Genomic DNA, 288,358 nt, shown 5'->3' with positions numbered 1-288,358 from the left:
TATAAATTTGGCAACAATGACACAGTGAAGATAAATCAGAACAAAGATGTATTAAAATAAGAATATTATATTAAATAGTAATCTGAAGTGACAGGAAGAAATGAAGGAAACAAAAATGGGCAATAAGAATGTTAACATAAACTCTATCAATTATACTGTCTATAATTTCTTCCTTAAAAGTGTCTAAAATACATAAAATAATGTCAATAATTATGACAAAGCATTGTTTGGTGTATAACATTTATAGATAAAATATTTATTACAATAATAGTATAAAATGGAGAAGAAATAATCAAAATATGTTGAAATAATATATTTATATCTCACTGAAACAAAGTTAGTATAAATCCTATTTTTGTTACTATATATTAATATGCATTTTAAATTTCTAGAACAACACTTCGTACATAGCTCTAACATATGGTAAAACAATCATTAAGAGACTTAAAACATTATGCTAGAAATAGTCAACTAATACAAAAGGAAGCAATTAAAGAAGAGTACACACACAAAAGGATATGAAGAATATGGAAACAAAAAGTAAAATGGTAGATGTAAACACAACAAAATTAATACATTCAATAATAACATTAAAAAGTGTAAATTAGTCTTCTTGGGTTTCTATAACGGAATACCATTACATTCTGTGGGGTAATTAACAGGAATTTATTTCTCACATTTCTGGAGATTAGGGAGTGTGAAATCAAGTGGCAATCTGGTTCTACTAAAGCCTTTCTTCCTGGCTTATGTCCACTTGCCTTCTGTGTCCTCATAAAGTAGAAATAAGTATAGAGTTCTAGTTTCTCTTCTTATTCCTTTTGTTACCAATGATTGACCCCACTAAGCCACATACCATTATCTTTTTATATTTTATTTAGAAACAGGATCTCCCTAAATTGCTTAGGGCCTCATTAAATTGCTGAGACTGGGCTTTGAACTCATGATTCTCCTGCCTCCCATATCACTGGGAATACATGCCTGGCTCTTTTTATTCTTATAAGGACACTAATCCCTTCATGTGGGTCCCACCTTCATGGTTTAAGCTAAATCTAATTACCTCCCTAATTTTTAGATCCAATATCATCATATTGAGGGTTAGGAATTTAACATAAATATTGGAAAGGCACAAACACTCATCTATAAAAATGTGAATGGATTTAGCAATCCAATCGAAAGGCAGAGATTTTTCAGACTTGAAACAAGATCCAATAATACAGTGTTTATATGAGACATACTTTACATTGCAAGATATAAATAGATTAAAAGTAAAAGAATGGAAAATATATAAACAAACCATAGTAAATTGGAAAGTGCATACTAATATCCAACAAAACTGAATTTAGAACAACATGTAACAGAGACAAAGAGGGACATTTTATAATGGTAAAAAGGTAAATCTAGTAGAAATATATAGTGATTATAACCATATATGCATAACACTAAAATATGTGAAGCAAAATATGACAAAACTTGAAAGGAAATGGATATTTAAAAGAATAACATTTGTCATTTTGAAATGTTATTTTCAACAACTATAGAAAAAGTAGGCAGAAAATTTAAAAAAAGAATTTTTGATAATACTATAAACCAAACTTAACAAATATCTTTACCCCAAATGAAAACATCAAAACATACATTTTTTCTTTTACCAGAGATTGAACCAAGAGGTGCTGAACCACATTCCCAATCCTTCATTCATTTTTGAAACAGGGTCTAACTAAGTTGCTGAAAGCCTCTCTAAGTTGCTGAGGCTGGATTTGAAGATGTGCTCCTCCTTAGCCTCCTCAGTCGCTGGGATTATAGGCAAGTGCCACTAAGCCCAGCACAAAACATACATTCTTCTTAAGTGAGCATGGATTGTTATATGGGTTAGATCATATCCTAGAACATAAAATAAGCCTTGATATAGAAGATTCACAATTCAAAGACAGCCTTTACAAGTTGGTGGGATCGTGTCACAAAGAAAAATTTTAAAAATGGATGTTAATATATCTCAGTGGTAAAGCATTCATAGGTTAAATCACAAGTACCATTAACTAATTGATTAACTAAGCCTCAATAAATTTTTAAAACTTTTTTCAATTGTAGGTGGACATAATGCCTTTATTCGTATTTATTTATTTTTATGTGATGCTGAGGGTTGAACCCAGTGCCTCACCCATGCTGGGTGAGCACTCTACCACTGAACCACAACCTCAGCCCAAGCCTCAATAAAATGTAAAGGAATTCAATAATACCAATTATGTACTCAGATCATAAGAGAATAAAATTAAAATTAAAAAAAATAAATTTGAGTAATTCACTAATATATAGTAACTAAAGAATATGTCCTTTTTTATTTGGGTTCATTTTGACATGATTATACAAGCACATTTTTTAATTAATGAATTATGGATATACAAAAGGTGTAATTTTTAGGCTCAGTGGTGCACAACCATAATCCCAGTGGCTTGGGTGACTGGGGCAGGAGGATCATGAGTTCAAAGACAGTCTCAGCAACTTAACAAGGATCTAAGCAGACTAGAGATACCCTATTTCAAATTAAAAAATAAAAAAGACTGGGGATGTTGAACTCAGGAGCACTCAGTGTGCCCAGCATGCATGATACTCTGGGTTCAATTCCCAGCACCAACCAACAAACAAACAAAAACCCTTCATAGATACAGTTATGATATTAATGGAGGTGTTAATAAAACATTTTGGAGAAAAGATAGCACTTTCAGTTCTGGGAAAATGGGATATCCAGATGTAGAAGAATAAAACTAGATCTACACATAAATGAGTTTTACAAAGGTGCTAAAAAATTAAAGACATTGTTTTCAATAAATAGATCTGGAAAAAATTGCATGTCCACATTCAGAAGAATTAAAACAGCCTTTATCTCTATCCAGTTACTAAAATCAACTCAAAATGCATTAAATAATTTACAACAAAACCTAAAATTATGAAATTACAAGAAGAAAATGCAGGGGAAAAGCTTCAGGACATTGGAAATTGGAAGGGTCATTTGGAAGAGACATAAAAAGCACAAGCCCCCAAAGCAAAAATTAGACAAATAGGACAACATCAATATTAAAGTCTTCTGCACAGAAAAAGAAACAATAAAAAGTCAACCTGAATAATGTGAGAAAATATTTGCTAACTATACATATTTTTTTCAGCAGCTCAATACCTAGCTTATTGTAAATTGAAGCAAAACAAATGCTCAAAGGGAAAAAAGCTGTATTTTAATGTTATCTAAATTTACTTCCAGTACAGTTACATCCCCCCTCCCTGTGCCAGCCCCATACATTATTCTCTTTCTACAAGACTGTTCCTATGAGCTAAACCATTGAGGAAGTAATTTACAGTGATTACTTACAGTTTAAGTGAGATAATTATTTATTTCTTTTCAATGTATTAATGGTTTTCAAACTATACTTCTAATAGGGTTAATATAAAGAGTATCTAAAGAATTCCCAAAAAACTCAACAGCAAATGAATGACCTGATAGAAAAATAAGCACTAAACCTAAATGAACATCTCACACATGTGTGTGCACACTGATGCATATACAAACACTCACAGTATATGAAAACATGCTAGGCTGGTGGTGGATGTCTATAATCCCAATGGCTTGGGAAGCTGAGGAAGGAGGATCATGAGTTCAAAGCTAGTCTCAGCAAAAGGGAGGCACTAACTAACTCAGTGAGACCCTGTCTCTAAATAAAATACAAAATAGGGCTGGGAATGTGGCTCAGCAGTCAAGTACTCCTGAGTTCAGTCATGGGTACCCCTCCAAAAAAACCAAACCACTTAATATAACTAATGATTAGGGAAATGCAAATCAAAACCACAGTGAGATATCATATCACCCCAGTAAGAATTGTTGTTATCAAAAGATAGAAGATAACAAGTGCTGGTGATGATGTGAATTAAAAGAAACCCTTACACACTATTGATGGAAAGATAAAGTAGTATAGCAATTATAGAAAATAGTATGTATGTCCCTCAAAAACTTAAAAATAGAGTTAACATAATATGCAGAAATCCAACTCCAGGATATATATGAAAATTATAAAATCAATATGTAAGAAAGACATCTACACTCTCATATTCATGGCAAAACTATTCACAATATCTATGAAATGGAAATAAGCAGAATGTCCTTCACCCAACAAATGTATAACAAAAAAGTGATACATATACATATTGTAATACCATTCAACCCAAACCAAGAATGAAATGCTTTTTTTGCATCAAGATAGATGTAAGTGAAGATCATTATATTATATTCAATGAAATAAGACAGGCACAGAAAGACAAATACTATATTATCTCTTCCCTATGTAGAATCTCAAAAAGTGATCTCATAGAAGTTTAGAGTACAATAGTTGTTATCAGAGTCTGGGCAGTTTAGTGGGGAGACAGATATGGGGAAAGTTTAATCAGTGGGTATTAAGCTATAATTAGATAAGTGTGGAAAATTTTGGTATGCTAGTTTACAGTATGATGACTATGGATAACGTGGATAAACTGTACATTTTAAATACTGAAAGAAAATGTCTTGAAATCTTTTAAATAAATGATTAATCTTTGAGGAGAGAGACATGTCTAACCTGATTTTAATATAATGCAATGTATAAATGTATCAAAACATCATGTTATCTCAGAAATAGATGCAATTTTATGTTTCATTTTTCTGTTAAAAGTAAATTTCTTTGAAATAAAAAAGCTGGTTCTTTGAAAATATTTTTTAAAAATTATAAATTTTTAACCAGTCTAAACAAGAAAAAAGAAAGATGACTTATTTTACTAAAATCAGTAAGCAAATGTGGGACATTGCTAACAACTTTAACAACAACAATAACGAAAACAACAAAAAAGGATTAAAAGGGGTTATAAACAACTACACACCTAATAATGACATAACACAGATGAAATAAAACACTTCTTAGCATGACACACATTTTTCAAAGCAGACTGTGGAGAAAGAAAATCTGATTAGACCTATAACAAATAAAAGGTGTGAAAGAGAGATTTTTAAATTTATGACAAAGAAATATAGGCCTAAAGGCCTTAATTTATAAATTTTAACATTGGAAAAAACATTACTACCAACTTTTTTCAAATATTCACACATACACACACACAAAGGAGGAGAAAACTGCATTTCAAGAAAATAAAACTTTATTTCATTCTGTAAAGCCAGTATTTCCATAATACCAAAACCAGAAAAAAAATCTCGAAAAAATTAAATCACAGATCAATATAGATTATCAGTACAAATACAAATACTCTCAATAAAATACTAACAAAACAAACCTAGTATATGTAGAAAGGAGAATACACTGTGACTAAGTTGGAAATATGGATATGCCAAAAAAGCATTTGGACAAAATCCAATACCTTTTTATGCTTTAAAAAATTTCAGACTACTAGGAAGAAAATTGAACTTCCTTAACCTGATAATGGAAATCTTTTAAAAATAACCACACAGGGCTGGACCTGTAGCTCAATGGTAGAGTGCTTGACTTGCACATGTGAGTCACTGGGTATGATCCTCAGCACCACATAAAAATAAAGATATTTTGTCAATATACAACTAAAAAATATTTTTAAAAATAACCACACAAATGGTGTTATACACAATAGTGGAAAAAAATGAATACTTTCACCAGAGGATTGTAGATCAGAAACAATTAGTAGCTTCCTCTTACTATTTCTCTACAATTTGTGTCCAATTAAGAAAATGCCAGTCTTTGAAATTTTTATCTGATAAACTTAATTCAAATGTCTTGTATATGAATCTTTTTTTTATATCATGTAGACACGTACATATTTCTGTGTTCTGAGTTTAACTCCCAATCTATCACTCAAAAGATTCTTCCTTTTATTTAAACTTCCCATGCAAATTGGAAAATTGCTTTTGAGCTTCTTGGGCCAAGCCCTTTTCCTAAGCAGACTCCCAATTGCTGTCAATAAATCCTGATGGGAGAAAAGAGCTTTGTTGAGAATCCACCCTTTTTCATCCTGCAACTTGAGGTTACATTATAATAATAGCTAACAAGGAAATAATGACTGTATTTTTGTTTCTCTGCAGGTAAACATCCCTTCAAGAAATTCTGCTAGATCGGTTATTATCAGCTTCACTTGGTGTTGGTCTAATTATCTACCTGTCATGGGGTTAATGACAATTTTAGAAGTGGCTTATTAATTCATTTTAAGAAGTTAGTTGAGTGCATCGTCTTTTCATTTAAAATGTGTGGTTGATGTTTAGCAAGTTGCTGAACATAGAGATTCAGCCTGTGTCCTTCTTCTTTAGTTCAAATTTTTCATTTCTCTTTTGTGCCTCAGGACCCATGATGAATGTTTGCACCCCAATCTGACTAGTGAATTAAGGAGGTGCCAGCAATGACAGAGAGGAAATTTTGCAATTCAGGTGACACAGTCAGATTAATCTGATTTTAAGGAACTAAAGAAGATATATATATATATATATATATATATATATATATATATATATATATATATATATATATATATATATATATATATACATATACATATAGATAATGTATTTACAAAAAAATTTATGTATATATATACATACATCATTAAAAATATCATGTATATATACATGTATAAATGTATATATGTAAGTATACATATGATATACCCATATAATATTTTGAATGATGTCTCTGTGTGTATTTATATGATATTTTGTATAAACTAAAATGTATATTTTCTGCATATTAAAATGGCATTACCATTGCAACTTCACATACTGACAACTACTAATCAAATTACTATGAATATTTTGAAGGAGGACAGTATGGCAATAGCTCAACAATAATAACATTGTTTTTAACCAAGAAATAGAAGCCTGAAAGAATAATAATTTTGAATTGCAAGACATGCAGAGTGTTACACCAAATCTTGTTATTCAGAATCTTTACAAAACAACAACAAACAGACAAAAATAATGTGCATGAACATATGCAATCTAAGACATAAAGTTTCAACTATACTCATTTGGGACCTATCACTTCTAAAGCTTCAGATTTGTGTTTGTGAAATAAATAAATAAATATAAAACATACTTTGGATATACTGCCAGAAGAACTTATGTAAATAAGAAAATTGACTATAATTAAATAAAATTTTAATGTCTTGAGAGTAAGAATTGTATTTGAATTACTGCATTCTCCAATAAAATGGGTTTTTATTTAGTATTGTGATTTAACATACTCATGTTAGATGAATTTCCAGTCATTTTCTATACATTCATACATATGCACATTCTTTTCAGTGTTATACTTGAAAGCAAAGCAAAATTGTACTTCCCTATGTTTTGTAGCTTTTTACAGAATTAAGAGAAAACAAAACAGTGAATTTTTCAGTGGTCTGGAGTTCTGAGAGGTTCACTGAAATTTTCTTATAATCAAAGTTCTGAAACTGAGAATAAATTCTTTGAGGCACCTGCAAGGGCTCTGTTGCAGGTATTCTGACCATGGAAATAGACAGGGAAGCATTCCCTGTGAGCAAACTCCTGGCGGGTAACTGGAGCCCTGATTCCCATGATTAGAATGCCCAACAGTTTCCCCCTGAGGCTATTAAGATAACTATCAGGTGCACTACCTTGTTTCCATAGTAAATGTCCTTGGGTATGAGAGGCTCTGTGTTTGTTTTAACCTGGACCTTATCTTAGCTAGCACTCAGGTTAAAGAAATACTAATTAGAATATAGTCATGGTAACAGGAGGTATGTGTTTGAGTTAATAAACTCCCAGGCAGGGAGGAGCAGACACTTCACTTCTGCACTTCTTCTTCACCACTTCACTTCACTCTCTCTGCTCCATCCTGTCTGCCTACTTGACTTTTGTGTATGTTTCTGTTCTTTGTGCGCCTCCTCACAGATTCCTCCACAGGTGTTACTTTACACTGTTATGCAACAATGCTGTTACATTAGCAGATACCAAAAAATCTTAAAATATGAAAGCAAAATGGAAATGATAGGATAATAGAACATTTATTATATTTTCCTGCTGAAGACACTTCTCCAATCCAGAGAAAAGAAAAGAAAAAAGCTGAAAGAGAAAGTGGTACTTATTAAAGCCACAAGAAACAGAGTTTGGAGTCAGGGGATGTAAAAACATCTGAAATTTGAAGGGAATTTTAGAAAGCTGATGGCACAGAGACAGAGGACCCAAAATATATTTACAAATTATCTTCAAATCTGTGGCTAAACTGTAGAAGGTGGCACACACCTGCAATCCCAGTGACTCAGGAAGCCAAGGCAGGAGGATCAGAAATTTAAAGCTAGCCTTAGCAACTTAAGGAGACTCTGAGCAATGTAGAGAAATCCTGTCTAAAAGAAACAAATACAGGCCTGGGGGAGTGGCTCAGTGGTTACCACACCTGGGTTCATACCTGGTACCAAAAAAAAATTGTGGCTAAATCCTAATACATAACGTATATAAGATTTAAAGGAGCTCAACAGAGCAGAGCAATTGAGATAGATACACTGATTTCACAAGCTGCCTGGTTCTGGGTAAACCAAATTTGCAGTTCAATCTTGCCATGTTAGAGAGGTAGAAAATATCTAGAACTTTGTTTTTAAAACCTAGTAAGATTTTATGTTATGAGTAATAACAAATTGAAACACAAAGGGATAAAAGCTAAGAATAAGACTAAGGGATATGAAATACAAGCAAAAACAACTGCAAGATCAAAACCCATGTATGCACAGGACTAAGATTATATATTAGATATTAAGCTGCCTGGGAGAAGCCAAAATATATTATTTGTAGAAAGATATAATCTACAAACACAATGACTCATCAACAAATATAATAAAATTTGCTGGATGTGAGAAGAAAGAAAATATGATTCATAATCTACAGAATAAAACTGTTAATAGAAATAGACATTTTAACAAAGATACTGGAATTTGAAAAAATAATTTAAATGCTTAGTATAGATATAAGAAATGTTTACAGGAAATGATGGACATAATGGGTGAATGATGTAGAATATGAAGCAAGGAAAAAATAAATAAAACCATCAAATGGAAACATCAAATATAATGTATCATAAATAAAACAAAATTATTAGTGACACTTAACAGCAGGTTAGACACTCCAGAAGAAAAGAGCAGTGATTATGAAATTGTTCTATCTAAAACACAGAAAAAATATCAATAAAATGCATAATGACTCTGTAACATTTAAGATACTGAATTATTCTCTAATATACTTGTAACTGGAGTACCATAAGGTGATATGAAAAACAATTAAGCCCAAAATACTTAAAAAAAGTAATGTCCAAGATATTTAGTGCAAAACATCAAACCAAAATTCCAAAAATTCAATGAGCCATAAGCAAGGCTATTATAAATTAAGTCACATATATTCATTAAAATCAATCTGTTAAAACTAAAGATAAAAAGAAAATGTTATAAGACAGAAAATTATGCAAAATCAATTCATATGAATAATCTCATAACAGTAACTATTTTTATAATTTATGGAAAATAAAAGAAAATAGATTAACATTTTTAAAGTACTCAGACAAAAGAAAAGTCAATTTAGAAATCAATATCCACCAAAAATATCCTTCAAAAGCAAAATAATTTTCAGATGAATAAAAGTTGATATAATATGTTGCTAACAAGTCCTGTTTACAAAATATACTAAAGTAACTTTCTTAAATTTAAATCAAGTATCTAATAAATAAAAGAGAGGAGAATCAAAATCAGAGACAAAAAATGAGACATTACAATTTATACCACAGAAATACAAAGGATCATTAGAGACTATCATGAAAAATTATCTTATTAAAATTGAAAAATCTAGAAGCAATGGATAACTCCTGGATACATGCAATCTATAGAGAATGGACCTGAAGAAATAGAAACCTAAAGAGACCTATAATGACCAATAATATTAAATCAGTAATAAAATATCTCCCAACAAATGTCACTGCTGGATTATATCATTTATTTAAAAAAAAATCTAACACCAATACTTCACACATCATTACAAAAAAAAAAAAATCCTGAAGGGGAGGAAATTCTTCCAAACTCATTCTACTACACCAGTATGGATACCAAAACCAGGAAGAGAGAAAAGAAAGAAAGAGCTGCGAATGATGGGCACACCTGTAATCCAAGGGGCTCAAGAAGCTGAAGCAGGAGGATCGCGAGTTCAAAGCCAGCCTCAGCAAAAGTGAGGCACTAAGCAACTCAGGGAGACACTATCTCTAAATAAAATACAAAATAGAGCTAGGGATGTGGCTCAGTGGTTAAGTGCCCCTGAGTTCAAACCCTGGAAAAAGAAAGAAAGGTGCAAACCAATGTAGGCGATGAATTTAGATACAAAAAAATAGTAAATTAAATTCAACTCAAAACCACATTAAAAATATACACCATCACCAAGCAGGATTTATCACAAAGATGGAAGGGCACTTCAACATATATTAATATCAATAGAACCACATCAACAGGATTTAGGACAGAAAGAACATATGGTAGAGACACCCACAGCAAGAATATGGTTGCTTCAGGTAGCAACAATTGGAGGCTATACAAAGTTGTCCTGGGGTGACTTTTTGATGACATCAAGGAGAATTGGCAAATAGTCTTTGGATCATCCATGAAGTGGAACATGCAGGTGGTAGAAGATTTCTTTCCACCTGTTTCCATGGGCTTGGGAGCATAGGAGCCAACCTGTGCTCACCCATGGCTGCTGTCCTGGTTACATCTGAGAAGTACACTGTGTTCCAGTGTGTGCAGTGCCTCTCCACACTTGTAGTCTTCATGCTCCTTATCTGGAACCTGCCAGCATCACTCAGATCCATGGTCTTCTTCAGAATCACAAATAGTGTCATTTTGGAAATATCCTTCCTACTTTACATTGCAAGTTCACTCAAATAAAGTACTTATACCTTTTCATTCTTTAGCTTCTATGGAATTCCCACTGGTGTCCAATTATATTTCAATCATGCAGCCCCTAGTTGTTTGATAGGTCACTTTCACCTTTCCAGTGATAAAATGTTGTAATTTTTTTATAAGCAAAAGCCATAATTAATGCAGGTATGGTCAGTAGCAACAATATTACTCTAGCAGAAAATACTGCAGAGCTGAAAAAGACATTAGGGGGCATGTGTTAGAATTGTATATCTTTCCCTAACCTCTTGCTCTCCTTCGGCTCTCTTCTAGTTGGCCAACATAAGGTTAGTAAGTTTTCTCCACCACACTCTCCCTACCTGTTCTAACTATACCAGAGCATGTGGTTCAGAAGCTTTTTGAACTTGTTTGAGGGAGGAACTTGGAAAAGTTTGGAGAAACAGGCTAGAACAAGGCTGAGATGTTGCAAGCAGAGCTTAATGGGTGCTTCTGGTAGGAGCTCAGAAGACCAGAATATTGACAGAAATGTTTAGAGTAAAGGCTATGCCAATGACATTGCAGATGGGAATAAGGACTCTTTTGGGAATTTGACTAGAGGCTGTGTGTTTATCAGCCTGGCAAAAAAACAAAAACAAAAGAAAAACTTGTCTACATTACTTTTTAATCCATGTACTGAGACTTCGTGTGATGTTGAGATTAAAGGTGATAGACTAGTTTAACTGGCAGAGGAAATTTCAATACAGCACAACATTCAGGCTATGATATGGGTACTGCTGCCTGCTGTTAGCAGATTTATAGTGTGAAGAGGGGGGCATAAAGGTTTTTAAAACTTGCAGTTATCTAGAAAATATGTGAGTTGTAAAATTTGGGCCATTGTGAGTGTGGTTGCTTAAGATATTAACACCATTAAAAAGAAACCAATTAATTGTACTAGGACAATAGAAAAGATGACTTACGGACATTTCAGGAATCAACAGGACCACCACTCATGAGCTCAAGTGTGTCAAATCTATTTTTTTAACTAAAAAGAGAGTACCTGAGTGACCTCTTTCCACAAAGCCATCCAGAAAATTGTTTTGCTAGGATTTGTTTCACTATGGTTGTCTATCCAGGCAGTTGGAAGCTACTGCAGTTGTGGTTCAAGTGGGTGGATCTGTATTTTTTTTTTGGGGGGAGGGTGCTGGGAATTGAACCCAGGGCCTTGTGCATGCAAGGCAAGCACTGTACCAACTGAGCTATATCTCCAGCACTCCATCTGTATTTTTGACACAGTTCTCCCCATAAAGCCTTTGGCTTAGGTCTATGTTTGGACAGCAGAAATTATAATCTCTGAAATCTGTTTGGGATAATGATTTTGTATTCGTGATAAATAGTATTTTGTTTTTGGTTGTCTGTTCTATCTAATGTTTTTCAAAGAGTAGCTTGGCCAAGCCCTTGATGTTCTCTCCCAAGCAATCTTTTTCATCCAAATCCTTAAATTTTGCTTATCTTTTTATTATAAATTCTGTCTTTAGTTAATTTCTCTTTTCCTTCATGTTTTAATAGGCAATCAAGTAAAGCCAAGTAGTATCTTCCAGACTTTCTTAAGATAATTCTGCTGAATACCCTAGTTCATTACTCTTAGGGTTTGCCTTCCTCAAATCTTTGGAATGGACACATAATTAAGTCAAGTTTTTGTCACTTTATTAAAAGAATGGAATTTCCTGCACTTTCCAATATGCTCTTCCTTTTTTTCTGTTTAAGACTGTGTCAGAATTTCCTTTACATTAATATTTCTACCAACATTCTGATCATAATCATTTAAATAATCTCCCAAAGTGAGACTGTCCACAGCTGTCTTCACCATAATTACCTTTTACAGGCTAGCCTCTACTCAGTTATAAAGCTGCTTCCACATTTTTTAGATAGGCATTATAGCAATATCTTACACCTAAATGGATACCATTTATTGTCTTTGTATTTGTTTATGCTGCTAAGATAACTAATACTGGGTAAATTATAAATTATACAAATTTATCTCTCAAAGTTCAGGATTCTAGGAAGTCAAGGCATCAATAGTCCATCTCTATTAATGGCCTGTTGTTTGTTTTCAAGGTGGAACATAGTTAACTCATAGAAGGACAAAAAATCTTGGGTGTCCTAATCCCTCTTGTGTGCTCAAGGAACTGTCTCTTAGCACTATTTTATTGAGATTTAAGATTGAATATGTAATTTTTGAGGAACATTAACTGTCAAAATATATTACAAAATCATCCAAATCAGAAAGAAGTAAAGTTGTCCCTATTTGTGGATGACATGGTCTAGCATTATACAGAAAATCCCAAAGATTTCAGAGAAATCTAAAGACCTAGAGAAATCACAAAACAGATATTGAAATATAAACAAAAAAGTCTTTTCAAAGGTAAGAAACAGTGTCACATGCAAAGTAATTTGTATTAATACAGATTAATACAAAATAATGTTAATTTCAGATCATATTAAATAAAAAAAGAGATGTTCTAATATGGAAATGGTAGCCTTGTGGCATAAAGTTCTTTATCATTAAGGGTGTTTAAACAGATGCTATTATGACAGTCTTCAGTGTGGTTTAAACATTAATGCATAAAGCATAAATCTCCTTGAAGTTCTAGGTGAGCATCTACTATCTAATACTGGTGCTAAAAATAGAAGTACCATATATGAAGGACTGGAGGATTTTGAATTGTTTAAATTATGGAAGCATTTCTTCCCACTTTTTAAGTTGGGTTTGTTTCGTGATAAAAATAATCAATTTATTATTTTTGCTGAAAATACATACATATCATACATAAGTTGAATAATTAAAGAAATGTATTTAGAAAGAACTGAAAAAACCTATACACCATAAAATTTTCATGACAAGTGAATATCTTTTCAGGTAACTAATTTGAAAAATATAAAGTTGGATGGTGGGACACATGATATATAGGTAAAAATAGATAGATAGATGCATATATACATACATACCCATGTTTTTTAAATAGACAATTTGACAATGGAAAACATAAATATTGGGCTCTAACATACATTATTTAAAACATGTGTTCAATATAAGTTTGCATGAACATAACAGAACAAGAAACTGAGATACACCAAAAAAGTTGAACATTAAAATAAATGTTGGTACATCATAATATACTATTTACTATAATTTTTATCTAAATAAAAGGAAACAGATTTGTAAAAATTATTATTTTCATTATAAGCTAACTTTTCTTTTAAATTTTGTACATTATCAAGATCAATTCAAGATGGTAGAATAGAGGAAGGCTGAATTTTCCAGTTGCTCCATGGCTTGGGGTACTGCTTATTTGTGAGGTGGGCTACAGAGGGAATTCGCTGAAATTCAGACAATTATAAATTCCCAAGTATCCAGAAAAATTGGGTCCTTTGAATAGAGGACAAGAAAAATACACTGGAGACAAGCTGGTGGTGATAACAACATCAGTTCATTGCAGAGGAGAGATGTAAAGCAAACAAAGGTCATTTTTGGCATGGAAAAACATGTAGAATAGAAAAGCAGTCTGAATTTAATTAAACCAAAAGCTGCATAGTGAGCTGCTGTTTGAAAAGTGGTCCATGTTTCTGAAATGGTAAGTGGAGAGCTGAGGCAGAGAGCCACGTTGAGGAGATTACACTGCAGTTTACTGCTTCAAGATTCTGGAACCACATAGAAAGTATTTTCATGCTGTCCTAGCAAGCACATACCACATGGCTGAACAAAATTGAGAAAAACACAGAAAAGATTGTATTGAGGGTGTTTAACTCAGAAATATGGAGGGGAATGCAACTTGCTTTCCTCTTGTGTCTGGTAGCTCACATGACCTGTTGGAGTCTGTGTATGAATTATGGGTTTGTTTGAACCATCACAAGGGAAGGAAGTTGCTTATCTGGGAACTCCTGGGTGAAATTCCTTGGTTAGAGAATGCCCAGATTAGGCTGACATTCTGTCTTAGCTCACAGCCCTAGGTTCAAATGCAAGCGCCCCAGGAATAGAGGTGGTGGGCTTAACCTGCTAAGCTCTAGCTGAGTTGTTTCTGCCATCTTCTTCCTATTTTCTCAGGAAGTTCTTTACACTGAATCCCATTGATGTTCCCACTCATTTAAATAAGGTCTGTGGACTCCATTTTGGGGAGTTAGACCCAATATCCATCAGAGCTGATCACTTTGGATCCTACTGTTTCACTTATTTTTGTGCCTTGTTTTATTTCTTAAATTTCACATGCATTTAATATTTTTAATCTGACTCACCTCCCTACCTTGGGGGAAACTGAGTAAACATCATGCAGGTCATGACATTGACCAGCTCAATAATATTTGGAAACTGAACATGCAAGTAGGATTACACTCAGGGATAGAACCCAAGAAAAGAAAACAAAGAAAAATTTTAAAATGAGAAAAAAAAAAAAAAAATATATATATATATATATATATATATATATATATATATATATATAAATACACATATATATTTATATATGTACAATCTGTGTGTAGATATACATACATATGTGTGTGTCTGTGTGTATGTATCCATAAACAAATCTACTTTCTGAGTAGAATTTGTATAAGGTTCCTGAGATCCATATGCCCAACAGAGATCAACATATGTCTTGCCCTAGTGGTGTGTTGATTGTTGATAAAATCTCTCTGGAGCAGATACTACCCAAAAAAGTCCCAAAGGATCAGAGCTAAACCACAGCTGCAGAAACTTTCCATTTAGAACTCTGAATTAACCCTGCCTAAATTGTATCTATGAAGGCTGTCCAAAAAAAAAAAAAAAATTCCATTTGACAGTATTCCGCATTCCATCATACTTACACTTATGAGAAGAAAAGCTGAGAGATATTTCAACCAAATTCAGTTCCAGGTGACTCTAAATGACATCTATGTGAACAACAGAGAAGAAGGAAGAGTTTACCTTCTCCCATCCTTTGCTGTCTCTAAGGTGTGCATACCCTAAGAAGAAACAAAGAAAAACATCCATCCTTGTTAGCAGTTTTGACCACCTTGGCAAAGACAATTATTTTATCTCTCCTTAATAATTTTTCCTTTTCCTTTCTTTTTCTTATTCTCATTATCCTTCTTCTTTTTCTTCTTGCCATTTTGTATCCTTGCAGTGCTGATTGGTTCAAGATATTTGGGTTAATTTTTACATAATTATAAAAGCATGGAGTATAATTTGCTCTAATTCAGGCTCCAGTACTTTCCATTTCTCTTCCCTCCTTTATCTCCCTATTCCATTTCCTCTATTGATTTTTTTCTTTTATTTAGCTATAATTTTTAACTTAGTGATTTAAAGATATATATATATATATATACATATATATATATATGTCTTTATATACATACACATATATATAAAGATATATATATATATTTCTTTTATTTAGCTATAATTTTTAACTTAGTGACTTAAAGATTATATATATATATATATATATATATATATATATATATATATATATATATATATATATATATATCTTTATACACACACACACACACAAAGGTGAGATTCACTATGGTATATTCACATATATGCATAGGAAAGTTAGGTCAGATTCATTCCATTATTCTTCCCTTTACCTGTATATCCTCCCTGCCCATCAATTCCCTTATTCTGCTCCAGTAATCTCTCTTCTTTTTCCATGGAATTCCCCCACCTTTTATTTTTCTTATTTTGGTCTAGCTCCTGCATCAGATAAAACATTAACCTTTGGCCTTCTGGGTCTGGATTACTTCACTTAGCATGATGATCTCCAGTTTCATCCATTTACCAGTAAATGCTATAATTTTGTTCATTTTTATTGCTGAGTATTACTCCACTGTGTGTGTAAATGATATAAAAATTAAAAATGATGTATGATATAAAAAATATACAAGAATTCTCAGACAATATTAAAATACAAAATTTAAATATAATTGGAATTGAAGAGGGTTTTGAGATGGAGACTAATGGTATGTATAACCTCTTTAGAGTCATAATTTCAGAAAATGTTGTAAATCATGAAAATGAGATAAACATTCAGATACAGGAAGCATTCACAACCCCAAATAGAAAACATCAGAAACAAACCTCATTATGACACATTATTAAAATCCCTAACATAGACTGGCTGCTCTGAAAAGCCATCTTTGCATTGTTCCTGGGTCCAGCTCCCCACAACTACCTCCACTGCTGTGGACTTTGGCAGCTTTATCACCAGAGTCCCTGAACTCTAGTTTCTTTTTTAACCCACTGTATCAGATCACCAGCATGACCAACCTTGTCAGATGCAGCTGTAGACACTAGCCCAGAGATCACCACCAAAGAAGGAAATTGTGGATGAGACAGAGAATGCAAGAGATGCCCCTGCTAATGGGATTGCTAATGAGGAAAATGGCAAGCAGGAGGCTGACAATAAGGTAGATGAAGAAAAGGAAGAGAAAGAGGTGAAAGGTGATGCTGAGGAAAATTATGGTGATGAAGATGACAAAGCAGAGGCAGCTACAGGCAAATAGGCAGCTGAAAATGACGAGAATGAGGATGTTTATACCAAGAAGCAGAAGACCAATGAGGATAACTACACAGCAAAAAATGAAAAGTTAAACTAAAAATAAAATGCTGCTGTGACTTATTCACCCTCCACTTCTCACCTCAGAATCTAAATGTGGTCACCTTCAAGTAAAGAGGCCCACCTGGCCACCCACCATGGGCAGTACCACTCACAGATGACACCTGCTCTCCACCACCCAACCAAAACCACAACATAAACTTGCAATGAGGAGGAAAAAAATTTCCAGGGCTTTGCTTTTTTTCTTAAAAGTACTATTTTAAAAAGGGGAAATTTGTTTGCATCTTTTATTTATATTTTATATTTTTGTACATATTGTTAGAGGTCAGTTATTTTTAATGACCTTGAATGATCAAATAAGCCTTTGAAGAATCTCTGTCCTATTTCTGACTTGTGATGTGACCATGTTCGTTATAATCACAAAGGAGAAAAAAAACAACAACTTTTTTTATAAAAAGAGCAAAAAATCAAAACAAAACAAAATAAAACAAACCCAGCCTTATTCTGATCATTCCAGTCTGTATGTACTTTAACTGTACTATAAATAGTTGATTAGTATGAGATGGTAAAAAGTCCAAAGATAATAATGTTTCTTTTGTTTAATTTTTTGACTATGAAGTTGCTGGATTTTTTTTTTTTGGCCTGTTTGATATATGTGTGAAACAATGCTGTCTAAAAATAAACCAGAATTTTATTTTGCTGAGTTGTTCTAAAAAAAACCCTAAAATGCAGAATAAGGGTAGAATTTTAAAAATCTCTAGAGAAAAAAATGCCAGGTCACATTGGAAGACAAGCCAATCATAAACACTACTGAATTATCAGTACAAACTCTAAAATCCAGAAAGGCTTGGAATGATGTGTTGCAGGCTGGGAAAGTAAATATCTGTCAACCCAAGATTGCTATACCTAAAAAAGGTAAACTCCATAATATTACGAGAAATTTAAAATGTCCATGATAGGAGAAATTAAAAGAATTCATGACCACTAATCCAGCACTACAAACAATATTTAAAGAAATACCATGCAGAAGACACCAAAAAAATGAAGTTCACAAATGTACAAATCTTATTTGAAGAATAGCTAAGAAAAAAATTGTACCAAATTAAATATAATTAATCGATTAAAATGGCAGCAATTAATAAATATCTCTATAATAAGTGTGAGTGGTCTCAATCTTCCAATTAAATGACATAGGCTAACCAAATGGTTTAAAAATGAAGATCCAACTGTATATTATTTGCAAGAGCTTAACTTTACAGAAGCAGTCACAGGTTGAAAGTGAAAGAATGGAAAATGACATTCCATGCAAATAGAGCCTGGAAAAACAGCAGAAGTAGCTAGTGTCATATCTGATAAATCATACTTCAAGTTGAAGTTAATCAGAAGATATAAAGAAGGTCACTTCACTCAAGAAAGGGAAACAATCTGAGTAGAGTATAATAATAGCAAATATTTATACCCGAAAGATTTAAAACTATTATAAATCAAAGGGACTAAACAGACATAATAAAATATTTCATCCAACAACAGCAGAATTCACTTTCTTCTCAGCTGCTCATAGAATCTTCTCCAAAATACAACATATTTTATGCCATAAAAACTCTTAACCAATACAAAAATGATATTATTTTTTTAGATCTTATCATATTATAGTGGAGGGAAGGTAGAAATCAACACACATACACACACACAAAAAAAAACCCTACAGAAACTATATAAACATACTGAGACTAAATGATACCCTTTTGAACAGTTAATGGGTGATCAAAAAATCAGAGAAGAAATTTTTATAACTCATAGAATCAAGTACCATATACCAAAAGTATTGGGACACTATAATGGCTGTTATAAGAGGAAAATTTATAGCCTTGAGTGTCTACATGAGATTTTAAATACACAACCTAATGGTACATCTCAAACCCAGTTCAATGCCAGTAGTAGAAAGGAGATAATTGATATTGGAGTCCAAATCAAAGAAATAGAGAATATAATAAAGGAATATAAATGTTCAATAAAATGAAAAGTTGGTTTTTGAAACAATAAGTAATATTAGTATATTACTTAGTCAAATTAACCAAATGGAAAAGAGAGATGACTCAAAATAATCAAAATAGTGATGGAGTAGGAGGTGTCACTATAGACATCAAAGTAATTCAGAAAACCATTATGGACTGTTTTGAAACTGTTTATTTCAACACATTCCAGGAGCTAGAAGAAATTTAGATATTTCTAGACATGTATGATTTTACAAAGTTGAAACAAGAAATTATAGAACACCTAAGCATATTAAATAAAAGCAATGGTATTGAAGCAGCCATAAAAACGTCTTCCAAAAAAGAAAAGCCTGAGAATAGATGTATTCTAAGCTGAATTATACCAGAAATTTAAATTATCCTATATTAGAAGGTCAAGAAGTTCCATCATAAGACTGCTTATAGCTCATAAATAAATTTAGCAAGGTAGCAGTATATAAAACCAACACACGAAAATGGATAGCTTTCCCATACCCCCCTTTTAAATAACTAAATGCCAATGATCCACAAATTGTTTCATTTAATAGATAGGGATGTAAACTTCCAAATTCATTCTATGAAATCAGTATCATCCTAATACCAAAACTAGAAAAGAAACATCAAGGAAAGAAATTTGTAATCCAATATTCCTGATGAACATATTTTCAAAAATTATTCATCAGAGTTTAGCAAATCATATTCAACAACCCATTAAGAATATTGAATATCATGGTCAAGTTGATGTTGTTCCAGGGATGAAAGGATTATTCAATACATACAAATAAGTATACATATAACATGAGTAGAATAACAGTCAACTCAATACATGCAGAGAAATCTTTCAACAATATTCAACACTCTTTCATGGTAACACTTAGAAACTCGGGATAGAAGACCTTATCTCAATATCATAAAGGCTGAATATTATAAACCTAAAGGCAAGATCATAGTGAAGGTAGAAAATAAACACATTTACTCTAAAGCTTAGAATAAGAAAATATGCCTACTTTCAACACTCCTATTGAATGCAGTACTAGAAATACTAGACACAGAAATTATACAAAAGAAATAAAAAAGGTAAAAATAAGAAAGGAAGAAGTCCAATTACCACTATTTGTATAGTATATGATTTTATATTAGAAGATCAAAAAGTTCTACCATGACTGCTATAACTAATAAATAAATTTATCAAATTAGTGGAATATAAAATCAATATACAAAAATCAGTAGCTTTCCTATATACCAATAACAAAAACACTGAAAAAGAAATCAGAAAAATAATCTCATTCACATAAATCTTAAACAAAATAAAATATCTATGAATAAATCCGAGAAGATGAAATAACTCTACAGAAAAATTTGTAGAACATTGAATAAGAAATTTAAGAAGGCACTAGAATATGGAATGATTTCTATGTCCCTGCATAGGCACAATTAATATTTAAAATGACTATATTATCAAGTGATATACAGGTATCATGCAAAACCCATAAAAATACAAATGACATTCTTCACAAAACTAAAAAAAAAAGTACTAAAATTCACATGGAAGAACCAAAGACCCAGAATAGCCCAAGAAATTCTAAGCAAAAAAAGCAATGCTGGAAACACCATAATACCTGACTTGAAATTATACTACATTCATAAAGAAGAATGAAGTTATGTTTTTTGCAGGAAAATATGTAACTTCAGGGCAGTACAATAAGAAAAATAAGCCAAACAAAATGTGACGTGTTGTATTTTTTTTTTTTAATATGTGGAAGGTAGAGACAAAAATGGGATAAAAGAAGGTAACATAAAAGGTAGATATGAGCAATCTTACATGAAATTCTACCTCCTTCCTTTCTCCTTTCTAACTTGTAATTTAGGATATTATTTTCCCCATCAAGATTTATAAAATTTTGGGCTGGGGATGTGGCTCAAGCGGTAAGGCGCTGGCCTGGCATGTGCGGGGCGCTGGGTTCGATCCTCAGCACTACATAAAAATAAAATAAGGATGTTGTGTCCACCGAAAATTGAAAAATAAATATTTAAAAATTCTCTCTCTCTCTTCTCTCTCTCTTAAAAAAAGATTTATAACATTTAAATATAGTTCTGTTACTACAACTTGCACAAGTTTATAATTGTATGATTTATCCATTTGAATTTGTCTCTTTATTAACTTGATTTTATCCTCATATAGTTCTGTGTAGGTTTTTCTTATTTATTTACCTATCTATTTATCTATTTATTTTGTGGTGGTTTTTATGTTTTTTTCCAGAAACTTTCTGAAGTCTTCTTCAGCGTTTCCATGCCCTAGTATAGATATTATATTCATGTTTTAACATTTTTTTCTGAGAAAACAAATATTTTATCTTTAAAATCAAGTTGATGATAGAGAATAGTGTTAAAAGACCATGAACAGAATTTTCAAGAAATTTGGGATAACTTGAAAAGAGCAAATTTAAGATTTGTCAGGATAGATAATGGCTTTGAGGTACAACCCAAAAGAATGCACAATCTTTTCAGTTAAATAATAATAGAAAATTTCCAAAACATAAAGAATCAGAAAATCAGATACAGGAGGCTTAGAGGACCCAAATATACAAAATTGCAGAAGACCCACACCAATGCACATTAATATGAAAATGTCTAACCCAGAGAATAAGGATAGAATATCAAGGGCTGCCAGAGAAAAGGGAAAAGTCATGTTTAGAGTGAAACAAATCTGGATCTCAGCTGATTTCTCAACCCAAACCATCAAAGCTGGGGGTCTTGGAAAAATATGTATCAAGCTGTGAAAAATAATGGATGCTAGCCAAGAATACTATACCCAGCAAAATTAAGCTTTAGAATTGAGAATGAAATAAAATAACTTCCATTATAAACAAAAGTTTAAAGAATTCACAACTAGAAAGTTTGCTCTACAAAATATATTCAATAAGATACATCATGAAGAAGAAATGACAAATAAAAGTGAAAAACAGCAAAGAGAGGAACTACACTGGAAGAATAATCAATGAAAGTAGAAACTAACTGAAATTAAAAATGAGAAATAAATTAAAATGACAGGGAATGAAAATTGTTTCTCAATTATAACATTGAATGTAAATGGTCTAAACTCATCAATCAAAAGACACAAACTGGTATATTGGATTAAAAATCAAGACCCAACAATATTCTGTCTCTGAGAGGCTCACTGCATAGGCAAAAACATCCACAAAATGAAGGTAAAAGGATGGGGGGGATGTATCATTCACGTGGATTTCATAAAAAAGAAGGGGTTTCTATCCCATCTCAGATAAAGTGGACTTCAAACCAAAGTTAATCAGAAGAGACAAAGAAGGACACTTTTTATTGCTTAAGGAAATTATATTTCAACAAGACATAAAAATCATAAATATTTATGCCTCAAACAATGGAGATTCAACATATATCAAACAAACTCTTTGTAATTTTAAGAATAAAATCGACCACAACACAATAATATTGGGTGACTTTAACACACCTTTCTCACCACTAGATAGATCCTCCAAACAGAAACTAATAAAGAAGCTATAAAACTAAAATATACAATTAATAATTTAGACTTAACAGACATATATAGAATATTCCATCTCTCAGTGATTGAATTTACTTTCTTCTCAGAAGCATGAATCCTCATCTAAAATAGACTGTATCTTAGGCCACCAAGCAAATCATAGCAAATACAAAAATTTAGAGATAACACCTTACATTCTATCACATCATAATGAAAGGAAAGTAGAAATCAAGGAAGAAATAAAAATGGAAGCTACTCTGGGGACTAAATAATCCATTATTGAATTATGAATGGATAGCAGATAAAATCAGAGATAAAATTAAAAAATACTTAGAGGTGAATGAGAATAGCAATACAACATATCAAAAATCTCTGGGACACTATGAAGGCAGTGCTAAGAAGTTTATTGCATTGAGCTCATTCATTAAAAGAATAGAAAGTCAATGAATACATAACTCAACATTACATCTCAAAGCCCTAGAAAAAGAAAAAGCAATCAATAGCAAGAGCAGAAGAAGAAAGGAAATTACTACTGAAATACAGATTATAATCAAGAACCATTTTGAAAATTTATATTCTAATAGAATATCCCAAAGATATTAAAAAAATTCTAGAGACATATGACCTACCCAAATAAAATTACAAAAACAGAAAATTTAAACAGATCCATTTCAAGAAATGAAATTGAAAACACAATGAAAAGTCTTCAAAGAGAGAAAAGCCTAATACCACAGGAATTCTCAGATAAGTTCTGCCAGACATTCAAAAAAGAACTAACACTAATTCCTTTCAAATTACTCCATAAAATATAAAAGAATGTGATTCTTCTGAACTCATTCTATGAAGCTAGTTTCACCTTGATACCAAAACCAGACAAAGATATATCAAGAAAAGAAATTTTCAGACCTATATCCTTGATGAATATACATGCAAATTCTTAATAAAATACTGGCATTGCATACAAAAACATATTGAAAATACAGTGCACATGATCAAATGGGGTTCATCCCAGGGATTCAAGGTTGGTTAAACATACAGAAATCAATAAACAAAATTCATCACATCAATAGACTTAAAGAATCACATGATTATCTCAATAGATGCAGGAAAAAGCATTTGACATATCTATTTTTTTCCTAATTACTTTACTTTTCACAAATATGTTGACTACAGTTATCCCCATATTTTCTTCCTTATTCTCACACATTTGAAATTGATTGTATCCATATATTTTTCATTCATGTTCAAAACACTAGAAAAACCCGGGAGAGTAAGAACATACCTAAACATTGTAAAAGCTACATATGGCAAACCCAAGGCCAACCTTATTCTAATTGGAGAAAATGGAAAGCATTCCCTCTAAAACTGGAACAAGACAGGGATGCCCTCTTTCACCAGTTCTATTCAACACAATCCAGGATACTCCAACCAGAGCAATTAGAAGAAAGAAATCAAAGAGATACAAAAGGGGAAGAAGGACTCAAACTATCTCTATTTGCTGACGACATGATTCTGTATTTGGGAGACCCAAAAAATTCCACTAGAAAATTTCTAGAATTCATAAAAGGTACAGTCATACATTCCTGGTGGTGCTACAAATTGGTGCAATCACTCTAGAAAGCAGTATGGACATTCTTCAGAAAAACTGGAATAGAACCACATTTGACCAAGTTACCCACTCCCCGGCATATACTCAAAAGTCTTAAAGTCAGCATACAGCAGTGACACAGCCACATCAATGTTTATAGCAGCTCAATTCACAGTAGCTAAGCTATAGAAGCAACCTAAGTGCCCTTCTACAGATGAATAAATAAAGAAAATGTGGTACATATACACAATGGAATATTAATCAGCCATAAGCAAGAATGAAATGATGGCATTTGCCAGTAAGTAGATGGAAGTGGAGACTATCATGCTAAGTGAAATATGCCAATTCCCCCAAACCAAAGGCTGAATGTTCTCTCTGATATGTGGATTCTGACTCATAATAGTGGGTGTGGTGGAAGGAGAAGGGGAGGTTCACTGGCTTGGTTAGGGTGGAGTGGGGGGAATGGAGCAGGAATGGGAATGGGAAAGACAGCAGAGTGCATCGGACATAACTTTCCTATGTACATATATGAATACAGACCAGTGTAACTCCACATCATGTACAACCAAAAAATGGAAAATTCTACTCCATGTATATATCTATGATATGCCAAAATACATTCCACTGTCACATGTAACTAAAAAAAATTGGGTCTTAAAATTAAATCACCTTATCATAGGTTATGTCTTAGTACAATCATTTGTCTCAGTTTTTTCTGGAACCATTTTCTTTCCTCTTTCTTAATCTCATGGTAATTTACTTTATTACATGTGCCTACATCCATATATTGAGTTATTTACTTTGGGGACATCAATTATTCACCTTGGAGATTTTATTTGCCCTACATATCTTTTATTTTCCTAATTACTTCATCTTTCACAAATATGTTGACTGCAGTTATCTCCAGATTTTCTTCCAAGTTATTACACATTTAAAATTGTTTGTATCTATATATTTTGCACCTTGTTTTTTTCTAATTTAGTTACTAAATGCATATAGCTTTTTGACCCCTGGTTTATTATCACAAGTTGACATTCTTAATTTTTCATGTCTAACTCTTTTTTTAATCTGAGTTGTTCCAAAGTTCAAAACATTTGTGATTTTTCTTTTGATCTTTTTGCTAGGTTTTCCTTCTTGTATAGCTTTGTTCTTGGTCCTTTATATTAAAATTACCTCATTTATTTTCTTTAATTGCTGTAATATGGACACATAATGTCAATGTCAATTCTTTTTATCTTGTTCATGCTGTGGAAGACCTTTTTTAAAAAAATTCTCACATAATATAGGTAATTTTAACTCCTTTGCCAATGCTTTTGAAATATTTAAGCTGCGTTTTAAATGTTATATCCACTTTTTCCATAAACTCTAGTCATTGAGAGAAGGATATTCCTGAACTCAGCTTTCCTTTCCAAGAATTTGTTACTTAGATATATTCCACTTCTCTGTGAGATGTATTTTATTCCCTTAAGGTATCTGTTGACTTAAATTTACTACACAAACTCTTCCTTTAGCTTAAATTCATTCATATTAGTCAGAGACATTCAGTCTCATTGTTAACTTCCTATCCTTTACATGTATCACTCTAGTATTGAATAGAGTAAACATATACTAAATCAGTTTGCTTTTTCAAATTTGGTAACATTAGCTAAAATTCAGGGGCTTTTGTGGATTCACTATCATGGTTTCTAAATATTGTTTGGGTGGACATTGTCATATTCTTCTAAATCATCATCTATTTTGTTGGTGGCTGCCATTTTTTGAAGTTAATTACATTGTTCTGTGAGTCTTATTTAACTTTTGCTAGCTTTTTCTTATTAATTATTGCTGTTTTATAAGCCTTTTTGCTATTTTTATTATTCATTTTACTTTAAAAAATTGATATTTTTATTATGAATTATAGAATTTGAGTCAGAATGTATTGTATTTTTCCTTTCGACATAAAACTGAAAATCTAAAGACTTGGTTTTATGAGGTCCAATTCTAGAATTATTAGGAAATAAGAAAACAACATTGTTGCTATATCCAAATGATTTTAGGAAAACTTTATTATAAATAATATGTTTTGAATCATTATAAATTATAAAGTTGTATAAGCTTGAAAGCTTGAACTTTTGACTCTCAGAGAAATAATAGAAATCTTCATCAAACAAAATTATATGAAAAGGATAAAATTTTTCCCAGTGAAATTGTTTCATATGTGCATATAATGTTAGAAAACTTATTTAAGGCCATAGAACAAAAGAATTATAATGTCTACTTTGGTAGCATTTATATTTAATTTTCATTATTATTTCATTTTTGTCTCATCCACAATATTACAAATATCAAAGTGTTACACGTTTCTTCATGTGATATCATTTTAGGTATTTTGATATAACATAATATGGCATTAATGTGAACAAATGGAAAAGACCTACCACCTAATTATATAAATTAGAGATGAAAAAGATATTTTATCTTGTTCAACCTGCATTTTTTCTAAATATTCATTTTGTTTCAAAAAGAGTCATGGTTTTGCTGTGAAACAGAATCCATATTGATTTAGCTTTGTGCTGAATGTGTAAATAAAATTTTATTCTTAATGGGACAATACAAAGTCATATTTTAAGTTTATGATTTTCAGTGACTTTATGCATTATTAGATTTTTCCCTGCATTCACATATACATTTTACTTTTTTATTCAATGAGAGAAAACGCTGTGTATAAGTTAAAAGTTACTTCAATGTCAACTAAAGCTTGACTGATTAAAACTTCTGACAGGAAAAGAGTGGAGGCCTAATTGCATTTGCATGACTTTCAGACCTAATAAACGTATATCTTTGATAAAATTTCGAAGAAATGTTTTAACAACCAAAACTGTATGATTATTTAAATTCACTCTCACATTTTTTCCATCAATCACCATTTTTTTGCATGTGGCCAGAAAATTGAAATAGAGTTCACATTGAATTTTCATTTTGATAAATTGGAGACCTTTTGAGTAAACATAATCTAGGAGCAGAAGGTCAGAATTAAGAAACTGTGGTTGGTATTAAGTGTATTTGTTTTAAATGTTAGTAGAAAAAGGAGTTGAATAATTGATTATGCATCATATCAGACAGGTAGTTAAAATTCAAGAAAAAATACTCGCAAAAGAATTAAAACAATTGATGCCAAAATAGAGCTGGTTACAACTAGAATTAAAGAAATCATTGTTTTAATAGTGATTGTATGGAATGAGATATAATCTTGTGGGAAAATGATGTTCTCTTACTTATCTTAAAAATTACCTGTAATCTAGTAGAACAATAATAGTAACAGATTATACTTTTGGCTTATAAATTGTTTTACTGTTTAGAGGGAACTGTGACCACGCACAGAGCAGGCCCAGTGGCCTGCTGAGGGGCAGAGCCGCTGCCTGCGCCTGCAGAGTAGACAGAACTGTGACCACAGACAGAACAAGCCTAGCGGCCCGCAGAGGGACAGAGCCGCCGCCCGCGCCTGTGAGGGAGACTTTGCACCTATACAAGACCAATATAAATATATAGGGGGAAAATTCAATAGCACAACAGTTTCACCAAGTAGAAAGGAACGCGAACAGTATGAAGAGACAAGGAAAGAAAGGACCACAAGCATTGCAGGTCAACTCAACGTTAGAAGAGGTAATAGCTGCAGCAGATGGAATGTCAGATAAAGAATTCAGGATATACATGCTTCAGATGATCTGGAGTCTCAAGGAAGACATCAGACAGCAAAATCAGACAATGAAAGATCACTTCAACAATGAATTACATAAACAAATCCAAGAAGCAAAAGATCAACTATACAGGGAAATAGAGGTTATAAAAAACAAACAAACAGAAATCCTAGAACTGCAGGAAGCAATAAGCCAACTTAAAAACTCAATTGAGAATACTACCAGCAGAGTAGAACACTTAGAAGACAGAACATCAGACAATGAAGATAAAGTATTTCAACTTGAAAAGAACATAGACAGCTCAGCAAGACTGTTAAGAAACCATGAGCAGAACATCCAAGAAATATGGGATAACATCAAGAGACCAAATTTAAGAGTCATTGGGATACAGGAAGGGACAGAGTTTCAAACCAAAGGAATGAGCAATCTATTCAATGAAATAATACGAGAAAACTTCCCAGACTTGAAGAATGAGACAGAACCCCAAATCCTAGAAGCCCACAGGACGCCGAATGTGCAAAATCATAAGAGACCCACACCTAGACACATTATAATGAAGATGCCCAACATACAGAATAAGGAGAGAATTTTAAAAGCTACAAGAGAAAGGAAGCAGATCACATTTAGGGGTAAGCCAATCAGGATAACAGCTGATCTTTCAACACAGACTCTGAAAGCTAGAAGATCCTGGAATAACATATTTCAAACACTGAAAGAAAATGGGTTCCAACCAAGAATTGTGTTTCCAGCGAAATTAAGCTTCAGGATGGAAGATGAAATTAAAACCTTCCACGATAAACAAAAGTTAAAAGAATTTGCAGCTAGAAAACCATCTCTTCAAAACATCCTTGGCAAAACATTACAGGAAGAGGAAATGGAAAATAACAATGAAAACCAACAGTGGGAGGTAGGACACTAAAGGGGGGAAAATAATCAAAGAGGAAAACAAACCATGTTTAGTAACATAAATAAACAAATATGGCTGGAAGAACAACCCATATCTCAATAATAACCCTAAATGTTAATGGCTTAAACTCACCAATCAAGAGACACAGGCTAGTAGAATGGATCACAAAACAAGACCCAACAATATGCTGCCTACAGGAGACGCATTTGATAGGAAAAGACATACATAGGCTGAAGGTGAAAGGTTGGGAAAAATCATATCACTCATATGGACTTCGGAAACAAGCAGGAGTATCCATACTCATATCAAATAAAATAGATTTCAAGCCAAAGTTAATCAAAAGGGATAAAGAGGGACACTACATACTGCTCAAGGGAACCATACACCAACAAGACATAACAATCATAAATATATATGCCCCAAACAATGGTGCAGCTATGTTCATCAAACAAACTCTTCTCAAGTTCAAGAGTCAAATAGACCACCATACAATAATCATGGGAGACTTCAACACACCTCTATCACCACTGGACAGATCTTCCAAACAAAAGTTGAATAAGGAAACTATAGAACTCAATAACACAATTAATAACCTAGACTTAATTGACATATATAGAATATACCACCCAACATCAAGCAGTTACACTTTTTTCTCAGCAGCACATGGATCCTTCTCAAAAATAGATCATATATTATGTCACAGGGAAACTCTTAGACAATATAAAGGAGTAGCGATAATACCATGCATCCTATCTGATCATAATGGAATGGAACTGAAAATCAATGATAAAAGAAGGAAGGGAAAAGAATACATCACTTGGAGAATGAACAATAGGTTACTGAACGATCAATGGGTTATAGAAGACATCAAGGAAGAAATTTAAAAATTCTTAGAGATTAATGAAAACACAGACACAACATATCAGAATCTATGGGACACATTGAAAGCAGTTCTAAGAGGAAAATTCATTGCTTGGAGTTCATTCATTAAAAAAAGAAAAAACCAACAAATAAATGATCTCATACTTCATCTCAAAATCCTAGAAAAAGAAGAGCAAAACAACAGCAAAAGAAGTAGAAGGCAAGAAATAATTAAAATCAGAGCTGAAATTAATGAAATCGAAACAAAAGAAACAATTGAAAAAATTGACAAAACTAAAAGTTGGTTCTTTGAAAAAATAAACAAAATCGACAGACCCTTAGCCATGCTAGCGAAGAGAAGAAGAGAGAGAACTCAAATTACTAACATACGGGATGAAAGAGGCAATATCACAACAGACACTTCAGAAATACAGGAGATATTCAAAAATTATTTTGAATCCTTATACTCCAATAAATTAGAAGATAGTGAAGGCATAGATAAATTTCTTAAGTCATATGATCTGCCCAGATTGAGTCAGGAGGATATAGACAACCTAAACAGACCAATAGCAATTGAGGAAATAGAAGAAGCCATCAAAAGACTACCAACTAAGAAAAGCCCAGGACCGGATGGGTATACAGCAGAGTTTTACAAAACCTTTAAAGAGGAACTAATACCAATATTTTTCAAGCTACTTCAGGAAATAGAAAAAGAGGGAGAACTTCCAAATTCATTCTACGAGGCCAACATCACCCTGATACCTAAACCAGACAAAGACACTTCAAAGAAAGAAAACTACAGACCAATATCTCTAATGAACATAGATGCAAAAATCCTCAATAAAATTCTGGCCACTTGGATACAAAAACTTATCAAAAAAATTGTGCACCATGATCAAGTAGGATTCATCCCTGGGATGCAAGGCTGGTTCAATATACAGAAATCAATAAATGTTATTCACCACATCAATAGACTTAAAAATAAGAATCATATGATCATCTCAATAGATGCAGAAAAAGCATTCGACAAAGTACAGCATCCCTTTATGTTCAAAACTCTAGAAAAACTAGGGATAACAGGAACATTCCTCAATATTGTAAAAGCAATCTATGCTAAGCCTCAGGCTAGCATCATTCTGAATGGAGAAAAATTGAAGGCATTCCCTCTAAAATCTGGAACAAGACAGGGATGCCCTCTCTCACCACTTCTGTTCAACATAGTTCTCGAAACACTGGCCAGAGCAATTAGATGAAAGAAATTAAAGGCATCAAAATAGGAAAAGAAGAACTTAAATTATCACTATTTACAGATGATATGATTCTATACCTAGCAGACCCAAAAGGGTCTACAAAGAAACTATTAGAGCTAATAAATGAATTCAGCAAAGTGGCAGGATATAAAATCAACACGCATAAATCAAAGGCATTCCTGTATATCAGCGACAAATCCTCTGAAATGGAAATGAGGACAACCACTCCATTCACAATATCTTCAAAAAAAATAAAATACTTGGGAATAAACCTAACAAAAGAGGTGAAAGACTTATACAATGAAAACTACAGAACCCTAAAGAGAGAAATAGAAGAAGATCTTAGAAGATGGAAAAATATACCCTGTTCATGGATAGGCAGAACTAACATCATCAAAATGGCGATATTACCAAAAGTTCTCTATAGGTTTAATGCAATGCCAGTCAAAATCCCAACGGCATTTCTTGTAGAAATAGAGAAAGCGATCATGAAATTCATATGGAAAAACAAAAGACCCAGAATAGCAAAAACAATGCTAAGCAGGAAGTGTGAATCAGGCGGTATAGCGATACCAGACTTCAAACTATACTACAGAGCAATAGTAACAAAAACAGCATGGTACTGGTACCAAAACAGGCGGGTGGACCAATGGTACAGAATAGAGGACACAGAAACGAATCCACAAAACTACAACTACCTTATATTTGATAAAGGGGCTAAAAGCATGCAATGGAGGAAGGATAGCATCTTCAACAAATGGTGCTGGGAAAACTGGAAATCCATATGCAACAAAATGAAACTGAATCCCATTCTCTCGCCATGCACAAAAGTGAATTCAAAATGGATCAAGGAGCTTGATATCAAATCAGAGACACGCCGTCTGATAGAAGAAAAAGTTGGCTACGATCTACATACTGTGGGGTCGGGCTCCAAATTCCTCAATAGGACACCCATAGCACAAAAGTTAATAACTAGAATCAACAAATGGGACTTACTCAAACTAAAAAGTTTTTTCTCAGCAAAAGAAACAATAAGAGAGGTAAATAGAGAGCCTACATCCTGGGAACAAATCTTTACTCCTCACACTTCAGATAGAGCCCTAATATCCAGAGTATACAAAGAACTCAAAAAATTAGACAATAAGAGAACAAACAACCCAATCAACAAATGGGCCAAGGACCTGAACAGACACTTCTCAGAGGAGGACATACAATCAATCAACAAGTACATGAAAAAATGCTCACCATCTCTAGCAGTCAGAGAAATGCAAATCAAAACCACCCTAAGATACCATCTCACTCCAGTTAGATTGGCAGCCATTATGAAGTCAAACAACAACAAGTGCTGGTGAGGATGTGGGGAAAAGGGTACACTTGTACATTGCTGGTGGGACTGCAAATTGGTGCAGCCAATTTGGAAAGCAGTATGGAGATTTCTTGGAAAGCTGGGAATGGAGCCACCATTTGACCCAGCTATTCCCCTTCTCGGTCTATTCCCTAAAGACCTAAAAAGAGCATGGTACAGGGACACTGCTACATCGATGTTCATAGCAGCACAATTCACAATAGCTAGACTGTGGAACCAACCTAGATGCCCTTCAATGGATGAATGGATAAAAAAAATGTGGCATTTATACACAATGGAGTATTACTCTGCATTAAAAAATGACAAAATCATAGAATTTACAGGGAAATGGATGGCATTAGAGCAGATTATGCTAAGTGAAGCTAGCCAATCCCTAAAAAACAAATGCCAAATGTCTTCTTTGATATAAGGAGAGTAACTAAGAACAGAGTAGGGTCGAAGAGCATGAGAAGAAGATTAACATTAAACAGGGATGAGAGGTGGGAGGGAAAGGGAGAGAGAAGGGAAAATGCATGGAAATGGAAGGAGACCCTCAGAGTTATACAAAAGTACATACAAGAGGAAGTGAGGGGAAGGGGAAAAATAATATAAGGGGGACAAACGAATGTCAGTAGAGGGAGCAGAGAGAGAAGAGGGGAGGGGAGGGGAGGGGAGGGGAGGGGGGATAGTAGAGGATAGGAAAGGCAGCAGAATACAACAGACACTAGTATGGCAATATGTAAATCAATGGATGTGTAACTGATGTGATTCTGCAATCTGTATATGGGGTAAAAATGGGAGCTCATAACCCACTTGAATCAAATTGTGAAATATGATATATCAAGAACTATGTAATGTTTTGAACAGCCAACAATAAAAAATTTTTTAAAAAAAATTGTTTTACTGTTTAAATTTTCATTCTTCATACATAACACATTCAAAAAGAGAAGAAATATTTTATGAATTTGTCTCCTAAATAATAAATAAATTACTTACTTTGCTTGATAAGCCTTGATGTTTCTGCATGCTGTGCATTGGAGATGTGTGCAAACACTTTTATATGATGGAAAAATCCTGATTTTTCTTTAAAAATTGCAACATTTTGAGCCAAACAAATGACAAAACATCACAGTTTATTTCTAAATGCTTTGCATTTTAATATGGTTAAAGTTAAGGTAGTAAGTAATTTCAGAGGTTTTCCCTTGAGCTGCATAGTTCTTTTCATATGTAATTATTCTCTTAGTACATTAGATAATGCTATGGTTCCCACAGCTGTATACACATCTATAAATCATTAATGAGGCAGTTAATTGAAACAAAACTATAAAAGATTTGCATTACCCAGCAGAAGTCTGCTTTAATTGACTTTTAGTTATTTACAATTGATTTTTCCTTTTGGAATAATAATTGCAATTGATTTGGGTTTTCTCTTTTCACAGAAATTATACATTGTATCTTCTTCAAAATTTTTCTATATTATAGAGATTCTGACAATGACCATTATGAAGGCTGTAGTAACATATTTATTAAATGAGATCCCTCTTAATTCTCCATTCTGAATCCTATACTTTTGCCTCTCCCATCAAAAAGGGCTGGTACAATTGGGAGAATCTGAAAGAAAGGACAACTCCAATTTTGCACAAAAATGTAAAAATGATAGTGAGAACAATGAAATATATTTTGTACATATTTATTGATTCTTTATGTTTCTGAAGAAATATCTTTTCATTGTTTTTCCAATATAAAGTGAAAAACAAGTGAAAAAATGTATGTGAGTTCAATGAAATCATACTGTTTGATATTAAGCACTATCTTGTAAAACAATTTATCTTCAAATATAGTAAAATGCTTTAACATTTATCATCTCATTGTATATTTCTGTATTTGTATGCTGTATTGTAATATTATTCATTTTCCACATTTTATATTACCATTTCTCTGCTATTCATCATCTTTCAAACCACTGATAATCAATAAATGGTCTCTTGATGGCAATAGGATTGTTATTCCCCTGTTTATCAATCATTGATTATGGAACCATTATGGGAAAGGAAAGATAGACAAACGATAATTGTTAAGAAATATCTAAGGAAGGTACCCAAACAATCCAAATTTTCATGGCAGTTATAATATAAACTTTAAGAAAAATTTAAAATTTGTACTTAATGACTATCACTATGAGAACTCTTACTCCCAGATCTCCATACATAGGATATTAAATTTTAATAGTCTTCCACTTGACCTAAGATATAATGCTAAATTTAGCATCTCCAGCAAGTAGGAATTCTCTTAGGGAAGCAAAGGACTAGGTGGGCTGTATCTTAGTTTAAAGATTAGCTTTCTATCTTGGAAATTTGAGTGAAGCGTGGAAACACTTAGGCATTCCCTGAAGGCCTCACAGATGCAAAGGCTTCCCTAAGGTGGAAGGGTGGAATGGTGAATTGCTTACCTTTATACATATAAATGTTCAACCACCTTCATGAATGTCCAAACATTGGGTTTCTTGACTTTTTTTTTTTTTTTTTTTTTTTTGCTTAACGTAATTTGCAATTCAGTTAAAAGAAAAGTTTAAAACTACCAATTATCCTTGACTGGAAATATATAAAAGCATCACTTTAAACATGACTACTTTAGGAAAGCAAGTGGGAAGAAATTATCTTTGTCATTAGTATTACCAATATTCCCAGCCTATTCTTTTTTTTAAATTTTTTATTGTTGGTTGTTCAAAACATTACATAGTTCTTGATATATCATATTTCACACTTTGATTCAAATGGGTTATGAACTCCAATTTTTACCCCGTATACAGATTGCAGAATCACATCAGTTACACATCCATTGATTTACATATTGCCATACTAGTGTCTGTTGTATTCTGCTGCCTTTCCTATCCTCTACTATCCCCCTCCCCTCCCCTCCCCTCCCCTCTTCTCTCTCTACCCCCTCTACTGTCATTCATTTCTCCCCCTTGTATTATTTTCCCCTTTCCCCTCACTTCCTCTTGTATGAAATTTTGTATAACCCTGAGGGTCTCCTTCCATTTCCATGCAATTTCCCTTCTCTCTCCCTTTCCCTCCCACCTCTCATCCCTGTTTAATGTTAATCTTCTTCTCATGCTCTTCGTCCCTACTCTGTTCTTAGTTGCTCTCCTTATATCAAAGAAGACATTTGGCATTTGTTTTTTAGGGATTGGCTAGCTTCACTTTGCATAATCTGCTCTAATGCCATCCATTTCCCTGTAAATTCTATGATTTTGTCATTTTTTAATGCAGAGTAATACTCCATTGTGTATAAATGCCACATTTTTTTCTTGGACTCAGTAATGACAATTTCCTCATTGTCTGCATGTATGATTCCTCATAAGTTGTGAATTTTCTCTCAGTTTTTTTTCTTAGAGTAAAATTCACAACTATTATACATCATGAAAATTTTAACAGACACTGAGCCTTATTGCCTTGTTCCATTTATGGTCCTTGAGCCTAGATTATTTAAAACATGGTAGAATATGTTTTGCTTTTGTTTGTTTTTCTGCTTGTTTATTGTTTTGCATTTCAAGCAGATTTACATCAATTGTTTTAATGGATTTTCATTTCTACAGCAGTTTTAGGTTTATAGCAAAAGTAAGTGGAAAATACAGAAATTTCCCTTGTCCCCATACATGCATAGCTTTCCCCATTATTATCGTGCCCCACTGCATGGGTTTCAGCAAATTTGTAATGATGTGTATCTCTGATTCTAGAGTCATACAGGGTAGTTTCAGTGTCCTAAGAATCCTCTGCACTCTACCTATAAACTCTTCCTTTCTTTCTTTTCCTCTTCTTCTTCTTCTTCTTCTTTTTTTTAAATTGGGGATTAAACCAGGGACACTTAACCATTGAGCAACATCTCCAGCACTTTTTTTAAAAAAAATATTTTCTTAGTTGTTGGACTTTCTTTCTTTCTTTCTTTCTTTCTTTCTTTCTTTCTTTCTTTCTTTCTTTCTTCCTCTCTCTCTCTCTCTCTCTCTCTCTCTCTCTCTCTCTCTCTCTCTCTCTCTCTCTCTCTTTCTCTTTCTTTCTTCTTTCTTGTGCTGATAATTGAACCCAGTGCCTCACACATGCTAGCCAAGCACTCTATCATTGAGCCACAGCTCCAGTCCCTTTCCTAGCACTTTTTATATTTTGTTTAGAGATAGGATCTCACTGATTTGCTTAGAGCCTCGTTTAGTTGCTGAGTCTAGCTTTGAATTCACTATCTCCTGCCTTAGCCTCCCAAGTCGCTGAGATGACAGGCCTATGCCATTGAGCCTAGCCCCTTTCCCTTACTTCCAACCCATGATGAACATTGATCTTTTCATTGTTTCCTTAGTTTTCCCTTTCTAAGAATGTAATATTGTTGAAATCTTATAGTATGTAGACTTTTCAGTATATCTTATTTCACTTAGTAATATCCAATTTATGTTTCCTCCATGTTTCATGGCTTGACAGTCCTATTTAGTGCTGGAAACATTAAATTGTGGGTTGGGGTTGTGGCCCAGTGGTAGAGTGCACACCTAGCATGTGCAAGGCCCTGGGTTTGAGCCTCAGCACCACATAAAAATAAATAAAATAAAGGTATTGTGTCCAACTACAGCTAAAAAAACAAAACAAAAAAAGCCATTCAATTGTATAGATTTGCTTTTACTTTTTTTAATTTAGGCTTTATTTCATAGAGAACATATGTAAAAGAAAAACTCTAATAATATTAAGATCAATATAAAATAAAAAGTCTTCTTACTTTTACTTTCTAGTTTCATGGTTAATCTAAATTGTCAACTTGATTGAGAGATGCCTAAGATTAAGAGATTTCTGAGTATGTCAATTAAGTTGTTTCTAGGAATGACTGGCCTGTGGGATAGCAAACAGAATCAGAGACCCACCTTATGTGTGGGCAGCACAGTCCACTAGGTTGGAGACTTGGATAAAACTGAAACTTGGAAGAACAAGAAAGCAGCAGCAGAAGCAAGCTGTATTCTTATTGAACAGATTTGTGATTGCTGCTGTGATCCTCTGAAGTCATCAGACTCTAGCTCCTTCACTCTTCCAAAGTGAACCCTTCCCAGTGACTCTCCAGGGGGTTTCCAGGCCTTGGGTCCTAAACTGGGGCTGCATCATTGATCTCTCTTGTTTTGAGGCATCAACTTCTGGGACTGAACAGCTATTGCCAGCTCTCCAGCATGCACGTGGCCATTGTGGGGCTATTCAGATTCTGGTAGTTTAAGCTTATCTAATAAATCCCCTGTTCATATACATGTGTGTGTATATCCATCCATGCTGTTGGTTCTGTTCCTCCAGAGAATCCTGACTAATACAGTTTGGATTTAAATATCTTCCAAGGACCAAGTGAAAAGGGTTCATTTGCCAACCTGTGATGCCATTAGGAGGTGGTACAACATTTAGAAGGCACTTTGACATTCATGCAAACTGAAAGGTTAGTATAGGGATGAAGGCTTCCACTGTAAGTTCAAAGGAAGGCCAAGGAGACCAGGTAGTATGTGAGATGGTTAGAGTCCCTACCATCAGCCCCTGAGCAGGTGATGAATGAAACTATGAGAATGAAGCCAAATTTGCAAGGAAGCCCACAGAAATTTGGAGATTCCAAGAACATGGAACATCTGCCAAGGGAAGACATAGACTGCTGGCAGGGAGAACAGCAGCCGATTTGGATTCCAGAGAGATTAACCAAGGTCCTGACCCAGTGATTGTCTGGAGTCAGGGGTCTGTTTATGTGTTTCCACAGGGAGAACAGCAGCCGATTTGGATTCCAGAAAGATTAACTAAAGCGATTTCTACAGACCAAAAAGAAGATGATTTGGCTCAAATCCATAACAACTGATATCCAAAACTCCAGTTTGGCTACTCTTACATCTGCAACAGAACCAGGATGCTTTTTTCAATATCTATTTTATTATTGCCCTTTGCCATATCATGAAGTTCTATTTTGTTTTTTGAGCTCATACAGACCTGGGTTAATGTTTTGCTGATCAGTTCTATTTTTTGACTATAGAGTTTTTAAACATTGCAATGGAGATTTCACCTGTAAAAAGTTATAAGGCCTTTACTATAATGTTATGTGTTGTATGTATTATATTATGTGTGCACACTTGTGTTTTGTGTTATATGTTTGAATGTATGTATGTCCATATATCATATATGCTGAGCGCTCATGCTAAAATGGATCCAAATATTTTTTTTCACGTGATTTATATGGTTTAATTTAAATTGGGTAAACAACTGTTGAGGATTGTTTTAATATGTAAACAAAAAAGAAGGTTAACAGATCTGTTTGTTTACTTTCACCTTTCCTTTTCATTATATTTAATAATTCTCTTAAAGATAATATAAATTGTTAAGAAAATTGTTTTCTTTTAGTGCCTTCTGTAATGTTACATAATTTTTTCTTTAGCCATTATTGCCAGAATTCCTATCTTCATCCCAGTGCTGGTGAAGACAATGTAAATTGTTAAGAAAATTGTTTTCTTTTAGTGCCTTCTGTAATGTTACATAATTTTTTCTTTAGCCATTATTGCCAGAATTCCTATCTTCATCCCAGTGCCGGTGAAGACAATGTAAATTGTTAAGAAAATTGTTTTCTTTTAGTGCCTTCTGGAATGTTACATAATTTTTTCTTTAGCCATTATTGCCAGAATTCCTATCTTCATCCCAGTGCTGGTGAAGTCAAAGATAACACCAATCTACAGCTTCTACAATAGCCATCACTGAACTGCTTGCAGAACTTGCCTGGACACATTGTGAGCTCACCTGTATGCATTGTGAACTATCTGTTGGTACAGCGAATTGTGGTAGTGCTGGAGTATTTTTGCTGATGGTGTCACCGGTGGTACGATTTTTCAAAGGAGCCCTCAATTGGCTTAATGTCATGGCATTTTGCATCCTCCTCTACTAGTGATGGTCTAAAATTTGGGGGCCAACAGAGGTGAGGCAAAGAACCTCACCCCCCCACAGGTGCAAAGGCCTATCCACAAGTATGGCTGTATGCTGGACCGGTAGTCAGTGACGGGTATGATCCAATTGCAGTGGTACCAACCTAAGACAGGAGGCTGACGCCTAGAGGTCAGTTCACCCGATGACGGGTAAGTACCATATGTTGAATTGGACTGCCTAACAGGCAGGGTCCCTAAGCCACATGCTTGTTGTTTAAACAGAGAGGGGGAGATGTTGAGAGCCACAGCCAAAGGGGCCCCAGCAAACTTCCAGCTGCCAGCAAACTTCCAGCTGCTGGCTGATGATTGGCTCACAGCGGCCCCAGCAACATCTAGCTGATTGGCTCCTCGGCCCCAGCAACATCTAGCTGATTGGCTCCTCTGCGGTGATGCTCATTGGGCTGTTTCCCTGCCCTTTCAGACCACGGAGCTGCTCATTGGGGGACTTTTTTGGCTCCGCCCACGTGACCCAGCCAATCGGCCTCAAGAGCAGGAGGATTGTGGGAGGTGGAGAGAAGCTTGTGGGGGAGAGAGAGGCTTGTGGAAAGCCGGTGGTGGCAGTTGATAATACATGATATATTTTAATTTGCTTCCTGGTTATTGTTCTGTCTTCTCCAATTAAAATATAAACCATCTGTGAATAGGAACATTGTTTTTTTCATTTAGATATTCAATAAATATTGACTAAAAACAAATATGAATTAATGAAGGAATAAAATTTTTTCCCATCTCTTTGCCAGTTCATCAAATTAATTTATGCAAATGTATTAACATATTTAGTATAAAACTAACTGTAAGTTGGTTCCAGTTTTAAGTAACATGGAATAGAAAAAACGATACCTTTCTCTCTTTGCAGGTGCAACTATAACAAAATACATGGCTCAGTTATTTGAGAAATCTGTAAAAGAAAGAGGTAGATGGAGGAAGCATATCAGAATTTAAAATACCACTAAACATTCAGTGAGATTACCATTTTTTAATACAGTATCTCCTGACCTAATTTCAATGCAGTTCAAAATTTGTAAGTAAACACTGAAGTAAAGGTATTTATGTAAACCTAGCTCAAAAAGTGATAAAGGGAACTTCTTTTATTATTATTATTTTTAGCTGTAGATGGACAGCATACCTTTATTTTATTTATTTTTATATGGTGTCAAGGAATGAACCCAGTGCATCACACATGCTGGGTAAGTGCTCTGCCAGTGAGCTACAGCCCCAGACCAATAAAGGCTTGGAGAGAGTGAAAGAGATCCTACTTGTTCATTTCCTTGTTCATCTTTCTCTTATGCCCTTGCTTCAGGCAGTAGTCAGCAGCAGTGATGACAGATGTCAATAGGAGTTTGCACAGCCAAAATTCTTGAGAGAATATTCTTCTACATTCAGTGGAGCTGTAGGAAAAAAAAAAAACAGTAAAGTCAAATACTGTTACTTCTCTTTCTCTTTCTTCCCTTACTTCCTTTCTTCCTTTTCTCCTTTCCACCTCTTCAGGTAGTTGCAGAAGTGAGTGCTTTCTGATCATAAAATCAAAATGCAGAGCCCTAGGAAACTTAAAGTATTTGGGTACTGAGAAAATAGTGTAAAGAAAGAAAGTTCGGGCAATCAACCTCATAAGACCATGTATTAATTCCTGTGTTCACCCATGATCTGTCCATGCATGAATCAGATCTAAAATAGCATACTATGGCTGGAGTTGTAGCTCAGTTGTAAAGCAATTGCCTAGCATGTGAGGGGCACTGAATTCGATTCTCAGAACCATGTATACATAAAAATAAAGGTCCATCAACAAGTAAAAATAAATAAAGAATAAAAATAAATTAGTGCACTAAAGATTTTGAAAAATGAGCTCAAAGATAGGATTCTACCTGGGTCCAAGAATTGGGTGACATACATGAAGGAAAGGTCCAATTAACATTGAAAAATCCTTTATAAACAGAACTGACTTTGAAACCACAGCCATCCAAGGCAGTTTGAAACTTGTGGCCTAAACTAATGAGGTCAATAGCCTATTAAAACATGAAAATGTTCCATAGGATTTGAATAAGACTCAGGAAAACAAAATGTAATATTTAAAATATAGAAAATGTAATTCAAATTACTTGGTATACAAAACCCACAAAATACCGGATTGCATGGAAAAAGAAACAGAATTTAAAAAACCTGTTAAAACTATCTGTCCAGGGCTTTAGAGCAGGTATTATATAAATACTTGAAAAAGTAATCATGAACATTCTTGAAACAAATGGTGAAATGGAAAGTGTCAGTACAGAAACAAAATATATAAAGAACGAAACTAAGTTTAGAATTAAAAATATAATAACTGAAAAAATTAATGAGTGGGACTGCGGTTGTGGCTCAGTGGTAGAGCGCTTACTGAGCATGTGTGAAGCACTGGGTTTGATTCTCAGCACCACATATAAATAAATGAGTAAAATAAAGGTCCATAAACATGTAAATTTTTTTTAAATAATGGGTGGACTTAACAGCAGAAGGCATGTGGTAGAGGAAATTGAAAGTCAACTTGTAGGGAAATCAATAGAGCTTTTCCAGGCTGAATAACAGAGTGAAAAAAAAAAAACCAAAATAAAAAGAGAGATTCAGAGATTTTTGGAATGCCAATAAAAGGCCATTGAAATTTCAAAAAGGGAGGAAAAAGAGTACAGTACCGAAAAAATCTCTGAAGAAATAATGGCCAAAAGAATCCTAAATTAAAAAAAAAAATTGATAGACTAAGCAAGCCCCACAGAGATAAATCTTCCCCTAAAAAAGTATTTATTCACAGATATGTAATCAAATTTCTCAAAACAAAAGGCACAGAATATTTTTTAAAATTGAATATAAATGATGCATTATATATAAATAGGAATGATGATATGAATGACATGTTTATTTATCAGAATCCAAGGACAAAAGGAAACAGAAAATACATATTTTAAAAAATATCTTTGCTTTATTTATTTATTTATGTGGTGCAGTGGATCAAACCCAGTGCCTCACACATGCAAGGCAAGCACTCTACCACTGAGCAACAACCCCAGCCCTAGCAAAATATTTTTAAACTAATGAAAACAAATACTGTTGACTCAAAATTCTATATCCATGGGAAACTAAATTTAAGAATAATGGTAAGCTAAAACTGTCTCAAATGAAGAAAACCTAATAGAATTTGTTATTAGCAGAACTGCATTAAGAGAATTACTAGTGGAAATTAAGATAGTTCTTTGAACAGCAAAAAATTTATTCCAAAAGGAAACCTGGTATATCAGAAATGAAGGAAGAGCAGCAGAAATGGCACATATCTTGTTAAATATTATAGATCATTATTATCATCTTGGTTTTTAAAAAAATGTTTTCCACTAAAATAAAAAATTATAACTGTCCAATGGTATTATCAGGATGTACAAAAGAACATCTAAGACTACAGTTACATAAAAGGAGAGTACAAAGGAAACTACATGATATTAAGGTTTCTATAGTCCAATTGAAGAGGCAAAATATTGATTTAAATTAGAGAGCACAAAAGGTAATCCCTAAAACAGACACTTAAATCTCTATAAAGATATATATAGAGAAACATACTGGATAAATAAAAAAAATAGTATCAAAATTATTCAAATAAATCAAAAGGAGGAAAATAAAAGGAAATTAGGAAAATAAAAAAGTGAACAAATACAAAAGTAATAATAAAATGCTTAAACTATTTTAAAACATATCAATATTCATATTAAGATAAAATAACCTGCCAGGTGAGGTGAAGCATGCCTGCAATTCTAGGGGCGTGGGAGATTGAGACAGGAGGATCTTGAGTTCAAAACAGCCTCAGCAATGGGGACGCACTTAGCAATTCAGAGACCCTATCTCTAAATAAAATCCAAATTAGGACTGTTGATGTGGCTCAGTGGTTGAGTGCCCCTGACTTCAATCCCTGGTATCCCCGCACCAAAAAAAAAAAAAAAAAGATAAAATAACCTAAACTTGTCAATGAAATTATAGAGATTACCAGAATAGATGAGTAAACATGACCCAACTCTATGCCCTCTACAAGAAACTTACTTGAAATACAATAATACAGGAAGATTAAAATTTACTAGGTGGGAAAGACATAATCTGCAAACATCAAAAAAAATGGAATAGCCATATTAATATCAAAATGATTTCAAATTACAGAATATTATGAGGCATAATGAGCTGCATTACAAAATTATTAATGATTAGTTCCCCAAGAAGGCATAACCATCTTAAAATTACATGCACTTAGCAGAGCTTTAAATTACATGACGCATTTAACTTTTAACAATGGTGCAAAAGAAATTCAATGAAGAAATTACAGATTTTTCTACAAATGCTGGAAATAAATGAGCTTCAATCTAAAATCCACAGATACTAAAATTACCTCAAAATGGATTATAGATCTAATTGTAATATACAAACTTGACAACTTTTTAAAAATCTGTTACAATCAAATCACAATCCCTAATATATATATATATATATATATATATATATATATATATATATATATATATATACACACACACACATATATATACACATATATACATATATATATATATACATATATATGATGAACTTCAAAAATTTAAAAATTTTGATCTCAGAAATTAAAAAGGTAAGTCACAGACATAGGAGAAAATTGTACAAATTATGTATATAACAGAGTACATCTATCCAGAATATATAAAGATTGCTCATAATCAACATATCTTATATACAGAGATATTGTGGTAAATTGTGGTATAAAGGTGTATTAAGAATTGTAATGCAAAAAACAATAATAATAATAATAATAAGAGAGCTCATGTAAAAAAATAGATAAAATTTTTTAAAAAAACAATAAAATAAAAATTTCAACTAAAAATGGACAAGTAACTTCATCAAATAGTTTGCCAAAAGAATAATAAGAATGCCAAATAAATACATGAAACAGGTTTGAACATCATTGACCATTCATTAAAATTGCACAGCTACTGAAATGTCTAAAAATTAATTGAAAATACCAAGTGTCACTAAACATGCAGAGTAAGTGGAGCTCTTATTAATTACTTGTGGGACTGATAAATGTCAACACTTTTTGTAAAATATTTGTTTTGCAGAATTTACTTTAAAGAGTCACAGTAATTTGTCTTTGTCTTGAATATTTACCCTAGGAAAAAATCTAATATCCACACAAAAACCTGTAAATGAATGATTATAGCCCCCTTATTCATATTTATCCAAAATTAGAAAGAATTTAAATGTTCTTTAGTTGACAAATGGATAAACAACTAAAGTACAAACATACGATGAAATGTAACTTATCAATAAAAAGAAAGAACTGCTGATACATGATATCAAGTTGGTGAAATCTAAAAGCATTATACTGAGTGAAAGAAGCCACTTTCGAAGAGTAACAAACTGTATGATATAAATTGTATGGTGCACTAGTCATGAAATTAGTTGCCCAGAGAAACAGAACTAATGTGATGTGCATGTATATTTAAAAGATTTATTATAAGACCTTGTTTTGTATGATTGTTGAGGTGAGAAATTTCCAAGATCTACAGGATGAGTTAGATGGCTAAAGAACAAGGAAAGCTGATGGTTTTATACCAGTCTAATCTAAAGGCCTGATCTCCAAGAGAACTAATACTCTATTACCTGTCTGAAGATGAGCAAGTATGAGACTCAGGAAGAGTGATATCCTCATTTGAAAAGAATCTGTCAGGGAAGAATGATTTCTTATTCAAGGAAAGATGAGACTTTTTGTTCTTTTCAGGACTTTGATTTGCCTAAAAACATGCAGCAAAGCAAATTGCCTTCCCTAATGTGGAGAAATGCTTTTAATAGTTTGTCAATTAAAATGTTAATTTCATCCCAAAATATCCTTACAGAAACATTTTAAATAATGTTTGATCAACTATCTGGACACTACATGCCCAAGCCTAAAGGGCACATAAAATTAAACATCACATGTCTATCTACCCCTTGTCAACCCGCCATTCATATGTGTCTCTTTAACACATGATTATTCTACAGATAAAGGCAATAGGAATATTACCTTTCTATTGTGTTCCAGAACTGTGAAAATAACATGATGGATTCAGAGATGATGGGATCCACCTTGAGATATCCCTAAATTAAACTCCATTGATTACCTGATACATATAAACTCTTACTTTGACTGGTGAACCAGAGTGATATATTTGGTCTCCTGGAATTAGTATCCATTCAGTACCAGTGTCCAATAATTCCTTAAAATTCTGAAGATTTCCTTTCTCCCAATATATATTCATTCTCATAAAACGCCCAGTGTCCCCTTGACTTGGAGAAAGATTGAAGGTATATATGTTTGGCAGTACATCAGCATCCATCCTCAAGTGGATTCAGTTTCCCTTTCATTCAAGGGGTTATGGGTCTGTAAACTGACTGAAGTTTAGGAATTTATTGAAGAATGTGACCTTCTATTTTTATGACTCAAGTAGACTCTTGCTTACTTGACTTTGACATTTATAATTAAAGATAATATAAATTTCAATTCTAAGAACAATATGAGCCACTACTCTTTGCCATAGCTCTTTGCTATGGTCAGATTATTCTGATTGCTATTTAGATTCTAGTGTCCATTACAGCAATCAAGTCCACCTTGCTTCTGGCAGTTACTGTCACCAGATTGTCCCTATTAACTCAGGGTAGAATTATTTGATTGCATTTAAGTTTTCCAATTCAACAATAGCAGTTTCCACTTTAATTTCTGACTTAGAACAATCATCAAGTACTTAAAAGATACTGGTGCTCCTCTTATAAACTTATTTCTCATCATTATGGTAAAGTTGTGTTATCTTAAACTTCCTAGAATGGATGAACTGGTCTTAAATAATGAATCCACTCTGATATCCAAATCTCCTTAAATTGTTGCATCTCTTTCTCTGTATTATACAGAGAAATGTAGTTCTGGCATTTCAACTTCATCTACTGTAGGCCAATTTTTGGTTTATGCTTCAGCTATCCAACCAAACAAGCTACTGTAAAGTTTTCTTACTCCCCTGAGCTGCACCATTATTTCCAGATTCTCTGTTCTGTGTGTTATATAAATAAACTTGAATGGATCCCAATTCATATTCCTTTCACCATTATCCACACCTTTCATATCCATTCTCAAATATTTTCTGCCAGATGTATATCTATGTAAATCATAAACATTTAGTTCTTTTGGAGTAGAGTGGATCTCTCAATTTGCACCTCATCATTTGGAACCTGCTGGAACTGGAATCTAGTTATATGTCTAGAAGTGAAGAGGAGTGGCAGGGTGAGTCCTGTGAGGATTCAGTAGCATATTGCAAGACAACTACCTCAGGGGAAATCCATTCCAGTTACCCAAAGAGCATAATTAACTTCCTCTGGCAAGGTAGGAAAAGTTGCTTACTGGTAAAGAAGACTCATTAGAATTTAGGTTTAAATAACCAAAATTTCATGAGTATTTTCCCATATTTTCTTAATTTTATGGATCCTTTTCTTTCTTGTTCAGTGCCCTCACTTTAATAGCAATACTCCGAAAATTGATATTCCATTTTGTGTTGCAGTTCAGACACAAGATGAGAAGCTGGGTTTGGTTTTCTCCAACTTCAGTGCTGTTGTTATATGTTTTTTATAGGAGATACTTTTTTGTTATTTTAGAGCACACATTGGAAATTTTATGTCATTTATGTGGCACTAGAAATTGAAATTCAGACTCTTGAGATCATGAATTTCTGTCTATACTTTGTTCAGCACAATTAGCCAGGCCAGCCTATCTCATGATATTTATTAGTTTTACAAAAATATTGTAAGAAATTATATACATGGTAAACCTGAACCAGCAGCAATTTCTTGTATATATTTCTTACTACAGAACACCATGGATTTGGTTCTCATTTTACTACTGAAAATAGAGTTATTAATGCCTATAAATCTACTAAGATTTAGTAATCAGTTCTTGGTCTATTCCCTAAAGACCTAAAAAGAGCATGCTACAGGGACACTGCTACATCGATGTTCATAGCAGCACAGTTCACAATAGCAAGACTGTGGAACCAACCTAGATGCCCTTCAATAGATGAATGGATAAAAAAATGTGGTATTTATACACAATGGAGTATTACTCTGCATTAAAAAATGACAAAATCATAGAATTTACAGGGAAATGGATGGCATTAGAGCAGATTATGCTAAGTGAAGCTAGCCAATCCCTAAAAAACAAATGCCAAATGTCTTCTTTGATATAAGGAGAGTAACTAAGATCAGAGTAGGGACGAAGAGCATGAGAAGAAGATTAACATTTAACAGGGATGAGAGGTGGGAGGGAAAGGGAGAGAGAAGGGAAATTGCATGGTAATGGAAGGAGACCCTCAGGGTTATACAGTGGAGGGGGTAGAGAGAGAGGAGGGGAGGGGAGGGGAGAGGTGGGGAGGGGGGAGGGGGGAGGATGGGAAAGGCAGCGGAGCACAACAGACACTAGTATGGCAATATGTAAATCAATGAATGTGTAACTGATGTGATTCTGCAATCTGTGTATGGGGTGAAGGTGGGAGTTCATAACCCACTTGAATCAAAGTGTGGAATATGATATGTCAAGAAATTTGTAATGTTTTGAACAACCCACAATAAAAAATTAAAACTATAAAAAAAAAGAAAACTCATTTTTAATATTCACTTGCCAGATGTGGTGGCTTTTGCCTGTGGTCTATTTCATGGAATGTTGACGAATGAAAATCACTTGAACCCAAAAGCTCAAGGTGAGTCTGGCTACATTGCAAGACCATTTTTCAAAACAATCAAGCAAGCAAACAAACCAACAAACTAAAACTTCTTCCTCTAGAACCCATTTAATCTTCATTATACTTGGTTTTCCAAAGAATCAGAAGAGGAGATGTGTGTGTGTATGTGTGGGTGTGTATGTGTCTCTGTATGTTTATGTATATGTCTCTTCAGAATGGGGGACTTATTTTTAGCAATTAGTACACTCAGTTGTGGGGAATGGAATGTTTGAAATCTTCAGAGCCTACTGGAATGCTGGTAATTCCAGCTGTATTTAGTTCTGAAGCCAGTATAGAGACTGAACTCCTTCCACAGTAATTTCTCTTTAAGGACATTAACTGATTGGATGATATTTAACCATATTATGGAGGATAAATTGCATTAATTGAAGTCTACTGAGTTAAATATTAACCACAATTAAAAAGTACCTTCATAGCCATATCTAGGCAGGTGTTTGAACAAACAAAATCAACACATAAAATTAATAATCATACAGTTTCAGGAAAGAACAAATGTAAACACAGGAGAATAAGTCACCAAATACTACCAATGCATTTAAGCTCAAGAACTTAAAGAATCTCCAGCTTAAGGGATTTGAGCACAAAGCAGAGAACTAACTGCAAAGTGAGATATAATGTGTTTCTGAACAATCATAGCAATTGTGAAATGCTTCCTCCAACTTATTAGTTACAAAATGACGCTGGACATAAAAATTTCGCCTTAATGTTATATTTGGCAAGATGGTCAATGATGTTTTATTTTATAGAAACAGCAAACTGTTTACCCATTAAAATACATGATATCTGAGTTTATTTCCACATAATGTTAGAAACGCATAGGGAAAAGGGAAAGAGTACATAGAACAAGATTTTCTATGCTTTGAAAATTTTGAGGTTGTGTTAATGTATAAGTGGCTTAATTACGATTTCCTCTTGTTGCTTTTGTATGTGTTTAAAGATTTCCTTATTTAACACCTCCCCTCAGAAGAGATTATGTTGCTTCTCCCTGTTTTTGCTCCTCTATTCTCTGTTTCTGTACCTAAAATCTCTAATATCAAATGCCCTTTGTATTGTTGACTGTTAGTCATGGTTTAAAGCTCTGTATTCAGCAAATATGCTATCTCCTTTAGGATTCTTTTCCTGACCCAGTTCTATACTACGTTTTGTGTCTGTGTTCTGTGCTCCAAAAGATAATAAATCTATTGATTTACCTTTTTACCCTCCCACCATTCTCAGTAAACAGCAAATTTCTTTAGGAGATGAATCTATTATTATGGCATAAACAAAATATAGCACATAGTACATACTCAAAAACATTTAATACAAAAATTAAGACATTGAGAATTTATTTTGCTATAGGCTAGTTGCTGGGGATACAAAAGGAAAAAAAAAAAACAAGTAAAATGTCTGCCTTCAAAGAGCTTATAGCCTAGGGAGGAATTAGATGCAAAATATATGAATACTTAATTATATTAGATGAGTGCTAATGAGAGATAGTTAGATTTTGGACATGTTGAGTTAATGAAACCCATTGAAGTGTCCAACATTTCATATTGCAGATATGTCTGTTTTATACATTCATAAGAGTCAGTATATTATTATATAAACTAACCTAGCATCCTATATTATCATAAAAGTATACAGACAATTGGTATGTTTGATAGGGAAGTCTGGTTTAGAAAGGGAACATTTCAAAGTGAGAAACACAATCTCAGTAGTCTAGGTACAAGTAGAGTACTATACTGAAGTCTCATGAGCTACCAGAAAACAGTTTGAGGAAAAGGAATCCTTAGGGTCCAATGTGTTTCAGTAACTGTAAGACATTAATGTTGAGGCAAAAAAATATGAAGTAGACAAAATTCACCTTTAATGTACTTCTTTTTTTGTTTTATTCATACTAATTATCTTTCTAATTCCACTTTCTTCTCTTCCCTTGCATTGTGATGCTCATGATTCCTCATCCCTTTCTCTGTAAATGGCCTACTTCCTTGACCTTAACTTTAGTATGAAGAACTAATTTTTTCTCAGTGATAAGAGATATTTAATCTCCTGGTAATTTTCTTGTCATTGTTTATTATTTCCATGTGTACACATTCATTTCTTAATAAAATACATAAAACTTAAAATTAAAACAACCATATGACTTAAAAGCAACCATAAAGGCAATCTCTAACAATAAAAGTAGAGATGATTTCATACTGAAAGCCCTCCTCCATTCTGTTTAGTCAACTGTTTACTTTGTCAACATATAGAAGCAGTGGAAACAAACTTCACCTACATCATATTTTTATTCCAGAAAATATGCTGTGAATAATAATGGATGCCAGATTCCCTAATTCTGAATCACATTTTTAGTGTAGATACATAAGAAGAAAAATATTATACTGTTATAAGAAATTTAGAAAACTGTGTACTGTAAAAAGTACATTTTCTTTCCCGAATAAATGTAATATACTCGAATACACTTTGTTGACATGCAAATAATTTAATTATATGTATATTTGAAGAAATATCAATAAATTTATTGAAAATCAAATAAGATTCTTTATATACATTCCATATTTCTCCTTGGATATTATGATTTACAGAGGAAGTGTTTTCAAGATTCATAGATTTACAGTCAAATAAGTCTGATATTGTGGTAGATTATCAAGCACCACCATGGATTTAAATAAATAAAATAAAATTGGCTCCCAGATTTTACCAACTTTTATCAAATAAGGATACATGATATCTGTAATAATTTTGTGTCTATGATATACTTAGAATATGTCTTTTCAAATATAAGACAAAATTGCTGCATTTGTATTTACTAAGTGGATGAAACCAAAATAAACTAACGATTTAAAACGTCAAAATCAATTATTCTCCATTACATGTCAACTCGGCATACAAAATACTTTGAAATAAAATTATATGATTTCAGTTCCTTGGAATTATGAGAGAAAAATTATCTCATGAGGCTATCGAACTGGGAAATACATTTTAAAATACATTTCAAAATTAGCAAATAAATGTGATATACCATAACACAATAAAGGAAAAAATTGATGCTTATCTCAATAGATATGAAAAAGTCATTTTATAAAATTAAACATCTGTTGATTCTTTAAATATTGAATGAATTAGATAAAGAAACAATGTACTTCAACACAATAAAGTCCATATATCATAAGCTAAAAGCTAATGGTATACTGAATAGGGAAAAATTGAAAGTGTTTTCTGGAAGATCTGAAACAACACAAGGATGCACACTTTCATCACTTCTATTCAACATAGCACTGATAGTCTTAGCTAAAGTAGTCTGGTGAGAGAGAGAGAGAGAGAGAGAGAGAGAGAGAGAGAGAGATGGATGGAGGGAGGGAAGGAGGGAGAGAGGGAAGGAGAGAGGGAGGAAGGAAGGAAGAGAGGGAGTGAGGAGAGAGAGACACATTCAAATTGAAAAAAAAAATATATATATATATATATATATATATATATATATATATATATCTTTTTACAGATGACATGACTTATATGTAAAACCCCCCAAATTTCAGCAAAAATATTAAAACTAAAAAATGAATTCAGAAAAGTTGTAGTATACAAAATCAACATAAAAAATCAGTAGCACTCTTATATGCTTAATAGTAAATTATATGAAATAGAAGTTAAGAAACTAGTCCCATTTACAATAGCTACAAAAGTGAACTTATCTAGAAATAAATTTAAACAAAGTGGAGAAAGATATCTGCAAAATCCTGCTTTCTAGATTTTGGTTTTATTATTTTATTGTTTTGGAATGATAGTGGATGGGTAAGTAAGATGTTTCCCACCTCAACTAGCTTTCCTCCATTTGCAGTCAATTTTTAGTATAATGAACTCTGCAGACAAGATTATTACTGCTGCTGTTAAGGACTGGGGAAAAGTGTTAGGTGAAGAATAGGTAGAGATTTAAAAAATGGAAGAACACATATGAAGATATAAAGTAAGATCTTATCTAAGATTAAACTAGAACTTGGAATTTGAAATAAAAGGCTATGAAAGGAAAATGCAGAAGCATTTAACTCAGATTAATGAAACCTCATTTTAAATGTGAGGGAGTAGATTAAAATATGTGAGTATCAGTTTAGGCTCTGTAAGTAGACAACTATTTTCTATTTTCTTTATCTAAAACAGATTTGAATTCACATGCTTTCTGTTTTTAGGTATTTTAAATAATTTATTTTTGAAAAAATCTATTCCAAAACTTTCATTTTTAGTATCTTTAAATGTAGCTTCTAATATTAAAATATTTCAAATGAGTAATTTGTTTATTCAACAAATATATCCTCAAACACCAGTTTGCTTAGAATCCCCCAGTTCTGATAGTTCAAGGGCAAATTGGTCAATCCAGAAAGGGTATTGTTTATGCATTTACAATGAGATTTCCCTTTTCAAGTGACCTAAACCTCATTTCTTGAAAGTGAAACATTAAGGAATTAAGCCATGCACGTATCACTGATTTTAATGAGTTGCAAACAATCATATCACAGAAAAATCATAACACAATGCATTGCAGTCTTGAAAAAGTTCATCACCAATAAATATGTCAAACATTAATTGATCTATACTAGTCACTAACATGAGATTACTCATAAGATGAATATACATTTTTATATCAGGAAGAACCACGGCTCACCACAATTCTGAAAAAAATGGCACCTTGGGACAGATATTCCTGCATAAAAATTACAATGACAGCATCTGATGCAGTATAAATCACCCTGTTTGATTTATAAAAAGCTTTGCATTTAAAATATCTTCAGTTTTATTTTATGAAGAAATAAACTTACTGAGGATGTAGCATAGATGAACTTTTATACAAGTGGTATACTGGCCAGAGGAAAACATTAATTACCTAAAAATCCATAGAAATGCTGGGTAATACATAACAGAAAATCAAAATTTTAATTCATAACTGAGTTAGGAAAAATGTAAGAGAAATCCCTAGTAGTTGAAACCAAGGAGGATACTCAAAAATCCAGAAAATTAAATACATTAACAGATGCTACAGCAATTAAAAATTAATCAACATAATCAAAAGTAATAATGGCTGAGACTTTGTGTTTTAACAACCACAGAAACCCAGAATATATGGTCTTGGGCATTAGGCAGAATGAAATGGAGAACATTGTATAAGTATTAAAATCTGGAAGATTTGAACCTTCTATGAAAATGGGACCAGAAATATTCTACCCACTTGTCAGAGAAAATAACAAGAAATTGTCCTTACCTAGTTTTAAGTGAAAAGATATTTTTTTTTAAAATTTAAAAAGGGGAAATCCACATTTGTACAACATGCAAGTTTAGGGTTAATATCATGATGCTATGTGAAATGAGAATCTTAGGTTATGAGATTAACATATAATCTGGTCTCAATTGGAATCAACTTTTAAAATCCCTCACAAAAGCAAATTAAAGGCACACTGCAGAGATACTTCTGTAACTAAGAGCATAGAGATTGCCCTGAAGGGGTAATATCCCTACCAACATAAACTTATAATAAAATATTAGTGTGATCAGTCTTAGGACTTTTCAACATATATTTGTGTTTATCACACTAGACATATGAGAAAATTGTGATTACCTGCTCCTTTGTATTTAAGTGTGCATATATATCTTGCTTTGAACAATTAAATATGATCAGAAATATAATAAAATTTAAATGAAATAATCAAGAATTAGCCTTCATTTTGCCTTGCTTTTTCATTACTTCTACTCATTTAAGGTTATCCGTAAGTTCCCAAATAATAGGCACTCCATTAGCATCAGTGCCCAAAAGCCTCCAGTTCAATTTTAATAAAAATGCAATGAAAAGAATGAAATTTTTGTTTTGTAAGACAATAAAACTTAGGATTTTTCATTACTGCAACATAGTTTGTGTTATATAAATTATGGGAAGCTTTTTAAGAAAAGTCCAAAATATTTAGCATTATTTTAATGGTTGATTAGTGGGCAACTATGAGAGGCCCAAAGAGTGTTTAGCTCAGTTATTAAGTAGAAAAAAATGTGTAAACGTCTTCCCTGAAACAACATGAAAGATAAATCATGTACCTGAAAAATTGTGATTCAATAGAAGGAAGGTAAAAAAGAAAAAAAAGGTACACATCAGCAAAATGGAAATTATGTTTAAATTTCATATTAGAATACAATAAGCAATGGAAAGTTGAAAAATCATATACTTTAGAATAATTTATAGAGGTATTGCCTATAAAAATAATCTAAAGTAGTAAGGAATAATATTGGGAGTGAAAAAAATTTTATGAAACTAAATATTAGACAATAATAACATGGAAAATGGTGTGACATCAGAAATCCAGAGATGTTTTCTAAATTTATATATTTTATTGATGAATACAAAATATTAAACCTTATAACTATATGAATAGCAATAATAGCTATCACAGAGTAAGCCTAATGTTTTAAACACTACACATAGTCATTCTCAAAATGATATAGATTCAACTATAATCTACACTTTAGAGGAAGGAATCAGAGATTCAGAAGTTAATTGAATTGCCAGAGTTATAACTGTTAAATAGTTAAGCTGGTTTCAAACTTGGGTCAAAAACATATTCTAAGTCACTATTTTGTACTCATATTTGTATTCACAATGTTGTACTTTAAAATCCAATTAAAGGGGAAAATAGAAAAATACTATTTATTAAAAATAAGCCATAAATAGAGGAAGATGCTGATATGAAGTCTGGTAAACATAAAACACAAAGTTATGTATAAAATGAGTCAAATATATCATTATTCACAGGTAATATGACAAGATTAAACCCATCTGATAAAGACAGAGATTTTCAGTTGAATAAGCTAAAAATTTTAAGTTATAAAGTGTGAACAACTGATATATACTATATACTAACAATATAGTGAGTAAATAAAAATTAAATAAGTGGGAAAGATATACCAAGGAGAAAATTATAAATTAATAGATACCTGTGGGCTAAGGATATAGCTGAGCTAGGAGAGTGTCTTCCTCGCATGCTCAAGGCCCTGGGTTCAATCCCCAGGGCCATAATAAAAGACATTTGTTATTGCAATACTATAATAGAACTGTAGCAAATATTGTTGGAATGCTCAGCAGATTCCCTTTACCAACTTAGCACTCCAGCTGCTATAGGTTTGACTGCTAATAGCTCTAACCTGAACCCTTACCCAGTGATTTTGCCTTAACTAAAGAGAGATAATGTAAACCCTGTGGGTGATCCTAATACTTAGTAATGTGAGGTTATACAAACCTAGGGTGCTTCCTTAAGAAAATGCAAATTCCTTATGCAATTCAAACTCTGAAGATTCCCTTGGGAATAGACTGAGAACAGGTATCTCCTGAAAGCACATTTTGTCTTGATCCATCCACTGTCCAATCTTGCTACATTCTTTCCCTTTCAGATTCACTAAAGAATACTTCAAAAAAATCATTTACAGAAGATGCTCTCATTCTAGGAAACCTAGAAAATAAACAAATTATAAAGAAATTTAAATTGGTATAAAACATAATAGAAGTTATTAACTAATGATAAATTAATTCACTCAAAAAGAAACAATCTTAAAATTATCCTAAAGATATTAAAAATCTTTGACATAATTGCAAAGAAAATGTTTAAGAATCTCTAAGCAAAGTTTGAAATAGTAAATGCAAATCTGTTGCAATTGAGATTAAAAAAATATTGTTAAGGGCATAGAAATGTTGAACAAGAAAATTAAGAAGTTTGATTTATTGGACATGTACTGACTATGCATCTTCATCAAAACAGCAAAAACAACATGAAAACAACATACATGGAACAAGTAAAAACTTGATTTGCTTTCACAGAAATTATTTGCAAAAATGACCATATACTAAACTACAGAAAGTTGTCACATATGCCAAATAATAAATTCTATTAAAATATAAACAGTTCCTTAAACAAATATTAAAAAATAAAATCCATAAATTATCAAGTGTAAAAATATTAACATGATCTTCACTACTTTTCTATAATTTCAAGTTTGTTTCCATTTTATTATTAGGATTGAAACCAGTTTCTCATGCATGCTAGGCAAGAGATTTGGCACTAAGTACAGCCCCAGCCCTCAATGGAATTTTGATAGCATTGAGTCTGTAGATACTTTTCATTAGGATGGATATTTTAACAACAGTTCTTTCAATCAATGAAGATGGGATTGTATTTATTTTTATCTTTAATTTTATTAACCATGGTTTTCTAGTTTTCACTATGTAAGTCTTTTACTATATAGGTTAAATTTACTAAGTTTTATTTTTCTTTTTGGGGGACTGGGGATTGAATCCAGAGGTGCTTTACCACTAAGATACACTCCCACACCATTTAATTTTTTATTTTGAAATAAGATCTTGCTAAATTGATTAGGGCCTCTCTCCGTGTCTGAGGCTGGCCTCTGACTTGTAATCCTCCTGCCTCAACCTTCTGAGTTGTAGGGATTACAGGCATGCACTGCCACACCTGGTTGTTCCAGAATACTATTATATCCATTGTAGTGGAATTTTGAATATTTTTAACAAATATTAATTGTACATATTAATGGGATTCAGTGTGATGTTTCCATATAAGCAAACAGCATCCATTGATGATGTCCAACAACACTACTTCCACCTTCATCTCCTCCTCCCCTGAGGCATTCTTTCCAAAACCTAGTAATCACTATTCTATTTTAACATAACTTTTTTTTTAGTTTCCTAATAGGAGAAAGGATATGTGATATTTGTCTTCTTGTGTCTGGCTTATTTTTCTTGACAGTGATACTGCCGGCTATCGGTGACAAGTCTTGCTTCCTCACGTGTTGAAGTTTGAACATTAGAGAAGCAAGACAAGGCAAGCATATAAAGCAGGGTTTATTTAAAAAGGGGTAACATATACTTCTCCTGGGAGGGAGAAGGGGGCCATAGTTGGTATCCTGATATCCCAAGAAGCCAGGTGTTCTGCCCTTTTTTATATGTCCTAGGCTTCCTTTGTTCTCCTGCCCTCTTTCCCTTATCTTTTTCCCTCCTGTATAAGTGACTAGGCCCAGGATGCTGGTGGAATGGCCAAAAGGTGGGAAACAGGTGGGCTGAAGGGGGAAGGGCAGGATGGTGAAACCCAGGACACACTAACAACCTTATAGCTCCCTGTAGGTAGAGGGCAATTCCTGGGACAGGTTACCTTGGCAACAGGTTGGAGTAGGGACTTGTTCTTGATAAGGATGGAGGAAGGGCTCTGAAGGAATTAACATTTCAATCCCTCAGGGGACAGTCTCTAACTTCCTAGACTCACTCAAAATTGGCCTCCTTGATCCCACCTGACTCAACTTACCTATCTATACTGACTGCCTGTCTAATTCTGGCTTCAACAGGATGTTGCTCAGTTTTATTCACTTTGACACAAATGCCAAGATGATTGTTCTTTATGGCTGAATAATACTAAATTCTGTGTGTGTATAAAATATTTTGTCCAGGGGGGATCCAACATGGCTGCCGGCAAGGAAGCAGCACTTTCAGTATCTCCACATTAACCGGATCAGAAACACCCATTAAAACAGCTACATTCTACCTACTGAGGAACTTCTAGCAAAATTCCGCTGAAAGGAGACCTGCCAGGAAGTAGTAAGTTATATTAGAGGTGACAGTTGGCCCCAGACAAGTGAATCTTGGCCGGCCACGCGGGCGCAGAGGTCCAATCCCACAGCCACCGCCCAACCGGCTCTGCAAGCGGCCCCCGGCGGCCCGGGGCAGCGAGAAGGGTCCCCGCCTGGCCCGGCAGATGGCTCCCGCCATCCTGGCTCTCCTGGCGGCCCCGCTCGCTCTGTGATTGGCCACCCCACCCGCCCGGCTCTTAGCCACGAGGCCACTGCCTACCTGGTTCTACAAGCGGCCCCCGGCGGCCGGCGCGGCGAGAAGGGTCCCCGCCTGGCCTGGCAAACGGCCTGCGCCCTCCTGGCTCTGCTAACGGCCCCGCCCACCCGGCAAACGGCCCCCCCTGCCCTCCCGGCTCTGTTGGCGGCCCCGCCCCCGGCCAGCGCAGGCTCGGCTCTGCAGGCGGCCCACGCAGCGAGAAGGGTCCCCGCGCGGCAGATGGCCTGTGCCCTCCCAGCTCTGCTAACGGCCCGGCCCCCACTGCGAACGGCCCCGCCCACCCGGCAAACGGCTCCCCCCGCTGAGACGATGTGAAGGAAATCTAACCAAGCCTTTATGAAATAGCGAACTGGGAACTAAAACCAGAGATTGGGTCAGACCAGAGACAAGCCAGTTCCACCCCTCCCTTCGGACACTCCAGCAAGGAGGCAGGGGCCCGCCATTGCAGAGAGGGGAAGTCACCAAAGTTCGGCCAAAGAGATTCCTTCCCAGCAGAATCTACTTTAGCAGGTGTGTGACTCCCACCCGCATCAGATACAAACAACCGGGAAACTTCAAAATCTCTCCGTTGGCGTGACTGTAAGGGCCAAAGGACTCTCGACCCCCAACTCCCAATACTGCCAGTGACGTGGGCGTGACTGTAGGGGTGGAGGGAAGCAGAGAAGACTCCCCACCCCCAACTCCCCCAACCGCCAACTGAGAGGGCGTGACAGTAAGGGCGGAGGGAAACAGAGGACACTCCAGACCCCCAACTCCCCCTACTGCCAGCGGAGTGGTCGTGATTGTAGGGGCTGAGGGAAGCAGATGGGATCCTCGACCCCCAACTCCCATTACCACCAGTGGCGACACCAATGGTCTTAGCCGCCAGACTCCGAAGGTGTGCCCACCAAAGGGGTCCGGAAAAATTAAACTATTGACTCCCAGAACACAGCTCCACAGCACTGGGGCTTAGATGAATGACAGAGAGAGTGCTCAGTCATTAGGGAAATAGAGCACCCAGAGGGGCTGAAAGTGTAACCAAATCCTTGGAGAACCTCCTCCGGTGCACAGGACCTGGCTGGCTGGCAGGAGGAAGGGGAGGAGGGGCTGTAGAAGTGAAACGGCTCTGGACCAACAGGATTGAGAGACTCCCAGGAGCCGCCTTACAGGGATTGCTGTTGACACATTGAGGGCAAATCTCAGCCCGGAGGGCACAGCTTTGCCTACGGGAAGAGAAGAAAATGGATCTCTAATACCTAATTTTATTTCTTATTTTATTTTATTTTTTCTCTCCCTTTTTCCCTCTTTCTCTCCCCTTCCAAGTTTTATTGTTCTTTCCATTCTCCTCTATGCTATCTAACTCCCCCTCCTTCTTTCTTTTCAAGAGCACCTTCCTTCCCCTTCCCCCCAACTTTCATCCCAAGCATTACGTCCTCCATTTCGTGTAACTGTCTAAATGCAAATAGGTGAATGTTTCGAGGCCGTCTATAGTGCTCCTAAATACCTAGCTAGTACCAACACCCTGATCCAATTGACGGTTAGCATCCCCCTTCAGTAGAGCAATCTTCTAAAGTAGCCAAGATATACTAACCCTTATACCTTCATAGCACCCAACATAAAGTCCTAAGAACAAAAAACAAATCACTATATGCATACAAAATCCGGAAGCCCTTTATAAATTGAATGAATCAGCTCTAAAGTACAATAAAGCCCAACATCTATAGGCATAATCTCCCACCACAAAGGAGAAACAACAGATATAAACAAAGCCAAAACAAATGTATAGGAGAAAGCAGTTACAAAGCAGTCAAACAGAGCTGGAAAGTAACGTGAACAACATGAAAAAACCAGGGAAAAAAGGAGTACAGATAATGCAGGACAACTTAAATCTACAGGAGGACCTAGAAGCATCAGAAACATGGACAGGGAAAGAAATCAAGGCATACCTAACTCAGATGGAACGGAATTTTAGAGAAGACATGAGACAGCAAATCCAAGACTTGAAAGTATATTTTGAAAACCAACTAAACAAACAAATTCAAACTGCAAAGAACGAGCTTTACCAGGAGATAGAGATCTTAAAAAAAAACCAAACAGTGATTTTAGAAATGCAAGAAACCATAAACCAGATTAAAAATGCTAACGAGAATATTACAAATAGACTAGATCAAGTAGAAGTCAGAACATCAGATAATGAAGACAAAGTTTATCAACTTGAAAAGAATATAGTCAATACTGAAAAGATGCTTAAATCTCACGAGCAATCTATCCAAGAGATATGGGATCTCATCAAAAAACCAAATTTGAGAGTCATTGGGATAGAAGAAGGCACAGAGATTCAAGCCAAAGGAATGGACAACCTATTGAATGAAATAATCCTAAAAAACTTCCCAGAGATGAAAGATGGAATGGATTGCCAAATCCTGGAAGCCTACAGGACCCCAAACATCCAAAACTGTAATAGGCCAACTCCAAGACATATAGTTATGAAGATAGCCAACATACAGAACAAGGAGAGAATATTAAAAGCTACGAGGGAAAGGAGGCAGATTACATTCAGGGGTAAACCAATTAGGTTAACGGCTGATTTTTCATCACAGACTTTGAAAGCAAGAAGATCCTGGAACAATGTATTTCAAATGCTGAAAAATAATGGATTCCAACCAAGAATACTGTATCCAGCAAAATTAAGCTTCAGATTTGACAATGAAATTAAAATCTTTCATGATAAACAAAAGCTAAAAGATTTCGCAGCCAGAAAACCAGCACTGCAAAGCATTTTGGGCAAAATTCTACAAGAAGAGGAATGGAAAAACAGTGCCCAAAACCAACAGTGGGAGGTATCTCAGTAAAGGGGGAGGAAAACAACCAAAAAGTAAAAACTACCCAAACTAAAATAAATAAATAAATAAACATGACTGGAAGTACAAATCATATTTCAATTGTAACCTTAAATGTTAATGGACTAAACTCACCAATCAAGAGACAAAGGCTGGTAACCTGGATCAAAAAAACAAATCCAACAATATGCTGCCTTCAGGAGACTCATATGATAGGAAAAGACATACACAGGTTGAAGGTGAAAGGTTGGGAAAAATCATACCACTCACATGGCCCTCGGAAGCAAGCAGGAGTGGCCATACTCATGTTGAATACAATCAACTTCAAACCTAAGTTAATCAAAAGGGATAAAGAAGGACACTATATCCTGTTAAAAGGAACTATTCACCAACAAGACATAACAATTATCAATTTATATGCACCAAATAATGGTGCAGCAACGTTCATAAAACAAACTCTCCTCAAGTTCAAGAGTCAAATTGACCACAACACAATAATTATGGGTGACTTCAACACACCGCTCTCGCCATTAGACAGATCCTCCAGACAAAAGCTGAATAAAGAAACTATAGAACTCAATGACACAATCAATAACCTAGACTTAACCGACATATATAGAATATATCAACCATCATCAAGTGGATACACGTTCTTCTCAGCAGCACATGGATCGTACTCAAAGATAGATCATATATTATGCCATAGGGCAACTCTTAGTAAATATAAAGGAGTGGAGATAATACCATGCACCATATCTGATCATAATGGAATGAAACTGGAAATCAATGAAAAAAGAAGGAAGGAAAAATCCTGCATCACATGGAAAATAAACAATATGTTACTGAATGATCAATGGGTTACAGAAGACATAAAGGAGGAAATCAAAAAATTCTTAGAGATAAACGACAATTCAGAAACAACATACCGGAATCTATGGGACACAATGAAAGCAGTTTTAAGAGGGAAATTCATTTCCTGGAGTTCATTCCTCAAAAAAAGAAAAAACCAACAAATAAACGAACTCACACTACATCTCAAAAACCTAGAAAAGGAAGAGCAAAACAACAGCAAATATAGCAGAAGACAAGAAGTAATTAAAATCAGAGCGGAAATCAACGAAATTGAAACAAAAAAAAAACATTGAAAAAATTGATAAAACTAAAAGTTGGTTCTTTGAAAAAATAAATAAGATCGACAGACCCTTAGCCATGCTAACGAAGAGAAGAAGAGAGAAAACTCAAATCACTAACATACGGGATGAAAACGGCAATATCACAACAGACACTACAGAAATACAGAAGATAATTAGAAAGTATTTTGAAACCCTATATTCTAATAAAATAGAAGACAGTGAAGACATCGATAAATTTCTTAAGTCATATGAGCTGCCCTGATTGAGTCAGGAAGACACACACAATTTAAACAGACCAATAACAAAGGAAGAAATAGAAGAAGCCATCAAAAGACTACCAACCAAAAAAAGCCCTGGACCAGATGGGTATACAGCGGAGTTTTATAAAACCTTCAAAGAAGAATTAATACCAATACTTTTCAAGCTATTTCAAGAAATAGAAAAAGAAGGAGCTCTTCCAAATTCATTCTATGAGGCCAACATCACCCTGATCCCGAAACCAGACAAAGACACTTCAAAGAAAGAAAACTACAGACCAATATCTCTAATGAACATAGATGCAAAAATTCTCAATAAAATCCTGGCGAATCGAATACAAAAGCATATCAAAAAAATTGTGCACCATGATCAAGTAGGATTCATCCCTGGGATGCAAGGTTGGTTCAATATACGGAAATCAATAAATATTATTCACCACATCAATAGACTTAAAGATAAGAACCATATGATCGTCTCGATAGATGCAGAAAAAGCATTCGACAAAGTACAGCATCCTTTTATGTTCAAAACACTAGAAAAACTGGGGATAACAGGAACTTACCTCAACATTGTAAAAGCTATATATGCTAAGCCTCAGGCTAGCATCATTCTAAATGGAGAAAAACTGAAGGCATTCCCGCTAAAATCTGGAACAAGACAGGGATGCCCTCTCTCACCACTTCTATTTAATTTAGTCCTTGAAATACTAGCCAGAGCAATTAGACAAAAGAAATTAAAGGCATAAAAATAGGAAAAGAAGAACTTAAAATATCACTATTTGCGGACCATATGATCCTACACTTAGAAGACCCAAAAGGGTATACAAAGAAACTACTAGAACTAATAAATGAATTCAGCAAAGTGGCAGGATATAAAATCAACATGCATAAATCAAAGGCATTCCTGTATATCAGTAACAAAACTTCTGAAATGGAAATGAGGAAAACCACCCCATTCACAATATCCTCAAAAAAAATAAAATACTTGGGAATCAACCTAACAAAAGAGGTGAAAGATTTATACAATGAAAACTACAGAACCCTAAAGAGAGAGATAGAAGAAGATCTTAGAAGATGGAAAAATGTACCCTGTTCATGGATAGGCAGAACCAACATCATCAAAATGGCGATATTACCCAAAGTTCTCTACAGGTTCAACGCAATGCCAATCAAAATCCCAACGGCATTTCTGGTAGAAATAGATAAAGCAATCATGAAATTCATATGGAAAAACAAAAGACCCAGAATAGCAAAAGCAATTCTAAGCAGGAAGTGTGAATCAGGCAGTATAGCGATACCAGATTTCAAACTGTACTACAGAGCAATAGTAACAAAAACAGCATGGTACTGGTACCAAAACAGGCAGGTGGATCAATGGTACAGAATAGAGGACACAGAGACCAATCCACAAAATTACAACTTTCTTATATTTGATAAAGGCGCTAAAAGCATGCAATGGAGAAAGGATAGCATCTTCAACAAATGGTGCTGGGAAAACTGGAAATCCATATGCAACAAAATGAACCTGAACCCCTTTCTCTCGCCATGCACAAAAGTAAATTCAAAATGGATCAAGGACCTAGATATCAAATCAGAGACTCTGCACCTGATAGAAGAAAAAGTTGGCTCCGATCTACACATTGTGGGGTTGGGCTCCAAATTCCTTAATAGGACGCCCATAGCACAAAAGTTAATAACTAGAATCAACAAATGGGACTTACTCAAACTAAAAAGTTTTTTCTCAGCAAGAGAAACAATAAGAGAGGTAAATAGGGAACCTACACCCTGGGAACAAATCTTTACTCCTCACACTTCAGATAGAGCCCTAATATCCAGAATATACAATGAACTCAAAAAATTAAACAACAAGATAACAAACAACCCTATCAACAAATGGGCGAAGGACCTGAAGAGACACTTCTCAGAGGAGGACATACAATCTATCAATAGGTACATGAAAAAATGCTCACCATCTCTAGCAGTCAGAGAAATGCAAATCAAAACCACCCTAAGATACCATCTCACTCCAATAAGATTGGCAGCCATTATGAAGTCAAGCAACAATAAGTGCTGGCGAGGATGTGGGGAAAAGGGTACACTTGTACATTGCTGGTGGAACTGCAAACTGGTGCGGCCAATATGGAAAGCAGTATGGAGATTCCTAGGAAAGCTGGGAATGGAACCACCATTTGACCCAGCTATCGCCCTTCTCGGTCTATTCCCTGAAGACCTTAAAAGAGCATACTATAGGGATACTGCCACATCAATGATCATGGCAGCACAATTCACAATAGCTAGACTTTGGAATCAACCCAGATGCCCTTCAATAGATGAATGGATTAAAAAACTGTGGCATTTATACACAATGGAGTATTGCGCAGCACTAAAAAATGACAAAATCATGGATTTTGCAGGGAAATGGATGGCACTAGAGCAGATTAAGCTAAGTGAAGCTAGCCAATCCTTAAAAAACAAATGCCAAATGTCTTCTTTGATATAAAGAGAGCAACTAAGATCAGAACAGGGAAGAAGAGCATGAGGAAAAGATTAACATTAAACAGAGACGAGTGGGGGGAGAGAAAGGGAGAGAGAAGGGAAACTATGGAAATGGAAGGAGACCCTCATTGTTACACAAAATTACATATAAGAGTTTGTGAGGGGAAAGGGGAAAAAAAAACAAGGGAGAGAATTAAACAACAGCAGATGGGGTAGAGAGGGTAGATGAGAGGGAAGGGGAGGGGGGATAGTAGGGGATAGGAAAGGTAGCAGAATACAACAGTCACTAATATGGTATTATGTAAAAATGTGGATGTGTAACCGATGTGATTCTGCAACTTGTATTTGGGGTAAAAAATGGGAGTTCATAACCCACTTGAATCAAATGTATGGAAGATGATATGTCATGAGCTTTGTAATGTTTTGAACAACCAATTAAAAAAATAAAAAAATAAGATAAACAAAAAAAAATATTTTGTCCATCTATTTATTCATTGATGAGAACCTAGGCTGATTTCATATCATAGCTATTGTGAATAGTGTTATGATGAACATGGTTATGGAGGCATAGTTTTTGTATGCTGACTTAATTTCCCTGGGATGCATAAAGAGAAGTTGAATAGCTGGATCATATGGTAGCTCTATTTTTAGCTTTTGTTTCCTTATGCATTTTAGGGTTGCTGTTTTTCAAGTTCTATTAAGCATGCCATTGGCATTATGGTGGCTACTGCATTGAAGTTGTAGATATGTTGGGCAGTGTGGGCATTTTAACAATATTAATTCTTCCAAACTATGAGCATAAAAAGTCTTTTCATTTGTGTCTTCTTCAATTTTTTTCATCAGCATTTTGTAATTTTCATTACAGAAATCTTTAATTTCCTTAGGTAAGTTTATTCTTAGGTATTATGTTTGTGTCATGTGTATGTATGTATGTTTTTTTGTGTGTGTGTACTGTGAATGGTATTGCTTAAATTATTTTTCAGCAAATTTATTATTGATTTCCTGAAAAGCTACTGATATATGCTGCTATACTCTGTTACTTTACTGAGTTTGCTTAAAAGTTATAATAGTCATTTGGTGTAGTATTTGGGTGTTTCTATGAATAGAATAAACCATATCATCTGAAAACAAGGGCAATTTGACTTCTTCCTTTCCTATTAATATGCCTTTTATTTCCTTATCTCACTTAATTGCTCTGACTAGAACATCTTGTATTATATTGAAGAAGAGTAATGAAAGTGGACATGCTTGTCTTGTTCCAAATCTTAGAGGAAGTGAAATAAATTTTCCCTGGTTCAATTAAAGTTGGCTATAAGTTTCTCATGTAACCTTTATTTTGTTGTCTATTGATCCTTCCATAACTAATTTGTTCAGATGTTGTATCATAAAGAATGTTGAAACTAAAAAGAACAAATAAAAAATTTAAAAAAAGAATGTTGAATTTTATTGAATGTACTTTCTGTATCTAGTAAGAATCATATGTGTTTTATCCTTCATTTAGTTGACAATGAATTAAGTTCATTGATTTGCATAATAAAACCAACTTAATGGTGATGTATAATCCTTCTGACGCACTGTTGAATTTTATTTTCTGGTATTTTATTAAGAACTTTTGCATCTACATCCTTCAGGGTTATTCATCTTTATTTATTTTTTTTCAGCAATTTTTTTTTTAATTTTTTTATTGTTGGCTGTTCAAAACATTACATAGTTCTTGATATATCATATTTCACAATTTGATTCAAGTGGGTTATGAGCTCCCATTTTTACCCCATATACAGATTGCAGAATCACATCAGTTACACATCCATTGATTTACATATTGCCATACTAGTGTCTGTTGTATTCTGCTGCCTTTCCTATCCTCTACTATCCCCCTCCCCTCCCCTCCCCTCCCCTCCCCTCTTCTCTCTCTGCTCCCTCTACTGACATTCATTTGTCCCCCTTATATTATTTTTCCCCTTCCCCTCACTTCCTCTTGTATGTACTTTTGTATAACTCTGAGGATCTCCTTCCATTTCCATGCATTTTCCCTTCTCTCTCCCTTTCCCTCCCACCTCTCATCCCTGTTTAATGTTAATCTTCTTCTCATGCTCTTCGACCCTACTCTGTTCTTAGTTACTCTCCTTATATCAAAGAAGACATTTGGCATTTGTTTTTTAGGGATTGGCTAGCTTCACTTAGCATAATCTGCTCTAATGCCATCCATTTCCCTGTAAATTCTATGATTTTGTCATTTTTTAATGCAGAGTAATACTCCATTGTGTATAAATGCCACATTTTTTTTATCCATTCATCCATTGAAGGGCATCTAGGTTGGTTCCACAGTCTAGCTATTGTGAATTGTGCTGCTATGAACATCGATGTAGCAGTGTCCCTGTACCATGCTCTTTTTAGGTCTTTAGGGAATAGACCGAGAAGGGGAATAGCTGGGTCAAATGGTGGCTCCATTCCCAGCTTTCCAAGAAATCTCCATACTGCTTTCCAAATTGGCTGCACCAATTTGCAGTCCCACCAGCAATGTACAAGTGTACCCTTTTCCCCACATCCTCACCAGCACTTGTTGTTGTTTGACTTCATAATGGCTGCCAATCTAACTGGAGTGAGATGGTATCTTAGGGTGGTTTTGATTTGCATTTCTCTGACTGCTAGAGATGGTGAGCATTTTTTCATGTACTTGTTGATTGATTGTATGTCCTCCTCTGAGAAGTGTCTGTTCAGGTCCTTGGCCCATTTGTTGATTGGGTTGTTTGTTCTCTTATTGTCTAATTTTTTGAGTTCTTTGTATACTCTGGATATTAGGGCTCTATCTGAAGTGTGAGGAGTAAGATTTGTTCCCAGGATGTAGGCTCTCTATTTACCTCTCTTATTGTATCTTTTGCTGAGAAAAAACTTTTTAGTTTGAGTAAGTCCCATTTGTTGATTCTAGTTATTAACTTTTGTGCTATGGGTGTCCTATTGAGGAATTTGGAGCCCGACCCCACAGTATGTAGATCGTAGCCAACTTTTTCTTCTATCAGACGGCGTGTCTCTGATTTGATATCAAGCTCCTTGATCCATTTTGAATTCACTTTTGTGCATGGCGAGAGAAAGGGATTCAGTTTCATTTTGTTGCATATGGATTTCCAGTTTTCCCAGCACCATTTGTTGAAGATGCTATCCTTCCTCCATTGCATGCTTTTAGCCCCTTTATCAAATATAAGGTAGTTGTAGTTTTGTGGATTGGTTTCTGTGTCCTCTATTCTGTACCATTGGTCCACCCGCCTGTTTTGGTACCAGTACCATGCTGTTTTTGTTACTATTGCTCTGTAGTATAGTTTGAAGTCTGGTATCGCTATACTGCCTGATTCACACTTCCTACTTAGCATTGTTTTTGCTATTCTGGGTCTTTTGTTTTTCCATATGAATTTCATGATTGCTTTCTCTATTTCTACAAGAAATGCCGTTGGGATTTTGATTGGCATTGCATTAAACCTATAGAGAACTTTTGGTAATATCGCCATTTTGATGATGTTAGTTCTGCCTATCCATGAACAGGGTATATTTTTCCATCTTCTAAGATCTTCTTCTATTTCTCTCTTTAGGGTTCTGTAGTTTTCATTGTATAAGTCTTTCACCTCTTTTGTTAGGTTTATTCCCAAGTATTTTATTTTTTTTGAAGATATTGTGAATGGAGTGGTTGTCCTCATTTCCATTTCAGAGGATTTGTCTTGGGCCGCTGCTCCTCTTCTGCCGGTGGGTCGCAGGCCCGCCTACCTTGCAGGAGTGATTGGAAGCTCTGTCCCGCCGCGGGCCACTGGGCCTTTTCTGTCCGTGGTCACAGTTCCACCTACCTGGCAGGCGCGGGGGGTGGGGGGCGGTTCTGCCCCTCAGCAGGCCGCTGGGCCTGCTCTGTGCGTGGTCACATTTCCCTCTACTTTGCAGGCGCAGGGGGAGTGGGCGGCTCAGCCTCTCAGCAGGACACTGCTCCTCTTCTGCCGGTGGGTCGCAGGCCCGCCTACCTTGCAGGAGTGATTGGAAGCTCTGTCCCACCGCGGGCCACTGGGCCTTTTCTGTCAGTGGTCACCTGGCAGGCGCGGGGGGTGGGGGGTGGCTCTGCCCCTCAGCAGGCCGCTGGGCCTGCTCTGTGCGTGGTCACAGTTCCCTCTACCTTGCTGGTGCAGGGGGAGGGGGCGGCTCTGCGTCTCAGCAGGTCGCTGCTCCTCTTCTGCCGGTGGGTCGCAGGCCCGCCTACCTTGCAAGAGTGATTGGAAGCTCTGTCCCGCCGCGGGCCCCTGGGCCTTTTCTGTCCGTGGTCACAGTTCCACCTACCTGGCAGGCGCGGGGGGTGGGGGGCGGCTCTGCCCCTCAGCAGGCCGCTGGGCCTGCTCTGTGCGTGGTCACAGTTCCCTCTACTTTGCGGGCGCAGGGGGAGGGGGCGGCTCAGCCTCTCAGCAGGTCGCTGCTCCTCTTCTGCTGGTGGGTCTCAGGCCCGCCTACCTTGCAGGAGTGATTGGAAGCTCTGTCCCACCGCGGGCCACTGGGCCTTTTCTTTTATTAAGAACTTTTGCATCTACATCCTTCAGGGTTATTCATCTTTAGATTTCATCTTTTTGTCATCTCATTGTAAAGTTTTTCTAACAGAATAATGCTGCCTCATGGCATAAGTTCAGAATTCTTTCTGTGACTGACTCATTTTGCTTGACATTGGGTCCTTCAAATTCATTTACTGTGGTATGAATTAGAGGATTCCATTATTCATCACAGATGAATAATTCTATGGGATATATTGGGAAGCATTCATATTCACTCTTATTTTAAAATTTCATAAAATTCAGCCATAAAGTTTTCTGGTCCTGGGTAGTTTTGTTGGGAGACTTTATTAATAATTCCATTTCATTACTTGTTATTAGTCTATTCACCTTTCAAATATATACTCTTGGTTCAATTACAGTAGCTCATAACTGTCATAAAGTTAGCCATTTATTCTAAATTTTCCAATTTTTTGCTTATAGTTTTTCAAAGCAAACACTAATGATCCTCTAGATTTCTGTGGTATCAGTTGTAAGGTCTCCTTTTTCATTTCTAATTTTAATCATTTGGGTAGTCTCTTTTTTCCCTTCGTAAGTCCAGCTAAATGTTTGTCGATTTTGGTGATCTTTTCAAAGACACAACTCCATTTTTAATCGTAATATGCATTTTTTGAGAATTTGATTTAATTTATTTCAGCTCTGTTCCTTTATTATTTTTCGTCTTAATTTTTTTTTTACTTTTTATTTGCTCTAATCAGTTCTACATGACAGCAGAATTCATTTTGATTCATTGTATACAAATGAAGCACAAATTTTCATTTCTCTGGTTGTACATGGTGTAGAGTCGCACCACATGTGCAGTCATACATGTTCCTAGGGTACTGATGTTCATCTCATTCCATCATCTTTCCTGCCCCCATTCCCCCTCCCCTTCCCACTTCCCATTGTCCTAATCAAAGTTTCTCCATCCTCCCCACAACACCCCATTATGGATCAGAATTTACTTATCAGAGAGAACATTCAGCCTTTGGTTGTTTGAGATTGACTTACTTTGCTTAGCATGATATTCTTCAACTCCATCCATTTACCTCCAAATGCCATGATTTCATTCTCTTTTACTGCTGAGTAATATTCCATTGTGTGTGTATACCACAGTTTCTTTATCCATTCAACTATTGAAGGGCATCTAGGTTGGTTCTACAGTTTAGCTTTTGTGAATTGAGCTGCTATAAACATTGATGTGTCTGTGTCCCTGTAGTATGCTGTTTTTAAGTCCTTTTGGTATAGACTGAGGAGTGGGATAGCTGGCTCAAATGGTGCTTCCATTCCAAGTTTTCTAAGGAATCTCCATACTGCTTTCCAGATTGGTTGCACCAATTTATATTCAAACCAGCATTGTATAAGTGTGCCTTTTACCCCGAATCCTCATTGACATTGTTTCTTGTATTCTTGATAACTGCCATTCTGACTGGCATGAGATGAAATCATCATATAGTATTGATTTGCCTTTCTCTAATTACTAGAGATGTTGAACATTTTTTTTTATTTATTTGTTGATTGGTTGTATCTCTTTTTCTGGGAAGTTCAGTTCCTTGTTCCATTTACTGATCTTTTTTTTTTTTTTTTGGTATTAATTTTTTTAAGTTCTTTATATGTACTGGAGATTAGTGCTCTATCTGATGTGCTTGTGGCAAAAATTTGCTCCCAAAATGTATGCTCTCTCTTCAACTCATTGATTGTTCCTTTTGCTGAAAAGAAGCTTTTTTAGTTTGAATCCATCCCATTTATTGATTCTTGATTATATTTCTTGTGCTATAGGAGTCTTGTTAAGAAAGTTTTGGTCTAAATTGATGTGATAAAGATTTGGACCTACTTTTCCTCTATTAGGCACAGGGTCTATGGTCTAATTCCTAAATTCTTGATCCAATTTGAATGTATTTTTGTGCATGGTTTGAGACAGGGGTTTAGTTTTATTTTGCTGTGTATTGATTTCTGGTATTCCCAGCGCCATTTGTTGAAGAGGATATCTTTTTCCCAATGTATATTTTTGGTGCCTTTGTCTAGTATGAGATAACTATTTATATAGGTTTTTCTGCATCTTCTATTCTGTACCATTGGTCTACCAGTCTATTTTGTTGCCAATACCATGGTGTTTTTGTTACTATACCTTTGTAGTATAGTTTAAGGTCTGGTATTGTAATGACTCTTATATCACTCTTCTGGCTAAGGGTTACTTTGGCTATTCTGGGTCTCTTATTTTTCCAAATGAATTTTATGGTAACTTTTTCTATTTCTATAAAAAACAACGTTGGGGTTTTAATTGGCATCACATTAAATCTGTATAGAAGTTTGGGTAGTATGTCCATTTTTACAATATTGTTCTACCTATCCAATAGCATTGGAGATCTTTCCATCTTCTAAGATCTTCTTATATTTCTTGCTTTAGTGTTCTGTAGTTTTCATGGTAGAGGTCTTTCACCTCTTTTGTTAAATTGACTCTCAAGTATTTTATTTTATTTTTGAGGCTTTTTTGAATGGGATAGCTTTCCTAATTTCTCTTTCAGAGAATTCATTACTAATATATAGAAATGCATTTGATTTATGAGTATTGATTTTATATGCTGCTACTAGAAGTTTTCTGGTAGAGTGTTTTGGATCCTCTAAGTATAGAATCATGTTGTCAGCAAATAATGATACTTTGAGTTCTTTCCCTATCTGTATTCCTTTAATTTCTTTCTTTTGTCTAATTTCTTGATTAGAATTTCAAGAAGTATGTTGAATAGAAGTGGTGAAATAGGGCATCCCTGTCTTATTCCAGTGTTTAGAGCAATGCTTCCAATTTTTTCCATTTAGAATGATGTTGGCCTTGAGTTTAGTATAGATAGCTTTTACAATGTTGAAGTATGTTCCTATTATCCCTAGTTTTTCTAGTGTTTTGAACATGAAAGAGTGCTGTATTTTGTCAAATGCTTTCTCTGTATCAATTGATACAATCATATGATTCTTATCTTTAAGTCTATTGATGTGATGAATTACATTTATTGATTTCCATATGTTGAACCAACCTTTCATCCCTGGAATGAACCCCACTTGACCATGTCACACTATTTTTTAAATATGTTTTTGTATTTAATTGCCAGAATTTTATTGAGAATTTTACCATCAATGTTCACCAGGGACATTAGTCTGAAATTTTCTCTCCTTGATGTGTCTCTTCCTGGTTTTGGTATCAGGATGATACTAGCATCATAGAATAAGTTTGAATGTGTTCCCTCCTTTTCTATTTTATGGAATAATTTGTGGATTATTGGTGTTAATTCTTCTTTGTTGATCTTGTAGAACTCAGCTGTGAATCCATCTGGTCCCAGGCTTTTCTTGGTTGGTAGGCATTGGATGGTGTCTTCTGTTTCCTTGCTTTAAATTGATATGTTTAAATTGTATATGTCCTCCTGACTCAGTTTGGTTTGATAATATGCCTCTAGAAATTTGTCAGTATCTTTGCAGTTTTCTATTTTATTGGAGTATAAATTTTCAAAATAGTTTCTCATTTTCTTCTGTATTTCAATAGTGTCTGTCTTGATATTTCCTTTTTCATCATGAATTTTAGTAATGTGAGTTTTCACTCTCCTTCTTTTTGTTAGGGTGGCTAAGGTTTTGTCTTTTTTTTTTAGTTTTTCATAAAACCAGCTTTTTGTTTTGTCATTTTTTTGAATTTTTTCTTTTGTTTCAATTTCATTTATTTTCATCCTGATTTTAATTTTTTCCTGTCTTCTACTGCTTTTGTTGTTGGTTTGTTCTTTTTTGTCTTTTGACTTTGAGATGCAATGTCATGTCATTTATTTGTTGAATTTTTCTTCTTTTAATGAATGAGCTTAATGCAATGAGCTCTTAGCAATGCTTCATAGTGTCCCAGAGATATTGATATGCTATATCAGTGTTCTCATTAACTTCTAAGAATTTTTTTTATCTCCCCCCTGTTGTCCTCTGTTATCCATGCATCATTCAATAACATATTATTTAGTCTCCAGATGTTGGAATATCTTCTATTTTTTATCATTGATTTCTAATTTCATTCCATTATGATCTGATAGAATGCAAGGTAATATCTCTATTTTTTTGTATTTGCTAAGAGTTTCTTTGTGGCATAACATATGGTCTACTTTGGAGTCAGATCCATGTGCTGCTGAGAAGAAAGTGTATTTGCTCATTGATGGATGGAATATTCTATATATGTTTGTTAAGTCTAAATTATTGGTTGTTTTGTTGAGTTCTATAGTTTCTTTGTTTAGTTTTTGTTTGGAAGATCTATTCACTGGAGAGAGAGGTCTATTAAAGTCACCCAGTATTATTATGTTGTGGTCAATTTGCTTCTTGTAGTTGACAAAGGTTTGTTTGATATATATGATTGTTATGTCTTGCTGATGTATGACTCCCTTAAACAGTATGAAACGTCCTTCTTTATCCCTTTTGATTAACTTTGGCTTGAAGTCTACTTTATTTCATATGAGGATGGAAACCTCTACTTGTTTCTGCAGTCCATGTGAGTGATACATTTTTCCCCACCCTTTCACTTTCAGTCTGTGGATGTCTTTTCCTGTGAGATGAGTATTATTAAGGCATCATATTGTTGAGTATTTTTCTTTAATCCAATCTGCCAGTCTATGTTTTTTTTTAGTTATTGATAGACCTTTATTTTATTTATTTATATGTTGTGCTGAGAATCAAATCCAGTGCCCCACACATGCCAGGCAAATGCACTACCGCTGAGCCACAGCCACAATCACAGTCTATGTCTTTTAATTGATGAGTGTAGGCCTTTCACATTCAGAGTTATTATTTAAATATTATTTGTATTCCCAACCATTTTGGTTTGTTTTTGGTTTTTAACTTGACTTGGTTTCTCCTTTGTTTGGCCTTTCCTTTAGGGTAGTACCTCCCTTTACTGAATTTCATTGTTGTTTTTCATTTCCTCCTCATGGAATATTTTGCTGCTTATCTTCTGGAGTGCAGGCTGTCTTGTAAATTCTTTCAACTTTTGATTATCATGGAAGGTTTTTATTTTGAAATAAAATCTAAAGCTTAATTTTGGTGGATATAAGATTCTTGGTTGGTACCCATTTTCTTTCAGAGCTTGGTATATGTTGTTCCAGGATCTACTGGCTTTAAGGGTCTGGGTTGAAAAATCTGCCAAGGTCCAATATTGGTCTCCCCCTATATGTGATCTTATTTCTGTCTCTTGCAGCCTTTAGGATTCTATCCTTATTCTGTATTTCTAGGCATTTTCATTATAATGTGTCTTGGTGTAGATCTGTTGTAAATTTGCACACTTTGTGTCCTGTAAGCCTCTTGTATTTGATACTCCAATTCATTCTTTATGCTTGGAAATTTTTCTGTTATATTTCATTGAAGAGATTATTTATTCCTTTGGTTTGAATCTGTGTGTCTTCCTCTATCCCAATAAATCTTAGATTTGGTCTTTTTATGCTATCCCATAGTTCTTGAATATTCTGCTCATTGTTTTTTACCATGTTCACTGTGTGATCAATTTTATTTTCATGATTGTATATTTTGACTTCATTATTTGATGTTCTGTTTTACAACTGATCTAGTCTGTTGGTGATGCTTTCTATTGAGATTTTTATTCTGTTTATTGTGTTATGCTCGAATTCGGGACCCCCAAAAGACCACCAGAGACCAAAATCGATGTAAACAGCAAAGAGGTGTTTATTGCAAGCTAGCTCGGTCCTCCACACGCACAAAGCAACTGGTGATGCTGAGAGGCCCCAGCCCAGGGTTTGCAGCAGTTTTATACACTATTTGGAGAAGGCAGAGACCCCCACATACATCATAGCATCTCTTAGCAAATCATCACACACCACTGGAAAATCAAATAACAACTTTAAAACATGATTAGCACATTCACTGGCAGGAACAAGTTGGGTAAGGGTGATTGGGTACTACAAGAGAGGGCTTCATTTGAACTGATTGGTTTAAGCCAAGAGGGATGTTTATGCTGAACTACATGGTTTCCCAACAGGTTATCAACCACCATAAACTACTGGGATGGTCATCTGGCATCCCAGGTATTTCCTTGTCTCATGCTGATTGGTGGCTGCTAGGGGGTTGCTATGGATCCCCACCTAGCCTGACTGAGTCAGGAACACCTGGCACAGCAGATCTCTCCTGTTATTTGTAGATAAACAACTTAGCAGGGTGGGAATGTGCCTAGGAGTGCTCTGTGGGTCTTTCCAAGGACAAAGGTCATGTCCCTTCCTTGGACGGTCTTTGCTCTGAGGTAGAGGCTGGTTTTTCAATTGTTTTCTTCATTTCAAAGATTTTTAATTTGATTTCAGAATTTCTATGTCTTTCTTGAAGTAATCTTCTGCTACCTGTATTTGCTCTCTTATCTCTTTGTTGGAGTGATCAATTTTTTGCCTGTATTTGCTCATTTAGGTCATTCTTTAATTCACATATCATTTTAATTATGTACATTTTGAACTCCTTCTCTGACTTTTCATCCACTGCACTGTCAATGGATTCTATTATTGTAGTATCTTGCTTGTTTGGGGCACTTTCTTCCCTTGTTTTTTTTTTTTTCTTTTATGTTGTCTATGTGTCTTTCTTGCAGTGCAGATCGGAGGTATTGCAGTTTCTACCCTATAATCTTGTAGTGTCCCTGCAGATAACCTGTGCCTCACCTTGGTGTTGGAGTACCATTTATTGTGGGACACTGGCTGAGGACTCAAAGCCCAATTCCAACAGGTAATAAAGAGTTGCATTTATTTTTTAATCTAATCCAACAGTCTATGTCTTTTTATTAACAAATTCACATCATTTACATTTGGGGTTATTACTGGAAGGTATGCACTAATTTCTGTCACTGTTTTTTCTAATGTTGGATTTATTTATAATTTTCATTTGTTCTACTCTTCTAATGATATTATTTCTTGTGCTTTAATTGCTGTTTATCATCCTTTTCTATGTGTAAGATTTCTTTAATCATTTTCTGCAATATTGGATTTTGGTCATGAATTATTTTATTTTATTTTGGAAAATCTTAATTTTGCTATCAAATTCAGAAGGAGAGTTGGCTATAGTAATCTCTTTTGATAGTTATTTTCTCTCAAGGCTGGAAATACTTCATTCCATATCCTTCTGGACTTTAGGCATTCTACTAAAAATATAATGTTATTTTGACATTTTGCTTTTTAAAAATATATTTTATTAGTTATTGATGGACCTTTATTTATTATTTGTATATATGTGGTGCTGAGAATCAAACCCAGTGACTCACACATGCTAGACATATGCTCTACCACTGAGTCACAACCCCAGTCCCTGATGTTTTGCTTTTAACAATTCAATTAGCACTTCATTCTTGCAGCTTATAAAATTTATTTTTGTTCTGAACCCACTTTGATTTTTGCTCCCTATTTTCCTAACAAATCTGGCTAAATGCTGCCAACAATACAATGACATAGACCAGATTCAGGACTTTGAAATTATTTACACCAGATAAACAATTTCAGCTTGATACAAAGTCTCAGGGCAAGAGCAGAAGGTTGATAAGGTCTTTGTCACAAGTAACTCTAATAGCCTTTAGTTAAATTCCCAATAAAGTTCTCATTTACATCTGAAACATTATGAACACATTCTTAATGTCTGAATTCTTATCAGCAATCTGGTCTTCTGATCGCCCATCAGAATCACCCATTAAGCCCTGCTTACAATGTTCCAAGTTTTCTTTAAACTACTTCTCCAAAATTTTCTAAATTCCTCCTGGTAGTCAATTCCTGAACTACAATATCAGGTGCATTCACAGAAATACTCATGTTTTAGTATCAACTTTTTGTGTGAAATTTCCATCACTGTGTCAAACACAATTCTTGAGAAAGGTAACTCAGTGGAAAAATTGTTTATTTTGGCTCCTATATTCATAGGGTTCATTCCATAGTCACGTGGCACCATTACTTTTGATCTTTGGTGATGAAGAACATCATGGAAGATATCATGTGTTTGCACAATGTTACTCCCTCTATGGCAGTCAGAAAGCATAAAACAAAGTTGGAGAGAAGGGAATTAGGATCCCAATTTAGCCCCATGTTATTTTGACAAACTTGGACCTACTTCTTTCCCTTAAGTTCAACTTTCTAACATTTCTACCATCTTCCAATAGCACCCATTGAAGCCTTCAACACATGATTCTTTGGGGGATATCCCAGATCTAACGTTTAACAGCTCTTCTGATAGCCACAGGCTCCTTGATATTGGCAGCAACTAGTATGAGGGGTCTAAAGTACTAGTTCTCTGACCAAAGGATGGTTTTGGCCCAGGTGCTTAATACAAAGAAATGGTAGCAGGAACCAAAATATGATGGTCACATCTAGTTCTGCCAACAGTGTAAAACAAGATGCAGGGGCAGTTGTCAGTAGGAACCACAAAGTTGATGACAGCCATAGTTGCAGTTTTCTTCTCTGTTACTAATCTTGGCATGCTTACTTAGGAGTGAGACATTAGGTTCAACTTAGCCAGGGAAGCCTCAGAATAGAGGACAGCTGGGCTTTTCTCCTCCAGAGTCTTTTTCTATAGTTTCTCCCAGGGAGCAAGTAGGGAATGGTGAGAGCTGGAGCTGGGAAGAAATTGTTTTTATGGCCTCCCTTAGCTGTGTACACCCAGGGGAGGGGAAGAGCCAGCGTTTTCCTCCTCCATACTTCATCAACTGAATTGTCCACAGAAGAAAGCAAAAGCAGAACCTGGGCAGTATAAATTAATTCTAATCTTGGGACCTCTTTATATCATGAACCCAACAATTGAGGCTGTACCTGGGATGTGGTACTTCTCAGAAACACTTTAATATGCCCCTTCAGAGTCTGTCTGAAGGCCTGGAAACTAGTAACACTAAATACAGGAAATCATCAATATTTCATGCAAGTAGTCAGGCAGAGAGCCAATTCATCTTCTCTTCCTCCAAGTTTTCTGAACTATTTATGCCTGAATATATTGGATGATGCCCACCAACACTTAAAAAAGAAATATGCTTTAGCCAGGTGTGGTGCCTCATGCCTATAATCCCAGTGACTTGGAAAGCTGAAGCAGGAAGAACAAAATTTCAAGTCCACCCTCAGAAATTTGGCAAGGACCTGAGCAACTTAGTGAGATCCTATCTCAAAATAAAATTTAAAAAAATGAAAGTGTTAATGTACTCAGTAATAAGGTGCCCCTTAGTTTAATACCCAGTACAAAAAAAGGAAAGAAAAAAAGAAGAAATAAATATACATCACTCAATCTTATTGAAATGCTAATCTCTTCTGAAAATAACTTCAAAACTGTTTTGTATGCATTTATTTGTATAGTCAGGTGCAACCCTAAGAGGAAACACAGAAGTAGCTCAGTTCTATCCATTTACCAGAAAATGCCATGATTTCATTCTTATTTAGGCTAAAACTTCATTGTGCATATATACTACATTTCCTTCATCAATTCATCTATTGAAGGACATCTAGATTGATTCCATATTTTGGCTATTGTGAATTGTGCTGCTATAAAAATTAATGTGGTTATTTCCCTATAGTATGCTGATTTTGAAACTTAAGGATATACAATGAGGAGTCAGATAACAGGTTCATATTGCACTTCCATTTCTAGTTTTTTTTTGAGTAATCTCCATACTGCTTTCTACAGTGGTTGCACTGATTTGTAGTACAATCAACAATGTATGAGTGAAATTTGGAATCAATGACAAGAAAGCAAATCAGGAACTACTCTAACATCTGGAGACAAAATAATACAGTTTTGAATGGTGAATGGACAGCAGAAGAATCAGGGGAGAAATCTTAAAAATTATAAACAACTGAGAATAGTGATACAAATATCAAAATTTCTGGACAGTATGAAGGCAGTTCTAAGAAGAAAATTATTAGCACTCATATTTTGACAAATTAAAGCCTTTTTTACCTTTTCACCCTTTCTACTCTATCAGAAACACTGAACAGAGTTTTGGCTTTTCTAGTCCTCATTAGACTACAAATTTAAAGAAAAAAATTTTAAAAATTCAACACTGTAGACACCCTCAGTGTTGAGTTTTATAATAAAAACTGTTTGAATAATTAGACTGTTACATTCCTGAAGATGAACTAAACATGTAATCTTTTACTTTATTTTGCTCAATTAGATCATTCAGAAGATCAAAGTGGGAGAGACAATATAAAATTTAGCATTTTAATACTGATGTTGTACACTGGTTTACTTAAAATTTTGAGGAGTAACTGCCTCTGACATAAACTAAAGAAAACACTTTTTTGTTGCTCATGTAATCAGTTTTTGTAACAGTAGTCAGCAAATTAAAGTCTGCTTATTATTCCAAAATACACTAAAAATGGCAGATATCAAATAAAGAATCTAACATTACATCTCAAATCCCTAGTAAAAGAACAAACTAACACCCAAATTAGTAGAAGACAGGAAATAATTAAAATCAGAGCCAAAAATCAATGAAATTTAGAACAAATAAAATAAAAAAGGATCAATTAAACAAATAGCTGTTTTATTTAATTTTATTTTGAATGGATAAACAAGATTGACAAACCCTTAGCCAAACTAACCAAAATAAAGAGAAGACTGCCCAGCATATGCAGCTCCTTCACCTGGTTGCCTGGCCCACTAAGGAAAAGACTCAAATAAAGAAAATTAGAGATTAAAAAGGTAATATCACCACAGATACTATAGAAATACAGAGGAAAATCAAAAACTAGAAAATTTAAACTCCAATAAGATAGAAATTCTTAAAGTTCTTGACAATTCCAAGAGACATATGACCTAGATAAACTGAAGCATGAGGACATAGAGAATTTAAATAGATGAGTATCAAGTTATGAAATTGAAACAGCTATCAAACCTCTTCCAACAAAGAAAATGCCATGACTGTCCTGATTCTCAGCCAAATTCTACCAGATCTTTAAAGATGAACTAATACCAATCCTCCTCAAATTATTCCATTAAATAAAAAAGAAGGGAACCCTACCAAATTCATTTTATGAAGCTATTATCATCCTGATACCAAAACCAGAAAAAAGACATCAAGGAAAGAAAACTTCAGGACAATATCTTTGATGAACATAGATGCAAATTTTCTCAATAAAATTTTTACAAATCTCATGCAAAAGCACATTGAAAAGATAGTGCACTATACTCAAGTGGGTTTCACCCTAGAGATGCAAGGTTGGTCCAACATATGCAAATCAATCAATCTAATTCACTATGTAAATAGAGTTAAGTACAAGAATAACATGATTATCTCAATAGATGCAGAAGAATATTTGACAAAGTCCAGCACCCATTTATGTTTAAAATGTTAGAAAAACTGAGGATAAAAAAAACTTACCTCAAAATTGTAAATGCTATATATGACAAACCCAAGACGAACATTATTCTGAATGGAGAAAAACTGAAAACATTCCCCTAAAAACAGAAACAAGACAATTATGCCCACTCAATGCTCCTATTCAACATAGTTCTCAAAAAGTCTAGCCAAATCAATCAGTCAAGAGAAGGAAATTAAAGTGATATGAATAGGAAAAGAAGAGCTCAAATTATCTATTTGCTGGCACATGATCCTTTATTTAGAAGACCCCTCGCCCAAAAGAAAAAAAAAATCCACCATAAGATTTCCAAACACAGTGGTACCTCCATTGTGAAACAGCAATTCCATGCTCCCTTTGTGATTAGGATTAATTGCCTCAGCACAAGACTCCTTAATTTGCCTGTTGATTCAGGGGATATTAGAGCTCAAACTAGCTGAGTGGCAGTCAACTTCCTGTTTAGTGGAATGGTTGTAGTTTCTCCTGATAAGAAATTTTCTCCCTTTGGAGCTAAGTCCTCTAGCTCAGCTGAATATAAAGTTTCAGTCAGAGAGAGAAAATATTTGCTAGTGGGTCCTTAGGCATAACAGTAAATGATGCTACTACATTTTCTTCCCCTTGCTTACTGGACCTATAATCCTGCTATGAAGAAAACACTATCATGTGTTCAATATTAATTCAGAGCATTTATAGTATTTTGGAGAACCTTGCTCCATCGTTGCAAGGTATAACCACCTAATTGGTGTTGTAACAAAGTCTTCAAAAGACCATTCCACCATTCTGTCAATTCAACTGCTTCAGGATGGTGGGGAACATGGTAAGACCACTTTCGCATTTCCTTTGCTGTGACATGGGTTTCTTTGTCAGAAATAATATTACACAGAATACCATGCTGCTTGAAAAAATCACTTGGCGAGTCTGCAAGATGTTAGTTTCAGGAAAAGAATTATGTGAAAAAAAGGCAAATCATATCCACAGTAAACATTTACTCTAGTAAAGATGAAATGCTGTTTCTTCCCATGATGAAAGTGTTTTGATATATTTTTCCTTTCACCAGGTTTATCATCCCAGAGAATAATGACATATGGGAGACTCAGTGTTAGTCTCTGTTACTATCATATTGAGCACTCAGTGGTGACCATAAGTAAGTCAGCCTTTGTGAGTAAAGTCCATAGTATTGAGTCCATATGTAACTTCCATCCATGCCACCATAGACATTTTATCAAGAGCCAGTGTATGATGACAAGGATGGTTCAGAAAAGAAGCTAACTAGTAGCAATTAATACCCATGGAACAGGTGGACCCTATTTTTGTCCATTATTCTATGCCTGAAATCATTAAAATCTTGTTCTTCTGAGAGCACCCTTTGGTGATCATTCACATAGGATACAAATGTCTTCCAAGTGTTTGTCCATTCAGAGTGGTCTATCCAAATACATCATTCTCAAATTTCTTTTTATGAGAGAGAGAGAGAGAGAGAGAGAGAGAGAAAGAGAGAGAGAGAGAGAGAGAGAGAGAGAGAGAGAAAATTTTAATATTTATTTTTTAGTTTTCGGCGGACACAACATCTTTGTTTGTATGTGGTGCTGAGGATCGCCAGGCGAGCTTGCTACCACTTGAGACACATCCCCAGCCCATTCTCAAATTTCTTAACCACCAATTTCCCAATCATGTGCCTCCATGTCTCTGAACATCCAGCCAAACTATTGGGCATCAAAACAATTGGTACATAATCATACATCTAGCCATGTCTCTTCCATACAAAGAATACCCACATCAAAGTATTGGAAGGTTAAATATTACCAGTGAGATTAAACTCAACTGAATATGCACAAAACGTCTTATATTGAAGCTTTCAAAGATGAACAGTAAAGAAAATATTCTCAAAGCTGTGAAAGAAAAGAAAGAAGTCTTCCAAATTCAACAAACTTCTTAGCAGATGAATTGTAGACCAGGAAAAGGTGAGGTGAGATCCGCCCATCATGAGTGCTATATCCATAAAAGCTGTACTTTAGAAATAAAGGGGAGATAAAGAAATTTCATGAGAAACAAAACCTGAGAGTATATATCTCAGCCAGCATTTCCATAGAAGAAATATATAAGAAAGTTCTTCAAACTGACAAAGACATTAATGAGTAAGAAGAAAAGATGGGAAGTTAAAAACTTGCTGATAAGTATACTTATACAACAAACACAGAATCCTCTAATATTGAAAGTATGGGGCATAGAACATTCACATCTTTAATATGAAGAATGTAAAATTTAAAAATAATAACTTCATTAATATAAAGACAGACAATACAGAAAAAAGAAAATGAGTGTGATGTCAACAATTCAATATGAATAATCATTGTTAAGTGGGCTAATATAGAAAATACTTTTTCCACATGATAGTTAATTTAGGTCAGTCAAGTTGATATGCCTATCCATAAACTATTTATGCACTATTAATAAAATTACAAGAATAAAAATTCAATATATGTATTCTTATTAGTATACTTCTCTTGTTTTCTTGTTTATTTCTATTTCTATTTTTGAATCGTGTTTAGTTGCTATCATTTCAAATGAAAAGTTGTTTTAGTAAGCTAAAATGGTAACCAAAAAGCAAAAATCTATATAGAGGGCTGAGATTGTAGCTCAGTGGTAGAGCACTTGCCTAGCACATATGAGGCACTGGGTAAAATATTCAGCACCACATAAAAATAAATAAACAAAATAAAGGTATTGTGTTCATCTACAAAATATATTATACAAAATATAAAAATATAATTGCAGCCAATATGGAAAGCAGAATGGAGATTCCTTGGAAATCTAGGAATGCAACCACCAGTTGACCCAGCTATCCCTCTTCTCAATCTATACCCAAAGGACTTAAAATAAGCATACTACAGGGACACAGCCACATTAATGTTTATAGCAGCACAATTCACAATAGCTAAACTGTGGAGCCAACCTAGATGCCCTTCAGTAAATGAATGGATAAAAAAAAATGTGGCGTATATACAAATTGGAATTTTACTCAGCAATGAAAGAAAATAAAATCATGGAATTTGCAGGGAAATGGATGGCATTGGAGAAGATAATGCTAAGTGAAGTTAGCCAATCCCCCAAAAAAACAAATGTTGAATGTTTTCTCTGATATAAGGAGGCCGATTCATAGTGGGGTAGGGAGGGGGAACATGGGATAGGCAAACTCTAGATAGGGCAGAGGGGTGGGAGGGAAAGGGAGAGAGCAGGGGATTAGCAAGGATGGTGGAATGTGATAGACATCATTATCCAAAGTACATGTATGAAGACACAAATTGGTGTCAATATACTTTATATACAACCAGAGATATAAAAAATTGTGCTGTATATGTATAATAAGAATTGTAATACATTCTGCTGTCATTTATTTCTAAAAAAGTTAATAAAAAATTTTTTAAAAACTCTGAAACCATGGTATAAAAAGAAATAAAAAAATAAAAAATAAAAATACATTTTACAAATAATAGAAATAATAAAAAAGTAATCAAAACACATGATTAGAGTAAAGCACTTCACCACAAAGAGACATTCCTTCACATATAACAAAACAAACATTAAAAAGATAAGCACTGTGTGCCAGGAACTGTGTCAAGTGATCAATAAAAACATTCATCCATTCAGTCAGCATACTTTTGTCATGTGCTGTGAATATTGTTGAGAGCCACAGCCCAAGGGGCCCCAGCAAACTTCCAGCTGCCGGCTGATGATTGGCTCACAGCGGCCCCAGCAACATCTAGCTGATTGGCTCCTCTGCGGTGATGCTCATTGGGCTGTTTCCCTGCCCTTTCAGACCATGGAGCTGCTCATTGGGGGACTTTTTTGGCTCCGCCCACGTGACCCAGCCAATCGGCCTCAAGAGCAGGAGGATTGTGGGAGGTGGAGAGAAGCTTGTGTGGGAGAGGGAGGCTTGTGGAAAACCGGTGGTGGCAGTTGAGGCTCTGAGGGTTTTTCCTGAGAGGCTGTTTTGTTTGGCCTGTGTGGTTCTAAAAATAAAGTTAGTTTCTTTTGACAAGTGGCTCCTGATTGTGCCCAGCCAGACTGTGGCAAATATCATAGTAGATATTGAGATAATTGCAGAGAAATATAGCCATAATCTATAACCTGCTGGAGAGGTAAATGTAACAAAATTGATTCAAATATAATGTCATCCACTAATAAAAAAAAATATCATTTAGTGGATGTGCCTATAGTGAAAGGGATTGCTCACATTATTTAAGCATTTTTAGGACTTTAAGCCTCATATAAATCCTTATGATTAGGGACTCTAAAGTTGAAACAAATAAATCAATTTTACCTACAAGTTTAAAAGAAATTCTCTAGGTGGGAGAAATAGGAATTTAGACTAAGACCATGATATTGGAATGGAGCTTATTTTGATATATTTCTTAAATGGAATAGATAGTATTTAATTACTTAATAGATGCTGGTAACAAAGCAAAAATTCAGGATGTATTTGAGTTTTCCAGCTTAAGAGATCCAATGATAATCATCCCTTCACTAAGAAAAAGATTGTACCAAGGGTTGTGGGGTTGTGTGAGGCACTGGGTTCGATCCTCAACACCACATAAAGTAAAATAAAGACATTGTATCCGCCTATAACTAAAAAAATAAATAAGCATTAAATAAGATTGTACCACAACAAAAATGAAGATTAAATTTTACTGAATATATGTGATGACCTTTATATTTGATATATGAATGGCTATATCAAATGGACATTTGGAGATCATAAAAGTTTGTATGCCAGTAACAAAGTATTTTGTTATTTTGACAACAATTTTTTACAGTTTCACTCTGATATCTGGTTATACATATTCTTCAGAATGTACTTCTAGGTCGAGAAATAAGCAAATCAGCCTCAGAGCCAAAAACATCATTCACAAATTCCCTGCACAAAAATAAGATGTCCTTCTTCAGACTCTCATATAAACCATTACTTTTTATGAAATTTAACCTGCTTGAATATCTTTCTCTTAGATCCTTGTCACTCATTCCAAACTCCTTGGAAAGGAGTTCTGAGAAGCATTGAGGGTATACACTACAGTAATATATGAAAATAAGTTGTCATCAAGTGAAAGACAATTACAAATTGTCAAATGTGAATTGCTTCTGAAATATCTATAGTTTTAATTACTGAAGGTAAAACTGGCCATCTACAATAACCAAGAATACAATACAACATTTTCACTTCTCATAGGTGCAAATTATTATGGTATGAGATGTTTCATGAAAAGCTCATGCGGCATAGGAATGTATAGAGGTAAAATGTTTAGAGTACGAAAGCTATAACTTAATCAATTTTAATGGATTACTAGGTGGTAACTATAGGCACATTGAGGAACTGGCTGGAGGAAATAGATCACTGGAGATGTGCCTTTGGATATTATATTTTATTCCTGGATCCTCATACTTGCGGTCCTGCTCCTACTCCTTCCTGGATGCCATGAGCAGAGCAGCTTCTTTCACCTGCCACTCCTTTCTGCAATGATCTTCTGTGTCTCTGAGGCCCACTGTAATGGAGTTGGTCTACCATGAACTGAACCATGAAGCCATGAGCCCAAAATAAACTTCTTCAAATTGGTCTTGTCTATTATTTTGATGACAGTGAAGAAATCTGAATAACACAGAAACTGGTACCAAGAAGTTGGGTCATTGCTGTGACATATCTGACCATGTTGAGATAGGCAGATTTCAGGGAGAGAGAGGAAAAGACACCATTACTAGATAAGACCTAGATCTGTGAACATGACCATCCATGCTTTTCACTTTAGTTAGATGAAGAAAGAACACCTGCATCATATGCTTGTATCAGATCAATTAGAACAAAAACATAATCAATTTAAATGTCACAAGATTCAAAAGACATACACTATGTTCATAATTGATTTATGGCTAGACTGTGGAGGCAAGAAATATTCTGAACCCCAAAATATCAAATGATTGACATGAAATTTGCCTTGGACCATGCACTTTTCTTCACAGGGAAATATATTTATAGTCAGAGAATTCAACACTGGATACCTCACTTCTTATTTGCTAGGAGAGATGATGCCCATCTGCACCCTGCCTTTGGGATATATATATCAGTCTTTTTATAAATATTTGGGTGTTCTTTCAAAAGTCCCTGAAATTCTCTTCAGCTGCATAAGTGAAGAACTTGTCCATGGTGAGTTGAGGTCACACTGCTCAGTTGGAAGACATCTTAGGATCACTGTATGTTGACAGAATGTTTCAGAAGCCTTGAAAACTGATATGTAGGGTGGTTTGGGAAAAAATTTGGAGATGCAGGCTGGAGAAGCCTTATAATGTTTTAAGCAGAGCTTAAAGGGCAATTCTGGTGGGAACTCAGAAGAACAGAATTCTGATAAGAATGTGGACAGTAAAGATTACACTCATGAGATTTCAAAAGGAAACAAGGACTCGATTGAATATTGGACTATTGGACATTCATTTTACATTCCAGCGAAGAACTTGTCTGCATTTTATCCATAACTTAAGATTTTCTGTGAGGCTGACATTTAAAGGTGATGGACTAATCAATCTTGTGGAGAAAATGTCAAAGCATCACAAAATTCAAGCAGTATCATAAGTATTGCTGTTGACTATAAGCCAGGTTTATTGTGATAACCAGGAGCAGAAAACAAACTGGAAAAATATTTTTAAAATTGTTGTTTTGTCAGAAAAACTGTGTGTAAAATTAGTTCCAAGGAAGATGTGTTTGCTGAGATTACAGCCACTAAAGAGAATCTAAGTAATTCACAGAGAGAAAATAGGAAAGATGCCTTGAGGACATCACAGTAATCAGCAATATCATATCCATGGCAGGCTCAATGATGTTAAAAAACAAAACAAAACTTGCTTAAAAGTCATTTCTCTAAGAAGAGACCATGTAGGATTCCTCAAAAGCTGATTTCCCACTTCTCATTCACCATGATCAGCCATCCAGGCACTCTTAAACCACTATAGCCATGGACAAAGGAGAATAAGCTAATACTTGAGCTAGTAGAAGAAATTGATGTCATCTTCATGGTGCTGATTCTGCAGAAATGCAAAATGCTGGAGTTGGGGATTTTGGAGGCTTCCACCAAAGTTTCAAAACAAGTCCTTAGAGGCCAGGAAAAGTGTGACAGGGTCAAAATTCTTGAGGGCAATCCCTAAGAAGGCCATGTGTGAAGTTATGAAAATGTAGCTGAAGCTGCAATGCAGACTACAGAGATTAATAGATGCCAGTAACATGGAACATCTGGAAAGGAAAAAATCTTGGTATACACAAGGCCAGGCTGAGAGAGAGGCCTTGAGGGCTGAAAGTGGCTAAGCCAAGGGGAAGGGACTGACCAAGGTCTTTGGAGCTTATATCTCAATGCCCTATTTGAAAAATGCTGGACCTGTTAAGACTATGGGCACTCTTGTCTCTTCCTATTTCTGTTTCTATCTCTCTCTCCTCCTGGCTGCCATTTTCTGAGTACCTTTTCCCCAATGTATCCTTCCATTATGATGTTCTGCCTTACCTTATCTTAGGCCCAGAACAATGCTGTCAGCTGACCATGGGTTGAACCTCTGAAACCATGAGCCAAAAAATAATTAAAACTTTTCATCTTCTAAGTTGTTTTGTCAGATATTTTGTTCACAGTGATGTATATATGACTAATACAATGACTATTTCGAGGGAATCAGTCTCTGTGTGAATCGGTAAATTAGACAGTTATGGGCTACCATGGTTTCAATATGGTTTGTTGCATCTGCAGTTCTAGTTGAAATTTGTATGCTTTTGTGGCAGTTTTGAGAGATGTTCATAAAAAGGACTAATGCCTTTCTTGATAGTGAATTATTATTCTTCGATACTGAATTAGTTAGTTATCAAGACAGTGGGTTGTTATGAAGCAAAGCCACCTCTCATGCTTTCTTTTCTGTATGCATTTATTTGCCCTTCCATTTTTTGTCATTAGTTGAAGCAGCCTGAAGTCCTTACTGGGAGTTGATCAGATACCATCACTGTGTTCTTGTAATCCTTAGCCTCCAGAACCATGAGCTGAAATAAAACTCTGCTTTATAAATCTGCCAGTCTCCGGTGTTCTAGTGTAGCAACAGAAAATAAACTGAGATGAAGACCCACATGCGGAGATTTTTTTGAACACAAAAGGAAAACATAAGGAGCAAACAAGTAGATGGGGAACAATACCCATTATTACAAGTCATAAAAATGGCAAAGTTTACAATTTAGGACTTGTTGGAAATAGAAGGAAGAGTCAAAAAGGTTAAAAGGAAACCTTCAAGCATGTTGGCCCATATGGGGGGAATCATAATTATAATCATGAATCATAAACATAAATTAGATAAGAATTATTAGAAGTAGAGAATATATAGGATATATGATTGCTATTTTTACTTCAAATAGTACTCCCCCATATTTTAATGCTTAAAAGAATATTTTAGTCATTTGAAAAAATCTATTTATACTCATTTTTAAAATTCCTTTCAATGTCTAACTTTTTTTTATTTCCTTTTTTTTTTTGGTACCAGGGACTGAACTCAGAGGCACTCGACTACTGAGCTACATCCCCAGCCTTATTTTGTATTTTATTTAGAGACAGAGTTGCTTAGCACCACTCCATTGCTGAGGCTGGCTTTAAACTCATGACTCTCCTGTCTCAGCCTCACAGGCGGCTGGGATTACAGGTGTGAGCCACTGCTCCCGACAATGTCTAATGTTTTGGCAATTCCTGATTTAAATTTCCACCTGAAATATATTAGAGATTTTCATTGTAGTGTGAATGGGAAATGAATATTTTTCTGTATAAAATTTGTCATTTAAAATATTTACTTTCTTTAACCAACAAAATACAACTCATCCTTATAATAGCTTATCTGTAGGATCATCTATGGTGTAAAACCTCCCAACTATCTATGGTATCTAATAATTTCATCCATGGAGGAAATTAGCTTCATTCTGAATTTCATATTAGAACTTAAAATATAGCAAATGGTAAACCCTCAGTATCAGTATATGCAATTGTTTCTTCATTTTTTTCAGTCTTCTTGATGATTTTATTTTGAATACTGCACGTGTTCTTACTTTAATGTTAGCAGGGGCAGGGAAATATAGGGGGAAGGGAGTAGGGTGTGATTTCAGGGGAGCTTCTATTTATAGGTTGGGGAAATCCACATCTAAAAGTAGTAAAAGGAGTGAAACTTTGGGAGGTAATAAGGGAGATCCGACCTACATGTAACTATGGTTTATATATAAAAGATGTTTCCTTTTCATGCCATTTAGAATTCAGGGATTGCTACATTAGGAAAGGTGGGAAAATTAGGATGATTGAATCATCAGCTGAAATGTTTTATTTCAAATTATACTCAGTTTATATCTTATGATCATATTGATGTTTAAAGAAGTTTAATTCCAAATTATTAAACCATTACAAGAATATTTTATATATTAACTGACTCATGGAAAGCCTCACATTCTCATAGTTACGATTATAAGCATCTGGGAAAATTGATATAATGTATGTTATAGTGAATTATATAATATTTTTAAATTAGAAATGTGTAAAGAAAAAATGAAATTGCTACTTTATGGCATATAAGTCTCTTTTTCTGCACCATCTCAATTCAGTTCCTTTGACACCACTCATAGATTGATGTTCTAAACAGGTTCAAGTTATATGCTCATTGACGACTTTTAAAGGTGCTTTATATTATTCTCATGTTAAGTAACAAAATCTATCTCCTACTACAGCTGGACAAGAATTCTGTGTTTCTTATAGAGGATTTCTTTTTGTTCCAAGGGTAGTGCATGCCATTCTAATTTGTTACCTTGGGGCTTATCTGGTGCTTGTCTCTTATGCTTTCCCTTCCTCACTCAATCAGAGATGTTCTTTAGTACTCTTATCAAATTTCATAAAGTCTGCCCATGATTCTTGCATGTAACAAGTTTTTCCTTCTTTACCATTCTATCATACATTTGGTATTTAATTACCTAGTATTTGTAGTGACTTCTATCTTTTCATAATGTGAACTCTGTTACCTTGATATTATTGGAAGTTTCTTGCTACATCAACTATCTTTTTCTTGATAGACGCTGAATGGCACTGCGATGGTTTGAATAAATGGTGTCCTCCCAAAGCTCTTAAGTGAGACAATGCAAGAGTGTTCAGAAGTAAAATAATTAGATTATGAGAACTATAACCTAATTGGTGGATTTATCCACTTGAATGTGTTAATTGGTATCCTGAGGCTAGAGAAATAGAATGTAAGGTATGACTTTTGGGTTTATAGTTTGTCACTGATGAGCAACAACTCATTTTTTCCTGGTTGTCATGTCCTGAGCTGTGTTCCTCTGACACACCCTTCCACCCTGATGTTCTGACTCAGCTGAGGCCCACAGCTATGGACTCAGGTGACAATAGATGTAATTTCTGAAACTGTGAGTCAAAATAAACATTTCCTCTTCTATGTTGTTCTTGAAAAATCTTTTGGTCACAGCAACAAAAAAAGTTAACTAAAATATATACCTATTTACTTTCAATTTTAATTCTCTCTTTTGATTAAGGTTAGTTTTTAGGTGTGTTCATATTGTTTTGAAGTTTCTAAGATTTTTGTATACTGATAATCTCATAAATGACAAGGCAAATCAAGAGTCATGTTCTTGCATAAATTTCACCCAAAAGATTATAGACTTAACTCATTTTTATAAAGTCATCCAAAGATGAAGTATTTCCCTCATTAGAACATAATGAATTATCATGGCATACTCTATGAAATTCATTAATTGAGTTTAAATGCATTTGTGGTTATTGTGATTTTCTGCTTTGATTAATTGAAGCAAGTGGCATACCTCATTATAATAAATATGTCTGATAATCTAGAGAGATTTACCATTGCTAACTCAGTACATTTGCTTTCCAAAGCTTCTGGCTTCCATACTTCTAGTGAATGTGAGCTAATAACATGGTTCCTGGTCTGTGTTCTCAGCTTAACTATCATTCCATTTACACCTAAAAACTTCAAAGAAGTATTTCAAAGTAGTCAGGGGAAGGCATAAAAAGAAGGAATCTTACATCGTTCAGGTGAAGTCAAGAGGGGCATAAATAATTAAGGAACTTAGCTTCACGTTCATCATCATCTAGGCAGTCTATATTCAACATGACTACAATTTCTCCCAATGATGGCCAACTATCTTTATACATGGCCATTGATTTAAATGTCATAAATTACAAGTAAATATGTTTTAAGAGCAAGCTGAACTAGTAGAAAAAGGAAAAAAAATCCATATTCAATTTCAGTGATTGCTTACAAAGAAAACCAGAAGTATTTTTGTATGTATATTGTGTGTACACACATGTATAAATATCAGTACAAACAAATGAGAAATATTCTGATTACTTTTCCATTACCTGTAATATCTGTCAGTTTTCTATGTTTCTATAATTTTGAATCAGTGAGTCACTTAGTCATGTATATGATTGTGGACAGCTTTTCTACAAGTTCAAATTGAAGTGGTCAAATGTTTGTTTCAGAATTTTGTTTTTGTTGTTTCATTGCTTGTTTGTTTTGGTACTAGCGTTAGAACCCAAAGGTTCCTAACCAATTAGCCATATCCCCAGCCTATATATATATATATATATATATATATATATATATATATATATATATATATATATACATATATATATAATTTTTTTTTTGAGACAGAGTCTCTCTAAGGCTGGCTTTGAAATTCTGATCCTCCTCCCTCAGCCTCCCCAGCCAGCCACTGGGATGCACTTCAATATCTGAAACTGTGAGCCAAAATATTTTTTTTTATTTATAAGTTTATTATCTCAGGTATTTGTCATAATAACTGAAAGCTAACAGGAAATTGGTGTCGTAAGTGGAGTGGTCATTGATTTTACTATATGCCTGAGTATGAGAAGACTTTGTTATTGGTTGCAGGAAGAGTTTTGAAAAGTTTGGAGTAGAAAGCTAGAAAAAAACCCTAAAATGCTGTAAGTGGATCTTAATGGGTAATACTGGTGGGTGTTCAGTAGACCATAACTGTGATAAGAATGCAGACATTAAAAGCTGTGCTGATGAGGTATCAAATGGTAATGACTACTCTTGGAAATTGGATTAAAGGCCATCCTTGCTACACAGTGGCAAAGAATTCAGATGCCTTTTAACTATGTCCTGAGACTTTGTGAGAGGTCAGGCTCAAAGGTGACAAATAAGTTTATCTGTTGGAGGAAATTTTAGGGCAGCATAGCATTCAGGCATGAGAATTACTGGCCTCATTTAGCCAAATATATAAGGATAACAAAGAGGAAATGTAGCAGGGTAGAAAGATTTAAAATGTTTTCAGTCTGACCAGAAAAGAAGTGCAGGTAAACATGTGCCCAAAAAGGATGCAGTTACTAAAGAAATTATTGCCTATAAAAAACATTTAAAGCCAAGCATGGTGGCACACACCAGTAATCCCAGTGGCTCAGAAGGCTGAGGCAGGGGAATTATAAGTTTAAAGCCAGCATCAGCAAAAGCGAGGCACTAAGAAACTTAGTGAGACCTTGTCTCTAAATAAAATACAAAACTGGGACTAGGGTTGTGGCTCAGCGGTGGAGCATTCACCTAGCAAGTGCGAGGAGGAGCTGAGTTCAAGCCTCAGTACCACATAAAAAAATAAATAAATAAAATAAAAAGGTATTGTGACCAACTACAAGTAAAAAATAAATATTCTTCAAAAAATAAAATAAAATACAAAATAAGGCTGGGGATATGGCTCTGTGGCTGAGTGCCCCTGAGTTCAATCCCCAGTACCCCCAATAAAGCAGTTAAATGCTTTGCATCAGCCCAATAGGAAGGATGCCTAAGGTCATCTCAGGAATCTCTAACCTACCACATCCATTATATATTCAAATGTATAGAAATGCAAATTTGTTTCAAAGACCTTCATTTCAGAAAGGAATCCCAAGGGACCCTGCATGTCAAAACCATCTAGCGATTTGTTTTCCCTTGTTCAGCTAGAAAGCCATGAAGAGGTTTCTGCAGGCATAGCTCATGTATACAATGACTCAGGTATATCTTACACTTATAGCCAGTCTTGGGGCTATCCATGTGATGTTGGTTTTGAAAACATGCAGAATATAAGAGGAATGAGTTCATAGAGGCCTCCACCAAGATTTCAAAGGAAATTTTGGGAAGCAGGCAATGTGTTTCACAGTTAGAGTCCCTGGAAGCAGCCAATGACAGGGTCACATGTAGAATTATGAGAGTAAAGCAAAAGCTGCTATGTAGACACTCCCCCGCACACACACACACACACACACATAAAGTAAAGGCATCAGCACCATGGTATTCCTGCCAAGAAAGCTATAGGAAGCATACAGAATTTACCCATTAAAGTAGCAATGTGGGATGCAAGATGCTGATTGCAAAGGCAGGTTTTTGTAAGCTTTTTGGAGCCATAGGACCGTGTGCCCAAAATTCTGGACATGGAGACTTAGAATTTAATGTTTGCTCTGCTGGGTTTTGGTTTTGCTTTGATCTTTTCACTTATCTCAATTCCCCTTATTTCTTTTGAGAATTGAAATATATAACCTGTCTATGTCACCATTATATCATGGAAGTATGTGCTTACTTTTAACAAGGGATCACAGCTGAATTTTACTAGAATCTCAGAGAAGGCTTTGTACATGGACTTTTTAGCAATGACAGAATATTTAAGACACTGGGGACTCTTGAAGTTGGACTAAATTCATTTTACATTATGAGATGAACATGAGTCTTTGAGGTCCATGAACAGAATGCTACAATTTGGATAAGTGTTCCCCCAAGATCCATGTGTTAAGACTTAGTTGCCAGCCTGTGGCATTACTGGGAAGTGGAGGGACCTTGAAGGGGCAGGAACTAGTCAGAGAAATTTGGATCACTGAGAGTGCACTTGAAGAGTATAATGCAATCAGCCTCTTCATCTTCTCTATAGTGACCTGGCCATGAGATAAATGGTTTTCCTCCACCATATGATCCCACAGGCGTTAAAGGAATAGGACCAGACAATTAAAGGCCAGAACCTCTCAAACCAGGACCCAAAATAACTTTTTTTTTCTCTTTATAAGTTGATCTCAGGTATTTGTTATAGTAATTGATTGCTGAGTAACTCAACATGAACAGCATACATTGGGAAGAATGGCAACAATTGAATCTTCCCAAAAGGTGATATAACTTGAAAGTTATGGAAAGACACTTTTATATTGGAATAGTAAATAAATATTGTGCTTTCATGAGCATATCTGCAGTGGTAGTTGCTGGATATACCCCCATCAGTATTCTACAAATGTAAAATTAAAGAGGTCAGAGATACTGAAATTTATCTGAGGCTGATCCAGTTCCTGTAGCCATACTTCCAGAATGTGAAAGGGAAAAAAAAATGTAGCAATTATCTTCTCAACCATAGAAGAGGGCTTGTATTTGAGAAAAAAAAAATTGTGGACACTGCCCTCTAATGACAGAATTCCTTCCTTCCTGTACCCAGTTCACTTTCTTAAGGCTAAGATTCTTATGGAAAATTAAGAGGGTGGTGATAAGGGACAGTCAAGGGTTTGTTTTGAAATGGCAAGCAATGCTATCCCATGAAATACTGGAGATGGAGTATAGGTCTCATTCCCAGTGTTTCATAGATCAGTCTCTTCATTTGCACCAAATAACCAAGAGATTAATATAGTTGCTTCCATTTCCCTAGAAGTACCACAGGACCCCAAACTGAATTACCCCCTTTGATGTTAAGTCAGTGCAAGTAACTGCTACCAGGTAAGGTTAAATCATTGGCAGTATTGGGCACCTGGAACTGTAAGATTTAGGTTACTAATGGTATAGATGACCTCTGGTCATTACATTGGACTTTAAATAAAGCAAGCCTACATAACATATGATTGATTATGTGGACCCTGTTTCTTGAGTGTCAAGGTGTATGGGGATATAGAATACTACCAGAGCAGGCAAGCTTAGCCAATAAAAACCCTTAATTATCTTTCTCCTCTATGGCAAAAAGCCTTTAGTCTTATCAGCACTCTTAAATTTGACATAAATGAGTATGATGAGGAGGTGATGATGAGAGAAAATACCTGTGGAAGCAGCAACATGGCCAAAGTAGAAGACATACAGCCATTTAGTGGCCAACTAGAAGTTCTCTCAACACATAGTCTCATGAGACAGGCAAGAGAGTCTCATGAGACTCAACACATAGTCTCATGAGACAGGCAAGGTGTCTAAGTGGTACTGCCACTGCATAGGGAAAACTGAGATGTTCTCAGGTGAACCAGAATTTTAATGAGCTCCGTGATTTCACTGAAATTGAACCAATGATAAGGTTAAAAAAAGAGATTGTATAAACCATAGGACACGGCTATGACTGGTCTTGGTTTTTCACTACTTAAACACCTCAACATACAGAAGCACCAGGAATTTGGGGGTGGGCAGAGTAGATATATACACCTTTCTTAATTTTTGGTTGTCTTTTTCCATTGAAAATGGCTCTAGAAGAATTTTTTTTTTAAATAACAGATGTTCACAAACATTTTACAATTCTTTGTGCATTATAATATTCCCTGCTTCCAAGTACAATCCTTCTTCATTGCAACAGCTTCTTTAAACACATATAGCCAGAAAAAGGCAATCCAGTGTGGGTAAATAGAATAATTGAGGACAAGAATATAGGCCAGTTAAAATGGGTGGAAATGAGATGTATGTTCCTATTTATTTGGGATAACCAAACTGGAAAAAACTTTGCAAACACTTTCCTATTTCCTATATTTTGATTTGCACTGACTACTACATATTTCCATGAATGAAGTTGGCAATGTGAAAAGAAAAAAAAAACTCAGTAACAATTGACAAAGTCAAAATGCTTTTATTTATACTGAAGTTTAGCAAGTACATTTTTTAACAAAGAAATCATTCTTTAACTTAATATATGGAAGAACAGAGAAACCATACATATAAGAATCTAGTCTCTAACACACTACAGTATTTTTTTCTTAAAAGACAAAAAGCCAAGCTGAAATGATCATAGAAAAGCATCAAATATGGTCAAGTTACTTTAGCCATTAGGATTTAGTTCATATTCTTAAACTGGTCAATCTAATGTGAGGACAATGTTTACATCATTGATTTTAAAATTTACACATATTCCTTTTTTAATGTAACAGATTGAATAGCTGCTTCAGTAAACAAAGCTTTGCTGATAAACACAATTGAAAATACTCCATGTTGAATAGTTTCAGAGATAAACTGGAATCACAAGCATCTTCATTTATGTAAAGCCAGCGAGGACCTTTCAGGCCGAATAAAACTGTTGTGCCATTGCTAAACAGTAATAGTTACCTCCTTTAAAAAAAAGAAAACAAGTTAGTTCTTCTGTGGAATAAATCTGATACATGCTAAAAATTACTAAAACTTTTATCTTCAGGAACCTAAAATGATTGAATGTAACAGGTCTGATTCAGTATTTATAAAAGTTATAAACATTATGTTAATATGTCAGTTTTCAAAAATTCTTCAATTTTCATGATATAGCTTCTGCTCTTCTTTGGGCAGCACTGAAGAAATTGAAGACTAATACTTTTTTCATGAAATTCGTTATAATGTTTATAATGATCTATATTATTTTTCCTTTTGCACACAATGGTACATTGAAGTCCCTATACCAAAATAGGGGGAAAGGAGTTATATAGTTTTGACCTAAGATAATTACAGCTTTATACATTTAGAATTTCCTCTCCCAAGTTTAACCTTAAGACTGTGTATACTGCATGAAGGGAGACCAGCTCTGCATACCATTATGACCAGAAGTTTTGGTCAAACCAATATTCATTTAAATGTTGATCATCTAAAGTTCATAGTATCCTAGATTTAAGTAACACTTGATAGGTATGGCTAAAAAATATCAATGAAGGATTTTTAAAAATTTGTTCTATTTCTTTTATTTTAACCTTGCTATTTTCCATAACAATGGCTTATGACCTGGATATCTTACTAATCACAAATTGTCCTTTGCTTACAAAATAAGACAGAGTGGGAAAGAAAGTGTGGATGAATCAGTATGAACCTATTAACTATGGTTAAGAAATGCTAAAAGCTATGTTTATGAGTCAAATGTATTATCTTCACATATAAAGAATACATTATCATTTTTGAACTGATATGCCTAGTGTAAAATATTCATTTATTTCTGGTTCAAAGCTTAGCATTGTAAGGAGAAAAGTATACATTTTTGGACCTTATGCATGGTAACTTTAAAATATTTATTCTTTCTGTGTAAAGGGTATCATGGTCTGTCAATGGAAATTTTTGGATAAGATTTCTGAACCAAAAATAAAGTAAGATAATAAGAGAATAAGAAAGTTTGATTCTGTATTAGTCAGAATAGGTATAAAATTGGACAAAACTCACATAATTGGCAACCAGATATTTTCCCAAGGAATACATAGAATATATCTGATATTTTTAGCAGAGCAAAATAAAACAAAGCTTATATTTTTAGAAACTCTCTGGTAATTTGTAAATCCAGATAATTGCTCAGACTGCTTTGTACATGGAGTCTGAGAATATTTATTCTGATGAAACTAACTAGTTAGTTGCTTAGTTCTCCAGTCTACCTCATCCTCTGTATACACAGCCTAAATATCATAGGAAAGATCTTCAACATCAAATGCAAGACAGTTATTTTACCAGGATTCAAATTTATACAATATAGTAAAGCTCAAGTCATGCAGTACAAAATGTGAACATTATAAACTTGAAAGCAATGGCAAAACAAATAGTGCCCTCTAAAAAGGTACATAAGCACAGCAGTGAGTGCCAAAAGACAATCAATATTCTTCATTCAGAAAAATGCAGTTACTGAAAATCTCATTTATTATTGTAATTCATGTCTGTATTAAAAGAGACAAACATATCTGCCCACACACTTCATTAAATGTCCCTGCTTATAAGGCCTATCAGGAACAGTTTCTATAGTAACTTGAAAATAAAAAAGAATTTTAAAAAAACCTAGGTTAGCAAGAAAACAATATTTATATGTATCAATTTTTTCCCCAGCATACAACAAATTGAGATTTCATAGTAGTAAATTTTTCCCCAATGTTAAGATCAGTAGCAAAATACACTCCTGTGTAGCATGCTGTATAAAGCTGACACCTATTCTGTTATTGTTTTACATATGGCAATGCTAAATGACCAAAAAGTAGGAGCCAATATTGACCTGCTAACTGACACTGATCCTTGGAGCAATCTCAAAGTTTGCCACATTTCAATTTCAAAATGCATTTCAGCTATAATATGAGTGATTTATCATTTAGTAGTAGCTGTCAAAGCAAACTCCTAGATAAAACAAAAACATCTGGAACCATAAACAGAGAAGTACAGTAGCTGAATTTTAATACAAACCCAGCGTGTTCACTTCATTAGGAACAGGAAACAGCTAATTAGTAATTGAATGTTTATGTTTCATGTTTTTAAGAGGGTTCATACTTGAGCTCCAAACAGAGATGATCTAATATGCACTCTGGATGTAAACAATTTTAAAGATCAGGAAGAGCAATGAACAAACCCTCTTTGGAATGTTAGGAGCTTGGAAATTTAGAAGGAGGGACTCATACTATCTGGGGAGTGCTGGCAGGGTTTATTACTTTAAGATTCATCCAATAGGTAAAGAGGAAATTTGATGTATAAAAACATGATCAGTGTTAAGTAAAAATGTAGTTCCATGCAGTCCTTCCCTTAGCACAACACTGCCTGACATGGGTATAACCCATGGCACAGAAGGCTGGTATGGCCTTCTCCATACAAGAGACAATATACTGCTTGGTTGATTTATCTTTTGAGGGCCACAGCTGGCTATCCCAAGGTCCTTTAAGTGTAAGACTTGCCTCCTGTGTTATATATCTAAAGATTATAAAAAAATTAGATAAATCAGGTGTCATAAAGTAGATATGTGCAAAAAGTCCAGAAGAAAATGCAAGGGGATTCTTCATGGTCAACCAAAGTAAAAAAAAAAAAAAAAAAAAAAAAAAATATATATATATATATATATATATATATATATATATATATATATATATATATTAGCAGTAGTGTGTTTTTAAGTGCCTTAATTTGAAAATGATATTCAATTTTCCCTATCATTCCACATGTGCCATTTGAGTATATAATGTTGAGAAATTTCGTGATGTTTTATTTTCAGTTATATTTCATTGTTATTCAGGTCAGATATCTGATATTAATAACATTTTTCATTTGATTTGCCTAAACCTTATTTATGATTTACTTCTAATATAGATTTTTTTCTGAATTGGGCTAAAACATCATACCTACTCCACAAAAGCAGACCTTCTATAGTCCATAGAGAGCATCTGAAGCCAAATGTCTGTGCCTTAAAAAAATCTTTCTGTATATAAAATGACTAAAATGTCATATTCATTGACATGAAATAATGAAATATTTCATAGTATGTAGAATATTTGCAATTCCAACTAAAACTGTATATACTGCCATAGGGAACTGATAAAGTTTTATCCAGTCTAACAAATAGAATGGATAAAACTCATTTGGCCCTTTGCATAAGATGGGTGATGCTTTGGTCACATCAGAACTTAATTCTAGGGCAGATATAACAAAATATATCAGATTTTGCTTGATTTAAGGAGGCATTTTAGGAGTGAAATTAAATGTTTCTAATTACTTAAATATCTATTGTATTCTTAGGAGGCATAAAAATGATGACAGGTATATATCATCAGTCTTTGACCATGTATCTGTTAAATAAACAGTTAAAAATACTTAAAGCCATTCCCTGGGCAATTCAAGCCAAGTGATACATTTGGCCCTAATCACTTGAACATGTTATGCATCTGGCCATATCTAGAACAGAGGGTGGAAGGTACAAATTTTCATGATGTAAATGTACCATAGCATCTGCCTATTTTCTTATGTCTATATATTTTTCATTCTGTTTGCTTATTGATCACATAACAAAGAGCAAGCAAGACTGGGGATAAGAGAGAAGAAAATGAATAAAAGGAGATTTTTTAGTAGTCTAATTTATCATTGCCTTTCTTACAGATAAGTAATATGCTAGCAGAAAGGGGTTAAATGTTTTGCTCCACCAACAACAATTCAAGGAAATTGTAGACATGGTAAACACTAAAAACTAGAGCTCCCTCTATTTCCTTAGAGAACCCTACAGCAAAGTCTTTCTTTTAGAAAAGTGAGTTCCCAGGCCATGATAACAAATATTCATTAATTGTACAAATGAATTACCTCCTGATATACTTTCTGTTAATTACCAGGTCTGACAAATAAATCTATTTCATAGTAACCACAACTTAAAGCAGGAATGTCTACATTTTATCTCATACCATCTAGAAATAACATTTTCTGTGTATTAAAATGTTTTCCACCTACTTACCCCACTAGGATGCTGTGTGAATTAATATGATAATGTTTGTGAAGCACTATGAACTCCTTGAAAAAAAGGGATTAAAGAAGTATAAAGTATCATATTCACTCACTCATCATTATGATTATCCCCTAAAAACATATGAAACCCATTCTCTAGCACATTGTTCCTGTAAGTGCAAGATTCTATTTATCAGTAATGAACAAATAGTAATTGAAGGTTCCATATTTTAAGAATTTTAGTATGAAATCTAAAGAATTACAACACTAGATAAGCTGGTAACTGCTACAGCACCCTATTCGTGCCTATGATCAGTTGGAGTTCCGGCATCAGTGTTCAGGCTGCACAGAAAAAACAATAAGACCTGGTCAAAATTTCATTCCAACAAAGAAAATCCAAAATCTACTCAATGCATGTCACTGAAAAACACAAACTCTATAAAAGTATTTTGTTCTACTATGTATGTTCAAGATTTGAATAAACTAGTGTGTTGTAAATGTATTATTTTATTAGGTTTATCCCTTAATCACATATTCATTTATGTGAGTCTCATTCTATTAAAAATAAAATTATACAAAGGTGAGCAAAACTGTAGATTTACAGTAGTTTCAAACTTAATTTTATTCTCTAGGGGTAATATTGACAATATAAAATGGTGTAAATGATATTCCCTAACTCTAAAATATGCTTATGAGCCCCTTGTGCATGTTCTACTGCTTTACAACCTGCAATGAAATGCATGACTAGCTTAATAAGCAAGGAATTTAGGAGGTTTTCTTTTTTTTTTTCCTCCACAGTCTAAAGAATGAGTAAAGATCCACACCATTTTTTGTGAGTTAGTATCTTTGTTAAGGATTGCAATTTTCTCTCAAGATGAGATTTCCTTCCTTAGCAGGACGTTATTTGAAAGTAACTGCTGACTTTTTAATTTTTTAAATAACACACCATATTCTCTATGTTTTGGGAGGTTTCTATCTGGAGCAAAATGCATTCATGATTTTTACTAGCCAGAACACATATTTCATTCCAAGTGTTTCTTCACTATTTGCTCACTTAATTACTGGCATACTTTAGGTTTTAAAACCTTTGTTTTTGGGTAGCTCTAACTTACTGTTGAACTAATGGCAATATATTAAATGAGTTCTAATAAGTAAGTGTCACAGTTTCTTTAAGTTGTTTAATTAATGAGGTGTTCCTAATTTTCAAATAGGCACAACATTATTTGGCACAAAGTAACATCACCATTGAAAGGTCATGTTTTTCTAACCTGAACAAGAGAGAGATAAAACAATGTTCTTATTAAATCAGCATGCTTTAGTCTTAGGTGCAATCCAAATTAAATGTACAATTAATTGTATGAACTCTATTTCAGTTGTGGAAACATGTTCAGTGTGTGTCATTATAAAATCAAATATACAATAGTAGTGAGGTTAGTTTGGGGTCCAGTTAGTTATTAGTGAATTAGTTCAAATATGGAGGTACTTATCTGAGAGAATGAAAAATAGACCATTGCATGCAAATAATAAAATTGTATGGCATTTCATTTATCTTTGTCTATTGAATAAAATTATTTTGAGCCATTATTTTCAGAAGAGTCTGGTTTTTATTTTTAGAATAAAGAGGTTTTGAAACCTCTATTTGAAAAACAGAGGTTTCTTTAAATAAAAACCACTTGACCTTCGTTATTCCTAAAAAGTAATTATATTTATAATTTAATCTAAATCAAGGCCAGCATGGGTCATTTTTCTTTTTTATAGTTTTTTTTAAATAACATGCAGGTAGCATGATAATGGAGTTTCAAACTCTCTTGCACATTTTTAGAATTAATTATTTAATTTGCCCTTTCCCCATTTATTGAATCTCCAGTTCTTCTAAAACTCACCCTAAAATGGTAGCATGAATACCCTTCTGTTCACACATGGGGATGAAATATAGCAATATATTCACCACAGCCATTTAGTGAAGAGCATAAGTTTGAAAATTTTACACATCATTGTATGTGAAATATTGTATCCCTGCTAACATCTACATTTGCAATCACAAATACCAATCTCATGTACACTTTGTAGGGCATAATAATAATGATAATTTCTACTTGTCATTCTTGTCAGGGTTTGTATCTAACTTATAAATTAAAAAAGATTAGTCGAGTATTATGATAACTATCTTACTAAATTAAAACAGGGAAAGGTTGAATGATTTCTCAAGGATAGAAAATTGAGTTATCCAGTTAGAAATGGAGAAATCTTGGTTATTAGACAAGTGCTCTTTCTGCAACTTCTTTTTGCCTCCTATATACTTGACTTAAAATAGCAATAAAAGGATGTGTCCAGTACAGAGAAGTATAACTTTGGGCTCATATTAAAAGCTTTACAAATACTGGAATTCTATTTTCTAGCATGAAAGAAGAAGAAAGGGAAAGAAGAATATGTGAAAGCTACTATTTATGAAATGCTGACTCTATCAAGAGATGCTCTAAATACATTTGTCACATGTGGAATGCCATCTTATTTCACGATTTTCACATAGATTATGTTCTACTGAAAAGTGCTATTTATGTTTTTATGCTTTTCCCCTAAAGAATCTATGTTTCTACCTATATCCCACTTTTCATAAATATGTAAATTACAAAAATGTTTTGTAAGGGTCAAATTACTGGAATTTTGAATAGGATGCATACTGAAAGTATTTAATGTAACATATAAACACATAATTAAGTTCTTTTCATAATAATGTTTAACTCTTTTTGTGTGCTAAACTCATAGGAAAGCAGCATAAAATCTGATTTCAAAGGAACCAAAGTATGGAAGAAAATGAAAACAAAGAAAAAACATTAAATATTATATAACTTGTACATGTTTTAAATGACAATATCCAACATTTCCTATAGAAGGTTGAAATGCAGTTACCAGGAGAATGTACATTTTCAATATTTATTAGCTCTCTATTGCTGGTTTTTACCCAGTCACTCACAGATTCTATGATCACCTTGCATTTATTCATTTTTTTTAAAGAAAACAAGAGCACTTAAACATTTGTGGGAGAATAGAAATAGGGAAAAATGTTTATGAAAAAATGATGCTTTCTTGAAAGCTAGCTAAGGAATTAGGAAAAATGTTGCCTTCATAATCACTTACATTATTGACAAAAAGTAGATTCCAGATTAATATGCAGATTATAACCAATATTAGTTTTTAAGCATTGAAAAAGTAAAACATAGACTTGGAGAGATCAAGAAGGTTTGTATGAAATCCCAATGAATTTTCTTTAAATACACTTTAATTTCCAAAGGTGAATGTTATATGAAATGACAAAGATGCTCCCCAGAGCAAATAAATCTTTACATGAATGTCCCATAACAAGAATATCTCAGTCAGAAATTAGATAACTGAAGATCTGTCCAAGTTGAATCCTGTCAGTGTGATGTGAGCTTGAGCACAAATAAGAAATATTTTTTATTACTATTTCATTTGCTTGTTCAGTTTTACATAGAAAAGAGAGATGTATAATATTTGTCTAATTTTTGTAAACACTATCCCAATCTCTACAAATTTAAGGCAGAAATGATTACTAAATTATAGTTGGTTTTACAGTGTTTTGACTAACTTTGGGAGAAGTTCTCCTCTTGTGCACTGTTCTGTATGGTATAATATTTGGTCTTGATAAATTTCTTGGCTATTTAAATATGAAAAACTTTTATAGATACATGATTTGATAGTGATATGTAGTGAGAGCAATGAGTTAAGATTCCTGTTTCTTAGTTTCCACTAAGAACAGCAAGCAAATAAACTTATCTTGAAGCATTTTCATACTTCCATTACTAGGATTACTCATACCATTCAAAATTACTATATAGGCTTAATACTACTAGAGGACATTTTTGTTAAGAATGGTAGAAAGTTAATCATACTATACATACATCAGGAATTGCCTTTCTTTTTCTCTACTATCCCAATATTAGGCTATGAATTCCTTATTCTAAGACTGATGAGCAACTTCACACAAGATCAGCACATATTCATGAGGAAGCAATATAATAATTCTAATTTTTATAGGTTGGATAAGGATGCCAGTATATGATTACAAACTTCTACAAAAATGTTGTATGTTTTATTAATTAAAACACAAATTGACAAAAAACCCTTTAATCAAATACTTTTCCTTATGCATTTCCTGAGATATTTACAGATTGAAGCTAGGGTAGTACGAATCCCAAGCTTAAAAATTATATTCTGCATGTATAAAGATGGAACATAAAGAAACTGGTCAAACATATCATAGTTAAGTTAAACAATCTTTTCTAGACTATAGTAAAACAGATCTGTTAATTAACAAAATATTCTTGGAGGTTAAAATGCTGGGTACCAGAACAACCAACCTATCCTAGCTTCAAATTCTATTTATTTTGCTATCACTAAAATTTCATCTGTTATGTAAGTGAACTGTAAGTCTTACATCTATAGATCAGATTTTATACAATCATCAAAATTAGTGACAGCTTTTAATCACTATAAATAATTCAGTTAACTATGTGAGTAAGTGGTACAAGCCACTCCATGACAACCAGGCCCTAAATGATTAAGTAATGCAAGCTCTTCACATCTTCTTAAGAAAAAAAGCTAAACACATAATATGTGCTCTAATGAGATAGTTCACAACAGAGAGTTATGATTTGATATGAGACATGTGACCAATCAAGATAAAAATTCTATGGACGATGAAGAAAATAGATACCTTCTTTCTGAGAATGAAAATAAAAAGATACACATTGTCTAATGAACCTTATAGGGGAAAAATCTGCTTTTGAGAAAGAAGCTGAGAAGCTGGGATCTTGTCTGTGGGTTGTGTGCTAGAGTCTTTTCTACTTCTATGAAAACCATTGCAGTAAAGTTTCTTTGGATAGTAAAAGACTTTCAAATAAATCATTTACGAGAGAATCTTTAAGGAGTCCTGCTTCCTACTATCCATTTGGTCTCTGACTTGTATATCTCTGCTTTACAAAAGAACATTTACACTTTAAAATGGAAATATTAGAGTACCTGTATATATCTTAAAACACAGCACAAGATATCAGGGGAAGAAAATTAATGATTGATGAGGTTAGAGTAAGAAGTAGTCCATGGAACCTCTAAAGAAAGATAGTACACTGTGATGGAAGTTAAAAGAAAAGCCTATTAGAGAAGTTCCATCTACTCTTCCTTTCATTTTTCTTATCATATCACATACAAGGCAAGATATTATACAGAATTTATCTTTTCCTGTTTCCTTTCATACTATCATCATTATCCTTGCTATTCTTCCAACTTTTATAACCCCAATCCTATTGCAAGGGTAGTAGCTTTTAGTAAATATTGTCATGGCATCTTAAACTCTCTGGAAGAATATTGTTGTGTGTTAGCAAATGTGCAGCAAATAGAAAAGATACAATAGAAGTCGCAAGGGTCACAAAAAGATAAGCACTGTTCAAATTTATTTTTAATAGCTTTATTTATTTATTTATTTATGTGTGGTGCTTAGGATGGAACCCAATGCCTCTCAGGTGCTAGGCAATTGCTCTGCCGCTGAGCCACAACCCCAGCCCTCAAAATGATTTTGAGATAATGAATAAGATTATACATATTTATGTGCATTTCATCTTAAAATATGTATTTAAATACCTATATTTTTATTAAATTATGTTTTTAGTATGTTTTTTAAATACTTAGAAATTAAAATTGTTTCTGGTACCTTTGAAGTCAAATGGAATCAATCATTTTGCTTTTAATTCTTCATTAGCATCTTTGCCAGATACTGTATAAATGAAATCATGAATTTTGTATTACTAAATGGACATTCTATACTAAGGATAAGTTTCTAAATTTTTTAGTGAGCAAAAATGTTTCATAAGGAAAATAAAGCTCAATGAGTTTACTTCTAATGTGTTAGTAGCAAAATAAAATAAAGAGTATTTAAGATTCTACTGTATTTATAGGAAAAATACCAGAAGAAAATATATTTCACTGTTAAATCACTGTTAAATCATCTATGTGTCTATGTCATATAGGTAGCCAAAAGGCAAATGTAAAAGGCAAGACATTATACATTATATGCCTTTCCAATTACAAAAACTAAATTATTAGATTTTTATTTGTTTTCTTTTTACCCAAAAAAATGCAGTGGCAAAAACAGGAACAGTGTGTCACTACACCCTTGTTCTTTATGATGCTTTATCACCTGAACTTTTTTTTATTCTTTTATTGTATGACTAGAATGTCAGTTCATGAATGCTATTGTCTATTTTCCAAAAATTTAGGAGCTTCACATTCTGTTTGTTTTATCTATTATTATTAAGATGATGATGCCAATTTTTAAGAATTTAAGAAACATGCATTGTCAACTGTACCCATAGCTCCCAACAATGAAATATAGTCATACAAAAGTTAAGTAAGGTATAAACATGCAAAAGGAGAAGTCTCTCTGCGATCATAAAATGATGTTATTTTCTGTTCAGCAGTTCATGTTACTGCTGTTCATGCTAATTAATTAAAGGAGCTGTTGCAGTAATGTGCAAACAGGGAATCTGAGAAACTGAGAGGGCTTTTAGGTCTCCAAGTGAAGTTAAGTCAATCTGGGTGCGGGCAATCAAATATAATGAAATCACTTGTCAGTGCTAAGCTTGCAAAAACTGTGAAGTTTGACTAGGGAGTAAAAGGATTATAATTAGATTTCCAATAGGATAATAACAAAATGGCAGAATGCAGTAAAGAGAAAATATTACTTTGTTAGCTAATGGTACTGCTGTTTGGTTTTAGTTTTTATCAGCTCACTTGTAGTTGTGCTAATTTAATTTGTTTTTATCAGCACAAATGCACTACACAAATGGCACTTGAATGTCATTTGCAAAAATCATTGATCTGAAGGTGCACTTAATGACACCTGGTATTTTTATTTTATGTGAAGGGGGTATTGGTTGATAAGATGGTTGATGTGCTGTCGTTCAGATTCCCAGTTGAATTGTAGGGATCTGAATGGAACCATAGCAGTGTACATGTTCCACTGAAAACTTCACCTCCAGAGATAGTGCCCATACCTATAAAAGTGAGTATGTATTCATTGGTAGACTACCTGAAACATTCAGGAAGAGTTGAGAAAGTAGACTACTAAAATCTAAGTAGTACAGATATTCTTTTCTTGGAAGGTGGTCTATGTATGATATCTAGTCTGCTAACATTCAAAGCATGTAGGAAGTTATATAATTAAGCTGGTGAAATTTGTTAAACATAAAAGTATATAGTTCATGAGTAGTTTGTGCCATATATGGGAATTATGATAAAGGTGGATATGACTTTATTTCTTCTAAGAAAGATCATGCAACATTTTTTTTCAAGCCCCCCTCCATATTCTCTTAAGGAGGTAACACAGTGGAACTAATTGGATTTTAAAGGCAGAATTCCAGGTTAAGGATAGATATCCAGAAAAATTATTGACAATAAGAAAAGAGAATTTCAGTGATACTGAAACTGGTTGCTGTGATGGAGATGAGTATTGGAAATGGCATTGTATTGCAATTCTGTAAGAATGATGCTCACAAACAATGGTAGGAAATAATTTTCCAAGTTACAAAAAAGGTGAGTAATGGAGGGAGGTGGAAAATTTTAAAACAGTATCAAAATAAGTCACAAAAAACCCATAACACACAGAAAACAAAATTATTAGCAAGAATGGAAAAACAATGACTAAAGTTGCATTTTATGTTTTTCAAGCATTATATATTTTTTGAAGATCACAGATAAATATAAACGGCATGTTTCAATTCTAAACATCTCAAATAATAAAAAAATTATCAGGATTTTTTAGGTAATTATTTGAACTAATTCATTTGGTGAACTGTATTTAAGATTAGTTCTGGTAATATTTTTAGCCATCTATGACCCTGGCTAAAAAAACAAATCATTTTTGCTAAAAATAACTTCTTTGATATTAAGATTGTAGTCTAATGTAATTTTAACATACATTATTTACTCTACTTTTGCTGAAAATGATGAAAGTTTTAGCATGTAGTTTAAGTTCTGTGCTAAGACAAGGGAGAGTGCATGCTTTTCCATTTTTATCACATTTATCCTGAAAATCATTTGATGCCATCTAAAAGGTAGATCTCCAATAAATAATTGTTAATCCACATATTTTATCATAACCCACATGTTTTATCATATATGGAAAATGTTAAACACAAATAAATAATAAAAGTCAATCCCTTTGCTTTAAAATAATTTCCATCTAAATCCATTTAAATATATATCTAATTATATTATGTTGGCCAGAAAAAAACACAGTAGAACTTACGCTTAGTGACAACTAATTTTAAATACTCATGTGAAAAAGCCATTCTTTTAAAAATTTTTTTAGTTCTATGTGGACACAATATCTTTATTTTTTTTTTTTAATGTGGTGCTGAGGATAGAACCCAGTGCCTCACATGTACTAGGCAAGCGCTATGCCACTGAGCCACCACCCCAGCTCAAAAAAGCCATTCTTTACAGACTTTAAAAAATTTAAAAATTTGGACCCAAATGGAGACAGTGAATATACTTTTGCATATATCACCAAACTGACAACCCACAAATAAGATATCTGTTGCCTATTGCATGGAAATGTAGAAACTTCAGGACAATTCAGAGGCTTCTATTTATCTTAGAATTTGGAAAATATTATTACTATGAGCTAAAGGCAGCATATGAATTAAAAGTAAAATAGCAAGTAATTGGATAAAGGTATAGGCTTAAAACATAAAAAAGAAAAAAAAAACTATTAGCAATGTGTTTGGTTTATTTCTTCCAGCTCCAAAGCTGACCTAACATACTTTTCAAATTAGGGGCACAATCAAGCTCTATGTTCCTTAAAGACTGTGTCTATATTTGTATGTCACTGATTCAGAATGAATCAAATAAATGTTACAGGCTATTCATCCCTACCATGGCCCTAGTATGTGATTGCAACCTCATACACCAGGCCTCCAACTAGCAGGAGTGTCTTCATAAATTTAGTCATGGTATATCTAGTGGACAAACATTCATACGATTCAAATGGCTTTTCTTACAAAGACACAACCTTTAAATTTTGGGTAAAAAGCAGGCAAGCAGCTAAGAAAAAGCAAAAGCTTCAGTGAATGAGCCAAGCATGCACACTGTCACATCTAACAGTAAATTTGTTAGTTAGTTAGTTAGTTAGTTAGTTCGTTCGTTCTATCCAGCTGCAGCAGAATCAGGCATTATAAAAGATCCATGAGCGATCATGATTTAAAAAATTACATAAATACAAATTTTAAGTTTCCTGAAGCTGCCACATTAAATGGTGATCTTCAGATACACCCAAATGAATCTCTTGGTCATAACCAGTTCTGTCCTTCACATTGATCCAGTCTATATGGTAGCAAAGAACCAATTTGTTAAACCTCAAGCAAGCAAAATATTCATGGCTATCTTTTTTAAAAAAATAATTTAACCTTTATTTATTTGTTTGTTGTTCTTTATTTGTTTTTCATTTTTGATGTGGTGCTGAGGATCAAACCCAGGGCCTCACCCATCCTAGGCAAGTGGTCTACCACTGAGCCATAACCCCAGCCCTCATGGTTGTCTTTAATTTTCAGTTAGGAAATAATTTTCTGACAGAAATGTCTTTATATATTAATGTAAGCCTTTTTAAACAATACACGTGAACATAAGTGTAATCTACATAAAATTAAAGAACTAGAAAACTGTATTAGTTTACATTGGAAAATTTCCAGTAGTCAAATTAAATTCCTATTTTAGCTTCTTTTGCACTCTGTCGAGATGCTGTATTGATGTGTTTTATCTGTTTTCTACCTAGTAAATATCTTTAAATATTTTAAAGGACCTACGTATTTATGGGTATCATATAAATCATGAATTATAAGTCGTGCAGCTATTTCCATATTTAGGTGGTTTGTAAAATTACCATCAAAATTTATAGGTTGACAAAAATGTTGTCTGGAACACTTTTAACATATCAATAGGTTATGGTTATTGTATTTGTGGCATTTACAAAAAGCAAAGTAGTGAAGTTAAAAATACAAGTATTGTACACTTATGAAAGGTAAATTATATTCACATTTATACATTTTTAGAATATGGTAATACATAAATGCACATCCTTTTAACAGCTAAATTACACAAAATTTGCTCACATTGTATACATAAAGTTACTAGTCCCTAAGTATCTGTACTGTTATTGGGTTTTCACAGTCATATTAAACTTGTTTTAGTAAAAAAAAAAATAAATGCAAGTTGCTGCCTATGTCATTGAGTAAAAGAGTTAAACATTTATTTTACTTATATGAAAAGTATTAACACAGAAGCTCATTCCCACCATATGCCCAGGGGTCACATATTAAGCAGTTGTAGTAAGAAGGACACTGTTTACCATACCTTGCATAGCAGCACTATCATGAGGAGTCCCATTTTTTTCTATTTCAATATCTGGAATTCCAGTATCTGAAATAATTGACATTCAACATTAAGGTACAATTCTGTTTTAGGATTCCAGTTAAAAGGAAAATTGCAGTTTGTTCCTATAGATAATGCAAAATCTTGGGCATTGTTTTTTGTTTATTTGCTTGTTTTTGTTTGTTTTTATATGTTTCCATGGTAGTAGGAAGAATTATAAATTATAGCAGTATTTCACAATAGAATATAGATTTCTAGGTATACAATAAATCATTCATTTCATTCCCTAAAGATAAATTTTAAGAAAATCATCTGTTTATAAAAATCACCAATAACTATCAGGTTAATATGCCCTGATTACAGAACAATGAAAAGATGATGGATATAGTTGCCTACATAGAAAGGTCCATTCCTTATGCTTTATTTTCTATTTGTAATATATGATAGATGGTGATAATCTCTCTATGCTAAGTGCAAATGAAGACCGAAATATGCATTATGGTTTATGGTATTTCTGTAGTACTAGCTCTAGAAGCAAATATTTTACCACTGTGTTCTTCAGATGAGTTATAAAAGCAAGTGATTAGGATGTAAAAGTGCTCTGTGTGTGTGTGTGTGAATGTATGTGTGTGTACATATATTTACTTGAACATTTACTTCATACTATGTCTGAGTGTAATGTACCAATGTTATGCTGTTTCAGATAAAATGAAATCAGAAAAGTGGAATTAAGATATTTCATGATTTAAGCACGTTTTCCCACAGATAAACCTTAAATGCCTCAACACTAATGTAGTGTGCATCAAAGAAACCAACATCCTATATAGCTGATCAAAATTAAGTTCACCAAACATCAGCATATCTAACATCAATGGACCTGAAACACTTGCATTTCAGTGTAGGAAGGATATCAGTTTTACTGCTTCTACTTCAAAAGTCAGCAGAATTTTCTTTTTTTATCTCCAAGAATCAGGCTTATTTTGACTGGTTTTATTCACAACCTAACATATTTGGCCTCAAATTGGTATTTTAATTTTTCCTGGACATTTTCTTTCCTTCCTAACTTCCTTCCTTTGCTTCATTTCTTTCTTCTTTATGATTTATTTTGTTTACCTTAAGTCCAAATTAAACTTTACCTTTCAACATCCTCAGGCCACTGTCACTAGTTGTGGCTTGCTTAAGCGCCTGTTCCACTTGTTCCCTGCGCTTTGATTCAAATTCCAAGGCTTCCTGCAGTTTTCTTTTGGCTTTTTTCTCCTTCTTCAGGCGCTTTTGCATGGTAGCTGGAATGTGGAAAAAGTATTTTGCAAAATCTTGGTCAATGAAATAGGTTTTGATGAATTATAAATGTAGATGTATTGGTTGAAACATGATCACATGTATGCTCTATAATGCACATGCATTTTTTATGGTGGTGACAGTTGGGTTGGAGAATTGTTTTCTACTTTGACTCACTACATACATTTAATAATAACAGTCAATATTTTCTAATTTTCTAAAGAAATATACTGCTATTACTCATCATGTTGTTGCTATTAATATGTCAAAATGCAAAAAATAACCCCCCTGCAAATATCTATTAGGTTGAATACTATGGTCTTTAAAACTAAAAGTGGCAATATCCATTTCAGTGGAATGGGACCAATTATAAAAGCAAAAAATGTATTTAATATATTTGTTTAAATAATGCACATATCATCAGTCTTTCTGTCCCCATACAAATACACAAACACACACACACACACACACACACACACACACACACGGAGAATAATTTTCAGCCATGATTATATAAGCAAGTTGCAAAAGTGCAACTACAGTAATGTTCATTTGGTAAGCAGGAAGGTAAAATAGAGCTAAAGAAGAGATATACCTCAATTCTCAAAGTTTTATCTCTCAAGTAAAAACTTCAGTGTCCCTCATGCAGTTATAGTTTATATTTAAACTCCGAAAGCCTGAAACTAGGATAGCACCTTAAATGGAATTAAGTTTCAGCAATAAATTGGTTCATAGCAGGGTTGTAAGCAGAGTAATACTTTTCCTAAATTAGTTTTTAAAAATTAAGTTATTGCTGTTATTGCAATAAAAGAACACTCAAAGTACATTGAGAAAACTAATAAATTATCTGATGTTTAAAAATGTTCACTGCACTCATATATAATTAAAATCTTTGAACTGAACTGAATATGTTACTAATTGTTTCAAATGTGTTCATCTCATGGTTAAATATATTTTCATATAAACTACCTTGAACAACTTGAAGAGAGTCAGTTACATAAGTAAACTGCTGTGCAAATGCAAAATTTCAAAAATCTAAGGGAAAAAAACTGGAATTCTTCAGACAAAGACAATGAGAAAGTATGATTTTTATTATTTTGATGAAATACTGCTAAATAGGAATGAACATAAAAATATATTAGTATCATAATTATATTCAAATATCATTTAAACATAGCAATAAACAAATTATTTAAATTAGAAACTTAGATTTATTGAAATTAATGTGTAACTTAATGTATTTGTCAAAACAAAATTGTGTTTCAAATAAAATTAATGAGGCAAAAATATTCTATACGTTGATTCAGTTGAAATTTGTGATTTCACATACTGCAAACAATGCCAAACAGATTACATTAAAACTACTAAAATAAACAACAATAACTATAATTTATTCAGAACCAACTATGTACTGATCATTTTGCTGAGAATGTAACACATTAAGGTCTTAATTAACACTGTAAGAAAAAGCACTACCATTTCCATTTATAGAAAGCCACTGAGTCTTTGAGAGGTCAAACATTTACCTAAAATGATATAACTGGTAATTGTCAAAACCTGTGTATCACATAAGTTGGTTTTTCAAAGCCTAGGGACAACAGGGTTGGTTAGTGGACCAAGGCAGGTGACCCTAAAGTTTCCTGTTGTTTTATCATTCTATTATTTTAAACGTTTATTCTTCAAATAATATCATGGTATATTATTGCATATGGATATGTGTGTTTAATTCAAGTAGTATAGCTACCAGCAAAAAACAATTGGGTAGAATTTTTGGCTTTAGTGTGTAGCATTTTTTCTTTTATGGAAAAAAAGTTATAAGAATTCTTTTTCTATATTTATATGATATTACATATTGTTTATATATGTAGGTTATATATTAATATTGTTTTATTATATTCTTGGAGAGATATGGCATTATAACCATAATATCAACCTTCTGTCCTATCCATTCCATCATGTGAACTTAGTTTATAATTTGTCATAAAAAGTTGGATATACTCACAATGGAGTATTACTTAGCCATAAGAATGAAAATATGGGGCTGGGGTTGTGGCTCAGTGGTAGAGCACTCGCCTAGCACATGTGAGGCCCTGGGTTTGATCCTCAGCACCACATAAAAATAAATGAATAAAATAAAGGTATTCTGTCCAACTATAACTAAAAAAATACATATTAAAAAAGAATGAAAATATGGTATTATGTTTCTACCACTCTGAACTTAGTTGACAAAACCTGTGTATCACATAAGTTGGTTTTTCAAAGCCTAGGGACAACAGAGTTGGTTAGTGGACCAAGGCAGGTGATTGATTGGACACAGGCCAACCTCAATCTATAAGTAAATAGCAGAAAGATTAGTAGAGTAGAGGGAAGGGAACAGGGGGAGGGAGGAGGTGAGGGAAAGGGGAAATACTGGGAACTGAATTAGAGCAAATTATATTCCATGCTTTGTAATTATGCCAAAATGAATCCTAGTATTATGTATAAATAAAAAAAATAAAAAGACATTTAAAATTTGGGTATACTGGATATGAGATATTCAAGTAAGCAAAAAGAAATTTAAATGATTATCTAGTTAAGTTATTGTAATAGATGAGGTTGCTGAGATTCGTAGAAATGAAGTAGTTTTTCAAAATTGATGAGGATAAATAGTAGTTTTCTTAGTTGTATTAGTAATTAATTACAAGTTCTAAAAGCAGGGCTCAGCACATGGTAGACAGTATTATTAGCTAGTACTAGCAACAGTACTGATGGTAATAGTAGTGGTTATAATAGTGACTAAATACTAAATGGTAGTAATTTTAGTGATGATAGTAATTATAGTAGTATTAGCCTTATCATATTATAACAAATGCTAAATTTGTTAAATACAAGTACTTCAAGGCAAATTTGATAACTAATTATGCCTACCAGGCCTACAACTTTTTACAGGATAATAGATAATATTATAAATGTAGAACTAAAATGTCCATGAAATGTTAGTAAACAGACATTAAGTGAATATATTCCCTAAAAATTAGAAGTTAATTTTACTATATGTACTAGATTTTTATGAGTCAATTTAAGAAGCTTATTGTATTTAGCATATTTTTTTTGTTTTAGAATAAAAATTTCCTTAGTAAATAAATGTGAGTTATTATGATTATTAATCATTGCACACTATTTCACATACTATCAGAGATAAACTAATTTCACCAAACTTTTAAAAAGACAATAAAGTCTTTGCTTTGTTGTATTTAATGAATTTTAATTTGTTAGGTTAAGGAAAACAGGTTTCATTTTTTTAAATGCAGTGTTTGAAATTCCATTTTATAGTGAACCAATGATTCCTAGGACCTAAAGAAAATACAGAGTATGTTTTCAAGCTCTTGAAACAATAATTTGTTACTTTGAGGTAGTGTAAAGTCAGTCAAGTTTACTCAAGTGTAATCATCCTTCTTTGACTAGAGTTATCCATTTGGTCTATTTTCTTTCTTTGCCTCTCCTTCACACTTTTCAACCTTTTACTTATTTTAGATTTTGTGATCCTTCAATAAAAGAATAAGCAGGGAGAGAAAGAAGCTGTAATTCATAACATTTACTTTTTATGCTGTTTAATATTTTATGGAAAATGTAGGGAAGATGTGGAAATTATGAAAGTGAAATTTTGAATCTTCTGCTCCTAGTCTTACCACTAGTCTTACATTAATTCTCCCCTAATTTATCCCCATGATCAGAGTAATTTATCCAAATGAATTCAGACCCAATGATTCACTTGCTTATATACTAATACTTAGAATCACCCATAGGATAAAATCAAAGCTAATCTTTTACAAAGTTAAAAATATTCTTCATAATTTAAATTCTACACCTATTTATGTGCATCATTTCCTACCATTCACTTCAGAAAACTCAAAGCCACTCTAATAATAAACTGTTTATAGTCACCCATGGATGAAGTTTCTTTTCTCCATGCCTATGCTGATCTCGCTGCCTAGAATGCCCCACTTGGTTCCTTGCACATTCTTTTTTTCCCCCTGCTGATCCTTTAGGACTCAGATTCAGGTGTCAGCATCAGAAAATACTCCTTATATCTCCTCACCCCTTCAGCAAGCGGAGCAAACAAACCCTCTATATATAACCATGAAGACTGTGCATGTTTACTTTTGCTACTTTGTTTTAACTTTAACTGCTTGTGCTAGTTCTCTAAAATGTAAATCCCTCAAGGACATGGACTGAGTCCATTCACTTTTTCATTCCAAAATGTAGCACTGTGCCTAGCAAGAATAAGCATTACATATGTAAGGAATTATAAATTTATCTATATGCATTTTCTGACATTGCAAGATAATTATAGGTATTCATTTTTCTAAATCTGGAACTAGCCCAGAGTACAGATCTAGTTCATTATTTTTTTAGTATAAAGAGATGGACTATACATTTCTTTCGTTGTGGTTTGCATACAGTTTTTGCTTTGTATCTTATTTATTTTCAGCAGTATTAAGCTATCTTTGGTAATATTTCTAATTATTATTAAAAATACCTCTAACATAATATTTACTCTGTAACTGAACATGTTAAACTTACTTCTGCTTTGAAGCTCAACTGCAAGTTGTCTTTCAAGGTTTTCTCTAATCTCTCTCTCTCTATAGAGCTCCATTCGCAGTTCCTTCTTTTCTTGCTGAATCTGCTTCTCCTGGATACGAGCATTATCCAAAGCCACTTTCAGCAGACCCTGTCAAAGTACAGCAAATGACATGCAGTTCATCTTATCTGTTTTAATTTCTCAAATACAAAATAATTTGTGTAGGTGCTAATGTCTTGTATTACATTTATTTTGTTTATAGAAATATTGTTGACCTGAATGTTGGTCAACAGAGTCTCCACGGAGGATAGACTATCAGCAAAAATGAATGGTCCAGGGAATCCAGGGGGCAAGGCCTGCCCAGGAGCCAGTTGAAGCTTGTCCAAGGGTGACTTCATCAGTGGAATTTGAACAGGTACTTCTTCTGAAAAAAAAAATTATGTCAGAAGGTTCACAAATTAACAGGTCAAATGTTTCACCAAATCACCTCCAACAGACATCTACAAATACTGATCCAAAAACTAAATGATGGACACTCATAATTAGAAATCATACCTATTGTGCAGTTGCCTCTATTTTCTGAAGATAAGTGATTCAATACAGAACCCATGAAATTGAAACCATATTTATTGCTAAAGAAACATGAAATCTGTTGAAAAGATTTTCAGATAAATACAACTGATGTACCTGTTTATGAATATCTATAAACTAAATAGTCAGACCACTTTCTAGGAATATATAAGCTATCTTTATTTATTTTCTCTTCAAATCTATGTACCTACCTATATACGAACCTGTCTTCATTATTTTTAACAGCTTAACTGAAGTATAATTTAAAGACATTAAATTCAACTATTTTAGGTATATGCTTAATTTTTGGCAAATTTATGGAGTTTTCTTTCACAACCAATGTTTTAGAATGTTTCAATCCCCTGCAAAAAGATTGCTCATACATATTTATAGTTAATCTACTCACCCAACCTAGCTTCTGGCAGCAAGTATGCTACTCTCTTTCTAAAGTTTTACCTTTTCTGGACACAATATGTGGCTTTTTTGCCTGGATTCTTCCACTTAATATCATGTCTCTGAGGTTTATTCACATTGTGTCATATTTCCATAGTTTCTTCCTTTTTATTATTAAACAGTATTTCATTGCTTACTTTTAATCTTGGGAAGTATTCTTTATGAAAAAAAGAAACCAATTAAGCCACAGAAATGCAAGTTGTATCAACCCTCACCTTTAGATTTTATACCATTTTCTTCCACATTCTCATTTTTTTATTGGTTGTTCAAAACATTACAAAGCTCTTGACATATCATATTTCATACATTAGATTCAAGTGGGTTATGAACTCCCATTTTTACCCCAAATACAGATTGCAGAATCACATCGGTTACACATCCACATTTTTACATAATGCCATATTAGTAACTGTTGTATTCTGCTGCCTTTCCTATCCTCTACTATCCCCCCTCCCCTCCCCTCCCCTCCCCTCCCCTCTTCTCTCTCTACCCCTTCTACTGTCATTCATTTCTCCCCCTTGTATTATTTTTCCCTTTCCCCTCACTTCCTCTTGTATGTAATTTTGTATAACCCTGAGGGTCTCCTTCCATTTCCATGCATTTTCCCTTCTCTCTCCCTTTCCCTCCCACCTCTCATCCCTGTTTAATGTTAATCTTCTTCTCCTGCTCTTCGACCCTACTCTGTTCTTAGTTACTCTCCTTATATCAAAGAAGACATTTGGCATTTGTTTTTTAGGGATTGGCTAGGTTCACTTAGCATAATCTGCTCTAGTGCCATCCATTTCCCTGCAAATTCTATGATTTTGTCATTTTTTAATGCAGAGTAATACTCCATTGTGTATAAATGCCACATTGTTTTAATCCATTCGTCTATTGAAGGGCATCTGGGTTGGTTCCACAGTCTTGCAATTGTGAATTGAGCTGCTATGAACATCGATGTAGCAGTGTCCCTGTAGCATGCTCTTTTTAGGTCTTTAGGGAATAGACCAAGAAGGGGAATAGCTGGGTCAAATGGTGGCTCCATTCCCAGCTTTCCAAGGAATCTCCATACTGCTTTCCAGATTGGCTGCACCAATTTGCAGTCCCACCAGCAATGTACAAGTGTACCCTTTTCCCCACATCCTCGCCAGCACTTGTTGTTGTTTGACTTCATAATGGCTGCCAATCTTACTGGAGTAAGATGGTATCTTAGGGTGATTTTGAGTTGCATTTCTCTGACTGCTAGAGATGGTGAGCATTCTCATTAATCAGATTGTCTCTTAGTACCAGATAAAGCGACATCAACAGAATGATTCTCTATTAAGATGCTTTAGATTTATTTTGGACAGATATATTGAGTTAGAAAGGGAATCTCTTACTTTGAGAAACGTAACTACTCTGCTATCAATTTGAATTTTGGCTGACAATATTTTATATGAGATATACGAACCAGATATCAAAATTCCTCTGTAACTGAAAATGGAGACAGTTTTTGACATATGTAAAAAAAAAAAAAAAAAAAAAAACTGGGCTGGGGCTGTAGCTCAGTGGCAGAGTGCTTGCCTAGTATGTGCAAGAAACTGGGTTTGATCCTTAGTACCATATAAAAATAAACATATAAAGGCATTCTGCCCATCTACAACTACAAATTTTTTTTTTTTTTTAAAAATTAAGGAAACCTGATACACAGAGTCTTGGGATGAAACCTAACAAACTCAGTTACTCCTAATTGTAGTTCAACAGTATAATCAGGTGAATCATTAAACTTCAGTTACTCTTCTCACTGCCATTTCCTAATTTCAGCAACAGGGCATAAGTGAATGTTGAAAAATAGGCTTCTTTATGGATGGAAACAATTTTCAGTGACTTAATATATGCTAAAGAGACTCACTTAGGAAAAAGACTAGACTTAAATGTTGCCCTAACCACTTTTCAGATGGTATGGAAACAACAATAACAAAAAAATCTAGCTAGTGGTGTGGTTCCTGTAAGGATGCAAATATTGATTTGCCATACAGTTAGACTTCATTTTTCAATTGCAAGTAGCCTACATACGTAGTGAGAAGATTCTCAAACCCATTGATTTCACAGTCATCGTGTTTTGCTATGTAATTTCTTGTGTGGGAATTTGTGGCATACAATTGCGGGAAATTTCAGTGAGATTACTTAATGGGATACCATTGTCCATAAATAAAATACTCTTAATTTTCTTTTTCTAAAATTAACAGTGATAAAAATGCTAAATGATTATTTAAGAAAAGCAACCATTTCACATTATTTGAATCCAAAAATTAACATTATTTATTGGTCTCAAAAATTCAGTAAAATGCATAGATTCTCACATTAATTTTCTTCAGCACTGAAAGCTATATTTCCCTGGAACTAACTTTTAGAAAACCTGAAGAAACTGTATTTTGATCATCAATGCAAAAATGCATGGATTTTCTACAACTCCCTCATTGGTTTATGCCCATAATAATCATATTAATATTTATAATTAACTTAAGCATCTTATAGGACATCTCTCTGTCTCTGTCTCTCTCTCTCTTTTCTCTGTGTCTCTCAAATAACTGGTATGTTTGGAAAAGATTGAGTTTTCCAGAAAGAACAGAAAAGATCAGCACATCATCACAAATTCCTTGACTTTATTCAACTACATGATTTCTTTTAAAATATTATCTCATAAAAATGTAGAAAAAACTAAATCCTAAAATTAACAGCTCTAATATTTTAAAAATACATTTCTCAAAAAGACAAGCACTATTATGTTTTATTTGTACTGTTTGAGGTCTGTATTTGGGTGTTGTCTTTTGCACATAAGTGCATAAAGTAGATGGAATGACTGAATACTGATCTATCAATACTAATAATGGCTAGAGAGACTGCACTTTTGAATTGATAATTATAAATATTAAAGTATGAATTTGTATAGCAGGAAAGCTCTATTTTTACAAAATGAACCACTACAAAGTTAGAATATTGACTATCTGTTGATTCAGAGACAACATAATATTTCCCCTAAATAAATATTTTGTATCAGAGACAAAGATCTTAAAAGTACTGGATTTCTTGTTATATTTCATTCTACCCACATGTATAACTTCAGTGGTAAAATCTGAGGGGCACTCTTTCTGAAAATGAAAGCATTACATTCAGTATGCACAAAACAAAATTATAACTACGTTAAAATTGCTAGAAGTCTCCTGTTTGAAGCTGAATGAAATGTCATTAAATTGGCTGAAAGGAACATTACTATTGACTATGAAGACAGGTTGCATGGTCCATGGTTGTAATGTTGCTGTACTGTAGATTGAAGTTTCAAAATAGTATTACTCTTCTTTAAAGAGATAGACACAGCTAAATTAGGTGTTGCTTGCTGCAGTGAGGATCAAATGCAAAAAGAATCATATTTCATCAGACCTAGTCAACACCAGGAAAATAAATAGAAATATAAGAGGTATGCAGGCTATGATTCATTTTGATAATCTGGCCCAAGAGAGACACATAGAGACAGCACACAGATCTAAGCTTCTACCAAAAGACAAATAGGACACAGAGGGTGGGAACTGGGATGACAGTGTAGCAGAGGTCACATCGATTTTCAGCAGCAGTTTTCACACAGATGAGATAACCCTGGACTCTATTTGGCCCATTGTTCATATCCTACCTGTCCCACAAGCAATAAATTTTCTAGTCCTAGAAAAAGGGCAGTAAAGAAGAAGGATTCTACTTATGACTTCTTATGATTAAGTTTCTGTGCTAACCAAACATGCTTTTCAGACCAAGGTCACATTGCATGTTAGGGTCTGTAATAACCCAAAACTAGTAGAAGCATATTAGTCTTAGTGTATATGATTAGAAACTGTGAAACTACTCATCAGATTTTTTTTTCTGATTTAAATCACATGCTACAAAAATGACTGATAAATGCATTTGAAATTTATTTCAATCTTATAATAGATCTTCACATCTGAATGGCATTTACATTTTGTTCAGAGATGGAATAAATGCAATGTTACATAGAAATGTATCAGGTGAGCTTGAGAAATCCTAATTGGCAATAAAATTAAAAAATGGGAAAATACTTGAAACATAGATTGTCAGTTTAATAAAAGCAGCTCTTTGCAATCCTGAGAAAGGGTTTTGATTTTAAAAAAAACTGATGCACACACACACACACACACACACACACACACACCTTTATCAGCATATATAACACATTGGTTTAAATTAAAAAAAAAATAAACCTAACACAACTGCAATCTCATCAAGGACATGAGCAACCTCTCCAATTATTGATGTAATGTGGAGACCACTTCTATTGAGCCTGTTTGTTAAACCTGCCATACTTTGTAATAGCACTTGGGGATCCACATAAAAAATAAGCTCTTTATTTTAATTTCTTGCTTGGGGCCCAGATGAATAGATGCAAAAGTTAATAAGAACTTTAATTGTAGAATAAAGTAAATATATGGTAAATGCTCCAAGTAGAAAAATCCCCTTGAAAAGTAAAAAAGTAAAAGTCAAGGCTCCTGGAGACATTTTATATGATGCCAGTTCTTATTCTCCCACTTTTTTGTAGAGCTAAGTATTTCCTTTCCTCTGGGCTTTGAGGATTATGATTCAGGAATAGAAATTGAACACAGATGACTCACTGAGCAGTGGAAAATGCAGCTACCTACCAGGTCATCGGTTTTATTCTTTAACAAGTAAATTATATTCCATTATTTGATTTGAGAGCTTTCCCCTAAATACAACTGGCCCAAGGGACTTTCTTTTGTCAATGTCATTAGTATTACATTCAGCACAAGCAAGACACCTGCTTCCCTCTCCCAAACTAAAGAACAATAACAACAACAAAATGACCAACTTTTGTGTAATGATGTGACCTGCATGAATATAGGGAAGCCTTCATAGACTCAACTGAACAATGACTCCTCAAGTGCTACAATCATCAAATGTGGAAAAGAAAAACCTTATCCCAAAATTGTTTGGGGAGATGAAATAAAAATAATGCAGATAAATGGAAACAGAAAACTAGTAGAAAATGAATGAAAGGCTATTAACCTGAGAAACTAAGATCGCATACTGCTAAAACCAATTATGTTCCTCTTTTGCTCTGGATCCTTAGATTAGCAATTTGGCATAACAGGCTCCTCTATGAATTATGATTGGAATTAAATCATCCCTCAGATAAAATATTATGCCAATAACAAATATTAGGTCCAATGAAGGCCTTGCAGGAAGTATGATACCTAGTCATTAAGGAGCTGATAAATTATTTTGGAAAAAAATAAGTAAATTGCAGAAGCAGACAATTAAGCATGAATCACAAAGCACAGATTGTTAACTGTCTCTACTTCAAAGAAGGAGGGGAGTCACATTTCTGCAGCAAACATTCAAACTTACTTATCACTGAGCTGAAAAGTGTTCTCTCAAAATTTCCACAAGATATTAAGTGTACTAGCAAAAAATTGTTCCTTGTTTAATGTTGAAAAATCTAGACTAAATAGTGTTAGACATTTTTCCTTAATGCAAGGTTTGCAGATGCTTTATAAGAAGCTTAGTGAAATCTGAATTTCAGGTAAATAGCAAATCATGTTTTAATATAGGCATGTCCAAAAATACTCCATTGGTCATCCTTATGCTAAAAGTGATTTGTCAGTTATCTGAAATTAAAACTTCACACAGCATAATTATATATATATATATATACATATATATATATATATATTTTTTTTTTTGCTAAAACTTTTAAAGCAGAACATCTCATAGCCTTTAAAATGCAAATGCCAATTAATCTGATTTGGTCATTGCACAGTGTATACATGTGTCTAAAAGATCATACTGTACCCCACGAATATGCACAGTTATTATGTGCCAGTTAAAAATTAAAATGGGGGCTGGGATTGTGGCTCATGGGCTGGGATTATGGCTCAGCGGTAGAGCACTCGCTTAGCATGTGCGGGACTCTGAGTTCGATCCTCAGCACCACATAAAAATAAATAAATGGAATAAAGGCATTGTGTCCAACTATAACTAAAAAAAATATAAAAAAATAATTAAAATGGAAATATTAAATATTAACACATGTTATATATTATAATAAGCAGCTGAGAGCAGAGTGATACAGAACCAGATACTGGACCTTTAATACTCTGTAAAGTATAAGCAACTATGTGTTTGAATCTCAACTTTATTATTTTCAAGCCCCTGGGAAAGTAACTTAACTATTCTGTGACTCAGTGTCCTCTTCTGTAAAGTTAGAAAGATGACAACAAAATTACCTCTTAGGATTGTTGTAAAGACTAATGAGCTACTATTCATAAAGTTCATAGAATAATGCCTGACCCAACGTAAATGCAATATAAATGTTAAGTGGTCATTGAAAATTTCTAGAACTCAGGACAGAAACATAGTAATGTATTTGACCACCTAAGCATCTATTAGCTAACCTTATGAAACACCATGTTCTGAAAGATCATTCGAGTCTGTTTTACATTCAATTAGGTCAATAGACTAATTTTAATGGTTCTTAACCACGGACTGTTCCTAACCAAGAATCACTGTGCTGCCCAGAGGACATTTGGCAGTAGGTGGAAATGACATTTTTTTTTTTTTTTTTGCTTGTCAAATCTGGCATGAATGGTGGGAAGGAGTCTACTACTGACATCTAGTGGGAGAGACCAAGAATACTGCAAAATAACCCACAATTTAGGACAGCCCTGTCCCCATCCCCAACAAAAAAATTTATCTGGCAAAATGTCAATACTGATTGAGAAACAGTGGTCTAGACTTATAAAGGAAAATCTCAATGAATGGACACTTAAATATATCTTCATTTCTCCTCTGAACTTCTTCTAGAGTTTAATAAGCTTGCTAAGAAAATAAGGTTCAAATCAATGATTGAGAACTAATTGCTTTAAAAAGTGAGTTTTAGAATGTTTGTGCATTTAATGTGAGGATCATAGCCTTCATTCTTTGCGTAACTGTCACTCTACAGTGAAACCTTTTCTATTCCTCCTATTAAGAACTGCAACCTGCTCTCCTATTCCCACCCTCCTTTAACATGCTTTATTTTTTTCCTGAAAAATTTACTACCATATAAATTATACATATAATTTTCTTATTTATTTTTATTATTTATTTCATCATACTACATGTAATCTTCTCAAGATCTGAGGCCCTTTCCTAGTTTTTATTTTATCACTACTGCCTTCCTCAGTATATTGAATGAAAACTATATCTATGTGTAACCCTTGCTATGATTTTGGATATGTGGATTGGTAATCTCAAATCCATGTAAGACTTCTAATAATCAGATTTATTCCACGATTTCTATTGACAAAATACAAGATTCTACTTAAATTTGTAATCTTAAAATATTTTTACCTGTATGTGGTGGGAGGAAGGAAGAAGAGATGGAAGTAAAATATTACTTGTCTACTCAGCCTTTCCAATAAAATCAACAAATATTATAATTTAGAGATAGTTTACAAATTAAAATTTTACAGTATTGAAAACTAGCTTTATAGTTGTCATAAAATAGCTAACATGAATTTATTGAACTTGTCTACATATCATAGTATTTGAGCAAAAAATATAATAAGTGTGAATCTTTCTGACCCATATACATACTTTCCTATTTTCTGTGAGATGATCTATTATTGTATCAGAGATAAAGCAAATCTGGCTTATTTGTTTTGTTTCACCTATAGATTTTCTAAAGCCTAGAAATAAATAAATGCTATTTTTTCAGAATAGAAAGAATGTTCATGTGGAGACAAGGATTTAATCCAAAAAAATGCAAGGAAGACACAAATTTCTGATATAAACAACTAATCAGCAACAGAGGCATGAATACAAACCCCTTGCCAAGAAAACCAGCCTGGCTACTTCTGTGTGTAATGCTGCAGAGAACATTACATGAGTAGAAAGGAATCAAATAACAATATGAATCATAAATTGGCAAACATGAGGCATGACTGGAGAGGGGCAAGGTGGGAAATAGCTGATATTTTAAAGAGTTTGTTTAAGATAGATGGGGCACTACACATTTCCATACAATTAGATAACCCTTCCATGTAATAATATTTTGTCATTGTCTGCAAAATGGACTTAGGGTTCCCATACAGGCTTGCTTTTAGGCTTAGCAGGGGTTCAGACATCTGGCTGAATGCATAGGCTGTAAAGCAGATTTCTCATTTTGCTTCACTGCCAAGAGATGTTCAGTCCTTTCCATCAACCAGGGGAGAAAAACCTCTGTTCTTAATCTGTTAGAAATCAGGAAGGAAAATTTATTGATCTGACCTGGTAATTCCAGTGTCACCTTTAAAGTCACTGCATTCTCCTCTTCCTACCCCTTTTAGTTAACATAGCTAAGTAGAGACGATCATGGAAAAGTACAATGGTGAAGTTTATTAATCAAATAAAATACAGCAGTAGCTCTCAAACATTATCATGCTTAAGAATATTCCAGAGTCATTCAAAACTGCATTTCCCACTCCTAGAGTTTCCGATTCAGTAGGTTTAGGGTAGGGCCTAGAAACCTGAATTTCTAAGTATCTAATGCTAATGATTCTAGTATATGATGAAACTTTGAGAATCCACTGGGCAGTATAAAAGTCATTATTTTCTGTATTTGGTGGATTGACATAAAGCAAATTAGATCCCATGGTGTCTGATTATGTAAAAATGAACCCTAACATTATGTATAACTTTATGCACTAATAAATTTTTTAAAATAAATACTTCTAAAAAGATGATTAAAGTTGTTTTCTATCACTACATTTTGTATAAATAGTTGTCATTCAGATTTCAAGAAATTATTTCAAAATGATACCTAATTTTATGTATCATCAAAACTTCAAGAAATTAAATAAAGTTAAGGAGGCACATCAAGTAACTTGTTCTAAAGATTCAGAGATCCTGAAAAATGATTTATGCTATAGTAAAAATATATAATAGATTTATTTATAACACAGAATCAATAAATTAAATAGTAAAATCCCAAGCCTACACAAAGGCAAATTATTTCTCTTTATTAAATAAGCAATTGATTAACCAAAAAAACAGCTGATGTCAACCTTAGATACTATTTGTATTCAAAAATGTGAAAAGTGAGAGTATTGTGGCACAAGTAAGATTAAAAAACAAATGTGATTCAAAATTAGAATGACACCATCATGGAAAACTTGTCAAAAATAATCAATGTAATAAGCAATTTATGGTGTGTCACCTCTTATAAATGCTTTAATAAGGAATGTGTAAATAATTGTACGTTTAGAACTTATATCAATATGCTCACTAATAACTGTGCAATTATCTTTTCAAAATATGTACATAATGATAATATTGTTTATTTTACCACAGTACCAGTGATATAAAATTTGGGAATCTTCCGTTTAAATGTTCTGTTTCTCTTCTTTTCTTGTTTTCAGGGATACCCACATATACATACATACACACATACTCATATTCACAACTAGTGAGAATACATACTGATTTTTCAGTCTTAAGTAAAAAAAAATGAGGCATTGAGGCATTATATTTTCATGAAAGAAAAAAATGTTTTTTTCCTAATAAATGAGTCTTGAAATCATTATTGCAACATTATTATAATCCTAACCAGTTCAGAATGACTTCAGTCATTTAATTTATTATACAAAGCTAAATTTTCTTTAAAAATATTTTCATTATTAAGACATTACTTAGGTCTTCTTCATTTACAGTTCTTGTCAGTTTGTGGGCTTAATTCAATTTCATCTTCAATCACGATAGTCACACTTACTATATATATTTTTATCAGAAACACTTTAAGTACTCAGTTTTACATGGCATGGTAATCTAAATTAAAGTGAATCCATACCCTTGTAAGTTGAAGAGTATGGTATTGCTCTCCTGTAATAAATATCAGACAAACATAGTTTGCCTACATGTCAAAGAGGGATATTTCTAAAGAACCACAATTAAAACCTTTTTTTTTTTTTTTGGTGGTGCTGGGAAATTGAACCCAGGACCTTGTGCATGCCAGGCAAGCACTCTACCAACTGAGCTATATCCCCAGCCCACAATTAAAAACTTTTTACAAATGTATGGTGCAATTTAACTTGATGGTTTATATAAGTCCAAATCATCAGGTACCCCACTTATGATTTTTACCCTTTTTCCCTATGAGTCTACTATTCTACTTACAGCACAATAAACATAACTAAATCCATGTGTTGGGATATTATATTTTTAATGTCAATCTTCCTGTTTATAGAACAAAAACAATTGCCTCAAAGAGTGTTTGTGGGAAGTTTAAGAGAAAAAAAAAATGGTGTAAGCATCTAGTACAGTACTTAGAATACAGTATACACTCAAGAAAGATTGGCTGAATCTGAAGCTATGCTAGCCTTTTAGATATGAAATATACAAGAAATAGAAGAGTACTCAATATACATTGATTCCACGATTTGACCATGAAATTTCTTTTTAAAAAGTTTTCTTCTAATTAATTGAGTAAAGCCCTTAGTTAATGTAAGAAGAACAATAAAGGTCTTGTAACATTGTATTTTGTTTCCAAAATAACCATACAAAAATAAACTGGTAATTTTGTAAGTAATATCTCTCAGTTTAGTACCAATGTAGTTGGAAGATTTCAGGCTCACATAATTTGAGTTGTATTTTTCCCTTAAATTTAATTTTGGTTGCATTTTTATTCTCTTGGAGATTTGAAAGTTTAAGATAAGTGTGCTTTCTATCAAGAAAACAGGAAAAATCTACCCGAAAATTTTCCTGGTAAGTTTGGCCTTATTTTCTTAATGTTGAAATTCCTTTACTCACCTTCATTACAAATATTTATAGATCCATATGGAATAGCAGATGTTGATGCAAAGACACTACAGATATTTTTCACTTTCACTGATAACCCTAGTACATGAGAATGTTTTCCCTCATCTTCTATCATTAGATAATTTAATTTGAAAAAAAATCTAATATGTTCACTGAATATCAAAGTTTAGAATTATTATAAGATCATCTATATGTGAAGGTTGGGCCTATGCAGACAGCATAGAGTTTGATGTTTTCATTAGGCCACAAATATTTGTTAAACACGTTTAATAATGTTTCAAAACTTGAAACATAAAGGGAAATTTTTATTCAGTTCTTGACCTTCAGTAACTTTTAGATAACTATAAATTCTTCCTCTTTTCTTTCCCTATCTGATCCTATCTTTATATATACATATAGTCAGTGATATTTCTTTTGGGAAAAAAACTGTAATTTTAAGATTTACTTTTACACAATACCCCACAAACATTAAATGTGGGAGCTTAACATTTTGAATTTCTATGAATATTTAAATATTATGAACTGAATAGCTAGAGAAACTTTGTAAAGAAACTTTGTAAAGAGAAACTTTGTAAAGAAAGAAATATAAGTAGAAATTTAAAATTAATATCTAATATATTTCAACATTAGTAACTATAGTATAGATACAATCTATAGTATAATCAAACTTGAGCAACTAACCCAAGATTTGTCATATATTCCAATTCTATTAAATTAGTATATTTATGTGATTACTTTATTTGAATATAGCACCTTAAGAATGAGCATTATAATATTTGGAACGTCCTTAAAGAATGTGGCAGCATCACCTGGGCAGCTGTATTTAACCATCTATCTCAGAGATTGTCATTTTCCTAATCCTGTTTGATCACTAAGGAAGATTACTTTGCTCACTGCCTTTCAGTCTTGTCATCTCCCCTTCCTTATTCAGTTCCCATTCACATCTTTCCAGTGTGAATGTCCAAATACCATATTTTATACACAAAATTAAAATTATCACCTCTTCTTTGTTATGGACATTGGAGTCCATTTTATTTTCAGTTAACATATTTGTATTAACAGATGATTAAAAGTGCTATCTATGGTCAGCCTACAATTCTCAAGCATAATCAATATCAAATTTTCTTGAGAGAATTTACTAGAAAACCCATGCCACAGTCTAATCTTACCTATCACAGTTTCAGAAACAGAATACATATTAAGACAATATTGCCAGGGAGTAAAAAGTAATACAACATGCTATTCAAGTCTGAACATCGAAATGTATTTGCTTTACTGTTTTGGCTACAAATTCCCAGAAGATAGATTCTTACATGGATATTTACAATACATGTTATCTTCCCTTATTTGCCCCAGAAAGTGAGCCTTGTGGTTATCAAACTTCTACTACTGACATCTCCTAGTTACTTAAACTTTGTTGTCACCTTCCAAATACTTGAAGCACACAGATGCATTTCCAGGCACCAAGTAATTATTTCTTATTTACTTTCCAATGGAATTAAACATGTTATAGTGGAATTTTTGCAATTATGTCTTCCTCGTCTTAGACTTCACAAATACTGAACCCCATATCACCACTGAAGCCAAAAAGTGTGCATAAAATAATGATAGGATCTCTATAGGTATAAAATACTCTAATAAAATAGAGGGATGAAATAAAAACAATTATTCCAATCTGCTTTAATAAAACAGTGGCATTAAAACTGCATTACTCTTATGATACTGACATTCCCATTGGTATTTTTTGTATACCCTTCGAAAGTTGTTCACCTTGTTCAAATGGCACCAGGTCTTTTTGCAATATTGTTTGTATCCAAGCAGATACAAGGTTTGTAGAGAATGTATCTAGGGAGCAATAAAACTGGTGGAAAACATATTTCTCTATGGTGTTTTAGTACTTTGAAAAATTCAATCACAGGGAAAAATATTTTGCTGTAAACATCTAAAATTTAACCATTTGCAATAACAATAACAACTTTGTTCTTGTTTTACATATCATTAATCACAGTTACACATATTTTTATATGCATGGTAAAAAATGATCTAAAGCAATAAAAACTGAGAATAAAAATTTGGCCTAAGGGAAAAAAGAACTACTAAATTGTAGATATATAATTTTTCCCCCTACAATCCCGATGGATAGCTAATCCCACATGGAAGGGCAAATCAGAAAAGGGAAAGTGTGATTATATGTTCCTTAGGAAGAGAGCAGGCCTGTATTAAAAAAATAACAGATAACTCCTAAATATTCTCAAAGCACTTTAAATTTAAGTTGATGTTTTTTCAAAGGGTTACAAAACAAAAACAAAGGAGAAACTTAAAGGGAGTCTCCAATGAATTAAAGTTGCCTTTGGTGTCATATAAATATAAATGTTTCCCTTTTCTGGCTGTTTATGAACTGCTGTTTTCCCCTTACCTCTGTAATTCATCCATGGGTGGGAGGAAAATATCCAATAAATAACAGTAAGGGGAAAAGAAAATTCTCTCTCATTTGAAATATGGATTTTCTCAATCAAAATAAAAGAAATTATCTTGAAGAAAATGAAAATGGATAAGTGTTATGGTTACAAATAATGTTTTCCACATCACTGCAATCCAACCATTGTGACAAAACATGCAACATCAAATCCACTGACTAGAGTCTCAAATAACATGTTCTATTACAGTGCTGTATTTTGGAACAACAACAAAAAGTATTAGTTATTATGTATCAAATCTGACCACAACATCTATATTTATTGTTATCTTATAAACACTATACATTTTCTTGTCCTGTCATAGTAAATCGAATCTTTTAATACTCATTCCAAACTGTGAGAGCACAAAATTATTATTTTTTCCATTTAAACCTCTAGAGACACGTTTCTATCCTAGCACTAAATTTTGGTGGCATTGCTTGTAGATTTATTTTTCTGCCCCTCATTAAAGGCTATAATGATGAAAGAAAATTATTTTTGGAGGAAAATATTGTTTACCTCATTAGTTTTAAATTTATTCACTATGCTGTTCATTAAATAAAAAAGTAATAATAATTCCCTATCCAATTACAACATGTCATGTTGGAAATACTAACAGGAAAATGTTACTTAGAATTATGTATTCATGGTAGGTAAACAATTAGCTGACTTTGCTGTGAACATTAGAGATTCTATGGTTTTATTTTTCTTTTATCAAAAAATCAGGAACAGTTTTCACCAAACCAATTTGGACATGCTGTTTCCATCCACCCCTCATCCATCATTTAGAGTAATTAGTTTGGCTGCTTTCTTATCATGATGATAACCATGACACCAGTACTGACTGCCTATGGCTTGGTCTCTGCAGATTGCAGTTGTATCAGCTGTGATATAATCATTACCAAGTACTCACAACCTAATGGGCAGCAGCTTGCTCTTCAGGTCATTCGTGCATGTGCATCTTCACTCTCCTACTTACTATTCCAGGAGGCTCTGCTCACTGGGTATCTAGAAAGTACCTTGAAATTTGTAAGGTCATCTCCCCTGCTTTAATGCTAAGTACATATATATTCATTCATTCATTCATTCATATAAATACATTCATCATATTAATTAAATAACTCATATATTCAGGTATGACATTCTTTTCTATAGTCCCAAATCAGTAGTCAGTTTTTATTGCATGTTTTTGACATTTATTTAAGTAAGCTATAATCATACTGGAGAAAATCACTATTATTTCCACTTTTCTGCATTATACTATTTGTGTCTTTCTACAGCATCCTTAAGGACTATTTGATGATGCATATAAAATGGTGACACATATTCTTATGTTTAATTTTTACTCCTTTTTTACAAAACTCGAATTTAGAGTGAATTTATGTATTTATCTGAAGTGTCCTTATACATACCATCTTTTCTTATTCATGCTAAAATTGGCATTATTGTCATTAAAGTTACAGAGCAAGTCTGGCTACTCAAAGGAATGTGGCAAGGGCTGACAGCAGAAAGTGGGTTTGACAAGCTATTTAATCCAGAGATGAAAACTGAAAAATTTTCTAAGTAACCCATTTAAATATGTCATTTTTCTTTAGAGAGAGACATAACTATCATAGGGGATTTGTTTAAGGTATTTAAAAGATATAACATAAACATTATTAACATGTATACACTTAAAATATCTGTATCTATAGTTTTTATATTTTCATTGAAATATTATTATTTAGGAAATAAGAAAATAATATGAAACAGAAACTATAAAGACCCTTAATATCAGAAAGTGTATATTTACATAAATTTTTAAAATATAGTAATACTTATTCCCTGGGACCAGTAAGAACTTTCTTTTCTAGGAAATGCTAATGTGCAAGGACAGGTATGAAAATATGCTCAGAACTTTAATCCCAGCTTTTTTTCAGGAAAACATAAACTCTAAGAAAATGTACTCAGAACTTTCCTGTTTATGTACCATTTTAAGTTGTATAAAAGTATATGCTGTGCTGTGGACTGACAATTTGTGTTCTCCCAAATTTATAGGCTGAAGCCTTAAACCCCAATGTGATGGTATTTTGAGGTGCACCCTTTTGAAGGTAATTAGGTTCAGATGAGGTCATGGTAGTAGAGTCTCCATGATAGGATGGTACCCTAATAAGTGGATGAAGAGAACCAAGCGGTAGCTCACTTGTTCTTCCCATCCCATTCCCTCCCTTTTACAAGTGAGAACACGGGGAAGGAGGTCCTCACCAAACCTGAATTATGCTGCTCCTTTGGTTTTGGTCTTCCCAGCTGCCATAACTTTCAGAAACAAATGTTTGTTAAGTCATTCTGTTAAAGATATTCCCGTTAATGGCAGCCCAAACTAAGACATGCAATTTTGATGTTTTGATACGTGATTTCTTTCACCTCCTATGTCTGGTGCTTAGACAATATGTAAAGACTACAGGGTGGTGTAGTCATGAAGCATGGAGGCTCTGGATTCAGATAGCCTAGGTCAAATTAAATTTCTACCAATTTCAGAGTGATCTCTGGAAAAATTTTTCTCTCTGTGCCTCAGAAATATCATCTGTAAAATGATTGTTATTAATAATAATATTAAAAATATTTTGGATGGGATATTATGGAAAAAGAACAAAGTCTAAATGCAAATTCAACATTTCCCTGATAGCAGCAATGTAAATTCCATTGCAATTAAATTTTTATTGCTCTGTTCTATTTAATAAAAATATGAACTAAGCACATTATTATCTTCTGTACATTTATTCACAGCACCTGTGACACCTCAAATCTTAATTATATTTAATCAAAACAACTTTTTTCTTCAAAAGGTAACCCAAATTCCACCTCTTCCATAAGCCTTTCAATACTACATTATCCATTCCACCTGTACTCATGCACCAATTGCCTCTACCAGCTATTTGTGAAGTAATCCTTTCCTGACCCTTCACTTTTCTCATATTCTGATTGTTCCTAAATTTATTGTAAGTTCCCAATAGAAAGAGCCCTGTCTTAGACCTCTTTATATATCGTAGCATATACAAGACTACATCACATACATGGTGGATTCACAATAATTTTTATTAAGTTTTACCCCATTCTCTTTCATATGTTCTAACAACATATAAGAGTGATTTCTATAAAGTTCATACAAATAAAAATACTACACAACTGTCTCATAAGCTTAAATTAATCATGTCCATATACCTCTATGGTCATTTGTGTGCATATAAGTATCACACGCATGTATAAATAATGTCATGGATATAGTTGCCTTTATTAATTGCATGAAGTAGAACAAAGCACATTCTCCCACTTATCATTTCCATTGAAAATATATTTCATAGCTTGTTAGTGGAAAAGAACTATGAAAAAAAATATTTGAGCTACTGTGTTCAGAAATGCCATTGATAGTCTTTATTACAGAATAAGAAACACGCCCCCCCCAAAATAATAGCAAGTAATATGATCATTGCCCTTGGCAGCACCATTAAACTGGGTAGTGAGCTACTTCAAATAGCTGTGAATGTTAAACATTAGTTCAGCCCTAAGTAGGTTGATTTTAACAGCCAAATGTGCACTGCAGTCTATCTGAACATTAAATGCACCTTTCAAACTTAATTTTACAGAAATGTTAATGACCAGAACAAACTATTGAAGGCAAAATGAAAAGTAATTATTTCAGCAGATGAAAGGAAACAATAAGTTAGGGTTCATGTTTTACAAGGGGGCAGTAACTTATCTCTTTTTAAGGAAATGTTTTAGACTTAAAACACCATGAAGATATTTAAGCTGTTGTTTACATAGGAATTATATTCATTTGCAAGTACAACTCTTCAGGAAGAAATTAACAGTTTTTAAACCAATGAGTTTTAAAAGTAAAGCAAGGTGAGATTGTTTGCTTTAAAAATGGAATTTAGTTTGTTTCTAAATGCTCAGAAATTTCCTACAATGATGAGAAATGGGAATAAATCACAGATTAAGGTGCATTATCAGAAAGGGAAAAATTTATAAAAGTGTGGGGAGAAAGGTGTCATTGTGAATTTTGACTCCAATGAACATCATTGCCTTTTCCTATTGCCACCAATGGATGATTCTGAGTGTGGTGAAATATGAAACAGATAGAAAAATAATATAAATATTGAAAAATATCACACATTCTTGGAATTGATCTTACTACAATTATGTTGGTATTTATGAGTTCAAGGTATAAAAGTGTCATAATAATCAAATCCTGATATCGAAAAACACTTTGAAAGGAAAGAAACATTTATTTGCTAATAAAATGTACATGCTCAAAATAAAATCTGCAGTTTAAAAAAGCCTAAATGATATCCATAATATATAAACAAAATAATTTTCAGCACTTCATTTGATTAGAATTCTTCCTTGAGCAACAATCTAATTTTATTGAACTAAAACCAATATCTAAATTTTGTGATGAAAATTCCATGAAGAAAGGGAAGTAATGGAAAGTAAGATAATATCTAGATGTTCTTGTTCCTCAGGCATTTGTATCTCTGCTAAGATTTGTTATTCCTTCTTAAACAAGACAAAGGAACTCTAATGTCCTACTAAGTTGCCAATAAAAACAAGAATCTTATTTTTAGAGCAGTAAATGTGATGTAGTGGCTTAAAAATTTAAATGAAGTGAGCTGATGACAATTCAACCAGGTCCTTTGGATTACTTAGACTTATTGCTGAGGTTCCAAATAATTTAAGGCTGGGTTTATCTAGGAAATTTTAGTTTTCTAAGTCAGATTTTCAGCTCATAAAAGGTATGAGACAGATAGTACAGTTCATGTATTTTCACAGAAATGTCCAATCAAATAGTCAATGTCCAGGGACTTACAATATGTTTTCCTTAAAAGCATACATTTGACTGTCCTATACATTATGAAAGAAAATCTGTCCTCAAGGGGCTTAGGAATTATATAATGTCATTTAGTAATGATGATGTGACTCCCAAAGGCAATTCAGCCCCAGAATTTCAATTTGCACTCTATATTTAGTGAAGCCATTTCAAAACACTAGTTGTATGCAGTGGGAATAGAAATATACAATGTTGTATTGCTGGCAATTAAAATTAATAATAATTCTGACAATGTCTCTTTCCTCCATTGTTCTGACCCTTCTTAAATATAGCATTCTATCTTCCCTAGTCCAAAATGAAAGGGAAAACACTCATCTTACTTTTAAAAATTCTACAATCTCCATTTTTTTCAGTTTTATTAGTTATATTTAATTAACATTAATGGATACTTTGCTTGTATGACATAAATACTTCCCATAAGCCTAAAATTGGAAACAACTAAAAATAATCTAGGTTTGTAAAGTTAGCAAAATTAATTGCTTTCTAGATCTTGTAAGTAGGACATTTAAATAGCCTGAGACAAATAATTATTTCTTTCTATAATTTCAGTTTTCAAGATTTTGTGGGAGGGGCTGGGGCTGTAACTCAGTGGCAGAGCACTTGCCTAGCATATGTGAGGCACTGGGTTCAAACTTTAGTTAAACATAAAAATATAAACAAATAAAGGCATGCTGTCCATTTACGACTACAAAAAATAAAAATAAAAACAAAAGATTTTGTGGGAGCAAAATACTTTTTTAAAGAGAGATAGAGATTTAATATTTATTTATTTTTTAGTTTTCGGTGGCCACAACATCTTTATTTTATTTTTATGTGGTGCTGAGGATTGAACCAGTACATGCCAGGCGAACACTCTACCACTTGAGCCACATCCCCAGCCCCAAGAGCAAAATATTTTTAAGCACATAATAGTGATATTTTTCAAGTCCTGTATAGTATAATAATAGTGTTCAAGTCCTCTGCAAAGCACTTTATATTATCTCATTCAATACTCTACCAACGACATAAGATATGTACTATTATTTACCCCAAGTTCTATATCAGGAAAAAGGCTCTGAAATGCTTAAGACACTTGGCCAAATCACACAGCAAAGTTCAGAACTGAACTAGTCTGTCATGATTCTGAAGTCTTAACAACTGACTCTTACCTGTACAGTATAATGCCTCGCTTGTGGTACGCTGAACTATTATATCAACATTTCACAAAGTCATATTCTGAAAAGGAAGAGATACTAAAGTGATGAGGCTTTCATTTTTGTATTTTCCTTACAGCAAAGATTATCAGTCATGTTTGCTAACGGGGATATAACTAAATATGTGTATAATGAGGTCAATATAATTCAGGAACTCAAGAGGAAAAAAAAAACATAATGTTTGGCTGTATCTAAACAGTGTACACATTTATTTAAAAACAATGTAAAATGGGTCTTTCACAAAAGAAGCAGTGTCATGAGAAAACCTGGGTTTCAAGTTTTGTAAATGCTGCATTTTCTATATTAGGGTGTCAGTCTTCATTCACTCTTTGACAAGGTTGTCAATCAAATAGCAATCTAGTTTTGTAAGACTTTAAACAAAGATCAAAGTAATGATACTGCTGAGTTAACATTATCTTCCTACTTAAATGTGTTCATACTTTAGCATCAATATTAACTTCAAACTATCCTTTTAAAGCAAATGAAATGGTAAAAACTTTAGCATCTCCAAAACATGGAAACCAGAATTTCTACATCTATTTTAGGTGCTCTTTGAAACATTGATTTCAATTTATATTTTTAAGGAATTATAGGGTAAAAAGCACTTTGAATTATATTAGCATATATTTCATGTATTTTGTTTAAGATTAAGAGATAATACAGTTAAACATGGTGTATCATTATTTTCATTCTCACTTTTAAAACAATAACAAATAAAATAAGTAAGATTTTATCCAATAACTGAAGAAACTCTGCAAATAAAAGCAGTGGAAATATAACTTCTGTGGCCTCCTCATTAATCTGACTTATAAGCAAAACTGAATCTAAGTACTGGATGCTATGTCAGCACAAGCCCCACAGGGTTTTTAAGCAAGCCAAATGAAATTTCTATGATGCCCACATAAAGAGACTATGAATATTTTTGTTCTGACTTTCAAAAGCATGACTTGTTAAATGTTACCAAAGTTCTCCCACAAAAATAAAATAGATACAATGTAATATGTAAACATGCACTGATGTTATATATTATACTTTCCTTGGAATTATACATACTGAATATTCCTTTCAAAGTTCTCTTATTAGCATTTGGTGAATGTCACTGCGGGATATAACACTATATGAGGAATTCCCACAGCAACTGAAAATAAGGACACAGTCCTCAAGAAATATTTTTCATATTGACTATGTTTATTGATAGGGCATCCAAACATTTAAGAACTAGAAAGAGAATAATGAATTGATTATTTGGGTATAGTTAAAACATGCCCAAATGTGTTATTTTCCTTTGAAAATTATGGTATGTAGCTACATTCAAGAACTTGAACTTATCACTTCACCAACTAGTGACCAAAACTGCCCATCTCTGAATATAGGAATTGATATTTATAAATGTGTTGTTTATTTTTATGTACTATTTAAAGGTGAAATTACGTGAGGTGAAAAGGCAGAATTTTGTTTTATGTTTTAAATTCACTAGGAAAAATTAGTTAATTTGATATAGGAAACCCAGACACAATTCAAAACCAGCCAAGAAGTCTCCAAGAATCCTACAAAAATGTTTTGAACTAAACATTTGACTGTCCTTAAACATATTGAACTCAGGATGCTTCCCTGAGCTCAACAATTTCTTAGAGCCAAAGATGATGCACCACAATAATTTTGCTGTGAAAATGTACCCACCCACATTAATATATGCCCATATTTATGCCTGAATGAAAAACAGAAAGAGAGATTCATATTTAGTCACTGAATTATATATTTGTGTGTACATGTGCTGTAAATTCCTGGTGACTTTACTGGGCATTCTCCATATAAAATGAGGGCATACTAAAGGGTCATTGTAATTATAGTTTTCTACAGTTGGAATACCAAAGGAATCTCACAGAGCTTCTGGATTCATTTTGGGTGTCAAAGTCAATAATAGCATCTTGTCATTAAAATAATAAATGTGACCTTTAAGGTGAAATGACTTTACCCCAACCTACAGTGATATGAGAATGCCAAGAATATGAGAATGTCTATTTCTTTGATTCCTAAATGTTTATGTGACTACAGGTACATGTTCCTAGAATTTTTAAAAAATCACAAGGCAAAATTTAATGTTCCAACTCATCACAAATGAGCTAGTAATATATCTTTTTCTAAAACTTAGAAAATATTCATGGTAATATGATTTTTAGATTTCTGTATTTATCATCCAAGTACATTTTATCATAAGGCTACTGAACCTCTGCAATATCAATTCGTTTGAATAAATACAAGCAAATTCATTCTAGATTTTATAGAAGTTTTTTCCCCCATAAGAAAAAAACAGTTTGAAAAACATGGACTTTAACTGAAACACAACTGAGAGTTTAGAGTACTTTACCCAGAATGAACTTGAAAGCCTTGCAGTTTTACAAAGGAAATGTAAATATTTTTGGAAAGCTGACATTAGTAATCACAAAGTTCTGCTGAACACATAACATTCTCTTTACTATTATATCAATAATTTAGTGGTTCTCCAAAAAATGCATTAATCACTTCTGAAATATTATACATGATAAGATAATTCATAGCTAAGTTTTTTGAAGCTGTGAGTGTCCATTATATATAAATAAAATGCTATATACTAATCTACAAGAAAAATATTTACTATGATATAGAAGCAATTCCTAATTATCCATACAAGGGGAAAATGTTCAAATAAGGAAAATCCAACAAAGAAAATAGTCTAAAGTCATGAATTCTTTTCATTGTGGAATATATTGTATAATTTTAAGAGGAGTCTCCTTTGTCATTGCTTTGGTTAAACTAAAACTTACCCCCCAATTATCAATTTTCTGAGCAAACACAGAGTTTTTCTCTTTTTAATCTACCATGCAGATGACCAATAGATTGACTTTTCAGAAACAGTGCTTCAATTGCATTACTCTAAGACCTGTAAAGTAAAATATTAACCCTTTACCTTGACTCTATGGTTATACATTCAAATAACATTTGCATGAATATATAAGGGACATTTCTTTCCTTGTGATATTTTCCTTAAACTAAGGAGAAAGCATAGAAATATATGTTAAATAATGCTACAATTAATATAGAAATTAACACCATTATCAGAAATAAATACTGCTTCAGAGGATCTACCAATGAATTAATCTCCTATTCACATTGTACAGAGCCCCATAGGTGGATAAAGCATAGGGATTCAAGGCTTAGTGATATTATTTATCTTTTCCATAATAAGGAAATCTATGATCCCTATTGCTAAATTAATTATTAAAGGTAAACTGTTTATTGCAACAATTCATTGGCTATAGGTCAGATATACACAAGATTAAACAACTGGTTCTTTTAGATATGAGTAATAGTGTCATGAAAACTATTTTCTGCTACTTTAAAAAAATGGTGAGGGAGGGCTTTTAAAGATACCATTAGAATACATCAAACTAGCTGCAAGTGAGAGGTTGGCTTGCCCATCACATATCTATTTGTTTCAATCATAGCTATTAAGGAAATAAACAATACTCTGGGCTGAGTTCTAATGGGAAGAAGAACAAACCCTTGAACGATGTTTTGAATCTTATTGGCAGAAAACATAAAGATGCTTGGAATTAATAAGAAGTTCTCACAGAAGAATATTACATGGTGAAAGTTAATATGGATACCAGGAAAATCTTCAAGTAATTGGGCCTTGGAAAACCAATTAGGGTATCAATAGGTAAAGGTGAATGTGGGTTTTTCCCCAAAAGTTTAATGAATAACAAGAACAATATAGAAATTTATGGAACATAAATATGTGGTACACATTCAGAAAATAGTTTTCAATCTAGTTTGGTGCAGGAAGAAAAGATGAGACTGGAGATAGAATCTAAAATATGATAAAGAGAGTGTGTTGGAAATGGCTCATGCAAACTTGTGAGAGCTAAGCTTCTCTTCCCATATCTGTGTTCATTAGCATAATACTATTACCTTATAATTGATCATGGTAAGAGAATTTACATCCCAGAATTAATCACATGCTACAAAACAGGGTTTTGTGTTTGCTTGTTTTTTTTTTGTTTGTTTGTTTGTTTGGGTTTTTTGTTATTTATTTGTTTTTTTGTTGTTGTTTTTGTTTTTTGTCTGTTTGTTTTTGGAGCAGGAAGAACCAATTGACAAATACTTTCTGGCACACTACCATGTTTAAAAATTTGAATGCCAGAGTCAAGGAAATATTTTTCTCATGATAAAATTAGGAGGCATTGAAGAACTTTTATCAAAGAAATGTGGAAGTCATCTACTCACAGTTGAATGTTAAAGCCATGGGTTTAGACATGAGTTCTAAGAGAGAACATATTTAGGGACAGAAAATGACTGAGCAAGGCTATTTGAGAACAGCTAGGCATGGAGAAGGAAGGGAAGAACGTTATCAATGAAATGCTGAAAAAGAATAGCCAGAAAAGCAGGAAGAAGTTAAAGAAGGATCCAAGTCACAGAAGAAAGAAAGAAGTTATAAGAATCAGTTGCTAGGAATGAAATACATTAGCTTTCAAACATCCTTAGAGTCAAATGTTTTCTCTCATATGTAGAACCTAAGAGACAAAAGAAGTAAGAAAGGGGATCTCCTGAAAATGGATGGGAGATTAGTAGATGTAGTGATCAATGGGGAGGAAGGATGGGGGTAAAGTTTTTGAAGAACCAGGGAATAAAATCATTCAAATTATGCTATATTCTTATACGAATATATCACAATGAATTCACACTTTATGTGTAATTATATTGCACCATAGGGAAAGCCAGAAGGAAAGAAGACCAGAAGAATAGAAGAAGAGGAGCAGGGGGAGAGAGGAGAGAAGGAAAGAAGAAAGTACTGGGGCATGAATTGGAACAAATTATATTATGTGCATATATGAATATGTCACAATGAACCACACTATTATGTATAATTATAATGTACTAATAACATTATTATGTATAATTACAATGTACTAATAAAAATAATTAAGATAAGGTCCAGGAAATAAATAAAAGCAAATTGCATAGGCCATTAGGCTTGTGTACATTTAATATAAAGATTGTAGTTATGCATGTATCTTATATATTAAAAAATAATAGATTATTATGAGTCAGTTTTAGAATAGCTTTTCTAGAATGTGACTAAAGTCTAGAGCAATCTCATTTCAAACAGTAATTTATTTATCAAGACAAAATATGAAGAAAATAGAAAAAAAATGTAAGGGTTTTGTTCCATCATGTTAAATACCAAGCAACAGACAAGTTGTTATTGTGGATTTACTATAGCATAATTCTTACTATCATAAACAAGTACACTGACAATGAGTCCCCACTTAACATTTTGAAAGTTTCAAAATTTATATGTGTGGATATTGCAAAGTACTTTCATATACATAATTTATCAATTTCATTTAAGCTACCTAACAATGCAGTGAGGTAAATATCACTCACTTTTTATCAATGATGTAGCCAAACTTGAGGAATATTAAGTGATTTCTCTATGGTCAGACATTTAACAATCAATGAATGTAGGAATGGAATTCAAGCCTTTTGATTCCAAGTTCAGAATTAATTCTCCTACAATATACCATTTTATATCTTCCTCTGCATCTTAGCATTTATTAAACTCTCTGGTCATACGTTTTTATCTAATTTACACCACAATTTGATGGTTTTGTATGCTTTTTTATAAGGAAGAAATCACCAGGACACTGTTGCATAGTTCATGAGAATGAGCTCATTGACCTTGGTATAAAATATGGCTTTTCTTAAATGTAACATGGGTACGAAAGTTTATCTTTCTGGGCCTCAGTTTCCTCACATGGGAAAAAGAATAGTAATAATTCCCACTTCAAAAAGTCATTATGAGGATTTAATGATATAATGTGTGTCAAACACTTAGAACAATGCATGAAACATAGTAATATCTGAAGAAATAATAGCTAATTTTATTTTTCATCATGGAATGTAAGGTACATTTCCTGACACTAAAAATTAAGTGTATTTGTGGTAAGGGACTAAGATCTTTCTGGATTGATGACACTCTGATAAATAGATGCTGGAGTTACACAAAACTATTTCTTGTAAAGTAAATCAGTGATCTTTGACAATCTTATACTTTTTCTTTATCTAAATGTAAATAGCCCTCTCCTTTATACAGCTCTATCATTTAAAATGTAATGTCTAAAAAATTTTGAATCAGCTACATCTTATTAAGCTAAATTATAATTGAAAATCAAAATAACATGAATTAAGTTTCAAATGAAATCAGAATCAGTCTTTGTGGATATAAGTTATTTGAAATGGATTAAAACATTTTTATAGATGAAAGCAGAAATATTTTATGCACATGTAATAACTTTTTGATAATTTGAAGTTAGCCATTATATGAAACATAAAAGGATGAGATCTCTAAAATTATTGTAGGAAAATATTTACATAGAAAACAAGTATTGATCATTCTTTCAAAAGATAGATCAATTGCTAACAGTGAAAATGGCACAAATCTTGACACACAAAAGAAAGAATGCTAATATCTCCCATTGTCAAAGACAATTTTTCTTTTATATTACACATTTTTCAAGTTCTTATCTCAAAGTTCATGCAGTGTTACCCATGTCATAAAGAAATCATTACCACTATTTCTAATAACTTCTCCACAGATAGTTTGGTGAAAGAAAACATTAATTGCTTCCAGTGTCACTTTTTATCTGTGTATTTAACACAAAAATAGATTCAAGTTAATTTAAAAAAGAACAAAATAGTAGCTACTTCATGTTTTTCCATTTTATATTTCCTTATATAGTATATACTCTCACATTGTGCCAGCATTTGACTTTATTTCTGATATGTGCAATAAAATGTTAGGACGTGGTTGTTCATTTTTACCATATCTTTGTCTTTGTACCTACAGTCTTTTCTCCCTAAAAGGCAAAATAACATCCTTTCCTCAAAGCTAACCAGATTGTATTTCCTAAAACCCATGAATATGTTACTTTAAACCCATGAATGTGTTACTTTATGTTACACGATATAAAGAACTCTGCAGATGCAAATCAAGTTTAAGGATTTGAGATAGGGAGATTTTTCTGGATTGTCAGGATAAATCCCAAAGTAACTGCAAGAGTCTTTCAGTAAGAAAGAAAAATAGGTCAGAAAGATGCAATGAAAGAAGGTGCACACCCACCATTTCTGGTCTTGAAGATGGAGGACAGGGGTAATGAGCCTAGAAATGTAGGTGGCCACTAGAGTCTTGGAACAGCTCTTAGCTGACAACAAAAAAACACAGGGACTTTAGCCTTACAACTGTTAAGATCTGATTTTGCCATCAATCTGAATGAACAGGAAATGGATAACCCCTAGAGTCTCCAGAAAAAAAGAAAGTCAGTCAACAACATGGTTGTATTCGGTTGAAACCTGTTCCAGACTTCTAACCTACTGAAGTGTAAGAGAATACATTTGAATTTTTTTTAAATCAGAAGTTATATGTGATTCATTATGGCTGTAGTAGAATTAATATACTCTTAAATTATTTCATAAATAAATTAATCTCTAAAGATTTTGATTTATTCTTCCTTGAAAATATGTATAATGAGAAATGACACATCTATTAAGAATCATCTCTCTTTGTTAAATGTGACTATGAAAATATACTCAATCTTATTTTTTATGTGTTTCACTGAGGAAATGATCACATACAATTTTATGAAATGGATCAATTAACTATATGAAACAATAGATATATTTTTTTAAAAAAGCTGGAATGTAATCCACATGCCTAAGTACAAAGTTTTTTGTTTTTTTCTTGTTTTTCTTGGGTTCATGAGCTGATATAATAACTTCACCCTTTTGATCTATTTGCAGTTAAATCTCTGTGATAGTTTGAATTTCATCATATGTTTTTTTACCTTTAGCAAGTATGTGTTTTAAAAGAACCTTAAAAAATAATTTCCTGTATTTATCTTAATTTTCAATCTGTTATGTCCAAGGTATGGTGACAAATATATCAAATAATGAATAGAAACTTTCATTTCTTTTAATAAGTATATTTTTCTTTTGGTCAGAAGGCAAGATATTAGATGTATAGTTATTAATAGATAACAGGCTTAACATATTTATTTACAATATGTATCTATCAAAATACATATATATGAATAGTTTTTCTCATAACATCTTGCATCTTCAAATACAATAGCTAGTTGAAGCTCAGTTTAGAGCTGTCTGTGTCTCTATTAACTTTTCATTTATTAAACTATTGAATGTTCTCCCAGAGAAGAAATACACTCTGTAAACAGAACATTGGTGCTAAAATCCTGCATAAACTAAAACAGCAAAAGAAGAAAACAAATTGATAGTATGAAAGAGATTAAAAGAGTTAAACTAGTAACTGGCACTTTATCTTCTATCTTCAGGGAGTTCCAATTTCTACAACTTTTTGGAACAGTAAATATGAGTTTTTCATATACTTTTTTTCATTTTGCATCTCTCAGTGTTTGTCTATTTTGTGATGATTTCAACAAATACATTCATAAAATAAGTGTTTACTGTGTCCATAGAAATAAACCATTAACCATGTCAAGGTCACAAAATCTACCTAATATAATAAATATAAATGCAGAGGAGAGTTAATGTACTGATACAAAATATTAGATTCTTAGTTTTTGCAGCCTAACTAACTTAGGCTATGATTTGGGTATAACAAACATTCACTGGGCACAAGTATGAATGTTAGTTGCTTTGGTGTATACTTTCTTTACAATGACATCTGATCTTCAATCAGGAAATGTTACATTTCCCCATTGAAATTAATAAAAATGTAAAAAGTCTCTGAAGTTTATTAATCCTGCATACCACTATTCATTCTCCCCTTCTCCTGGTTGCCAATCTTTCTGAAAAATAGCCTACACATGCTGTTTCAACTTGCAAACAACAGAGATCTTCAATTACTTTAATTCTAACTTTAGAGACACAAGAAGTTCTAGAAAATGTCTTATTCATTTTCTCTTTTGATATTACTTTCCTTCTATGCTCTCTGTTCTCTACTCCACCTAAATAGAAGCTAGAATGTCTTGCCTAACCTTATTTATCTTTTCCTTTTTATCCTTATTCATCATAAACTCACATATTTCCACCTTCTACTCTATACGCACTGCATCCTTCTGTTCTATCTTCCAGTTCACTACTTCTTTATTTAGTTTTACCTAATCTGGCATTTAACTGACTAACCAAGACTTTAACTTAAAAAATACATTAATTTATTTATAACAATTAAGTTTAGTGCTTTAAAATATCTTTCTGTGAATTTTGGTAATCTCTAGTTTCCTGCATGCTAATTTAATCATCTCAGAATTCCCTAGGCCATTTATATGAAGTAAAAACTGTCTATATAGTCTGTGGAATAGTCTACATGTATGGTTTGCTGTTTCTCTGTCTTGTGGTATTTGATTTTTTGGATGATTAAAGTTTTGTTTGTTTTTGTGAGCTCCAATTTAATTACACTTAATTGTGAGAATATGTTTGTGAGCTCATATTTGATTAAATGATATTGTGGGAATACTACGAGCCTGAAATGATGATGCTTTTATTCAGAGAAAAATTGTGTTTGTTTAGTCTGGGAGCCAGTGGTGCTACTGAATCTAGGATCCTAGCTTACTGCAAAACTCTCAAATTCAGCATCCTCATCTTGCCGAGGGCTTAAGGCTTTATCTCAATATTACCATCATCATGGATATTTTTCTATATGGCAACCTACTTTTCCTATTCATCTCGTACTGGTTACAGCAATTTTCTAAAACTTCTGGAAACTTTCTTGAAATTTTGATTTTCAATTCTGTTCATGCTTTCATCTTTTCTTCCCTTTCTACCTGCCTTCTTGCCTTTCTCTCTCTCTCTCTCTCTCTCTCTCTCTCTCTCTCTCTCTCTCTCTCTCTCTCTCTCTCTTTCTCTCTCTCTCCCCTCCCTCCCTCTCTCCTTCCCTCTCTCTCTCATTTTATATTACCGAGATTTATTTCTAGTGAGTCCAACAATGAACTAAACACATATTCATTGACCTAGAACCTAGTTACCTTGTAGTAAGAGAGCCCTTAATGTGTCTAATTAGTGATAATATTTAAAGCAGAATTTTCAATATTTGTCAATGAATGAATAAATGTTGTAGCACTATGTGTTTCAGCTCATTCTATATTTCAACACATTCATACAAAACATTAATTTAGAAGGTACCTACCAAAATGTTGGGTGAACAATTTTAAATACTCTAAAAATAAGCACTATTAATTATATCTATTAGAAATATTCATATAAATATAGACTATTCTAATAATCAGTGAAGTCAGAAAAAGCAAATCTCTACTTGAAGACTATAACAACTTGTTTCAGCAGCTTTATAGCATTGTCCCTAAGCTTATTGAGGGCAGAAATAATATCCTTAATCATTACATTTCCAGAACCTGAAAAAATGTAATGCACATAAAGCATCATCTAGAAAAATAAATAATAGAAATAATGTTAAGGACAATATTATTCTGAGGAAACTGTACAAATGAAAACTACCTTGTTATTCTATTAGTGTCATATCAACTGATAATTAGATTTTACAGAATTTGTTAGATTAACAATAGTCTAATTTATTGTGATCACTGAAATCATCTAGATTCCTGTGTTTATGGTACATCTAAAAATGCACCTAACTGTAATTTTATGTATAATAAGGAATTTTTAAATCTAATATTTTATTCATTTTAACCAAGAACTTATATGTGCAGTTATTCAAATAAATGCTTCTAGTCTGGCCACTGGTACATTCCTGTAATCTAAGTGAGTGAGGAGTCTGAGGCAAGATGATTGCAGGTTGGAGGCCAGCCTTGGCAATTTAGAAAGACCCTGTCTCAAAATGAAAAATAAAAGGGGCTAGGAATGTAGCTCAATGGTAAAGTGCCACTGGGTTCAAGCCTTAGTACCAAAAAACAAAACAAAACAAAAATACACATATAATGAATAAATAAATAACTTGACCAAATATTTTTATTAGAAGATTACACCTAAAAAATAAAGTTTTGAGTTTAAGACTCCTCACATATGATCATTCTAAGATTAGAGTAATTATTATATTATACCATGATATTGATGAATAAGTTTTAAAGGACCAGGATAACTAAACTATAGTACTTAGAATATTATGAATATAACTATTTCAATTGTTCACTGAAATCATAGAATTGATTTGGATAAGAACATATCAGTTTTTTTAAATATTAACAGATTATAGCCTTTCATGACAAATATTACTATACTGATGGGAAATTATGAATATCTTAGGAAAAAAAGAAGATAAAAGTGCATTTTTAAAGTACTATGTTCTATAATAGGGAAAAGTAAAGTGACTGTTTTGCATGTATTGAAATGATTACATATTCAATGAGCTTAATCCTGAATAAAAACTGTGAAATCACTACAGTAATAATGCCACAAGAAGTTTATTTAAGGAGTTTTATGAAGATGATTATGAGTTCATTAATATAGAATTAATAATGTGCAATTTTATTTTATTTGGGCTCTCATTTTAATTCAATACAATATCAAGTTTCGCTTTTATAATTTAGCTCTCTTAGCAATGCACACATACACACAGCACAGTTTATTTATCATCTAAAATAGGTTCTTGCTTAAAAAGAACAAAGATACACAAAGGACCTTCCAGTTTTTTATTGTCTATATAATTATATTTTAAGTTGATCTTGTAAATAAAGATGCTTGAGAGCTATAATGAATTTCTAAATCAGGTGCAAATCATTTTTTAAAAGTGAAATCCTGACACATTGATGAAGACAGTTCACATAGATTCAAAGTGTTGGTCCAGGAGGGTTTTGATAAAAAGAAAGGAAAAAAAAGATACCAGAAAGAGAATTTAAAAAAATATAGATCACTAGACTGGTTTGTATTATTTATGATCATCAAGTGATTCCCAGAAGTGGTATTTGTGGTAGGCATATTGTTATAAACAGCATCAAACAATGTTCTAATATGATTTTCTAGTAGGGGTGATAGAAATTGAAATGAAATTAGTTTATGTTTAAATTCTTTCTCATTTCAATCTGTAAATCCAAATATTAATATCAAAGGCTTTATTTTGCCATAGTCTTACAACATGAGAAAAAAGAATGCCTGATTTCTAATCAGGATATACGGCTATAATAGAAATACAGATTAAGATACATCTTTATCAGAAGAAATCATTGAGGACAAATATAAAATCATGTCTTAAAGTATTTACCTCTACCTGGTTCAATGAAATCTAGCTCACAGATCATAAAAGATCCAAAATTAAATTATGCCAAACACTGAAGGTATTTGCATTTTTAAATCTTTGTGTTTTTTTGGTAAAAATTACCATTTTGAAATCTTCACATTTAATGCTTTGATTCCTCTCTTCCTTGTTAGCTCCATTCAGCTGCTTTCCATTTAATTGTTAGAAAACTTCTGGAAAATTAATCAATGTATTTCATTTGTCTATTGCTGTTTCAACAAGCTGTTTGTGGGCTCGTTTCCTATTCCCTTCTTCCATTGCTGTAAAAAACGTGCTTCCTTTTATCAAAAGTAGTACTTCAAATTGTAGAATAAATTTTTCTACTGATGAACTATGCTGGATGAAGATGAAGTAAATGAACACTTTCCAACAAATCTGTGACTCCATTTTCCCACTTTAAGAAACCAATTTTTCCATGATGCCAAAACCAAGCAAAGACTTCACAAGAAAAAAAAAAAAAAAAAACTATGGACCAATATTCATTATGAATATAACTTTTAAAAATCATCAGTAAAATATGAGCAATCAAAATTCAGCAAAATGTCAAAATGATTGTACACTATGACTAAGAGATCTTTATACATGAAATGCAAGGTCATTTCAAGATACAAAAAAAAATTGAATTACCATTGTTTGCAAATGTCATTATATGAAGAAAACTCTAAAGATTCCACAATACTGTTAGAATTACTAAATTAATTCAATTCAATAATAGTGCAGGATACAAAATAAACATTTAAAATAAATGTAAAATCCTGAAAAGGATATTAACAAAATAATTCAAATTATGATAACATTTTGGGAATTAAATGCTTAGAAATAAATTTGAACAATGAGATGAAACAGCTGTACACTGAAAACTACAAAACACTGATGAGATATATTAAAGAAAACAAATAAAAGGAAAATACCCTTTATTAATGGATCATAATATTTAATATTGATAAAATGTTTATATTTCCATAAATGATATTGAGATTCAGTACAATCCCAATCAAATTTCCCATGAAAATTTTTACAAAAAAAAAAAAAAAGCAATTCTAAAATTCATACAAAACTACATAGATCCCACATATACAAAGCAATCTTGAGAAACAATAAAGCTGGAGGGATCACACATAATTTCAAAATACGCTTCAAAGCTTTATCGATTAAAACGACATTATACTGTCATAAAATAGGAATATAGAAAGGGAACAGGATATAGAATGCAGAAATAAACTAGTGAATAGAGAGTCAATGAACTTTTAAAGGGATTGCAAGGAAATAGAATGGGGGAAACAGTAGCTGATATTGTTATGCAAAATAATGAAAATAGAATCTTATCTTACACTTCCTACAGAAGCTGAGTAAAGACCTAAATATAAGATGTGAGAAATCTCTTAAAATAAAATGTAGAAGGAAATCTTCATGGTATTGGCCTTGGCAAGATTTCTTTGATATGACATCAAAATCACAAGAAACAAAACCAAAAATAAAAACAGGTTGCATCAAACTAAAAAGTTATGCATATAAAAGAGTGAAAAAAGTTAAAAAGTCACTAATGAGGTCTGGGATTGTGGCTCAACAGTAGAGCACTCTCCTAGTATGTGTGAGGCCCTGGGTTCAATCCTCAGCACCACATAAAAATAAATAAAATAAAGGTATTGTGTCCAAGTACAACTAAAAAAATATATATATATATATATATTTTTTAAAAAATCAACTAATGAAACTGGAGAAACTATTTGCAAATCTGATAAGGTATTAATTTCCAAACTATATTAAGGAAGTCCTACAGTTTAAGAAGAAAATACATTAAAGGGCAAATTACCTAAATAGGAATTCCTTCAAATCGGGACATACAAATGGCCAATGGATATATAAAAGATACAAAACAACACTAGTCATCAGAGAAATGCAAATAAAACCATAGGGAGATATCATCTTGTGCCTATTAGGATGGTTTTTACCTAACCAAACCAAAAGAAAGAAACAATAACAAGAGATAACCAGTATTGGCAAAGATGTGGAAAAAACTGGAATCCTTTTTCACTCTTGATAGAAATTTTAAATGGCACAGGCACTATATGGGAACCAGTGTGGTGGTTCCTCAAAATATTAAACAATATCCAGAAATTTAATTTCTGAGTAAGATTAAGAAAGCAGGGGCTGTGGTTGTGGCTCAGAGGTAGAGCATTTGCCTAGAATGTGTGAGGCCCTGGGTTCCTTCCTCAGCACCACAAAAAATAAATAAAATAAACATATTGTGTCCAACAACAACTAAAAAAATAAATATTAAAAAAGAAGGCAGAGACTGGTATGTTCTATTATTCATAGAATTATTATTCTAAGCAGTTATAGTATGTAAATAATATAAATATCCTTCAAGGGATGAATTGATAAAGAAAATGTGATACATAATTTGTTGTGGAAAATATACTTTTAATTTAGCTTTTCAAAATAAATTCTGCCACATGGTACAACATGGACGCACCTAGCTAGTCACAGAAGGAAGTCTATTGCATTATTCTACTTCTATAAGGTATCAAAAATTGTCAAGCTCATAGAAGTAGAGAATACAATACTAGTTGTCAAGGGCTAGGATCATAGAAACTGGGGAGTTGTTATCCAACTGGTATAAAATTTTAGTTATAGAAACTGAAAATTTCTAGAGATCTGCTGTACAATATTGAGTCTATTGTTAACATAATCTATTGTGCAATTAAATATTTGTTAAGAGAGTATAAATATTACTATTATCATACCATAATAAAATAATAATGGAATTTACTTTAAATAAAAAAAACAATATAATGTACCATACTAATAAATAATGAATAAAAGCCACAGAATAATTGCAATAGATGCAGAAAAAGTATGTAGAAATATACAACATAGTTCTATGATAAAAACCCATTAGAAGGGGATTTACTGAACCAGATAAAAGGCATCTATGAAAAACCTACCAATAACATTTTATTTAATGATGAAAAATAAAAGCATTTCTCCAAAGATATAGGGTAAAATAAGCATATCCTCTCACTACTTTTATTCAACACCGCACAGAATTATCTAACCACAGAATTAAGTAGGATATAAAAATTAAAGGCATACAGATTGGAAAAGAAGGGTAAAATTGTTTACTTTCAGAAAACATGATAATACACAATGTACATACACACACACATATATCTTACAAAAATAATCCCAATCAAATTACAAAAATAATCTTAAAATCTACAGAAAAAAATTCATTTCATAAAAAGCTCAATAGTGTTGCAGAATAGAAAATCAATAAAGAAAAATAAATTATATTTCTATACACTAGCAGTGAAAATGTGAAACTAAGATTAACAATACAGTCCCATTTAAAACTTAGTTAAAAAAATTAAAATAAAATATTTAGGAATAAACTTAAAAGAAGTGTAAAAGTATTCTCTAAAAACTATAAAAACACTGTTGTGATAAATTAAAGAGTTTAAATACAGGAACAGCATCCTGTGTTCATTAATCACAATACTTAATGTTTAACACATGACAAACTCACCAAATCTATCTATACAGTTAATATAACCACTATTGGAATTTTACTTGACTTTTTAGCGGAAACTGATACTAAAAGAGATTCTAAAATTCTTATTGAAACACAAAGAATCAAGAATATTCAAACCCATCCTAATTGTAAAAACAAACAAAAAAAGACAAATTTACCAATTTCAAAACTTCCTATAATGCTACAGAAATTAGTAATTAAGACATTGTGATACCTGAATAAGGATCAACATAGATCATGGAATTGAATTCAGAGTCAATAAATCAACCCTTACTTTTATGGTGAAGTGATTTTTGACAAGGGTGCCAACTCAATTCAGTGGAGAAATGTTTTCAACAAATGGTGCTGGGACAATTGGATATCTGCACGCAAAAGAATGAAGTCAGTGCACTAGCCAACACCAAACACAAAAATTAACTCAAAAAAGATCATAGATCTAAGTGTAGGAGCTACAACACTTGTAAATCAAGGAATAGGAGCATATCTTCTAGGAATGTATTTTGGCAAAGGATTCATAGAAAACTCCAAAGCATTTGTTGCAAAAAAAAAAAACCATATAAATTGCTCCCCATATAAATTAAAAACTTGTTTATAAAGAATACTGTGAAGAAAGTGAAAAGATAACACAAAGTATAGGGTGAAATACTTGCAAATCACATATTGGAACAGGGTCTTTATCCAGAATATACAAATAAATATTACAACTTAAAAGCAAAAATGCAAACATCCCAATTTAAAATGATATGACTAATATAAATAGAGAATTATCCAAAGAAGATATATGGATGGAAACTAAGCACATGAAAACATGCTCAAAATCATTATTTATCAAGGAATGGAAGTTAAAACCACAATAAGATGACACTTTACACCCATTAGTCTACCTATTATCAAAAACAACAGACAATAGTTAGTGTTAGAGAGTATGGAGAGAATTTGGAAATTCATACATTGCTTGTGGGAATGTAAAATGCAATAGCCACTTTGGAAAACAGTGTGGTAGCTTCTCAAGTGTTTAAACAATTAAGTTACTTCATGAATCATCTATTTCACTCTGAGGTATATACCTAAGAGAAATAAAAACATAAGTCAACACAAAACTTTCACATGAACATTCACAGTGGCATTATTTATAGTAGCTAAAAAGTGGGAAAATTCCAAATTCCCCTTAACCAATCAATGGATAGACAAAAATGTGGCCTATCCATGCAATGGAATAATATTCAGCCATAAAATGGAAAAGTGCTGATTCATGCTACAAGATAGATGACCTTATAAAGCATTATACATACTGAAGGAAATCAGACACAAATAGCCACATATTTCATGCTTCTATTTATGGGAAATTTTCAGAATAAGCAAATCCAGTCAGCCAGAAATCTGATAAGTGCTTGCCAAGAGCTGGAGATGACTGCAAATGAGAAAGTACAGGGTTTCTTGTGGAGGTTATGAAAATGTTCCAAAATTAGATAGAGGAGGTGTTTATAACATTTTGTGAATAGACTAAAACTTACTAAATTGTAAACTTTTAGTAGATAAGGTTTGTGTGTGTCCATGTGTGGGATGTGTGTGTGTGTGTGTGTGTGTGTGTGTGTGTGTGTGGTATATCTCAGTTTTTTTTTAAAATAAAATTAGGAATACCTCTACTTCCAAAAAGATGTAATAGGATAAGACAGTTCCCTATTGCACCAAGTATAGCTAAAAGCCCTGGGCACTATTTATAAAGCAAAATAAGAATCTGAATGAAAATGGCTCCTTTCTTTCTTTCTTTCTTTCTTTCTTTCTTTCTTTCTTTCTTTCTTTCTTTCTTTTCTTCCTTCCTTCCTTCCTTCCATTCTTTCCCTTTCTCTCTTCCTTCCTTCTTTTTCTTTATTTACTTCTTCTACTTTTAAATTTTTTTTTCTATTTGTTCTAAATAGATATACACGATAGTAGAATGCATTTTGACATATCATGCATAAATGTAGTATATCTTCTCATTCTTCTGGTTGCACATGATGTAGAATCACACTGGTCATGTAATCATATATACACATAGCATGATAATGTCCAATTCATTCTACTATTCTTTCTACCCCATACCCCTCCCCTCCCTTCATTCACCTCTGTCTAATCCAAAGCACCTCTATTTTTTCCTAGCACCCTTCGTACTGTGAATTAGCATACACATATCAGAGAAAATATTCAGCCTCGGTTTGGGGGTATTGAATCCTTTTCTCTTATCATGATAATTCTCTACTTCATTTACCAGCAAATGTCATCATTTCATTATTCATTATTCATTAAGGCTGAGTAATATTCCATTGGAGATATGTATCATATTTTCTTATCAATTCATCTGCTAAAGGACATGTAAGTTGGTTTCATAATTTAAATATTGTGAATTGAGCTGCTATAAACATTGATGTGGCTGTATCACTATAGTGTGCTAATTTTAAGTCCTTTGGTATAAACCGAGAAGTGTGATAGCTGGGTCAAATGGTGGTTTCATTCTAAGTTTTCTGAGGAATCTCCATACTACTTTCCATAGTGGTTACACCAATTTGCAGTCCCACCAGCAATATAGAAGTTTACCTTTTCTCCTACATCCTTGCAAACATTTATTGTTACTTATATTCTTGATAATTGCCATTATGACTGCAGTGAAATCTTGTAATACTTTTGATTTGCATTTCTCTAACTGCTCAAGATGTTGAACATTTTTATTTTGTATATTTTTTAACTATTCATATTTCTTTTCTGTGAAGTGTCTGTTCAGTTCTTTAGCCCATTTATTGATTGTTTTATTTGTTATTTTGGTGTTTACGTTTTTTGAGTTTTTTATATTTCGTGGAGATTAATGCTCTATCTGAGGTTCATATGGTAATAATTTCCTTCCATTCTGTAGGCTCTCTCTTCACATTATTGTTTCCTTCGCTGAGAAGAAGCTTTTTAGTTTGAATACATCCCATTTATTGATTCTTTATTTGATTTCTTGCACTTTAGGTGTCTAATTAAAGAAGTCAGATCCTAAGCCAACATGGTGAAGATTTGGGCCTATTTTTCTTCTATTAGGGCAGGGTCTCCTAGTGCCTAAGTCTTTCATCCACTTTGAGTTGGGTTTCATGCAGGGTGAGAGACAGAGGTTTAATTTCATTTTTTTTTACATATGGATTTCCAGTTTTCCCAGCACCATTTGTTGAAGAGGCTATCTTTGCTCCAATGTATGTTTTTGGCACTTTTGTCTAATATTAGATATCTGTATTTATGTGTCTTTATCTCTGTGACTTCTATTCTGTAACATTGAACTACACAATGCCATTTTTGTTATTATAGCTCTGTAGTATAGTTTAAGGTCTGGTATTGTGATGCCTCCTGCTTCACTATTCTTGTTAAGAATTGCTTTGACTATTCTGGGTCACTTATTTTTCCAAAGGAATTTCATTATCACATTTTCTAGTTCTATGAAGAATGTCATTGTGATTTTAATAGGAATTACAATAAATCAGTATAATGCTTTTGGTAGTATGGCATTTTTGACAATATCAGTTCTGCCTATCCAAGAGTATGGGAGATCGTTCCGTTTTCTAAGATCTTTATTTTCTTTCTTTATTGTTCTGTACTTTATATTGTAGAGGTCTTTTACCTCTTTTGTTAGATTTTTATCCAAAGCATTTTTTGAGGCTATTGTGAATGGGGTAGTTTTAATAATTTCACTTTCAATGAATTCATCACTGATGTGTAGGAATACATTTGATTCATGTGTGTTGATTTTATATCCTGCTACTTTGCTGAATTCATTTATTAGTTCTTAAATTTTTCTGGTGTAATTTTTGGATCTTCTAAATATAGAATCATGTTGTCAGCAAACAGTGATAGTTTGAGTTCTTTTTGTATTTTATCCCTTTAATTTCTTTCTTCTGTACAATTGCTTTGGCTAGAGTTTCAAGAATTGTGTTAAATAGAAGTGGTGAAAGAGGGTATCATTGTCTTATTCCAGTTTTTAGAGGGAATTCATTCAATTTTTCTCTATTTAGAATAATGTTGGCCTTTGGTTTAACATATATAGCTTTTAAAATGTTTAAGTATGTTCCTACTATCCCAAGTTTTTCTAGTGTTTTGAACATAAAGGGGTGCTGTGCTTTGTCAAGTGCTTTTTCTGCATCTATCAAGATGATCATATGATTCTTATCTTTTAGTCTATTGATGTGATGAATCATGTTTATTGATTTCTGTATGTTGAAACAATGTTGCATTCTTGTGATGAACCCCAGTTGATCTTGGTGCAGTATCTTTTTAATATGTTTTATATGTGATTTGCCACAATTTTATTGAGAAGTTTTGCATGTATGTTCATCAGAGGTATTCGCCTGAAGTTTTCTTTCCTTGATGTGTTTTGTATGGTTTTGGTATCAGGGTGATAATGGCCTTATAGAACGAGTTTAGAAGGGTTTCTTTCTTTTCTATTTCATGGAATTATTTGAGGAGTATTAGTGTTAATTCCTCTTTGAACCTCTGGCAGAACTTGGCTGAGAATCCATCTGGTTTTGGGCTTTTCTTGTTTGGTAGACTTTTGATGGCATCTTGTATTTCATTGCTTAAAATTGATCTGTTTAAATTGTGTAGGTCCTCCTTATTCAGTTTAGTAGGTCATATGTCTCTAGAAATTTGCCAATGTTTTCAAGATTTTCTATTTTATTGGGGTATAAATTTTGAAAATATTTTTTTAGTTATCTTCTTATTTCAGCATTGTCTGTTGTGATGTTTCATTTTTTATCACCAATTTGGCTAATTTCAGTTTTCTCTCTCTTTGTTAGCATGGATAAGGGTTCATCAATTTTATTTATTTTTGTTTTGTCAGTTTTTTAATTGTTTTGTTTGTTTGTTTTAATTTCATTTATTTCAGCTCCAATTTGAATTATTTCCTGTTTCTACTGCCTTTGTTGTTGATTTGTAGTTTTTTCCCTAGTGCTTTGAAATATAATGTTAGGTCATTTATTTGGTGAATTTCTATTCTTTTAATATATGAGCTCAATGCAATGAACTGTCCCTTTAAAAAAAGAATGCATTATAAGAATGAACAGTCTGAACTCCTACCCACACTGGACAATAAAGGGGGAACATTCCAGCTCTGGTAATATTTGGACTCCTAGCAATATACAGTGGAAATGAAGCAGTAAAATACCATTAACCTACATTATTTATATAAAATTAAAGTTCCATAATTACTAAACATTCACATTTCAATCAGAAGACAGTTATCAAGAATGAATGGGGAATATGTCAATTTAAATACCAAAAGATAATTAAAATTCACCAATGGAAAGATTCCACAGATGCTGGACCTATCTAAAAAGGATTTTAAAACACCCACCATAAAAATAATTCAATGGGCAATTACAAGAATTTCATGAAACAAATGAAATAACAGAAAGATCTCTGTAAATAATAGAAAGTCACAAAAAAGAAAATATCAAGAATACACAAATGAAACTTTTAAAATAGAAAATTATAAGAAGTTTTTAAAAACTCAATGGATGTATTCAATGCCAGATGGGAGAGCACAAAAAAAGAATTAGTAAACATAAGAGAGAAAAATATAAATTGCACTTTCTGAACAACAGGAAGAAATCCACCTTATAAAAGAAAAGTAAAAGAGACTTCAAGAAGCACATGGAACTATACTACAAGATATGATATTTTGTGTCACTCAAATCAGAGAAGGAGAAAAGAAAGAAGACAAGGCTGCAAAAGTACTCAAAGAAAAAGGGCTGAAAATTTTCCAAATTTGTTTTTACTAAATAACTTACAGATTCACGAAGCTGAGGAATCTGAAACAGAATGTAGCTAAAGAAATCTCCACAGAGAAACACTATAACCAAACTTCCAAAACTAAAAAAGTCTTGAAAGCAGCTGGAGAAGTAAACCCTTAGCTCTCAATGGAAACACCATTCAAATAGCAGTAGATTTCTTCTCAGAATCATGGAGACTAAAAAAAGTGGTACTATGTTTTCCATGTGCTGAAAAAAATAGCCATCAGCTCAGTATTGGGTAGCCAGTAAAAATATTCTTTACAAATGAAAGGGAAAAACATGATCAAAAGAACTACCCTAAATGAATGGCCTAAAATTTTTTGAAACAATAAAGAAATGATAAAGGAAGGAATCATTTAACATTCAAAAGTATAAGAAAAAATAGAAAGATCAAAAGTAAAAAAACGTATGAAATACTTTGAACTAAATTAAAATGAATATGTACCCAAATTGTTAGAACTCAGCCAAACAGATCTAAGAAGAAATGTTATGGCACTAAATTCTTATATTAATGTAGGGAAAGTGGTCAAATCAGTTACGTAATTCGCACTTTAACAAAGTTTTAAATAAGAGTGAAATAAATTCAAAGAAAGCAGAAAGGGGGAAAAACAAACCCAAGGTTAGAAATCAAAGAAGTAGTAAAAAGAGGGGGGATAAAGAAAATCAGAGCCCAAAATTGATTCTTTGAAAAGATAACTTTAAAACCTCTGGCTAAAATTACAAGACAAAAGAGAAAACATAAATTGGCAATATCAAGATTCAAACAGAAGGTACTACTAAAGATCTTGAAGACACCACAAGCAAAGAAAAATAATAAACATATAAATTCTACAAGTTAGATGAAATACAACAACTCCTCAATAAGGAAAACTAGTAAATCTTTCTCAGCCTGAGAAAGTAGTCTAAGTATTCTTGTTATTCTTAAGTAAATTGGAACCAAAATTTAAGAAAATTCCCAAAATGAAATGTCTGTGCACAAGGACTTCAATTAATATTTCTACCAACCATTTAAAACAATTCTACATAATTTATTCCAAAAAATTGACAAAGGAACACTTCAAAATTGCTTGGTGAGGCAAATATTCTCTTATACTAAATACAGATAAAACCATTAGAAAAACAATACTGCATCCAATATCACTCCTGATAATAGATTCACAATTTCCAACAAAATTTTTGGAAACCAACTCTAACAATGGATAAAAGATAATTATAAATAATGACCAAATGTGATAAATTCCTGGTATGCAACCTAGATTAACATTGGAAAATCTATTAATCAAGTTCACCATATCAATATGTAAAAGATGAAAAATCATGTGATGCTATCAACATACACAGAAAAAGCATTTGACAAAATCCAATTCACATTCATGAAAAAATTCTCAATTTGCAATAAAAATAAATAACTACAATATGATAAAGATACCTACAAAACATGTACAGCTGGCATCATATATAATGTTGAAAAACTGATAATATTTTTCTTCTAAAACCGGGACCAGGTGAAGGATGTCCAATTTCATGATTTCGTCCATATTACTGGACGTCCTAGGCAGCATATTAAATCAACTAAAAAAATAAAAGAATACAAATAAAAAAGGCAGAAATAAAACTGTCTCTATTTGCACATGGCATGGCTTGATTGTCTGTAGAAAATTCCATACGGATCTAATAAGTAAAGTTCAGTAAAATGATAGTTTATAAAATCAATATATAAAAATTAACAATATTTTATATGCCACAAAATACAGAAGCTTAATTTAGAAATACAAAAATAATTACAACTATTCAAATACTGAAAAAGGCATGAATCTAACAAAATGTGTACAAGACTTGTACATCAAAAGCAAAGTTTGCTGATGAAAGAAATCCAAGAAAATATATAATAGTGGAAAGACATCTGTGTTCATAGATTGTAAGAAAACACAGTAATGATGTTAATTCTCCTCAAATTAATATGTAGGTTTAGTGTAATTTCTATGAAAACCCAAGCAACTACATTTGTAAATATCTGCTCATTTAAAAATACACAGAAAGGCCCAGAGTCTTGCATTGCCACAACATCCTGAAAAATAAAGAATAAATTAGAAGGGATATTTATGTGTTTTTTTTTTAAATCTTACTATGTACTTTCAATAATTAAGACTGCAGTTATGAAAGAGAGATAGATATACAGATAGATGGAATAGAGAACCAAAAAATAGCCTTCCACAAGAACAAATTATTGACTTCTTTTTACAAAAGTACAAAAGCAAATCAATACAGGAAAAGTATCATTTCATCAAATGACTGCCCAGCCAAAACCAAACAATGACAATTTTGAGATCATAGTCTTAAAGGAATCAAACCTTAAATCTTACAGGAAAAAGAAGCCCAAGAGTAAACCCTCAGGACCCAGACATAGGTGAAAAGATTTTAGATTTGACCCAAAAGTACCATAATATATATATATATATATATATATATATATATATATATATATATATATATATATATATATATACATATATATGCATATATATAATATATATAGAGAGAGACATATACATTAGATTTATCAAAATAAAAAATTTTACAATAAGACCCTTTTAAAAGGATATAAAGCAATCTGCAGCCGGGTGCAGTGGCACACACCTATAATCCCAGCATCTCCTAAGGATGAGGCAGGAGAATTGGGATTTCAAAGTCATCCTCAGTAACTTAGTGAGGCCTTATACAACTCAGCAATACCCTTCCTCTAATAAAATATAAAAAAGGGATGGGGATGTGTCTAAGTACCCCTGCATTTAATGCCCTGTACAAAAAAAAATAAGAAAAAGAACCCCACTATGGGAAATATATCTACAAACCACATATCTGAAAAAGGACATATATGTAGAATATATAAAGAACGTTGAAAATCCAATAATAATAAAAACAACAAATAAATTACCAAATTAGAAAAAGGCAGAAGAAACATTTCAAGAAAGAGGATATTAGGCACAAGAGGTCCAATTTCACAAACCATTAGGAAAATCCAAATTTGAACCAGAAGGATCTATCACTGCGCATAACTTAAGAACAACTAAAAGCAAAAAAACAATGGCCACAAGAAATGCTGGTAAGGATGGAGACAATCTGAACTACTCATATGCTGATGAGAGGTAAATAAAATGGCCAGCCACTCTAAAATATTTTCAGTTTCTCATCAAACTAAATACACACCAATGATATAGACAAACAATTGTACTCTTAGGGATTTGTTCTATAGAAATTAAGAGTTTATTGAAACAAAATTATTCATAAATGACCACAGCTTTATTCATAATAGTCCAAAGCCAGAAACAGTCATCCTAAAATGGATAACTGTTTACATACTGTTTTATATCTATACAAGGAATACTACTTGTCAAGAAAAAGAAAAATTGACCTAGATAACAATTTAAACAGATAACATTAGAATTCTGCCAAATGAAAAAAGCTGATCACCAGAGTTTACATGCTGTATGGTTCCATGCATAGAATATTATCAGAATTATGGAAAGCTATACATGGCTATTTGATTAGTGGTTTCAAGTATTAGATGTCAAGGAGGCAGAATGTGTGTAAGACAAGGAATAGCAGAAGAGATACCCCTGTGTTTTTTGTTCGTTGATTTTGTTTTGATTGGATTTTTGCAGTTCTTGAGATTGAATTTGAGGCCTCAGGCAAGCTAGGTAAGCACTTTAACATTTAGCAATATCCCCACTCCATGAGATACTCGTATGTTTATAGAATAACCCTTGATTTTGGTAACAGTTATACAAATATACATGTGATAATATTCCATAGAAGGACACATGCACACTAATGAAATCACAATAAACTGTGAACTAATAAATAATTGTAGATCATACCAAAGTCAATTTTGTGCTTTTGTTACAATATTACATTTACAGAAGATATTGGTATTGAGAGAAACCTGGAGAAGGTTACAAGAAATTCTGTTTTGTAACACACTATGATTCTATAACAGATTCTAAATAATTTTTTACATAAAGGTAATTTAAAGAAAATGTAGTCAGATGTTTCTTGCTTTTCTCATTTTAATTTAGAACCACAGATTATATTACATAACCAAATTATATTTTTCACTTTACACATTTTAAGTTCATCATAGAGAACATTTGTAATTATATTTGAATTTTAACTGATTTAACACATTAATACCTTTTAGAAAATAATAATGTTCAGAAAATACATTAATACCTTTTAGAAAATAATAATTTTCAGAAAATACATTTCCAAACACCTGCATAGTCTGAAATGTTACTACATCTGATAGATTATCTAAGAATATCAAAGAGTATCTAAGAATATCTCAGGAAAAAAGAAAAAGAAACAACTAATTGAATAGAGCATATTTAAATTATTATAATGCCAGTTTATAGCCACAAACATCTACCAAGCTGAAATTTGTGCATAGAAATATAGTAATACTTATGTTTTACATGAGATATAGTTTAGATTCTTATGTTTAAAGGATATTAAAATAATTATCTATTCATCTGTAGCCTATGAACTCATTTTATAAGACCAAGAATCAACAAGTGGGAAGACATCTAATTAAAAAGGGTATGCATATCACAGGAAACGGATGTAGGCCTAGAGAGACTTCAGGATGAAGAAGATCTTTGCCACCTACTCCTTGGGAATTAATACCAGAATAGATAAAGAACTCAAAAAACTTAATACACACACAAAAACACACACACACATACACACACAAACAATTAACAAATGGGCAAAAGAACTAAACAGACACTTCTTGAAGAAATACAAATAGCTAATAAATATATAAAAATATGTTCAACATCTCTAGAAGTTAGAGAAATGTAAATCAAAACTACATTGAGATTTCGTCTCACTGCACTTGGAATGGCAATTATCAAGAATATAAATAATAACCACATTAGATACAATGACAAAAAAATGGGATCCTGATTAGAATGAGTTATACACCATGTATGTATATCAAAATACACATTACTGTCATCTATAGCTAAAATAAAAAATAAAGAAAGAATACAACTAATAAATGCTGGCAAGGATGTGGGAGAAAAGGTACACTCATACATTACTGGTGTGAGTGCAAATTAATATAAACACTCTGGAAAGCAATATGAAGATTCCTCAGAAAACTAAGAATGGAACAACCATATGACATAGCTATCACACTCCTCATCATGTACCCAAAGGACTTGAAATCAGTTTACTAGAGTGACACAGCCACATCAATGTTCATAGAAGCTTAATTCACAATAGCTAAGCTATGAAACTAACCTAGGTGTCCTTCAATAGGCGAATGGATAAAGAAAATGTGGATCATATACACAGGGGAATATTACTGAGCCATATAGAAGAATGAAATTGTGGCATTTGCCAGTAAATGGATGGATCTGGAGACTATCATGCCAAGGGAAATAAGTCAGTCCCCAAAAGTCGAAGGTTGAATGTTTTCTCTGACACATGGAAACTAATCCAAAATAAGGGGGGATTAAAAGTACAAGAAAGAAGAAAGAGCAGTGGAGTAAATGAAGGGAAATGAAGGGAAGGGAGGAAGGGAGGAAGGATGGGATTGTGAAAGACAGTGTTATGAATCTGACCTAACTTTTATATGTACATATATGAATATACCACAGTGAATTTTACTTTTGTGAATATCCATAATTCTCCAATTAAAAAAATAAATAAAATAAGAAAGATCAGTAGAATAGAGAAAAGGGGACAGGGGAAGTTGGAGGAGAAAAAGCAGATATTCTGTTTTACTAAAACAGTTGATTTGAAACTAAAAATGTACAGTTTGATAATTCATATTGGATTCAGTTGAAATGGACACTGCTATCAGGAAATACAGATTATATATACTTTTATACATATGCATATTAAACTCTAATGCAAAATGCAAATTATCATTTTAGAGTGTATTGCACTATCACCCCACTTTACAAAGTGAAGAAGGAGGTGGGCTATATGAAGCAGACTTTATCACTACTTTGTCAGTTTTATAATTTTTTTTCATAATAACAAAGTAGGCATTTTATAATTTCATGAGCTACAAATTATTTTTAAATTATGATGATATTATTCAAAACAGATGTGAAAACATATGTTTTCCACAGTTGCATGAACTGCTTACTTGTCATACTTAATAAATGTTAAAACTTCTACTTTAATTTGTTCCCTTTAAACATCTAAAATCTATTTTAGTAAAATATATTTTGTCTAACTAAACCAAATATAACTGATAGAACTTGATTATAGAAAGTCTCATTTAAAAGTAAATTTTCCAGGCTAGGGCTGTAGCTCAGTGGCAGAGCACTTCCTTAGCATGTGTGAGGCACTGGTTTGGATCCTTAGCACAACATAAAAATAAACAAATAAAATAAAGGAATGTTGTCCATCTACAACTACAGGAAATTTTTGAAAAATAAAGTTTTCACCATAACTGGGGTGCAGTTTAATACACCACTCCTGTTTATTAAGATCCTCATCAAGATGTGTGACCAAATTATTTGATTGAAATGTATAAAGCTGCACCATTCTACAGCAAGAAATTCAGAAATGCCAATAAATACCACTGTGTATTTTATGAAAATCTGTTATCATACATCTGTACCAAGACTTCAGCTGATTTTTCATAAGACACAATAGTGTATACTTGAGCTCTGCAGCATATAACCAGTCCTAATGCCATTTTGACTTATGGAGTTTACAGTTCCAATGGAATCATATGTGTCATGTACAGCTTGAGATTTTCCTTGCAAAAGTGCTTTACTACTAAGCTGTCCTTCAAATAGTCATGGTATGGTAGAAAAGGGCTCTCCAGAACAAATTGTTGCTGGGTTATGAATGAAGCTTCATCTTTAACTAGAATTTCATTACCTGTATAAGAATTTGGGTAGTTTAATATACTGAACCTGACTTTTTCCATTCTGACAACTATTCTGAAATAAATCATTTGCATTTTGTAGCCCCAGAGGGTATAGCATTTCAGTGTCTGGCTAAGAAAAGACAAAACATGTGGCAAGGAAACCAACCATGGATCGATGAAATTAAAATCATACACTATTCCAAATTCCGACTAAAATGCTCATCTAGGTAATTATGAAGCAAGTTTAGCCTAGAGAAGAAAGAAAAAAATTCCCTTAACTGTTCAGCTCATGGAGTATTTTCTACATATTATGAGCATCTTTAGTGGAAATTCCCTAACTGTACTAAAATTGTCAGACCATCTAAAAATCTGATAAGTTTACATGTTAGCTATAGTATAACTAATGATGACAGCAATAATAATGGTCGATAACATATGATTATATATTTTCCTTTTCTCCTATCTTTGTAACCTTTTAAACAAAGTTGTGCTCAGTTTTCATTTCAGAAGAGCATCCCTTTGAAATTCTTACTCTCCTTACCTTCTTTAAACAGATATCCTAAGACAAAACTGGATACTGCACAGAGATAACACCTACACCTTGGCAGATTAAAAGCCATGTTGAGGTCATATTTATTTGTATTCCAGATAAATACTTGGTAGATTAACCTTATAAGCTTTTGTTATGGTTTATGTGTGAGACAATACAAGAAAGCTTAGTGGTGAAATCATTGGGTTATGAGATCTTTAACTTAATCAGTGCATTGATCCACTGACAGGGGTTATCTGTGTGGCAACAGTAGGCAGGTAGGCAGATAGAGAGGAGGTGAGTGGAGGTGAGTCACTGGAGGCATGCCTTTGGGGTTTATATTTGTCACAGTGAGGAGAGAACTCTAACTCACTCTCTCTCTCTCTCTCTCTCTCTCTCTCTCTCTCTCTCTCTCTCCTCCCTTTCTTCTTGAAGAGATGTCCCCAGCCCTCAGTTGCTTTCCTCCTCCACACCCTTCTGGCATAAAGTTGTGCCTCCCCTTCAGCCCAGAGAAATGGAGTCAGCTATCTGAAAATGTGAGTCCCTAAATAAACTTTTCCTCCTTTAAAATTTCTCTAGTTAGGCCTTTAAGACACAGCAACAAAAATATATACTAAACAGCTTCCATTTGAAATGATCAAGTTAGATTGCTTTTGAGGGTTGAGGAAAGCAGCTTTACCCCATTATACCAACTCAGTTTTTATAAATATAACAACGAATGGTGAATTATTTATATAATAAAAATATATATGTGTGTATGTATATACGTTTATGTACATACATACACAAAGAGAGGCATCACATGTCTATGAATAGTTATAATGAAAGTGTTTAGGGTGAGATTTTTGACCACATGCACATAAATTTTTCAGGTAGATAGGTAAATTATAATATTAATAAACAAACTTCAGGCAAATACATTTTTTACTACTAAAACAATTTACCCAAAGCCATATATATTTATTCTGAATTAGGAAACATGGATACAATATACAAAACTGATTTGTTAATTGAGTTAGTATCTGATATTTATATGTACATCAAATAAGCAAAAATCATTTTACCTTTATTATCCCTTTGGAATTTTTTGATGGTTGGTCCATTATCATGATCAACAATAAGTTCCTCTCTATTGTTGGGCATCATAACTATAAATAAGAGATGTAACTGAGTGATTCTTGATGCAAAATACCAAGAAAGGCAGAAGAGCATCACATAAATGGATAATATTCTGTAACAACATGATTTTTATATACTTGTACCTCTGTAACAGTATAACTTTTTATTAGTCTTATGTTCATATAATTTTAAAATTAATAAGATGTTTAACCATTTCAATTTTATAGTAAAATTAATATATAGCACTTATATAATTGCCAACATATTATTTGGAGCATTTAAAATAGCTTATCTTTTAAAATCTATATGCAATCTATTTAATTCCATCATTAATAACATATTTCCCAAAATGTTTCTGGAAATAATCCATCCTTTAATAGATCATATAAATAAATGTTAAAAGTAATTTTACATTTAATTTACTATGGAAACTTTTTTTCAAATATCACATATTGAAAAACTAACAGATAAAATATAACTTTCTGGTAACTACTGCAGTTCTTCACAGTATATCTATATTGAAAGAGAAAAATCATGCTAATTTTCTGAGTTTGTCCTTTCAACTGTGAATTTATATTTTATTAAAACTTTATATATAAGATATGGTCACTTTAAAGCCAAGAAACACCAAAACATTGTACTCATTTATAAATCAGCTTTTTATCATGCTTGAACAACTATAGAATGTACATATAGAGTTTAATTACTGTCATATGAATTAGAAATGTACTATGTTTTCAAGATTTTTTGTAATATATTATGATTTTTTGGAAATATTTGATTTTACTTCTAAACATGAGCTAACTATTCTCTTATGATATATCTATTCACTAAGTATATATCTTTATGTGCTCTGCTTTTAGCCAGCACTCAATAACTCAATAAATAATACTATATATCTACATCTCTCTCTCTCTCTCTCTCTCTCTATATATATATATATATATATATATATATATATATATATATATATATATATATATATATATATAGTGGGTGTGGGTGTGGGTGTATCCCTTCTCCCCCCTCTTTCTTTCACTATCCTGCACCTTCAACAATAAAAGGATTATCCCAACAGCATAGTGTGAAATTTAGTTTCTTGGTTCATCAGTAATAATTCAGCTGTAGCCTCTTGTCTTACCAAGACCCCCTTGAATCAGTCATATATAAAATTGTAAGAACCAGGTAGTTTTTATTCATAGAACAGAGTAAAGCTAAAAACCTTGTTCACCTCTTTCAGGAATTAAACTTTCATCTTAGGGCCATAATCCTCAAGCTCTACCTCACTGTTTCTTAAATGGGTATGCATTTTAGAATCCCCTGAGGAGATAATAAAAAAGCAAATCAAAACACTGCTACCCAAGCTATATTCGAGACCAGGTGAATCAAACCCAGACTGTTTGGCCTGAACATCCATAGTTGTAAAAAAATGTACCAGTGATTATAATATAGAGCCAGATTTAAGAATCAAAGAATGCATTATGAAGCTAGAAATCTACAAAAAATGTATAATTTTGGCAGCCTAAGTGAGACTTGGGTTAATTTCCACAAGGGAGAAATTGCCTTCATCCTTCTCCAGAACAAAAGCAGAACTGAATGCCTTCTGAAATCCTGTAAATTTATCTCCTCCCATTAAAACACACACACACACACACACACACACACACACATTATTTTGGAAAGCCTGGAATCAGTCACTATTATGAGATTTGCATACATACAGTATACCTAACATACCCATACTAAGACTAAAAGAAAAGAAAATGTGATTTCCTTAAAGAAAACAGACATATAGAAAATTGATTTCTATAGATATAAAAAATTAATGAAGAGTTTACCTAGGTCAGTTAATCCATAATTACTGTATATTAAATGAGAATGAGTTACAGCTGAATGTACCCAGTAATTTCTGTATACATGAGTGATATCTAATAGTAGGAGATGATAAACAGTCAAGGTAAAGTCACATGTAGAAAAGTAATATTTATCACCTCATATTTCCTTAGCTTTTCAAACTTCTGAAATGTTTTACACATATTATCCCATAAGACCTCCAAAAATTCAGTGTAGTCGTCAGGAGGATAATCCTTTCCATATCATAAAGAAACTCATGGTGACTATACATCATACCCAGGATATTATATCTACTGTTACACCTATGGCTATATTCAAGTGTCTGATACACCATTGTACTACAATTTTCTGGAATATTATCTATGGTGTAAGATTTCTGAAAAAATAAAAAAATGTAGAGAAAAGCATGTTCAATATTTGTGATCCAAATTTTTAAGACTGTGGTATATTATATATTGCATTACTTTTTAATCACTCTTAAAAGATGAGCTGCCTAAAGAATATTTTACCTTCCATTATCCCAAATAATGTTATGAATAATGCAATGCTAATGTATTATAATGCAATAGCTCTTACCTACCAATATAACATTGAGCTAACACATATTCTACCAACAATCCTATGATATTGTTCTCATGAGATTGTATGATACAATAAAGAAATATCTTTGCACAGAACAAATTTCTGACACTTTAAGTTTCATTTTTTTTGGTCATGTTGTTTCAGCAATAAAAAGTGACCACTTCAAAAAGCCATGTATGTTAAGGAAGCATCAGCTTCTTCAGCTTCTTTCTCCCCTATCCATTGCCTAATGAGGAATTTCCTGAACAAATATCTTCCAATACTTATTTCAACAAAAATACCTACCCATTCTCTCTGACTGATGATCCATCTGAGAGGGAGAGCTGGACACACTGCTACTGGGGTGGGAGGAGGTCTGGCTCCCAGGGCGATGGCTCTCTTCCAGGGAGGGAGCAGGAGAAGGGCTCTCTGGGATCCGCTCCTGCCACAAGAGAAAACATAAAAGGAAATGCCATGTGTATGCCAAGTTTTTCAAGATGGTTGAGTCTATAAGATTTGAAATGTTGACCTCTTATCCTGAAAGTGAGTGGACATATCCACAGTAATTGGTCTTAAATATAAATCTTTAGACAAAAACATATTTCCATTATTGTGAGTTTAATGGGATATTGTGAGAGTTAAGTAACAGAAAGCAAAAGAGTTCAAAGACATTCTGGGTACATGTAGGAGACTCAAGAAAAGTTAATTTCCATTTCCTTTTCTAGAACAATAATAAATAATTATAAACTTAGGTATGTAATTAAAGTTATTATTGTAAGTTTCTTGAAAGATGTAAAATTCATAACAAGGCCTGGAGAATGATACTACTATCTGACTAAAAAGAAGATCTACATGATGTAAAGAGCTGAAAGCCCTGGGAAAAACTCATAAATAGTGACAACTTAGTACATTCTTAATTTTTCTGCACAAAAATCATGGCTATGATATACATTTTTTTCTGTTAGACCTCGGGAACTGGTGCTGAATTATATTAATTGTTTTTATAGTCACAGAATACAATCATGGGTTTTTTTTTTCAAACAGATCCTGTCAGTTCCTTAGTATCACTTAGATTTGTATAGTTTTAAATAATTAATTTGAATTAAAAGCAAATATTTTTATACACTTCTATCTGCTATGGCTTTCAAGACTTTTGAGATTATAAACATTGTTATAAAACACTGATGTTATTTGCCATATTTATGCATGAGAAATTATTGAATAATACTGCATCATTTCAGTTAATTTGATCAATAAAATAATCAAATTGCAATGTTTGTGCACATATGCAATAAAAATGAATGATAGACATGCTGGGTCAGGGAATATTTGTTCTATAAAATATTTAATTCATTCATAATACATTTCTTAAATTAAATATTCTAATTATCTATAATTATAACATCAGTATTCAAATCATCATAGCATCAAGAATTAGTTTATTTAATTAGTTTATTGAAAATGTACATGTTCATTTTCATATTGATTTTGCATGAGGCCCAAAATTTATAAACCCCCTAAAGAAAAACAGTCATTGTTTAATGCAAATATAATGACATGAGAATTAAAAGTTATTATTTCGTTAGCTGTTGTGAACATTTTGCAATGTCTGTCATTTCATCAGGCAGAATGATACCACCCTTCCTCTGAAGATGTCTATTCCACATCTTAATTGTCAAAACCTGTGAATATACTACATTATATGACCAAAAGGACTTTTGGAGTGGTCATTCAGAATTTTGATATAGAGAGATCATATTGGATATTGGGAAATTATCTTGATGCTCCCAATATGATCAAAAGCTTCTTAAAAGTAGAAAAGAGACAGAAGAGGAGGATCACAATGATGCAACATTGCTGTCTTTGATGGTAGAAGAAAGGGGCTTTGATCCAATAAATATGAGTGACCTATAGAAAATGGAAAAGGCAAGAAACCTACAGAAAGGATGTAACTTTATCAGGACTTTGCTTTTAACCTTGTGAGACCCATTTGTGATTTCTGATCTACAGAACTGTAAGATAATAAATTTGTATTATTTTAAGCCACTGAATTTGTGTTAATTTGTTCTAGCAGTATTAGAACACTAATACAGTCATCAATATATTATGTTCATTATTATATGGTGTATTACATTATTGCCTAGCATTTAGTTAACATTCAATAACTTTTGTGAAATGAACTGTAGAATTTTCATATAGTAATTTCAGTTTTATGCACTAATTAAATAGCAATAATTGTAAATATACAGTATAAAGACTTCATAGCTATTGTCATGCCTTAAAAACAATATTTTAAGCAGAGAAATGTGCTGATGGAACTCATTTATATTTAGTATACAGGAAAACATCTGGTTGTAATGTATATGAGGAACAATCAAAAGCAATATATAAATTAGACAGAAGAAAATAATCAAGTTCTCTCCACAATAATTCTACTCAATTTTGGAGGGATAATATGGGATGGACAGAAATATCTATACATCCCTCACACCACACATCCTTTCATTTTTTTAAGAGAGTAGAAGTTCATTAGTTTTGAAAGCCAACCAAAACTGTCATGGTTAAAAACATATTCTCCAGATAGTATATACATATACACATTCACAACCACAATAAAAAATTTCATATGTGAAGCCCTTTTTGTTTCTTTCACTGTTTTATTGTCACATTCATTCATACCAAAATATGTGCATAAAGTGAAAAGCATTCAGTAATTGTCTTTGAATTTTTGAATTCTAACAATGACAATTTTCTTATATATATATATAAGAATTATATACATGTATATGTATATAATTCAATGGATCTCCCAATTAATGGATAAGGGAAAATTACAGAAGTTACTATACAAAAATACAATTAAAGAAACAAAAGCACTGTACAATAGCCAAAGGGAATCACACATGCAGCATTATATGCCTCCATAATAAAAATGGAAAATTTTTTCAGTGATTCATACAATAGAGAGTTTGTAAAAATAAGAGGATACAAATGACAATTATACTTTGTCTTGTCCACTCTGCCTAATAAAAAATGAAAGCTTATTCTTAGTAAAGAAAGACTGGATGAACATCAACACAAATAGAAAATTATATACATAACAAGACAAATATAATGCTATAATAAGGTATTTCCCCAACATGTTTAAAATTAGCATGTGATTGAGAAATATAAGCTTGAATCAATTATCTTCAAACTCCTTTTTTGCCATTTTCAACAGTACATTATATAAAATATAAACTAACTTGAAAACACGATTTGGAGAGTCAATATTAAGAGTGACAGTAATATTTTACATGAAACAATGTTTTGCTTTAAGGTTTTGTAGCCTGCCCTTTCTAAATTTAATCTGGGTTTAGTTTTTTGTTATTATTTTCCTAAGGCAGCCTGGAGGTCAGACTGTTTTTTTTGCCATGTAAATCATGTTAAAGAAGTCCAGTATCTTATATTGATTTAGAATTAGTTGTGTCAAAAAAAAAAATCTGTGCAGAACTGAAATATTTAATTGCTTCTCAAATAATGATAGTTCTATGAACAATGTCTTCTTTGCAAGTAAACATTCATTTTTCAGCCCTATAATCAGTATGCATCTATTTAGCTACTTAACTGCAATGTGTTTTGGTTCATTAGGTGGTTACTGTTGTGTCTCAGCCTAGTTAAAATTTCACAGCAAGTTAATCTGTTTTATTACAAATGAGAACACAAGTAATAATGTCCTCACCATTTGCCAAATACAGGGTTAGCACTATTTGCAACAAATCAATAAGGACATTTAAAAAGGAAAATGGCAAATCTAAAACCCCAATCATTTTTAACTCATTGATGACTTCATTTTATGTGGCATTTATGACTTTTACAACCCACTTACTCTTCATGCATTTCATTTGTGACCCATCAAAAACAGCTGTAGCTCCTCTAAAACACCACAGCAATCTCCAGATTCAAAGAAGCAAAGAAGGAAGATTTCCAAAATTGATAATTCTAAAACAACCAAATTACTATTTACTCCTGCAATTAGTAAAATAATCTTAAATAACAACTCAGATTCTAACATGTATTGTATACTTCAAGAATTGTTATTAATTAGAACATACATTAACCTCCTATATCATACAATTTTCTTTGTCTTGAGATACACAAATAGTAGAAGGAGATGTTCATCATATTAAATCATTTGAAAGCATATACTCTTTCTTCATAAAGAACAGGAACAATTCTTCAAAAATGCAGGTTTATCACACTCAATTTGGTTTAAGATTCAGTTTATTACCAATAAAGTATCAACTCACCATTTTCATAGAGATAATTTATTTCATGTCAATATATCCCTTTTCCTCTTTGGAAATATGATGGCATACCCCAAGTTTATGAAGCACCAATATATGTGTATTAAACATCTCTATCACGTGTGTTATATGTACATGCACATGTGTTTCACTCTTTTAATGTTGACTTGTTGCCTCTGGTACTTTACTTTATTGATCCTTATCAAGCATTCAGTGGTTTTATATAATACATAATTGGTCTTGTTAGTTTTATTTAACTTGAATTCAACTCTCCCTGTAATTACTGTTCTAAATGTTAATCGATTAATGAGTTCCTAAAGGATTGAATGGCATTTCATTGCTGAGGAGTGGCTTTTGGAATTTTATATGAATTCTAGTTATTTTACTCCTGTATTTGTCTTGATATTTCATATTCAATTGATGTGCTCCTTCTGTACTATCACAAGAGTTCTGCAGAAGGAGAGCAGATTGTAACTTGACAGTCTTTAATAATAAAATAAGGGATGGAGAAAGAAAAAAGTTTGCATTGTTACTATTAATTTGCTTTACCCCTAATTCTAGAGAAAAATTTGATGTCCAAAGTTGTTATTTTTGAATACGATTAAAAGCATGACACTTTGTGTGTCATTATGAACCAATTTAAGAATTATTCTGTTGTTGAGAGCCACAGCCAAAGGGGCCCCAGCAAACTTCCAGCTGCCAGCAAACTTCCAGCTGACAGCTGATGATTGGCTCACAGTGGCACCAGCAAACTTCCAGCTGCCAGATGATGATTGGCTCACAGTGGCCCCAGCAAACTTCTAGCTGTCAGCTGATTGGCTCCTCTGCGGTGATGCTCATTGGGCTGTTTCCCCGCCCTTTCAGACAACGGAGCTGCTCATTTGGGGACTTTTTTGGCTCCACCCATGCGACCCAGCCAATTGGCCTCAAGAGAAGGAGAGGTGGGGGGGTTGAGAGGCTTGTGGGAAGCCCGTGGTGGCAGTTGGGCTCTGAGGGAATTCCTGAAGAGCTCTTGTGGTTTGGCCTGTGTGTTCTAAAAATAAAGTTCGTTTCTGCTTGATAAGTGGCTCGTGAATTGTGCCCAGCCAGACTGCGGCATTTGGTGACCCTCATGGGGAACAACTGAGGATAGTCCATGTTTTGCATTTACTATCCCTGCACTGAATCATGAAGGTCCTGATCAGAGATATGAATGGAAAGTACTCCCTCAAGGGATGCCTAACAGCCCAATTATGTGTCAAATTTATGTTAACAAAGTAATCCAGCCACTTAGAAATCAAAATCCTGAACTACAAATATTTCACTATATGGATGATGTATTATTAGCACACAAAGATAAAAACTCATTGCTAGAATGTTATGCCACACTTACAAACTTATTAAAAAATTATAATCTAGAGATAGCAATAGATAAAGTATGATTAAATTTTCCAATTAATTATTTAGGAGTTCTATTATCCTCAACCATGGTCCGTCCACCAAAAATTCAAATACGAGTAGATCAACTCAAATCACTTAACGATTTTCAAAAGTTATTAGGAGACATAAATTGGATAAGGCCTTATCTAGGTATACCAACAGGAGAGTTGGGACCTTTATTTGATATCCTAAAAAGTCCATCAGATCCAAATTCACCCCGAATGTTAACACCTGAAGCAAGAAAGGCATTAAAAATCATTGAAACATATATGGAAAATATGCATTTGGATAGAATTGATATAAGTTTGCCTTTATTATTTATTGTACTACCAACAAAAAATATTCCTACAGGAGTATTTTGGCAAGAAGGTCCATTATTATGGATACGTTTATCTTATTCTCCTAACACTATTCTTATTAGGTATCCTGAGGCTGTAGGACAATTAATACTCAAAGGAATAAAAGCAGCAAAGGGAGTGTTTGGAATTTCTCCCAATAAAATTATTACTCCATATACTATGGATCAAATTGATGAGTTAGCTAATGAGTTAAATACTTGGGCAATAATCATATGCAAATCTAATGTTTCATTTGATAACCACTTACCATCTAATCCTTTATTGTCTTTTTGGTCATTGCATCCTGTAATTTTTCCAAAAATGACAAGAAAAACACCTATCATGAATGCTCCAAATATATTCACTGATTGGTCAAATAATGGTACAGCAGCAATAGTTATACCTGATCAAACTTTTACATTTTTAGTACCCAAACAATCAGCTCAAAAGGTAGAGCTTAATGCAGTATTACAAGCTTTTGTGATGTTTAAAGATTCTGTATTTATTTTCTGATAGTCAGTATATAGTTAATGCTATAGTATCCCTTGAAGGTGCTGGTAGGATTTCCCTTTCCTCTACTGTTTTCTCTTTGCTTTCCACTATACAAAGTCTAATCTGGGACAGAAAAGATCCATTCTTTATAGGACATATCAGGGCACATACAGGATTGCCTGGACTATGTATCACTTGTATGCATTGTGAACTCACTTGTATGCATTGTGAACTATCTGTTGGTGCAGCGACTTGTGGTAGTGTTGGGGTATTTTTGCTGATGGTGTCATCGGTGGTACAATTTTTCCAAAAGGAGCCATCAATTGGCTTGGTGTATCCTCCTCCCTTTTGCTTGTGATGGTCGTTCAGCTAAAATTTGGGGGCCAACAGAGGTGAGGCAAAGAACCTCACCCCCCCCCCCGCTGGCTGTATGCTGGACCGGTAGTCAATGACGGGTAAGATCCAATTACAATGGTACCAACCTAAGATAGGAGGCTGATGCCTTGAGGTCAGCTCATCCGGTAACGAGTAAGAACCATATGTAATATTGGACAACCTAAGGCAGGCACGGTCCCTAAGCCACATGCTTGTTGTTTAAACAGAGAGGGGGAGATGATGAGAGCCACAGCCACAGGGGCCCCAGCAAACTTCCAGCTGCCAGCTGATGATTGGCTCACAGTGGCCCCAGCAAACTTCTAGCTGCCAGCTGATTGGCTCCTCTGTGGTGATGCTCATTGGGCTGTTTCCCCGCCCTTTCAGACAACGGAGCTGCTCATTGGGGGACTTTTTTTGGGTCCACCCATGCGACCCAGCCAATCTGCCTCAAGAGCAGGAGGGGTGCGGGGGTTGAGAGGCTTGTGGGAAGCCGGTGGTGGCAGTTGGGCTCTGAGGGAATTCCTGAAGAGCTCTTGTGGTGTGGTATGTGTGTTCTAAAAATAAAGTTCATTTGTGCTTGATAAGTGGCTCGTGAATTGTGCCCAGCCAGACTGTGGCACTCTGTTTTCCACAATCACCAATTATAGCAGTTTCTAAGAACTCAGGTGGGAAAAACTGGCTATCTATCTATCTATCTATCTATCTATCTATCTATATTAGTTCATTAAACAGTGAATCTACAATACTTCCTCTCCAAAAGTAATTAAATAACTTACCACTCAGAAAACATAACTCTGGATATTGGGAGGTTTCATTCTACAGTGATTTTGAAGGCAAAATTTAATCTTGGATTTATAAAGGTAATATAATACTGTGCATAAGAAATGATGCCAGTTTGTAGTTGCACCTGGAACACATAACCATAAAAAATCTAAACTCATAGGTACACCCTATTTGTGACCTATGTGATGTTTGGAAAAAGGACCCTCTCACCTCTTCAGTGTGATTAGTTTGTTGAGGAAGAAGCTGAGAGATGAAGGGAATCATCCATTATATCTGCTCATAATCATAGCATGTGAATGGTCTGAAGTGGGAGAATGGATATTCAAGGAAAAATGCATAGTTTCCAAATTATGTTGTAGGTTTGCAAGTCTGCCACCCACCCACCCAAACAAACAAACACAAACGACCTTCAATTTTCATTCAATGTATCTTCATCTCAAGTTGTAAAAGATACTAATAGCTTTGTCTTTCCATAGAGACCTTCAAATAAGATTCAAGTAGTGATTTTTTCAGTGAATTTGAATTATCACAAAACCCTGCTCTGTGTTGACTAATTTTAATACCAGATGTTCACATGCTAATGCCACTGCCTTGTGACCATTTCCTATCAATTCATTAATTGCCAGCTGCTCAGTGAAACAAAAAACACAGCTAATCAGATGGCATTGGTAAACAGCCAAATAATCACTTTCTACTTAAAAATCTTAAATTTATTTATCAGAGAAAACTTTAGTACACTGACATTATAAAGTGTCCCACAAATACAGGGGGAAAATGTCATATTATACTCTGAAATATGAAATAGGGAATAAACTTTCATACCAGTCAGGTATTTTATATAATTTTGCCTTTAGAATTTTGATGTAATAAACTTTCATACCAGTCAAGTATTTTACATACATTTGCTTTTAGAATTTTGATATAATTAAAGGATGAATAGTCTTTCAAGCCTAATGATCATAATGCAATTTCCAATTCATATTATGGCTATATTAGTTATTAGCTACAAATGTTAATAGCTGAGCCAACACTAAAGGGATCTGAGTCAGAACTAAAAGCTACTATGTGCTTGGCATAAAAATATTCTCAAACTAGTGTCTGGGAAAGTAAGAACAATAATAATCACAAATATTTATTTTTAACTTGTAATGTCTTTTTTACTTTTGGAATTAAAGCCTGTATTGATAATGATTGTTCATGTTGTAAACACTTCCCAAAGTTTAACATCTAGTGAATTCTTAGCTTTCATTCATTCATGTGACAAATATTTATTGAGTGCCTAATATAACACATTAGAAATAGAAAAAAAGTCTATGAGTATTTTCCTGTGGCATGTAGATGCCTATAGTCCAAACTAAAGACTGAATAATTCAGATATACATTTTCAAAGATTATTCATAATAAAGCATAAATCAGGTCAGATTTGATATTAAAATGGGCATATCTATCACCAGGTCTTAATTTTTCCTTTGTGGAATGTGCCATTAATGTGAACAAATGCTCTCTAGAGAAAGGGGTAAATACCTGTAAGAGAATCCAATGGTGGGGACACCCTTGATCCTGGTACTGATGAGAGATTCACAGAAGAATCTATATATATGAAGCTACTGTTGTCTCAGGCTACCCCTTGACTATGATATTGATTCCTACTTATTACTATTTCTACATGGATCCTGGAACAGGAAATAAATAAAATAATGTTAGCTAATATACACTAAATATTTATTACATGCCAAACACTGTTCTGTATTATATGTTTTCTCTCATCACATTATCACATTATCACTTTATTTCGCTCATTACATTATTTCTTAGCATCACATTATCTATGAAGTAGGTGAAGTAGGTACAATTACCATTCCCATTTCATTGGGAGACAGACAAATTGAGATGAAGTTAGGTTAATTAATTTGTCTAATGTCACATAACGAGAAATATTGAAAATAGAATTCAAAGACAGGCAAAGAGCCTATTTTTAAATAATACTACTCCAATGATTTCAGATTTCTGCTTCTGAATAGATATTATATGGCTAACAGAGTATGAGAGTTTTAGCTGAAAATAGTATATAATTCTACAAATATTTGGAGGTCCTATGTTTTATTTTTATTTTTAATAAGTCAGTGTAACATATCCCTTTGCATGCATTTCCCATTTGTTACATCAGTGAATAATGTATTCTCTGTCTCTGTTTTCTCAGAGAAAATAAAATTTAAAATATTTGAAATTAAAAATATTTAGCAATAAATATTCTTTCTGAGCAACTGAAAGACTAACTGCAATACATTTTTTGATTGTTAATCAGTATTATCAGAACTTTTTTCACAGATGACTGATAGGTTTGGACATTTCATTGACCCTACATAATGTGTTGAGTTTTTCCATCATTTCAGAAACTAACTGAAGAATGTATAGAGAAACTTTCTGAAAAGATGAAAATATAGATTTATATTTGTGCTGTCTAATCTTTTAGCCACAAAGCAGAATGTAGCTATTAAGCCCTTAAAATGTGGCTGATTGCAACTTAGAAATTGGAGTTTTAATTTTACTTAATTAACTTAAATTTAAACAGACATATTCCATGAATGGCTATCATCTTAGATAGCCACAATATAGTAAGAATATTATGTACACCTAAGATTCATTGTTAATTGTTTAAATCCATGGAGGTAAGAAAATCTATTAAACTATAATATGTTTTTCTTTAGAAATCTCAGCCTCTAAAAGTGATATCACTTTTCATATTTCTTTTTTTTAAATTTACTTTTAATGGTAGTTGGACATAATATCTTTATTTTATTTATTTATTTTTATGTGGTACTGAGGATCAAACCCAACGCATCACACGTGCTAGGCGAGCATTCTACCACTGAGCCATAACCAACCCCACTTTTCAGATTTCTTAAAAGCTATGATTTTATTTTCTAGCTGTGTGGGAAAAAACACCACAGCACTTGTGACTATGCCACCCAACTCTATTTTCCTATGTAGTAGCTTTCACCAGCTAAGAATGTTTGCAAGCATCAGAACCTAACTTTTTTCACCATGGAACAAAAGTATTTTCAAACCTATTGGTTGGAAAAGCCCCAATGCAATTATGCCCAAATACCTTTCAATTGAAATCATTCTGTGCTAAAAGATTATGATTTAAATTGAAAGGCAAACTGCTTATTCAAATATTTTTAAAGAGATTACTAAAACTTTTAATTTGTTGTACTATTCTGAAGTAATATAGTTGATAGGTAAACTGGTTGAAAAAGTTTGTGTTCATTTCCTTTAAAGGATCTGATAGAAAATTGGCATGGAAAGTTTGAGTTGCATATTTTTTGCAATGCTTCAAAAGGAGAGTTGTCTTGACACCTATTCAATCCAAAGCTAATTGTTAGATATTCAGTAATTTGTGAGCCAGTTGTTAAAATATTAGTAACATGAAATCAGCCATGTTAGGAGTAATTTTAGACACTAACCCATTAAGAGATATAATCTTTACGGGAAGTGCAATTCCAATTAGAACTATTTAAATACATCAACAACATTGTTAACATTTTTTGTGAATTTTCACAATTTTTTTAAAACTCATAAACACTTGCTAATTTGTACTAGTCTCTAACTGTGTATATAAAAGTTTTGATATTTTGCTTTGCAGCTGTATTTTAAATTGATTATATTGATTATACAACAAAGAATGTTTCTGATTAGACCATTCTAACATTTCCTAATTTATACTAGATTTGTCAGAATGAAATCAAATTATATAGCTATGTCATTTCTTTCTAAACATTAAATGCTAAATTTTCTGACCATGCATATGTTGGAAGGATATTTTACCTCTAAATGTTAAATATGATATAAAAGACATGATTTCAGTCTAGTTTTTTGTAAAACAATGAGAAATATCAATTTAAACATCTGTTTTTATATCAAACTACCAGGATAAAAAAATTATATAAATGTAAATACATAAACTATACATTTGATTGACAAGTTTTTATATTCCCTAGTAATCTTAGGAGATGAATTCTCAACACAGAGATTTTCCAAATGCCTATAGGATTCTAATAGATTTAACTTTGAAACCCTCTTCTTTATGGTGATGCACATGAAAGCAAATTCTGTTGAAACTCAAATAACAGTGTAAAACATATCCTTAAAAGTTGGTATCATATTCCTGGTATCTTCTTGGTAGCTTCTTCAAAGGAAGGTGACACTCTAATACATATATTCAATTATTTTTAGTGACTTATAAAATTTTAATTTTAATTATGTATGGTCTATGGCTTATTATTTTTAAATATGATAATGTTAATATCACATAATAGCACTTTTACAAAACAAACATGACAACTTTATTAAAAGCCTTTCTCTATTCACTGAAATTGAATTTTTCTTCAGATAGGATATCACTCTGTTGCCCAGTCTATTTACAAATATTTTCATTTATCTAATCATCCTCCAGTGGAAATCTACTTGAGGTAGATTTATACAGCAATTGTATCCAAGGTCATTTGAATTAATCCTGTCTCTTTCAACTTACTTTAATCAAAATATGCAAAAGTAAACATTTATCTTCAGCATAAAATGGCTTCTGTGAATTTTGCAGGACTTAAAGTATGATCTAATGTTGAGCTTTTAAAAAGTGCTGAAAATTGTATCTGTGATAGTTTAGACTTTCTTTTCTAAAAGTTTGTATGTGAAATAGGCTAATCACCAATAAAAAAATAATGATATTGAATTAATAAGTTAACAACAAAGCAACGTTTGGAATAAGGAGAAGGTAATAATCCCTTCCATTTCTATCACCATAATAATTATCATGAAAGACCAACTGAAAGTCATAAGTTGCACTCCTTAGTCACTCTTGGCTTCAAATTCTTCACAAAACTATCCAAAGTTTCAAGAATTCAATGAAAATTACATTTTTATTGAATAACTACATTTTATTGAATAATAAAATCAGAATTTTATTTCAATCTGAAAAATGGTCCTCATGAAAACTAATCAAATGCACCTTTAAAGAGTCATGAGCATGTGTCAAAGCATTCTTCCATCATTTAAAAGCAAATATAACAATACCAGTGAAGTATGTTTTTGTTTCCTAATTGAATTTCAAAATTTGTATGCAGGTCATGTTTTCTTAATGACCATCTAATTTTAAAATCATGGTAATTATATTCTGTATTTTAAATAATGTCCATGGGTAATTTTGTTCTCAAAGACAACTCTAATTCTCAGTTTACACTCTGACCAAATATTCAAACAGCTAGTATACATTAACCCATTAATAGCTATGATCTTTACAATTAGTCATTGAAATACATCTGAAGTTTTATAAAAATGACCAATTTTTCTTTTCCTTTCATATAAGGTTGTGTTTTAGAAGTGTTCCCAAACCCGAATTAGAAGTGGAATTTAAAATGTGACCAAAATATTCAGAATCTCATATTTCTTCCGCTTTCTCTTCTCTTATCCCCATGCCTATCTATTACAATCATATCAGTATTGCAGGGCTCAGTTCATATCCGTCAGCTGCAGTGTCTTTACCTGCCCCTTCTCTTCTTCAAGGTAGATATGATCTCTCCCTCCTCTAAATTCCAGTAGTTCTTGGTGATTCTCTTATGCTATTCATCATAGTCTGTCTTGTTAGTATACATTGCATGGATTCTTGTATATCTCACATTTAGTCTGTAAGTTTCTGAAAGTTAAAGTATCTGTTATTTATCAGTTTCCCATATTGTCCAATGTAATTGCGTGTCTATTTCAAGAATGTGTTTGCCAGGTAATGAAGGGGAAAAGGAACAAACCAATGTGTTGTTATGATTGACCATACTCTTAGATTCTTATATCACCATTTTCTTAAGAGAAAGAAAATATTCAAAAGCTTAGTTCATAAATACTTAGAAAGCATAGAGAACATGTCTAAGAATAATAGAAAACAGAGGAGGAAATGACAAGATATCATTTGAATTTCATTATTAGTGTTACATATGGCCATAAACTTTTGAAAAATTTTATCCTAATGAAAATAATGATAGTGTGACAAATTACCATAAATGTTTGTTTAATGTTTCATGGTTTTGACATGTATTTTACTCACATTATCCATAGACAGTCAATGAAATGACTGGGATAGATTATTATTATGACCTTCATTTTACAATTGAGGAAACACATTCAGGCAGGTTAAGTGCTATGCCCAAGGTCATTCAGTCAATCAGTGTCAAATCAGAATTGGAACCTGAGTTTCTCTGAATATAAGTCCTATGCCATGGTGTGTCATATCTCATAACTACCCCTCAAACCCCTAAAAGATGCAGTGTTTACTTTGTTTCACCCTAGCAATGGGAATGGTTTTTTCATACTCTTCTACTGTCTGGCCATGCCTCCCACACACTTGTGTACATGACTTCAAGACAGGAAAACAGAACTAAAAATTAGTGTGGCCATATAATGAAAAGTAACAAACACAAACAATAACAAACCTGGCAGGCCTGGTCAGAAACCAAACTCATCAATACTATATGATAATATACAAAGTCAATGAGTTATGTGTTACTACTGAAGATGTAGTGGTATTGCTAAGAATTTATTCAAATTTATATGCAATTAAAACCTTTTTCATCTTCTAAATAATCATCCTTACCTTTATAACAGAGGCACCAGCTCTGGAGAGTGGACTGTGAATCTGGGCTGCAGCAGCCATGTTGGCAATAGTATTGAGATGGTTCATCTGATTCATTGCCATGGCAACTGATGCAGGAGGTAAGCTGACTGGAAGTAGAGGATGAGGCATCATCATAAATGGCAGATCCAGTCCTAAAAGAGACAGTGCATTTTAAACTTGTTACATCATGTTGCTATGAAATCGTTTTCTAAAAAGTATACAAATTCATACTTCTTGGTTTATTTTTTATCTTTTGGGGCCATCAATAGTACCTATGAGATTTTATATCATTTAAAAAAATTAATATTTTTATATTTACTGACCTTTACTTATAAATAGATCTTGTCCTCGTTTTTACTCACAAAATATTTATAAGATGCAATATATTTTACCCATAAGAACAAACAAAAATACTTAAGCCAATATCATTGCATTTAACAAGTCAGATGTAACATTCTTTGTAATCAAAATGTATTGATATTCTCATAATTTCTAGTATTTAATTTTAAGAGACTTAATACAGATACTGGTAAAACAGGATATAATCTAAGTTTCAGAATTATTAACAAGACATTGGATAAATTATAAACTTTTAGATATAAATCTCAAAAACAAATGCTCATAGCTCAAATTTGAAATATTTGTCAATTTCAAATATTAATCATATCTCATTTTATTCTATGCTATCCCTTCAATTTTTCTTGCTTCCCATATCACAACAGAATAAAAAAAAGCAACAGGGAATCTATAGGAAATATTTTCAGAGTCTCCCTAAACTTCATTCTCAAAAGAAGAGTTGTAGCAATACAGACACTTCAAAACACATATTTTCTAGGAAAACATTTTTTTCACACTCTGTAGCTTATCCGTCCCTTAGCAGTGGGTTCAACAGAGTGGTTTTTAATTTAAATGAAATCTAATTTCAGTGGAGGCTAGAAGGACGAAGTGGAGACAATTTTTCTGAGGTCCATGTCCTGATTACAACTATGATAGTTGATTAAAGCTAATAACAAGAAAGTGCAAAGGGAGCGCCTCAGGTTTCATACAACACTAAAGTGATCACCTCAACTAAAGGAATTCCTACATAAAGAACTCATCAGTCACAGATATTTCTGATTAAGATAGCCACAAAACAAAGTGTCATCAGATTTATGCTAGGGCAAAAGAAGCCTTGAAATTTAAATTCTACATGGAAGACTAGAAAAGTAACATTCTCTGTAATGTCTATGCCTTCATATCCCAGAGAATATAAAAAATAATTCCCTGCCCATTTTCACTTATGGCTCACTCTTCTTTAAATTCTTTTTAGGAGCAATCTACCAAAACAAATGTATCAGCTATGAAATATTTTCTTCAGATTATTAAGTTATTAGAAAGGCCTCAACACAAGGATCACAAAATTGAATTCAAAATAGTTTTCCCCGCAGTCTTATCTTTATTTTTATTTATTTTAATTTTTTTTCCCTCAGGAAAGGCCTAAAAACATCTTCATTCAAGTTGGTGATTTTTGCCGAATCTGTTCCTTTATCCCCAACATTCTTTTTTAACTTTGATTGCAAATATACAGATCATAATTATATGTATTTATAAGTACAAAATGGTGTTATTATACATATAATGTGAAATTATATATCATTTCACATATGTGTATGTGTATGTAAAATGTGAAATGATTAACTACATACAACCAATTAACATATTTATCCCTTCAAATACTTACCATGCTGGAAAACATCATGCTAAATGAAATACACCAGCTACAGAAAGACAAGTACCAAATGATCTTACTTATATGTGGAAACCATCTTCTTAAACAAGATGTTTGTTTTCAGTTAGCTCTAGAGAATCACTTAGATGAATATGCATTTTATACTTTATTCATTGTGTTGTTTATACTCTAATGATGGGATATTTTAAACATAATTAATTAACCACTGCATATCTTTCCCCTAAAACCATCACATTATGATCAATATAACAATCATCAAAGACCTAAATCTGGTGTCTATATAAGGCCTTCATTTACCACAAACCCAAGATAGTTTTAAATTTCAATTCTTCTTTATGTACATAGTATTTAAGTCAAAAAATGATCAAAGCATAGATAAAAACTAGCTGTTAGTACCTCCCTTTATGTTTCAAATGCTTAAATAAATCTGTGTTCAATAATACTTCTTTAAACAGTGTAATAATCTTTCCTTATTCTCAAAGATTTTCTGTATCACACAGACACCATCTGGCCAAATCAAGAAATACGCCTACTTAAAGTCCAATTGACATGCAAACTAAATGCAAGCTCTAAACAGAATTAACAGGCATTGACAGTTTTAAAATATAATTCATCAAACATTTCAAATAACCATGAAGGACTTAAAAGTCACACTTTCAGTTCATGATCTGCAATAACTAACCATCAATTGGCTATAATGCCTTAGATTCAAAGCTAATATTTACAGTACAACCCAGTTTAACAGTGACCCTACATGAGTTCCACATGCAAAGCATATGCAAATACTAAATTATGTAAGTCAATCTTTTCCCAAAGCTGAAAACATTGAGTTAAAAGCTATCAATAGTACACAACACTCCAGCAATCTGGCTCACTTATGCACATGCCAGATATGTATGTAGACTTTTAATATTATGGTAATGAAGACAAATTCATTTGAAAAAAATGACCAAAATGGGTAATCTCATTCCTTGTGCCTTCGAGAAAATCGTGCAAGCATTATTTCTAATATACCTTGGTATGCCAGCAACTCCTGTAATTTTTATATAAGAGCATGGCATGACTTTCTTTTAGCCATGAAGTGTACAAATCGGTAATTCTCTATTTCTCCATCTAGATCCTACATTGATTTGTTTTCCAAGTCATGTTGTCTTCTTCAATTTCTTGCCATTTGTACAGTGATCAAGCACCAATCCCTTCAGTATCAGTGTACTGTCTTCCTGATTATTCTTCTACTTCAGTTTTAAGACTTCAAGTGAATACTTACTTCCTCTACAATAAATTTTTGCTGAAATTTCCTCATATAGTACCTCCACTGTACACATAGTTATCCAACTTATCAATATTTTACATTAGTGTGGTATATGGTTACAATTGTCAAAGACAGATACATTATTCACTATTATATTTATATTAGAATTTACTTTGTTTTATACACACCTATGGCATTTCACAAATACATAATATGTATCCACCATCTGAGTATCATATAGAACAGTTCCAATGTTTAATACCCTCTGTACTGTAATTGTTCATCACCTCCCTAACCTCTGGCAGCTACTAATGTTTTTGCTATCTTTATAAATTTGCTTTTTCCCCAGTCATATGGATGAAATCATAATTTTCAGACTGGCTTTTTCCACTTAGTAATATGCACTGAATTCAAGACTTTCAGGTTTCATTAATTACCTGTTCTATTGCTAAATATACTTCCATGGCACATATGCACCATAGTTGATTTTTTAAATTCACCCACTAGAGGAAATATTGGTTACTTCTAAATTATAGAAATTGTGAATAAAATTGATATAAACTTTAATGTATAAATGTGTAGGATTTTTTGTTTGCTTCCTTTTGCAGTGCTAGGAGTTGAACATCAGGCCTCACACATGCTAAACAAATACTTCACCACTTAGGTATAACCCCAGCCTGATGCAATTTTTAATGCTTTTATTAGGGCATCAAAATTATACATAATATTGTGGTTTACTGGGACATATTAATGCATTCACAAAACATAATCTACTCCAGTTTTATATTAATTTGAATATAGAAAGCTATTCTTAGTTTGGTAAGAAATAGCCAAAATATCTTCCAAAGTCATTGTATAAATCTGTATTCCCACCAGCAATAAATTAAAACTTCCTATTTTTCCACATCCTTGCCAGAAATTGAAATTCCCAGAGATTTGGATGTTACCTCTTCCAGCAGGTATGTGTTAGGGTTTAGATCTGAGTTGTCCCCCAAGAGCTAATATGTGAGATAATGAAAAAATTTTTAGAGGTAAAATGATCAGATTTGAGAGGTGTGACATGGTCAGAGTATTAAACCACAGACATGCATTAATGGGGTGGTAACTATATGCAGGTATGGTGTGGTTGGAAGAGGTAGATCACTGGTGGTGTGCCTTTTGGGTTTATATCTTGTCTCTTGTGAGCAGAGCTTGCTTTCTGCTGGCTGGTGGCTATGCCATGAACTGCTTTCCTCCACCATGGCTTCCCACCATGATGTTCTGCATCACCTCAGGCCTTGAGCTGTGGAGTTGGACATATATGGATCTAGACCTCTCTGAAACTGTGAGCCCAAATAAACTTTCATTCTCTGTTCTCATCAAGTTTTTTTGGTCAGAGAAGTGAAAAATACTAAAACAATAGGAATATCTTGTTTTCCCATTTGCAATTCCCTAGTGATATGATGTTGAACATGTTTTCTTATGCTTATTTGCCATCTGAACATATTCTTTGATGAAGTGTCTGTTCAGTCTTTTGCCCATTTTTAAATTGGGTTGTTTATTCCTCATCGTTATTATTCAAATAATTCTTTATCATATATGTATTTTGCAAAGGTTTATCCCCCATGGCTTGTGTTTGCATTCTCTTATTAGTGTGTTCATTAAAGCAGGTTTGAATTTTAATGAAGTTCAACATAGTAATTATTTTTCTTTTAAGGGTCATGCCTTTGTTATTATATCAAAAAACACATTGCTACACCCCAAATCACTTAGATTTTATATGATGTTATCTTCTGGTAGTTTTAGAGTTTTTCAGTTTATGTTTGACCAATAATACATTTAAGTTAATTTCTGTGAAGGGAATAGGGTCTGTGTCAAGGTTCGTTTTTTGCATATTAATTTCCTGGTGTTCCAGTATGATTTATTAAAAAGATTATGATCTTTCCATTATATTGTATTTGCTATTTCATCAAATATTAATTGATTATACTTATGTGGTTCTATTTATAGGTTCCCTAATCTGTTCTATTGAAGTATTTGTCTAATGAAGTATAGTATTATCAGTCCACTGACTTTGTTTTTCTTCAATATTGTGTTGGATATTTTAGGTCTCTACTTTCCATACAGATGTTAAAATCAGTTTGATAATATTCACAAAATAATTTCCTTAGGATTTGATTGCAATTTTAATGAATATATTGATCAGTTTGGAAAGAATTAATGTCTTAATGACATTGACTCTTTGTATGCATGAATAGAGAACACCTCCCCATTCATGTATTTTTTTATTTCTTCAATAAGAGTTTTGTAGTATCCCCTCAATAGATCTTATACATATGTATAATTATTTAATTTTTGTTGTATTTTTAACATCAAACTGTAAATGTTCATTGCTACTATATAGAAAACCAATAGATGTTTACATATTAACTTTATATCCTGCAAACTTTCTATAATACTTTACTAGTTTTAGAAGACATTTTTGTGAAATCTTTGTTATTTTGTACATATACAATTGTGTCACTTTTAAACAAAGACAGTCTTTCCCAATATGTATAATTCGATTTCCTTTTCTCAACATATTCCATTAGCTAGTAACTGAAATATTATGATGAATAGGAGTGGTGAGAGAGGTCATACTTGCCTCATTCCTGATCTTAGATAAAAATAATCTAGTTTCTCAACATTATGATGATATTAATAGATTTTTGCACATGTTCTTTGTCAAGTTGAAACAGTTCCCTGGTATTTCCATTTTTCTGAGAGTTTCTATTATGAATGACTCTTGTATTTTGTTGGATGCTTTTTATTCGTCTATTGTTAGGCTCATTTGATTTTTCTTCTTTTCATGTTTTTATTAGTGCATTATAATTATACATAATAGTGGAGTTTATTGTAACATATTCATATGTGCACATAACATTATTTGCTCTGATTCATTTCTCTTTCCTTCCTCACTCCACCTGTTCCTCTCCTGTTGTTACTTTTTATCTATTATTTATTTTTATTGGTGCATTATACCTATATATAAAAATGAGGTTGATTGCAGTATATCCATATAAGCATTTAACATAGATTGGTCAATTTTATTCCCAAATCGTTTCTTTCCCTCCCCTCCTCTCTTCTCCTTAATCCCCTACCCTACTGATCTCACTTCTATTTTCATGAGATCACCCTTTTTATTCCTTTTTTCTCTGTAGTTACCTCATATGAACTCTGACTTTATGACTTTTTGAGTCTGACTTATTTCACTTAGCATGATATTATCCAGGTCCATTTACACACCAGCAAATAACATAATTTCATTCTTCTTTATGGCTGAAGGGAACTGCATTGTGTATATTAACAATATTTTCTTTCCTTATTTAATTGTTGATTGAAAGCTGATCTGGTTCCATAACTTGGCTATTTTGAATAACACTGCTATGAGCACTGGTATGTGTGCATAGTTATAGTATGATTATGTTTCTTTCAAATAAATACCAAGAAGTGGAATAGTTGTACCATATGGTGCTTACATTCCTAGCATTTTCAGGAATCTACATACTGCTTTCCACAGTGCTTGTACTACTTGCAGTCTCACCAAAAATGCATTAAGTTTTCCTTTTTCTCCTCATCGTTACTGGTATTTGTTATTTATACTCTTGAGAGTTGTCATTCTGAGATAAGATCAGTGTACTTTTGTTTTATACCTTCCTGATTTCTAATGATGTTGAATATTTTTTCATTTGTTTATTGTCCATTTGCTTTTCTTATTTTGAGAATGTGTGTTTACTTCATTTTGTCATTTATTGCTTGTGTTATTTTTTGATGTCAAAGTTATTGAATTCTTTATATATTTTGCATATTAATCCTATCTCGTAAGAGTAACTGGCAAGTATTTTCTACCATTCTGTAGACTCTCTTTTCATACTCTCTTTTCATACTGATTTCCTTTGCCATGCAGAAGCTTTTTAATTTAATGTCATCCCACTTACTAAGTTTGGGGTTTATTTCTTGTACTTTATGGGTCTTATTATTGAATTTGGTGCCTTGTCTGTATGTTGGAGTGTTGAACTTATGTTGTCTTCTATTAGTTGCACAGTTGCTGGTTTAATTCTAAGGTCTTTCATATACTTGATTTGACTTCTATGAAGGTTAATACATAGGGGTTTCATTTCATTCTTCTACAAATGGCTACCCAGATATGAAGACCAATAGGATACAAAAGAAAAAACACCGACAAACCCACACAGATACAGTCATCTCATCTTTTAAAAAAGTGCCAAAAACACAAAGTGGAGAAGTTGTATTTCCTCCTTTAGTCTGCTGATGTGACATATTTCATTAATTGATTTTTGAATGTTGAACCAGTCTTGAATACTTAGAATACATTCTACTCAGTCATGTTGTATAATATTGAATTTGACTTGTTAATATATTGTTGCATTATGTTCAAGAAAGATATTAGTCTGTCATTCCACTTTGTTTGCTATTGGCATTTGATTAATTATGGCTTAACAGAATATAGTGAGAAAGATTCCCTCTGCTTCTACATTCTGTAAGTAATAACTGGTATCATTTCATTAAGTGTTTGGTAGAATTCATTTGTGAACCCATGTTCAGTTGTTGTATTCTGTTTTGGAAGGTTATTTATATATATGTATATATAATATATTATATATACATATATGTATAACATATATAATATATTATATAATATATATTGAATACATATTATATATATAATAAATATATTTTTAAAATTTATTTATTGGTTCTTTTTAGTTATACATGACAGTAGAATTCTTTTTGATATAATTATACAAGCATGTAATATATCTTATTCTAGTTAGAATTCCATTCTTGTGGATGTATATGATAGTAGGATTTTTTTATGCATGTACATAGGAAAATTATGTCACATTCATTTCACGTATTTCCTTTTCCTATTCCTCCTCCCTTCCCTCCCCCATTGTCAATTTATTAATGCTTATAGGTCTTTTCAGATTATTTATTTCCTTTTGTGGGATCATTGGTGGGTTGTATCATGTATCTTTGAAGAGATTATTCATCCAAGTAATAAAAATTATGGGGAAAAATTTGTTATTCAGAATATTCCACTGTTATTATTATTTTTATACTGGAAGACTGAACCCAAGGGCACTGAGCTACATTCCCAGTTCTTCTTTTTTTTTTTTTTTGAGAGAAGGTCTAAATTGCTGAGGCTGTTCTCCAACGTGTGATACTCCTGCATCAGCTTCCCTAGTCTCTGGGATTATAATGCACTAACCTTCCTCTATTATCCTTTTAACGTCTATGTGACCAGCAGTAATGACCCCTCTTTTATTTCTGATATTATAAATGTTTACTTCTTCCTTTTCCTTAACATGTATACAGGTTTATCAATGCCATTAGTCTTGCCATATAATGACTTTTTGATTTGTTTATTCACTATTGATTTATTTTAGTTTCATTGATTTCTGTACTATTTTATATTATATATTTTCCTCTGATTACCAGATTTAATTTGCTCATCTTTTTAGTTTCCTAAACTGGAATATTCTATTACTAATTTTATTCTTTCTTATATTTAATACAGTAATCCAATACTATACATTTCCCTGTAAGCACTGCTTTTGCTATAACTCAGAAACTTTGATAAGTTGTATTTCTACTTTCATTTACTTTAAAATATTTTAAGATTTATATTGACAGTTCTTTGATACACATTGTTCTCAAGACTGCTACTTAATCTTTAAGTATTTTTTGGATGTTACAGTCATCATTCTGTTTTGGTTTCTATTTCAATTACATTATGATTGAGTGCATATTTTGTGTGATTCCTATTCTTTGTGTTTGTTAAGTTTTTGTAATGGCCCTAAATGTGGTTTATCTTTATGAAGGTTTCATAAGAACTTAAGAAGAATGTAAAATTTTCTGTTATTGGACAAAGTATTCTAAAGTGCCCATTAGATTCAGCTGATTAATTGTGTTGTTCATTTCAACTCCGCCCTTCCTGATTTTATGCCTGCTGGTTGTGTTGATTACTTACAGATAGTGATGTGGTCTCCAATTATAATAGTGGATTCATTTGTCTTATTTGCAGTTCTGTCAGTGTTTGCTTCACATGCTTTATACTCTGTTATTAGGTATAAACACTTTAAGGATTATTCTGTCTGTTTTAGATAAGTGACCCCTTTGTCATCATTGCTCTGAAATCTACTCTCTCTGAGATTAATATTGCTACCCTAGCCTTCTTTTCACTAGTTTTGCATAGTATATATTTATCCATCTCTTTACTTTTGCTCAATATGTGCATTTATATTTAAAGTGGGTTTCTTAAACCAATGCACATTAAGGTCTCCTTTTTTGTCCATAATTACATTTTCTGGAGGTTCTTGTTATTTTGTTATTCTTTTGTGCAATTCATGATTTTATAGGAAGTGTGTTCATATTGAATTAAAGGCATAGAGCACTAACATATGTAGCACCTAGAATACACAAGCTAGTCTATCTTTTACTCGGTGTATTTAGACCATTACAGTTTAATGCAATTATTAACATGGCTGAATAAATAGCTCCTATATTTTAACTGCTTATTATCTGTTGCCCTTACTGATTTTTCTCTTTGTTCCCCTGTTTTCCACATTCTTATGCCTTTTCTGGCTTTAATGGAGCATGCTATGATTCTAAATTCTCCTTCTCGCTTTATCAGCATATCAGTTAGACTTAATTTTAATTTTTTAAAGTTTGTATTTGAGTTTTCAATATACATTTGCAACTAATCTACATTAATTTGCTGATAGTTCTGTACCACTTTTGGGGTAGTATAAGTACTCTCAATCCCTCTTATAAAAGTACTTATAAAAGTACTCTCAATTCCTCTATCACATCCCTTATATAATTGCTGTCATTTATTTAACTTACTTGTCATATGTAATCAGCCAATACACTGTTGTTATTATTACTAACAGACTATTATGTGTTCAATTAATTAAAAATAACAAATATTACTTAATACCTTATACTTAATACTGTATTTCTTCTTTAGTGCTCTTCCTTTCTTCATATATATAAAAATTTTCAACCTAAATGATTTTCCTTCTCTCTGATGGATGACCTTTCAACATTTCTAGCAAGGTAAGTCTGCTGCTATAATTTTAAATTCCTTCAATTTTTGTTTGAGAAAAATCATTTCTCTTTTACTTTTAAAGAGAAATTTATCTGGATACAGAACTCTAGTTTCTTTTAATCCTCTAAACATTTCATAATTTCTTCTTTTTTTTTTTTGATGCTTTGTTCACTTTATTAGATAGTCCCCCAAATTTGGAGTGCATAGTCACTATTTTTTCCTCTAACATGTTAAGTTTTACTTTTTAAATTTTTTTATTTATTTTTTATTTTTATATAACAGCAGAATGCATTATAATTCTTATTACACATATAGAGCACAATTTTTCATATCTCTGTTTGTATACATAATATATTAAAACCAATTCATATCTTCATACCTGTACTTTGGATAATAATGATCATCACATTCCATCATCATTAATAACCCCACGCACCCTCCCTTCCCCTCCAACCTCTCGGCCCTATCTAGAGTTCCTCTATTCCTTCCATGCTCCCTATCCCTATCCCACTATGAATCAGCCTCCTTATATCAAAGAAAACATTTGGCATTTGTTTTTTGGGGATTGGCTAACTTCACTTAGCATTACCTTCTCTAACTACATCCATTTACCTGAAAATTCCATGATTTTATTCTCTTTTATTGCTGAGTAATATTCCATTGTGTATATGTGCCACATGTTCATCAAACAAACTCTTCTCAAGTTTAAGAGTCAAATAAACCTTTGGTTTTGACTTTCTATAATTTGAATATGATATGAGTAACTCTAGTTTTTGGCATTTATCCTACTTAGTTTTTTCTTAACTTCTTTTGTTTATGGACACAACACCTTTTATTTTATTTTATTTATTTTTATGCGGTGCTGAGGATTGAACCCAGTGCCATACACGTGCTAGACAAGCACTCTACCACTGAGCCACAACCGCAGCCCTTCTCTGAACTTCTTGAGTCTATGTTTTGGTGTCTCTCATTAATTTTGGAAAAATCTCAGTCACTGGAATTTAAACCATTTTTTTTTGGTCTTCTCTTTTCCTTCTTATATTCACATTATATTCACAATACACCTGCCATATTTTTTAAATATTGTGTTGTATTGGCTTTTTATTTCACTATTTTTTTCTCTTTGTTTTTCAGTTTGAGAAGTTTCTATTGATATAACTTGAAGCTCACTGATTGTGTGTGTATGCATATGTGCGTATGTATTACTGGGACTTTCATGCAGGGATAGGGTGCTTTACTACTCAGCCACAATCTCAGCCCTTCGTATTCTTCTATCTATCTATTTATTTATTTTTGAGATAAGTTGCCCACACTGGCCTTGAACTTGTAGTCCTCCTGCCTCACTGTTCTGAGTAGCTGGAATTACAGGCATGTCCACCATTGCCGCAGTCTGGCTGGGCACAATTCATGAGCCACTTATCAAGCAGAAATGAACTTTATTTTTAGAACACACACACAGCACCACACGAGCTCTTCAGGAATTCCCTCAGAGCCCAACTGCCACCACCGGCTTCCTAGGAGCGTCTCAACCCCCCACTCCTCCTGCTCTTGAGGCCCATTGGCTGGGTGGCATGGGTGGAGCCAAAAGAGTCCCCCAATGAGCAGCTCCGTGGTCTGAAAGGGCAGGGAAACAGCCCAATGAGCATCACCGCAGCGGAGCCAATCGGCTGGCAGCTGGAAGTTTGCTGGGGCCACGGTGAGCCAATCAGCTGGAAGTTTGTTGGGGCCCCTTCGGCTGTGGCTCTCAACACACCATGAGTGGCTCAAGGTCACTGATTCTTTCCTTGGTATTCTATAAAAAGTATTCTTAATTTTGTTGCAGCGTTTTTCTTTTTTATTTCTAACAATTCTTTTTTATTAAATTTCTACATCTGACCTTAAATTTTCCGTTTTCTTGTAAAATATCCACTTTTTCCATTCTCTTAGTATATTTATCAGTTCTTTTAAGGTCCCAGTCTGGTAATTTTAAATATCTCCTATATCTGAATTTGGTCATGATGTTTGTTCTGTCCCTTCAGACTATATTGTTTGCCTTTTATCAGGCCTCATAACTGTTTTATTTTAATCCCAAAATGATGCATCAGGTAAGTGAGGCTAAAGTTAATAGGCCGTTCCTTATAAGTATTACTTTGAACCAGTTGGGAGTTAGGCTGTCTGAAATATTTGACTTGTAGTATTAGATGCCAAACTTTCCTCTAGCATTTTACTTCTGTATATCCTCCTTTTTTGTTGTTCTCTCTGGGAAATTCATCTTAAATAGGGTTCTATGGCTTTCAGTCCTTAACAGCTATAATAAACTCAAATTATCCAAGCCCCCTATCATACTGGTGGTAAAATGTGAAAAGCAGAAGCATTCAACATTCTCTGATTAGATGTCAGACCCTTCATGGCTTGGATCTTAGGGCTGTGGTTTTCACAAGTGTTTTACAGCTTCCCCCTCACCTTAGGAAAGACAAGAAATCTCAAGGGTGCTGGAGTTGTATTTTTCACTTCCTCCACATCAAAGGTTATAGGGTGTGGAGTTTTAGTATATTTTTTCCTCAATGTTAATTAGGTTATGTTAAAACCAAGTTATTTATGGTGACATAGTTTGCTTTGAGGGTAAGCTTTTCTTAAAAGAATGGATCAACCAGGGCATGTTTAAAAATATTATTTTTTTAGCTGGGCATGGTGGTGCATGCCTGTTATCCCAGTGGCTCAGGTGGCTGGGGCAGGAGGATCACAGGTTCAAAGCTAGTCTTTTCAATTTAGCAAGACTGTAAGCAACATAGTGAGATCCTGTCTCAAAATAAAAAATAGAAAAAGGGTTGAGGATGTGGCTCACTTGTTAAGTTCCCGTGGGTTTTATCCTTGGTACTAAAAACTGGAAAAAACAATACTTTTCCCTTCAACCTGCAACAAGCATAAAAGAAATTGTCTCATATATTAACACTGAGAACCTGCTAGGATTCCTAGAGATAAAATTCATGAAAGTATAGTAGTCAAGTAAGATGGCCCCCTGGAAAATTTTTATCAAGCTAGGCCCACAGTAATTCTCCTATATTAATCAATTATCCTTTAAATGTGGTACCAGGGTCCAACTGTGGCTTCTGTTATCCATAACATGTGGCTCTCTGTCTTCACCTTTTTCTCTAGTTTTTGGAATAGTGGTGCCCTGTGATCACAATCTTTAATGGATCAAAAAATGTTGGTGCCTTTTTTTCCTTGTTACAAAAAGAGGAATAGGGCTGGGGTTGTGGATTAGGAATGTGGCTAGCATGTGTGGGGCACTGGGTTCGCTTCTCAGCACCACTTATAAATAAATGAATAAATAAAGGTCCATCAACAACTAAAAATATTTTTTAAAAAGAGGAATAATATCTTTCAAGGTTCTTTACAGAATCCAGAAGCCTCTCAGTCACTTTCCTGTATGGCATAAGTCTAACTAAAGTAGTCTTTATTTTACTTCTCATAAGGTACTATTCATTTTATTTGACTTTAGATAATGAACAACTTTATATGGATATTTCCCCTTAAGCTTATAACATCTTTAAAGTAAGACATTTAATTAATCTCCTCAATATTTTGGACATCATATTACAATATTCCAGAATTTCTCTGTTGCATAATGCTAGGTTTTACTGAGGAAATAAAAAGCTTAGGTAAAGTAGTAATGGAATTCCTCTCCTGGACTTCTTGTTAACTAAGTAATATATACAAGACCTGTTTTGCTTTGGAAAGATTTCTGAGTCATTTAAGTCCCTAAAAAGGGCAATTAAACTTGAATTTGTATAAACTGGCTGTAGTTAAACTACTGAGTAATAATAATGTTAATATTTTATACAGTGCTTGATGTTATGTAATTCAGTACTAATAACTTTTCCTTTATCATTTTCAGTCCTGGCAAAACTTAAGAGGATACAGTTTTATCTTTGTTGTTGTGGAAACCAAAATGCAGAAAACTTAGATTATTTCTCCAAAATCAGTGTTGTAGAATTCAGAAGGTGTGGAATTTAGTCATGTGTTGTTGTACATACCAGTAACCCCAGGTACTCTGGAGTCTGAGTCAGGAGCATTAAAAGCTTGAGGCCAGCCTGAAAAACTTAATGATAACCTTTCTCAATTTTTTTAAGGGTTGGAATTTAAAGTTGGTGGTAGAGTGCTTGCCTAATGTGTGTGAAGTCCTTAATTCAATTCCTAGTACCATACTCATGTGCATAAAAAAAAAAAACATGTTGAATTCAAACCCAAGTTTACTTGACTCTAGACAATATTCTTCACATGTATTATTACTGTGCTACCAGGTATCCACAGCTACCTCCACTCTATGTATCCCATACATTCAACTTAGTCCCTCTTTACCTCCCATTCTGTTTTCAAATTATTAAAGCTTATTGAAGTTAAACAGACTATGCTCTGCTAATACAATTGTATTTTCTCAACATAATCAGTTTGAGGAATATTGTATACATACTATTGGTTAGCAAGTGGTTCTGCTGCAGTGGATTAAGGGTAGGAGCACCCCCAAGGCCTGGCTGCCCAGCTAATGCTGCATGAGCAATTCCATGCTGAGGTCCAGGAGCAGCAAGAGGAGACTGCATCTTATCCTTATCCCAGGAGGATTCACTTCCACCTGAAAAAAAATGTCATATAAACAGTCATTTGATAGTTTTCTATGAGAATATTTTTAATTACTTTTTATAATGAAAATAATTAATGCCATTTCATAGAAAATTATTATTAAACATGGTAATTCATTCTATGACAGTTTAAAAAAAACTTTCAAAAATCTAAGGATATAAGCTACCTCTGGGAAAAACTAAGCCATTTTTACTAATACCATAGGACCACTTTCCTTAATGGTTCTCTCAACAAACTTGAAATAATAATTAATAGCTTTTGGAAGCACTTATATATTGAAGATTATTAAAACACACCATTCCCTTTCCATTCCAAGCCTCTAAAATATGTATGCTATATTTTAAAGAAGAACAGTTTCTGTTCACTAAAAAAGAACACACTAATTTGTAAGAGTATGATAACATATAAAATATACAGAGTAGGAAACAAACTTACCACTTATTTTTGGTTCAGCCCTCAAGCAACGTTTTCATACATAGCAAGATTATATACAAAATAGGCTGGATAAAACATGAAACCATGGCTTCCAATTTGAAATTATACTTTGATCACCACACTAGAGAGTGTAGTGAAATGCACACTAGTGCAGACTTCTATATTGTCGTGATCCATAGTGGCATAGCTATTTAATCTGGTACTGAACATACTTTGGGAACAGAGTCATTGCCTAAAATGATAAGGGAAGGAACCATAGATTTCCAGGGCTTTCTTTTAAGAAAAATTGAAACAGAGAAATAGAGAGTTAGATTTTAATCCGATTTCATAACCCACTTGAATCTAATGTATGAAATATGATATGTCAAGAGCTTTGTAATGTTTTGAACAACCAATAAAAAAGAAAGAAAATCAGTTATTAAAAAAAAAGATTTTAATCCGTACAAAAGATAATATTCTGACTTTGGGAAACAAGATGTTGTATAGCAGCTCAACCTATTTGCTTGATATGTTTCATTCATTCAGGGTTCAATGGCTCTGCCCCCATAACCCTACTGGGATTGTGATATTAGCAACTCTACTTGAATGATACTGTCCCATATGCTAACTGAAACTATGACCTTGTTATATATGGAGATCAGACCTGGAGCTTTTGGGCCCTCTACAAAATGTTTGCATTTACAGGTTTAAAAATAAAGAATAAATTGACATATTTTCAACACATTGAACATTGTAATTATTTTCACTTTAGCTCCCTCCCAGATTCTGTTCATATGGATACTCATTTTTACATAGTAAACACTCTGCTATAATAACTTTATGTATCATATTTACAGAGGGCAAAGGCTACACTGTATTATGCTGAGTTATTTAATTATAATTTTTAAACAATATACTTTTCTCTCAGATTTATCACTAGAATAAATCACATTATAACAAAAATATTGAGTTATTTCATTAGAATAAATTAATTAGCTGGAGTGACATTTCTGGTTCCAAAATGACAGATATATTTATACTACATTTATATAAACTGTCTTTAAAGTGTAAACTTTCCAGGGAAATGCTTTCAGGACCAAATGTTATTTCCCCTAGATATTTAAAATTGAGGGCTAGGGTTGTAGCTCAGTGGTAGAGCATGTTCCTAGCACATGTGAGATACTGGGTTGGATTATCAGCGCCATAAAGAAGGAAGGAAGGAAGGAAGGAAAGAAAGAAAGAAAGAAAGGTGTTGTGTCCATTTTCTCCCTTCATTTAATAAAAGATTTAAAGTGTATTCAAGGGGGCTGGGGATGTGGCTCAAGCGGTAGCATGCTTGCCTGGCATGCGTTCGGCCTGGGTTCGATCCTCAGCACCACATACAAACAAAGATGTTGTGTCCGCCGAAAACTAAAAAAATATAAATATTAAAAAAAATAAAATAAAATTTATTTAAGCAAATGCCCTGCTAGAAACTCTGCCAGGATTTCCTTTTTTCTTTCAAATATGCATTTTTAAAAACTTTATTTTATTTATCTATTCATGTGGTGCCAAGGATTGAACCCAGTGCCCCACATGTGGTAGGCAAGTGCTCTGCCATTGAGCCACAATCCCAGACCTCTGCCAGGATTTCTTAAACGTTCTATCCATTCATCAACCATTCTTACCCCAGGTGTGGGGATCTTCATCCTCCTCAGAACTCTTTCAGGCTGATTCACAGGCAAAGTTAACCTTTAATCAATTCAAAAGTGGGGGATCTTAACCAGTATTTAACAAGATGAGCTAAGGAAACACCATATTTTTTAGCAATACATGTAAAGACTGAGGGATACCTGGTCCTATGTATATAGACAATCTTTTCCAGTCAAACTGGGAAGAAACAAGTAGCTAATTATTTAATTCCTGTGATGAACATTCAGTTGACCTGAATGGAAACTTGTAAGATGGGAAATTTGTTTAAATTTGATAGACTTAAAGAATCCAAAATAAATTTCTTGAAGGTGTGGAGGTTTTGAATGTTTATTGAGACCCTGTGAAACTTCTAAGATTATACCAACTGTTTTCTCTCTTCATCCTTATGTTTGATATTATAGAGTAACTGCCACAAAGCAGGGAAGTAATTTATGGTTTGGTGCATTTACATAGTTTCCCATTGACAAACTTGAAATTCTAATTAAAATCAATAAGACAGTGTTATGCTGCAACAAAGAAGGATGGTTGGGAAAGAGGAATATCAATAAACAATGAATGTAACTACAATGAAACACAGAAATTTGTTTTTAGTTACAATGGTATGATAAACATGATTAAAATCAGCAAATACAAAAATTTGAAAGAATAATTGCTAAGCAAAAAATTGAACCACTCCATCATTTTTGCATTTTGTTCAGTATACAAATTATCTATTGCAGAACTGCAATTTGTAAAGTGATGAGTAAAACATTGACAAAGCAATATTAATTTAGAAGATACTAAATCATAATGTATGTTATTAATGTGGTATTAAACTGTCACAACAGCAATGGCATGCTGCAACCTCAGGGCTGAGACAATGTCAATATTGATTTTATAAACTAGAAACATTTTAGTGCACATTCAACACATATGGTACACTAGGCATTAGTCTAATGTTTTATACCTCATATATCCCAAATTAACTTGAATAGAAATGTTTTCTAAAACATCATGAAAAGATCCCAAAATGTTTTTGTGTTTTCTTTGATAAGAAATTTGGATGAACTTTTTCTGATATTTCATCATTGTTAACTACTGTTTTAATGATAGAATGAAGGTGATTTCCAGCTGTTTCCATCTATACTAAGTATGGATATAAGATAGTTTTGCACTCTGTAGTAAGCAACTGACAAGTGTGGGGGTGTTCTTAATGTTTAGATTAGGTTGTATTAATGTTCTGGACATATTCTGGGCTCCTGACCTAAAATTGTTTACCATTATTAAGTGTATACAATTTGACCTGTGACAAAATTTGGAATTCTCTGGTGGCCCCAAACATAACATCGTATCTTTGTCAGGTTGAAAGACAATATTAACTGCCTTTACAGGTAACCATGTACTTTTACTAATCTAATCTACGGGTCTTTTTTTAAACCACTAAGTAGAAGTCTTAGGTATCCACCTTACTTTATCTAGGTACTGTGTACCTACGTATGTATCTATCTATCTCCATATTATTTTTTAATTTGCTTTAATTAATCATACATGACAGTAGAATACATTTTGACAGATCATACATAAATGGACTACAACTTCTCACTTTTCTGGTTGTACATGATGTAGAATCACACCAGTTGTGTAATCATATATGCACATAGTGTAACAATATCTAATTCATTCTACTGTCATTCCTACCCCCATATCCCCTCCTCTCCCTATACTCCCCTCTGTCTAAACACAAGTACATTTATTCTTCTCTAGCCCCCAATTCCCTTATTGTGAATTAGCATAAACATATCAGAGAAAACATTTGGCCTTTGGGTTTTGGGGATGGGCTTATTTCACCACATGATATTCTCCAGCTCCATCCATTTACCTGCAAACGCCATAATTTCATTCTTCTTTAAGGCTAAGTAATATTCCATTGTGTATATATACCACATTTTCTTTATTCATTCATCTGTTGAAGGATATCTAGGTTGGTTCCATAGCCTGGGCATTGTGAATTGAGCTGCTATAAATATTGATGTGACTGTGTCACTGTAGTATGCTAATTTTAAGTCCTTTGGGTATAAATCGAAGAGTGGTATAACTGGATCAAATAATGCTTCCATTCCAAAGTTTCTGATGAATCTCAATACTACTTTCCATAATGGTTACACCAATCTGCTCTCCCACCAGAAATGTTTGATTGTACTTTTTCTCCCACATCCTCACCATCACTTATTATTGCTTGTGTTCTTGATAATTGCCATTCTGACTGGAGTGAGATGAAATCTTTCCATATGTAGCAAAATGAAATTTCACACCTTGCTCTCACTCTACACAAAACTTAACTTAAGGTGAATCAAAGATTTAGGCACTACAACAGAGACCTTGTGCCTAATAGAAGAAAAAGTAGGCCCATCTCTCCATCATGTCAGATTAGGAATGGGCTTCCTTAACAAGACTCCAACCTAGATGCCCTTCAGTGGATGAATGGATAAAAAAATGTGGTATATATACACAATGGAATTTTACTCAGCAATAAAAGAAAAAAAACATGGCATTTGCAGGTAAATGAATGGCATTGGAGAAGATAATGCTAAGTGAAGTTAGCCAATCACCCTCCCCAAAACAAATGCCAAATGTTTTCTCTGATATAAGGAGGCTGACTCCTAGTGGGGTATGGAGGTAGAGCATGGGAGGAATAGATGAATTTCTTAAAGGGAAGAGGGGTGGGAGGGAAAGGGATGGGGCAGGGGATTAGCAAGGATGGTGGAATGTGATATCATTATACAAACTACATGTATGACACTCGAATTGGGTGTCAACATACTTTATATACAGAGATATGAAAAATTGTGGTATATATGTGTAATAAGAATTGTAATGCAAAAAAGTACATGTATAAAGACATGAATTGGTGTGAACATACTTTATATACAAAGATATGAAAAATTGTGCTCTATATGTGTTATAAGAATTGTAATGCATTCCACTATCATGTATTTAAAAAAATAAAATCAATAAAAAATATGGCAACTTTAGTTTTAAAATCAAGATAAATTTTATGCTCTATATGTATAAGATAAAACCAAACCAAAAACCTTTAAAAAAAGACTCTTAAAGCACAAGAATTAAAATCAAGAATCAATAACTGGAATGGATTCAAACTAAAAAGCTTCTTCTTAGCAAAGGAAATAATCAATGTGAAGAAAGAGCTTAAAGAATGGGAGAAAATCTTTATCACATGTACCTCAGATACTGCATTCACCTCATGGATTTATAAGTAGCTCAAAAAAACCCCAAATTACTCAATCAATAAATGGGCAAAGGAACTGAATAGATACTTCAAAGAAAAACAACCAATCAGCAAATATATGACAAATGTAGAACATCTGTAGCAATTAGAGAAATGCAAATCAAAACTAATCTTTTTATCTATATCTATATCTTTACATGTATAACTTTGCTGAAGCTTCTATAACAAAATACTATAGGTAGCAAGACTTCAACAAGTAAACAATACTTTTTCCTAGTTCTGAAGGTCCTAAGTCCAAGATCAAAATTTTACCAGATTTGATTTCTCCTGATGCCTCTTTTTATATGACTCTCTTTTCCCTTTATCCTCATATTGACTTTTCTGTGCATGAGCTTACTCTTGGAGTATCTTATTGTGCTCAAATTTATTCTTCATATAACAACTTCTCTTAGATGGGATTAAAAATCATCCTAGGCCACATTTTTAAAGTAGTTACCTCTGGAAAGGCTCTATCTCCAAATGTAGTCACATTCTGTAGTAATGGAGAGTTAGAGCTTTAATATATGAATTTTACAGTAACATACTGGGCTCATAACATTAGAGTATGCTCCTTTCATTGAATTAAACCATACTACCTTTGTGAGATAATTCCTTTGGGGGGAGGGACTGGATAGCATTTTCAACCACACAGGTCTAATGGTCCAAGTAGGAAGAGGGCTTGGGAAATAGAGAAACCTCATTAAATATTTACTTCATGAAACTTAATATTAAGTATAAATCTAACCCAGCACAGCCCTAAATAAATAAAGATAATGTGGATACTGTAACAAATCCTTAAAAACTGAATAAATTATTTTAGCTTTTCAATATCAATTCTTCATCATATTTTTAGCTCACAGTTTAGTAAAACTAAAGCTATGTCAACAAACAGTATATAACAATAAACTGTTATAACATCAATACTACAGTCAATTAATTAATTGAATCATGTTATAGTTGAGAAAACTACATAATTTATAAAGACCTATTTAGTAGAAATATATATTCTTTTCTAAAGTCAGAACAAGAACAATTATAGTGACAAATGGAGGGCAAATATTAATCTGACAAAACATCTGAGAAATCACATTGCCATAGTTTGAAATTCTTAAAGTTAAAATTTAAATTTTTTTCTTTTAAATTTATTATAAAATGTTAAGAGTTCCAAGAATATAGCTTAATTTTGCTGCTCTTTCTTTACAGAGTAATCAGAAGGAACAGGCCTGTGAATCATGGAATAAATCTCAACAGAAACATGGAATTTCAGACATGGAAAATACTTTCCTTTTCATTTACTAAAAGTAAAGCTTAAAAGGAAACAGCAGCATAAAATTGGTAAGAACCAAACAGTATTTTTTCTAAATCCATACTAATTGAACATATTAACAGGATTAAGTGTGGTATTTCCATACATACATACAGTGTGCAGTGATCACATTCAATCATCCTTTTTCACCCTACCTCACATAACACCTTTCCCACTCCCTAGTAATCACTATTCTACTTTCAGGTTGAAATCTTTTTTTTTTCACATATTATAGAGAACATGAAGTTCTTATTTTACTTTATCTGGCTTATTTTGCTTAATATAATGTCTCTCAGTTACATCCATGGTCCTGAAAATAATGACAGGATTTCATTCTTCTTCCTGGTTGAAAAATATTTCATTTTGTATGTATCTCTTATTTATGTATCCATCCCCTGATGGGCATCTCAGTTGATTTCCTCTCCTAGCTATTGTGAATAGTGAGACAATAAATATGGGCATGCAGGTAGCTCCTCTTTATGATATTATTTCCTTTGGATATATACAAAGGAGTGAGATAACTGGATCATATGGTAGTTTTATCTTTTGTTTTTTGAGGAACTTCTAAAATGTTTTCCATAAGGGCTGTACTAATTTACATTGCCTAGCTAGCACTCCTCTAATCCCCAATATTCCCAAACATCTAATAACAGAATGCTTTCTATGATAAGGTGTGTGAAAACTCATGGATAACGTTTGGATGTGTTTCCAACAAATTAGTATAAAATTGCATGCCAAAATATTTCAAATGAATATGAAGAAACCAAGTAATAATGTTCAAATGCAAATAACAAACATAATCTCTAATCTTTGGACTCAGACTCTGTACCCACTTAATGTGTTTGGCTATTAGAAATGAGTAAAGAAAGCATATAAAACATTCAATGAAATAATAATAATAATAATGAAGAGTATCAGGATAATTTAGTAATCAGTTGTCCTCTACTATAGTAGTCAATGATCCTCTTCATAAATGCTTAAACTGCAATTTATGGGTTTGAGTTTCCAAGAATATTTGGTTTAAGTAATTCATATGCAAGGATTTCATACTTATAATAGACCTCTATATTCTGAACTCAAATTGGGTGTGTCTTGTAATTTAAAAGGAAAGTGTAGTAGAGGAAGCTATTTTAGACTGGGAAGGATAAATTTAAAAAATCTGCTATTAAGAATAATATAAGGTGATTAGTATATTTTTAAAAGAATGAGCTTGGATATGAAATGTGTAAATATTTAAAGTAATGTGTTCTTACCTTGAACCATTTGTAGTTACAATACATATAAGTCAAATTACTTGAAAACATATATTCTTTATATACATAGGGAAAAGAGCAAGGGGCCAAATGGCAAACAATCTACGTAGCATATGGAATAAATCAAGTTTGTTCTCTCAGTCATAGAATACTTTGGTTACCTAGAATCCTGGATGAATGCACATTGTTTGACTAACTTTAACATCATTTAGACATTTTCAATAAAATATTCTAAGCCATAATTAAACTATTAAACGTTTCGCTGTTTTTTTTTTCTAAAACACAATATAGGTATGTGTATGTAGGGGGAATGTACATATGTACATACATATATAGACATGAGTATGTGGTTTAGTATATTATAAAGTTATAATATGTTAATAGAAACAGAAGGGGTATTCAGAGGTGCTATAATCTATAAACTTTATCATATTATGCATTTATTTGTTTTTTCTATATGCATTCAAAAATAAATATTTATCAACTTTCAAGATTGGTCCAGACTGGTAATATAATACATACATTGTATTGTAACCAGTTTGTCTTTTCTCCTGCTTTGAAATGTTGCAAGGGAATAGCCACATTATAGGAATTTTTACTTTAATCACAAGTAATAGCCCATTAATGAACCTCTAGGGTTGCAATCTACAGTAAAGTATTCACATTTCACATGAGGCTATTCAAATTTAAATTTTAATTAATTAAGAAAGAACAAAATGACTATTTTAAATAATCAGAAGCCACAAATAGGTGGTGACAATTGCATTGGGAAGTGCAAATATCTACTCTTTCCATCCTTTCAGGAAAGTATAGCACTGTACTATTCTATTTTTGCACTATACTACTCTATATTATAGAGTACAAGTAGTTACAAGTTAGTTTGTATAAAACAGTTAAAACACAGAAGTAACCACAACATTTTCACATCAACATATCCCAAATTACATTGTCCATAATTCAATGCATAACATCTGATGTTCCTTTATTTCCTGTATCTGTCACAGGCATAATTGAATTGTTTCAAATGGGGAATTTTGAGTTCCTAGTATGTATCCGGCTTTATTCTCATGTATTGTAAATACATAGATAAAAGAAAAAAAAACTTTGTTCTCAAAGATCTCTCAGTCTAATATGTATCATTGCTATATCTCTACCTTTCACTCCACATTAGCATGGCCAGCTTCACTCAAATGCACTTTACATTGATTTTCTGTCCATTCCCAGTACCATTGCCTTCATTTGAACCCTCATTACTCTTTCACATATATTATTATCTCAAGAGCCTCTAAACTGGCTTTCCTAGGCTGTTGTCCAATCTGCCCTTGTCATTGCTGCCAAAATAATCAAACAAAGAAGAAAGAAAGAAAGAAAGAAAGAAAGAAAGAAAGAAAGAAAGAAAGAAACTATCAGAAAGGACAATTGCAAAGTAGCAGGGAAACCAATAGCAGTATCAAGGAAACAATGAAATAATATCTTGATTCCATGACCAAAAGGAAAACTTACAATAAGCAAGAACAGAAAGGATTCCAAGAATTGTGCAAAGACCCTCTGAGACAGTGTGGTGGATAGATGATCATGCTCTACAAATATTTTACAAATGTATTATTATCACCATAATAGGAAAAAAAAACAAAAATTATGCTCTTTTATCATGACCCTCTTCCTAAAGATTTTGGAGTAAAATTCAAATGTTTAAAAATCAATAGCTCATTAATAAGTTTATTTCTTCATTTAACACTTACACATTAAAGCATATTTAGTAATTAAGGCTTACTCAAATAAATTGCACTTGACTGATACATCTTTTAAAAAATTAGGCAGGCATGTTTCACCAAGTAAATGTAAAAGTCAAATAAAGTCCCAGTACATTCTTTTCTAAATTAAAACACTGCAAGGTGTATGTATTCCTTACTTGTTATTTTAAGACACAGTGGCTAAAATCTGAATAATCCATTATTGAGTTTCAAAGATTAGTTTGGATATATAGGGAATTAAATAATGTAACGAAGGCAGAGTGTTCTACTGTATGACCTGCTGAGTGTGATGACAGGGTTGGAAAATACTTGCAAACTACTAGTTGGCATAATTTGAAAAAACACTCTTCTTAAAAGGAATTTTGATTTATACATACAAATAAAATAGGATTTTGCTTGATATCATTTTGCATTTCCAAATGATAGAGTTATATTAATCACTGTGCTATAAACACCACAGATTTTTTCTATTTATTTTGTATTTATATTATATTTCCTGGAGCAGAATTATGTTTTAAAATATCATTCAATTCCATATAAGCTATATGCTGTGGCTAGTACATAATATGTTTGTGTGTTATACAAGATACATTTTTGAGGTTTGAATTCATTTATTGGTAGTTTTTTAAAATATTCTTTTTAGTTATGCATGGACAACAATATTTTTGTTTTGTTTATTTATTTTTATGTGGTGCTGAGGATCAAACCCAGTGTCCTACATTTACAAGGCAAGCGCTCTTCCACTGAGCCACAACCCCTACCCTATTGTTAGTTTAATTATTACAAATTGAAAGATACTAAAAAAATAATAAAAGTTCAAGCCGGTGACAGCATTTTTGTTATCTGAATTTGAGTTCCTTCTGTAAAATAGTATTTGGTCTATCTATATGACAAACATATTATCAAGTCACTTTGCAGTAAATAATCTTATAATACCACCACCTATCTCTTCCTTTCACTATATTTCTGAAATATTGAATATCTACTGCTAATAGTACTTGCTAAAGATTTATTTTAAAGAGTTAATTCCTAGAACTCATATGCTGTGACATATGCTTTTGTGAAACATATCTTAAATTCGCAGGTCCCTTAACTTAGATAGATAAACCTCAGAAAAAAAAGATGACCTACAAAATAGGACAAAATACCAGAATTTAAATTTAAAAGTAAGTACAAAAATATAGTTCACTGACATTTAAGATCTGTATCACCACTCATGTCCCCACCAGTCAAGAATTAGAGGAATTCCAAAGGAAGAGTGATACTTAGCAACAGGACAAGTTACTGGCCATTGGTATCCCCAGCTTTTCATTTACTCTGAACTCATTGTGATATGGTCCATATACACATGATGAGTGGCTTTATAGACTAAATGGATTATTTTTCATTAAAGGAGCTCTTAAGTGGATGATACAACATAAACTCAAATTGAAGATGATAATGCAAGCACAGTAGTTGAGTACTAAAATAGCTGATACTTCTTGTTGAAATTCTTTAAATTTCATTAAAATAATATAAAAGCAAATAATGGCAAAAATAATATAAAAGGCACAAGATTTGACCTACAAATCATATTGCTCTTTCTAATGCCATATATTTCTAAAAGGTTTTATATCATCAGTGAATAAAATGCACTAGCTATATTTTTTTTTCTTTTTTAGGAAAAAAATTTAAAAATGGAATGTGGTTGTTTATTGAAGTGGATGACCATATGAGAAATCTGGAGTTCTATCTTGAACAGAATTTACTTGAAAAAATCTAGAAACACTAGACCGTGAAAGAGAATGAAATGGGATGTCCCAGCAGTGATTGTAGCAAAGTGCCAAAGAGGCAAGGGTATACCTCTTCAGTGGGGGTAGAAGAAAGAGAGGGAAAGTCCAAGAGAATACTAGTGGCACAGGATTCACTACTCTGCAGAACTATAGCTAAACCAACATTAGTCCTGAGATTTGCATGGTGAACCAGGTTGGAGCAGTTTTCTGCACTTCCCAGCATATGATCATGGTGCTGTCACTAGAAGTTATCATTAAAAGGAACCTTTTATTTTGTAAGAATTCTCCTTTTTGAATCAACATGTGGTAGAACAGAAGGTGTTGCCTTTTAGAGTCAGCAGTTTGTCAGGCTAGCTGATAGAATCTAGGGGAGTAACAAGTCACCTGAGACTGCAAATAGGTATCAGGTCTAGGAACACCAGAATCATGGGGAGTAGATTGCAATAAACTCACACAAATAGACCCTTGAGACTCCATGGCCCCTCTCTGCCCTTGGGGAGATATGGTTGCAGTGCCAGTGTTATCCCACCTTTGAATTGCACAGCTCCAGGGAGAAACTTTGTGGACTTCTGTATTCTGAAATGCCACAGAATCAGTGTCTACACTGCCCTTGGAGTATGTAACTCAAATACCACTGGAGATAATGTCTTTATATGGAGTTCTGCATTTCACCATTCCCACATGTAAAGCAGTTCAGAATGATCCCAACTGACTTTAGCCATGAAGTACTTCTGCTTAGTCAGTTGAGGAGCACCAGAAATGAAAGAAGGTTGTGAGTAGACCACTGCCCTTGATTTGTTGCAGAGATGTACAACCTAAGAAGACATGGGGAAAAAAACCAATTCACATAAGCTCTGAGTTTTCATTCTTGTGGGGATAGAACAAGGAGTCATGAAGAAAATTATTTTAAAACTTATTTGTTGTCACTTTTCTGTTCTTGATTGTCTTGTTTTCCTCTTTTTGCTCTTTTTAATGTTATTTTTTTCTTTTCTTTTTCTTTCTTTTATTTCTATCCTTCTTCCTCCCTTTTCTCTATTTGTAAAATTTTCTCCTGCTACCTTTTTTTCTTTAATTTTAGTTTTATTAAATTCATTTTTTAAAATGTTATTCTACATTATTTTCTCCTTATTGGTTGCTGAAAGTGTTGCTGTTGTTGGTATTTTAAATTGGTTTTTACTTTATTAATTTATCTGTTTTTTTCTTCTATTTAAGGTGTTGCTAATGATTTCATTGGTTGTTACTTTTTATCTGTTTTTCTTCTTTTTTCTGGTGTTAGGATGAAATGCCAGCATAGCATGTTGAACACATTGGGTGGGTGTCTTGTCGTTGAGCTAAACTTCCATCCAATCTCAGATCAATTACACCTTCCTCTAGCCAAGACTTAGCCCCACTTGAACCTTGTTGGAAATGTCAAAGAAAAGGGTTGATAATAGCATATATTTGATTACCATTTGCAAAGTAGGCATGGTAAAAGTGTGCCTGAAGTCCTATTCCTGGACACTCACTCCCAAAGCAAAAGCAAGAGAAATAACACACTCTTTTGTGTGCCACTCCTACAAACAACCTCAGTATCAGTAACTCCTATTCCTATGAGATCACAAATTAATAACAAGAATGTAGGTCAGTGCCACAGATGGGCCACTGTGTTCCTGGTTCCTGCCTACCTCAAAGAAACAAATGGAGCTATTCCAGTGTCTAAATGGAGGAGACAAGCTCCAGGCCCATCAATACAATTAGAAAAGTCAGGTTTCAAGTATTGGAGACAGTATCAACAACACCTAAAAAATCTTCAAAACTCAACAGGGGCTTTCATTACCACTGTCAGATTAACCAAAAAGGTTATACCCTACATATGCTGTTGTTGACACCACAACCACCTGAATTACTAGAGAGACCACATTCTTGTGAGCCCTACAATTAGATATGATCCCTCAGGCTGTAACACACCTTATGCCAAAATCCACTAATTACAGTCAAAGAAGCCATGGGGGAACTATACTATGAAGTTCAATTAGAAATAAATTCAATATTACACAACAAACCAATATCCAAAGGCATATCATCAAGAGAAGGTTGCTTATTTAAAAGAAACTTGCATAAAAGTAGAAGAGATGTCTATGCCATAAGATGTACAGATTTCAAAATAGAAAAAAAAACTATAAAAATAAGGCAAAAGGCACCTATAAAATTTATCAATCTCTAGCAATTGATTTTAAAGATGTTGAAGCAGAAGGTATACCAAAGAATTTAAAGGATGACTTCTAAAAAGCTCAATGAATTATAAGAGTATACCAATAAAGAGCAGAGGTTTTATTCCCTGGCTGCTCCATGGCATAAAACCAAGAAAAGTAGACAGGCAGCTTCTCAGTAAGGTAGGTGAATGAACAAAAATTAGGGGAAGCTTTACTGGAACTTAATAATGGTCACTCAAAACAGACTGGGGACTCAGGAGATGAATACAATAAAATAAGGAAGAAATTCTCAGTGCTACAGATGCAGTAGTGGTGGTGGTAGGCATAAGCCAGAATGATCCTTCCATGAATGCAGTAAAGAAGTAAAAGAATTAAAGGAACTTGCATTTTGGGGAGCACTGAGGTGTGTCTGGGAACAGGGAGTTTAGAGATCAAAGATATGGCTGGAATAAACTGCAAGGTGCCCTGCACAATATCCTTGCTTGTATGTGAAAGAAACTGCATCTCTCCTGGTTCTAAGCAAAGGACTGAGGAAGCAACCATTTTGCAGCCGCCTTGTGGGGTAGCTGAAAGCCAAGGAATCCAATGGCAGACTGAGCCTTGTCTAGAAAACAAGCCTGGTAAACTGATGCTGCATGACAGAGAGTGTGCCTAAGTGACCAGGAGAAAATCAAGTGTGGAGAGGAGTTTACACAGGGCAATAAGAGAAATATATGTACCCAGCTTTCCCCCTTCCCTTCCAATCTAGCTTCTTGCAGGACAGGCTGAGAGAGAGGCACCTGACCAGGAATTCAAGGGTGAGGGCAAGAGAGATTGAGTTTGAAGACTGAACCTGAGACCAGGAATAGTGGGGGTCACAGGTGAGGTAGTGAACTAAGTATTGTCTCCTAGACCAATGGAGATCCCTGGGGTGCAGTCTTCCAGCATAGACCAGCAATTTTTGGGTCCTGGAAGTGCATTGATTTAAAATATCCAGACCAATTGGCATTTAGCTAAGAGACTGGAGCATACCCAAGCCTAAACTCCACCTCCAGGAGTTGCACTATGAGATTAACTCTCTTATCCTAGCAACCTCACCCTGAGGGTGGAGAAAGACTCACACTCCAGACATAACAATGTAGACAAGGGAAGCTGAAAATATTTTGATCTACAATGAAAACAAAATCTTCAGGGATATTATAAGTCTGGAGGGTAAAAAGTATACTAAGATTCATACTGCTAGATGGGTAAACCCACAAAAACAAAACAAGGTAACAAATAGCCCCAAACAAACCAAGATGCTCCAGTAATAGAATCCATTGACAACACGTTTGAAGAAGTGTCAGAAAAGGAATTTAGAATGTACATAGTTAAACTGAATCATGAGGTAAAGGATGATGTAAGGAGCGAAATCAGAAAATGCAGGAGGTAAAAGATCACTTCAATAAAGAGACAGAGATTCTGAAAAGAAATAAGCAGAAATCTTCAAAATGAAGGAATCAACAAACCAAACTAAAAATTCAATGGAAAACATGTCTAACAACAGACTAGACCACTTGGAAGACAGAACTTCAGGCAAGGAAGACAGAACTTCAGGCAAGGAAGACAAAATATATAATCTTGAAAATAAAATTGATCATGTAGAAAATATGTTAAGAGACCATGAACAGAACTTACAAGAAGTATGAGATAACATGAAAGGACCAAATTTAAGATTTATAGGGATAGATGAAGGTGAGGTAATATAAACTCAAGGAATGAACAAACTTTTCAATGAAATAATATAAGAAAATTTCCCAAACCTAAAGAATGCAATGAAAAATGAAATACAAGAGATTTACTAGGCCCCAAATATACAAAATTACAACAGACACATATCAAGGCACATTATTATGAAAATGCCTAACATGCAAAATAAGGACAAAGGTTGGCAAATAAAAATGTCAGATATGTTTAGAGGAAAACCAATCCAGATCTCAGCTGATTACTCAACCCAGATGCTCAAAGTTAGGGAGTCATAGAACAATATATTCCAAGCTCTGAAAGAAAATGGATGCTAACCAAGAATACTATAATCAGTAAAATTAAGCTTTGTATTTGATAATGAAATAAAAACCTTCTATTGAAAACAAAAGTTAAAACAATTCACAACTAGAAAGCCTGTACTACAGAACATTCTCAGCAAAATATTTCATGAAGAAGAATTAAAATTACAAGCATAACCAACAGAGGGAGAAATTACACTAAGGGAAGAGTCGATCAAAGGAGAAACTAATTCAAATTAAGAACCACAAATAAACAAAAATGACTGGGAATACAAATCATATCTCAATAACAATGTTGAATGTAAATAGCCTAAAGTCATCACTCAGAGGACATAGACTAGAACATTGGATTAGAAAACAAGACCCAACAACATACTCTGTGCAAGCAATTCACTTCATAGGCAAAGATATCCACAGACTGAAGGTGAAAGGATTGAACAAACATACCACTCACATGGATCTCAAATACAAGCAGGAATTTCTATCCTCATATGAGATAAAGTGGATTTCAATCCAAAGTTAATCAGAAGGGACAAAGAAGGACATTTCATACTGCTTAAAGAATTATACATCAACAAGATATAACAATCATAAAGATTTATGCCCCAAGAAATGGAGAATCTACATACATCAAATAAATCTCTCTCAATTTCAAAAATTTAATGGGCCACAACACAGTAATTACAGAGTGACTTTAGTACACCTCTTTCAACACTGGATAGATCTTCCAAACAAAAACTAAACAAAGAAACTATAAAACTAATAAAATCAATGAGTATCAAAATTTCTAGGATACTATGAAAGCAGTTCTAAAAGGATAGTTCATTGCATTCAGCTAATTCATTAAAAGGATAGAAAGTCACCAATAAATAATCTAACATTACATCTCAAAGCTCTAGAAGAAGAACAAATCAACAACAAAATCAGTAGAAGACAGGAAATTTTTAAAATCAGAGCTGAAAACAATGAAATTGAAACAAAATAAACAATTCAAAACATCAACAAAACATAAAGTTGATTCTTTGAAAAAATAAATAAAATTGATAAACCATTAGCCAGGATCCAGAAAAGAAAGAGAGGACAAATTAAAATTATTAAAATTTGTGATGAAAAAGGAAATGTCATGATGGATACTACTAAAATACAGAAGATAATGAGAAATTATTTTGAAAATGTATACTCTATTAAAATAGAAAATCTGGAAGACATCCACAAATTTTTAGAGACATATGACCTACAGAAACAGAATCAGGAATATATACACCATTTAAACAGATCAATTTTATGCAATGACATAGACAACACCATCAAGAGCCTACCAACTAAGAAATTCCCAGGATCAGATGGATTCTCAGCTGAGTTCTAACATACCTTCAAAGAAACATTAACACCAATATTCCTCTTAATTTTTCCATGAAATAGAAAAGGCAGGAACCCTTCTGAACCAATAATATCACCCTAACTCTAAAACCAAAGACATGTCAAGAAAAGAAAATATCAGACCAATTTCCCTGATTAACATAGATGAAAAATTCTTAATAATATTCTGGCAAATTACATACAGAGACATATTAAAAACTTAGTGCACTATGATCAAGTGGGGTTTATCCCAGAGATGCAAGGCTGGTTCAATGTATGGAAATAAACATAATTCACCACACCAATAGACAAAAACTATAATCATATAATCATCTCAGTAGATGCAGAAAAAGCATTTGACAAAATACATTACTCATTCATGTTTAAAACACTAGAAAAACTGGGGACAGTGGGAACATACCTCAATATTGTAAAATTTATATATTCTAAACCTAAGGCCAACATCATTCTAAATGGAGAAAAAATGAAAGCATTCCCTCTAAAAACTGGAACAAGACAAGCATTCCCTTTTCACCACTTCTATTCAACATAGTCCTAGAACTTCTAGCCAGAGCAATTAGAGGAAGGAATTAAAGGTGCTGAGAGCCATTGCCAAGTAGGAATGACGCATCGCAATTTCTTTGTCAGCCTACTCCATGTTGCTTAGAGGAAGGACTCTCCATGGTGGACCCAGGTTTTGCAGTGACTTTGCATGAAAGGTGACCTTGCTCAAGGACCAGGGCGGATCCGGGTTTAGGGTAGATCAGGGTTTAGGGCGGATCGGGATTTAGGGTGTTCCCGGTTTAGGGTGGTTCCAGGTTTAAGGTGTACCCTGCTGGGAATAGGGTGTATCCTGCTGCCTCAGGCGTGCCCGCTCCTTGAGTTCCCATTGAGTTCTCCTGGGATTCAGAGAGTATTTTGGGATTCAGAGCCCAGTGGAGAGTGTGGATTTTGCCCAGAACGTGGATTTCCCCAGAACGTGAGTGTAGAGTACAGGTGACAGGTCGGGAATAAAGAGTTGCTGTTTGAATCTACAAGGTGTGTGGTGGCTCATGATTTTGGGCCCAGCCAGACTGCGGCATAAAGGGAAACAAACAGGGAAAGAAGTACTCAAACTATCCATAATTGCAGATGACATGATTCAATATTCAGGAGACCAAACAAACTCCACCAGAAAATTTTTAGAGCTCATAAATGAATTCAAAAAAGTAGCAGGATATAAAATTAATACCTATAAATCAATTACATTTCTATACATCAGTTATGAATCCACTGGAAGTGAAATTAGGAAAACTAGCCCATTCACAGTAGCCTCAAATAAATAAAATATTTGGGAATCAATCTAACAAAAGAGGTGAAAGACCCTTAATATAAACTACAGAATGCTAAGGAAATAAAATGAAGAAGACCTGAGAAAATGGAAAGATCTCCCATGCTTTTGGATAGGCACAATTAACATTGTCAAAATGGCTATTCAGGGCTGAGGTTGTGTTTCAGTATTAGAGCTCTCACCAAGGATGCATGAGTCAATGGGTTCGATCTCCAGCACCACATAAAAATTAAATAAAGGTTATTGTGCCCACCTACAAAGAAACATTTTTAAATGGCCATACAAATAAATGTACTATAGAGACTTAATGAAATTTTTAATAAAATCCCAATTATGTTCTTCATTGAAATAGAAAAAGGAATCTTAAAAATTATTTGGAAAAAGAAGGGAGTCAGAATAGCCAAAGCAATCCTTTGTAAGAAAAGTGAGGCAGGACGCATCACAATACTAAAACTTAAATCACACTACAGAGCTATAATAACAAAAACAGCCTGGTATTGGCCCAAGGTACCTACATGTAGTTCAATGGTACAGAATAGAAGACACAGAGACAAACCCACATAAACACAGTTATTGCATACTAGACCAAGGCACCAAAACTATATATTGAAGAGAAGATAGCCTCTTCAACAAATGGAGCTGTGAAAGATTTGGAAATTCATATGCAGCAAAATCAAAATTAAACCTCATCTTTCACCTTATACAAAACTCAACTCAAAGTGCATCGAGGACTTAAGCACTAGAACAGAGACCCTGCACCTAATAGAAGGAAAAATAGGCCCAAATCTATAACAGTCTGGTTTAGGAACCAACTTCCTGAACAAGACTCCTAAAGTGCAAGAAGTAAAATTATAAATCAACAAATGGAATGAAACCAAACTAAAAATTCTTCTTCACAGCAAAGGAAACAATCAGGAATGTGAAAAAAAGAACCTACAGAATGGGAAAAAATCTTTGCCACCTGCATCTCAATTAGGGAGTTATTTTCTAGGATATATAAAGAGCTAAAAAACTTAACACCAAAAAAATAAAATAACCCAATTAATAAATGGGTAAAGGAACTGCACTTGCACTTCACAAACAAAGAATTACAAATGGTCAACAAATATATGAAAAAATTCAACATATCTAGTAGTTAGAGAAATGCAAATTAAAACGAAATTCCAGTCAAAATGACAATTATCAAGAATACAAGCAACAATAAATGTTGCTGAGGATGTGGGGGGGGAGTTTCACTCTTACATTCCTGGTGGGACTGCAAATTGGTACAAACACTCTGGAAAGCAGTATGGAGATTCCTTAGAAAACGTGGAATAGAACTGCCATTTAACCCAGCTATCCCACTTCTTGGTATACACCCAAAGTACTTAAAATCAGCATACTACAGTAACGCAGCCACAACAATGTTTATAGCAACTCAACTCAAAATAGCTAAACTACAGAACAAACTTAGGTGTCCATCAGCAGATGAATGGAAAAAGAAAATGTGGTTGAGCTCAGTCCTGGCTCAGATCTGCCCAGAGCGCCCTGTGCAGGACCCAGGTTCACAGTAGGCCAGGGTCCATCCTGCCACTGGCAGACACCTGCTGGAGCTCAGGTGCTGGCACAGGACTGCCTCTTCTGACCAGCAGACCACTGGGGGAGCTCAGGACTGGTCCAGATTCACATACACTAACATATGCGGGACCCAGGTCCAGGGTAGGTCCAAGTTCGCCACCACCACCCCTACCTGGGAGCACAAGCCTAACCCACTTTCATGTTGGGACATTGCAGACATCACCCTGACATAGTAGCCCCCACCTTTTGACAACACACAGGGCCTAGAAGCAGCTGCATCTCAGAGTAGGCATCCCAAAGATAGTGTTAAGTCCCACTCTTTCAGCCACATCTCTGTAAGACACTGCATCCATCTTGGGGCACCTCTATTGTTATCTCCAGTTACCTCGGCTATTGCTGCCACCACCATTAGTTGTAGTAGCATACATCAAGGGACAGATGCAGGGTCTGGAAGCCCAACATCAAGGTGAGATACAGACAATCTGCATGAGTATTACAAGAATATAGGGTAGAAACTGTAATATCTCAGATCCACACTGCAAGAAAGGAAGACCCACAGACAGCATGAAAAAACAAGGGAAGAAAGTGTCTCAAACAAACAAGGATACTACAATAACCGAACCCATAGACAGCAAAGTTGATGAAATGTCAGAGAAGGAGTTCAGAAGATTCATAATTAAAATGAACTGTGAATTAAAGAATGATGTAAATGAGTAAACATAGGCAAAAATTGATCACTCCAATAAAGAGATGAGAGAGCAAATGCAAATAGCAAATGATTGCTTCAAGAAAGAGATAGAGACTCTGAAAAAAATACAGTCAGAAAACCTTGAAATGAAGGATACAATAAATCAAATAAAAACTCAATAGACAGCATCACCAATAGACTAGATCACTTGGAAGAAAGAATGTCAGATAATAAAGACAAAGTAAACAATCTAGAAAATAAAGTTGATCACAAAGTGAAGATAGTAAGAAACCATGAACAGAACATCAAAGAATTATGGAACAGCATCAAAAGACCAAATATAAGAGTTATTGGAATAAAGGAAGGCACAGAGTTTCAAACCAAAGTAATTCACAAGCTCTTCAATAAGATAATATCAGAAAATTTCCCAAGCATGAAGAATGAACTGTAAAACCAAATACAAGAGGCTTACAGGACACCAAATGTACAAAATTACACCAGATCTACACCAATGCACATTATAATGAAAATGCCTAGCATACAGAATAAGGATAGAATCTTAAAAGCCACAAGAGAGAGAAGTCAGATCACATATAGGGGGAGACCAATTCATATCTCAGCAGATTTTTCAACCCAGACCCTCAAAGACACGAGATTGTGTAGCAACATATACCGAGCTCTGAAAAAATGGATGCCAATAAAGAATCTTATATCCAACAAAATTAAGCTTTAGATTTGACGATAAAATAAAATCTTTCCATGATAAATAAAAGAATTTACAACTAGAAAGCCTGCACTACAGAACATCCTAGGCAAAATATTCTACAAAGAGGAAATGAAAAAAATGATGAAAATCAGCAGAGGGAAGTATTACATTAAAGGAAAAATTAATCAGAGGAGAAACCAAGTCATGTTAAATACCAAAAATAAACAAAAATGCTTGGGAATATATAATGTCTCAATAATAACCCTGAATGTTATTAACCTAAAATCACCAATCAAAAGACATAGACTAGAAGATTGTATTAAAAAAAATAAAAAAATATGCTGCCTCAAAGAGACACATCTGAAGGTGAAAGTTTGGGAAAATTCATACCACTCACATGGAGTGAAGAAGCAAGCAGGGGTTTCCATCCTCAAATAAAATAGAGTTAAGTTAAACAAAAGGGATAAAGAAGGACACTATATACTTTGAAAGTGAACCATACACCAAGAAGACTTAACAATGATAAATAAAATGCCCCAAACAAGGGAGCATTTACTTTCATCAAACAAACTCTTCTCAAGTTCAATAGTCAAATACACCACAACACGATAATTTTGGATAATATTAACACACCTTTTTCACCACTGATAGCTCTTCCAAACAAAAGCTGGAAAAAAATGTAGAACTCAATAATACAATCAATAACTTAGACTTAGCTGATATATATAGAATATTTCATCCTTCAATGAGAGAATACACTTTCTTCTCAGCAGCACATGGATCCTTCTGTAAAATATATCATATACTATACCACAAAGCAACTGTTAGCAAATATAAAAAAGTAGAGATACTACCCTGCATTCTATCAGATCATAATGGAATGAAATTAGAAATCAATGATAAAATAAGAAATAAAACCCTCTCCAACACCTTGAGACTAAATAATATGTTACTGAATGAACAGTGGACTACAGAAGACATCAAGGAGGAGATTAAAGATGTTTTAGAGGTGAATAAGAACACAGATACAAGATATCAAAATCTCTGGAATACTATGATGGCAGTTCTAAGAGGAAAGTTCATTGCATGGAGGTGATTCCTTAAAAGAAGAAAAAGTCAACAAATAAATGCCTTAACATTACATCCCAAAGCCCTACCAAAAAAAAAAAAGAACAAATCAACATCAAAAGCAGTAGGATACAGGAAATAATTAATATCAGAGCTGAAATCAATGAAATGGATTCAAAGGAAACAACTTAAAAAAACTGACAAAACAAAATTTGCCTCTTTTAAAAAATAAATAAAATTGACAAACCCTTAGCCATGTTAACAAAGAGGAGAGAGAAAACTCAAATTACTAACATACATGATGAAAAAGGAAATATCACAACAGACACTACAGAAATATAGAAGATAATTAGAAATTATTTTTGAAAACTTGTACTCCAATAAAATAGAAAATATCAAAGACATTAACAAATTTCTAAAGTCATATTATTTGCCCAAATTGAATCAGGATGATATACACAATTTAAACAGATTGAATTTAAGTGATGAAATAGAAGACGTCATCAGAAGCCTACCAACCAACAAAAGCCCAAGACCAGATGGATACACAGCCAAGTTCTAAAAGACCTTTAAAGAAGAATTAACATCAATACTCTGCAATATATTTCAGGAAATAGAAAAAGAGGGATTAGTTCCAAACTCATGCTATAAGGTCAATATCACCCTAATTCCAAAACCAGGCAAAGACACATCAAAAAAAGAAAACTTCAGACAAATATCTCTAATGAACATAGATGCAAAAATTCTCAATAAAATTCTGACAAATTAAACACAAAAACATATCAAAAAGATAGTACACCACAATCAAATGGGGTTTATTCCAGGAACACAATATTGGCTCAACATACAAAAATCAATAAATGTAATTTATCACATCAATAGACTTAAAGACAAGAACCATATGATCATCTTAATAGATGCAGGAAAAGCATTCAACAAAATACAGCACCCCTTCATGTTCAAAATACTAGAAAAACTAGGGATAAAAGGAACATATCTCAATATTGTAAAAGCTATCTATGCCAACATCATTCTAAATGGAGAAAAATTGAAAGCATTCCCTCTAAAATTTGGAATAAGACAGGGATGCCCCTTTTTCACCATTTCTATTCAATATAGTCCTTGAAACATTGGCCAAAGCAATTAAACAGATGAAAGAAATTAAAGGGATATGGACAGGTAAAGAAAAACTCATTTAGCACTATTTGTCAATGATATGATTCTATACCTAGAAAAAATCCACCAAAAAATTTCACCAAAAAACTTCTAGAATAAATGAATTCAGCAAAGTAGCAGGATACAAAATCAACACACATAAATCAAAGACATCTCTGTATATCAGTGAAAAATCTTCTGAAAGAGAAACAATAAAAACTTCACCATTTACAATAGGCTCAAAAATAAAATAAAATAAAATAAAACTCTTGGGAATCAGCCTAATGAAAGAGGTAAAATACTCTCCAATGAAAAGTAGAGAATGCTAAAAAAAATCAAAGAAGATCTTAGAAGATGGAAAGATCTCCTTGTTTTTGAATAGGCAGAATTAATATTGTCAAATGGCCATACTACCAAAAGCACTATATATATTTAATGCAGTTCCAATCAAAATCCCAATGACATTCCTCATAGAAATATAAAAGGCAATCATGAAATTCATCTGGAAAAATAATAGACCCAGAATAGCTAAACAAATCCTCAGCAAGAAGAGTGAAGAAAGTGGCATCATGGTATTTGCATCAACATTGACTTGTATACCAATGGTACAGAACAGAGTACACAGAGTCTAACCCACATAATTACAATTATCTTATATTTGACAAGGGTGCTAAAAAATGTACATTGGAGAAAAGATAGCCTCTTCAACAAATGGTGCTGGGAAAATTGCAAATCCATATGCAACAAAATGAAATTAAACCACTATGTCTCTCCATGCACAAAACTCACTCAAAGTGTGTCAAGGACCTAGGAATTAAACTAAAGACTCTTCATGTATTAGAAAAAAAAGTAGGCCCAAATCTCCATCATGTCAGATTAGGCCCCAACTTCCTTAATAAGACTCCTATAGCACAAGAATTAATATTAAGAATCAATAAATGGGATGGATTCAAACTAAAAAGCTTTTTCTTAGCAAAAGAAACAATCAGTGAGGTGAATAGAAAGCCTACAAATTGGGAACAAATTCTTACCAAATACACATCAGATAGAGAACTAATCTCTAGAACTCAAAAATATTAACACCAAAAAAATAAATCACCCAATCAATAAATGGGCCAAGGAACTGAACAGACACTTCTCTGAAGAAGATATAGAATCAATCAAGAAATATATGAAGAAAATGTTCTACATCTCTAGTACTTAGAGAATTGCAAATCAAAACTACTCCAAGATTTCATCTCACTCCAGTCAGAATGGCAGTTATTACGAATACAAACAACAATAAGTTTTGGCGAGGATGCAGGGGAAAAAGGCACACTCATGCATTGCTGGTGGGACTGCAAATAGGTGCAGCCAATTTGGAAAGCAGTATGGAGATTTCTTGGAAAACTGGGAATGGAATCACCATTTGACCCAGAAATCCCTCTCCTTGGTCTGTACCTAAAGGACTTAAAAACAGCATACCACAAGGACTCAGCCACATCAATGTTTATAGCAGCACAATTCACAATAGCTAAACTGTAGAACCAACCTAGATGTCCTTCAGTAGATGAATGGATAAAGAAAATGTGATACACACACACACAATGAATATTATACAGCATTAAAAGAGAATAAAATCATGGCATTTGCAGGTAAATGGATGGAGCTGGAGAATATAATGCTAAGTGAAATTAGACAATCCCACAAAAACCAAATTGCAAAAGGTTTTTCTCATTTAAGGATGCTGATTCATAATATGCTGCAGGAGGGTGGGGGTGGGAGGATTAAATGAACTCTAGATAGGTCAAAAGAGAAAATGGATGGTGGGAAAGGGAGGAGGCATATAGGTAGGAAAGACAGTGGAATGCTATGGTCATCATTACCCTAAGTACATTTATGAAGACATGAAGGTTGTGACTCTACATTGTGTATAACCAGAAATATGAAAAACTGAGTTCTATATGTGTAATATGAATTGTAATGCATTCTGTTGTCATATATAACAAATTACTTTTTAAAAAAATAATTTTAAAAAAACCATACAGCAACATGGTTACTATTCTCTGCACTGCAAATTTTAAATATACGTAGAGTGCTCAAAAGTAACTTCAGCAGTGCAGATGTGTTAGCCTCTTGATCACAGTAAATTACACTCACATTAAGTTTCTATTATCTTTTCAGACACATTGCCCTGCCCATTTACATTAAACTCAAGTTTAATTAAAACCTTTAACCACTGGGGGAGAAAGAGAAAATGTGGTAATTATATACAATGGAATACTACTCACCCATAAAGAGAAATAAAATTATGACGTTTGCCAGTAAATGGTGGAACTGGAGACTATCATGCTAAGTGAAATAAGCAATTCCCCCAAAACCAAAGGCCAAATGTTTTCTCTGATATGTGGATACTAACTCACAAAAAGGGAGCTGGGGGGTAAGGAAGAATAGAAATACTTTGGGTTAAACAAAGTGAAATGAAGGAAATGGTGAGGTAATGGGAATAGGAAAGATAGTAGAATGAATTAGACTTTACTTTCCTATGTGCATATATGAATACACAACTAATGTAATTCCACATCATGTGTACAACCAGAAGAATATGAAGTTATATCCATATATGTATAATATGTCAAAATACATTATACTGTCATTTATAATAAGAATAAATTAAAAAAACCAAACAAATAAACATATGAATAAATTAAGACCATGCAGGATATGAAAAAGCAACTGAATAATGAGAATTTCTGAAAAAGTACTGAAAAGAAGTTTGGGAAATGAAAAGGCCAATCAACTATATTAAAAACTCAGTTGAGATCAGGTTCAGTGTTGCACATATGTAATTTGAACAACTTTGGAGGATAAGGCAGAAGTGTCATAAGTTGAAGGCCAACCTCAACAAACTAGTGAAGCCATAAGCAATAAAGCAAGACCCTGACCCAAAATAAAATATAAAAAATTAAAAGGACCTAGGATGTGGCTTGGTAGTAACATATATCTGGGTTTAACCGCCAGTATTAAAAAGAAACAAATGAACAAACAAACAACTCAGTTGAAAGGCATATCAATACATGAGATCAAGCAGAAGCAGAATATTAGGGACTGGAGACAAGGTTGAAAAATTATTGCATTCATAGGAAAATTTAAAAAAAAGAAAGAACAGAACTTACAGTATATCTGGGATACTAATATGAATAAATAAGGATAAAGAATCATGGACTGAAAGCATAGAAAGCATAGAAACCTATGTGTATAAAGCAAGAAAACCTGTGTAGTGCATAAAAGTAGCAACTTTTCCAAATTTTGGAAAACATAAACATCAGAGAAAAGACATATTTAAAACCCAAATAAACATGTCCAGATAAAGAACTTCTCATGGCATAATCAAACTTCCAAAAGGAGAGCAAATGAAGAATATTTAAAAATCAAAACAGAAGTATCAAGGCACATTTAAAGCCAACCCCATCAGAACAGTAGCTGACTTCTCAGAAGACACACTATAGTATCAGAAACCATGGAAGAGTGTATTTCAAGTTATGAAAGAAAATATGCCGATTGCTACTCCAGTAAAACCATCCTTTAGAATTGATGAGAAATAAAAATATTTCATGATAAGCATAAACTAAGTGAATCCATGAACACTAAACTAGCATTACAGTAGATACTTAAGGAAATACTATCTGAAGGAAATAGAAAAAAGTTTAAAAAGTTAAACACATGTAAACCTTCTTCTCATGCTCTTCCTCCCTGCTCTGTTCTTAGTTGTTCTCCTTATATCAAAGATGATATTTGGCATTTGTTTTTTAGGGATTGGCTAGCTTCACTTAGCATAACCTGCTCTAGTGCCATCCATTTCCCTGCAAATGCCATGATTTTGTCATTTTTTAGTGCTGAGTAGTACTCCATTGTGTATAAATGCCACGTTTTTTTTTATCCATTCATCTATTGAAGGGCATCTAGGTTGGTTCCACAGTCTAGCTATTGTGAATTGTGCTGCTATGAACATCGATGTAGCAGTATCCCTATAGTACGCTCTTTTAAGGTCTTTAGGGAATAGTCCAAGAAGGGGAATAGCTGGTTCAAATGGTGGTTCCATTCCCAGCTTTCCAAGAAATCTCCATACTGCTTTCCAAATTGGCTGCACCAATTTGCAGTCCCACCAGCAATGTACAAGTGTACCCTTTTCCCCACATCCTCACCAGCACTTGTTGTTGTTTGACTTCATAATGGCTGTCAATCTTACTGGAGTGAGATGGTATCTTAGGGTGGTTTTGATTTGCATTTCTCTGACTGCTAGAGATGGTGAGCATTTTTTCATGTACTTGTTGATTGATTGTATGTCCTCCTCTGAGAAGTGTCTGTACAGGTCCTTGGCCCCTTTGTTGATTGGGTTGTTTTCTTATTGTTTAATTTTTGAGTTCTTTGTATACTCTGGATATTAGGGCTCTCTCTGGAGTGTGAGGAGTAAAAATTTGTTCCCAGGATGTAGGCTCCCTATTTACCTCTCTTATTGTTTCTCTTGCTGAGAAAAAAAACTTTTTAGTTTGAGTAAGTCCCATTTGTTGATTCTAGTTATTAACTCTTGTGCTATGGGCGTCCTATTAAGGAATTTGGAGCCTGACCCCGCAATATGTAGATCGGAGCCAACTTTTTCTTCTATCAGACGCAGAGTCTATGATTTGATATCAAGCTCCTTGATCCATTTTGAGTTAACTTTTGTGCATGGCGAGAGAAAGGGATTCAGTTTCATTTTGTTGCATATGGATTTCCAGTTTTCCCAGCACCATTTGTTGAAGATGCTATCCTTCCTCCATTGCATGCTTTTAGCCCCTTTATCAAATATAAGATAGTTACATTAAACAGGGATGAGAGGTGGGAGGGAAAGGGGGAGAGAGAAGGGAAATTGCATGGAAATGGAAGCAGACCCTCATCGTTATACAAAATTACATATAAGAGGAGGTGAAGGGAAAGGGGGAAAAAAACAAGGGAGAGAAATGAATTACAGTAGACGGGGTAGAGAGAGAAGATGGGAGGGGAGGGGAGGGGGGATAGTAGAGGATAGGAAAGGCAACAGAACACAACAGACACTAGTATGGCAGTATGTAAATACGTGGATGTGTAACCGATGTGATTCTGCAATCTGTATACGGGGTAAAAATGGGAGTTCATAACCCACTTGAATCAAAGTGTGAAATATGATATATCAAGAACTATGTAATGTTTTGAACAATCAACAATAAAAAAATTTAAAAAAAAGAAATATGATATGTCAAGAGCTATGTAATGTTTTGAACAACTAATAAAAAAATAAAATACAAAAAATAAAAAAGTTAAACACAATCGTGAAAGCATGGGGAGTAACAATTCTCACATGCAAAAGAAAATTACAGACATTAATACAGAAAAATTAAAGACTCAGACATTAATATAGAAAACCATTAAAGATCTAAAATAAATAAAGGAGGAAGAAATGAACATATGGACAGAAGTAAAACAACAAAACGACAGTAATGTGAACATAGTTTTCAATAATAACCCTGAATACAAATGTTCTAAATTCTCCAATTAAAGGATGAAGACTGTCTGATATGATTAAAAATCAAGACACAATAATATTTGTTCTATGATAAACTGATCTCACCAGCAAAGACATATGGAGATTGAAAGTCAAAGGATAAGGAATGATATTTCGATTAAATGGAATCAGAAAACAAGTAGGATTAGCTACACTCATATTATATAAAAGAGATGTTAAATCAAAACCTATTAGAAGAGACAAAGAAAGTCACTACATATTGATAAAGGAGACAAGTAATCACAAAGATATCATGATTATAAATATATATGTACTGAATATCTGAGCACCCAATTTTATAACACAAACAGGACTAGAAATAAAGGAAGAAATAGGCTCCAAGATCATAATAGTGGATACCTGTAATTCCTCACGCTCACCAAACAAAAAAAAATCAACAAATACAAGAGTAAAACTATAATACAGATGAACAGAAATTAATGGATATCAAAAGGATACTCGAACCAGCAGGTTCAAGATACACTTTTTATATTGCTACTTTAAAAAAATAGATCACATATTAAGTGAGAAAATGCTCTTAAAATTTTCAAAGAAATGAAATAATTTATTCTATCTTATTAGAACATAATGGAATAAAATACACATGGACAGTAAGACAAATTATAGAAACTAGACAAGCACATGGGGATAGAACACTGAATGAATAGTGGGTCATTGCAGATATCAGGTATGACACTTAAAAATTTCTAGATTCAAATAAAAAATGCAACACAGTGTGACTGAAACTATAGTATATTACAAAAAGAGTACTAAGAGGGGAGTTTATAGCCATGAGGGGCTACACTAAAAAAATGATGTTATTTAAATATAGCCCAATGTGCAAATTGATGCCTTAAAAGAAACAAAAACAAAATAAACCCAAATCAGTGGAAGGAAAGAAATACTAAAGATACAGGAAGAAATAAACAAAATGCAGAGTAAAATAACAATGTAAAGGATCAACACAACACACAGTAGATGGTATCAAAGGATAAACATAATTAAGAAACAGATCAACTAACCCAAAGAAAATGAAAGCCTAAATATGTAAAAGTAGAGGGAGAAAGGGCACATTACAACAGATACCATTGTACTTCCCAGGATCACTGGGGAATACTGTAAAAACAAATATGAAATAAACTTGAAAATTTAAAAGAAATGGGCATATTTTGGATATATTTATGACTTACCAAATTAAACGAAGAGGGTATTAGAAACCCTAAGTTGATCAAGAAAAAGCAATGAGATTGAAGCAATAATAAAAAGCCTCCCAACAACGAAAAGTTAGGACAACATGGAATCATAATTAAATTTATCATACATTTCAAAAAGAAATAAAACTGATGATCCTCAAACTATTTCATAAGATGGGGAAAGGTCCATAAGAATTTCATTCTATAAAGCCGATATTACCCTATTAACAAAACCTGAAAGACACAAAAATAAAAATAGAAAACAATAGGCGAGGGGCTGGGCCTTTGGCTCTGAGGTAGCGCACTTGCCTGGCATGTGTAAGGCACTGGGTTCGATTCTCAGCACTGCGTACAAATAAATAAAATAAAGGTCTATCAACAGCTAAAAAATATATACAAAAAACAATAGGCCAATACTTTGATGAACATATATGCAAAAATCCTCATTAGAACACTTAAAATCAAATTTAACAGCACATTGAAATGATCATTTATTCCAGGGGTTCAAGGATGACTCCACATAAGCAAATCTATAGAATGTAATGCATGAATAGAATAAAGAATAAAAATCACACAATCTTGACAATTGATGCTCAAAATGTCTTTGATGAAATTCAACATCCCTTCATAAGTATAGCCCTGTATAAATTAGGTATAGAAGTATCAGAGCTTAAATTAATAAAGGCTATATATAACAAATGTATAACCAACATCATACTGAATAGGAAAAATTAAAATACTTCCTCTAAAATTATCAATAAGATAAGAGTTCCCACTTTCACCATGTTATTCAAAATACTACTTGAAATTGAGCCTGAGAAATTAGGAAAGAGAAAGAAATAAAAGGGATACAAATAGCAAAGGAAAAATTCAAACTATCCCAGTTTCCAGCTGGTATGGTTCTATACTTAGAAATCCTAGAAGACTCCATGAAAATATTCTTAGAACAGATAAATAAATTCAATACTGTAGCTCGGTACAAAATCAATATACAAAAAATAAATAGTTTTTTCTATACACCAATAATAAACTTGCTGAGAAAAAAATCAGGAAATCAATATCATTCACAATAACCTAAAAAAAAATTACACAAGAATAATCCTGGGGCTGGGGTTGTGGCTCAGTGGTGGAGTGCTTGCCTCACACTTATGAGGGACTGGGTCAATCCACATAAAATCAAATAAATAAAAATAAATAAGTAAAATAAAGATATTGTGTCCATCCACAACTGAAAATAAAAAGAAAATAAGCCTAACCAATAAGATGAAAGACCTCTACAAGGAAAATTGCAAAACACTGAAACAAGAACAGGAGAAGACATTAAAAGATAGGAAGATGTCTTATTATCATGGATTGGGAGGATTAACATTATGAAAATGGACATCCTACCAAGAGGAATATACAAATTCAATGCAATCCCTACCAAGATACCAATGAGATTCTTCACAGACCAAGAAAAAAGTACTAACAATCACATGAAAGAATAAAGGAATCTAAATAGCCAATGCAATACTGAACAAAAATAGTATCACAATACGTGATTTTAAAACAAAATAATAGTAAAGCAAACAAATTAAAAAACAGCATAGTACTGGTATAGAAATAGACACATAGACCAGTGAAATAAAATAAAGAACCCAGGAACACACACATGCCCCTGCTACAGCCCAAAAATTATCCACAAAGTTGCAAAAAACACATCGCAGAAAGGACAGTCTCTTAGGCAAATGGTACTGAGAAAATTGGATGTATACATGTAAACGAATGAAAAGGACCCCTGTCTCTCACACTGTGAAGCAATTAACTAAAAATGAATCAAAGACACAATGAAACTGCTAGAAGAAAATATAAGGGATCTGCAATTGTGGCTCAGCTGTAGAGAGCTTGCCTAGCACATTCGAGACCCTGAGTTTGATCCTCAACGAAAGAAAAGAAAAGAAAAGAAAAGAAAAGAAAGAAAGAAAGAAAGAAAGAAAGAAAGAAAGAAAGAAAGGTAGGTATTGTGTCCAACTACAACTAAAAAATAAATATTTAAGGGAAAACATATTGAGACGCTGGCACAGGCAACAGTTTCCTGAGTAGGACTGCAATAACTAAGAAAACAAAAGCAATATTTGACAAATGGGATTACATTAAATCAAAAAGCTTCTGAAAAAATAATATCATCAACATAAGCATGCTACCAAAAGCATTATATTGATTCAATGCAATTCCCATAAAAATATCAATGATATTCTTCACAGAACCAGAGAAACAATCCTGGAATTTATTTGAAAGAATACAAGCCTCAGAATGGAAAAAGAAATCTTGTCTCCAGAATGGAGATATCAAAGTATACTACAGAACAGTAACAAAAACAGCATGCTATTAGCATCAAAATAGGCATGAACACTAATGGAATAGAATTGAAAACACTATAGGCACAGTCTCATATTTACAGTCATTTGATACTTGATAAGGGTGCCAACAATATAAGTTGTAGAAAAGATAGCCTTTTAGCAAATGGTGGTAGAAAACTGAATATCTATATGTAGAAGAATGAAACAAGATCCCATTCTCTTATACAGCCCAAAAGTCAACTCAAAGTGTATCAAAAACCTGGGAATTAGACCAGAAATCCTGTACCTGCTAGAAGAAAATATAGTTTCACCACTTTAACATATTGACATAGGCACTGACTTCCTTAACAGGACAACAAATATCTCAAGAAATAAAACCAAGGATCAGCAAGTGAGATGACATGAAATTCAAAAGCTTCTGTACAGCAAAGAAAATTATTAAGAGCATAAAGGAAGAGCCTACAGAATGAGAGAAAATCTTTCCCAGCTACTCCTCAGAGAGAGGATTAATATCCAGATTATAAAAAGAACTTAAAAAGCTTAACAACATAAAAACCAAATACTCCAATCAATACATGGACAAAATATCTAAATAGACATTTACCAAAGAAGAAATACAATTGACTAACAAACATATGAAAAAAAAGCTCAAATTTCTAGTTATCAGGGAATTGCAAATCTAAACAATACTGAGATTTCCTCTCACTCAAGTCAGAATAGCAATTATCAAAACTACAAATAATAATAAATGCTGGTGAGGATGGTTAACTCTGACATTGCTGTTGAAACTGTAAATTAGTGTAACTACTCTGGAAATCTGTCTGAAGGTTCCTCAAAAAATTAGAAATAGACCCAGTTATCATTTCTCAGTATTTATCTAGAAAAGCTAAAACCAGCATATTAAAGTGATACATCCACATCAATGTGTATAGCAGTGCAATTCAGAATAGCCAAGTTATGGAACCAGCACATGTTGCCATCATGGGATGAATGAATAGAAAATATGGTAAATATATGGACAATGGAATATTAATCACCCATAAAGAAGAATAAAATTGTTTCATTTATAGGAAAATGGATGGAACTGGAAATAAGATGGATATGGACAAGTATCACGTTTTCTCTCATGTATGGAAACAAAACAAAACTGAAAACCAAAGATGACTTAGATTAGATGTAGAAGAGGGACTCTTCAAGGAAGGTGAAGAGTAACAGTGAGTGGGGAGAGATGGAAAGGTTAGAGATATAGAAGAGAGGGTGATCATGATCAAAACATGATATATTCATGTATGGAAATATCACAGTGACATCCATTGATTTGTACAATAAATACACATTAAGAGTTAAAATAGAAAATTAATGGAATTTTGAAACATTGTATGGAGTAACCTTGAAAATATGTGAAGTGTAATAAATTACACACCAACAGGAAAAAAAGTTGGGGTTTTATTTGACTGATAGGAGAAACATATCATGATACTCATAAAGAAAGAGTATAATGGTGGCTAACAGGAGCTAGAAGATGGAAGGACCAGAGAGTTCTTGTTTAATGGGGAAAGCTTCAGTTTGGCATCATAAAAATTTCTGCAGATAGATAGCAATGAAGGTTGCACATCAATGTGAATGTACTTAAGTGTCACTGAATTTTACACTTAAAATAGAATGGAAATTTTAATGATAAATTTTATGCTACATATATTTTTCCACAATAAACAAATAAAATGTCTTGTTTTATAAACCCCGGTCTCCCAAATGACAAGAATTAATTGTTAACCACACAGAAACTTTTCTATTTAGGATTGCAGCCCACTTGTATGCCTTGAAGTGGTGAGGTTAGATTGCTCTTACTTGACTTGCAAATGTTAATATGAAAATGTCATGACGTAAACTGGCAGTTGTTGATAGATGTGAAGTATAGAGGGAAGGACATTATTTTCTCCAAATAATAATAGCATAGTGAAGAGAGCATCAGACAGATATCATGTTGAATTTAGGCACCTTCATTTGTTATCTACTGGCCTTAAGAATGATACTAAAGCTGTTTGAGGCTCAGTTTCTTAATATCTTACATGGGGATATTAATATCTATCCACTCTACAGTGTTGAAGTGATTAAATTAGATATGACCCCCCAAAAAAAGCACAATAACTGGAAAAGTTACATACTGAGAAAGTATATACTAAGCTAATATCGTTAAAATTATTTTAGGATAAAAAAGATAACATGTTTTTAATTAATTCTTTTAGCTTGTGTAGAGAATAAATATCTTTTTCCCCTCAAAATTCTGAATATTTTGAAGTTAACATTTATTTATTTTCTTTGGGCTAAGTACTCTATATGTAATACTTCATTGCATTATTTTTATAACTGCTTTAGCAATGTTTCTAACCAGTTAATGATATTACATTAGACAGTTTTAGAATGGTTCAAAAGAGTGGGGTCTCATAACCATATACACACAAAATTTTAACATGAGAGATCAGAAAAAAAACTGATTCCAGTTTTTATAAGTTTTCCTTTTTGTATGGGCATCAACAAATCAGTGATGCAACATTAATGTTAAACCCATAGGAAGGGCTCAGAAAACACATTTTCTTTCCTGATTTTTTCCCATTTTTTATTTGTTCTACTTAGGTATACATGACAGCAGAATGTATTTCAATTCCTTGTACACAAATAGAGCACAATATTTCAATTCTCTGGTTATACATGATGTAGAGTTGTACAATTTGTGCAATCATATATGTACCTAGGGTAATGATGTTGGTCTCATTCCATCATCTTTCCTGCCCCATGCCCCCTCCCCTTCCCACCCTCCCCTTTGCCCAATCCAAAGTTCCTCCATTCTTCCCATGCCCCCTTCATTGTGGATAATCAAGGATAAATATCTTTTAACAATACTATTAACATAATATGATGAAGATTACTATTGACCCTAAGTATTCAATAATTTGCTAAAGTAAAGTTCCATTGTTTAGCATTTATCATATTTATTTCCAATGGCCATATGCATTTTATCATGTTTCTCTTAAAGTTAATTGTATAATCAAGTATGTTAAAGCATCAAAAATGAAAAACTCCAGATATGGCTTCACTGGGCTACTTCCAACAATGTATCAAGTGGTTCAGCAGATGTAATTACTGCCAAGCTTTGCCAAGGATTTGAAATGTGCCCATTAATTCAGCAATTCCCAGTCTGTCCATCAGTCAGTCATACTTAAAAAATATGCCTGTCACAATGTAGGTGAAGGAATCTATTGGTAATTATGTAGTAACATCCTCTTGAAGATGTAAATGCATATTCCAAACTTTTTCAAAGATTATATTACCTAAATCAAACTTTGATTCAGAAACAGATGCAAGAAGCAGTTACTGAAAATAATGAGCATCTCAGAAAATGTATTATAATATATAAACATATGAATAAATACATATATGTGTATGTATATGTATTCATAGGATAAGTGTGTGTGTGTGAAGGAGGGAGAGTGAGAGTTAAATAACTATATAAAGCCTGGTCTTCTCACGGGAAAACAGAAGCAAATAATTCTTTTTTTTCCCCTCTGTACAAAAAGGCTGGGTGTGGCTGACAGACAGTGGTTATTATTCTTAGTACTTCTTAAAAGAAGAATTATAAGGAAGAACAACATATTTAATAAGTTGGCATAATCACTGAAATGAGAAGACTGTTGGAAGAAAAAAAATTGAGATAAACTTTTTTCAATAATTTTCATGTCACTCTAAAATGAATACAAAATATAATAAAAGGAGAGGAAAGAGTTAGCCTGACAACATGAAAGTGCAAGATAGAAAGAGAAAAGGAGGATTTAAGCAGGAAAAATCATAATTTTAATAAATAAAGGCAAAATCTGCAGATCTGAGTTTCATAAAAGCTATAAAGCTGGGGAAAATGATAAATTAAAATATAAAGTAAAGACTAGGATAACAATACCAAGAGTAAAAACATATACATTCATGCATCAATTAACAGGGGTACATTCTAAGAAATGTGTTTAAATGAATATGTCATTGTGCAAACATAATAGCATGTACTTGTACAAACTCGACTGCTATGACTCACTAGGCAATAAAATTTTATGAGACAAGTGTCATGGATGTGTTCTGCTGTAGACAAAAATATCCTCATGTGTATGATTGTATTTTGTTAAGATGAAGAGTTAGATCAAATTCACCAAAATCTCTTCCAGATGGGAAAAATAAGAGACAGTAGGAAAACACAGTAATTAGGAAAGGGAAAGAAGAAGGAAATTGAGTACAAGGGGAAGAATAATTAAAGAAAGTAACAATGCCAAACAATTATACATTTAATCAGAAACATTTATAGTAGAGTATATTTTGACATATTATATATATATATATATATATATATATATATATATATATATATATATATATGGAGTATCTCCTGAATATGTTCAAAGTACACAGAACACTTTATGTATAGCAAAAAACATACATCTAATACACACAACTCTATGTGGTAGATACTATAATTAGCCACATTTTATAGAAAAAATTGAGGTTCAAAAAGATAGAATAATTTGCCCAAGCTCATACTGTCCATAAAGATTTGAACAACAAATGGTTCTAGAAAGCACATACTAAACCACTCTTCTCAAATATTGCTTATACAAGGCATATTGACTTAAGTACTTTTAATTGAGGCTTTGATTCTGATTACACTGTGTTTAGACTCCAAGGAACAAAATGAATCACTCTGATGAACAGAAGCGAGAAAGTAATAGTTTGAAAGACAGGCTTGTTAGAGGAGGCAGAGATCTTTAGTGGGCAGACCTATGAGTCATGAAGTGGTAAGGCCTTCAAAGAAAGTCCCTCAATTACAAGTAAGGAGAAAAGCTACTTTTTTATTTAGGCCCCTCTTTTTAAACAAAATCCGTTTAAAATATAAATGATATGGGACCACACGTGGGTAGTTCTTCTCTATCTCTTGAAAATGAGGGTAGGGCAACAAGGTATCAAAAGGAAAAGGACAAATTTGATGCCTGAGGAGAAAAATGAGGTAGAAAAATAATAGTATTTATTGAAAGTCAATCACTGAAAAGACGGCAGAACAAATAAGGACTAATGCTGTGACTGAAAAGAATAATTTAAGCAAAAGGGCAGCATTAGAGCATGCAATACAATTTTCAAAACCTGTTTAATCATCAAAAATCACTTAAAGTTATGAGCTTAAAATAATAATATAAGCAATTCATAATATAATAAAAATTTCATAAGTAAAGAGAAATTTTTATATAGTCAGTTTTCTTAACCTCAATTTCTCATTCTATCTAAATCCACTGTAATTGTTTTTCAGAATACACCAGACATTAGAAATAAGACTGTTGTTTCCTTGACCAAAAAAATCCTTTTAGCATTCCTTTGATAATATATGCATACCATATCATACAAATAAATTCAAGTACATTATCCAAGTATGACATAATGAAATCAGACATATTGAGAGATTTATGCATATGAAAGTCATGGTCTCTGTTCCTATGAACTTATAGTAGATAAAGAAATGTCCTATTTTCAAACAATGGAACCAAATAATTATGGATTCAATAGTTTAAATAAATTTAGGTTTTGAAAGAGCATAAAATATTTAAAGGAAATAATGATGAGCAGTTAAGAAACACACTAAATTTTCTAGTGATCAAGAGGAAGCACTACTGATATACTCTCCACATGGCCACTAACAAGACCATAGGTGGGATCACATTGTGTGATAATTAGTTCTGAATCAGAATATTTTGTGAATCTATTTTTTCAAAGAAAAAATAAAATATAGCATGAAAGCATAGTTTACTGAAATTTTTACTATATAAAGGCACACACATATATTACGTAGATGTTTTCAAAAATGATTATACATTCTTCATTAAAGGTTAGAAGAAGGCCTTAGCGACCTTTAACAACTTTCAGTTTCCAAGGAGCAGTTTTAATAGTTATGAAAGTTTTCAAATCATTCAGTTATGTTTCAATATTCAGTTTCAAAATTCAGCAAGATTTAGAGCAAGATTTATCTTAAAGTTACAATAATACAATTGATTTTCAAAATATATTTTGACATCATTAAACTATTTTAATTGATCTCTTCACAGTATGCATGGCACACTCAGAAAGAGAAAAAAAATTTAATCAGATGAGTCTATGTGATCTAAGTAGATTTTTAAGTCTTTTGGATCTTGTAAATTACTAATAGACTGCATTAGTAGTAATAGTAGTAGTACCTTTACTAGTAGACTGCATGCATAGTAGTCATACTGCTTATTTTAAGTACTTTTTAATCTTGTAAATTACAAACAGACTACATATTTTTGACATACAAGTCCTAATTTAGTTACATAATATAATTTAGTATGAGATTCTTTATTTATTGTCCACAGGCTATCAAATCCCAATTCATAAACACCATTAAAGCTTAGACTCATTCCTGTAAGTGTGAAAGGTTAAACATGCACCAGCACACCACCCAGCTCAGCTTATTAGGGCTGATGCTACAGCAAAGGTGGCCAAAGAATGTCTGGTGCTTTTGGCCAATTTAGAGACTTTCCTTTCCAAGGCTGACAATCTGGCATGATGAACATATTTGGAAAACAAAACAATATGTTACCTATGCCTGGCACTGAGAGCAATGTATTTATGCTAAAATTTAAAATCAATTTTTAAAGTGTATAAAATATAGTAGCTTCAAAGTTAATAACATTGTAAAATTATAGGCATCTTAAACATTTTAATTTGCATATATTTTTTGCATTTACTTGTCAATTGTAAAGATATATATTTTCCAGAAATTATAGAACAACAAAAACAACAATAAAAAGTACAGATCCAGGGATGGGGTTGTGGCTTAGCAGTAGAGTGCTTGCCTAGCATGTGCAAGGCACTGGGTTCGATTCTCAACACCACATATAAATAAATAAAATAAATGTCCATTGACAACTAATTTTTTTTCAAAGAAAAGCATAGATCCAGTCTCCAAAAAAAAAAAAAACAGTGATGAGCTCTTGATAGATGTTTGAGGTCAATTCATAATTACACAAATTGCCTAAAAATCTCTGCTAACCTAACGCTAAACAATATATAGAGCAGCCTAAAAAATTGATTTTCAAAGTAAGGGGACTTAAAAGCAAGTTTGCAAGAAAGGCCAGAAATAATTATGCTCCAATCTTAAGAATTACATGGCTACTTCTTGCAGTCTAGATAGTTGAGACACAGAAAAAAGTAACTGAAAATTTTAAATTATTGTTGAAACAAAAGTGGGAAGGGATATTTCTGTGATGTAACTTGTTCAGGCCTGTGTAGGAGAGGGAGGATGATGTTGAGGTACTCCATGTATATATAATATGTCAAAATATACTCTAATATATACCTAAAAAGAAAAAAAATAAATAAATTTTAGGAAGGAATGCAGTTGCCCAGGATATCCTAAAAAAATGAGAAAAGGATAGAGATCTCAAACCTGGGGATATCAAGAGAAGACACACCTCCACATTTTTGTCCTCTTTTCTCTTACTCTGTCACTACACAAACTATTCCAATTTGCAATTATGCAATTAAATTCAGCATCTAATGCATAAATGTCAAAGAGGGAAGAGATACTTCTTAAAGCAAGGTTCTCTCTATTGAGGAAAAGATCAAAGACAAATGCACAAACTCTTGTAAAAAATATCTTTGACTTGATAATGAAATACACAGAGGTGGAGTACTTTACAAGTTTATATTCTTTTCAAATGTTGCCCTTATTTGTTTGTTTATTCCACCTTATTTGTTTGCTTATTCCACCATGTGATCACATCTGTATGTCATACGCTTCTGAAAGCTAAAATCATAAAAGCAATTAAGTTATGTGGTTTTTTCCTGCAAAATCACCAAATTTGTTGACAAACTAAAAAGAGCTTAGATTTTTATTGACATTTTCTAAATGATACAAAAATAAATTTTATTCCATCTTACTTTGCCAAGTAAAATTGAAAAAATATTGTAAATATTTTCAAGCATAGTTTTCTCAATAAAATGTTTTATTTTTGCTGTTCAATTTGTTTTCCAATTTTGAAACATATTCCAAATTTGGCAGTAGACATGATAAATATTTCATGGTGTGGTATGAGTGGAAATAAAAAATAAATGATGTTTTATCTTTGAATAAAGAACATGCATACCTTTCTTCAAATTGAAATAGACCACATACTGTCATAAAATATCATGGCCTGAAAGGATTTCATGGCTACATTGCTCAGTGGGAATACACCATCTAAAATAAATATTAAGCTTTTGAGCGGATGTAGACACCTGCACCTTTATATTTTTTATTTAAAATATGGGTTAAATTTTTGCCATGTACCACCTTGAATATATTTTTAAAAAAATATTAACAGCTTGCATCCTCATACCAATGCCCAGTTACAAATTCCAAATGTTTTGTCACATTTCTTATGAGCAATGCCATCTGCCAGAGGTGGCATTTGATGGCTGTTTACCATGACTCCCTGCAAGAATTCATCTGCCACTATCTAATGCCGCCTGAATAAAGGGGATTAAGACTCTGATGCAACAGAGACTATTGATAATTTGGTATAATTGGGAAGAAATGAAGATAAATGAGGTTGAGGATGGAGAGGCAATTAGTTGAGCCGCCTGTACAGCTGTGTTCTCGGCCTAGCTCCCCTGGCCTTTTCTTCAGTGAGGTATGTGCAAATTAACCATAATGACAAATACACACTTCCCAAAGCTCTCGTACTTTGAAAAACTAGAGAATTCACTTTTCACTTCTGATAACTGAGTTAGTTATTTGGCAAAGTTGTTTTTTACATGGTCTCCTAATGTCCTCATCAGATAGGGCTACTGCACCTGTTATACTTTAAGAATAATTCCCTGACAGAGCCTCACTTCCTTGCTTTCAGTTGATATCAGGCTACAGTTTATAACCTGAGTACACAGAGGATCCAAAGCCTATTTTACCTTAATTGTGGTCCAGTGTTTTAGGACAGATTGGCAATGTTCTCACTTTTACATCATTAGAAGCCAAAAGAACTCTAGAGTCAATTAAAAAAAAAGATTTTTCTTTTGATTTTAGAAGGATATTCTTCAGACAGAATTGTTTTTGATAATTTACAATAGAAAGGCAGGGTCAGATTTATAAACAAGCTCTAAAGCACCTTTAGAGATAGGCAAAACCAATATTTTCAAGGATAAAATTTACATATTCAGATTAAGGTTATTATTGTCACTATTATTATTATTCCTGAATGAAAACAGGAAATCAGTAAACAGTTATCTACTTAACATATTTAGCCAGTGACCAACTTAATCTATGATCCCTTTTTATAGCCACAAAAATGGCTTTATGGGTATTTAGTTATGAATGTTATCTTAGGAATTAAAACACTTTGAGTCAGTATTTCTATTGGTAGTTTTTCTTCTATTTTTCCCTGTGGAAATTATTTTTATTATCTCTTGTGTTTAATGAAACTATCACTATGTGTCGTTCAGTAGTTGCTCCTTGTGAGAAAATGATAGAACTATATTAATAATTTAGGCTATATAACTATACTAATAAAGAGTGGAGTGATGGATGCCTTTTCCCACTCTATGAAAATTGGTGTGACAGGAAGATAAATGCTTTTACAATTTTGATTTGTTTCACTCACATCAGAAACCAGCCTAAAACAATTTATTTAAAAACAAATAGTCTGCATTAATTACAAATGCTTACCAATTCAGGTAAACATGTTCAGTAGGAGGATTCTTTACTGTTACATCTTTATTTCTTGAAAGATGTGAAATTAATATTTTAATATATTATCTGAGCATTGAAATATGGTAGCCACCGGACATTTAAATTTAAACTTGGGTATTTAAATTTGAACTTGATAAAATTAAAAATACATTTCTCCAATTACATAGCCACATTGCAAGTGCTAGATAGTCACATGTGCCTAGTGGTCGCCATGTTGATAGCATAGATGAATATTCCCAATCTGACAAAAAGTTCTGTTAGCACTATTCTACATTTCAAACTTAATTTTTCCATTAATACAAATTAGCAAGGTTGAACTGTGGGCATATTATGACTATAAGAACAGACAAATCAAAGATTGAGTCTTCAGTTTACAAAGGATCTGGGATTCTTTTAATTTCCTCAGTAGCAGGGCAAGGAAATCCAGTTTAATTAACAGTATTTGATGAACAATTAGAAAAACATTCGTCGGTGTGTTTACAAAGCACCTATGACTTTGGAAGACTTTGGGAAAATTTGGAAAATGTTACTCTTCAGCTAAATTCACTTCAACAAAAACACTGCCATTTTACAAACAATTCCCTTTATAAACCCATAGTCAAAGTTGAGAATATGAAATAACAGACTATCAGAGAAAAATTTTAGGTTATGAATTTTGTAAGGAGACAACTAAAGGAATAATGTGCTGCAATTTCTGGGGACTGTTTCAGAAATTAATGCTATGCTTAGCTGGACTGAAAATATTACATAAACACATGTGCATGCACACACATTATTACACATGATATTAATTCACAAGCTCAGCATATTATCTTAATGCATGCAACAAATATAATACTAAAGAAAATCATGGTGCACCATTTTCATATGTTTTTGTATTTGGTATGCCAATATTTTATTGAGAATTTTATCATCTATGTTCATCAAAAATGTTGGTCTGAAGTTTTCTTTCCTTGATATATCGCTGTCTGGTTTTAGTATCATGATGAAACTGGCTTTGTAGAATGAGCTGGACAGTGTTCCCTCCTTTTCTAATTCATGCAATAATTTGAGAAGCATAAGTACTAGTTCTTCTTAAAGTGTCTGCTAGAATTCAGCTGAGAATCAGTCTGATTTTCAGATTTTCTTTGTTGGAAGGCTTTTGATATGGGCTTCAATTTCATTACTTGAATATCTTCAAGATTTTCTAGCTTATTGAAATATAAATTTTCAAAATAGTTTCTGATGATCCTCTGGATTTCAGTAGTGTCTGTGGTGATATTTCCTTTTTCATCTTGAATTTAGTTAATTTTATTGTTTCTTTCTTTTGGCTAGTTTGGTTAAGGGTTTATCAATCTTGTTTATCCTATCAAAACATTAAGTATTGCTGGGTGCAGTGGCAAATGGCTGCAATTCCAGAAGCTAGGGAGGCTTAGGCAGTAGTATCACAAGTTCAAAGCCAGTGTCAGCAAGTTAGTGAGGCCCTGTCTCAAAATAAATAAGTAAGTAAATATATATATAGATAGAAAGAAAGAAAGAAAGAAAGAAAGAAAGAAAGAAAGAAAGAAAGAAAGAAAGAAAGGAAGGAAGGAAGGAAGGAAGGAAGGAAGGGCTGGGAATGTGGCTCAGTTTAGCACTCCTGGGTGCAATCCCTAGTGCAAAAAAAGTCTTTGTTTCATTGATCTTTTGCATTTGTTTTTAGTCTCAATTTCATTGATTTCAGCTCTGATTTTAATTATTTCCTGCCTTCTACTTATTTGGGTGTTGGTTTGTTCTTTTTTTCCCAGGAACTTGAGTGTAATGTTGTATTATGTATTTGGTATCATTCTCTTCTTTTAATGTATGAACTCAATACTATGAACGTTCCTCATAGAACTGCCTTCACAGTGTCCTAGAGATTTTGACACATATTCTCATTTACCTTTAATTAGTTTCATATTTCTCTCCTGGTTTCCTCTACTATCCATTCATCATTCAAAAGTGTACTATTTAGTCTCCAAGTGTTAGAGTGTTCTCTAGTTTTTATCTTATCATTAATTTCTAATTTCATTACATTATGGTCTGATTATCTCTATAATTTCATATTTGCTAAGATTTGCTTTGTGACCTAAAATATGGTCTATTTTAGAAAATGTTCCATGTTCTGCTGGGAAGAAAATTAATTCAGTCATTTGTGGATGAACTATTCTATAGAAGTCTTTTAGGTCCATATTATTATTTGTATTTTTTAGTTTTGTAGAACATTTTTTTAGTTTATGTCTGGATAATCTATTCACTGGTGAGAGAAGTGTGTTAAAGTCACCCAGTATTACTGTATAGTGGTTTATTTGATTCTTAATATTGAGAAGGGTTTGTTTTATGTATGTGGATACTCCTTTGATTTGGGCATAAATATTTATGATCATTATATCTTATGGATATATGATTCCTTTAAGCGGTATGAAGTGAATATCTTTTTCTCTTCTGATTAATTTTGGCTTGAAGTCCACTTTATCTGACATGAGACTAGCTACCCCTTCTTGTACCAAAATTTGTTCTTCATTGAGATTTTTTTAATTTATTGGTTCTTTTTAGTTATATATGACAATAGGATCCATTTTACATAATAATAAAAGCATGAAGTATATCTTTTTTTAATTCAGTCCCCACTACCTCTCCTTCTCCTCCCTTCTCCCTAGCACCTTCTCCCTCCTTTATTCTGATCTTTCTGCCATTTTCCCATATTTATTTTTAATTAATTTTTTTGTGGATGTACATGTTGGTGAGATTCACTGTGGTATATTCATATACGTACATAGGAAAGTCATGTCAAATTCATTCCACTCTCCTTCCTTTTCTCATCCCACTCCCTTAGAGATATTTCCTTTTAAAGGCTTTATTGTGTATTTTAAAGTTTTTCAGTGGAACCAAGAATTTGGATTTATAATATATTTCAGTGATTAATTAATATGTAATAGAGACAGGCTCAACTTATACTATTTTGGTAAATATATTATAAAATCTTTACTTTTAAGTTACAAATAATCACTAATTTGAAACTATAGTAACAAGTTGGATTATTAATCATATTAATGTCAATTATTGTGTTGTAATTATCACTGAATATATAGTGGACTCATAAGTTATCGGTAATTTTCCAACCTCTCAGTTGATGATTAACTTCCCACTGATATTTGAGACTCCTCTGCCTTTTGTGGATTTCAGTTTCCTTTCACATAAAATGATGGAGTTAAGCTCAGTGATTTCAAAGATGACTTCTAGCTCTAGCATTCTATAATTCTGTAAGTTTCTTAAAAATAAAATGTAAACTTCAAAGTGGGATGCTAAATGCAAAAGAGTCTTTTCCTTTTTGGGGAGACAGAGAGCTGTGAAAAAAAGATGAGCATGTAAATAAATGTAAGCTTTTGATAATATTTTAGCTTTTGTGTATTGTGTTCATTAATATTCATATTATGTTTTATAATGTAAGTATGTTAAACACCATTTCCTTCAATTATTTTAAATATTAAGTGGAAAAGAAACACAATGGTCTCTGTCTACCTCATTTGGTTCTAACAATTGAATTGTTCAATGTTAAAACATACTATGTTCAAGTTGAAGACAAGACTTCTTTCAAAGAAAAGTACTAGACGTGTCCAGATTGCCCACAGAGTAAAAATCTAACTTTAAATACTTGCATTTCCTTATAAAATAGACATACTGTATTTTTAAGTTTTCAAATATGACAAAAAATGAAAAAGGTAACTGATTTGTAAGTTTCATAATATGTTATTCCTAAGCCACAAAAGTTAGACACTAGTTACCCAAGAGATTTCTTTTCACAATGCTCTCACTTATCCTTAATAAGTTCGATATCCTAATGAGTGGAGCCAGAACCACAATTTATATAAAATATGATACCAGAATGCTCCTCTGGCTATTTGGCTATAAAGAAACAAATCCATCTGTATATATACACTGACAGAAATCAATGAAAGATAGAACAAGCTTGAGGCTGGGGTTGTGGCTCAGTGGTAGAGTGCTCACCTAGCTCATGTGAGGTGCTGGGTTCGATCCTCAGCACCACATAAAAATAAATAAATAAAATAAAGGTATTGTGTCCAACTACAACTAAAAAATATTTTTAAAAAGATAGAACAAGCTTAATAGTGGAGCTGTTAACAGTCTTCTTTGCTGGTAGAACATTTGAACATTTATAGGTCCTCCATCAGTGCATACTTCCTGAGAACAGTGACTAGTAAAGTCCAGTGAATTGTGAATTCCAATGTTCTCACCTCTGAGAATGTGGCTATGTGGGGACAAATGGTTTCATTTTTGTGCATCTGTGAAACTGATTTCCAGACAAGAGTAATATATGATGCCAAGTGGACACTCAAAAATCCATCAATGATGCATTTTGGCTGTTATCAAAGAGAAGAATAAAAATCAAATGGAACTGAGGATTGCAAAAAGCCTTTGAAGTTGGGGAAATTATGCAGGGAACAAAATCATCCAAAGGTTCTGCTTCTGTGATACTTTTGTTGTCATGGTCAATGAGCTAAAACCAGTTAGATTGCTATTAACAAACTGATGCCTTTTCTCTGGTATGTTACATGGCTTTTAACAGAACAGCTAATGTGGAATGTAGCTGATACTAATTGAATTAGAAAATATCACACATACACAATTAGTATCACTGAGAAATGTAGTTCTAAAAATAATTGTGTTTATTTCTAGTTATTATTGAGTCCATTTTGTACTCATACAGTAGATATGTCATACAGAATTTTTATCCCTATACCAAATGTAATTCAATTGTTAAGTCACTGAAACAAATGAAATGACAAAATGCAGGTGAATATAAACAAAGAGTTTGGATTATGAACACATATTATTGAAAATATTCTATTCCATTTATTTCTTCTACTAATGATTCTACCTGTGTCAAATGACTACATGATGCTGACTCTTCAGAAAAGAGAATGGAGGCACATTGCAGGATAAATTAAAATATGAATGTCAGTTTGGTCACCATAACATTGTCCATATCCTTTTCATTCATGCTATAAAAAAGAAAAGTCAACACATTCTAATTTGTATTTACAGGAAAACAGTATATTTCAGCTGTAAGGAACTTTTCAAATGGTTATTTTATAGATGGGAAAAAATTGTTAAAGGTCAAGGTCACACCCTTGGTAACGGAATAATTAATTTACTGCTAAAATCTTCTCCTATTTATCAGTCAACAAGAGAAATGTGAGTCTGTTCTAGAATATAAAGCCAAAATAGGGATCAAACTCAGGATGGGAACTGGGTTAGATTTCACAGCAGGTATTAAAAATGCATTTCTCTTTGGGACACAGAAAAAAATGTCATTCTTAAAATACATAAGTAATCATTTATCATAACTTTCAATGTTAGAATTTCTAAAATGTTTTCCATGTTTATAATCTCATTTTATTTTCACAGTACGAATAATGGGATAATAGAAATAAAAATAACTTTGAAACAATATATTATCAGAATTATACAGAAAATATTACTAATCACTTCAACTCCAAAACATACTTCCCAGTACTACCTAAAAAAATTAGGAAAAAAATGGTAATGAGGCTTAATTTGATCAAATGAACTGTCTATAAACACTATCCATGTTTTTGAAATAATGATCATACATTTTTGGAGTTTACAATAAAATTCCTTGGTATTTGTAAAGTATATTTAATTTTGGAAAACATCAAAATTCATTATTTCATTGTATTTTCACAACAGTTCTATATGCACCTCCTCTTAAAGGACTGTATCTTATACATCTTAACGTTCATGCCACTGAAAAAAAACAAAAAAATAAATGTTTATTGAATGAATACAGATGTTCCTTGACTTATGATGGAATTATAACCTAATAAATCCATCATGTTTAAAATGTTAACTCAAAAAAATGCCTTTAACTACACCTAACCTATGGAACATCATTGCTTAGCCACACAGTACACTGTAGGGCATCATTTGTTTACCCTTGTGATCACTTAGCTGACTTTTGAGTGTGGCTCAGTACCACTGCCCAGCATTAGGAAAGTGTAAGATAATGTTTATCACTAGCCCAGAACAAACTCAAAATTCAAAATTCACAGTATTGTTTATACAGAATATGTATCACTTTTGCACTATTATAAAGTAAAAAATTTTAAAGTTAAGATGTCACAAGTTGGAGACTGTCTATATATGGCTTAAAAGATAGAAACATAGTTGGATTGGTGAATGTGTAAATAGATAGAGGAAAACATAGTTGGATTGGTGAATGTGTAAATAGATAGAGGAAAACAAGTAGTCTGTTATTTATTGCTAGGATATTTTTTAGGAATATATCTATACACATGTAGAAAATTTTATAATATTATAATTCTTACACTTTAGGAGCTGTTTTCTAACACATTTTATTCTCATTTATAGAACTATATTAATTCTGTTTGTGTAACTGGATTCAAATAACATGAAGAATGTAGGTATACTTATATTTGTCCTTTCAATTTTTTTTTTTTTTGGCTAATTTTGTTGACCATTCTAATCCAGCATTCCTGGATTTCATTTTATTTGAGTCACTTTTACATTCAATATCATGACTTTTCACAGATTTCAAATTATCTCATTGTTACCATTACTTGACTTTTGCTTTGGTTATATCTGGGCCATTGTTAGTTTGGTTTATGTTGTTTCAATTCCATCTAGCTTTATATCTACTAACCAAAACCACACCATTGCATTTTTCCACCTACTCTGATCACACTATCAAAACTATCAGCAGCATGTCAAAACATCTTACCCTGTATTGCTGTCAGTTGTTTAACTTTTCTCCAAATAATGTATGATCACCTAATTCTCTGAGGTCACTTATTTACATTACCTGTCATTCCTAATACCTGAATTTCTCTCTGCTAATGTTCCTCTCACTGAGGCAAAGCTTATCTTTCAAGTTGGAAGTGATCCAATATAATGCATTGATAAGAACTGTTGTGATTGATTTTGGGGTAGGAAATCATACCAAAAGGCATAACATTTTCCATTGAAGTTTTTAAGTTGAAATATATAATGGATCTCTTTATTATAACTATTTTACCTCTATATTTTCCAAAAAAGTATTTAGAAAACAGTGTTAGTTGTAAAACTTCCATTTATTTATTTTGGACTTCACAGAGAAATGCAATTCCTAGTTTTTGTTGACAAAAAATTTTGTCAATAATGAAGGCGGCTAGAATTACAATATATCCTACAAAATAGTGATTCATAGGACAATCACCATAATGTACAAAACACAATGGTACACTACACAATCAATATTCAGCAAAAATTTAGTTAGTACCTACTCTGTGCCTGAACATCTGTTAAAGTTGGCAGATCCAATAGTGCTTTTATATTTTTATCTTCCCCATGTTATATAAAACACTCTTCTAGACTAATTAATATAAACAGAGATACTGGAGAACTATTACATTTTTGCATAAGTATAAGGATATCTCCAGTATTTCATAAAGAAGGAGCTAGAATCCATACAGAATATTTGTTGAAATAAACAGGTCATTTTATCATCTCTTTCCTGCCAACAGATTATGTTCATAAAGAACAAAGGAATTTACTTTAAAAATCAGGAAAGGACTCCATTGTGTATAGATGCCACATTTTTTTATCCATTCATCTATTGAAGGGCATCTAGGTTGGTTCCACAGTCTAGCTATTGTGAATTGTGCCCCTATGATCATTGATGTGGCAGTATCCCTATAGTACGCTCTTTTAAGATCCTCAGGGAATAGTCCGAGGAGGGGAATAGCTGGGTCAAATGGTGGATCCATTCCCAGCTTTCCCAGGTATCTCCATACTGCTTTCTAGATTGGCCTTACCAATTTGCAGTCCCACCAGCAGTGTACAAGTGTACCCTTTTCCCCACATCCTTGCCAACACTTATTGTTGTTTGACTTCATAATGGCTGCCAATCTTACTGGAGTGAGATGGTATCTTATGGTGGTTTTGATTTGCATTTCTCTGACTGCTAGAGATGGTGAGCATTTTTTCATGTACTTGTTGATTGATTGTATGTCCTCCTCTGAGAAGTGTCTGTTCAGGTCCTTGGCCCATTTGTTGATTGGGTTATTTGTTATCTTATTGTTTAATTTTTTGAGTTCTTTGTATATTCTGGATATTAGGGCTCTATCTGAAGTGTGAGGGGTAAAAATTTGTTCCCAGGATGTAGGCTCTCTGTTTACCTCTCTTATTGTTTCTCTTGCTGAGAAAAAAAAAAAAACTTTTTAGTTTAAGTAAGTCCCATTTATTTATTCTTGTTATTAACTCTTGGGCTATGGGCGTCCTATTAAGGAATTTGGAGCCTGACCCCACAGTATGTAGATCGTAGCCAACTTTTTCTTCTATCAGACGCAGTGTCTCTGATTTGATATCTAGCTCCTTGATCCATTTTGAGTTAACTTTTGTGCATGGCGAGAGAAAGGGATTCAGTTTCATTTTATTGCATATGGATTTCCAATTTTCCCAGCACCATTTGTTGAAGATGCTATCCTTCCTCCATTGCATGCTTTTAGCCCCTTTATCAAATATAAGAAAGTTGTAATTTTGTGGATTGGTTTCTGTGTCCTCTATTCTATATCATTGGTCCACCTGCCTGTTTTGGTACCAGTACCACGCTGTTTTTGTTACTATTGCTTTGTAGTACAGTTTGAACTCTGGTATCGCTATACCTCCAGATTCACACTTCCTGCTTAGAATTGCTTTTGCTATTCTGGGTCTTTTGTTTTTCCATATGAATTTCATGATTGCTTTATCTATTTCTACAAGAAATGCCGTTGGGATTTTAATTGGCATCGCATTGAACCTGTAAAGAACTTTGGGTAATACCGCCATTTTGATGATGTTAGTTCTGCCTATCCATGAACAGGGTACATTTTTCCATCTTCTAAGATCTTCTTCTATGAAGAACAAATAATTATTTTCCATCTTTTCACTAGCCTTGTATCTTCAAAAGGGGACCAACATATGACTTGGAAAACAAAGGAATACAATAACACCTAAATTAACTATCATATACTATTCAATATGTATAACCTGACTCTGTACCAAAGGTATGTCAGTACATGCAAGCATTCTTACTACCCTCAATGACAATAACATGTCTGTTTGAAGGGTAGATGAAACTTGTTTATAACACATATATTGTCTTTGTAGTCTACTTTTTGTGGTCCCTAGAGACCATTAACATTAAATGAGGAAAAATCTAATACCTACAAACATTACTAAATCTTTAGTGACCAGAATGATTAGTGACAGTAGATTTACTGACAATGAAGAGCACAATGAATTGAACAGCTGTTGCATTCAGTCTGTCCACTCTTTAAATTCATTGTTTGAATATAAAATAGTCCTTTAAAAGACAGTATTAATTATTTTGTATAATCATCCTAACATATAATACATGCTTCAATGATATGATCTCTGTCACTTAATTAAACTTCTCTACCTAGTCTTTGCAATAACATTCAAAGATCATTATCAGAAACAAAGCAACAAATTTAAAACCGTTGTTGCCTAAAATTAAAAACAAGGTTCATGCTCTTTCTTTCTCCCCAATGCAATATATTGAAAGTAACACTAAAAGATTTGGATTGAAAATTTTTATTAGATCTTATTTTCCTCCTTTTTAAAATCAATCTCTTTGTTCCTTGTACACATCTCCTGTCAATAAAATGAAAAATGATATAGATTTAGGAGGATACTGGTCTCAGTGTAGCATCTCTCATATTATTATTCCAGTATCATCTGTTACAAAGTAAGACCAATTCCCACATCTAATTACAAACAGGATTTCAGAGTCATTAAACAAAATACATTTCCATTAGTGCTGCTGTAAGAAGATAGGGGAAAAATGAAGATTAGTTCATGCTGTACCTCTGTTTTTAAGCTTTGAAGATTTAGAGCTCTATACTCAGATAGTATAAATTTGCTGAAGATCAGCAAAATGATAGGCATGTGATAATGTTTCCTTATAAACTGTTTAGGATGTGCTGTTTATATTTTATCATTATGTTTTGTTGTATTTCATTTGTTTCTTATAGTAGATATAACAAGAAACTGAAAACTTTCTTCCTTATTATTTGGGAGTTGCCTGGAGTTATTTCCTTTTACCCTACAAAGACATGTTCCTTATACTTCAAAGTAAATTTACTACAATGAAGCTTATATATGAAAATAGATTACTTGCAAGTAATTTTGATTCAATGAGACAATGCTATTTTTTCTGCTATTAAAACACAGTGCTAGTTCTTAGAATGCAAGGAAGGTTACAGACTAGATAAATCAAGTAAAGTAGATCATACAATATCCCTAAATGGCTGAAATACAAACTAAAAGGTAAATATTTTCCTTCAATGAATGCATGCAGTTCCTATTAATGTTAATGCATTCAGGGAACACTATACCCTGAAGCATTGTTGAATGATTGCAGCAAACAGACTCTTGCACTTTATTTAGTTACAACTGTTTTTATAGAAGGTTGGTCTCAGCTAATCCAAAGATTTTTAAAGTGTTGCTATTCGTAGTATTTTAAGCCATACAGCTCATGGAGATCAAAGCTATCCTAAACTGAAGAAAGATAAATACAGTGGATTTGGTCCTACAGACAAAAAATAAGAGGAGGTTTGACATTTGGCTTTTAACTCTTAAAAAATTATAATTCCAATACATTATATTACCGCCTTTCCTCTTTTTCTCTGAAGGGAAGAGTAGACCAGTGCTACTTTCTTTACCACATACTATTGAGATGCATTACATGCCAATTCAGTGTTTTCTAATGCAGAAAAAGATATATTCTAGTTAATGCAGAATTCTAGAAGGATAATAAAAATTAACAGTAAAACCATATTTAGATTGGCACTTTTCTAAAATTTATTTATAGGCAGTCCCTGAACCAAATAACCAATATATAGTATACTTCACTTACCCCTTATACAATTAGAGTAACAAGGATGAACACTTACCCTATGCACAAATGGAGATTTCTACAACTGAAATGGTTTTTAAATAATTGAATCAAAATTATATTTAAAATGTTTCATTAGTGAATTATAGTAACATTGGGGTTCATTTTGACATAAGTATATATGCATGGAATATAATTTTCTCCAATTCAGTATCCAGTAATTCCTCTTTTCCTCCCCTCCTCCCTGACCCATTCCCCTTCTTCTAACCTACTGGTCTTTTCTCTGTTTATTCATAATGTTTTTTAAATTGGTTCTTTATAGATGTCCATTTAGGTGAACATCACTGTGGTATATTCATATATGTATATAGCACAATTTTGTCGGTTTCATTCTGCATTGCCTACTTTTTCCTGACCCTTCTCTTGCCCTCTCTGTCCGCTTATTCTACTCTACTGGTCTCCCTTCTATCCCCTGCCATGTTTCCCTTTGGTCTAGCTTCCATATATGAGAAAAAATATTCAATCCTTGGCCTTCTGGATCTGATTTATTTCACTTAGCTGATGTTCTCCATTTTTATCCATTTACCAGAAAATGCCATAATTTCATTTTTCTTTATAGCTGAGTCCAGCTCCTTTGTGTATTTATACCAATTTTTTTATCCACTCATCTGCTGATAGGTACAAGTGCTGGTTTCACAATTTGGATACTGTGGATTGTGCTGCTATAAACACTGATTGGCTGTATCACTATAGCATGCCAATTTTAGATAAATACCAAGTAGTGTGTAGCTGGGTCATATGGTGGTTCCATTCCTAGTTTTTTTAAAGAAATTTCCATACTGTTTTCCAGACTAGTTGCACTAATTTTCAGTCCCACCAACAATGTATTAGTGTAACTTTCCCTCATCTTTATTAGCACTATTATTTTTGTTCATGATGATTGTGATTCTAACTCGATTGAGATAAAGTCTCAATGTATTTTGCTTTGCATTTCCCTGATAACTAGAGATACTGAACCCTTTTTTCATTAAAAATAGTATTTTTACACATTGACAAACAGAGGCTGTGGTACAAAATCACACTAGCTAAAGTCTCACAGGTACTTTTGGCAGAGGTGATTCTCAAACTCAGAACCCCAAATGCTTCCACTGGCTTGCTTCTTCTGCAACTTCTCAACTTAATATAAAAGGTACCCTATTAATTTTCCTCATTTTCAAACCATCCTAGCAATTCTTGTTTAGTATTAATTTATTTATTCATTTTGGTACCAGGGTGCTTAACCACTAAGCCACATGCCCAGGCTTTTTAAGTTTTTTTTTTTTTTTTGACACAAGTTCCCTCTAAGTTGCTTACAGCCTCACTAACTTGCTGAGGGTGGTTCTGAACCTGCTATCCTCCTGCCTCAGCCTTCTGAGCCCCTGTGATTACAGGTGTACACCACTACACCCAGCTGCAATTCTGTTTCTTGCTTGAGTACAAGGTTTAAGTCTGATCAGATGTAACCCAGTTATCTACAATCAACACAACTATTTTATAAAGTGCAGTATATGCCAAATGTATTTTCATGTAAAACTATAACACATAATGATAACATTGAAAGGGAGAAATGATCAAGGATATACTACCTAGGAGAAATATCTTTCCTGGAATATTATACAGAGATGTTTGTGGAGGTATATCTACACTTGCACTCAAGCACAACTTTGCTAATTCTCACAAACACACACACACACACACACACACACACACTTACAAAAACATCACTGCAGTATGTGAAATGAAATGCTTTTGTTAATTTGTTAATATGTCTAATTGGTAAGTCTACCAGTAGACATAACCAAAAAGGAGTTTAAAAAGGTTGGTGAAGATGAAAAGAGGACAGAGTTGGGAAACATCATCAAGATGCAAAAGAAATAGGCAAAAATGATAACTTATAACTCAGATAATTCCATAGGTAGAAAGACAATATAAATTTATCTCTAGGACTTTTTTGTTTATTGTGGGTTTTGGCAGTGGAAATGGCTGATGGTAATGATACAATCTTTGAAAGCAAAAAGTATTAATTCACCTTCCTTCCAAGGGAACCCTCTATGGAATACCAATTACACAGTAACTTAAAAAATAAATTTTAAGCTTCTTTATGCTAAACTGTTCCTACTCATTATTTCCAGTGGAAATAAGATCAGAAAGTTTATACTTTTCTAACAAAGTAAAAGGCAATTTTAAATCGGAACCACCTCAACAGTAATTTAACTTCTGCAACCTATCAGGATAGACTTCTCCAAAATACAGATGACACAAAATTTTATTTTCTAATTCTATATCATTTTTCCTTATTGGCTGGTTTCTTCACTTGTTATAAATTAACAGCTAGTATAGAATTCAAAAAACTTGGCAATTTGGCAAGACTGCCTCAAAATAAAAAATAAATGGGACTTGAGATGTAGCTAGATGGAAAAGCAACCCTGAGTTCAATGCCTGGTACTGAGAAAAAAAAAAAAACAGGGAAAGAACACAAGCTTTACTACTCTAAAAAGACAAGATCTTGGTTCCTTTACCACTAATTATCTCTTGTTAAGATGTATGACCCTAATGAAGCACTGTGTTTATTTGTGCCTCTTTTTATTCTCCTATGATAATAGCAAGAATATAGAACTCTATTTGCATCATACTAGTAATACAAAGATATAGAGAAGGTCAAGAATTTGATTATTGCAAGATGTCACTCAAGAGATGTTATCCTATTTATTCACTAGAATTATGTAAAAAAACGATATGTACAGGGGCTGCAGTTGTGCCTCAGCAGTAGAGTGCTTACCTAGCACATGCGAGGCCCTGAATTTGATCCTCAGCACCACATAAAAATAAATGAATAAAATAAAGATACTGTGTCCAACTACAACCAAAAATTTAAATAATGATACGTACAATATTTTATATTAGTAGATAATAAAATATATTTATAAATGGTATAATAATGTGATTAATTCACTAACAGTGTTTCTTTGTGTAGCAAAATGGTTAAGAAAATACTTTGTTCATGGGGCAAATGTGTAAAAATAATACCTACTTTAACAACCCCCGACACTCCTGGGAAACTTGCACAGCTCTCAAGAACATGAAAAACAATCTTTCTTTGCTCTTGTTTTCTTTACTCTAATACTAAAATAACAACCTAGACATTTTGCTTTTTTTTTAAATAAAAGACCTACCTCTTTTGCTTTCTGAAGCACTTGAAAATTTAAAAGAGAATAACTAAAAAATGCTGACTGTGTAATAGCTGAGTATTCATGGTGGGTGTAGAACATGAAAGGTTACAATATGGATCTGTGCCTACGCATTTCTTTTCAACTTGAGCAGCATCTTCCTGCTTCTGCTAACTCGGCAATCATACAGCTGACAGATTTCTGGGTTTTCTAAATAATGCATGGACTTTTCTTTTAACATGTCAGTGCAAAAGTATCAATTCTGCCCCAGTGTCATTCATGATGTTGATTTGCCTTGACAGCATTCCATTAAACCAATGAGATTTCCCCCTCCTGATGGTTCCTTAAATATTCCTCCGAGTGATGTATTTGCGGTTTTTTAAACAGATTGTGAAGGATGTTTGCATTTATGAGAAATCTCCGGGGCAGGTATAGTCGCAAAAAAGGTACAGCGACAATAAAACTTTACAAGACACTTTTCCCATTCCCTTGATTCCTGAAATACCATCTCAGAACTACACTCCAATTGAACTCCAGCCTCCCCACTCTCACAAAGGTCTACACTCAAAACATTTGAACTGCTTAAAGAAACACCACTAAAATATTTATTACTACTTGATATCTCTCTTAGGATGACAAAAACACATTTATTAAATCATGCATGTTAACTTCAGACTCTACATAAAGATAACAAATGCTTTGCTCTTTACTGAGTCTTTTATGGGAATAGATAGTTTCCAGTACAATTCATGGATACTTCATTGATCATGTCCCAGCAGGATAAAGCAGTCTAAGAATCAGTAAGTTTGAAGGACAGAATATCTTCACTCAAATTTTAAAATGAGGTATCTATTTTTCATAGAAGTTACTTCTCCACAAAATGCAAAACTTAAGCATCTGGACAAAAGGACTTTTGTCTCCTGGTTAAAAATGATTTAGATGCAAATCAATCCTGGGGGTTTCTAGAGGTTTCTTTGAAATTTTCTACAAGTCATTTAAGATAAATATTAGTATATTATAATAATAATCTAGAAGGGCACTTGTATTCATTAATGACCCAGTTAGAAAGGCTTGACATTTAATTCAGAGAGAAAAAGAGGCCTTGTGTGAGAATGCACTAGGTAAAGTAGACATGGGCTCAGTCTGCACATGGAGATTAATCCTTGTGAAGGAAAAATCTCCATTTTTTGCCAAGAAAGAGAAGTGAGGCATCTTTAATAAAATTTAGAAAACACATTTCTTAAGAAATACTGCAACCTCAGAAAAGAAAGATAAATTTGAAACAGACAAGGTTTGTGTTTGGGCCCTTAAGCTTCAGCATACAATATCTATCCCTTAAGCTTTGCCCAGGGAATTCTTTCCTCTCATAAGCACAAGCTCTTAAACTTGAATTCACATAAAGATATAAACAACTGATAAGAGTGAAAATTTATAATACCCTAGAGAGCTTTGAAATTAATTTCTTACTTTGCATTAGATACATCCTAGGAGAGTTGGGAATGGCAGAAACACTGCAATTTCCCAGAGTCCATGAAATCATCTTATTTACAGATAAGGCCAGCTCAAAGGAAGTGTCTTATGTTATTGATTATTGTATTTACTCCTGCAAAAGAAAACATGCTTTCTGAGAATCTGTGCCCAACTTCCTTTATAAGTTAAAAAACAAAATTCTCACATGTGTGATAAATAGTCCCTACAATGAGTGCATATATTAAATTTCTATACATAGTTCTTACCAGTGAGCCTGGTGCCTTTACAGTTGGTTTCTCTAACTATACTTTTTATTCCTATAGATATCCTTATTTTCATTGTGTGTACTGAGATTTTGTTTTTCTCTTCAATCTATATTTTACTGCATGATTATTAATATAATTTAAGCAGGAATATATTACATTTGGATAAGTATCCATTTGTAAGTATTATCATTTTATCCCTATGATATATTTATATATAGATAAATGGTATATATGTTTGTGGTATAGATGAATGGAGGATGGATAGATAGATAGATGCATGTGTAATTTTGAGTGTGATAATTCCTTTGGAAGGGCTCTCAAATATTAACTGTTTTAAGGCTTAAGATCCAGGCCCAAATCTCCATGGGAAGCCAGGAAAGAAGGGAAAAATCCTAAGACAATATAATAAATTCCTTGAGAATTTATCTAAACCCATGAATGGTGTACATTAAGGTAATTGACACAGTGACTATCTCCTTAGGATTTCCTTTTTCTTTTCTCCTCATGCCCCTGGCCATACCATTTCTGAAGAAAAAAACTTCCAAAACTTCCACCACTCACTCCTTGGAGTCATATAGATATGTTTTATTCCAGGTAGTATTACCTTTCCACTCTTATTATTTCCCACTAAAAAAACTCATCCCCAAATATGACCAGCTAATGCTTAGAATTCCAGACTGTTTTATGATGATTTCATCTACAAAAGTGTTGGTATTGTTATGATAAACCTTCGTGGTATGATTTATTTTCCTGCTCTGTATTGATATACAATAAGCTTTAGAAAAGTCAGAGGTCAACACCCCTCTCCCTACATCAACCAAATGATCATATTTCACTTCTTGAATTTTTCTTTAAAGTCACAACCTTTGACCTTCTTAACATTCCTAGGGGCTATAGAGTTTCTGCTGCTTTGCAGGATCAGGTTGCCTCTATAAAGGGTAACTATAATGTTGGAATGTCACAAAATTTGTACAATACACACAACATAATACAGAGTATCCAGAAATTCATAATTAATCTAAATTTAATTTTTAAGCCAATCTTTCCATATATAATACACAAAATTCACTTCAGGAATACAAAATGTTGCAGCCACTCTGGCATTTTCTCAAAGTGTTAAACACAGAATTATCATTTGATCCAGCAATTCCACTCCTAGGAACATACTCATGAGAAATAAATGCATATATCCTCCCCCAAAATATTTGCACATGGCTATTGACACAGTATTATGTACAATGCCCCCAAAGTGGGAACAACTTAAATTTTTATCAACAGATAAATGGATAAGTAAAATTTGGTACATTCAAATGACTTAATAGTATTGGCATGAAATGGAACTAATTTCTGAGACATGTTGCAATACAGGTGAACTTTGAAAACATTATTCTGTATAAAAGAGGTCATACACAAGAGGTCACATAATGTATGACTTCATTTACATAAGAAATAATACAATGCATTAGTAGATTAGTGGCTTCCTGGGGCTGAAAGTTGGTGGAAAATGGGTAAGACTGATCAAAAAAATCTGGAATTAGACCATGGTAACACTTGTATAATTCTGTGAATGTACTAAAAACACTGAATTGTGCATTTAAATGGAGTGAATTTTATGGTATGTGATACTGCATTAAAACTCACTTTGCATGTCAGAGATCTTTCAAAACTTCAGATAATGGCACAAGTATTTATTGAACTTGGGCTCAGTGTATTCATTAGGTTCATTATATGTACAGGTCATATCCATGACTGCAGTATTGTTGATGTCTGAGTACCATAGAACTATAGAGAATTAGGGTTTAGAACAAAAGAGTGATTATTTCCAAGACCCATATACTAGTTTGTCCACTATAAAGTGGAATCCATTAAATATTGGATAATAATGTGCCCAATGCTATGTAAAATTACGTTTATTAAACTGCTTTTTATGAAGACAATAGGAACAATCATGACAGTGCATAATAAACATTATTTTAATTATTTGATACTCAAAATCACATATTATATAAATCAGTCTCTGAAACTTGGCACTGTAATAAGCACATTACTATTTAATTTTGTGAAGTTATCATTAGTTCATGAATCATGAAATTATAAATATACTCTTAACTTATTATAAACTCCATTTGTGAGCACTATATTCCAACTAGCACAAATATGTCAACTCACTATAATAATTTCCTCAAAGGCTTCACAGAAAGGAAATAATATTCTATATATCTTGGCCTACTTCAAGAACTATTCCTTACATTTTTTTTCTTTTCTGGTATTTGTTTTATCTGTTCGTATGTAGTCTGTAAAATAAGATATATGTCCTGGAATGTAGTACTAATCAATTTCCAAATACTTTGAAAAGAACAGTATGATGGGGAATACCCAGCATGGCTTCCTAAAGACCAAGCTTTTTTAAGTAAATCTAATCTCCCTTCTGTGAAAAAACAACAGCCTGAGAAATAGAGGTGAAGCAGTAGATATAATTTATTTTAACTTTATCAAGGTTTTTGAGACCTGTCTAAACAATTGGATCATCAATAAACTGTGAAAATCCAAACAGGTCACACACTTAGATAGTGTTCCCAGGAAGTAAGAAGCAGAAAAGGGACATTCAAAGAGTGGTCACCCATGGATTAAAGTTAATTATGGACAATTATACAGCAAAGTTTCCTAGATCTCAAGTGCAGGGAAGACATTTCTATTAGTGCCTGAAAATAGAGCAGATTTTGATCAGGAGACACCAATGTAAAAATTTTGAGGATTTGTTCAGAATCTGAAGTGACAACACAGAGTGGAAGATCCAGTAAGAAATAAACAGGTTGGCTGGTCATGGTGGTGCACACTTGTAATCCCAGCAGCTTAGGAGGCTGAGGCAGAAGGATTGTGAGTTCAAAGTCAACCTCAGCAACAGCAAGGTGCTAAGCAACTCAGGGAGACCCTGTATCTAAATAAAATGCAAAATAGGGCTGGGGATATGGCTTAGTGATCGAGTGCCCCTGAGTTCAATGCCTGGTACCCCCCCAAAAAAGAAAGAAATAGTGTGGACTATAAGAGCTCTAGATTCAAAAAAGTACCCATTAAGTGAAAAGAATAAAAAGAGAAGATGGGGATCAACCAATGAGGTTCAAGAATCACAAAAAAATGATAATTACAACTTAAATCCAATATAATTATACCAAACTCATTCATTATAACTAAGGTATGAAGAGAAAGAGACTTGTTTAAAATTGCAGAACAAAACTGTAATAGAGCTAGGCATCTAGCTTAAATGTTCAAAATCTCAGACACATACAAGAAGTATAAGACACAGAAAGCAAATTAAATTCAATACAGCTTAGATCCTCCCTTAGAATTGGCATTTAACACTTTGGATTAATAGCCTATCTGAGAGCAAGAGGAAGGTGGAGGCTTTGAAAGAAATACTAGAATGATTACAGGTTGATAAATAAGATCTGTAAGGAAAGAAGACATTATTTTAAATTATTCATTGTGAAGAAGAGGTATGCTAAGGCTTAACTCTGAGGTACTTTTATAGAAACTTACCTTAATAACACTGACAAAACAATAAATCCTTAATCTTCTACATGAAGTATTAAGAGTAGACATAATAATTCCTGTTGGAATACGTTTTTAAAAGGGTCTTGAAAAATACAATAAGCTCTCCTGGTTTACATTTCTTATAAAGGGGCCAGAGGCACAGAAGTAGAAAAGAACAGCAAAAGTTTACAATTCTAAGAGGAAAACCTAAACGCAGTTTTTGGTGTCAAGATTTAATAAAAACAAGTGTGACTCATTTGATTCTCTAGAAACATCTTGCTCCATATCTAATGAGGTGTTTGGATAACAAAGAAAAAAGATAATCTTGGGATTTTCTAATTCAAACTTGCAAGTTAATCAACTTCAGTTATTTCCACTGTAAACTATATTTTCTAAAAGACAAAATACTCTACATTTCTAAAAGACAAAAAACACCTGCTCCACAGAAGCTAAATCAACACAAAAGTCAGAATAAGCAGAGACACAGAGGATAAAGATTTTCATGGTTATCGTCTTAGACTCTCCAGAGGACTTATGGTGCACAGTTCTTCCTGAAATAAGAAACACAGTTAAAAATAACCCATGTATTTCTACATGTAAATAGGTAACCCTCAAAGTTTTTGTCATAGTTTTTAAAAAGGACCTGCTGGTCTATAATTATATTTCCAATTTGACAGCTACAATTATAATCATTCAGGCATCTATTTCCCACAAACTCTCCACAGCCATAACCTTTAGTGATTAATTATAAAGCTACAGGAGCAATAGTACACAGACTAATTTCCTAAAACAATAAAAGACAGAATTTCTCATTTGGAGCTAAATGAAACACGAACAGGTTGTTATTCATGCTGAAATCTTGATGCAGAGTCATGGTGCAGCCATTACAGAAGCTATTAAACAAAACCTTGAATCAAAGAAACTATAGGTCTGTCTTCAAAAGAGAAAATGCTATTCTTGCCTAGAAATCTTCTAACATCTATGTTTGCTTTACCTTTTAAAGATAAATGTCATTAATTCCATTTTCCTCTCTCTTATCTCTGCTCTTACAGAATCCATCAAAAATTTCAATTTCAATGAAATATGAGGGTATATAAAAACTTCCAAAGGGAGACTTCTTTTCTTCCATTTCAATTTAACACAAGCTTCCTACATTTTCAGGTCAGTGTCCTGTTTATTTTCTTAGATCATAAGAGTTTGGGAACTATGACTACTTTGGTTGTTTTTGTAAAGAACAAAATGAATAATGGTTGATAGTATAACTTCTAGGAATGTGTTTCCTTTTTGCACATTTTCCTGTGGAGTTGAATGTGTAGAACATGATATTTAATACATATTTTGATAAAAACCTATCACAAACAAATAAATGCTAGGACTTCCATAAATAAATAGCAAGAGTCAATGGAAATGGATATTGGAATAAGAAGTTACAAGGAATATGCAGAGAAAATAGAATGTGATTCTTTTTAAAATGACAAGATAGGTAAACATATTAACACCAACAGAAATATTTTAGTTGAATATTTTGTATCTTTTTATAGCTGCTATAATTTGCCTTCTGGAGATTTAGCAACTAAACACTGTGATGAAATTGAATAGCAATGCTGTCACAATATGGCATTTAAAACAACATGCACCATCTGAAATTTAAAAGAAGAAAAATCTTTTAAAATTTTTTTCTGGTCACATAGATCATAATGAAAATGGCTTATAAAAGCCAAAATTTTCTCAGGTAAAATGTCCATATGGCCACAAATAAATGAAGTGAACAGAGACCATTCATTTCTGTCTTTAGTTGTGCCTTATAGAAACAAAAGCTTCCCATGAGGGAAACAAAGGGAAATATTCACTCAGCACAATTTCAGAGCTAGGATTTAAGTCATCAAGCTTACATTTAAAATGAAAGCAAAATTTTAAAACATTTAATTGCTTGGAATATTTGTAGGTCTAACAGAAATTTTATAACTTGATTATTGGAGACAGTTTTAGAAATCTAGTGAAACATTTGTTTACTATACCTCCCTTAATGAAAAAAAGAATATCAAAAAAGAAAAAAAAACTATCAGAGATATCGTCAAAACCATAATATCCAGAATACTCTTTAGACTAAATCATGAATAGAAAATTGGTCATACCAAATTAAGGACAAGTCCTTTTACCAGCCGCATCTCCATGTCTAGAATTATTGATTGAGATGTAATACCAAAGAAAGAAACTATGTACCTTAGATTATACTAGAAAATCAATTCAAACATTAAAGAAATAATGTTAAACAAAAAGACCAAGAGAATATGTCTCAGTGCTAGCTCTTTCCTTACCTAGCTACTTGATGACCCAATTTCTTATCCAATTTCTTATCGTCTGTGGGATAAGGCTTAATTATTTCAAGTCACTAAGACATCCAAAATTCAAATTTAGAAATCTTTGTCAATAACACTGTAAACAACGGGAGCTCTAGAGTTGACCTAAGAATGTTTATTAAAACTTACTAGTAATCAAACACAACAATTTCCTCAAACAATATCTTAGACACAATATGAGAGATTCTGAAAACCACAATTTGGAAATGGTTACCTAGGGGAATAGTCCTATCTATTTAAAACATCATTTAAAGCCATCCATTTTCTGAGTTTCACTTTAACATCATCTCCTACTCAAATACCTCACCCTATACATGAATATTTTTCTGATTTATTTAGAAATTTCTTCTCTCTTTATATTCTCATAGTACTTTATTTATCTTGTTGCTTTTGTCACATTTTATCTCAGAGTATATTTTATACATTAATTCATTTTTATTTTCATGTTTTATTAGTTCTTTATAGTTGTATATAACCTTTAGGTTCATTTGACATAAACATATATGCATGAAATATAATTTGCTCCACTGAAGTGCCCTATACTTCCTCTTCCCTCCCCTCCTCCTTCCCCCTGTTCTCCTTTCAGTATTGTATTTGATTTCCTTCAATTTAATTACAGTTTTTAACTGGTATTTTAGAGCTACACATAAAGGTGAAATTCACTGTGGTATATTCATATTTGTACATTTGTAGGGGTGGAGTACCTGGGATTGAACCCAGGGGTGCTTAACCACTGAACCTCATTCCCACCCCTTTTTATTTAGATGCAGGGTCCGGCTAAGTTGATTAGGGAACTGTGGCCTTGAACTTGTGATCCTCTTGCCTCAGCCTATTGAGTTGCTGGAATTACAGGCATGTGCCAGCACACCTGGATATATGTATACTTTTGTCTCTTTCCTTAGATTGTACACATTTGAAATCCAGTGACTCTTGTCTTCTGTCCTCAGAGTACCAACATATTGCCTTATTGCTGTTTAACTATTGTACATTGTGTATACTTAATAAATATGAATTATTTAGATAAGAATGGAATAAGAAACATGGGGTGAAGCTGCAATAATAGGGCAGGCTTTAGCACACAGAAAGTACATTGATTGACTAGCACTGTACAAATCAGAATTCAATTCCACTGCAACAAATCAATGGAGATAATGGAATGTTTCTGAAATAAGATTGTGATCTCTAATCATTTTCTAGATTCAGTGTACAAGTTATCAATAGGGTTAAGTATCTTCTGAAGCAATTGTTTGTAATCAACGTATATATATTTCTTCTTCCTTCTTAATTCCACTTCTCCCCCGCCCCTCAAAAAAGGATAGTCACCTTTTTAGGATCCCTGAATATACTTACCTGTGTTAGAATTAAGATCATCAGGCTCTGATTCAGTCCCATTTTGGCTTCCATTTCCCTGAAGTGTGTTCATAGCCATGAGTTTCATCTTCTGCAGTTTCATTGCTTCAGCCATTGCTGCAGCAGTTATACCTAAAACCAGAATCATCCCATTTAAAATTGGGACCATTTCTTAATGTAACTGAAAGCTGAATACATTTATTTAGTAGGACTATGCTGTACAATACAAGCCAAAAGTAAAATCAATGTTGAAATTATGAATATTTTAATAAGGTAATTTTCAAAATATAATTCATTTATATTACAATGGACAGCATTAAAATTTACAAAAGAGGATAAGTATGGGTCTGATCTCCAATTCAAGACACAGAAAAACAGAGATAAGTAAAATGCCAATTGTTTGAAATATTCTAAGGCTTTTGATAATGCTTTCTAGTATCTGCCTAGAACTCTGGACTTTTGTTTTAAACAGAATTCAGTATGCATTAATTTTCATTAATGCATTAATTTTCACTTAATGAAAACAACAAAATTAATTAGTTTAAAACAATATTATCAGAGAAAGTACCCTGAAATGCTGCAAGGAACCCTTTCTACAATACATTCTTCTTGACACTTCTGCTAAAGGATAAAATGTCTAGCCTAGGAGACTCAGCCTAGAGCAGGGAAGAAGGAAGCATTCATGTAGGTCTTTCATCCTCTTACATACCTCATACTTACAAAATGAGGAACCAAATAAGTGAAAAAAATGGCTTGTCATCATTATTATCAGTCCCTGTGGTATAATTATATTATTTGGTATTATATGGAAGTTATTTTAAAAATCCACTTATTATTATGAAGGAAGAATGGAAATAGATGATATATGTTTGAAATTCTTTCTCCTAGAAAGTCTATATCAGGCAGTACCACAAAAATATATAAGGGGACAAGTAGTAAAAAGAGTAGATGAACCCATACTCCAACTATGCCCTCCAAAGTGTCTGGTGAATTCAACTTGTTTTTTTTTTTTTTTTTTTTTTAGATATACTCCAAATTCTCAACCATCTATTAGTAAATTATTACACTAGGACAAAAGGAGAAAAAAATGGCAGATTTTTAAAATAGTGTTTCAGAGTTCTGCAAGATCTATTCTACCATGTAAAATGCATGTCCAAGAAATATGGGGAATATCAGTTGTTGCAAAACAAAATGTAATTGTAACTAGAAGATCCTGATTCTAAGAGGCAGAGTAAATCCCTACGAAAAGCATAAATAAAAGCAGATTCAGCCTAGTACACCTATCTCTGAATGTTCTGGAGAATAATACAGTTTTAATTTGTCGCTCCATACTCTACCCTGCAAAAAATTTTTTCAATGAATCAAAATATTCACCACATGGTTTGTCTCTAAATTACGGCAAAAAATGATTTGAAAGAAAATTGCTTTAGTTTATAAACTGATGACATACATGTGTACATTCTCTACAATCCCAGAGGTTTTATTGCCATATTTAATTTACCTTTACTGAATTCCTCCAAATGACCTCTCCTGGCCTCAAGAGTAATTCTGGGCAGAAAATAATGATGTCAATGATTTAATCAAAGGGAACCTTCCCAGGAAAAACAGGGCTGAGTAAATCTTAATGAAAAATGTATCAGAAAACTTTTTAGAATTTGTATAAACTCCTCAGAATTGAATTCTGACAATAATTAATTAATATTTATTTCACTATTTCTATTGTAAATATGAATTTCTGTAAACAATAAGTGGCTTCTACTTGATAAAAAATAACAGTTGACAAAATTTAAACTTCTTGTAGACAAGGAGTTCCAGACAAAATAAGTGTCTTAACACACTCAAATTAAGAAAATTAATGAACAAGAGTCCCCACATACTTTTAATTTACAGAAAAGATAGCAAATATTAATATGTATATATTTTTATAAGCAAATTCTATTTTATAATATTGAAAAAAAGTCAGTGAGCAATATTAATAAGGTAATATTAAGGTATAAAGAATCATATCATATTATCACACAAAAAATTTAGGAGCTATCTAGTTCAATTTTTTTGTATTGCAGATAAGGAAACTAAATCTTGCAGTGATCTCATGGGTCATTTATTTAGGGGAAGAGATGGAGTAAAAGTCCATTTCTTAAACAAGCTTGTTAAAGTGCTAAAGAAGCTCTAAAATTATTTAATGAAAACCTCTGAATGACAAAATTCACGTGACACATATAGTTGAATATTGTTAGTTATCTTTCTGTATCTCCTTACTTGATTCAAAGTATAGAGACCTAGTTTATAACTTCTATATTTTATATTGCCTCATGTCTATAGTGCAGTGAGTTTTATGAAATCCTTAAATTCTGTTTGTTAAGTCTTCAATGCAGTGCCTGAATATCTATGTTTTTAGATAAATACACAATCAAGCACAGTGAAGCAATAGAAGATATGTAATGGTTTCTTTGATGTTCTCAAAGAAATTTGATCTTTTATTCAACTGATGAGTTATGTTATGGGCCAGGTTATATGGGCAATGACCAAACAGACTCCATTTTACCATGAGACTCTATATTAAGTAAGAAATGCTTCTCCCATGGGAAAGCCCTGCCTCTATTAATAGTTACCTATCATAACATACTTGGCAACACAAAATAGTAATTCTTATACAATGTAAAATTGTTCTCTTTGGTTTCCATTTTTCTTGGGCGATGTGCCTTGTCAGAGGTTGATTATTTAAACATTAGTAACCATTCTCTAACATATACTGAACTAAGGTCATTTTGAGCCACTTCCCTTCTGCTTGCTTGCTTCTATGCCAACCTAGAAAGTCTCCTGGGAAATACCAATGTACCCATTGCATTGTCTCGCTAACTGCCCAATTCAGCTTCTGTACCTGCTTGCTTGCAGCTATGTCCACACAGATGTGGTTTTTGCCTTTAAATATCCTAAAATGCTCAGGCTCGGGGCAGTTCCTTGCAGAGATAGTTATGGATCCTGTGGGGAGAAGTCAACAGCCAGATGGCTAAATAAACACTCTTTGGTTTGGACAATACTGAAACTTTATGTGTTTTCTGAGAGACCTGCCCCACAACAAGTTATATTCTTATTTTCAGGGTCTCTCTTGGTGTACCACTGAAGGATTTAAAAGAAAAAAATCAGCATCTCTCCACAAGTTCTCAAAATGCATCCTTGAGAGTATATAAAGACAATAATTGTTAAAGCTAAATTTGTGAGTTATTTAGTTAAATTTTACTTGGGATCCAAGATATCAGCTTGGATCGAAAACTAGAAAATCGTAAGTGTAGTGAGAATGAAAAGATGCTTTTAAAAGTGAAGTTACATAATTATAGGTAAATATCTAGACATACATCTTTGATTCTGAAAATAATGCTTATTTTATATTATGTTCAAAGCATATATATTTAAATTAATAAAATAGATTTGAAAAGACAGAGATTCAGTGTTATTGAAGAAACACATTTTTCACTTTCAAATATTTGAACATTTACTTCTGTAACCTTAGTACCTTCCATTCTTGTTCATCAAGTTTTTTATTGGATTAAATTCTAGCTACTGTAATTATTTAGCATGTGAAAGTGCACAGCTTTTAAGGTACTCCATATTTTCCCTTTTGTAATTAAAATTTATTAAATTATTGGATTTACTGTTTCTTATTAAAACACTTTATTGAGGCATGACTGACATTAAAAAAAGCTATAAATATACAATGTATGCAATTTGATGTTAGGTGTTCCCCAAAAGCTCATGTGTAAATCAAGGCTAAAAAGTGTTTAGAGGTGAAATAACTGGGTTATGAGAGTTTTGACCTAATCAGTGCATTATTACCCTGATAGGGTTTAACTGGGTGGTGACTATAGGCAGGTAGTGTGTGGCTAGAGGAGGTGGATCCTTGGGTGGTGCCTTTGGGGTTTATATTTGTTGTGATGAGGAGAGCTCTCTGTTTCTCTCTTCTTCTGGGTGGCCATGCCCTAAGCTGTTTGTCTCTGTCACACTATTCCACCATGATGTTCTGCCTCATCTTAGGCCCTAGGTAATGGAGTAAGCCACCTATGGACTGAGAGTTCTGAAACTGTGAGCTACAAAATAAACTTCTCCTCTTCTAATTGTTCTTATTAGGTCTTTTTAGTCACAGTGGCGAAAAAGCTGACTAAAACAGATGACTTTGGAGGTAAGTACAAACCCAATGAAACTATCAGTACAATCTATGCCATAAACCTATCATTTATCTCAATAATATTCCTCTCATGCACTGTATTATTTTTCATGAATGTTAAGAACACTTAATATAAGATCTATTTTTAGAAAAATTTAAAGTATGCAAAACTTTGTATTTTGACTAATAGGTTCCTGTTTCCTCTCCCCCCTGGGTCATGACAATGTCTATTTTGTTCACCAGTTCTATGAGTCTCAATATTTTAGAATCATCAGGTAAGTGATATACTGCAATATTTGTTCCTTTGTATCTTCACTTTAGTATAACATCTTCCAGGTTTATCCATGTTTTAATAAATGGTAACATTTCCTTCTTTTTTAAGGATGAATAACTTTCCATTGTATGATACACACACACACACACACACACACACCACTTTTGTGTACATTTAGGCTGCCTCTGTCTTGGCTATTATGAATAATACTATAGATGAAATAGAAATTAAGATATATATTTAATATCTTAATGTTGACTCCTTTAGATATATACTCAGAATTGGGATTGTTGGATCATATGGTAGATCTATTTTTTACTATCTGAGGAACCTACATACTCTTCCCCTAGTGGATGCACCAATTTAAATTTTCAGCAATAGTGTGCAAGAGTTCACATTTCTCCACATCCTTGTCTACTCTTATTTTTAAAATAAATAATAGATATCCTAACAGATATGAGGTGATAGTTCATTGTGATTTTGACTTGTATTTCCCTGAGGTTATTGATATTGAACATGTTTTCATAATACGTGTATGTCTTCTTATGTATTATCCCTTTATCTGATTCATAGTCTAAAAATATTTTCTCCTATTCTATAGGGTGCCTTTTCACTATGTTGATTCTTTTCTCTTCAGAAGCCATTTAGTTGATGTAGTCATGCTTGTGTGTTTTGTTTTTGTTGCCTGTGCTTTTGGTATCATTTGAAAGAAATGATGGCCAAGCCCAATGTCAAGAAGAATTTTCCCTATATTTTCTGCTAGAAGTTACTCTTTCAGGTTTTATGTTTAATTCATTTTTAGATTATTTTTGTGTTTGGTGATAATTAGGGTCAGATTTCCTTCTGCTTCTGTATATCCTGTTTGGTCCAAAACAAGTTTGTGAATGAATAATCTTTCCTCACTTTGTATTTTTCCACACCCTTTTCTTAACCTAAAATTCAGTGTAAAAGTATGAAAAAAGTCCCACATATCATAATTGTGTATATATGATTTTCTGCTATTGTTTTGAAGTATATAAGGTCCTACTTCAGGATTACGATATTGAGAAAAGTACTAAAGAGTGAGAATTTCATTTAATAGCAAAACCAGCTTCTGGATTTTATAGGTAAAAACTCTCAGGTCCACAGATGAAAAGTGAGAGAGGGGCTTAAGATAACAGCCAATCAGTAGTAGGGTTAAAAAGGGAACTCATGTCTTATGACTTTTCACCTATGTGCTTTGTCCACTAATCCACACATTCATAATTTTGATTTTCACTTTTTAAAAAAATACTCTAAAATGGGGGCTGGAGTTGTGGCTCAGCGGTAAAGCATTCGCCTATCATGTGGGAGGCCCTGGGTTTGATCCTCAGCACCACATAAAAATTAAGTAAAGGTATTGTGTCCAACTACAACTAAAACAAAACATTAAAAAAAAAAAAAACTCTGAAATGGATCACTGCCCTATGAGTCATTGAAAAGAAAAAAGCAGCAATTGTGTCACATAAATGTTATATACCTCCATTTATTCATATACAAAATTAAGGAATTGGACTTCATTGTCCTTAAGTTCCTTCAAATATTACATGGACATTTCCTTTGCATTGTATAGTTCTTTGAAACACCTGCAGTATTTTTCTTTTATTATTCATGCATGTTCTTAAAAAAATTTCTTGCATTCCTTTCTCAATAGTAAACAAGCATTAGACTTACAATTTCATGTGATGTGTAGTCCTTACACTAGAAGTATGGGGGTAATCTATGAATTCCAATAATATTTACAGGGAGAAATTAGTAAGTTTGGGTCCTCAGCAGTGAACTGAACAAAAAGTGAGGCAAATTTAGCATTTCCTAATTGGATATACTGTGTCCATCCCTTCACATTAGTTTAAAAGCTTTTCTGTCAAAACTGTGAACAAGTAAATTAACTAAAGCAGAACTAGGAGTAATCAAATCTTGAGGTTTTCAATTAATTAAATGAAACGGCAAGTCAGTTCACTGCAATATGGTTTTATACTTAAAAACAACATTTAATTAAATTAAGAGACAAGGCATTCCAATTAATAATATTCTCCCCAAAATGAAAAGCAGTTTAGACCTGCCACATTATTTCAGTCTACCCATCAAGTACCCTGTGTTGGCTTGTTTGTTATTTGAATTCAAAGCTACTTTGGGTCAAGTATGATGTACTACAATATGAATAATGAAACATCTGGTGATATGAAATGTTAATGTGATATACTACATTGAATCTAGTGGTAACAGTTTTGAAATTCCCTATAAATCAATTGGCAAAATATAAGTTTTTCCAAGCAGAGGTAGTATTCAGGCTTATTTTCAGGAGATGTTAATGCTCTGAACTGTATTCAGAAAAATACCTGGACTCTAAAAGTTTCAGAATGCAACTAAGGTGAAATCTATAGGATCTAAGAGTAAAATAAATAAATAAATAAATAAACAGAGAAGCTACATATAAGTACTTACAGTACAATATTACAATAGTTCTTAAGATTGGCATTCAGGGATAAGTACAACATAAAAAATTACTTAGTTCAATGCTATGGCTGTGAGGTAAAGGTTGACAAAATACAATTTGGGAAGTTCTTACAACCTAGATAGCTGCTGTTTACATAGCCAAAGATATTTTGAAAACTTGCTTGAATTACACATAGATATTAAGAAAGAAGACAACACATCTGTACCAAAGTTCACCTTGCCCTATAAAGACAACAGACTGGAGGATGTACATAAGACAGTTCAGAATAGAGCAGTTCAGAATAGAGCAGAAATAGTGAAATATTAGGAAGCGTTGGCAGGGCAAGCAACATAGCACTACGGAGAGGCAACCAAATCAGAGACCAGGAGAAGCCTGGCTGCTATTTTGAACAAACTGCTGCTCCACATCCTGAACTGCCTAACAAAATTCCAAGTTGCTAAGCAACTGCTTATTTTCTTATAGACTTCTGAAAATGCATAATAAGCATTTAAAAGTTTGAAAGTCAAGTAATTTCTTCAAATAGTCCCATTTCATCTACTGTTAAAATTATAAGCAAGATTTAAGCAATTTATCAAAACTGATTTGTATCCACATTTTCCAAAAACATTTAAAAAGAATTTTTGACACATATAAACTCTTCTAATAGTAGGTGTACATTCTATTAGATGATACATTTCCTATGTGCCATTTGACTATTTATTACACAAAAAGTTAAAAATAAAACCTGTTTTAAAAATGGAAGAAGGAAGAGAAGTAAGGGAGTTCAAAGCCAAATTGTACAACAGTAGATTCATAACAAAAACCTTATATAGCACTTAAGCCATATAGCATCCACTCTTTTAAGTTTTTTACCTATATTAAGTTATTTAATATCCATACCAACCTTAAGCAGGGAATACCATTATTATTTGCATTTTTATATAAGAATACTGAAGTACAGAATCTGAATAAATGTTCTAATGTGAAACAGCAAATAAATTTGAAATTGGATATTAAATTCAGGTTATCTAGATAGGCCTGAATTTCTTTATTATAGATAATTTTAAAAGCTTTTCGGATATAATACTTACTATTAATTTCCTAAAGAAGCATAGAATAGGATAACTAGTATAAACTCTTAAGACATTAATATTGTATAGAACACAATTTGATATTGCACTAAGCATTTTTTAGCCAGGATATAAGCTCAACACAATTTCCTTGACTAATTTTTTTTCTATGTCTGTATATTTAATTGAGTTATACCTGTTACTGGTGAAATCATTTTAAATTGGAAAAGTTTCAGCTTTTTATACTTTCTTAGTAAGAAAATTATCAATTATCATGCTGTACTACTCAATAGACCATTTTCTTTTTAAAGCATATTTAACCTGGGTGGGGATTATAGCTCAGTGATAGAGTACTTGCCTAGCATGTGTGAGGCACTGGGCTCAATCCCCAGCACTACATAATAATAAATAAATAAATAAATAAAATAAAGGCATTGTGTCCATCTACACCTAAAAATATTTTAAAAGAATTTTTGATGTATATAAACTCTTCTAATAGTAGGTATACATTCGATTAGGTTATACATTTCCTGAAGTGACTATTTGATCATTTTTATATAGTTCCTAGATATTTAAAGATACAGCATAAGAATCTTGTAGCCATGACAGTTTATGCATCTGTGATTTTTAAAACAGTAGCGGCATTTCCAGAAAATTTTATTATAAATCTAGGTGAGAGTATGCATTAGATAGAGAGTACTTACTGGAGTAACTGAATACCTCCAATTTAGGAAATTAGAATGAGATTGTGTTCCCAAGAGTTATCCCAGGAATTCAGGGAGACTACCTGAATTGATGGGCACCCAACAACAGTATCAGTAATCTCTTTCCTCAGGTCTCCCATCATCAAGTACAGGATTCCTTCAAAGACACCACCACACCCATTAGAAATCTATCCGCAACTTTATCATTAAACATGGTCTCTTAGACCTGTCTTAAATTCATTAAGCCAGAGGAAAATAATAAAATATTCTTATTCTCAAAGTGATTCTGGGGACTTTAAAATTATATATATATATTGTTCCTCACTTCAGCTGCACATATACAAAGATTGGAAAAATACAGAGAAAATTAGCATGGCCCTTGTATAAGACATTTTGCCACAATAAAAATCATTTGGTCAAGTCAGTGATCACTTATAACCAAAAACTAATAGCAGTGTTATAAAAGATGGAAAGAATCATTATCTTCTAGTACTCTGACAAATTCTTAGTTTTCTACCATAGTTGTTCAAAGTTTCAGTACAAACATTGTATGAGAAAAGTATTGACTACTAACAATAGTACAAGAATATATACAATAAATCATGCAATATCTGAACTTTAACTTATATAGACAAACACCCCAGAAATGAGTCATAGTCTTAGAATAAAGCTGAAAATATATTGTACTAATCCATTAACTCAATTCAAATTGAATTACAGACAGAGAGTAAGAGTAATCAACTGAAGTGTTGCCTACACTTAGTTGATATATTATTGATCTGTAGCAGGTATCACTACCACAGAAAAATGAGAGATATAGAACAAATTAGCATTAAGAGGAGACAAAGGGGAGAGAAAGAGAAAATAACATAGAAAAATTCAAATATATAACAAAAATTAAGTTTTCCTAAAGATGGCTTTGAGAACACAAATTCAATTATTGACATATTTTTTGAAATGTGCATTTCAGAAAATTAGAAAATGTTTTGGAAGTTATAGTTGTTGATTACATTCAATATTGTGAAATTTTATTCCAAATATTTATGTACTACTTAAAAGAACACCAAAAATAATCCAACAAAACATCTACAAATATTATTTGTTCCAAAAACCAGCCTTTTTAATATGGTCTGCATTATGTTTATGGTAACTAAATATTTAATATATAGAATTAGAAAGAAACTGAAAAAATAGAATAATCCTTTACTGGCCCCAACTATGATGGAAAAACATATTTCAGGAGGAATCATAAAGGCTAGATGTTAAAACTGGAATTATCTATAGCTATCTATAGTTATGCACCTATCTGAATCACTTCACCTTAAGTATCATATTATAAGTCAGGGAGAATACAGAACTTTCAAAATAATCACTTACTGACATCACTTATTCATTTTATATTAGTCAAATATCTTTCATCATGGCTTTAAGCTCCTTACTGGAAGAAACTATGTATTATTCCTAATGTTTCTATTTCCTGGTGCCTGACACAGCCATAGGTCCATGATGCTGTACAGATAATAACTATAGAATAACCATATGCATATTGAGAAGAAACAACACCAGGTAGAAGTAAAAAAAGCTACTGCCCAACTGTAACATTTATGCAAATTTCTCTAGAACTGGGTCTATTTTTTCAATTTTGTTATTGACTTTTTATATATGACAGAATGCATGACAATTCATATTACATATATAGAGCATAATTTTTCATTTCTCTGGTTATATATAAAGTATATTCACACCAACTCATGTCTTTATACGTGGACTTTGGATAATTATGTCCATCACATTCCACCATCATTTTTAATCTCCTGCCCCCCCTTCCCCTCCCACCCCTCTGCCCTATCTAGAGTTCCTCTATTCCTCCCATACTCCCTCTCCCTACCCCACTGTGAATCAGCTTCCTTATATCAGAGAAACCATTTGACATTTGTTTTGGGGGGGATTGGCTAACTTCACTTAGCAGCTTTGTGAGGACCTAAGAAACTTACTAAGACCCTGTCACAAATTTAAAACATAAAAAGGACTGGGGATATGGTTCTCTGTAAATGCCTCTTGGCCCAATCCCCAGTTTAAGAAAAACAAAAGGAAAAGGAAAATCTAACTATTAGTGTGTTATGGCCAAGAATTCTTCAATATTGTATGTAAAGCTGCTTCAAATAGAGCTGTCTATTTTCTCAGAGTAGCACTCACAGGATTAGGTGTTTTTGCCTCTAACTCTGTAAAATATTTAATGCATTTAGGTTTTCCTGAAATTGCTGTGGCGAATATTCTGATAAGAAACTCAACTGACATTTTTAGACTACAAGCATCTAGTATTCATTTTGACCAAGTATAATAGATAGGTGTAAAGGAAAATTCTGACTCCTAGACATCTGTGATGGTTAATGTGAATTGACATCTTGATTGGATTAAGGGATGGCTGTGATTAAGAGGCTTCTGGGTATGTCAATGAGGGTGCTTCCAGAAATGATTGGCATGTGGGAGAGCAAACTGAGGAGGATACCCAACCTATCTGTGAGCAGCTCAGTCCAATATGGTGGGTATCTGGATGAAACATGAGGGTGGAAAGAGGAGAAAGGAGCAGCAAAGGCAAAGCTCAATTCTTGATGCAGTCTTGGATTGCTTCCATGGTAGCCTGAAGACATCAGACTCCAGCTCCTTCACTCTTCCAAAGGAGACTCTGACCAACAACTCTTCAGAGATTTTCTAGGCCTTCTATGGAAAAGGGTTGCATCACTAGTCCCTCTTGTCCTGAGCTACATATATATCCTGTTGGTTCTGTTTCTCTAGAGAATCATGACTATCCATTTCAAAAGTATCATTATTTGATATTTAGGAAGTAATAATCTGGAATAGTAGAAAAATCATACTAGATGAAATAATTGGGCCAGATCATTAACTATGGAGGGTCTCTCTCTCTCTCTCTCTCTCTCTCTCTCTCTCTCTCACACACACACACACACACACACACACACACACAATTTGCACACACACAATAAGAAGTATTCTGTATAGAGGTATGGGATAGTTGGATGATTTATAATGTGGAATATTCTTTCTGGTTTCCTGAATTCTAGCAGTCTTATTAACAATAAATTCAAAAAGAAATTCAAAGCATTTTTTCAACTAGCAGCCTATAACTTGATGTTGCTAAAGAGGTACACTAACTCACATGGACAAAATGAAAGAGAAAGCATAAAGAAAAGTATCTCTTTCCTAACCTCTTATTTTCAGAATTTGAAACATTTTTATGTCTGACTCAAAACTAGTATCTCTGGAAATAAGCAAACACACACCTAGGAGATAAATAAGGATGGAAAGGCCTAGCCCAATAAATGGAATCCTATGCCATCTAGATGATGAGATGAGAAACCCCCATCTTTTGTGACTTTTCAAATTTCCATAGCTATTTTTCACAATATAAGATAGTTTATATTAAGAACTCAGAAAATTAGGGAAAAAATCATCCCAGATTGACATTGACCAAACTCTGTTCTGTTTGTTTCCCTTTATTTAAATTGATTTGATCCTTTTCCTATTTTATTCTAAGTCTTTGATAGTTTTGGAAAGACTGTGTTTCCAGAAAATTAGAGTAACATGTTCAAACAGATTGACATAAATCATGGGCTTTCCAGAGTCAAATGTATAATTTCCAGGTCAACATTTCTAATGTTCAGGATCCTAGTAATGAAGACCTTTTAACTCTTTGTCAAATTACAGGTTATCTTAACTAGTTACTATTCTTTACTTTCTTTTTAAGAAGCAGGCTCTTAATTTAATTATATGTGCTATTATTTAAACAATCACCATGTACGTCAGTAAAATTGATGCATTTTTAAATCAATTTAATTTGGTTGGTTGCGAATGAATTTAGAGCATAGGAACTTTAGAAAGTTCCATGTGAAATAATTGGATTGTATAGATAAAGTGCATTTTACATGTATTTTGAATTCCTGGTACCAGTAATTTCAATACAACATTAATTTTCCAAAGTAGATATTAAGAAATATTAACTTAAAGGTAATACAAGTCTAAAGTGGATACACTAACAATGTAAAGTCACTTTTTATATTCTTTCTTAGATAGACTGCCTGAAGAACTTCCTGATTGATCTAATACCCTCTAGATTGATCCTTTTCAGTGTATGCTATAGTCATTTATTAGTGATATTTTCATAAAGAAAAAATATATTTTCACATTACTGAAAAGTATCCAGTGATGTCAACGACCTGTAAAACTAACTTCTAAATTTTAATCTAATATTTACAATTTCCTACAATCTGCCCCATTCATCTTTATTTTTTAAAATATTTTGTTTTAATTTTAGTCGTATACAAATACCTTTATTTTATTTTTATGTGGTGCTTAGGATCGAACCCAGCACCCTGCATGTGCTAGGCGAGTGCTCTACCACTGAGCCACAACCCCAGTCCCCCATTCATCTTTATAGGTAGAGTTCCTATTCATTTCCATCACATATCTACTACTCTAACTATACTGAACACTGTTACCCATATGAATATAGTAATTGTTCACCTCTGCCGATTTATCTTTCTATGCCTACAATACATTTACTCCTATTTTGCCCACTGCAGCTTAACCAATCTTTAAGGGCCAAGTTAAATTAAATCAACTCCAAAAATTCTATTTTTTAAATTCTCATGAATAAAAACAATTCTTCTTTTCTTTGCACTTTCCTATAGTACTTTATATAGACACATTTATATGAACATATTTATCACTTTCAGTCTTTTATTATTATATTTATAAATAGGTCTCATTTTTCTAACTAAAACAAAAGCTGTGAAGGCTGATATAGGGCATTGACTAAATCCTACTCAGTTTTGTACTCAGAACAGGATTCTAGAATAGGGTTTCACAGGTAGGGAGTAATTGACAAATGTGTGCCTAATAAGTCTATCATTCTATAAATAGAGGTTAAGTTAAGGTGATATGAAGATCTTCAATACATAGAACATAGTCATACACATTAGTAAATAGTACTCACATACACATGCATACACTGGCATCAAACACTACTTATTTCATTTATAATTCTATCAATCATAATATGCTGCTATGTCTCTTGTGTCTTTAATATATCTTGAAAATTCACTATCATTACTTAACATAAGTTGAAAAATTATTTTCCCCAATTCAAGAAGTAGCTAAACTGGTGAGGAAAAAATTACATTACAAATGAGTAACAATCTGTTATCAAATTACAAGGCATTTTCATCAAAAGGCCTAAAAAAGACAGCAGACTGACCAGTTAGCATGTTTCTACTAACCTGGGGGGATTATTTCCCAGTTAATAGCTTCTGAAGAATGCTTCCTTTTGATTCTTGTCTCCAATACAAAAATGATTGTCCCATTTAACCAGTCTTCTATCACATATATCAGAGAATCCTATTTACTCACATACTACTGGAACATTAAAACACAATAGAGTGATTGTCTCTAGAAGAAAAATTTAAAGATTGACTTTATTTTACCCCAAAAGGGGGTTGAGATCAAAAGCTAACTTTAATAGATGTTTGACTAAGGTCATACTCCTAGGAAATGGAACACTGAAGATGAAAGAAAAGAAATAGATTTGGCTTTTGATCTCAGCCAAATCCATTTGGCATTGTTTAGCTTTTATATAATACTTCAGTTTTAGGTGATATCATGACTGAAATGAATTGGCTTTCTTCCCAAGGCTTGAATAGCCCTGTACTACTTTGGCATTTAATAAAGTTTAGTAAAACATATCCCTACATTCTGAACTGATATTACAGTATTTTTATATGTATTTGCCTCATCTAAAAGTACTACTATAGTACAATATTCGTGATACTTTTCCAAAACAAGTAAAAAGGAGCTCAAAAACTAATTTTTAAGAAATGTTCTTCAGAAAAAAATATCACAGAGTTCACTCCTATTTGGAAATATCAAAGTGTCTAAATTTTTAAAAACAATTTTTAGACGTTGATGGATCTTTATTTTGTTTTATTTTATTTTTTTTAATTTTTTTTATTGGTTGTTCAAAACATTATAAAGCTCTTGACATATCATATTTCATACATTAGATTCAAGTTGGTTATGAACTCCCAATTTTACCCCAAATACAGATTGCAGAATCACATCGGTTACACATCCACATTTTTACATAATGCCCTATTAGTAACTGTTGTATTCTGCTACCTTTCCTATCCTCTACCATCCCCCCTCCCTCCCCTCCCATCTTCTCTCTCTACCCCATCCACTGTAATTCATATCTCTCCTTGTTTATTTTCCCATTCCCCTCACAACCTCTTATATGTAATTTTGTATAACAATGAGGGTCTCCCTCCATTACCATGCAATTTCCCTTTTCTCTCCCTTTCCATCCCACCTCATGTATCTGTTTAATGTTAATCTTTTCTTCCTGCTCTTCCTCCCTGCTCTGTTCTTAGTTGCTCTCATTATATCAAAGAAGACATTTGGTATTTGTTTTTTAGGGATTGGCTAGCTTCACTAAGCATAATCTGCTCTAGTGCCATCCATTTCCCTGCAAATTCCATGATTTTGTCATTTTTTAGTGCTGCGTAATACTCCATGGTGTATAAATGCCACATTTTTTTTATCCATTCATCTATTGAAGGGCATCTGGGTTGGTTCCACAGTCTAGCAATTGTGAATTGTGCTGCTATGAACATCGATGTAGCAGTATCCCTGTAGTACGCTCTTTTAAGGTCTTCAGGGAAAAGTCCAAGAAGGGGAATAGCTGGGTCAAATGGTGGTTCCATTCCCACCTTTCCCAGGAATCTCCATACTGCTTTCCAGATTGGCCGCACCAGTTTGCAGTCCCACCAGCAATGTACAAGAGTACCCTTTTCCCCACATCCTCTCCAGCACTTGTTGTTGTTTGACTTCATAATGGCTGCCAATCTTACTGGAGTGAGATGGTATCTTAGGGTGGTTTTGATTTGCATTTCTCTGACTGCTAGAGATGGTGAGCATTTTTTCATGTACTTGTTGATTGATTGTATGTCCTCCTCTGAGAAGTGTCTGTTCAGGTCTTTGGCCCATTTGTTGATTGGGTTATTTGTTTTCTTATTGTTTAATTTTTTGAGTTCTTTGTATACTCTGGATATTAGGGCTCTATCTGAAGTGTGAGAAGTAAAAATTTGTTCCCATGATGTAGGCTCCCTATTTACCTCTTTTATTGTTTCTCTTGCTGAGAGAAAACTTTTCAGTTTAAGTAAGTCCCATTTGTTGATTTTTGTTATCAACTTTTGTGCTATGGGTGTCCTATTGAGGAATTTGGAGCCCGACCCTACAATATGTAGATCGGAGCCAACTTTTTCTTCTATCAGACGCAGAGTCTCTGATTTGATATCTAGCTCCTTGATCCACTTTGAGTTAACTTTTGTGCATGGCGAGAGGAGGGGATTCAGTTTCATTTTGTTGCATATGGATTTCCAGTTTTCCCAGCACCATTTGTTGAAGAGGCTATCCTCCCCCCATTGCATGCTTTTAGCTCCTTTATCAAATATAAGATAGTTGTAGCTTTGTGGATTAGTCTCTGTGTCCTCTATTCTGTACCATTGGTCCACCCTCCTGTTTTGGTACCAGTACCATGCTGTTTTTGTTACTATTGCTCTGTAGTATAGTTTTAAGTCTGGTATCGCTATACCGCCTGATTCGCACTTCCTGCTTAGAATTGCTTTTGCTATTCTGGGTCTTTTATTTTTCCATATGAATTTCATGATTGCTTTATCCATTTCTACAAGAACTGCTGTTGGGATTTTGATTGGCATTGCATTAAACCTATACAGAACTTTTGGTAATATCGCCATTTTGATGATGTTAGTTCTGCCTATCCATGAACAGGGTATATTTTTCCATCTTCTAAGATCTTCTTCTACTTCTCTTTTTAGGGTTTTGTAGTTTTCATTATATAAATCTTTCACCTCTTTTGTTAGGTTGATTCCCAAGTATTTTATTTTTTTTGAGGATATTGTGAATGGAGTGTTTTTCCTCATTTCCGTTTCAGAAGTTTTGTCGCTGATATACAGAAATGCCTTTGATTTATGCGTGTTGATTTTATATCCTGCCACTTTGCTGAATTCATTTATTAGTTCTAGTAGTTTTTTTGTAGACCCTTTTGGGTCTTCTAGGTATAGAATCATGTCATCTGCAAATAGTGATAATTTAAGTTCTTCCTTTCCTATTTTTATGCCTTTAATTTCTTTCATCTGTCTAATTGCTCTGGCCAGTGTTTCGAGAACTATATTGAATAGAAGTGGTGATAGAGGGCATCCCTGTCTTGTTCCAGATTTTAGGGGGAATGCCTTCAGTTTTTCTCCATTGAGAATGATGCTAGCCTGAGGCTTAGCATAGATAGCTTTTACAATGTCGAGGTAAGTTCCTGTTATCCCTGGTTTTTCTAATGTTTTGAACATAAAGGGATGCTGTACTTTGTCGAATGCTTTTTCTGCGTCTATTGAGATGATCATATGGTTCTTATTTTTAAGTCTATTGATGTGGTGAATAACATTTATTGATTTCCGTATATTGAACCATCCTTGCATCCCAGGGATGAATCCTACTTGATCATGGTGCACAATTTTTTTGATGTGCCTTTGTATCCGATTCGCCAGAATTTTATTGAGGATTTTTGCATCTAGGTTCATCAGAGATATTGGTCTGTAGTTTTCTTTCTTTGAGGTGTCTTTTTCTGGTTTCGGAATCAGGGTGATGTTGGCCTCATAGAATGAATTTGGCAGAGCTCCTTCTTTTTCTATTTCCTGAAATAACTTGAAACGTATTGGTATTAATTCTTCCTTAAAGGTTTTGTAAAACTCCGCTGTATACCCATCCGGTCCTGGGCTTTTCTTGGTTGGAAGTCTTTTGATTGCTTCTTCTATTTCATCTATTGTTATTGGTCTGTTTAAGTTGTGAGTATCCTCCTGACTCAGTCTGGGCAAATCATATGACTTAAGGAATTTATCAATGTCTTCACTATCTTCTATTTTATTGGAATATAGGTTTTCAAAATAATTTCTAATTGTCTTCTGTATTTCTGTAGTGTCTGTTGTGTTATTGCCTTTTTCATCCCGTATGTTAGTGATTTGAGTTCTCTCTCTTCTTCTCTTCGTTAGCATGGCTAAGGGTCTGTCGATCTTATTTATTTTTTCAAAGAACCAACTTTTAGTTTTGTTAATTTTTTCAATAGTTTCTTTTGTTTCAATTTCGTTGATTTCCGCTCTGATTTTAATTATTTCTTGCCTTTTGCTACATTTGCTGTTGTTTTGCTCTTCCTTTTCTAGGGCTTTGAGATGAAGTGTGAGCTCATTTATTTGTTGGTTTTTCCTTTTTTTGAGGAATGACCTCCAAGCGATGAATTTCCCTCTTAAAACTGCTTTCATTGTGTCCCATAGATTCCGATATGTTGTGTCTGTATTTTCATTTATCTCTAAGAATTTTTTGATTTCTTCCTTTATGTCTTCTGTAACCCATTGATCATTCAGTAACATATTGTTCATTTTCCATGTGATGTAGGATTTTTCCTTCCGTCTTTTATCATTGATTTCCAGTTTCATTCCATTATGATCAGATAAAATGCATGGTATTATCTCCACCCCTGTATATTTACTGAGGGTTGCCCTATGGCATAATATATGGTCTATTTTTGAGGAGGATCCATGTGCTGCTGAGAAAAAAGTATATCCACTTGATGATGGTTGATATATTCTATATATGTCAGTTAAGTCTAGGTTGTTGATTGTGATATTGAGTTCTATAGTTTCTTTATTCAGCTTTTGTTTGGAGGATCTGTCCAATTGTGAGAGAGGTGTGTTGAAGTCACCCATAATTATTGTGTTGTGGTCTATTTGATTCTTGAACTTCAGGAGAATTTGTTTTATGAACGTCGCAGCACCATTATTTGGTGCATAAATATTGATAATTGTTATGTCTTGTTGGTGAATGGTTCCTTTTAACAGTATATAATGTCCTTCCTTATCCCTTTTGATTAATTTAGTCTTGATGTCAATTTTATTCGATATGAGGATGGCCACCCCTGCTTGCTTACGAGGACCGTATGCATGGTATATTTTTTCCCAACCTTTCACCTTCAGCCTGTGTATGTCTTTTCCAATCAGATGTGTCTCCTGGAGGCAGCATATTGTTGGATTTGTTTTTTTAATCCATGTTACCAGCCTATGTCGCTTTATTGGAGAGTTTAAGCCATTAATGTTTAGAGTTACTATTGATATATGGTTTGTACTTCCAGCCATGTTTGATTATTTATCTTCTTCTTTTTTTTTTTTATTTAGTTTGTTTCTCCATGGTTAGCTTTCCCCCCGCCCTCTGTCTTTATAGAGGCACTTCCCACTGATGGTTTTGGTTATTGTTTTTCATTTCTTCCTCGTGTAGTGTTTTGCTCAAGATGCTTTGCAATGCTGGTTTTCTGGCTGCAAATTCTTTTAGCTTTTTTTTATCATGAAAGATTTTTATTTCATTATCGTACCTGAAGCTTAATTTTGCTGGATACAGAATTCTTGGTTGGCATCCATTGTCTTTCAGTGTTTGAAATACGTTGTTCCAGGATCTTCTCGCTTTCAGCGTCTGTGATGAAAAATCCGTTGTTAACCTTATTGGTTTACCCCTGAATGTAATCTGCCTCCTTTCTCTTGTAGCTTTTATTATTTTCTCTTTGTTCTGTATATTGGATATCTTCATAAAAATGTGTCTTGGCGTTGGTCTACTGTGATTTTGTGTGCTCGGTGTCCTGTATGCATCTACAATTTGTATATCCGTTTCCTTTTTTATTTCTGGAAAGTTTTCTGTAATTATTTCTTTCAGCAAGTTACTCATTCCCTTGGTTTGAATCTCTGTACCTTCTTCTATCCCGATGACTCGTAGGTTTGGTTTCTTTATGTTATCCCATATCTCTTGGATGTTTTTCTCGTGGTTTTTAACCAGCCTTTCTGAGTTGGCTAGGCTCTTTTCAAGATGATATATTTTGTCTTCATTATCTGATGTTCTGGCTTCTACTTGCTCCACTCTGTTAGTGATACTCTCAATTGAGTTTTTAATTTGGTTTATCGTTTCCTTCATTTCTAGAATTATTGTTTGGTTTTTTTGTATAATCTCAATCTCCTGATAAAGATGCTTAACTTCTTCTTTTATCTGTTTATGTAATTCATTTTCAAAGTGTTCTTTCACTGTTTGGATTTGCTGTCTCGTATCTTCTTTAAGGTTCCATTCCATCTGTCTAAGGTATTCCTTGAGTTCTTTATATGACCATTTTTCTGCTGACTCTAGGTCCTCCTGAATATTTAGGCTGTCCTTCATTGTTTGTACTCCTTTTCTTCCTTGCTTTTTTATGCTGCTCATGTTACTTCTTGTTCTGTTTGACTGCTGAGTTACTGTTTACTCTTATAGATTTATTTGATGCTTGAGAGGAAAGATATTAGAAGGGAAGGGAAGAAGTCACTAAAGAGAATGAGAGTAGGCAGGTAGAATTCAAGGAAGGGGGAATAAGAAGATTGAAAAGACAAAAGAAACAAGAATAACAAAGATTAGATAATAAAGAAAGAAAGAAAAGACGAAAAAAAATTTTAACAAAAATAATAGTGATAATAAAAAATGAAAATTAAAATTTAAAAAAAAAATAATAATAAAATAAAAAAAATTAAAAAAAATAGAAACATTGAAAAAAAATTAAAGAACAACAAATAAAAATTGAAAATGAAAGAAAAAGAAGAAAAAAAAAGAAAAAGAAAAGAAAAAAATGATAATAATAATAATAATAATAAATGCAGTCCTAGAGTTCTATTAACTTCTCTTCCAGTAGGTGGAGCTGTGCCCACTGGGCCAAGCTTCTCCTCTCAATAGGTGGGAACCATTCACTGTGCAGCAGCTCTTTCTCCTAGACTGGGTGGGTCTCCAATCCTGAGTGTCTAGGGCCTTGTGTTTCCTCAAGCCAGGCCATGCTCACCTGTGGCGCTCACCACAATACTGGCTACACGCCAGGTCTGCTGCTCCTGGGAGCCCTGTTTTCATGAACACCTGGGCTCACTCTCCCTGTTTGCCTCCCTCAGACCCTAAGATTGTAGAGCTTGGGGCTGAGATCCCCCAGCGAATTTGCTTGCCCTCCTGTAGCCACGCCCCCGGTAGCTGGTGCAAGAGACCTCAGTTGTCAGCACTGGTGGGAGCGGTAGCCGGGAGTTCCGCGCCGCGAGTCCCGCGCCACTCCTGATTCCCTGGGTCTGGTTATTGAGTTCACAGGAGAGCTGGGAGTGGCCCTTAAGGTTTCCCTGCTGTGTGGAGAGAGATGACTAGGGGATTACACACCTGTTGCGCTGGTTTCAATGCAGTTATCTCCTCCGCCCGTGACGCAATTTCTCTGCCATGGTGATATCCCATGCAAATTGTGACCATTTGTTCCCTTTGCCGGGTGACCAATGCAACGGGTGGGTCCTGACTGTCTCTCCCAATCCCCGTTTCAGTCCTGTGGCCACTGCCTATGAAGGCTCGGTTGGCTTTTACCTCTGTAAGTTCCTAAGGGCCGGCCAATTATTTCAGCGGGATCGTTAGTGCTGAGTCACACGAAGCAGGCGAACCAGAGCTTAATTGCCTCCGATTCGGGCTCTGTCTGTGTGTTCTGAGGGGCCCAGCCTGTACACCCCAGATCCACGTCAGCTCAGCATTGCCTAGTGATCCTGAGCAAACAGCATTTAGACAGTTTACGGCTCCCTATGCCCGCGCAGTTGAAGATGTCAGAGACTTGATCTCTCTGCGCCTGCCACCATGTTACATCTCATCAATGATATTCATGTTGCCCTTACAGCTTCCTGGTATAAGCAAGTTCTTGGGATTATACAAACTGCAGCTTCTGTTTCCAGTCCAGATTTCTAGAAATGAAACCCTGCCGCCGTCGCCTCCGTCTCTGGGCCGCGCTGACGAGCTCCGCGCTTGTCTGCGACCGTAGCAGAGCCGCCCTGGCCTCCGCAGCTCTTCAGCCCGGTGCCCGGCCCCAGGGGCCCAAGCGGCTGCCGCCGCGGCTCTCCATCCCCCTCCTCCGGAGCACGGGTCCCCTGGCAGGGGGGTGCAGAACGACCCCAGAGCAGGCTCTGCCCGAAGGTGCAGCGGTGAACAGGCCACCGAGACGCTCGAGGCTGCAGTCCAGCCTTCAGAGGACAGGGCTCGGCACGCAGCCCAGCTCCAACCTCTAGGTGTGGCTGCCGGACAGTGTATACAGAGCCATCAAGACAGCAAGCAGAAAGCAAATGGTGGCTCCCGCGGAGTGGATTTTCAGCACAGAAACCACAGCCCCGCCAACAATCCCAATCCACAAACTCTCCCTGTATAAAAAATATTCAAAAAAAAAAAAAAAAAGGCGGGGCGCACTGAGCTTTCTTTGCCTTGGGTACTTACAATCCACTGCTGATTACACATTCAGCTTCTCCGCCCGGAGCGAAGCGAAAGAGGAAGCCTATTTTATTTATATATTTATATGTGGTGCTGAGAATCGAACCCAGTGCCTGGAGGCAAGTGCTCTACCATTGAGACACAATCCCAGCCACAAAGTATCTTAATTTTAAGCTCTATTATTTACATTTTCCAGAGCTAGAAGTTTGCTACTTTGTAGTTCAGCATTGGACAGAGATGAAGTAAGAAAAAATAAAAGAGAACAATTTATGAATACATGTCAAAAAATATTAAGAAATTTTATATGTATGATCTCACTTAATCTTCAAAACAACTCTATAACAATGCAAAAACTATTATGCCAATTATGAACTGAGTTAGGTGTGAATAGGAGAGATTGACTAGCCTAGGCAATATCATAGAGCAAATAAGCAATAGGGCAAATATTTAAACAAAAATTTATCTAACCCCAATGCTCTATTCTTTCCATGATTCTCTTTAAGTACAAAAATTCAAGAACAAAAGAAAAAATGTTAAGTTTAATTATAATTCATTGAGTAACAACACTATAGCAATAATTTAGTTAGGCTCATGGATCCAATATGAAGCATTATTGGAAAAGTAGGAGAAGAATTAAGCCATTTAACTTATCAACCACTTGTCTAGAAAGTTCCTGCCTCCCAAATTATGTTTTTTCTAATGTTTACAGATTATTAATGTGGAAGTTTAGAGTACTGTGTCTTATTTTCTGAGTTATCCTAATAATTATCTCAATGTGCCAATTCTCTTTGCAGGTGCAAGCTGTCTAGAAGCATCTACATCTTGCAATGGTTTGAAAAAACAATACAACAAGAGCTTTCTAGGTGACAGCTTCCCATCATTTATCAAAAGCCTTTACTCCATGGATTTTTTTAAAGAAAATGATCACCACAAAGCTCTGTGATTTCAAAGAGAAGCTGGGGTTTGCAAATTAATGAATTAGCAAGTGTTTTCAGAGGGAAATAGAAAATGGTCAAAAGAGACATCATATACAACAGCCTCTTCTTAGCATATCTTAAACATTTCAACTTTATTAAAAGACAGATCTATAGTTCTTATGTCACACAAGCCTCTAAAAATAGGGATGTCAATCAAAAAGATTAAGGACTCTCTGTACTGAAAACTGACAGCTACCCAGAATTGGAGATCCCCTCAAATCTACTTGTCTTTGAAAAACATGGAGAAGATTAGGATATCCTCT

General features: G+C 33.3%; 1 protein-coding gene and 1 non-coding gene across 2 annotated transcripts; one reads left to right on the top strand and one right to left on the bottom strand.

Moving 5' to 3' along the window:
- Window positions 1–111,669: 111,669 nt before the first annotated feature.
- On the bottom strand, window positions 111,670–265,169 carry Dach2 (dachshund family transcription factor 2). Its single transcript, XM_046425401.2, has 9 exons — window positions 265,044–265,169; window positions 199,365–199,523; window positions 184,817–184,989; window positions 170,790–170,925; window positions 168,014–168,097; window positions 117,840–117,988; window positions 117,567–117,714; window positions 112,862–113,008; window positions 111,670–111,773 (listed from the first exon to the last, which is right to left on the bottom strand). The coding sequence occupies exons 1-9, from the start codon at window positions 265,156–265,158 to the stop codon at window positions 111,670–111,672; spliced, it is 1,215 nt and encodes a 404-aa protein (XP_046281357.2). The 5' UTR covers window positions 265,159–265,169.
- Window positions 265,170–274,024: 8,855 nt separating this feature from the next.
- LOC124079723 (U6 spliceosomal RNA) lies at window positions 274,025–274,128 on the top strand. Its single transcript, XR_006847428.1, has one exon. It is a non-coding gene; the product is annotated as a U6 spliceosomal RNA (small nuclear RNA).
- Window positions 274,129–288,358: the final 14,230 nt, after the last annotated feature.

The sequence above is a fragment of the Marmota monax genome, unplaced genomic scaffold (assembly GCF_021218885.2).
Source record: "Marmota monax isolate L192 unplaced genomic scaffold, Marmota_monax_Labrador192_F-V1.1 WCK01_AAM20220418_F8-fsc00176, whole genome shotgun sequence".
Taxonomy (NCBI): Eukaryota; Metazoa; Chordata; class Mammalia; order Rodentia; family Sciuridae; genus Marmota; species Marmota monax.
Note: the sequence above shows the minus strand (reverse complement) of the source record. Positions and strands in the feature narration are given on the sequence as shown.

Coding starts and splice junctions, on each gene's coding strand:
- Dach2 (XM_046425401.2), bottom strand. CDS start 265,158: ATGGCTGAAGCAATGAAACTGCAGAAGATGAAACTCATGGCTATGAAC. Junction 168,098..170,789: donor TCATCAGTCAGAGAGAATGG/GTAGGTATTTTT, acceptor TCTTATTTATAG/TTATGATGCCCAACAATAGA. Junction 117,989..168,013: donor ATTCCAAAGGGATAATAAAG/GTAAAATGATTT, acceptor TTTTTTTTTCAG/AAGAAGTACCTGTTCAAATT.